The sequence below is a fragment of the Podarcis muralis genome, chromosome 5 (assembly GCF_964188315.1).
Source record: "Podarcis muralis chromosome 5, rPodMur119.hap1.1, whole genome shotgun sequence".
Classification (NCBI taxonomy): Eukaryota; Metazoa; Chordata; class Lepidosauria; order Squamata; family Lacertidae; genus Podarcis; species Podarcis muralis.
Window position 1 is genome coordinate 74,745,979 of NC_135659.1, and position 288,358 is coordinate 75,034,336.

General features: G+C 43.9%; 7 protein-coding genes and 2 long non-coding RNA genes across 26 annotated transcripts; 6 read left to right on the forward strand and 3 right to left on the reverse strand.

Moving 5' to 3' along the window:
• The first annotated feature begins 9,402 nt into the window (after positions 1-9,402).
• SRSF6 (serine and arginine rich splicing factor 6) lies at positions 9,403-14,169 on the forward strand. Its single transcript, XM_028734941.2, has 6 exons — positions 9,403-9,686; positions 10,042-10,190; positions 11,658-11,779; positions 11,994-12,202; positions 12,575-12,658; positions 12,843-14,169. Exons 1-6 carry the CDS (start codon positions 9,580-9,582, stop codon positions 13,204-13,206), a joined length of 1,035 nt encoding a protein of 344 aa, XP_028590774.1. The 5' UTR covers positions 9,403-9,579; the 3' UTR covers positions 13,207-14,169.
• Positions 14,170-33,767: 19,598 nt separating this feature from the next.
• Positions 33,768-77,424, forward strand: L3MBTL1 (L3MBTL histone methyl-lysine binding protein 1). The gene is made up of 23 exons (XM_028734942.2): positions 33,768-34,228; positions 34,806-34,897; positions 46,976-47,139; positions 50,615-50,838; positions 51,569-51,716; positions 53,215-53,359; positions 54,429-54,555; positions 55,158-55,245; positions 57,613-57,704; positions 59,021-59,125; positions 60,834-60,969; positions 61,871-61,971; positions 63,292-63,443; positions 65,111-65,187; positions 65,782-65,867; positions 66,307-66,417; positions 66,662-66,776; positions 67,807-67,903; positions 68,328-68,525; positions 69,959-70,005; positions 71,292-71,449; positions 71,895-71,957; positions 74,204-77,424. The coding sequence occupies exons 3-23, from the start codon at positions 47,004-47,006 to the stop codon at positions 74,336-74,338; spliced, it is 2,541 nt and encodes an 846-aa protein (XP_028590775.1). The 5' UTR covers positions 33,768-34,228; positions 34,806-34,897; positions 46,976-47,003; the 3' UTR covers positions 74,339-77,424.
• A 1,425-nt stretch (positions 77,425-78,849) lies between these two features.
• On the reverse strand, positions 78,850-90,016 carry LOC144327837 (uncharacterized). Its single transcript, XR_013392999.1, has 2 exons — positions 89,874-90,016; positions 78,850-79,915 (listed from the first exon to the last, which is right to left on the reverse strand). It is a non-coding gene; the product is annotated as an uncharacterized LOC144327837 (long non-coding RNA).
• A 117-nt stretch (positions 90,017-90,133) lies between these two features.
• On the forward strand, positions 90,134-124,108 carry SGK2 (serum/glucocorticoid regulated kinase 2). Of its 12 annotated transcripts, none has more exons than XM_077929237.1 (16): positions 90,136-90,273; positions 96,534-96,817; positions 100,134-100,173; positions 107,665-107,734; positions 108,972-109,026; positions 109,278-109,327; positions 111,399-111,456; positions 112,261-112,344; positions 113,518-113,649; positions 114,478-114,590; positions 115,361-115,397; positions 115,571-115,657; positions 117,631-117,726; positions 118,952-119,107; positions 120,831-120,920; positions 121,994-124,108. In XM_077929237.1, exons 5-16 carry the CDS (start codon positions 108,994-108,996, stop codon positions 122,144-122,146), a joined length of 1,089 nt encoding a protein of 362 aa, XP_077785363.1. In that variant the 5' UTR covers positions 90,136-90,273; positions 96,534-96,817; positions 100,134-100,173; positions 107,665-107,734; positions 108,972-108,993; the 3' UTR covers positions 122,147-124,108. The 12 variants fall into 12 exon arrangements, with proteins under 12 accessions (XP_028590781.2, XP_077785363.1, XP_077785364.1 ...); XM_077929238.1 differs by having other exon boundaries at positions 96,534-96,756; XM_028734948.2 differs by lacking the exon at positions 100,134-100,173 and having other exon boundaries at positions 90,134-90,273; positions 96,616-96,756.
• Positions 124,109-126,274: 2,166 nt separating this feature from the next.
• Positions 126,275-140,867, forward strand: IFT52 (intraflagellar transport 52). Of its 2 annotated transcripts, XM_028734954.2 has the most exons (14): positions 126,275-126,429; positions 128,151-128,275; positions 129,078-129,165; positions 130,247-130,376; positions 131,347-131,422; positions 131,532-131,603; positions 132,771-132,897; positions 134,165-134,251; positions 135,034-135,102; positions 135,914-136,068; positions 137,059-137,146; positions 139,115-139,223; positions 139,676-139,821; positions 140,566-140,867. In XM_028734954.2, the coding sequence occupies exons 1-14, from the start codon at positions 126,412-126,414 to the stop codon at positions 140,611-140,613; spliced, it is 1,338 nt and encodes a 445-aa protein (XP_028590787.2). In that variant the 5' UTR covers positions 126,275-126,411; the 3' UTR covers positions 140,614-140,867. The 2 variants fall into 2 exon arrangements, with proteins under 2 accessions (XP_028590787.2, XP_028590789.2); XM_028734956.2 differs by lacking the exons at positions 126,275-126,429; positions 128,151-128,275; positions 129,078-129,165; ... (1 more) ...; positions 131,347-131,422; positions 132,771-132,897.
• Positions 140,861-143,620, reverse strand: LOC114599536 (uncharacterized). Its single transcript, XM_077929239.1, has one exon. The coding sequence runs from the start codon at positions 143,573-143,575 to the stop codon at positions 142,913-142,915; it is 663 nt and encodes a 220-aa protein (XP_077785365.1). The 5' UTR covers positions 143,576-143,620; the 3' UTR covers positions 140,861-142,912.
• Positions 143,621-154,004: 10,384 nt separating this feature from the next.
• MYBL2 (MYB proto-oncogene like 2) lies at positions 154,005-177,470 on the forward strand. Of its 2 annotated transcripts, none has more exons than XM_077929240.1 (14): positions 154,005-154,267; positions 158,038-158,125; positions 158,938-159,006; positions 159,201-159,293; positions 160,579-160,799; positions 161,108-161,264; positions 161,890-162,162; positions 163,782-164,159; positions 164,799-164,938; positions 165,326-165,425; positions 166,425-166,538; positions 167,752-167,868; positions 172,467-172,595; positions 174,867-177,470. In XM_077929240.1, the coding sequence occupies exons 1-14, from the start codon at positions 154,248-154,250 to the stop codon at positions 174,993-174,995; spliced, it is 2,028 nt and encodes a 675-aa protein (XP_077785366.1). In that variant the 5' UTR covers positions 154,005-154,247; the 3' UTR covers positions 174,996-177,470. The 2 variants fall into 2 exon arrangements, with proteins under 2 accessions (XP_077785366.1, XP_028590791.2); XM_028734958.2 differs by having other exon boundaries at positions 154,006-154,267; positions 172,446-172,595.
• Positions 177,471-189,755: 12,285 nt separating this feature from the next.
• Positions 189,756-198,522, reverse strand: LOC114599538 (uncharacterized). Of its 5 annotated transcripts, XM_028734959.2 has the most exons (5): positions 198,214-198,518; positions 197,787-198,014; positions 195,383-195,588; positions 194,250-195,070; positions 189,756-193,561 (listed from the first exon to the last, which is right to left on the reverse strand). In XM_028734959.2, exons 4-5 carry the CDS (start codon positions 195,049-195,051, stop codon positions 192,948-192,950), a joined length of 1,416 nt encoding a protein of 471 aa, XP_028590792.2. In that variant the 5' UTR covers positions 195,052-195,070; positions 195,383-195,588; positions 197,787-198,014; positions 198,214-198,518; the 3' UTR covers positions 189,756-192,947. The 5 variants fall into 5 exon arrangements, with proteins under 5 accessions (XP_028590792.2, XP_077785368.1, XP_028590794.2 ...); XM_077929242.1 differs by lacking the exon at positions 195,383-195,588 and having other exon boundaries at positions 194,313-195,070; positions 198,214-198,522; XM_028734961.2 differs by lacking the exon at positions 195,383-195,588 and having other exon boundaries at positions 198,214-198,519.
• A 45,077-nt stretch (positions 198,523-243,599) lies between these two features.
• LOC144327695 (uncharacterized) lies at positions 243,600-244,989 on the forward strand. Its single transcript, XR_013392775.1, has 2 exons — positions 243,600-243,995; positions 244,079-244,989. It is a non-coding gene; the product is annotated as an uncharacterized LOC144327695 (long non-coding RNA).
• The last annotated feature ends 43,369 nt before the right edge of the window (positions 244,990-288,358 follow it).

The following is a 288,358-nucleotide window of genomic DNA, read 5'->3' on the forward strand; positions in this document are numbered from 1 at the left end:
TCTGATCAGCAAAGCCCAAGAAGCTCGGTGGTTTAGACCACAGCACCACCCACGTCCCAATTAAATATATGCTGCCTAAGACTGCAGTCCCTTGCAACATTTATGCCACAAGTAAATCTAATTAAACATAGTAGGCCTTACTTCTAAGTATACATGAATATAAAGGGCTGCAGCTCTCTTTTCCAAGCACCATATTGGTAATGTCCCTGTTTCACACTGTAAAGTGTGCAATAGGCAGCAATGGCAACAGCGACTCTGCTTCCAACAGGGGACGACAAAGATCTTAATCATGACAGGCTAATTTCATTTCTATGCCCGCGGGAAAATTCAGCAGGGAGCACGCTTCTTGTTTACAAACGACGCCTTATCGTCTGGAACTATCTGGTTTCCATTTGCTTCCTCCGATGACACCAGCATTATTAAAAGGAGAAGGGGGGAAAGGTGCTGTTAACACTTGGTCCATGATAAATGATAGCGACAGCGCAGCCTTGAAAAAGGTTACTCTGCAGCCTCACCAGCGACGCAGGAGGAGAAACATTTACATTTTCATCTCACCGAGGCTAGTATTTTGCTGGCTGATATTACATTTGCTCTTTTTTTCTTTTTCTCTTTTGCTGATCCAGGCCTGTATCAGGTGTCATCTTATCTTGAGGTTGGCTTTGAGACAGCAAGTTATTACATGCCACAGCAAGTTTGCCTGGTCCTTAATGATACTTTCAGATGCCACAAAATTGGCCTGTGCCTTATTTACTCCCTCATAAAAGTCAGGCTTGCTATGGGCTGATTTTGAGATATTGGGGAAAAGAAATTTTTGCTCCACAATCAAAATGTTGCGATTGGGCAGCTGCCATGGCCTAACCATCTGTTGGATCAAAGGTGGGTATTTTGTTTTCCTGGTTGGGAAGGAAAAAACAAGCTTCTGGGAATAGGTGGACAGAATTGATCTTACAAGCTCCACATGTGTGTGTGTAACAGGTATAGGCAACCTCAGCCCGCCAGATGTTTTGGGACTACAACTCCCACCATCCCTAGCTAACAGGACCAGTGGTCAGGGTTGATGGGAATTGTAGTCCCAAAACATCTGGAGGGCCAAGTTTGCCTATGCCTGGTGTGGAACAAGAGTCATGGCATAATGTTTGATGTTCTATAGTGTTTTTAATATTTTTTTGGGAGTCGCCCAGAGTGGCTGGGCAAACCCTGCTAGATGGGCAGGGTATAAATAAATAAATAAATTATTATTATTATTATTATATCTTGGAGTCTTAGATATATTCAGTATTAAACAGCAAAAAAGCTGTAAATGAATAAGCAGCTGAGATTGTGCACTCCAAACTAAGCTTTGGGTCATTACAAAGTCTGAAAGAACCCCTTGGTGTACATGTATGCATGGAGGGTTTTCTCAGCGCAACTTTGACATCAGGTGATTGACAGCTGGGTTGTCCTGCCCACCTGTCAGCATCTGTTGTGCAGCCTTTCCCCAGCAGCCGGCAGGTGGGATTATTATGGCCCCTTTCCCTGAGTTGTACACATTTTTATTCCCATTTTGAGGTTGGAGAACTCCACCACAATATTTGGATAAGTGCAAATTTCAAAGGATAGCTGTCTTTTTGGATCACATATTGTTTGAGAAAGTGGAAATTAGACAGGCTTAGCCTTATTCTTCACCCCTAATTGGTTGGCCACTTTATCAGGTTTACTGGACCTGGGTGCAGCTCAATAGTAACTTGGGTTGTAGATAATTCAGGGATCCTTCTTCAAAATTGACCTTTTGTATTGTGAGGATAATGTCTTTTTTACACACACACCCAACTGCAGAAACTAGTTGCCAACGGAAGTGTGTCGCCCACCTTGACCATTGTGAACACAGTCAGTGGAATGTGGAATGTGGATGTGTGACTGTCAGGGGCATCTACAGGCAACAGAGATCTGGCTTTGCTAAGCGAGGGCAGCAGTGGATGGGAAACAGACGAGAAGAATCAAGGGAACGAATGCAGCAGGGAGAAAACAGTGAAGGCAGCACAAAAGAGAAATGAGAGTGAAAGGGAGACAGAGCAAGGAGTTCTCACTGATTGCTGCTAAACAAAATGTTTAGGAAGCAATTTTGCTTAGAAAAAGACGACTGCCTTAATGAATTTGAAGAGCAGAGGAGCTTTTACAGTATTTTATTCTACTTTTATTTCAGTATACTGACATCTGATGGCAAAAGCCTGAAATTGCGTCAGTACCAGACCATCTAATTTCCTGACCTCCCAATCCAGCCCAGGAAACCATTCCTGTCTGGTGCTGCCTCTGGTCTCTTTTTAGCTCCCAGTAAAAACATTTTTAAGGGCATCTAACTGCCTGCCAAACTCATCTTTCTTAGACTTCACTATATATTTTTTAAAGTTTTTAAATATGTAAGCCTCCCTGGGAGTCAGGGCTGCACAGCTGCTAAATAAATGGTTTGATAAAGCTAAACAAGGGAGACAGTTTGCCAGGGGTCATCAAACTTTTTCAGCAGGGGACTGTCCCTCAGACCTTGTGGGGGGCTGGACTATTTTTTGGGGAGAAAAACAAAGAACGAATTCCTATGCCCCACAAATAACCCAGAGATGCATTTTAAATAAAAGGACACATTCTACTCATGTGAAAACACACTGATTCCTGGACCGTCCATGGGCCGGATTGAGAAGGCGATTGGGCCGCATCCAGCCTCCGGGCCTTAGTTTGCCTACCCATGTGGTATGCTGTATTGGTTAGAATGTTGGACTAGGACCTGTGAGACAAGGGTTCAAATCTCCACTTGGCCATGAAGCTCACTGGGTGGCCTTGAGCCAAGAGTTGTGATGATGACATGGAGAGAGGAAAAACCATGCAATTCATGTTGAACTCCTTGGATGAAATGTGGGATAGCAAATACATACATACATACACGCCCCTACTTCACATCTAAGCCTGAATGCTTCTGTGCAAATATTGGTATTTTGAACGACATCTGAGGTGTTTTAGCAACATCTAGCATGTCTCCAAAACACACATAGTATCGTAACTGGAAAATATTGATGACCTACTAATAAGTTAAGTAAAGCATTAGTCTAATACAAAACCAAAAATAGTGTTTGGTATTTAATGTATTGCCTGCAGCGCTCTCTGCTGGCAATTTATCAATCAGCAGAATAATGTGAGCTCCTAATCTACCAATAAATCCAAAATGTGTAAGAAATTACTGGGATCAAAGGAAAGGTGATTGATAATTTGTGTAAAAGTTACAAATGCTTGTGCCATAACTCAGAATTTGTATGGGGACAACCATTATCATTTTTAAGGTTAAATCTACTGTATAGCTGGCAGAAGAGGTTGTTTTTATATTTTCTTTGCTATTAACATTTTACCTCAAAATTTTAATTACTCCCCAAATCATTAACAGAAATACATAATATTTTACCCATCAGTCAGATTATTGTTTCGCGTGTGCAGTTCCAGGCTGAGATGCTTTGAAGAGCATCAAGTTTTCTTAGCATTGAGCACCTCGATCCTGGATATTCTTTCCTTCTAGAAAGATCTCTTCCTCTTCCACCTGCCAAATTAATGCATCTGCAAGACTATATTTAAATAGTCAGTTGGTTCACTTCTGTCATAAATGAGTACATCTATCATGCTTGGAAAACAGCATGACAAAAAAAGAAATAAATGTGTGGATGTGTCAGTTTTGGAACCTCCCCTTGGAGGTTAGACTAGTGCCAGCATTAACTAGCTACCATCACCAGGGGAAAACAATACTTTTCCATCAAGCCTTTGCATAAACAGCTCAGAGGGAGAGGGTGGTACAAACTGAATTTCATTTAGTGATTCGTTTGCTGTGCAATTTTATATTTCATTTTCTGTTCATTTTCTGTGAGTTGCTGTTTGCCCAGATATTGTTTCACAATGGCAAACAGGACAGGACATTTTTAAAATAAATTAGTATGAAGCTATTCCATGGGGCTCATTTCAGTCAAAAATCTAGCCACCACATTTTATACCATTTCACGATTCTAACCGCAAAGTGGAAAGAATTTCAAAATCTATACTTTGACAAAGCAATCTGTTGCTGAATAGCTGATGTTTAGAAGATAAAGGCTATTCGGTTATTTTATGCTATCTCCTTAATATGAATGGGTATTTTCCCGGCTGGCCAGTTCTGGGGAAAAATCCCATCAATTTTACAAGGAAGCCTTCTTTGACAACAGATTATAAGCAATAAGCTATAGCCAAATATTAGCTCTTGGCAGAACAGACAAATTAGGGGAAGAGATATCTTTTATTGGTTTGACAATAAAGAGTCCAATAAAGGTTAACAGACCACTGATTTCTGCCTAGCAGATTATGATTTATCGCTGACTTCCACAGCCTTGTATCTGAGTATCAGACAGAGCTTTGCTTCTACCTTCAGGAGGAAAGGAGAGAATGATTGGATTTTCTTTTTACGGCACTTGCACTGCCACCCCCCTCCCTCCCGCCACAGGCTTCCATTCTGTGAGATTCTTGCTGCTTTCAGTTCCTCTCTCACGGTAGTGTGACACACAGTACTGCAGATCTGCAATTCATAATTATGCAGGTGAGAAGTTATTTAGTGAGTGGCTGACAGATCTCTAGAACTCAGACCCCATCTGCAACTGTACATTTAACGCAGGGCCAAGTCACTTCAAGTAGTCATGGCTTCCCTCAAAAGGAGCTGTAGTTTGTTACGGGTGCCCAGAGTTGTTAGGAGATCACTATTCCTCTCACAGAGCTAGAGTTCCCAGAGTTCCCCGGAAAGAGGATTTGATTGTTAATCTACTCTGGAAACAATAGCCCTAGGAGGGGAATAGGAGTCTCCTAAAAACTTTCAGCCCCAGCGGCCAAATTGGACCACCCTGGAGGCGAAGATTGGTCTGTGAACCAGAGGTTCCTCAGCCCGGGGTAGAGGATTTTGGGCAAAATCTCCTTCTGCCCTGTCCGACCTCACTTTGGCTGCTACACAACTAGCACAATTGTGTAGGCACAGAAAATCCCACCCTAGTCTCTTTCATGCCAGCTGCTAATCTCATGTTCTGCCAGCATGGTAGGTGAAATATACTTGGAGTCCTGTAGTGATTTCATGCTCTTTATTGCAGCTTGTAGAACAGTGATAGAATTGCCCCCCAAACCTCAGGCGTTTACCGTATATACATTATTTATACAATGAGTCCCATCTGATTGGCTGATTCTGCTTCCCTCCTGGAGCCTGTTTGGTCTTTTCCTGCAGGCCAATCAGTTGTTGCAGTCTATGATCCTACTTGCCTATTGTTCTAGGATTCAAGCTTAGTACATAACAGTAGGGTTTCCACAAAATCTTGAGCCAGCGTCACTGAAGTATAGAAGTACACTCTTAATCAATTAAACAGTTAGATAAAGTTAATCAAACTCCTGTTGTCTCCAATATGCAAAAGATACTTATTTAAATCTCTTATTTTAAATCTCAGCAGCTACAAAATGGAACAATGGAACAGGGCACCAGTTACAGAGTCACAGAGTTACAGAGAGTCAAAGTGACTGCTGTGGACACCAATACAGGAGAGACAAGTTTTGTTGCAGCTGGGGCAGATGAAGGCATCCAGTTGTACTGATGCAGGTATATCTTTTTTCGGTGCTCCTCCCAGCAGTCATTCTTCCTCTGGCCACTCCTGTAGATATATGAACTGACTATCTCTAGATGCTATGGTCACCTACAAAGGATTCCCACACAGTGGGGTTAATATTGCCATCCTTCATGTCACGTTTGTAACGTGGAGTTGGTCTGCCAATGGGCCTGGTGCCTGAAGCCAGCTCCCTTGAGGAGCCTACCATTTCCTATACTGTGGACTTGACCAAGGCAGCATAGACATGACCAAGGCACCATGAGACAGAAGTGCGAATGTGCTGGAAACATGGGCTTGGCAGAGCACATCTTTGTTTGAGATTCTGTGCTGCCATGTGATAGCCCAAAATCTTCCTGATGCAGTGCATGTGGAAGGTGTTGAGGCAATGCTCCTGGTGAATATAAGTTACCTATGATTCACTGCCACAAAAGCAGTGTGCTCCACATGCAAGCCTAGGAGACCTTCATCTTGGTATTGGTAGTTCGCATCACATTCTCCCATCCCCTTTTTGAGAGATAAGCCATTGCTGTAGCTGCCTTGACCAGGTCAACATTGATGGAGAGATTGCTGGCTATGGAGTCCAGGTATACAAAATCATCTACCACCTCAAGCATGTGGTCACCAATGCTGACAACTTGCTGGCGACATCTTGACCCAGGAAGTTGGTCTTCATCAAGCTGATAGTAAGGCAGAACTTGGGGGAAATGGTTGATGAACCCCCGTAAAGCTTCCTCAGAGTGCGCTGCCTAGGCTTCCGTGTTTATGATTTCTATATGGCCACTGATAACTGCTATGTATAAAAAAATAAAATAGTGAGTATGTATAGATGGTATATTACACCAGTGAAATTAGCTAAAATGTATAAAATAAGTAATAAATGTTGGAAATGTAAGGAAAAGGAAGGTACATTTTATCATCTGTGGTGGGAATGTAAGAAAGTGAAAGGCTTCTGGGAAATGATTTATAATGAGATGAAAAAGATGTTGAAATATACATTTATAAAAAACAACCCAGAAACATTTTTACTTGGTATTGTAGGCACTGACATTAAAAGGCAAGATAAAAAACTGTTTTTATATGCGACAACTGCAGCAAGAGTATTATTGGCACAGAAATGGAGGCAAGAAGAACTACCAACAAATGAGGAATAGCAGATGAAATTGACGGCCTACGCAGAATTGGATTAGATGACAGGGAGAATTCAAAACCAGCAGGACCAGAAATTCTTGAAAGATTGGAGTAAATATACGTATATATCTGAAAGACAATTGTAACCAACTCACTATGCTTGTAGGACTACAAGAAGTTTTATAAGGAGAACTGTATGAAATATTGCAGAAAAGATTTATGAGAATGGATTTTAAGTTATGGATCATTAAAAGTAATAGTAAGGATGACAAAGGTAAGATTGAGAGATGAGGTTTGAAAATCATTAGACGTGGTTGATGGAAGTCTCAGGCTAAAATAGCCAAAATGTTGTATAAGATGAGATGAGATGATATGTTCTGTTTGGAAAATATATGTAAAAACTAATAAAAATGTATATTTAAAAAAAGAAAGGTGAGTAAAAGCAGTAAAACATCAAATATACAAATTCTTAAATGAAAATGTTGCTTATTCACAACACAGAGCCAATCTAGATTATTGGTAAAACCTCTTGAGGCTAGTAAATTGCTCATTTCCTACATTGTGTGGCAGAAAATGAGCATATTTTTCATCACAGAAACCAATCACGTTTTTTCCCTCCTCCAAGGAAGCTCAGCAATTAGACTCTTAGTGATTAACCAGGAGACAGGAGTCACATTATGAGATTTAGGTAGGAGTCTCTGGTGGGTTTTCTTAGTGAAGTTAATAGACATAGGTGATTTGCCCATGAAACATGAGGATGAAACCTGCAAATTGAAGAGTATTAAAAAGTAGGATCTTTTAATGTTTTCTGGGAAAGGCCTTAAGAGTTGAATGTCACAAACACAAACAGAGAAACCCAAGGGAACTGTATATTTTCAAAATGAAGCAGCGAGTCTGAGAGCAGCAATGACAAGTGCATTTTAATACTAAGGAGGTAATGAATATTAGAGAAGTTTAAATATTTAAAGGGGGGCCTTTGAGAGATCTGCCAAAAGCTTTAAGCTCTATCTAGCACAGGGGCATCAAAATCAAAAAATATGTAGCGCCAAACACTCCACCCAGTAATCACCAGGGGGCTACACCCACAATTTTTTCATCCCCTCCCCCAGAAGCAAGGTGGGATGGAATTGCTATGCAAGCTAACTGGAAGGTGGGTCACTTTTCCTTACCAGAGGTGGCATGGAAGTTGGCGCAGTGCAAACACACAAGCAGGAACACCAGTTTGGCTACACCATTGTATTTGCCCCACACCAACTTCTCCACCAACTTCATTCCTTCCCCCTCTACCCCCCTAACTCAGTGAGTTGCTTCTGCCCTCACTACAAAATCACTAGTTTTGATTTTGGAATTATTATTTTTTAAGTTAGGGCTCTTCCACATTCTGCTGCCCCCAAACTCTCAACCATCACTGCCCTTTTGTATGCTATGTCTCACACTATGCCCTTCAGCACTACCAGTGCTCTGGACCTTCAACAAGCTACGCAAACAATGTTCTAGAACAGGGTGGGGAGCCATTCTTCTGTTGGGGGCCACATTTCCTCAGAATAATGATGCTGAGGGCCACAGGACAGCAGATGATGGGGCTGAAGGGCAGGTCCAGAGCTAGGTTTCCTGGATAGCCACATTAGATGGTGTTCTAACAAAACAAAGGTATGCACATTTGCAATTTATTAAATTTATATCCTACCAATGGAGCCCAGGGAAACCAACAAGAAGTGATATAATAATAATAATAATAATAATAATAATAATAATAATAATAATAATAATAATAATAATTCCAGTAGAGGTGCAGACTGGGAAAGATCTCAACTTAAAAGGCTTTTATCAGTTATGTCAATAAGCAAGACAATACACAGCATCCTATGTAAAAAAATGGACCGCTTAACATCTGCATTTATGTTTTTCCGTCTTGTCCATTGTTCTTACAGATTATCATTTTATCCTTTTATATATTGCCATGTAGAATAGTTTTCATGGCCTCATCATCTTTGTCTGCGACTTGTAATTCAGTTTTGCTGAAGCGTTATTGTGGAGGATGCGCTGCGTGCGAACTGCTACGAAATTAGGCTTTTATGAGGAGCGGGATCTTGCGGGGGAGCAGTTATTGGATCCATTGTTACTTGGTGTCTTGCATTCACCAACCTTGCTTTGCAATAACTGTTACTGGCCCAAAAATGGCAAATGCCTTGTGCCATTTCTTCGATTCTGCACCTAGCTAATATTCTTAAAAGTAAATTTATTTAAAAATAATAAAATGAAGGACTTCAGCGGGCACGGAAAAGACAACATGCTAAAAGTCCAATTCAGTTGGCGTACTCCGGGGTAAATGGGGTTAGGCGTCACTCTGCGTTTTCGCCCTTTCCCGTCCATGGCTTTCTAAAAGCAAAGCCTGCACGTAGTACAAATCGAACGGCTCTAGGTTCGTGGGCCAACGCGCATGCGCAAAAGAGCGATTCTACTACTACCTCACATGATCTTCAACTGCCCCCCCCCCCCGCGCCCGGTGGAGCGCAAACTTAAGATACGGCACGACGGAAGCGTCCGGAGAGCTGCGCGCACGCGCACTCCCCAGCGCCTCTTGTTCTTCTCTCTCCCTCGTTCCACCGGCTCCCTTTTGTGACGCCTTCGCACGCCATTGACCCAGCCCAGGCCCCGCCCACCCCTATAAAAGCCCGCGCGGGGGTGGGGCGCCATTGTGCTGCGGAGCAGGCCGCAGCCGCGAGTGTTCCGAGGCCTTTTCGTCCCGCCGGCGCCCGATCTTGCTTTTCGGCTCTCACGCCTTCTTCCCTCTCTTTCCCCCTTTTTTTTCTCCCTTTCTAGGTCGCGGGAGATGCCGCGCGTCTATATCGGCCGCCTGAGCTACCATGTGCGGGAAAAGGACCTGCAGCGCTTCTTCAGCGGCTACGGCCGCTTGCTCGAGGTCGACTTGAAAAACGGGTGAGGCGGCGGGCGCGGGAGGGTTTCTTCCTCGAGTAAGGCGGGAAGGGAGGGAGCGAGGCGCGGAGGGTGGTGGTGGGGCTTGGGGCGCCGCTTCTTCCCCCTCCCCTCATGCCGCGTGGCGTCGCGTTCAAAATGGCGGCAGCCCCCATTGTCCCGTCAGCGGAGGGAACGAGTGAAGCGGGGAGGGAGAACGGAATGGCCCTCCTTTGACAGCGGCGCCTCAGGGACTCACGACCAGGCCGGGCCCGTTGTTGTTCGCGCGTGCCTGGCGCCGACGTGCTATGCCTATAAGAATGCCTGTAAATAGACACGGGGACGCGCCTATAGGGTAACTTTCCCGTCTCTCCCCCAGGTATGGGTTTGTGGAATTCGAGGATTCCCGGGACGCGGAGGACGCCGTTTACGAGCTGAACGGCAAGGACCTGTGCGGGGAGCGGGTGATCGTGGAGCACGCCCGCGGCCCCCGCCGGGACAGGGACGGCTACAGCTACAGCAGCCGCAGTGAGTGTTGCTCCGCCGCGGCCTACTTCGGGCAGGCGCGCGGAGGCGGGAAGGGAGGACGCGGAGGGGGAGGGATCAGGCGGGAGGGAGGTTAGAAGGGGGGGGGTTGGTCGGACTGGCCCCTCGGGGTGTGGGGAAAGCGGAGGGAGGGGACACGGCGGGGCTTGGGGAGGAGGGATCGTAGGCCCCTGGTTGTGGGTGGGTGGATTGGGCAGGGTTATTAGGAGGGGCTTTACTGCACTTCTTCCCCTTTGGGTGCTTAGCCTAGGGAGTTTTCTGGTGGGGGTTAGGCACCCGCAGTGCCAAGCTGCACTCAAAAAGTTTAGGATCCTTATTTATTAGGCGGGGGTTTCTCAGAGCAGGGGGGGGGGCGTTTGTGGGGGTGGGTTGTATTAAGAACTCACTGCTCTTAATCAGAATGCATTCCGTGCAGATATTGCTTAGCAAATACTGCAATTCGGAGAAAGTTTGTGCTGTGGAGGAGCTAACCTTAAACAGGCACAGCCGTCTTTAAGAAGTATTGTCTTCAGAAGCACTTTGTTTCATGTTCCCAAGCATAAGTAACTGTTGGGACTTTTGAGGGTGGCGATGGCTGACTTTCTCAGAAACGGATTATTTCGAATTGGAAATAAAATGACTACATGCTGATGCAAAGCCCATTTTGTTTAGCTTTTCCTGGAAAGGATCTGGGACGTGTCAGACTTATTTATATAATGGTTAAGAGCAGTAAGGCAGTCAAATATCTTTGCTAATGGGTTGTTGCTGGTGGGGGTGGGATTTCTTGCAAATATGTATGTTTGTATTTAAAATTGTTGCATGTTCAATTCAAACTTTTTAACAAGTCCTTGATGTTTCAATTTAAAAGTGACCAGTGGGGCTGAGGCTGTGTCCACTGAGGCTAAGATGACTGCCTTTCCTGATTGGCCATGGCTTTTCCATACATTGTGTGACCCTTGCCCTATGACCCTTTGGCTGACCTTACCGGAAGCCATGACGACAGCAGCCTTTTGCCATTAGACGCAGGGTGATGGTGAGGATTCCAAGGGTTAGACAAAACTGGTTAAACTGAACTAGGTGACTGTTACCTTGCGTGTGTTGTGGCCAAACCACCACCAAATACCTCATACTGTGATGTAAGTACTTAGTGTAATCTAGTAATCGTTTTTGTAAAATGTAGAAATGCATGTAATCAGTTAAGTTTTATATTTTACAATGTTCTGTAAAATAAAACTTAGCAAGGTAAATCTAATAAGGAGCAGTCACTCTCTAACAGAGTTTAGGAGCAGTCTTGTAGGATTTTAGTCTTTGATTTGCCCTTAATATATAAAATGTGGCGAATTAAAAATTTTGTTGCAGGATTAGAAAGATAAAGTCCTACTCCTGTAAATGCAATTTGTGAACTAAAGTAAACTAACTTTTCATTGCTTTTATACAAGGTTGCTAACTTTGTATCTTTGTATGATAAAGGTGGAGGAGGATATAGCAGTAGAAGAGCATCAGGAAGAGATAAATATGGACCACCTGTTCGCACAGAATACAGATTAATTGTTGAAAACCTTTCCAGTCGCTGTAGTTGGCAGGATTTGAAAGTATGTTGACACAATCTTTTCTCTTTTTTTTTTTTAAAAAAAAGCAAGTTATCAAACAGCTCTTTGAATCCCATAAACTTTGAAGAATGCCAGTTCACTTTGAAAATTATGTGTATTGAGTTTGCTGAACTTGCTGGGATTTTTTTTTCTGAAGCTGGTGTAGTGCCCTTCCTATGTTTGTGGAGAGACTTAATACTTCAATTTTCTCTTTCAGGATTTTATGAGGCAAGCTGGTGAGGTAACCTATGCGGATGCTCACAAGGAACGCACAAATGAAGGAGTAATTGAATTCCGTTCTTACTCTGACATGAAGCGTGCTCTGGACAAACTGGATGGTACAGAGATAAATGGACGAAAGATCAGGCTGGTTGAAGACAAGCCACGGTCAAGCCATAGACGATCTTATTCTGGCAGTAGATCAAGGTATCTTTGGTACTGATGTGGTTTGTAAGATTTTCTGTGTATGACTTAAATCCGGAAATGGGGATATGCAGCAGTTATTTCCCTGAATAGAGAAGAATACACCTTGCAGTGCTGGGTAACAGGGCTCCCCACTTCAGATGTTATACTAAAGTTAGCTGGCTGCACTAATATGTGCACAAGAATATAAATTTGTGGGAACTTCAGGACATATTGAACTCTGGATTGGGACTTCTGTATGTGCAATTAAATTCCGCTTTTGTCCCCAGCACATCCTTCTCAGCAGATTGGGGGGGGGGGGGAGAGAGAAGAAAAAGATGTCCTGTTGTGCCAGTGGTGCATGGTGCCCAAATAGCTGCTGTGTTTCTTTTTTAGGTCCCGTTCCAGAAGGAGATCACGTAGTAGAAGTCGTAGGAGCAGCCGCAGTAGATCCCGTAGTGCCTCAAAAAGCCGATCTCGGTGAGAATTTTTAATTTATCTGTCTGTCTTGCCAACAATGCATTAGGAGGTGTGTCGGATAGAAATATTCTCCTAGCTTAATTGCTCACACTGTGCATTGGTATTTAAATTACTAAGCGTCCAAACAAATGGGCTTCTGTGTGTAGACTTGCAATAAGTAAATAACTTTTGTTCTTTTGAAAAGCTCTAAATCTAGGTCTCGAAGCAAAGATCGTTCACGGTCCAGATCGAAAAGTAGAAAGTCGAGATCAAAGAGCAAGTCTAAGGTGAAATCTGACAGGGGTTCACAATCCCGCAGCAGATCCAAAGAGAAGTCTGAGAAGTCTCGCAGCAGATCCAGGTCTGTGTCTCGATCGCCAAAAGAAAATGGTAAAGGAGAAGCAAAGTCTAAATCGAGGTCAAGGAGCAGATCTCGTTCCAATTCGCCAATGCAGGATGAACCAGCAAAGGCACGGTCAGAATCCCCACCCAAGAGGAATGAATCGCGATCCCGGTCACGATCACATTCAAAATCCCGCTCACGTTCACGATCCAGTTCTCAAGATTAATACTGGAACTCATTTCCCTTTTCACATGATTATGGAACATTTGTATTCCAGGCCAGAGGTCTTTTTTATGTTAGTATTGGCGAAGTTGGCCTGCTTAGTTGCAGAAAGAAGCAGTCTGAAAACCACATAAGCGAGGCGCAAAAGTTTGAAATATCTAAAACTTTTTATGAAAGTGGCAAAGAGCAGGAAAAGATTATCTTTTTGTAGAAATTAGGGCAAATCCTTGATTATTATTTTTTAATAGTGCCCCATTGGAAATCTGGGGAGTGGAAAATGAGTTTTATATAAAATCTTTTGAGTGCAGAAGGTTTTTGGAAAGGTAACTATTCGTAAATGTTTCCGTTATTTAAAATTACTGGAATTAATAGGCTATGGCTTGCTACTAAAAGTGCATGAGAGCCTTAGTGAACAGGTCAGAGATGCTTATAAAGCTGATAAGCCAACTATGAGTTTGAATTGGAACACTTCTTCTGTGTTGTACCCAAACTTGCCAGAAGTTACTTCTTTGCTCCTTTGTCACCATCTTGAGGCAGTATTGACAACGTAATAAAAATGATCCTCTCTAACTTTTGCATGCTGCAGTTTTGCCTAACAAAATAAAGCTAACATCAAGTGAAATTCAAGGTACCACATTACTTTTTAGTTGCCAAGTTCTTTGGTTGGTTGTTTTGTTGTTGTCTTAACTGCTGCCACATTCTGCATCTCAGTTATAAGAGGTTGCTAACTTCCCATGAAATTGATGGCACTTGATGAAACTTCTTGTACTGAACTTAAGTTCTAGCGTTAATGGGTAGTCAAGAACTAGATTTCCCATTATGATTTGTGCAGCTGGGTTAGAAATAAAATCAGTTCCCCTAGTGTTTGTAGCGAACCAGTTAGCAACAATAACAGAATATTAGCACAGCCGTGTAACCTTTATACAATGTGTAGTTTGACTTGTATAAAATTAAATCATTGACTCCAGTGTTTGTAGCATAGCTTTATTTGCTAGATGATGTTATAGAGTAGTCTAACCTTAGCTTTGGTATGCGAGTAAAGGAAATTGGAAATGGCCTGTGATGTTGGTCTATTGCAAATGTTATCACAAATGATTTAATACTATTTGAAATGGGAAACAGATTCCTCTTTTTACTTAGATTGTTTATCAAACTTTATGCTTTTTTTGGGTAAACTCATAACAATGTCTACTCTTTAGCTGCCATTTAGCAGCAATCCAAGCCCTGAAAACTGAAATAGTTCAGGTTAGTACAAGTTTCACTAGCCCCACAGCTCCCCTGACGATGCTTAACAATCATGCAAGACACTGGTCAGCCCCTCCTCTTTACTTCAGCTCTAGTGATAAGCTGATACATTTTTCAGGGACTTTATTCTCTAGAATCATTTGTATTTTTCTGACCTATAATGAGAGCTCCATAAGGTTGTTTTTCTTTGTGCTTATGAAGTTATTTTGTATTTTGCGGGGAATAAGCATGTTCAGTGGTGGTGTACATGGCCAAAGAATACAATACATCAAAAATGCAGCCCTAAAATTAGAAACTGAAGCAATGCAGCATACCATTTGGATGGCATAACAAAATACCTGTTGAAATACGGTATTCAGCATAAGCTTCAAGCAGGAAAAAAAGGGGCCAATTAGGCCATAAGCTAGAATTTAATTGTCCCTTCTCTTGAATTAATGCAGAAGAAGGTCTTAATAGCCCTGATAATTCAGTTGGTCTAGAATGCTGCACCCAGAGGTAGGTGTGTGGCTAGGACTCCAGATTATTCTTTGCCAGTTTCTATAAGTTCAGTTTAAGGTGCCAGTTGCAGACCATGACTGAAATTGTTCAGAATAGGCATTTAACTAGTGTGGATCATTGTTCAACAACTTGGTTAGGATTGTCACATAGGAAACTTTACTTGCTGAAAAGCAAAACTGGCTACATAACAGCAAATAGATTCAAGCAGTTTATATGTATTTTGCCAGGACATCTGAATGTTTTCAGTCGGAGGAATTACTTTCTGATCAGCACCTGTAAGGAAATAACCCTTATAGCTACAGATGACTTTACAACTGTTCATAGTTGTGAAGTCTTAAAATGTGAGTTGCAATAAAAGCTTGCATTGGCGAAGCTCTCATCTGTTCACCTCCAGTGCAAAAAAAGCCATATAAAATATTTTTTTCTCCACAGCTTGCTACCTGTGTTCATCCTAATTTTACTTTGCTGGGGTTGGAGCAAAGCATGGCTGTCACTGAAAGACTTCATACACTTTTAAACAAATCAGGCAACATCTGAATATGTCACAGTTAAAACTCAAATTTCATATAATATTCACCATTTCATTAAACTTCTATCTCACATTCTCACAGAGAATCTAGGAAATTGCAGGCTTTTCAGCATAAAGTCTGTCAGGTAATTGGTGGAATTAAGGGGCCATGTTTGAGGGCTAAGCCCTCCTGACTATTGAAACAAATTTTAAAATACAAACAAAACAGGGGTTTTTTAAAAAAAATAATCCACAGTTGATTAAAATCCAGATTTCAATATTATGAATACAATCCAGATTTAAGCAAATAAATTTTTAAGGGCTGCTTGAAAACTAGCAAAAACAGCCCTGCATGCTCCTTTTAAGAGAGTTTCAAAGAAGGTGACCTACTGAGAAGGGCCTGTGGCTGCCAGTCTGATGAATCTTGAGGCAGGCTTTGGAAGTAGAACAACCTGAAGGCATCAGCAGGTCCATATGGGTGCGGATGCAGCATTTAAAATTACATGTTCCTATTCCATTTAGGGAAAAGTGAATGGCAGTACTACTACATCCTACTTAAACTGTTTTTCCCTACTCATTAACCAAGATGGCTTACAGGTGACTTAGTTCCACCCCCTTCCTTTCTAAATACTATTTAAAGGCAAACCCATTCTGATCACGTTATAAAAGGGTAAAGGGGACCCCTGACCATTAGGTCCAGTCGTGGCCAACTCTGGGGTTGCGGCACTCATCTCACTTTATTGGCCGAGGGAGCCGGCATGCAGCTTCCGGGTCGTGGCCAGCATGACTAAGCCGCTTCTGGCGAACCAGAGCAGCGCTCACATTAAAGCAGTCTAGTATTGATGCAACCTGGGCATGTGTTAATGGAAACAAGGCCATGTTCTGTTGATAGGCTTGAGTCTGACACATTTGTGAATTTGTCTAACCCTCTCTTAAAGCTGTGCAAGGTGGCCATCACCACTTGGGGAACAAATGCCATAGTTGGTTATGTGAAGGATTGCCTTTTGTCTCGATTGAATCTTCTAACTTTCGGCTTTATTGGTGGCTCAGGGTTCTAGTATTATGGGAGCTATACTAGAACTATATATCAGAATAAAACTGCTTATGCTGCCTCAGATAATTTCCCAGTACCTTGGAAGATCACAAGCAGGACATGATTAGGCTCATTGCTCCACACCACGAAACCTCTGAATATGGGGGGGGGGGGGGTGAATTTTGCTGTTGTGGCTAATAGTGATTGGCCTGATGATCATACAATTTGTACAGACTGTCTAAAAATCCAGAACAGGCAATCACCACCTCTTGTGAATGCTGTATATTTTGGACACGCTTTGCATGAAACACTGCCAGTAGTCTTCAACCTTTAACCCAAACATGCATTTGGAGACCCATTTCTTAATGCCGCTGTCCCATGACCTGGTTGGGTTCAAACCAACAAAAGAAGACCAATGTGCTAAACAGGTGGGGAATCTCAGCCAGAGGACCAGATCCTTATCTGTCTACTTTGTCAATGTTGCACCTGTACAATGTGAGCTAATGGATTGCTTTAGAGTAGTGAAGGGCCTCTATGGGAGCTCAGCAGATAAAAAGGTGGAACCCACAGATAACTTGCTATAATCAATTCCAGTAGTCTTCTGTACCACCTCATAGTTGCTGGTCTTTGGAGTGAGTCATGGTTCCATGTTGTCCCTCATGCTTTTTAACATCTACAAGAAACTACTGGGGGAAGTTTTCTAAAACAGCAGTATTCAATAGTTTCCCACCTGAGGCCCAGCTTTAAGCCAAACATTCATTTGGGGATCCATTTCTTTTTTTACCCTATAGTTGCATTGTTGCTGTTGCCACCCATCTTAGATGGTAATACCATCTCTAACCTGGTATTGGGTCCTCCAAGTTGAAGACCAGTTTCCTAGAGGCTTGGTATAAAGTGTGAACTTGATGATAGTGACACACAACTCTACCTCTTACCCTTCTAGTCCCATGGAAACCCTGGTCAGGTGGCTGCTGGTGGTTTTAGAATGGACGAGGGCAAGCTTGCTAATGCTTAGTTAAGATGGGGCAGTACTGTGGGTTGCATCTAAATCTACATCAAAGTTTCCATGTACAGTAGTTTATTTGGCCTGCATTGATTTCAGTACAGCATTCAATATGCAAAGCAGGTGGACAGCATCCATCCGTAACCTGCTTATTTGGATGTACATCAATTTGCTTCTATTTTCTCATCGAGTGATACAAACACACCTTCTTTGCATTGGTTCTGTTTACTTGGGTGAAGGCTGTTCAGCTGCTGCAGCATCTTTTGAACTGAGAATTGCCCAGCTCACAGGTTTGAAGGTCTCCCTAAGTTTAGAACTAGTTCTGCAGATGGCTGCAGCCTTTGCTGTTCGACCTAGGAAGTGCCTCTTGTGAGGTGAAAGGCAGGATTGGCATCCATCCACTCCTCGCAATGGCTTCACGGTTGGAAGAGAGCTGATCGGAAACTGGATCTTACTGGTCTTAGTCTGCTAACCCAGTTTTCCAATCCTGGTTTCTTCCAGATGTTTTGGACAACTCATCTCGGAGGAGTTATAGTCCAAAACATCTGGAGGGCACCAGGTTGCAGAAGGTTTAATCACTGTATCACATTGGCTGTGTGCATATACATTCCTCACTTCTGATAGTTTTCGGGGTCTTTCTCAGAATCCAGTACTTCCCCGCAGAACATGGGGATTCACAGTTTTTCTCCTCTTCCTTGGCCCCTTCTGGCACACAGGATCTCCACATGCAGCATGAATGGTCCCACTCTACAAATGGGAGACTAATACTTGGAAACCCCTCCCCCATTGCTTTCACATCTCTGAAGAACAGTTGTGATTGAGCTGGCATCGCATCCAGCACATGTAATTACTGCTTGCTTTATAAATCAAAGAGGAAAGGATAAAAGCATAGCAATTTGGCTTGCCATTAAGAACAGAATTCAGGAACGCTTAATAAGGATGCCCTTGAGGCTGGATTGTTATATCAATGTAAAGTTAATAAAATGGTATTCAGAATTAAAATAACAAATTGACTAATGCAGAAAGTCAACATTTCTGCATTACGACCCATGGTGTTACTCTTTCTTGAGAGACAAGCGGATCTATGGTTCAGAATTAGAAATCTTTTTAATTAGCAGTCTTCAAAACTCTTCAGAGTGCATTGGAGGGGATTCTGTTTCAGGCTTTGTAAACTTTAGGATCAGTCCACAAACTGTCCTAACCAGGAAGTATGAGGCTTGGTGTCCTGTGTGCCTATTTGGAAAACCAAGGAATAGCCTGTCTTTCTCCAGCGGTGAAAGAAGCTCAGTGCTGGAGTGAGGAGAGAGCTGGATTGCATTGCATTGCCTTGCCCCATGCTTCTCAGCATCGCTTTCCACACCAACTCAGTCTTCCCCCATACTCGCCCGGCTATCTTTATAAGCAGCTGTCCTTCCTTTCCTCTGGCAGCAGTGAGCTCTGCCTGATTGTGGGAGGTCAGCGACTGCCAGCGTAAATGAGGCACTGCTGCATTAACAAGATAGCTGCAGCTGGCGAAGGGAATGGGCTGGTGTAGGACTGCCATCCCCTCCCCGTTCCTGCACTCACAGGGACACACAATGGCACACTGGCCCCAGGAGATGCGGCGGCGGCAGCAATGGCTATTTCTGAAGACTGGCGAAGAGGAAGAGGCACACACCCCTCTTTCTTCAAAATCCAACACAAAATGCTCTTACAATTTATGAAAAACCTATAGACCACAATCGCATAAAAACACAGCAAGACAGCACACAGCATAAACATTCCAATAAAAGGAACAAAAACATCAATAAATTTGGGTTGTTAAAAATGAATCCGCATTGCAAAGAATAAATGCATGTCATCTGAGTAACACAATTTTTAGGAAATCTCTAAAAGAAGACATGAATGGTTCCTGTGAAATCTACAAGCAGTTCCACAGGACGGTACCTGCGACAGGGATCAGTTTCTAACGGGCCAACAAACCTTCAGGGGTGTGAGGAACCACAAGTCATCAGAGGGTGATCAAGACAGAAGGTCCTGAAGGTGCTTTGCAACAATGTTCATGCAGAAACCTTGAACCTGGCTTAGTAGCAAATTGAATACACTTACTGATTTTTAACAATTCAATCTTGAATTCATCCAAGCTTAGACATTTGAACCTTGGCTGCAGCAAATCAAAATATTTTGATTCATCAACCAAACTGAAATCCGCGAGACTGAATTCAGTGCATGAGCTCATGCAACTGAATGTCCCCTTCCTCTCCTTCCCCTTGCAGCCCTCGGTAACATCTGCCAAGGTCTGCTCTGGAAGATTGGGGCGGCAGGCCAGGAGCTGCAGAAGGAGGAAAGGAAGGAAGGATGTCTTGTTTGCTCAATGTTGGTTTCCATCCTATGGTTGGTGTCACCAGCATTGGCAGACCTTGGGGTTCTCACATTTCAGCAGTGCTCCGTGCAACACAATGATAGACAGCTACACCCACACCCTGAGTAGTTGTAAGGAAGATGGCAAGCAGATAACGCTGGCAAAGGGTTGGGCAGCTCCCCGTTTGCTCCATTTGCCCTAATGGGCCAGCCTACACTGCATCTGGTGCTGTTTAAATTCTGTGGTTGCACTTCAGGCAATTGATTTAGGCAAGGCACAGATATACACCCCCCCCACACACACACATTTTATTTATTAATAAATGTTATATCTCACTCTCTTACAGGAGCCCAGGGTGGCACACATATCCTAATCAATGTGCTCTTTAATACAAGTTAATTAAATAAATATGCAGTCGTGCTGCAACCTGTAAAAGTATAGATTATAGCTTTTTCCTCCCAATAACACTGTGTTTCCAAAGAGCTGTGACACCTGAAAACTGTTCCTTTGTCCCAAAGAGATTGCATTCTGGTCATCTTTCCCCTCAGCACACTTTCCTTTTGTGGCTATGTTACACATATTTGGCTTTTCAGTAAATGCATGGCAGGCACAAGATGAGATGTTAACCATTATTACTCTAATTATCAGTGACATAGCACGTTAATGGTTTTTATCAACAGTGCAATAATTAAGTTTTATTGTATCTAAAGCTATTTGCATGCATATCCAGCAATATCTGCTGTAATTTACCAGTGAGGTTTAGATAAATGGGAAGGGTGCTCACTTTGCCCTAAAGCTGCATGAGGGAAACACAGTGAACGGAATACAAAAAGCACTGCAATATATTTAGACTTTAGATGATGGGAGTTCCATTGTATGCATTTTTGTTTACCAATCATGTATGGTTATCATCATCTCCATAATGCAACAACAGCATTTCAAGATCAAACCAATGAGCCAGCTATCCCGGTATTTTATACAGTGGTACCTCGGGTTATATACACTTCAGGTTACAGACTCCGCTAACCCAGAAATATTACCTCAGGTTAAGAACTTTGCTTCAGGATGAGAACAGAAATCATGCTCCGGCGCTGCGGCGGCAGCAGGAAGACCCATTAGCTAAAGTGGTGCTTCAGGTTAAGAACAATTTCAGGTTAAGAATGGACCTCCGGAATGAATTAAGTACTTAACCCAAGGTACCACTGTATCTGGTTGGTTTAGTCTGACCCTTGAGTCAATTGGAATCCAGAATTCCCTGAGGAGTTCCCACCCCCTGATATTGATGGCATCCTGCACCCTTTGCATCTGAAATTTTTGCCATGTCAAAAGCTGAGGAACAATATGTTGGCCATGGCCAGTGCTTCTCTCAGGTATGTTCTCCCACAGCTTCCCAGTCCAAGTACTTCTGATTTAGTGACATTCTCAGGCAGATGGATCCAGGAGGGTAAGTTACTAAAATACACATTGTATTCCGCTACACACAGCGCTCAACCACTTGCCACAGAGTTAACTTTACATAGACTGCTGTGGCAGCTGTAAAAAGAGAAAGGGACCCCTGACCATTAGGTCCAGTCGTGGCCGACTCTGGGGTTGCAGCGCTCATCTCGCTTTATTGGCCAAGGGGGTCGGTGTACAGCTTCCGGGTCATGTGGCTAGCATGACTAAGCTGCTTCTGGCGAACCAGAGCAGTGCACGGAAACGCCGCTTACCTTCCTGCCAGAGCAGTACCTATTTATCTACTTGCACTTTGACATGCTTTCGAACTGCTAGGTTGGCAGAAGAAGGGACCGAGAAACGGGAGCTCACCCTGTCACGGGGATTCGAACTGCGGACCTTCTGATCGGCAAGTTCTAGGCTCTGCGGTTAAAACCCACAGCGCCACCCGTGCCCCTTGTGGCAGCTGTAGTGGCCCTTAAATCTGTAAAGAGCCATCTAGTCAAGGTGCCAGGGATGATGTACAACCTGATGAAGTCTATGCTTGCCCACCATGTTGCAGACAAAGTTCCACATCTCTTGCTTGCTGTGGAATCTCAAGGACATGAGAACTTGGGACTCTCAATGCTGTGTCTGGAAGTGACTCTGGACATTACCTAGAAGACTGAAAGAAAGAAAGTCACTCTCGTCCTCTTTTAATACTTCAAGGTGCTGTCCAAAGTGACAACATTCCACCTCCCATGTGTGTTAACTGGCCCAAGCATCAAGAACCTGGACACTGATGTGTGTGGAGGGGAGCAAGTAGCTGCTTCAGAATACTGCTGTGCTGAAATCTGTTCTTTGATTTCTCGACCGTTCTCTTCCTCTGCTAAAGAGGCACCCAGTTTTCTGCCTCATTCTCATGTCACCTCGTTGCAAAGGAGCTGAGAGTGGGGTATATATTTTCAGTAAACATTTCTTTAGCACTCTGTAGCCTCCTATCAAATGTGTTAATCCTGCATTCAAATTAAATATACAGTGGTACCTCGGGTTACACACGCTTCAGGTTACATACGCTTCAGGTTACAGACTCCGCTAACCCAGAAATAGTGCTTCAGGTTAAGAACTTTGCTTCAGGATGAGAACAGAAATCGTGCTCCAGCGGCGTGGCGGCAGCAGGAGGCCCCATTAGCTAAAGTGGTGCTTCAGGTTAAGAACAGTTTCAGGTTAAGAACAGACCTCCGGAATGAATTAAGTACTTAACCCGAGGTACCACTGTAATGCTAGGGAGTTGCACAGGTGATGCTAAATATATGCATTTAATTTCTCACATTTGTGAATTAGAAAGTTCAGTTGGTTTAAATACAAGCCTTTCGCTTTGTATAGCCCATTTCATTCTGAAATGATGCATTCCAAAGCAGGGAACACTAGAACACATTACAAATGTGTTGTGTTAAAAGGGAGGACGGGGAGGAGGACTTTGGTTGACAATCTTAAGGTCATCGACTCATAGAATTATAGAGTTGGCAGTAAACTCTGGGGGCATCTAGTCCAACCCCCTGCAATGCAGGAATCTCAACACATGGTCTCCCATCCGATTTGAAACCATACCAGACCCTGCTTTGCTTTATGAATGTCATCAATAATAGTAGATATTTTGGGTATGATTTGATACTATCATGAGGACTGGGGGGTATACAATGAGAAGAGGGCCTGGTAGGGTGTTTTTCAGGACCACTCAAATGATTACAGTCATTCCTGGCAGGGAAAGGATGATAACAAGTAATTCTTCTCTTCCTGCCTCCCTTTACATTAGGATCAGTGTGGAGTGCTGCAAGACCCCATCTTATTCCCCCTACAATTCAATGTACAGTCGTACCTTGGAAGTCAAACACAATGTGTTCCAGAAGTTCATTCGACTTCCAAAACATTCAGAAACCAAAGCACAGCTTCCAGTTGGCTGTAAGAAGCTCCTGCAGCCAATCGGAAGCCGTGGAAGCCATGGCGGACATTCGGCTTCTGAAAATTGTTTGGAAACGGGAACACTCACTTCCAGGATTCGATCATTCGGGAGTCATTTTGTTTGGGATTCCAAGACATTTGAGATCCAAGGTATGACTGTATATTATCTGCCTGTTGGATAACACTGCAAAAAAAAAAGGCGGGGTCCAGTGTTAGTGTTTTCTGATAGCACTAAAAACTTCATCATACCTTTTTATCCAAAACAAGGCTTGAACCCAGCTACCCAATGACTGGGTACAGATGATCCAGTTAATGCTGAATATGGACTGAATATGAATATGAATATGGACTGAATATGAATAAAGGAAGCCCTTTTGAACTGGGAAAAATAGTGACTCCTGTTAGTGACAGAGTACTGGCTTCTTAAATTTGAAATACAAATAGATCCATTGCAATAATACCTGAGACTCCAGGATATATCAGAGCATCTTTGAACGTGCTAAAGAAACCGTAAGAAAGAGAGTGGGTTTATTGTTTCTCTCCCATCTCCTGAAGTCCAATGGTGGTGGGGGAGAATGATACAGGGAAGTTTTTAGTGTGTGACATTTTAATGTATTTTGAATCCTTGTTGGAAGCTGCCCAGAGTGGCTGGGGAAACCCAACCAGATGGGCGGGGTACAAATAAATTGTTGTTGTTGTTGTTGTTGTTGTTGTTACATAGTTGCTCCCCACTGTGAGGTGTATATTTTCTTCTGAAACTGGGCCTTTCTTTTCCCTTTCGATGAGAGGCATAGAAATGCAGAGAGAGAGGAAGTGTGAAGCACTATTGTCTTTGCACTCGCTGCAATATCTGAAGTGGTTGGTTATCAACTTGAAGCTCTTTTCAAATCCATTTGTGGGGAAAGCTGTGATTTTGTTCTAGGATTCAGACTAACAATTGTATTTCAACAAGATTACACTTCAAAACATTGGGCGTAGTTATTGTAACGTGCTTGATATAAAAGCTCCAAATGGTGAAGGAAGCAGCAGTCCCAACAAAAGTGCATTTAACCAGGGTCTCCACGGGCTTCCTATTGTCTTCTAGGCTACTTTGGATCTGTGAGTGCTGCTTCCACGTGGCAGCTGGTGGTGGACTTGGGGCTGCTCATGCATGCATCTTTTGTGCAGGACAACATCTTCATCAAAATGACATCCTATATTATGTTTCCATTTGATTCATCTTTACCACTTCTGCGGAAAATCTAGTGGGGGGGGGGGAAGGCTCAGAAGAAAAGTAAATCTGGATTAAAGTGAGAAGGGGAGCAGGGATATGGTATGGCATTTTGATGAGGGTGAAGTCATGCAAAACTTGTGGATGAGCATCGAGGAGTCCACAATAAGCTGTTATGTGGAAGCAGCACCCATAGAGCAAAATGAGCACTTTGAATTGTGCCTGGAAAGAAATAGGAAGTCCATAATAAGCTGCCAAGTGGAAGCACTCTATTTCCCAGGCATCTTCTCCCACAGCCAGGATTGACTCTAAGGTTGAGGTGACCCATCCCAGAGGACTACAAGGTGTTTTTTTACCCACAATCTCACAGAACATCAGAACTGTGTAAATTTCCACAGAGGCAGCCATGCTAGTCTGTTGTTGCAGAAACAACAAAGAGTCTGATGGCACCTTAATGACTATGGTTCAGAATGGGGGTGATGGTCCACTTCATCAGCTACATTAAGTGCAGGTCCTGCTATATGAACACAATGCGTTTTCAGGAAATCTTTTTTTAGGCCAACGTTTGCATAACAATGAGGCAATTTCCATTTTTTCCTATGGAGAAATTTCTAATGCATTCCTGACCATAGAATTTTGACCCCAGGATGACAAAAGAACACAGGGGAAATCTGGGAAAACCTCTGAAACCTTGCAAAAGGCAATCAGTTATTTGTCTGACCTCTCCCTCTTTCCCCCTCCATCCCACCATGGTTTCTGGCAAAATGGCTGCCGTAGACCAGCAAAGCACAAAAAAGTAAGCCTTGTTTTAGGCTGCGTATTTGCTTACAGTACTAGAAGCAGGTCTGGCTGTTTGGATATCTGAATCTGTGGTGTGTATATCAAGATTTGGATACTCATTTCTTGTGTTTGGATAAGTTGATTTTTGTATAACAAGCGCTTGGGTGTAAGTATACGCACACACAAATTGTTGAAAGAGGGATTATAAACAGTGAGGCCAGAGAGAAAACATTTTCTTTCTCTCTGACCTCACTGGTTCATAATCCCTGGTAAGTAAGTGGTTGTGTGTGTGTGTGTGTGTGTGTGTGTGTGTGTGAGAGAGAGAGAGAGAGAGAGAGAGAGAGAGAGAGAGAGAGAGAGACTTCTATGACTCAGAATAATACTTCCCACATCCAAAGAAGTGTCCTGTATACTGTTTTAGTCTTATAATAACTGTATTAGTCTTTAAGGTACCACACGTCTCTTTGCTCTTCTGCTGCAACTGATGGAACAGACCTACCTGCTCTGGAAACTGCTACAAACGAAGGTGGATAATCTTAGATAACAAATGGCAACAATAAAAAATGAAGCAGCGGACAAGATTCAATATAAAACAGCAGTTAAAACAAAGCAATGAGCAGTGACAGCAAGAAAGATCCACGTTCCCACAAAATTCGGGGAGCAAGATGGTTAGCCTGACATCTAGAGGATGACACTGATAGCATAGAAATATAATGTGAGGTGTTGTTATTCTGTCTCTCACAGCTACGATAAACCTACCATTTAAACTATGGACTGGTCATTTCTTCGTCAGAGGGCAAACGGGCAAATTTAGCAGGGGATCAAATACTTTCCCCCCTCACTGTATATGTTGGGAGTGAGGAATCTTTCTGAGCCTGAGAGCTGCATTTCCTTGTGGGCTACTTTCTGAGGGTCATAGGCCACAGTGACAGACAGGGCAAGTAGCAAAAGTGAGTGGAGTGATAATTGTAGTTTTTACCGTCATACCATAGTCTATGTACAACCCTTTCTACGTTCCACCCAGACAAGAAAAAGGCATTGTAAGAGTTCAAGGACTCATTCCAGTCCAGTAAAAATGTTTAAGGTGTGAAGCATGGTGAGTGAGAGGTGTGGTCCCTGAGGGAATATTATTTTTATTGGCTTGTTTTTGTTATTATGTTATGTATTCTGCGTTTTTATACTATAAGCCACCCTGTGATCTGTGGATGAAGGGTGGTACATGAGCTTAATAAAAATAAATAAATAAATAAAGAGTTCCAAGGGCCAGGTAGAGAGGCCTGGAGGGCCACATTTGGCCCCTGAGCTGCCTCATTCCTGCAGTAAGTCATCTGATATTGATAGCAAACTTTAAGTGCTGAGGGTTGTATCCAACTACATTTTTCTTGGTAGTGTATTCCCTTTGAAATGAATGAACCTAACAAGGAATATTCGGTGTTATGTTGGAGGGGGTGCCAGGAAACGGAATTATGTTCACATGTAGTAGGGGTGTAAATATGTAATAAAAAAAATAATTGGCAGAGGGTGTTTAAGGAGATAACAGAAATCACTGGGTTAAAGCTGACCAAAAATCCAGAGGTAGCATTATTATCAATTTACGATGGTGTGGAGGTTCACAGGCTATGAAGGACTTGCTCACAAATTTATTGACAGCTGCACGAATTATTATAGCTAGGAAGTGGAAGGGGCAAGCAGAATATAAAATGGAAGAATGGTATAAAGAGGTGCAGGACATACCTATTAATGATGAATTAACATGCACCATTACGGTAACACGGGGAATATGCAGGAGAAATTATTTTGAGGAGATAGGGAGGGTGTTTGTAGAATTTGTACTGTTAAAATGGAAAGGGGTCAAACCATTGAAATTTTGGGAGGTTGGATAGTTATAATGGAATGGTCTCAGTGGGGGGGGGGTGCACATTTTTATTCTTATTTATTTATGATGATTACTTTGTCAAAAAAAATTAAAAAAGAAATGAACCTAAGTTAGTCCATGTCAACGAAATTCAATCGGTCTACTCTGAGTAGGACTAACAGTGGTTACAGCCCCAAGTAGGACAAAAGATTCCCGCATTGCAGGGGTTGGAAGAGATGACTGTTGTGGTCCCTTCCAGCTCTGTAATTCTATTATTCTAACCCTGAGTAATGATGGCTGTATAAGCAAGTGTCAGTTATGGCTGGGGAACCTCCATGTTTTGTAGCAGCGGAGGGGGGGGGGAGAACCCACCCCAGCAGTCCTGGTAGGTTCATATGGAGAGAGGCAGCCCTTGAGGTATTGGATATAGAACTGGAGTCCTTCTGCACCAGGGGTCAGCAACCTTTTTCAGCCGTGGGCCAGTCCACCATCCCTCAGACCATGTGGTGGGCCGAACTATACAGTGGTACCTCTGGTTACGTACTTCATTCTTTCCGGAGGTCCGTTCTTAACCTGAAACTGTTCTTAACCTGAAGCACCACTTTAGCTAATGGGGCCTCCCGCTGCTGCTGTGCAGCTGCCGCACGATTTCTGTTCTCATCCTGAAGCAAAGTTCTTAACCCGAGGTACTATTCCTGGGTTAGCAGAGTCTGTAACCTGAAGCATATGTAACCTGAAGTGAATGTAACCCGAGATACCACTGTATTTTGAAAAAAATAAATGAAATAAATGAATTCCTATGCCCCACAAATAGCCCAGAGAGGCATTTTAAATAAAAGGACACATTCTACTCATGTAAAAACACACTGATTCCTGGACCGTCCATGGGCCGGATTTAGAAGGCGATTGGGCCAGATCCGCCCCCCGGGCCTTAGGTTGCCTACTCCTGTTCTACATCATAATTTGCCACTTGAAAAGGCAGAAATCCTAGGTTCCCTCTTCCTGAAGATTCACCAGAGCTGAATCATCTGCACCTTCTAGAAGCATTTCAAGACATCTTTGCTTTTGAGCTGACTTTGAGTGGCTGAACCTGTACAGAGGAGGGCTGATAAGGAGGAGGTGGAGGACCACTTTCCCCATAGCTTTTCCTCCAAGTTGCTCAAGGGTGATGCCTGTGGTTAGATAAGGAGGAAATAACAGAACTGGAAGGACATGACAACAGGTTTGGATGGCATGCTTATCTATGGCATGGAAAGGCAAAAATACATAAAGGGTTTCACAATCACATAATAAGGAGATCATTGTTCAAAGTTTGGGGAAAATATAAAGAATTACTAGAATCTAAGACACCTTGGTGGCTATCACCTATTGAGGCATTGTCACTTAAAACATTGGGGGGAAAGGGAGAATGGCCAACATATAGAGAATTATTGGTAAAACAGAAGGGAAAACTAAAACGGAAAGAATATGAAGAAATAAAAGAACATCTTCAAAGTTGGTTGCACCATAGACAGCTAAAGGATATTTTCAAAGAGAATAATAAGAAAGATTTTTCATATTCGGTTTCCAAATTCCAAAAGGAAGAGATAGAAGAAAATTCTAAATTATTAAAAAAGGCATACAATATCCTTTTGGAATGGGAAACTAAAGATGAAGAAGTAAAGTCGGTGATGATAAAATGGGCACAAGATATAGGCCACAATATACAATTTGAAGACTGGACAAAACTGTGGAAAGTAAATTTCAAATTTACCGACTGTATATTGCTGAGAGAGAATTACATGAAGATGATTTATAGATGGTATATATCACCAGTCAAATTAGCAAAAATGTATAAAAATGAAAAGAAGGAGTGTTGGAGGTGTGAGGCTGAAGGTACTTTTTATCATATGTGGTAGGATTGTAAAAATGTAAAAATATATTGGAAAATGATACACAATGAATTGAAGAAAATGTTGAAAATAACATTTGTTATACAACCAGAAGCCTTCCTGTTAAGTATTTTAGGTCAAGATCTGCTGAAAGAGAAGAGGACATTATATATGTATGCTACTACGGTGGCAAGAATTCTGATAGCACAAAACTGGAAGACTGGAGAAATTCCAACAAAAGAACAATGGCAAGAGAAATTGATGAATTATGCAGAACTGGCAAAACTGATGGATAGACTACGGGAAAAGCACCACAGTGACTTTGAAAAAGAGTTGGAACCTTTTATAATATATTTGCAGAAATAAAGAACATCGACTTGATGGCAGGATTTAAATAAACACTCACATCTTTATTAATAGAAAACATTTAAAATAATGAAGAAACCATATAGTGGATTTTAAGAAACAGCAGTATGTAATAAGAAGCTGAGGGAAGCCTGGGAGGGAAGGGGTGAAGAGGTGTAATATGTATGTTATTGATATGAGATGTATGTAATGATAGAAAAGAAAGTGAATAAAAATTTGTTTTTTTTAAAAAGGGTGATGCCTGTGATTGCTCTCTTCCCTCCTCCACCCCATATTAGTTTCATCTATGTTTAAAAATAAAATACAGGCATTTATGAGTTTGTGAAGTCACCTGCCTGAAGTCTTGGGAGATGAAGCAGACTGCAAATTTAAATAAACACAAAACCTGTTACCTATCTAGGTGTTAGGACTATGTTGCCACAACGTAGAATTGTGTGTATATATATATATTTAACTGCACAGTTGTTATAGCAACCCAAGTTCCACACCAATGCAATCAAATTCCAAAATAATGTGATATGATTAAAAATTGACACTGCAGTCCTGAAGAACAAGTATATTGTGTCGTTATGGAAACTGGGACAGCTAAAACTCCACATGCACACATACATACATTTAAAGCTGGAAAAATCCCGGAGCGGGGAAGGAGAGAAGAGACTCTTAAAAAATCAAAAATAGGGACTGCTGTTCTTTTGAAGGTGTAACAACAACAAAAATCACTCAAGATTAGCAAACTGTCTGTCCTCCAGTTAGTCTATTTATCCCTGAATAACAGACAATTTTAGGCAGGGGTGGACTTCAGTAATCTTTCATAATATGGGGCCCTGTGCGAGGCCAATATTTGGCGCCCTAAAGGTTATTTGCTGTTGCTGTTGCTGCTGTGTGTGTGTGTGTTTTAAAAAGAGATGGATAAATCACTGTATTCTCAGCCCTTGTCACTTTCCCATATGTTCACTCATAATTCCACATTAATCTGATTTATTTTTTTTAAGGTTTAAAATTTTGATTTAAATGCAGTTTTAATATAGTTACTTAAAAGTATTTAAATGCTTTTTAAAAAAAATATGAATTTCTAAAAGTATTTTCTCTCAAGATGCACATTTTTATGTGTGTTGGTATGTAGGCAGGGAAAGAACAATTTTGCTGAATACACCTTTAAAAAACAACAACATTTTGGCCAAAGTGCCCTTTTAATTTAATCTTTTTTTTTTTTTTTTTTGCATTATGACTTAAAGCTTTTTAAAGAGTTTAAGGAAGATCAGAATCAGAATATGAGGACAAACATGGTGTTAAAATTATGCTAACTGATGAGACTGGAAAAGGCAGCATGCTTATTTATATCAGTTTTAAATTTGGGCTAAAACACTTTTAGTGCTGTTGTGTGTCTATTCTAACAAACGTTTAAAAATATACGTGAAGATATATTTTAGCACAAATGAAAACAACCATGTTGATAAAATTGTGCCACTTGGAAAAATAATAGTGAAGGTGCAGTGAAATTGATTCATGACAACAGGCTCACCACTCTTGTCCCCAACAGGTCACTGCACGCATAAAAATCATACCTCTTTAAAAATAAAAATAAAATAAAAATGGAAGGATAGTATGAAGGCTATTAAGGGGAGCTTGCACTTCAGTTCCACACTTTCAGCAACAACAACAATTGGAGTATCTGCAGTTTGGAAAAAAGTGGAAGCATGGAGAAAACACACAAGGTTAACAGTTTGATGATGATGCTACACAGTGCCGGCCCTACCATTAGGCAGAATGAAATGACTGCTTGAGGCAGCAATTGCTGGAAGGGTGGCAAGGTGTTGGTGTCCTCCCATGGTCTGCTTTGTGAACCCCTGAGCTAGCCTGCTGCTTTCAGATTTGGTGTCTGGTTAATAGGGATGGGGGAGAGATTTGATTCATTTCGCATTTTAGGTGAACCTCTCTAATTTGCACTTTCTGAAACCATACGTGAACTGGAACAGAGACATCCTTCCAAATTTACATTTCTCTGAATTTTGCAATGCAGCTCTCTATATGCTAGAGCGAAATGTGACGCTAACATACAAAAATGCATTATGTTAGGGGAAATTGCATACAAAATGTGCATAACAGGAGAAATTTGTAATAAAATGCTGATGTATCCAACTCTATTGGATTTAAATACAGTTTTAAAATATTTACTAAAAAGTATTTAAATCCAAAATGAAAAACTGAGAAAAAACAAAATTGACACCCCATCCCTACAGGAGCGTAATATGGCATTTGTGTCCTGGGGGGGCAAAGGACATAATGGCAACCCTGTTGTTGAGCATTCATTCTGACTTGCTTGCAACAAGGTTGAACAATGTTGCACTCTGCAAATGTCCCCCCACACTTCTTCCCATCATTTAGGAGTATCAGAACAGGTGCTTCTAGACTGTCACTATTTTGGGGTGGGATTCAGTCACACACCTGCAAATTCAGGCTGCACATTTACAGTTCATTGACACAACAAACCTGGTTCTCCCCTCCCCCAAATTGGATTTTTTTGGTTGCTTCTGAATAACCCATATATTGAGCTTTGTTTGCAAGGAGATTAGATGACATCAGCAAAAAGTCCAATCTTTTGGAGAAGCGGATTTGTTGCGCAAGACCTCCAAAACCAACTTTAATTGCCCACCCTAATTTGCTGGCATGTAATTGAATCCTAACCTCAAAAACAGTGTATCAGTGTATCTGAAGAAGTGTGCATGCACACGAAAGCTCATACCAAGAACTAACTTAGTTGGTCTTTAAGGTGCTACTGGAAGGAATTTTTTTTGTTTTGACTATGGCAGACCAACACGGCTACCTATCTGTAACTGGAACTATGGAAGGCACCACATTGAGCTGCATGAAATGGAATTCCATCAACCAGTGTATCTGAAGAAGTGTGCATGCACACGAAAGCTCATACCAAGAACTAACTTAGTTGGTCTTTAAGGTGCTACTGGAAGGAATTTTTTTTGTTCTCAAAAACAGAGATTGTCTGGAAGCAGCCTATACCAGACATGTATAACGTTGCCATATTTTAACCTGATTTTTAGCTTATTGTTGGTTTTGATTATTTTTTGAATGTTTTAAATTGTTCTTTCAGCTTTTTTAATTGACAATTTTATTGTTTTATTCCTTTTGTAAATCAAGTGGTATATAAATCTTGTAAAATAAACTACTAATCCCTTAAAGCCAATTCGAATCACGTTCTCTCCCTCAAAGAATTATGAGTTATGAATCCCAGCATCCCTTAACAAGCCAAAAGGCCCAGACTTCTCTGAGCAGGGAAAATGGGCTAGGAATGGCTTTAAAGGTATAGCACAGGGGTCAGCAACCTTTTTCAGCCGTAGGCCGGTCCACTGTCCCTCAGACCATGTGGTGGGCCGGACTATTTTTTTTGGGGGGGGGGGATGAATGAATTCCTATGCCCCACAAATAACCCAGAGATGCATTTTAAATAAAAGGGCACATTCTACTCATGTAAAAACATGCTGATTCCCAGACTGTCCATGGGTTGAATTGAGAAGGCGATTGGGCCGCATCCGGCCCACAGGCCTTAGGTTGCCTACCCATGGTATAGTTTGTGCACAGTGGTGCTTCTGGCTGGACCCTTTCACAAAGGGTCGCCATTCAAGCCCCATCTTCACAGCCCAACACGTGTACACATGGTACATATACAAGGGTGTCTCAAATTTCAGTGGTGCCCGTGTGACGCCCAAAATCGGTGCACCAATCGTTGCTCACACTCCATTCTAAACCATAGTTGGGGTGTTCCCTGATGCAGTGCCCACAGACCCGCCAAGTGTCCCTATTTTCCAGGGAGAGAAGCCATCCTGGTTTCTGATTTGATCTTGGAATTTCCTGATTTTCCTTAAAGTAAAGGTAAAGGGACCCCTGACCATTAGATCCAGTCATGGCTAACTCTGGGGTTGCAGTGCTCATCTAGCTTTATTGGCCAGGGGAGCCGGCGTACAGCTTCTGGGTCATGTGGCCAGCATGACTAAGCCGCTTCTGGCGAACCAGAGCAGCGCACGGAAACGCCATTTACCTTCCCGCCGGAGCGGTACCTATTTATCTACTTGCACTTTGACGTGCTTTCGAACTGCTAGGTTGGCAGGAGCAGGGACCGAGCGACGGGAGCTCACCCCGTCACGGGGATTTGAACCGCCGACCTTCTGATCGGCAAGTCCTAGGCTCTGTGGTTTAACCCACAGCTTTCATTGGAGAACTGTTGGAGGGTATGGACTTATCCAATCTCCGAGCCATCAGAAGGCAGCCCTGTATAGTGAAGTTATATATATAAATGTTTAATGTTTTATTATATCTGCCGGAAGCCACTCAGAGTGGCTGGAGCAACCCAGTCAGATGGGTGGGGCGTAAATAGCAAAATTGTTGTTGTTGTTAAATAGGGCGTCCCTATTTTCATCAGTGAAATGTTGGACGTCCCTATTTTCATCCGATACATGTTGGCGGAGACGTGCGTAGTGCGGCCACAGCGGCCGCGCTCCCTTAATTCCTCCTCTGCCCGACGCAGCGGACGGACCCAAACCAAACGCCCCTGCGTTTCTCTGCTGTGCTGGAAACGGTCCTCCTCGCAGAGCGGGCAGCCGGCTCGTGGCTCCATGGAACGGGTTTCGCTCCGCTCTCGTTTACACCAGCGCCCTCGAAAACGGATCTAGCTGCTTCCGCGCCCACCCCCTCGCTCTCGACAGGTTTCCAGAATGCGCCTCCTCCTGCGATGCAACCGGGGCGGACGACCCCTTAAAACACAATCCGGGGGGCCGGATTTTGGTGGGGTGGCGGCGGCGGCGGCAGGCAGGGGCAGGATGCGGTAAAAAGCGGAGGGACTGAGCCCTGAAAACGGGGGAGGAGGGGGTGCCTTGCGCACCTCCAAGGCACCGGGATCCTCCAGGAAGCAGGCGACGTTTGCGCAGAGTAAGGAGCTGGCCATCTTCAACCCAGGGAGGGTGGAAGCTCAGTTAGGAATGGGGGGGGGGGGGGGGAGGGAGAGAAGACAAGCCAGGATCATTTAGATACAGTTAAAATAAATAAAGAAATCCCTTCGCCTCCCTCCCACCCCAATGCAGAAAGAGAGACACCTATAATTTGGTGCATGCACGACACTAAAATCTGGATGCGTTGACAGGATGCTTCAAAAACCCCCAAAAAAACCCCAAACACGTAAACACACTCAGAAAGGAAAAAACGGTGTTTGCATTTTATTTGAGATATAGCGAAGGGGGGAGGGATGTGGATGTGCACCGAAGGAAACCCTCCCCACCACGGTCGCATCAGCATAGAAAGCCTGCTTGCTGTACAGGGTGGGAAAAAGACGGGTTACTAGTTGGGTTAATATTATATTTCTGTGAAAATGGGGATTGCAGCGTGGATAATGCTCGGGTCCTTCTCTCCCGCCTCCTCTACTCTCCCTCTCTCTCTCCCTCTCTCTCTCTTTTTCTGTATATTAAATATGCTTTGCTTGTCAATTTCATCGCCCTGTGCATTTCTGCAGGGAAGGCAGCCCCGCCCCCTGTGCGCGCAGGCGCGGCCAGCCCGAGGTTCCCGCAGGCTCAGCATTCAGTGACCACAGGCTGATGATTGTAGGTAAGGAATCAGATAAGAAAGTAATTTATAAACCTCTTTAAATCATCAAAATGCAGCTCGGTAAAGGTCCGCCGCGTGCTCTGCAGACCTTTTGCTCCGCTTTGCATGCAATGCATCGATTCGAAATTGTGGTGCCTGCCTGCTTTTTTTTTTTTTTTTTTTGCAAGTGAATATGCCAGCATTTTGATTTTCTCCCCTTCTTCCTCCTCCCACCACCCCGCTCGAGTGGGGACCGCGAATTCATTTCAGTTGCATTTGCTTTTTGCAAGGAACAATGTAGTTAAAACTAAAGGGGGGGGGGATCTGCAAGATTGACAGAGAGAGAGAAGGCGGGAGGGGGAACAGAGGGGGGAAAGCACCCCAAGACTTAGTGGCCGGGTTTGCTGAAAAATTGGGCTGTGCAAAATTCTGGGGCGCTTTTTCCATATTGCAGTTTCCATGTTTTACACGCGGGGAATGATAATTTGAAGCCCCTCTCCCATAAAAAGGACATAAAAGAGTTGGGATGAAGCTATGCAGAAAGGGGGGGGCGAGGGGAGATGAGATGTGGGCAATGATTTTGTAAGGGAGGGAGAGAAAAGGGGTCGTTTTCACAAACTTTCTCCTTCGAGTAATTCCATGCCTTGCCTCTCTTTCAAATAAAGGGGATCTCTGCCTGTGCAACAGAATAAAAAGAGGGAGAATTCCGCCATTTTGATGTTTTTTTAAAAGTAAAGACTTTGACGGGTTTGTAGTAGCCGCCCTTTGCTGGAGACCAGAGAGAGGGACACAACTCACGCTTTGCCTGTGTGTGCAGCGAGGTCTTTCTCCTTTTCATTTTAAGGTGGGGGGAGCCTCCCTTTCACCTCTTGGAAGATTGGGATTCTGATGCATGAAAGTGAATATTTGCTGAGAACAATTTCTGCAACCCAGGTACTTTATTATGGGGGCGCACAGGCAGTACCAATAGCATCTCCCTTGAGGTCTGAGCTGCCTTGGAAGTATTGGCCCAAGTTTTTTTTGGTTTTTTTGTCTGTGTTTCATTTGTGGTTTTAATTCTGGAAGTGTGCATGGGCTATTACCATATCCCCTCCAGCACATGGGCCCATTTTGTCCTGCCAGTTTAAACGTGTGGGTTTCAACACACCTGACTCCAGCATCCATCTCTTAACAATAATAAAGGGTCCCAGGAATTTCTGTGTCCCTTTCTCCCACCCCTATCCTGCCCTCTTCTGCAATGTTTTACTCCCCATTGGTTTGATCTTGAAGGAAGTGGTTTGGGGTTTTGTGTGAAGTACATCACACTGGAAACATTTTTATGAACTGCTTGTTAAATAGCAATGAGGTGTGATCATCTTGCTGTTTCCGAAAGTCGAGGGGAGAAGCATGCTTTTGTGTAGAATCGGTGATTTCGGTTGCTTGTTTGAATGGTCTTGGACGAGGCTTCCTTTTAATTAACCACTCACGCTTGCAGAATGCTACTAATGATAGTGTAGTGCTAATTGCTAATCCTTAACGTTAGAACTTTATATTATTAATAGAGATCACAGCCACAGTGGCTGTAGAATTGAGCAGCTAGATGATAAGGTAAGATTAAGCACCTGTTATTGAAACTTACTCAAAATGCTTAACATTGAAAATAATTCTGATGGCAATGTCATAGATGTGATAAGGAGCCAGGCATTTGTAGCAGTCAGTTTATGGCTTATGCAACACGTGATCTGCCACAGTTTAGGTATTACAAAAGACCATTACCTAGAAATAACAAGATTTCCCCGCTTTCGCTCCAAAATCGTGGTATTTTCTCTTCTGTTTCCTTATGAGTCCTCTGTTAAGGAGAGCGCTAGAAATGGAAATGGCCGTGATGATTGTTTAATAGCTGGGAATTGTGTTTTCAAATTATATAATAAAACCATCATCAATCACAAGAGTGGATAAAGTGCCTGATTGGACCATTTTATTGCAGTGACATTTAATGGCATTTTATGTGCCCACAACACACTACAGGCAGTCTTGGGAAATGGCGTAAATGCCCTTCTTGCCGTTTATTGGATTTTTATTTTACTACTAATTCTCGAACGTGGGGTGTGTCTTTGGAAAATCAAGTATTAATGGGCACTGCACAACTATTTCCAAGCGCTACATATTCTTGAGGTGTCTGGATTTGTTTTTGTTTGCTTTCCCCCCACGTGGAGAGCTTTGATGTGTATCTATGCGGCTGGTGATGTTCAGAGTTGCTGCTCATTGAATAAACATGCAAGGATGTATTATTCCCCCTCAACTTTTGCAGTGTTCGTAAAGGGAGATTTCAGTGCTCCATCTCCTTTCCTTGGCTTAAGTCAGTGATGTCTGAAGACTGAGCTACGCTTACTGATTCCTTTTGTTTGAATTCCTTTTAAATTGCTGGTTGTTTATCTCAGTTTATAGCCCATCATAGCCCACCATGTCAGAGTGGATTACTATGTAGTGCAATATAAACAGAATTCAATTGTACAGAGGCTTATGGCCCAGAACCTGGGTATGAAATTAATAACCAAAAACTTGTCCATGTTTTACAGACTGCCGGTAGAAATGTGGAGTAAAATAGTGGGTTTTCCCTCGCCCTATTTTAGATCTGGGAACCACTTTCCATTTTAATCTATCACAGCAGTCCCAGTTCTAACTTTGTATGCAACTTTATGCTTACAGAGTTCTTTCTTTCTTTCTTTCTTTCTTTCTTTCTTTCTTTCTTTCTTTCTTTCTTTCTTTCTTCTGATGTTGTGCCATCAATATACTGTACTTAGCATGGTGCAAAGTAGAAAAGGACAGGGCTTTGCCCTTTGGAGTTTACAATCTAAAAATTGTCTCAGGGGGGACAACAGAAGATGAGGAGGGAACTGGAGCTGAGGTAATCAGGAGATGAATATGCATTTATACCACTTAACACATACTTCAACTCCATTTCAGTAGGGCCTCAGCCAATTTTTTAGGGATGATGGGAGTTGTATTGCAGCAACTTCTGGAGGATGCCAGCTGCTCCATCCTTGCAGGTGGGGAAAAGGATTGTTCTTCCCTTTCTGTTCATTTTTCTCATTTTCCCACTTTCTCTGACAAAACCAATGGTGGTAGCTTGACAATTCCCCCCTGTCAGATCTTTTGCTTATGATTTTTTATTTTTGCTTTTAGTTCATTTTCCAGTAATGTATTGTCTTGTGTGTTTATGCTGTTTGGGAGCAAGAGAGGGTGAAGGGAGGAAAAAAGAAGCCTTTGGCCTTTAACAGGCTTGAGACCCATCAAAGTGAACATAACTGACCAGCTTGTATTGAGGCCTCTGAGATGCCCATGTGCTCACCCCTGGATTTTGCAGGAGTAAATGGGGGGGGACACCAAACATGAACCATTCAATTTATTGTGCTATTGACAAACCAGCCTATGTACATGGTGTGTTGGTGTTGTTGTTGTTGTGAGGCTGCCTTTGTTTTGATGGGTCGCAGGTTGTACAGGGGTGGTGAAGATTGGAAAATAACATGGCGTCCAGTGGTGGGTTAATAGTGTTGTTTTTCTATCACATGCTTGTATCATAGGTAACGGGCCGAGTCGTGACAACTTCGTAAATATATTTCATCCTTTCAGTAAGATCAACAATGCTTTTAAAAACTGCAACGTATGTGCCATCTTACAACAGCCTTTCAAAAGCCCCCTTAAAAACCCATGCCTTGATCTGGTGCTTAAATATCTAAAGGGAGGGCACCGGCTATATTTCAAGGGGCTGGGAGTTCCAAAGCTTCTTGAGGGGGGCGGGATGCCATGCAAAGAAGGCTTGACCGTGCACCGTCACCAGATTCATCACTCCTTAATGGTGGGGTGCTCAGGAGGCCCTACCTGTTAGAGCTTAATTGCTGAGCAGGATTATATAGCGAGTGGCATTTAGGTCCCAAGTCATTCAGGACTTTATAAGTTACAATGGTACCTCGGGTTAAGTACTTAATTCGTTCCGAAGGTCTGTTCTTAATCTGAAACTGTTCTTAACCTGAAGCACCACTTTAGCTAATGGGGCCTCCCACTGCTGCTGCACAATTTCTGTTCTCATCCTGAAGCAAAGTTCTTAACCTGAGGTACTATTTCTGGGTTAGCGGAGTCTGTAACCCGAAGCGTATGTAACCCGAGGTACCACCGTATCTGTATATGGACTGCAAACAGTAGTATCCTTTGCGGGAATCCCTGGTAGCTGCTCAGTGGCTGGAGAGGGTAGGAGTAAGAAGGTAACTGTCATGGCAATTTATTGCAAGAATTTCAACAGAGGCACAGTTTGGTGCTTGGTATCATTCCCAGGAGTGGTCTGAAACAGGTGTACAATGCCACTGTGCTTAAGTTCTGGTTTTGTAAACTGACTGGATGAGAGACCATTAGGAAATTCTTTGTACAGAGCTGATGTCAGCACCTGACATTGTCAGGACCCCAGCCCCTCAGCAGGACCCCTGTTCCCTGTATCTGCCCCTCCTTCATTCATTCATTCATTCATTCATTCATTCATTCATTCCTACATTCTTAAATTGCTCCTTGCCTTGCACTCCAAGAAGCCCCTGGCTGCTAGGGCCAGCTAGCCTCCATTTTAATTTCCAGCAATGTCCCGATGTTCCTTTTAGGAATTGTGGGGAAGTGGTGGCTAGGTCCAAGCACCCATACTGGTTGGAGTGCTGCTGTCACCCTGAACCCACCAGAGGTATGTGAGGGACCCACAAGAGTGAAGTTGTCCAGGGACCCCTCAAACCTAGAGCTGTCCCTGCCTGTGTATACTGGGATACTGGGAGAGGAGCGGGATAATCAAGATGAGAAAGTGTTTGAGCATGTGCAGAGTAGCATACCTGTGCCTTACTACTGATCAGCAAGAGCAACACATTTGGAATTATTACGAGGGCTTTCATGATCAGAAGAGAACTGAAGAACCTCTTGTTTTTGAAATTAAGCAGGATGGATCTGGATAGAAGACATCAGGATTTGGTATTGGGAGAAAGGATATATGCACGCCATTGGAAACAATAGATATGAAAAAGGAGAGAAGTGTTGTTTCAGATTATATCTCTGAAAGGAAAAAAAGGAAAAAGCAGGCGCACACTCTTTTGCAAATAAGAATAGGCAGTTTGAGACCTCCATCTTTCATCAGAAGTGTTGCAGCCTTGACAGTGAGTTCTGTTAATTCCATTTCAGATAATGTGAATACTCACTTTTTCAGCAACCAAGTAGTCTGGGTCTCCTGAGGTCTCCTTATTACCGGCCACTGTAGTTATATTTGAGCAGTGCTTTGAAGGATTGCTAAATTCCACATGACAGGAGATTGCTTTACTGTGAAAGCATTGTGTGGTGCATGTACAACCTGAATCAGAGTGTGTGGATTTTTCTAAAACCCTCGAAAAAAACACCATTGCAGGCTTCCACAGCTGAGCTCAGCCTCCTACGAAAGCTTCTTCTGTGCATCCAATGCCGAGAAACTGAGCGTGTAACATGCAAATGTGTTTGTGGACTGGGATTGTGGCTGCAGGACCCACCCACAATTTATACTTGTGCTATGGGAAAGAACACTTCAGACATACAGTGGCACACATGTGGGGTCTTTTCATTAGATATGAATGGATTTAAATTGGAGGCAGGAGCTGCCATCACCACCACCCATCTCCCTTGCTCCACACATCAGTTCCTCCATCTGTTGAAAATATTTATGGAAGACAAGGCTCTCAATGGCGCTAGCCAGCATGGTTCTGTTTTGCCTCCCTGTTGGAGGCTGTATGCCTCTGTATTGCTGTGAATCACAGCTGGGGAGAATACTGTTGCATTCAGGTCCTGTGTCTGGCTTCCCATAGGGGCATGTCTGCTTGTCACTGTGAGAACAGGATGCTACGTAGACTGGATGGGTCACTGCCTTGACTCAGAAGGGCTTTCTTAGGATCTTAAAAGGGCTAGACAAATGTGTGGGATCTCAGGAAGCTGAAGGCAAAACAACTGGGAAGTTCAGATGCAAAAGTCCAGAGGGGAGGGGAAATGCAGGAAATGTTTTTTCTCTCCCTAGGGTTTTAGCTCTTTCCAACCCCATTGAATGAATCCCCCCCCCCTTTTCATTTGTTAGTTCTTATATCAGCTGAAAAACTGCTTTGCTTCCTCTGAAGCTGCTCACCAGCACTTCGCACACGGGCAGGAGACTTAGCAGGTCACCACTCACAGACCTCCTTGCTACAATTTCAACTCAAATTAGAGTAAATCATTATGCACATTTTATGCAAACCTGCAGCTTCTTTTGCCCTTTTTTCGGTCGGGTAGATGCAGAATTGCTGCATTGTGTGTGCACGTTTGTGTATAATGTCCAAGCGTTTGTGTAGGCTCCATGGTCAGTGTATATTCCATGCTTGGTGCACACGGCAGTTTGCGCCAAGGTAATGAAGTGTTTTGTGTGCTGTGTCCCATGGCAGAATGGCGATGCTCATAATGCTTAGCTCAGTACGTGTGGAGTGTAAGGCAACTTTTCTTTCTTTGTACCTTGTGTTACAATCAGTGGTGTTTTTTCCTGGGGCTACTGAAAGGTACACAGTCCCGGCACCTTTTTTCTAGAAGAAAAGCACTGATTACAACAAATGATTTGCCAGAGGAGGGATGGCGTTCAGCTCCGTTTTTTGAAGAAGAAAAAAGCAGAAGCAGGAGACAGGCTTGTTTCCTGTCAGAAGCAAAACTAAATAATCTAGATCTGAGAGTTCTGCAATTTGGGATATGTATGGAGCACCTTTAGAACCAAAGGTGCAACATTTCCTCCTCCCAGTCACTGAAACCACAGAGATCTGAGCCTCTGGCGAAGAGAAACAATTGGAGATGGAGCAAAACTGACAACCTGGTCCTCACTAGAAAGTGAGCCCTGGTGATTCCGTTCGAATTTATTTCTCAGCTAGCATGTTTGAGGTTGCAACCTGAGCTGTGTGCAGATTAGGCCAACTCTAGGAAGAAGACAAAGGTAGCAAGACCTCAAAGCCGCACTGAAAGTCAATTATTTGACCCAATACATTTCAAGTCAGCAGCCACTCTCTGGAACAGCCTGTAAGGGAGATGCCTTTGTTGTACTATTTTTGATGCCTGCCAAACATGTTTTTTGTTTGTTTAGGGAAGCCTGCTCAGATTTTAAATTTTGTGATGTGCATTAGTTTTTAAAGTTGTTGATTTTATCTATAGTTTGATAATGCTATTATGTTGACTGTTTTAAAAATGTGCTTTTTTACCATTTTTGAATGAACATTCCGTACTATGTCATGTAAACCAATTCGATTATATATAAATATTGCTAAATATATGTAAATAAATAAGTCAGTAATATGACCCCCTGTTTCATGGCATCTAGTTTAACACAACTTCTTTAGTTTCTCCTCTGTGCCCAGTGTAGAAATGCAGTGGGCAGCTGCAAGAGGGATGGACTCTCTCTTCCACTTCCCAGTAGGCTGGTAAACCATTTTTCAGGCTAGTAACTCTTGTGGGCTTATTTACAAGGCTGATATAAGTCTTAAAAACAGCAGACACCAGCCTTCCCAGCACGACAGTGCTCTGCCACACCTCACACACATTTTGCCCCCCCCCCAAAAAAGTTCTTTACACTCGTTCCCCCTTCCATCACTGTGCATCTCCCCTGATGAATAAGTAAAAGAAAACACAAACACAAACGTGTTTATTCTTAGAGTAGCAAACATATCCTCCAAGTAGCAAGCTACCAAATCTATTACACAGGGATTGGAATATAAATGCTACAGTTGCTAACTTGGTGCTTGCACAATTTTAGCAACAATTGAACTACTGTATCAGATAGGGTTGTTGTTTTTTTTAAAGTATTGTCTTCTGTAACTGGGGCAACTGAATAACTATTTCGTTCTCTTCTGAAAGGCTGCGATGATTGCCTGTGTGCTTCTTTTATATCTGGTGTCTTGAGAACAGCACCACAAAATAGAATGGTGCTGTGCAATAGCAGGGACAAACAATAAGGGATAGGCTAGCCCATCATTGTCCTGCAATGCATCTGACTGGCTGCTGGAGGCACAATAATGCTGGTATATATGGGACCTTGCTCTGCTTCATCAAGGCAGTTCTCACTGTATTATTAGGAGCTAATTTCCAGAAGGGTAGCCATGTTGGTCCATTGTAGCAAAACCAGCAACGAGTCATCTTGTGGCCCCTCAGAGATGAGCAGATGTATTGTGGATCACAGTTCTCTTTATCTGGCACGTGAAGTGTAATCCAGAATCGGCAAACACATATAACATGTGGTGAAGGAGAAGGAGCTCTGATCTCTGCATCCTCTCCATAGGGAAAGAAATACTGAATTGATTTCTTTCAGCCTTGGAAGACGTAAAGGTATAGCAGAAAGGGTTTGTGGGGATGTGACGGACCAAACTCCTTCTTAAATTGAACTTAAGTCTCCCCACCCCCCCAAGTAGCCTCCCATTGTGACTGTCTGAATAGATAATATTTGGGGCTAGCCAGACCTGTGGCTGTTGGAGGTGTCTCTCAGGCCTTTCTGACAAATGCTGGTATGTGGATTTCAAAGCATTTTGATGCAGGAACAAGGTTTGAAGACTGACGCTCTGCGTGCTGCTGACAGATGGGTTTTAAACGTAGCACAAACTTGTTTATATGAAAACAGCTGCTTTTATTAGGCTAGCTGCAAAGAAATTTGTGGAGAGATTTCAGGAGTTGTGAGTTTTGTTTTGTTTTACCAGAAGCAATTGGTTTGAGACCTTGAGACGAAACGTCTGTTTCCCAGGAGTACCAAGCCCTCTGAGTAGGCGCTGGGTCATTCCTGTTCAGTGGAATTCCTGCCAGCTTCTATAAAGGGGTGTCGTTAAAATTTGATACAGTGAGAGCTGTCAGTTTGCAAACTCAGTTCAGAAGAGAAGCATGGCAGGTAGAGACAATGGTACTGAGTCAAAAGTACATCCTATAACAGCAACCATTAGCTGCAGACAAAATTTTATCACAAGAGCCAGGTTCACCCTACCGCAGGCAGACCCAAAGATTTCTCTTCTGATCTCCTGTACTCCCATAAGATTAGAATTATGGAATAAGGCAAAGGGACCCTGACCATTAGGTCCAGTCATGGTCGACTCTGGGGTTGCGGCGCTCATCTTGCTTTATTGGCCGAGGGAGCCGGCTGGTCATGTGGCCAGCATGACTAAGCCGCTTCTGGTGAACCAGAGCAGCGCACGGAAACACCGTTTACCTTCCCGCCGAAGTGGTACCTATTTATCTACTTGCACTTTGACGTGCTTTCGAACTGCTAGGCTAGCAGGAGCAGGGACTGAGCAACGGGAGCTCACCCCATTGCGGGGATTCAAACCGCCGATCTTCTGATTGGCAAGTCCTAGGCTCTGTGGTTTAACACACAGGGCCATCGCATCCCTAAAGAATTATGGAGTACCAGACATTAAATTAAAAAACAAACAAATGAAACATTATGTACAGGCTCATAATGCCAACATTTACTTGCTGGAGGAACATGGGGGGGGGGTGTGACTTCAGCCATGGAAATTTTCTCAAATTGGATACAACCCACCATTCATGTGGAAAGGAAAACCTCATGCTCAATTTCAAGTATCAGTGACATGTGAGCAAAGATGCAGACAAATTCACTCTTAAAAATGTTTCATAAGATAAGTTATAACCAGGCCAGACTGCCCTATGCTACTTTGGTCCAGTATTCCTGACAACATCCCTCTCACCCCAGTTTCTGGTATTCTTTTCTGTTCTACTCGGATGTTCATCAGAACATACTGATGACACATGTGCACTCTTAACTCCACAGAGTTGATAACCATCTATTTGCATTCTTCTGTTGCCCTCCAGTGGCCATAAGAACACTGAGGATCAGCTGTGCTTTTGACTCCAAGCTTCCAAAGGGATTTTGAGGCTTTCCGGAGCAATGATAAATGCAGCATTGTTTCCCCTTTTTTGCAGGGGATCCAGAGCTTCATGCTACATTTCTCTTGCAAAGATTCCTCAGCTTTCCCCACTCATACCAGGGAAAATTCAGTTGTTTTGGTTGTGACAGTGTTGCGTGAAATATGATTGCATGAACAAGGACTTATTGGACACTGCTATGATGCCAGCATTGATGAGTGACACAACCCTCTCCATACCAATGGCATGCCATTTGTGACATTATAATTATGGCAGCGCACCCTTGTGCTACTGAAGCCTGGGAGAGTTCGTGTTTGAGTTTTTCCTCTTTCAATATGTTTTATATAAACATGTTTATCCCACATTTGAATACTATCAAGGCAGCTCACAACTTAGGTTTAGAATCAACCATTACCAAATAGAGTTTTCCAGCAGCCATTCAAGATGAATTACTAAATAAATAAAATTCGTCTAACATCCCCCCCCCCCCCGAAAACACAGTCACTTTTACCTGCTGCTGAAATGTCAGTGTCAGGTGAAGTGGTAAGGAGAAGAAACTCCATACAGCAGGTGTGGTGCCATCATGTGTTCTTGTCTCTGATGTCCGCTCACCTCAGAAGTAAAGGTGCCCTGAGCTGGATCTCCAGGAAGGTGCTCAATAACCAGACTGGTTCGTATTGGGAGAAGGTGGTCCTTCAAATATGTGCATTACTATACATGTCTACTCAGGTGTAAGTTCCATTGATTTCAGTAAGAGATTTGAGGGTGTGTAACAGGAATGGAGAACATTTTAGCCCCCAAGGACCACATAGAGAAGTGGGTGACTGATTGGGCTGCAGTCCTATTTACCACAGGATTGGGAGACTGCAAGCCTGTGTACTGTGTTCAGCCATCGAGGGCTTTCATTGAAGCCTGTGCAGGTACCCAAACTGCACACACCCACACCTGCAAAATTCCCCCCCCCCCCGCTGCTGAATGCTGCTGCCAGTGTGATTTATAAGAGAAGGACAGTGCACGGGGGAGGAATGTCCATTGAGGACTAAAAAGCTGTTCATCCCTGTACCTAGGAGTAAACCTCAGCTCCCTTACTCATATCAGTGGAACTAATTTCCAAGTACAGTGGTACCTCTGGATGTGAACGGGATCCATATCGGAGCCCCTTTCGCATCCTGAAGCGAACCCAACCTGTGTGTGCGCGTCTGCACGTGTGCGAGTCGTGATTCGCGTGACGTAATTTTGAGCGTCTGCGCATGCGCAGGCAGCAAAACCCGGAAGTAACATGCTCCGTTACTTCCAGGTCGCCATGGAGCGCAACCCGAAAATGCTTAACCCGAAGCTACTTCAACCCGAGGTATGACTGTAGACATGTGTAGGATTGCATATTTGAGGTGCAATCCTGTACACACTTACCTGAGAGCGAGCGCTGTTGAACATAGCGTCATTTGTTCTGGAGTAAACATGCAAAGGCTCACGGCATTTGGGCCTCGGAGATAAAACATTAATGCTTTCACGCCTAGAAATGAACTGGCAGCAAATTAAGCTCTGTTAGCACTGATCAGAAAAGTTCGTTTCTAGCTGCACCAGGAAGCAGACAGCTGAAGTTTCCAAACCGTTTTTAAAGGCAGTGCTACACAAAATGCATTCCAGTAATGTAATCTGTATGTTATCAGAAGATGGAAGGGTTTTTCCAGGAAGATTGCAGCTGGCGCACCGGACAAGATGATTGAAGGCACTTTCTGCAACCGAGGTCATTGTTTTGTGCATCCGTTCATTGAGCCAGATATAATAGCATCTCCAAGTTGTGGACCTGATCCTTTAGGAAAGTACAGCCCCATCAGGAACAAGACAAGTATCTATTTCATGGTCATAGTTATCCTTGGCGCAGGAGTTTATTTATTTACAAAAGTATCATAAATATCATAAAAAATAGCAAAGCAGTTTACAGGAGTAAAACCATAAAAAGGTTAAAAACAGACATTGATGAACCACTATGGCTAGTTAATTTGATCATCCAATATTCCATCCATGTGTGCAAAAACAAATGAGAGATGTGCAAGCAAAATCTTGCATGAGAGGGGACTCTGCTGTCTATATCTGTCCCTCTAAAGAAAAATAATGGTAATACATCTTAAGTTGCTTGTGATTCACATACGCTTCCTCCCAAATGCTAAATGGGATCTCTTCTTCCTGGTTGTGTTCCAGTTCTGTTCTGTGTGGCTTAGGCAAGGTGATGGATGGACGAGCAGAGATGGAAGTGATAAGAAGCACAAAAGGCAACGCGACAGGGGAAGTCAGTGTCCATTTGGTTGCCAATGAGAATACTGTGCAAAATGCTCACCTACCAGCAACCGCCTTCATCATACCAGGTGGGTACTTGGAACTTGAAGCACCTCGCTGTATTTTCAGAGTCTCCTGCTGCCATTGCTTCCATTCTTTCTGGTCCAAAAGGCAACAACTTATGTTTATGGCCCCAAAGGCAAAGCTAATACCCACCTGCTCTGTCCACTGGGTTCTGTGTGTTTGGTCGTTCAGTTTGCAGTTGAATGTATTTTCAGGGTACGTTATTCAAAGCTGGCCTGTGTGCAGTGTGGTGAACGAGGACCCACCCCCACCCACAGACCCCTGCCAGGCATACCTCTGAAGCTTGTGAGCAAAGTAGAGGGTGGCGTCCAGCTAACACATCCCATCTACAGTGGTACCTTAGTTCTCAAACCCCTTGGTTCTCAAATGCTTAAAACCCAGAAGTAAGTGTTCCGGTTTTCAAATGTTTTTGGAAGCCGAACGTCTAATGCAGCTGTCTGCTATTGTTTCCAGGGACCCTGCACCAATCAGAAGCTGCACCTTGGTTTTCGAACATTTCGGAAGTCAAATGGACTTCTGGAATGGATTAAGTTTGGCGCTTTTGTTTTTGCTATTTGTTTTGCGTTTTTGTTTTTGAGGCTTTTCTGGTTAATTTGTTTTTGTGATTGTGTGGAACCCAGTACAGCTACTCATTGATTGATTGATTGTGTGACTGTGGAAATGGATAAAAGCCCCCCATCCAAACAATGACTATTATCAGTTCAGGTAAGAAAAAATAATAATTTTGATTTTTATGATCTACAATACTGTCTTATTTATTTTCTAGTACAGTACATTGATTATTGCTTTCATTTTATGGATAGTGGTCTCTATAGATAGTAAAATTCATGTTAAATTGCTGTTTTAGGGGTTGTTTTTAAAAGTCTGGAACGGATTAATTCGTTTTGCATTACTTTCTATGGGAAAGCTCACCTTGGTTTTGGGACACTTTGGTTTCGGAATGGACTTCTGGAACGGATTGAGTTTGAGAACCAAGGTACCACTGTATGCATGGATTTCCATTTGTGCAACATGATTTCTCCCTCTCTCTCCTCCAGCCATACACACTCTGCACCATCAAATCTCTGGAGGGTTGGGGGAACCCCCAGAACAAATAGAGGGTGGGAGCAGGGGGAAGTCTCTTTATGCAAACAGAAATCCTTGCACTGACGAGTAGCATTACTCTGTGCTGCTGTGGATACAGCCCATTCATTTAAAACTCGGATCAGGTAATAGAGAGCAGATAAAGTTGTAGAAACACCTAATGGTGTAGATCAGTGTTGTAAGAAAAGCAACGAGAACCAAGATGTAATGATCTAACTTGCAGTAGACATGTGCCTTTAGGACTTGATTTTGCTCTGCATCTATTGATCACGGCGTTCTTGGGGTAGGAAAGGAAGAAGCAACTTTTCCTTCATGCATCCAGACTGTAACATGTTGAGACTAAGGAGAGCAATTTAAGCTTGTAGGCTTAACTATCAAGTTTGTTTTTGTTTTGCCGGGACCTAAAGCTGTTCTCACCAAATAATGGTACAGTGGTACCCCGCAAGACGAACGCCTCGCAAGACGGAAAACCCGCTAGACGAAAGGGTTTTCCGTTTTGGAGGCGCTTCGCAAAACGAATTTCCCTATGGGCTTGCTTCACAAGACGACAGCCCATAGGGAAATCTCCGGGACAGCGGGGAAGCGCAGCGCATCTTCCCCACTGTCCTCGGACCTCCTCCGAAGCCTGGCAGCGGGGCGGGGACACCTCCTCCCGCCGCCGCCGGGCTTTGGAAGGCTCCCCGCCGCCCGCCTTCAGATCAGGCCCGGGGACAGCGGGGAGACGCGCTGCGCCTCCCCGCTGTCCCCGGAGCTTGCGGTGCAGGCAGCGGGGAGAAGCGCTCTTCTCCCCGCCGCCCGCCTTCAGATCAGGTCCGGGGACAGCGGGGAGACGCGCTGCGCCTCCCAGCTGTCCCCGGAGCTTGCGGTGCAGGCAGCGGGGAGAAGCGCTCTTCTCCCCTCCGCCCGCCTTCAGATCAGGTCCGGGGACAGCGGGGAGACGCGCTGCGCCTCCCAGCTGTCCCCGGAGCTTGCGGTGCAGGCAGCGGGGAGAAGCGCTCTTCTCCCCTCCGCCCGCCTTCAGATCAGGTCCGGGGACAGCGGGGAGACGCGCTGCGCCTCCCAGCTGTCCCCGGAGCTTGCGGGGCAGGCAGCGGGGAGAAGCGCTCTTCTCCCCACCGCCCACCTTGAGATCAGGTCTGGGGACAGCGGGGAGACGCGCTGCGCCTCCCAGCTGTCCCCAGAGGTTGCGGTGCAGGCAGCAGGGAGAAGCGCTCTTCTCCCCGCCGCCCGCCTTCAGATCACGTCCGGGGACAGCAGGGAGACGCGCTGCGTCTCCCCACTGTCCCCGGAGCTTGCGGGGCTGGCGGCGGGTCTGCCTTCAAAAGCCATCCGGGACAGCGGAGAAAAGCGCTGCCTTTCTCCGCTCTCCCGGGAAGGCAGGCAGGGGGGAGCAAAGACTTTTGCCCCCCGCCGGCCTTCAGAAGAGGTCCAGGACCTCTTCTGAAGGCAGGCGGGGGGGCAAAAGTCTTTGTCCCCCCTGCCTGCCTTCCCAGGGGCTTTTAAATCGCCCCGGACAGCGGAGAAGTCCTCCGCTGTCCCGGGGCGATTTTAAAATGCCGCCCGCCAGCATTTTAAGATCGCCCGGACAGCGGAGAAGCCCTCCGCTGTCCTGGGGTTTTTTAAAATGCTGGGGGTGGGAAGAAAAGCCCTTGTCCCCCCCCCCCCCAGCCTTCAGAAGAGGTCGGGGGACAGACTGTCCCCGGACCTGGTCTGAAGTTGGTTTCCATAGGAACGCATTAATTGATTTTCAATGCATTCCTATGGGAAACCGTGCATCGCAAGACGAAAAACTCGCAAGACGAAGAGACTTGCGGAACGAATTAATTTCGTCTTGCGAGGCACCACTGTAATGTGGAACTATGCAAAGTGGGTGGGAAGCCTTGGCAGGCTTCATAGACTCATAGGGTGGTACAGTTGGAAGGGACCCCAAGGGCAATCTAACCCAACCTCTTGCAAGGCAGGAGTCTTTTGCCCGACATGGGGCTCAAACCCATGCCCCTGAGATTAAGAGTCTGATTCTCTACCAACTGAGCTATCCCTCTGGAAGTCATTAATCTTACATCACCTACACGTATAGCAAGGATGAGAACTCTGCAGCCTCCAGATGTTGCTGCTGGACTACAACTCCCTTCATCCCTGACCCAGCTTACTGGAGTTGGACTCCAGCAACATCTGGAGGGCCACAGGTCCCCCACCCACCTCTGCCTTATAGTAAAGGATTTGGGCATATCCTCCCTACCCATGTTCTCTTCCAGCCCTCTACTCTGCCCAGACTGTAATGCTGTGTCCCTCCTTTGTGTCAAAATCTTCTGGCTGTCTCTGCTGTGGGAGATGTTTTGCACGTGCATGCGCCAGGAGATGGTGGTGACACACTGCTTTCCTTCCCCTCTTCACAAGCAAACACAACCACTGTAAACCTTCCAACAAGCACCTTAGAAATCCAGCGATTCCCTCGGGAACCCCAGAAAAGCGTGGGGTCCGAGAGGCAAAGAGAGGGCATGGGAAGCGAGCCGATCACAGCGACAGTCATCCCCCAGATCAGCGGAGTTCAGACCTGCAACACCATCCGGGTTCTGGAATGGAAGGATGGAGTGGCCACTCTCCCTGGAAGCAACCTGAGGGTAAGCGGAAGAAAGTCTCTTTGCTGTTCCTAAATCCCTTTCTCCTCAGCTTTCTAAGGGAGCATTGGCTTTATTTATCGCTTCGTTTCAAATTCATCAATCGCTTTAAGAAGCAAACGTTGCTCAAACAGTGTACAATAAAATAAAGGGGAAAAATAAGAAAAGACATTACAAACTCTTTAAAAACAATAAAAGTATTGTACAATTTATTATTCTATAAAATGACTGGGTCACACTTCCAGGAATGCCTTCTTGAACAAAAATATCTTTAATAGATGCTGAAATAGTAAGGCACTGGGTGCTTGTCTAATTTTAGTTGGTAACTGATTCCAGAGGGATGGAGTTGCAACACTAAAAGCAGTAATGGTAGCACCAGAGGCTTCTTAACATTACACAAAAGGTCATGCATCGTGGAAGGCTAAGTCCTTGCATTCTGAGCTTTTTTCCCCCTGGATTGTGTCTCTTTAAACTTCCCCTTTGGAATCTTCAGCGACAGCACAAAACTCACTGCTTGCTCTTGAGCTATTTTTCCAATCTACCCTACCTTACAGGATTGTTGTGAGGATGAAACAGAGTGGTCCCACGTTCATTTTCCCTAATCTCCTTGGGGCAAAGGCAGGATACAGGTGTATTGATGATACCGCCTTGATTTCATTCCAGCGCGATACAGCCATTGCGCCTAGATTTCCCCCTCCCGTAACTTGTTACCTTCCCTCTCTTATTGATGTAGTTTCGGATAAATGAATATGGGACGCTGAAAGTGGTCAGTGCGGACAAGCTTTTGCCAACAGAGCCCCTAAAGGAGTGCCACTCAGAAAGAGAGGGAGAGGATGAGGCAGCAGCGCCTCTCAGCAAGGATAATCCCACCGTCACTCAAGGTGAGGATTGCTCCTCAGCAAGGGTTCAAAACTTTGCATGGAATTTCGCTTGTAGAAGCCCCTGCTGGGCCATGGTGATAATGAGAATGCTGGGGTGATATTGCTACCTCTTAATGCTTCTCTGGCTTCACACATGTGGAGAAATGTGTGATTTAAATGTATAATTACAGGTTCCTCAGATGTTCACACCACACATTTAAAGCACCATGATACCACTTTAAACCAGCATGTCTTCCTCCAAGGAATCCTGGGAAACGTCATTTGTTAAGGATGTAGGGAGTTGTTAGCAGACCCCTATTCCCTTCACAGAGTTACTTTTCCAAGTTCCTTGTGAAGAGAGATTCGTTGTTATACTACTCTGCGTGTTGTAGTTCTGTAAGGGGAACAGGGGGTCTTTCAATAACTCTTAGCAAGCAAACTACGGCTCCCAGAATTCTTTGGGGTAAGCCATGACGGTTTAAAGTGCTTCAAAGGTATGGTGTGAATTTGGCCTAACTGTTATTCGAGAGCACTGGGCGTCTGTGTCAAATTGCACAATCGGCCAGTGTGGTGTAGTGGTTAAGAGCGGTAGTCTCGTAATCTGGGGAACCGGGTTTGCGTCTCCGCTCCTCCACATGCAGCTGCTGGGTGACCTTGGGCTAGTCACACTTCTCTGAAGTCTCTCAGCCCCATTCACCTTACAGAGTGTTTGTTGTGGGGGAGGAAGGGAAAGGAGAATGTAAGGCGCTTTGAGACTCCTTAAAGGGAGTGAAAGGCGGGATATCAAATCCAAACTCTTCTTCTTCTCTGTGTATGAAAGATCATTGATTTATTTATTTTAAAACATTTCTAAATTGCTTAATGGTTAAAATCTCTCAGCAGGGCACAAACACTAAGCCAGCAACATAAAAACTGAGGTGAAAGGATCCAGTCTTATGGGTCGGGGAAAACCTGGACAAATATATATGCCTTCACATGATGTCTGAAATAAAATGTGGCAGATCACACATGGCAGAAGGAAAGGCAGGGGCAATGTGGAAAAATCCCCATTTTGAACTTACTGCCCTGTGACTCCAAAACAGTACAAATCCAATTCATAAGAAATAACACAAGCAATAAAAATATAAATATAAACGATACTTGTAGCACGGTACATTACAGTAGCTGCAAGAGGCGGAAAAATCATTCAGTTGTTCACCCCTAGCAATGTTCAGGTGGTCTATGTGGGGGTGAAAAAGTTTCGGAACCACTAATCTATGCGATCTTAGTCATTCGGGTTACCTGAGTTTATTTTCTATCTAGTCTCTGAGTGCTTTGTTACAAGGCAAAATTTTGAGCTTGTGTGTCACTGTGCAGACGACCTAAAGCTGGTTCTTAGCATTGTGCTTCTGACACGAGTGCTCAGACAAGCACTTTTGCCACGCCAGAATCTGGGCCAGCTGGCTGGCCTGCTGCTGTTGAGTTCACTTGTGACCAATGTGGCCCATTTGAGTTTTTGCTTCTCTTTTGGTTTCCCTAGACTCGGATGTCCCAGAGGCTCCCAAGCTGCCATCTGTGGACAGCTTGTGCCATTGCAGCACCTGCGGCCGAAGAAACGTTTCAGGGTCAGCCCAGGAAGGAAGAGGGTTTTGCAGTGAGAACTGCCACCGGCAGTTCAAAGAAAGGTAAAAAAAAGAAGGGGGGAGGGAGAGAGATGCTGTCCTTGCATGATAGGCAGAAGGAGGGGAGGAATTTTGCAGCTCTGCATATTCCTAATTCTTCTAATTTGGAGAGAAATGGAGAGAAAGAAATGCTGCTGTGTATCTGCCAGTACTGGAAGCTCTCTTTCCTTTGAGTGGGTTATATTAAACCTGCTCCTGTGCTGAAATGTGCTCCCCTGCCCCAGTTTCTCAAGAAGAGGAGACGTCCATTTTTATTGCCTCAGTCACAAGAATTCAGGGGGATTTTGAACTCACAAATGGGCCAAGGGTAGTGTGCATGTTTCTTCTTTCCATTAAACGTTTCTCCAGCACTCTGCCACCTCCATGACTGTCTGCACTTCCTCATCGGAAAAAGGCCCCATGGGACAAGTTACCTCATGATGTCTTTCCCCTGGCTTTTAGCTGAAGTGTCGGCATCTGAGAAGGTGGGCAGAGCACAGACTGCTGGTGACTTGATTTGTAGGATGAAAGAGAGGCAACACATCTAGGAGGGGTTTAAGAGCAATATTTATAGCATTTGTGTCTCACCATGCTTCCAGGGAGTCCAGAGTGACTCACGTGGGGGGTAATAATAATAATAATAATTTATTATTTATACCCCGCCCATCTGGCTGGGTTTCCCCAGCCACTCTGGGCGGCTTCCAACAGAACACTAAAATACAATAACCTATTAAGCATTAAGAGCTTCCCTAAACAGGGCCGCCTGTTGGGGCCAGGGCTGGGGTATCACATTTTATCCTTAAAACAGGCCAGTGTGGGCTTCCCTGTCAGCTTCACAGCTGTGCAGGGACTTGAACCTCTCGTCTTCTTAGCTCGACACAATATTATCTGGTTGGTACAAATAGGTCTTGCTTCCCTAAAAAGTCAATCCCCTCCAAAGTGAGGCTTTGCCTCCTCCATTCAGTTTCTACAGCGATCACAATATTGTTGCAGGAGCCGGTTCTAGTGCTCAAGGCCAAGCAGTTCCCGTTGCTTGGAAAACATGGTTGGCGGTAGAAGTCCTGAGTCTGCAAAAGTTTGCTTTGCTTTGTAGGTCTGTCATCGTGGAGAATTCTGCTGGCAGCACCAACTCCACTGAAATCCTCAAGCCAGTGAAGAAGCGGAAGAGGAAAGATTACCAAAGCCCCTCCGAGGAGGAAGAGGAAGAATCAGAGCAAATGGTACAGCTGGGGTGTTCTTCCATATATGTGCAAGACTCCCTAAGCAACATTTTCTTTTCATATATACAATTCCTCATTTCATTGACCTGACCGACTTGTTTCTAACTGATTTTTTTTTTAATACTTTGACTGTCAAAACTTGTGTGAGGGATTCAAATGTACATGCACTGTTAAAGTGGATTAGAGCTCTCTCCTGTCCTAGTGCAACAAATCTACTCTTGACAATAGCTGGGTTTTTTGCAGTTTGGAAAGTGATGGGGAAATTCACTGAAAAGTGTGGGGAGAATGAATGCTGAATAGAAGGCATATAAATGCCCCACAAGCAAACCAGGAGGAATGCTCAATAAAGACCAGATATAGTCTAAGCTCTGCATAAGCTGAGTGCAAACAAATCAGGATGAACGGTCAATAAACAAGGTGTCTAGAGGAGCCCACAGATAGCATAAAAACAATGCAGAATTTCGGTATTGTTTCATCATGGGGAAACTGATCTTACAGCAACTACCCTAGGAGTTCCTTTCACTTGGATAAATAGGGGAGTCTGAAGTTAGCAGTAAATTAATTCAGAGTAGGAAGGTTTGATTTTTGTTTGTATGATGTAGGAAGTGAAGCAAGAGGAGACCAATGGCTCTGGGGGAGAACTTCCTGCTGGCAGCATGGGGCATGAAGAATGGAACACAAGTCAGCCTGGTAAGCTCATGCCATAGATCTCTTGCTCAAGCCATTCAGATTTTCTGTTTACTAAGATGATTCCTTGCGTAAATAAAGTGTGGCACTCCTTATTTACTCCTGTTCTCTGGAAGGTGGAGGCTAAACTGTATTGGGATGGAGTGGGTTTGGTTTAAAAGTTCCTGTTAGGCTAGTCAATCAAGAGTTCTTTGGAGTCTTATGATCCAGTGGTGCATTTCAGAATGCTGCAGAGATTACAAAACACACAGAAACACCTGAAACCATAAAATAGATATTATTAGAAGTAGTTGTTGTTGTTATTTCCTACATTTATATCTAGCTGTTAAACCATTCAAGCAAGTGCATGTATCTGTCTACACAACTTGGATTTTTTGCTTCATATAATATTTTTGTATGGCAGTCCCTGCCATTAGTTTACAGCTGGAGGAGGGAGGCATTTAGCTAGAAAGTAGTAGTTTTTGGGACGCGGGTGGCGCTGTGGGTAAAAGCCTCAGCGCCTAGGGCTTGCCGATCGAAAGGTCGGCGGTTCGAATCCCCGCGGCGTTGCTCGGTCCCAGCGCCTGCCAACCTAGCAGTTCAAAAGCACCCCCGGGTGCAAGTAGATAAATAGGGACCGCTTACTAGTGGGAAGGTAAACGGTGTTTCCATGTGCTGCGCTGGCTCGCCAGATGCAGCTTTGTCACACTGGCCACGTGACCCGGAAGTGTCTCCGGACAGCGCTGGCCCCCGGCCTCTTAAGTGAGATGGGCGCACAACCCTAGAGTCTGTCAAGACTGGCCCGTACGGGCAGGGGTACCTTTACCTTTTTATTAGTAGTTTGGGTGCAGAGGAGAGATGGTGGTGATGCAGTTGGAGGCTATTGTAAGTCAATGTAAAAGAGCAAAAATGAAATACTTAAGTCTATTACATTTAAAGTTATTTAATTGATTGAATCGTTTCAATAAAGCAACAGTGTAATGCAATTACATTGTTAGTGCTGAGTCTCCTAAGTCATCCCTTTGCATTGATTGACCAGCGCACAGGGAGGCAGGAAGAGGTTTACTTCATACTGCGCAAGTGGGGAGAATACGGCTTGCTTGCATTTGCTGATGCTTCAGTAGAGAGAGGACCAAAGTCTTAATTAACATAATGAAAACTAAACGTTCTAGGAGGGGTCCACCCATCTGCCCTCTGTCTGCCGCCTTGGGGAAAAGGGGAAGCTCAATATAGGAAGTGCTTTCCTTATATACTGCATCAGAAATGCAATCCACTCATGATTATAAAGGGTTGTCCATCATCCCATTAACTGAGTTGTCACATGATGGAGTAACATTATGCATAATGTGGAGGAAAACTAGATAGAAGTCTCCCCCCCTCCAATCTCCCCTAATGCTAGAATCCTGGTATCATCCAGTGAAGGTGGATGCTGGGATATTCAGGGCAGAGAAAAGGAAGGGTTTTTTTTAATTACACACAGTGCATGGTTAAATTATGCACTAAGTTAGTGTTTGAAGTTTTATTATGTTTCTGTATATGCTGGAAGCCGCCCAGAGTGGCTGGGGCAGGTGGGGTACAAATAATAAAATTATGATTATTAATTATGAAATTTGCTACCACAAGATGTAGTTAGTGATGGTCACCAAGCTGGACAGCTTTAAAAGGGGACTAGACAAATTCATGAAGGTTTAAGGCTATCAATGGCCACTTGTGTGCCTCTGAATAACAGCTATTTGTAAACGTGGGGTGGGGGGGAGAACATTACAGTTCACCTGCCCTGCTTGTGGGCTTCCTATGGTAAGAAAAAGATGTTGGACTAGATGGGCCTTTGGTCTAACCTAGCAGCTGTTTTTCTTATATTCCCAGTGTCTGTGACCAGCAAGAGGGCAACTGCTGAATCAAAGTCAGAACACCATGCTTTTGGGTAACATACATCACTTGTCCTGCCCTCAATTACTGTGTCTTCAAAAGGCGGAAGTAGTTGAGGGTCATAAATGGCAGTACAGTGGTACCTCAGGTTACAGACGCTTTAGGTTACAGACACTTCAGGTTACAGACTCCGCTAACCCAGAAATCGTACCTCAGATTAAGAACTTTGAGATTGAGAACAGAAATCACACAGCAGCAGCGGGGCGGCAGCGGGAGGCCCCATTAGCTAAAGTGGTACCTCAGGTTAAGAACAGTTTCAGGTTAAGAACGGACCTCCAGAACGAATTAAGTTCTTAACCTGAGGTACCACTGTATGTGTGGCAGGAGGGCAGCACCAAGAGAGGACAGGACAGGGGAACTCATTTTCCTGTTTTCTGAACCTTGCCCCCAAAATGTCTAAATGCCAATGAAGCTACTATTGCTTTGACCATTTAAATTTGGTGTGCGTCTTGCTGTTCTCAGTTTCCAGCGAGGAGAAGACAGAAGGTTGGACCTGGGCATCTTACCTTGAAGAACAGAAAGCCATTGCTGCCCCTCTAAATCTGTTCCAGGAAGTGAGTTAACAGTGCCCCTGTTTCTGTCATCTGTGGGTATACCTAATCCCAGCAAATTCTAGGAACTGTAGTTCCATGAGAGAGATTTCTGTCAAAGAATTATTAGCACCATCTACGGACCACAGTTTGCAGGACTCTATGTGAGAATCTGTAGCAGTTAGACTGAAATAAAAATTGGGTAAATTAGGAATGTAAATATGGCCAAGTGTGAGGAAACCTCTTATTCCGTTAGAAGTCAGTCTCTATTTTCCGCTGCCTTCCACCCGTGTGTCCTTGTTTCCAACTCAACAATTTAATCATGGCTTCTGCTTTATTTTCCTTAAAAGTCTAATCATGTTTTTCTGTGATTCTTCTCAGTTCCATTTATTTTCAGTTGTTGTTTTTTTGCTTTTCTGTCAGTGGAAAATCACATGGGAGAGTAATTCTAAAAAGGTGTTGAGGGAATAAAATGAATCTACAGTGTATTCTTTTGAAAGTATTATATATTTTTTAAGTGATCCATAGTAGTTTAACGTATCTATTGGAAGCACTCTGTTTGAGATTAACTTGATTTGACCATGTAGACAGTATTTTTGGATTAGTGAGGAGGCTGCATCACTTACTCCCCATTTTCATACACGTTTTCCCCATCCTGCTGGATGTTCTAGATAAACCAGTTTCCCACATTTTCAGCACACTTCATGCTAAGCCTGAGAGAATCTGATTCCTCTTCCCAGATGGAGAACAAAGCTGTGTGTATGGCTGCTGCAGGGGTCTATTGACTAGTACCTGTGACATCACTCAAGGCATACACCTCTCTGGAGCTGCTTTGTGCGTGTTTTAATAAAGGCTGTGTTCATACATAAAGCATGGAGCATTAGACAAATAGTGTGTGCTTGGTTTGGGCCTTCTTATTCCTGCAGGGGGAAAACTAACTATGATCCTTGACTTAGTGTGGTGTCCAAACCCAGGGTTCATGCTTTGTTTCACTCCAACAAACCATGATTGGCAAGCCAATTCTTTATTATGCATATGCCAGTTTTGGTTTCTCACGGTTCCTAATTTTTTCAATCTTAAGTTCAGTTCTCCACATGTCCTCATCAGTTTGCAGGTTGTTGTTGTTTTTAAGTTCTCATGAAAACCAACTGCATTTTAATGATAAATTCTCCTGATATACACATTTTTGTATGCTATTTTTTCCAATGCACACATTTTTTGCAAACGATTTCCCCTCTAATATAATGCAGAATTCCATTGGGTGAGCGGTGTAAAAGACAAGCAACCTAGCAATGGCAATAAAACATTTTTCACCTTTTCCTGTGGTTTGTTCCTTTTAGCACCAGTCGACCCCCCAGCACAAGAATGGTTTCAAGGTGGGGATGAAACTGGAGGGGATCGATCCTCAGCACCCTTCTATGTACTTCATCCTGACTGTGGCCGAGGTGAGATGGGTCTGTCCATTTGCGTTCTCTTGCATCTGAGCTGCTGAAGGCCACGATAGGTTGCATCTAAAGTAGCACTGAGTAATGTGTCCCACCGGCGCATGGATTTCTGCTTGTGTAATGGGACTTCCCTCCGGTCTCCTTCCCCTGCATATGCCCTAAATTTGTTCTAGGAGGACCTGCATATGGGGGGGGGGGGCAGGGGGCATCGCGCATGCTGAAATCCTTGTGCTGACAGGACATGTTAGTAGGATACCACCCATTGCCTCCCTCTGGGTTTCTTTCTGGCTATTCTAAATACAACTAGAGCACAGCACCCTCAGATCTGTTTTATGAGTGTTTGCTGAAGTACAAAGCTTAAATAAGTCACCAATCTCCCTGAAATGGAGTTATCAGATCCTTGCAAAGGGTCTTGTAGAAGCTCACTTCATGGAGCACTCCAGGGCTCTGGGTTCAAGCCAAACTTGCAGAGCAATCCAGAATCCCAAACCGCTGTACTGTAGGGGGTTAGGTGCCCTGCGTCAAACTCTGCTGGGCTGGGTTGGGATCTGCTGGTTGGGGCTTTGGCCACTGTGGATCTCCCAAGAGCACCTACCACAGGTAGGCAGAAGCTACTGCCAGTAGTATTCTGGCTGCTGGCGTTTGGAGTATATCCTTGAAACAGGCTCAAGCTGGGCTAGCCAAGGATCCACTGTATTCTGAGCTGGTCCAGCTACCAGAAGGTTAATGCAACAGGTCTGATCCTGACATCTGCTGCACCTGCCTGGAGCTGACATAGCAAAAAATACTGGAGTTTAATTCCCACCTGCCAACTGTAGCTGGCAGGGCTCTGAATGTGACAATAGCTCTTCTGCTCTGTTTTTTATTTTGACATATATATTTTTATTGATGCTTATACAAAAGTTCATGCCCAATACAAAGTATCTTTGTATAATACACCAGAATAAAAAAAAGTTTAAAATCTAATCTAAAAAGAAGAAGAAGAAGAAAACAGGAGCAAAAAGAAGGAAAAAGAAAAAAGAAAAGAAAAAAGAGAGAGAAAATTTAAAAAAAAATTCAATCTTCAAATTCAGATATTACAAGTTCATTTTCTCTTTTCATCAAAAAGTTTCCAGTCTTTAATAAATGTTAGTAATGATTTGTCTCTAATTAAACATGTTAACTTTGCCATCTTGGCTAAGTCCAATAATGCTATCAACCATTCCACCGTAGTAGGTAAGGCTGTATCTTTCCATCTTTGTGCATATAACAGTCTCGCTGCTGTAATCATATATTGGAATGCTTTTCTCTGTTAAGCCCCATTGCTGCCTGCCAGGGGTTAGACAAGACCCACTGAACTTCGGATCCATCCCTGTGTTTGCAGAATCCATTTCATTAGACATTGTTAATATGAGATAGAAAGCAGATATGAACCAGTTAGAAATCAAATGTAAATGCTCACACTATTGTAGATTTTATGCACAGACTGCAGACTGGGAAATGTATGAACTATGATGTAAGCATCATTTATCTGTGCCAGATTCCTACCTCTCTGGAGGTAGAAAAATAACTGGTTGCTGGACCCAGCATGTCAGAATTTTGACACACCAGCCCAGTAAGGGATAGAATCAACCAGTAAGTTTGGCTTATCCTATCCAGAAAGAGCTGCAGAATGAAAACCCATTCATTGAGATGGCATGTCCCTTTCTGTTGCTTTTCCTGCATACAGGTATGTGGATATAGGATGCGCCTTCATTTTGATGGCTACTCTGAATGCCATGATTTCTGGCTGAACGCTGACTCCCCCAACATTCATCCTGCCGGCTGGTTTGAAAAAACAGGACACAAACTCCAGCCCCCAAAAGGTGAGTGAATTAGGGCGGTGCATCTGCAGGCACAGCTTTCAATGAGAGTTTCCATCCTTGCTGCCGGAGAAATTTTAGCATCTCTCCAAGTGTGGAGATAGCCAAGCAAGAGAATGCAGTGGCTGCCGGCATGTGGGAACCTGAATCACAGCCCTGTTTGCATAACTGAGTTGTGTAAATTGCACCATAGGTAAATTGGTTTGAGAGAGGGGCCTCAGTAGCTTTCAAGGTGTGGGTGGGGAAAACGTGGCTTTCCAAATGCTGTGGTGGTTGCTCTTTCTATCCAGTCTTTTTCCCTGATAGGGACTCAAGGTGGCTTAAAACTAAAATAGGAACAGCTGGAAACATAGAACCCCCCCCCCAGTTAAATATTAATGGGGCTGATGGGGATTAGAGTCCATTAATGTGTGTGGGGCCACAGGTTCCCCATCAGTGTCTTAAGGAAACATTCACACTGTGCATCTAAAGCACTATGGTAGCAATTTAAACAGGCATGGCTCCCTCTAAAAAAATCCTGGGAACTATAGTTTGTTAAAGGTGCTGTTTCCCTCACAGAGCTACAATTCACAGAATGAAACGGGATTGGTTGTTAAGCTGCTCTGGGAATTGTAGCTCTGGGAGGTGACGTGGAATCTCCCAACAACCCTTGGCACCCTCAATAAACTAAAGCTCACATAATTTTTTGGAGTGGGGGGTGGGAATCATGACTGCTTGAAGTGGTACCACAGCACTTTAAATGTATGGTATGAATGTGGCCTTAAAGTATCTCAGTGTCATCCCAAAAGAAGCTGACATTTGAGGAAGCTGAGAAGCACCACCACTGTTCACTTGTTTCCGTAGGTCAAAGAGGGAGGTGTGGCTGCCCACTGAAATGCTTCTTTTCGCCTCTTTTTTATTTTAGGGTGTCTAGGTTACAAGGAAGAAGATTTCAACTGGGCCAACTATCTGAGGATAACCAAAGCTCAGGCTGCTCCAAAGCACCTATTTTTCACTCCAGACAGTGTGAGTAGCTGTGATGGCTTGTGAATGCTCTTCGCAAGAAGTACCTCTGCTCACTCAGATATATATCTAGATAGATAGATAGATAGATGATGATAGATAGATAGATAGATAGATAGATAGATAGATAGATAGATAGATAGATAGATGGATGGATGGATGGATGGATGATAGATGATAGATGATAGATAGATAGATATACACACACATACACACAATCTTTATTTTACATATGTACAAGCAGCGCATTACAATCATGCATCTGAATCCTCCGGCTCAGATTCTGGGAGTGGCTTCTTCTCCAACAGAAAAAGCAGGGAGGTTTCACGTGATGCCTCTCCCCCCTCCTCTTTAACTCTCTCCTTTCCCTGGCAAACGGAATAGGCATTGTCTCACTGTCTGTGCCAGAACTTCCTGTGTGGTGCTGAGGCTCTGGTTCAACATCTGAGAGCCATCCCACCTCCTGGCTGTCCCCTCCTTCCTCAATCGCCACTTCCTGCCCCCCCTCCCTCTGCCTGTTCCTGCTCTGGCAATACCATGACAGTAGCTGACCCGTTTGCCTACAAACTAGCCCCATTCTCTGTGCTCTGGAAATTGTGGCAAGAGAAATATTTCTGCATACAACGACACACAAAAGAACCTAGCCTGCCCCATTAGTGTGGCCCCAGGATTGGAAAGCTTCAGAGGAGTAAGTTTAGTATTGATGCACATGCAGGACCCCACCAGACTGTCAGTATTTCCGGCATACTGGAAATTAAGGTTTCTGCAGTTAAAGTGGATTAAGGTCCTATTGCAGCAAGTCCCTCCCTCCTTTTAAAACAGCAACACTTGGAAAGTGACAGGGATATGCCTTGAATAGTGTGGAATGCAGGAATGAGTAACAGGAAGACGTGTCAACACTCCTCAAGCAGATCAGGATGAATGGAGGATGAATGCTCATCCTCATTATAAGCATCCCACAAACAAATCAAAGCAAATGCTCAATAAACACTAGATATCATCTGATCTCCACAAAAGTTTTGTGTAAGGAAACCAGAAGAACTGCTCAGTAAACAGGTTATCTGGAGGAGCCCATAGTAAAAATAAGGCTCTCAACAGAATAAAGAATTGAATTGGATTAATACTGTGGCCTTCAGCAGATTGATTACATGATGGAATTTAAATGAATTACCAATACTTCATTATAGCTGTTCGTTGTTTTTGTAGTTGATGCCCTGAAGGAAGTGTGAGATAGGTGCACACATCACTGCTACACCTCAGGATTGCAGCACATGGGTGCATGTATGAAAAGGGCCTGTTTTTTTCTTTCTTCTGTTTCCTCAGAACGCTGCTCCTACAGGGTTCCAAGTGGGTATGAAGCTTGAAGCAGTGGACCGCATGAATCCTTCTTTGATATGCGTTGCCACAGTGACAGATGTGGTGGACAATCGCTTTTTGGTGCACTTTGACAACTGGGATGACACATATGACTACTGGTAGGTGAGAGAGGAGCAGAGAGATTGCACAGAAAGAGCAGTCTTAGGCTGAGTTGTAGGTGTATCTTGCTTGATAAAAGCCTTTCGAAATATCGAGGGACGTTAACGTGAAGTTGTCCTGAGAGTTATAATTGCACACCTCTCATCGAGCCACTCTCTCTGTTCCCTCAAGTCTACTGTCTTGGAACATCATTTTGTATTTTGCTGGAATCTTGGTTGTAACTGTTCAAAAATGGAACCAAGTTTATTAGTATTATTATTTACAAAGATTAGTCACATTTTTTCCACTCAGCTGTTACATGGTAACTTGTACAAAGTTACTGTTTGCAGGCCTTTTTGTACTTACCTAATTTCTGTGCAACTTCCCTGTCCCAAACATTATTGATCCTGTGTTAGGGTATTTGGGCATTCGTTAGTTGATTAAGGAAAGGAGGAACCATTAAAGATGGTTTGGAAGCATCTGATGAACTCTTTTAAAAATCTACAGCTTTCCTGTAGATTTGGTGGATAGAGGTGAGGTCAGGGTGGCATGGGTGCACCTACATAGCCCAAACGTACTGCCACCTTCCTAAACCCAATCCAGGTAAGTGTAGTAACACCAGTAGGGAGCGAGTGGCGCTGTGGTCTAAACCACTGAACCTCTTGGGCTTGCCAATTTGAAGGTCGGTGGTTTGAATCTGCCCAGTGGGATGAGCTCCCTTTGATCTGTCCCAGCTTCTGCCAACCTAGCAGTTCAAAAGCAAGTAGATAAATAGGTACTGCTGTGACGGGAAGGTAAATGGTGTTTCTGTGCACTCTGGCACTCATCACGGTGTCCCATTTCGCCAGAAGCGGTTTAGTCATGCTGGCCACATGACCCGGAAAGCTGTCTATGGACAAACACCGGCTCCCTTGGTCTGAAGTGAAATGAGCGCTGTACCAGTGTTGGGAGAGCAGATCTGTGATGCCACCTCGCCACACAGCCAATGACTAGAAATAAAATATATATTAAAGGTTATCAAGAGTACAAGTTAAATCAACATCAGCAAATAAACCTCCTTTAACATATACCCTTTTTACTTGTTTTGTTCCAGGTGGTGAGGGAGTGGGCTTAAAAAAATTCCACTTTGGGGTCAATATTTTGGGCCTCTTTTAACAGCTGCCATCTTTCCAAATATATTGCCGTGCTAGCAAGTGTGTGTTGTGCTCATGCTACATAACTAATCTTATTTTCAGTTTTGGATGGATGGATCTGTCATTCTCGGCTTTCTCGCTTTCTCCTTTCCCCCACCTTAAGTTCATTTTTCCGTATTTCTGTATCAATTTGCAATTTTTAAAAAAAAGACAATGAAAATTCCCTGCCATTTCAGTGAGATTTCTCTGAATCGACTCTTTTCTGTATTTTGCCTAACACGTGTAATTTTGCAAAGCAATTTCCCCAGTATAATGTGTTTTTGCATCTTATTGTCACCAATATAGGCATTTATATGCACGCTTTACCCTTAGTATATGCATTTTTGTACACACTACTTGGCTTGAGAACTGCATATCAAAATTTGGAAGAGTGTGCATTTTGAAGGATGACTGTGTTTCAGTTTGCATATTCTTTTGGAAAGTGTACATTTGGTAGCTTTGCCTTTAAATGCAGATTTAATCAAATTTCTCCCCTGCCACTATTTGTATTGCAGGTGTGACCCCAGCAGTCCCTACATCCACCCGGTTGGTTGGTGTCAGGAACATGGGAAGCCCCTCACTCCTCCACAAGGTGAATACACAATTGTTGTCTGTTCTGCTTCTTACTGCAGCTGCTTCCACACCACACAAGACATGCCCATTGGGCCATATTGCTTGGTACTGTTATCAATTGCAAGTTTTTAGTTTTTGACCACCTAGAAACTCACAGTAGCATTCACACAAACTACACATCCATGTGGACATGATCTCCCCATCAGAAAAAGTGAAGCAGCTGAAAGTCTTTGTTGAAATGGATGTCAGTGCAGAATTTGCTGGAGCAGAGTCAGAATAATCTCTCAAAAATCCTATGATTATTCAGTTCATGACAGATTTTGAAGCAGGTGCCTTTGGGCTGGTGCCTGCATTCCCATCAGTGTATTGCTTATTTCTTAAATTTCAATTAGAAATAGAGCAGAACATCCATAAATCAATTGTAAAGCCTACCTTTGTATAGCATGGGCTGAAGGTCACGGGGTGGACAAACATTGCGGGGGAATCCACTTTATAGGTCAGTGATTTGCACATAGCTGCTGCTGACCATCTTGAGTTCCTGAGAGCTTATTGCAACTAGTGAAGGATTCTCTCTAGCAAAAGCCTGTCATCTGGCAGACCCTTTCATTTCCAGACTACCCTGATCCTGAGAACTTCAGCTGGGAAAAATACTTGGCGGAAACAGGTGCTTCTGCGGTGCCAACTTGGGCCTTTAAGGTGGTGAGTAGTCTCTACCGTATATAAGCAAACATTTCCAGGAAGGGTTGTGGCAATGGTGGTGAAATGGGTACAGGCGAGGAATCTGACCTTGATGCATGTCCCATGCAAATGTTCACAATGCAACTTTACATGAAGGATAGGGTTATCAGTGGCTATGACTCATGATGGGTCTGTTACCTCCAGTATTGGAAGCAGTATGCCTCTCAATATCAGTTGCTAAGGATCCCAAGCAGGAGAGTGCTATTGGGCCTGTGAGTTTCCAATAAGCATTTGATTGGCTAGTGTGGGAGTCTAATCCAGCTGGGTTGAATTCAGGTTGAATTTTAGCAATCTGCAAGGCTTCACACTCTTGCCAAACTAGTAAACTCTCCAAGGCCATCACTGCAGATATGGATGGATAGATAACTGTTCTAACCACTCCATTCTCTTCCCTCTCCAGAGGCAGCCCCACGGCTTCCTGATCAACATGAGGTTAGAGGCAGTGGACCGAAGAACTCCCTCCCTGATCCGAGCAGCCTGTGTGGAGGATGTAGAAGACTACAGGGTAAAGGTGGGTTTCTTCCTTGCTCAGTAGTTATACCTTATTGGTGAATCACTGAAATGTAGGCCAGTTGTTAATAGGGGTGGTTGGCCTACATTGGAAGCAAGAGCAGAACTTCTGATATAACATTGAAGAAGCAGCCCTGGATACATGTGTGTCTCAGAACATGCTTGTTGCCTTCCTCCATGCTGGTTTAATGCTCAGGAGATGGATTTCTAAGTCTAATGGCAACCTGTTGATTTGTGCCCTACAGATCCATTTTGATGGCTGGAGCCATATCTACGATTTCTGGATAGACTCGGACCACCCAGACATTCACCCAGTGGGGTGGTGCTCGAAAACGGGGCATCCACTGCAGCCTCCTCTCAGTAAGGACAAATATTGTGCATGGTGCAAGTGTTCGCTGCAGCTCTGTTTAGCATACAGCAGCACTAGCAAACTCAGGTCCCCAAGGCCTAGTTCACACATCAATTTTAAACCACAGTTTAAAGTGTGTTGGTCACACTGTTAAAAACAGTGGGCACTTCTTCTCTGGTCTCACTGCTGCCACGCTGCTGGGAGTTAAGCCATGGTTTGGCTTAGTGTTACATCCAAAGGCAGACTTTTGGTTTGTTTCTCCTCAACAAGGTATGAGTGGTAAGCCGATAACAGACCATGATTATAGCTCTTGGTTTGGAGAGAAGCAAAGCATGCACCCAGCTTTGAAAATAATGCTAAACCAATGGTTTAGCTCCAGCAGTGAAAGAGGAGCAGGGAAAATGGGAGGTAATTTTCGGACTGCACATTTCCTCTTTCCTGCAATCCATATCATGCATTCACCTTTAAGCCACAGTTAAGCTATGGTTAAGAGACGCGGGTGGCACTGTGGGTTAAACCACAGAGCCTAGGACTTGCCGATCAGAAGGTCGGCGGTTCAAATCCCCGCAAGGGGGTGAGCTCCCGTTGCTCGGTCCCTGCTCCTGCCAACCTAGCAGTTCGAAAGCGTGTCAAAGTATAAGTAGATAAATAGGTACCGCTTCAGCGGGAAGGTAAACGGCGTTTCCGTGCACTGCTCTGGTTCACCAGAAGTGGCTTAGTCATGCTGGCCACATGACCCGGAAGCTGTATGCCGGCTCCCTCGGCCAATAAAGTGAGATGAGTGCCGCAACCACAAAGTTGGCCACAACTGGACCTAATGGTCAGGGGTCCCTTTACCTTTACCTTTTAAGCTATGGTTTAAAGTGGTGTTTGAAGGATGTCTATGACCGTCTTGGTGGTTGTCCAGGGTTTCAGACAGGAGACATTCCTAATCCTATGTGGAGATGCTGCGGATTGAACCAGGGACCTTTCTGAATGCAAAGCACATGTCTTTCCCCTAGAAATCCTAATCTGGATCATTTTCCTCCCCTTCTTGTGCAGGGCCAAAGGAACCTGTCTCTTCTGCCAATGGGAGCTGCCCAACTTTGGCCTGTAAGACCCTCCCCACCACCAAGAGTTCCAAATACAGCTTCCATAGGTGAGCTCTTGCCATAAGGTACAGAGGGAACTCGTTGCTGAGTCTACTGCTGTAGGCTGCATTCCCCCAGGTTCCCATTACCCATAGCTAAGGAAGCAAGTACTGTGGTGGCCCATGCAGCTTACCTGGAATATGGGTTGTCAATGTAAGTTAATTGTGCTGTACCTGCACACTTGTGGCTCACCAAGACTGTATCCATGTGTGGATCAACAAACTTCTGTTGTTGCTGGGCTGTCACAGACTGGAAAAGCATGTGGGACTATCAAGCCCTGGCAAGATACAGTACATGGTTGCTGGGTTGCATTTGGCTTGATAGATCAGAGGTTGGATGCAGTTGTGCCTTATGTGGCATCTGCCCCTATATGTGACAGCTGTCAGTCATACTCAGAACTAAGCACTCCTTTCTGCTTCCCCTGTTCTCCAGGAAGTGTCCAACCCCCGGTTGCGATGGCTCAGGTCATGTGACCGGGAGATTTACAGCACATTACTGCATCTCAGGGTGCCCCCTGGCAGAGAAGAACCAGGGAAGAATGAAGGCAGATCTCTCAGACACAGAAAACTCCGTCCGAAAGAGGAACTTGATCGGCTTCTCTCAGCGGAAGAAATCACGGCACCATGGAAGGTAAGAAGGCAGCTGGCCCTGGTGATACACTTGGACTTCCACACTGAGATTAGTATATTATCACACCCAAGTGAAACGTTTTTTGAAGTGAAGGACATGAGGCAGGAGTTGATAATGCAGGTGAGCTGCGCACAGGTGAGCTGCAAGCAAGCTGCCGGCCAGCTCTGTGGAGCCTCCTTTTATTGACACAAATATGCAAACCCAGGCAGATACATTTTGGGCTGTGACCTTTACACATCTTCCAATCCTGAGATCGTGGGGTGGTACAAAGTTATTTCGGCACCTGTTTCCACCGCGTCATTTTCCCCTTGCACAGTGTATGACGAAGGAGACAAAAGGTCTCGAGAGACAAAGGTTACAGACAGGGCACTGCAGACTACTGAGACCGCAAAAGGTTAGACAGAGGGAACGATGTTCAGACAGCTGTGGCTTTGTCTGTGAGGGAGAGTGTGCCCCACACCCCAAGGTCATGTATGCAGGCAGGCTGAGGCTGTCTGCGGGTGGGGAGTGTGCTCCAGACCCAGCGATCATTCCTACAGTTTTTCTCTTCTTTGCTCTGTGGATGCTCCATAGAGCTTAGCCATTTTATATTACCCCTCCGTATCTATAGCAAGTTTGGGGAACCTCTGGTGCACAAACCAAAGGCAAGCCCCCACTCCACACTTCTCTGTCTGGACCATGTTGTTCCCCAGGCCATGCCCCCTACTAGCCCTGTTTTACACCCTCCTTGTTTCCCCCCAGGTAAGATGTGTCCTTGAACTCTTATAACGCTTGTTGCTTGCTTGCTGGGAGGCTAGAGATGGGTGTGCAATTGTGTGTAGAAACTAACCTACTGCTCTGCTTCAGGGTGGAACTCAACATAGTGCTAAAAAGCTTGTTCCCATCAGCACAAGATTTCTGCCGCCCCTCATGCTGTTCTGCGGGTTCTTTAAACCCTTCAGAGTGGATTTGGGGGAGGTGTTGGGAAGGAAAGATGGGGAGGAGCCCCATTGCACTAGCTTCTGCTAATGGAACTGAATCCAGCCCTATATCTGCAGTGAGACGCACTGTCCTTGAATGTTGAAGGAGCACGTTTGCCCCCATTCCCCTCCGTTACAGTGATAATCCTCAATGTGAACCAGATGCGTTAAGGAAATGCCTGGACCAGGCTTAGGCAAACTCGGCCCTCCAGACATTTTGGGACTACAATTCCCATAATCCCTGATCACTGGTCCTGTTAGCTAGGGATCATGGGAGTTGTAGTCCCAAAACATCTGGAGGGCCGAGTTTGCCTATGCCTGGCCTGGACATACGGAGACCTGGTTCAGACAATTCTCCCCTGACCTTAAAAAGATGTGTGAACCAGGCTTCAGTAAATGGGATTTACCAAAACTTGTCATCTTTCAATCCATGCACTGTGGATTTTGAAGATGAAGCTTGTTTTATTTCTCTAGGGGACGACCTCCGAAATACCGGAAAATCCAGCAGGAAGACTTCCAAAGTAAGGGCATATTATCTCTGGCTGTGTTTCTCTAGCAAGCAAAGAAAGAGCATCACCTATAAGAGTGTGTTAAAAGGTGGACAGACAATACAACAGGGACTCTTTTTATATCCTAAACAAATGGACAAAATGCACTTTTTAGTAAAAATATATATAAAAATGCAGTTTAAATTATGACATGCATTTTAAATATGATTTTTATTTTATATTTTGAGCAGTATCTTTGTTAAGATATGGTCTGATGCTTCCCGCATTTATACTGTTTAGATTACTGTGCCTATCACCAGTGACTAAAATCTTCCTAAAATGGAATGTGAGAAGGGTTAAGATGTTATTGAGATGCTTCTTGGACTTCTGTAAACCAAAAGCTTTCATCCACATGTCTGCAAGCCACCTCTCCCTTAGCCCTTTGCACAGCATCCTTTTCAGCGCTAAAAGCTGTCAACCTGGGCAGTTTCCAGGAAAGCTTCTCTCTACAACCAGATGGTGATTCCTGATAGGTTCATTAAGTCCTGCTTCATATGATTGTCTATGTTATGTACTGAGTTGAATAGGATCCAAAAGGCAGCAGTCTGATTGGTCCTAGAACAATAGGATCCAGAATGCAGCAATTTGATTGGTCCACAGGAGCCACCCAATCCAGCTCCAGGTGGAAGGGAATCCGCAACCTGATTGGCCTACAGGAGAATCCCGGAATTAGCCAATCACGTGGGGCCCATTGTGTAAATAATGTATATAAAGCAGACATTCTGGGGGAACTTCCATTCCTCCTCACCACTATGAGCTGAATAAAGAGCATGAAATCCACTCTCGACTCGGAGTATTGGGGAACTTGTGGCCCTCCAGATGATGGTGGATGACTTCTCTCATCCCTGCCCATTAGCTGAGCTGGCTGGGGATTATGGGAGCAAAAGTTAAACCATTTCTAGCCAGCCACATGCACACTTAGGTTGCAGTTTAAATAAGTGCCTATGCACATCCCTGATGGGTTGCAAATCGGCCTGGATGGATGGATCAGAACCAGGAGGAAAAGAAGAAGAAAGCAAGCCCAGCTGGGGTGCAGTGATTCTGTGAAGGATTTAGCTTCACTCATGCACCGCTTCCATGGATTTATTTTGCAGCAAGCATGGCTTTGCTGCTGTGCTGTTAGGTCCTGCTTGGCCCTGAATCTCTTCCAGGCTTCACAAATCATTCAGACGTTATTACCCTAAGCTCTGAGAGAAGAAGAAAAGGGGCCTCTTTCTTTGCACGTTAGCCTGACTTGATGCTTTGAATGTCATTGCCAGCTATTTCTTCAGACAATATGCACCAGTCTCTCTTTATGTCAGCCTTGTCAGCGCACCCAGACCGTTCCCTCTCCCTCTGCTGGGAACAGCACTGTAAGCTCCTGCCTGGAGTGGCTGGGATCACAGCATCTACTGTAGCCAAGTGGACCATTGATGAGGTGAGCCATTCCTCTTGTCGTTATCATTACTTTTGATTGATTTGGACCCCGCTTTGTAAACGAAACATACACAAGATGCCTTAGTTCACATCAGTATATAGTAAAAAGCAAAGTAAAAAATGCAGGTGCACCCCCCAAAAAAAGACAAACAAAACGGAACAGGAATTTTACGCAGCACCAGAACACACAATAACATGAATTTTATACAAAGGCCAGGTTAAATAAAACCATCTGGAATATTGGGGAGTTTGGGTTTGCTGTTGGTTTGGTTGTAAGTTGTTTTGGGTTGCCCTGGGCAAAAAACAGTGACTAACAAATTCAATAGATGGTAATAATAATACATAGGTTTTCTCTGAAAGGCAGCGGGGGGGGGGGGGGGGAGAGAGAGAGGGAAGTGCTTGTTTCCATTCCCACAGTTATTTCCTGTTGTGTCTTTTCTGCAAAGGTCTTCAGCTTCGTACAGACACTGACAGGTTGTGAGGACCAAGCAAAACTCTTCAAGGATGAGGTAAATTCCATTGGTATTTGGAGAACGATGCAGTAGTAGAACCATCAATTGCAGGCTGGTCCTAGAAGCCCACCTTGGCAACACCACATCCTGTTTGGTATATAGTTTCCCCTGTGTTCTATTTCCTCAGAGACAAAACCAAAAGAGATGGGATTGATTCAGTGTAGCTAACATTTTAAATATCTGATGTCTGTGAAGTGAATTTCCATATTTTCAAACTTATATAATAACACCATGAAGATCACACTCAGGAGTTGTACAAACAGGCAAAACCACCAGGAGCCTTTTTCTGTTGGTCTGGCTGAGAGTTACATGGCAACCACCTTCCTGGAGACAAGGCCGCTCCCCTACTTTTCATATCAAACATGATTTAGTTTTGGCCCACAGCAAGCAGGAGAGGAGAGCTGGTCCAGAGAGAGGATGGCAGGAGGCCCAGTGGCTCCTTCCACTAAACCTCCGCGAACGTCTGCTTCGTCTAGTGTCCATTCCGGTGAATGTCTGCGGCAAACCCACAAGTACCAGAATGGATTACTTCCAGGTTTGCAAACCGCTCCGTGCATGCGCAGATGCGGCGTTTTGCCCTGCATCCTTTTCAGTTAGGGGCTGGGGCTCCGGAACGTATCCTAGTTGCAAAACAAGGTACGACTGTATAGCTACAAAGCAATGAGTTTTATGAATTTAATTCTTATTGATCTTACTGATCTTCGTAAATTTACAACATACTAAGCAGAAATGACTGCAATATCCCTGGCCTTTTAGAACAAGAGAGCAAAAGATGCTACATGCAAGAAAATGTGGCCATGTGATCACCTCATTTCTGACTGCAAGGGGTTAACTTATTTATAAAAGTATTTTAACATGATCCAAAGTAAAGTGGTACCTCGGGTTACAGACGCTTCGGGTTACGTGTTTTCAGGTTGCATACCGCAGGAAACCCGGAAGTACCGGAAAGGGTTACTTCCGGTTTTCGCTGCTTGCGCATGTGCAGAAGCGCCAAATTGTGTCACACGCGTGCGCAGACGCAGTGCTGCAGGTTACGAACGCTGCAGGTTGCGGACATGCCTCCATCACGGATTATGTCCGCAACCCGAGGTTCCACTGTATCATTATACATTGTACAACTAGCTGAGTAGGGAAAAGAGGTTGAATGGCAACGGAATTGGGGCTCAGCTTTCAAAAAGAGTGGTACCATCATTGGGTTGACACCTGGCAAAAACCCATCAAGAGGGGCTCGTTATTGGGGATCAGCAGTTGCTTAGCCACATTATGCATAGGTCTGCAAAGTCACGTTTTCAAATGCTGAAAGGCCATCAATAGGGATGGGTGAATTTGTCAGCTTCATTTTCTCATTTTTTCCAATCTTTCATTACACATTCCAACATCAGTTCACAATATTTTTCTTTTAAAAAAGGCAGCTTCATGAAAACCCTCTGTCCACAGTTCCAGTCTCATGTACGAATTTTTGCAAAGCGCTTTCCCCGAATATCATGCATTTTTATGTTATTTTCACGAACGTATGCATTTTTGTGCACACTCTACCCTAGTATATGTGTTTTTGTTCATGTTACGTGGCTGGAGAACTGCATTGCAAAATTTGGAGAGGTGCAGATTTTGAAGGGCATCTGCATTTCAGTTTGTGTATTGTATTGGCAAGTGCAGATTAGGTGGATCTGCCTTAAATGTGAGCTGAATCAAATTTCTTCCCCATTCCAGGTCATTGACAATATTTTCAAATGTACCCATTGAATTATCTCAGTGTTGGTGCTTCAAAAGTATTTATTGATTCCTGGGGTACATCTGCCCTTTTTTTTGGCAAATCCAGCATGCAAACATAGACTGGCCAGTTCTTGGAAAAGCAGATAACACTTTGCCCACAATATTCCCTTCTCAAGTTTTGGATGCCAACCATAACTATCACACAGGCGAGGCATGTCCTGGAGTCATTAGCTGTATACATGGCCTGGTGGATCAGGTTGGGATGAAACTTCCTGGCGCTGGTCAGATGCTAGGATGTGATGCGCTGTTACGAAAACTGCATTTTATCCCAGAGGAAGCATTGGGTGCAGATAGCTTGCAATCTCAATCTCAAACCTTTTATTGGCATATCGACAGAATTCTAAAAGGTTCAGTACAATAAAATCACTCAGCAAAATCCAGCAATGAAAACGCTGTTGTATAACATTTTTGCTTTGTGTACGCTTGCATGAGAAACAGGCACCTTCAACCATCTCTCTTTTCCTCCCCAGATGATTGATGGTGAGGCATTCCTTCTGCTGACTCAGACTGACATCGTGAAGATCATGAGCGTCAAACTTGGACCAGCGCTTAAAATCTACAATGCCATCCTCATGTTCAAGAACGCTGATGATACCTTGAAGTGAACCACCCTTTGACTTTTCTCCCACGTGGGAGCTGCCAAACTCTCTGTCTCGGCAGAGTAGAGACCTTCCCGGCTGCTGCAGCTGTAAAATCCTGCCAACTTGCTCTCTCTTTTGAGTCTTCGTCTTTGTTTACATGCCAAATCCATTCCCTGTCTGTCTTCCTCCAGCCAGCCTTTCCAAATACTGCCCTGATTCCTGTCTAGCAGTGGAGCTCCAGCACTGACCTGCCCAATCTCACAGACCCTATTCTCCTGATGGTTTTAAAGGCACACGCAACAGGAATTTGGAGATTTGGTTTGCTATCGGGTTTAACCTGCCTTGAATTTAACTTACTCAGCTGCCCAGGTTCTTACATTATAAAGTGTGCCTGGATTCACATGATCCAGAAGAGGAAAATATCTACAAATGGACCACTGGCGTGATCACCAAATGGCAGCACGCACTGGGAAGCAGCTCTGATGTTTCAGGGCAAAAGTCAGTTTCCTTAATAATCAGGGATTCGATCGTGAACTTCACAAGGGGCAGAGTATCTACAATATATCCAGGGACTGGCACTAAGTGTTGGTCCTTCCAAGACAGGCTACTGGACAAAGTACATTATTGATGAAGGAATCCATCCTAACAATTCTGGAGTCATTGCTGCTGTTGCAAAAAAAGAAAAAAAATGGTGCTCAGAATTTATAGACTTGTAATATTGCCATGCTACTTGTGGAGGATGAGAGAAACAAAGAAGATCATGTAATAATGTTCCTTGGTTTAACTTCTGTTCCTTCTGCAAATCGCACTTCAAGCAATTTTTCTTTTTAATATAAACAAGCAAACTAGCAACATTAGTACTTTAAGCAAAAGCATTCTTCTGATCCATGGGAGGAGTGACTGCTCTTAGGGATAGCCAGCTAACGTCCTTCTGGCCTGGCAGGTGCTTGTATTGTATGAGAAAAAGAAAACAAATTCTGTACAATGCAGCAATTCTTAATTTCTTTGTTCTGGACGCATCAGCTGTGCCCCATCAAACCATATTTAGTTCAGTGTGTGCCAAATGTTTACATTCAGCTGCTTGACAGTGTCCCTTGAAAACGAGAAGCTGGCTTTAAAAAAAAAAGTTTTTTACCATATGGATACAATGTGAGCTTAAGCTTTCAAGCTTTTGAAAATAATTCTGCTGTTGACTACATGGGGTTTTTTCCTGTGCCCCCTTGATGTTGACTAATGAAGCAATGGCAGAGGCTGTTCTGATGAGCTACTTTCCCTATAGTGTAGCCATGTGACTAAAAGGCTCAGGTTGCAACATCAGTTCTACCCTTAGATAGTGAGGAACTGGCCTCAGGCGGCAGATTTCTGAATGCCGTTAAAGGACAACAACTATCCTATTAATGTATTATTGTTTGTTTGATGGAGGTTGGAGAGCCATATGAATTTTCCACCTCCAGTGCCAAAATATCTTGGAATGGTCCTATAGAGTTGGGGGATCCCTTCTAATTTCAGCAGTCCCACATTTAATTCTGGACCTTTTCCACTCCATTCTCCATTAGTCATCTCGCTTGATGGTGGTCCCATGTAATAAATTATGATTGAAGGCTTCCATACACAAGCAGTGATTTGGATCTAGGTTTCTTAGACCCAAATCCAACCCATTTGCTACAAAGCATTCTAAGTGTATTTCCTAGTGTATGAACCTCCTTAAAACCAGCTTAAAGTTGTTGTTTTTTGTCCTGCTTAAATCTGTGAAGGAAAGTCTAAAGTTCCTTAACCATACATACACCAGCAACATGTCTCATAGCAGTGTGGTCTGCGAAGTCTACTTTCTAATGTTTGGGTCAAATTCATGCTAAGCTTCCCATGGAAATGCAGCATTTTGACTCTGATATGATTGAATGCTTGGTCACTATTTAGGTCTCTATTTTAACTGCTGGCTGCTTGCTGTTCCAAGATAAATTTATATATTGATTTCTCTCTCTCATGGTCATGGCAAGCATTTCTTTTTTTAGCAAGTTTCCTGCTGATTGCGAAATATCTTTCCTTTGACTCCCCCTCCTGTTTACTTGTTTGGAGGCAGATTACTGGGAAGAAGGACATTTTTCATTTTTGAATCAAATCCTTCTAACAGATGCTGCTGGATGGTGCCAAACTATCCCCATATCCAAAGAGATGCTCTTTTTAGTCAACCAGGAAATATGAAGAAGGAAAGAACCACTTGACATGCCCAGGTGATTCTTGGTGGGTTTTAAGAGGAAAACTTCCTACTTTTCTTTTTTTTTAAATGTCCAGTTTGCTGTTTTAGCTGCTTGTATAAAGATCAGTCAGCTTATTTGTAGGAAACAAATCCTACAAAGCAAGATTTTGTTTCATTAACATTCATATTATGAATGTTCTTATTAACATTAATTTTAAATCTCCAGTTATGTATACATTCCTCTTGTATTTGAGACAGAGACTTTGCCAACTCAATGGATGGATTGCTGGGAGTTGCAAGGCATTTGTCTCTGAATTTGAAACTGGATGAGGAGGAATATGGCTGGTTCGGGACATACTCTGCTAAGCAGAGGTCTTTAGGTGCTGTTAAGACCACTTGAAAGAAACAGGAAGTGTTTAATGGTGTTGAGGCCATCTTTGCTATTGTCCTGCTGGAACTATAGCCATGAAGAAAATGGCTTCCTTTGTGCCATTTTGAGACAGTGATGGGCCAGTTTGCCTCTCTGCCTCTTCAAAGGTTTGAGCCTCTGTTGTTTGGCTCAGGTGAAATGTAATTTTCTGATGGGTCTTGTACGCTGAACTGCAACAGGTGGCCTCTTGAGGTCCTCGGTGCCAAATGGTTATTCATGTAGGCTTTTGGACTTGGGCACATAATCTGTCCTAGATTTCACACCAAATCCCTCTTCCCCACTCTGTCATGCTGGCTACTGAGCAAGCTGAACTCGATTTGCACCAGGAATGGAGTCTAGATAGTGCACTGCTCCCATTGACCCCAAGTTCCTCCAGAGAAGACAATTATCCTTAATTGGAAGTGTGTAAAATGCGTGATCTAATATTGTGTGCTTGTGTTTTTGTGTATGTATGTGTGGGAGACAGAAACAATTATTTTAGTTGTTAGGAATATGCACACTTTTAAGTAACTCCAGCCCTCACCACCCATTCCCATTCATCTACTGCCATAGGTGTGCAACCTCATACTTCTTGTCCTTCTGAGGCAATTGCACAGATGGCTAAGGGATATTTCCTGCTATGATATGGTTGGAACCTTATATTTGGTGTAAAGCAGGGGTAGCCAATATGATGCCCTCCAGATGTTTTGGACTCAAACTCCCATCAGTTCTAGACAGCATGGCCAACCATCAGGGAAGATGGGAGCTGGAGTCCAGAACATCTGGAGGACATCATATTGGCTTCCCCTGGTATAAAGAAACCCCAATCTTATATGTGCGCATGTATGTGAGGGAGGGTTAAAATGAAACTACCTTTCCTTTGTTTGCTCATTGCTATTTCTGCACATGTTGCTGCCAAACATTTGCTCAGAAAGGCAGCAAGTGTCAGAGAGAGAGGAGGCAGCCTGGGCCTCACCAGATTCTGCCTTGAAACCTTTGGCACCTCTAAGTGGCAGGGCTGATGAAGACCTCGGCCAGAGGCCCTAGAGAGCTTCTGCCAATCTCAACAGATGGCAGAACCCTAGATGGATCTTGCAAGATATAAGGCAGCCCATTTTATACTGCTTGTATGTCCAGTTCCATTTACTGCTGTTGTTTTCCTTATGTTTAGGAATACTGGAGAACCAAGAGAAGCACCAGACTGGTTCTCAGAATCTCACCTCAGTAGGCTATTGCCCGCTCTGGCACTACTGTTGTCAGTAGAATTATGTATTAGCTGAAACACCATAGGAGTTATTTTGTCTCAAGCATCTAAATAATAGCTCCTTTTTGCGGGGAGCTAATGGCAGCTAAAATGTCTCCTGAGCAGAATACTCCCATCAGTCCTCAGGTTCTGTACTTGTATCCTAGTCAATTCCTCCTTAGTAGGCTTGAGGTCATTTCTTCTAAGACCAAGCGAGACAATCAGCCAGGCACCAATCCCAAGGGCCGAGGAGCGTGCACCCCCCCCCCCCAGATTTGCTAATGGCAATATACTGAGTGATGCTTATACAGAGTAAAGGTTACAATGACTTCACAAGGGTGCTGCACAGAGAGCTCTTCTAATTATTCTTTGCATTGCTGTTGCTGGAATGATTTATATAGCCCATTAAGAGATTTAGATCCCTGTTCTTGTTAAGAACTGATGGGAATCAGTAAAACCCTGACACTAGTTCTGGAGTCACTCTGTGTTATGGAACATCAGATTTCATAAAAGATCAAGCCAGAAAATCTGGGAGAAAGACATTAGAATTACTTGTTTGCAGAGGGATCCTTGTGTTGAGGACACTAACTTCTTAACCCGTGAAAATCCATGGGTTGAAGCGCACCTAAACTTACACTGAATCATGGCTGAGTTGTACCGTAGAGGGGTACAGAGCAGGGACCGCATAACCTCTAAAGGTTTTTTATTTTTATTTTTGTTAAAAACACATTACATTATAAAGAATCAGTTCACAATATGGTGAAGGCTAGTGTGTATGGTAGGAGGGGTGTGTGAGAGTTGTTACTCATCTGTAATTAAGATGCAAGCTATCCCCAGTCGCAAGCAGTATCATTGCTCACAATTGCCACAATCCAGTCATGTATATATGCAGCAAACAGTTACCTATTGTTGGACTACAACTCCCATCACCCCAGACAGCATTGCCCAATGATAAGGGGTGATGTGAATTGTAGTGCAGGATTTGAAAGGTGCCATGTTTACTGCCCCGAGCTGGTTGGTGCTATAGTTCAGTTACTGATTGGGTTTATTCATGAGTAGCCCTCACTCCAGTATCAGGCTAGCAAGCAAACAAAAGCAAGAGAACTTTTGCTTGCACAGTTCCTTGTGCACCTGCTCATGAATTTCTCCCTAAGTGGATCAGGACCTCTAGAAGTGAGTGTATTATTCGGGGGGGGGGGGTGCATTTTCTTCTCGGCTACAAAATAGTTCGGTTTGATTGCTCAGAAAATGTCATTGTGTTAGCTTGAAATCTGGGTAGGCTGTGTGGAACAAATGTGAATTTACTGCCTAGAAAACTCTTCACTTTAAAAGGCCTTCTTAACTGCTAGCCCAAGACTCATACTCCTTTAGGAACTCTTTATCAGGAGATCTGGTACTCATTGCAGATGTGTGGGCCAGCTAAGGATCCCTTTCGCGCTGCAGAAATGACATAATGTTGCTCAAAGATTGATGTTCCTGTTGCTGAGTCTCAGCCAGAACAGGAATGTGCATTCCTTCTTCTGCACCCTTGATTACCCTTGATTACTCCCTCCCTAGAAATCCAGTTTCGACATCAACTTCAAGCACTTTTGAAATGCAAAAGTCCAAATCAAAATGATAAGGCAGGTTTACTGTTTAGGGCTTATTTGGGGCTTGAGTGCAATGGAAGACAGGAAGTCTTCAAAAACCCTTGATCAATCTCCATCTTTTCTTCTTCCTTTCCCCATGGTCCCTGGGACTGCTGGGTTCACCCTAAATGGGAAGGGAGGGAAAAGTCAGGTAGGTGTGACAAATTCTGCCCAAATGCCCTTTGTTTTAGGGACCAGCTTTCACAGAGGGCAGAGGCGGTTTTCAGAAGAAGCATTTTCATGGAACCGAAGCTTTTTTGCACTTTCATTCATTTGCACTTGTTTAATTTGTCTTTTGATATTTGCACCTTTGTGTTTTCATGATGGAAATACTATAATTGTATCCAGTGCAGCTATTCTGGAACTTTGTGTCCTGAGTATACAGAAGGTTAATATTAAAAAAAAAAGCAAGATGTGATATGTTTCGTCAGTGTTTTACAATAACAATAAATGTGAATTATGGAATTATACAAATGATATAGAGTTGATGTTTTTGTTGTTTTCAGGGATTTTATTATGAATCATTTAATAATGGTTATGATGATGTATGTAAAATAAAGTTGAAATGAATATTCAAAGTAAACAAAACCTGGAATTCATTGCGTTTTTAAAGGCGTGTGTGAGAGTGCTTATCATGGGGGAATGGCACATTGAATGGGGGAATATGCCCACCATGAGCCCAAACTGCTGACAACATACACCTGAGTGTAGTAACTCTATTGAAACTTTGTCACATTGTACACTCACTTCCTTCAAGTAATACAGGCCAGAACCTCAACAAAATACAAGAGTAATAGCCTGTCCTTAATGATGTCCACCATGCCTTTCTCCATGTTGGGGTCTTCACCAGAGGCATATTTCCAATTTAGCGCTAAGTAACCCTCCCATCAGTGCAAGGATTTACTCTCATGCAACAAAACTTTCCCCCCTTTCTTAACCCTAAATCTGTTCTGGGGATTTACCTCTCCAGAGAAGATTTGGGGGAGGGTGTCAGGCACACATGTGGAGAGGGAGAAGGGGGGAATTCCTGTTGCACAAGTGTAAATCCCTGCACTGGTGGGACAGGTACTTGCTGCTACATTGGCCATAAGCCTTACAATTCAGTCTCATCCCAGTGTGCTGGGCTGGTTGATAACAGGGTCTCCCCAGCTTCTAAGGCACCCAGTAACCCCTTTCTCAAGGCTATGGGGCTAGGAAAGTAACATGTCCAGTGGTTCTGCTACTTCTTCCTCCTTAGGACACTCTAGGGTCATAACCAGTGGGCCAATCCCTTGAATGTTGAGGTGGTAAGAGAAGCCTCGGGGGCCCCTCTACCTTCCAGCTGGCAGGGAAAGAAGTGGTAACAGTCATAAGTTGGCAGTCCCTCAGTTTCCCCACTGAGTCACAGGAGGCATCTCAATAAACATTCTTTTTAGCTAACTGCAAGTTGGAGCACTTTCCCATGAGTAAAATTAATGCAAGTGGGAGGCATCCCAGTCTGATATTTGTCCCTTGTGTTTTTTTTATCCTTTATTATTCTTTGCACTGTTTGGTTGGTGGGAATGTTTTAAACATACAGCTACAAACATAAACACCATTGAATCACCATAATTCACACAAGTGGCCTTGTGTGAGCAATGTAACATCTGCAATGGAGGCACTTGGAAGATTGCATGGGTTACACCTAGGGATGGAAATATTGTGAGATGAACTTTAACTGCCAAAGCAGCTGTGGTAATCTCTGTGTTTCCTTTTGTAATGGATCCCCAAACATACACACATGAAATCTTTGAAAATGCTTCTGCGCCTGCTCTTAGAAACATTTGGAGGCCTATGGAAATCCCAAAGTGTTAATATATTCTGTCAGCTTATGATTGCACTACACTTGACCACTCATTTCTATGCTATAGAGTGTGACTACTATGTTTTCCTTTAAGTATAAATAGACGTAGGCAAGAACCAGGAGGCAATTGCTGCCTAAAGGTAAAGGTAATCCAGGCATAGGCAAACTTGGCCCTCCAGATGTTTTGGGACTACAATTCCCACCATCCCTGACCACTGGTCCTGTTAGCTATGGATGATGGGAGTTGTAGTCCCAAAACATCTGGAGGGCCAAGTTTGCCTATGTCTGGTGTAATCTTTTTACAAGCAGAAATACCCTCTGAAATAGATAGTGGATGCACACAACCTGGATATTTTCTCTGTGCACATCTTGCGCTCATCATTTTCTTCTGTAAAAGTACCTAACTTCTTCTGATCTCCACCAAGTTCACATGACTCCTTTGTCCCTCTTTCCAGTTCCTTGCACGTCCTCCCCAGTCATCGGTAAAGGTAAAGGTACCCCTGACCATTAGGTCCAGTCATGGCTGTCTCTGTTGGGATTCGCAGGATACTGGATAAGTCTGCAGGCTTCAACAGGATGATGCAATACTCTGCTGGGTCAGAGTGACTCAGCAGGAGTGTGATTAGTGTGATTGGCTATCACCTGTTTTAAAAGGAAAGCCTGTTTAACAGTGGGTGTGGTGGTTGTGCTGTAGTGTGGTGGTGCTGTGGTGGAGAGTATTCGTTTGTAAGTACTCTGTATGGACTGTTTCTTTTGTAAATGCCTGTATATAACTCACATTAAAAAGGACTGCACTGAAAACCTGGAACTCTTAGTGCTTTGCTGAAAACGCCGCGTGGAATACGCGACAGGGTTGTGGGCCCAGCACGCTTCCGCTGCGCAAGAGTACAGGTGGCAGTTATCTAGCCGTGGGTGCTGGAGGTGAGCTGCAGGGATGGAGCAGTCCAGAACTGGCGTGTTGCTGGAGAAGCTGACGGCCACGAACTACAGCATCTGGTCGGTCCGCATGCAACACTTCCTCAAGCGTGAGGGCCTGTGGAAAGTGGTGGAAGATCCACCGCAGCCCCCTGAGGAGGATGAAAGGGATGAGAAAGCTTTGGCTACGATCATCCTTGGAGTGGACGACAGCCAGCTAGTCTACGTAGCTGATAAGGTGACGGCAAGTGAGGCGTGGAATGCGCTCAAGGCTGTCCATGTGCGAGAGACAGCTGGCTCACTGATAACACTGACCAGGAGACTGTACCGGTGTCGGAAGAAACCGGGGGACTCCCTGGTAAACCACCTAAAATTCCTAACAGGCTGTTTCCAGGAGCTAGCCTTAAGAGGGAGGCCTGTGGGGGAAGAGGACAAAGTCTTTATAGTCCTGAGTTCCCTTGATGACAGCTATGATATGCTGGTCAACTCCCTCGAGTCGGTAGAGACTGATAAGCTGACTCTGGAATACGTTACCGGACGGTTGTATGCAGAGGAGGACAGGCGTGCAGAGCGAAAGATGACCTCAGCCCAGCTGTTGGAGCATCCCAGAGGGAACAACAGCCGGCAAGAGCAGAGGTGTCAGGAGCCAGAGAAACAGCCAGGAGGAGCTGCTGCGGACCAGCCGGTGGTCAACAAAGTAAAAAGGTGTTTTTGCTGCAAGTCCAGTGGACATCTGCTTCGGGACTGCCCGAGGAAACAACAAAAACAGCAGAAGCACAGGAGGCAGCAGAGAGAGTCTACCGCTTGGGTGTCTGCAGATGGCCAAGAAAATGAAGAACTGTGGGTTCTGGACAGTGGAGCTTCTCAAACCTTTTGTAAAAGAAAAGGACTGCTAACTGATGCTAGGGCTTCAAACAAAAAACATGTAAGTCTTGCTACGGGCCAGAAAGCTAATGTGGTTTGTGAGGGGGAGGTTGTGTTCCCACAGCTGGGACACACATTCAGGAATGTGTTGTGTGTGCCTAGTTTGCAAAACAATCTCCTGAGCATTCCTGACTTGGCAAAAGCAGGCTTTGAAGTAAATTTTGTGGGAGATCAGTGCCAGATAAAGCAAAATGGGGCAGTGTTGGCAAATGCTAACCTTAGAGCTAATATGTATGTACTGCAGTGTGAGTCTAAGGTTGCAAATGTGCAAAATGTCCCAACCCATGATATGTGTATTCATCTCCTGCACAGGCGTCTGGCTCATGCTAGCTATAAGGTGCTAAACAAAACATTGGAGTTGTGTGGGGGGATGAAAAACATAAAAAGTTGTGATAATTACTTAGACTGCAATATCTGCAAGGAGGTTAAAAGCAGGGCTTGCCCAGTAGCAAGAGCAAGCCAGAGAGAAACCAAAAAACCACTGGAGTTGATTCATGCTGATGTAACTGGTCCTTTTCCACCAAGTGTCTCCCACAACAAGTACTGTTTGATCCTAGTGGATGACTATTCTAGATTTGGCTGGGTCTATCCATTAAAGCAAAAGTCTGACGTTGCCCAAACTTTGAAGTTCTGGGTAAGAAGGGTAGAAAGGCAACTTGGCGAAAAGGTGTGCTCTATTCAGACAGACAGGGGAGGAGAGTTTATGGCAAGCTCCCTAAGAAACTGGTTGCGTTCCCGAGGGATTAAACATAGGCTTACCAATGTGGCAACGCCTCAGGAGAACGGAGTAGCAGAGCGTAGGGGAGGTGTCTTGCAGACACAAATGAAAGCATTGTTAGCAGATGCAAATCTTCCAATTAAGTACTGGGCTGAGAGTATTAAGACCGCAAATTATATTGGGAATCGCTTGTGGTCAAGGGTACTAGATGACATACCCTATAAAATTCTCTATAACAAAAGTCCCAGTTTGCAACATTTGAGAATCTTTGGGACAAAGGCGTGGGTTGACATACCTGTAAAGAACCGAAGAAAAGGTGGGAAAAGGGCACATCAGTTGCTATTTCTTGGGTATGAAAGTGGTACAAAAGCCTATAGGTTTGAAGATGATAAAAATCTTTTGAGTTATAGTCGATCAGCCAGCTTTAATGAGCAAAGAAATTGGCCCAAGATACATGCAAACCTGCTGCCAGAAAAAGTTTTACTGCCGAGCGTACCTGATAAGGCAGCTGAAAAAAAGCTAAGAATTGGCAGCTCTCCCAGAGAAACTGAAAGGGAGGAGGTAAAGACTGAGCATTTTTCTCCAGCTGCTAGCATGGAGCAGGGGAGAGAAGAAAGTGCAACAGGGACAGGAGGAGGTAAATCTCCAGAATCAATCCACCCCAAAAGCAGTCCTGAAGGTAGCCCAGGGGGTGAGATTAATGAACCAAGGAGGTCTGCAAGAAGTAATAAAGGTCAACCTCCAGACCGTTATGGGTTCCCAGCCACCATAAACCAGGTTTGTGTAACTGAGCCAGAAAACTTTGAAGAAGTGCAAGAGTTACCTACTCTAGAGAAAGAGGCGTGGTTAAAGGCAATGCAGGCAGAGTATAACTCTCTGCTAAACAACAATGTGTTTGTACCTACAGAATTGCCTAAAGGTAAAAAGCCCATAAGCTGTAAGTGGGTTTTTAAAGTGAAAAAACTGGCTGATGGTAGTTATCAGAGGAAAGCCAGGTTGGTTGCAAGGGGCTTTACACAAAGGAAAATGATACATTATGATGAAGTGTTTGCCCCAACAGCAAAGGCTGAAACAGTAAAATCAGTTTTAGCAATGGCAAGTCTGAGAGGGTTAAAAGTTAATCATTTTGATGTTGCCTCAGCATATTTAAATGCTCCTATTGACGCCGAGGTGTATTTACAGCAAATACCAGGTTATGAGCTGGAAAAAGACAGCATGGTGTTAAAACTGCAAAGGGCACTATACGGTTTACACCAAAGTGCACGTCTATGGCATGAATGCATAGACACAACTTTGAAAAAGATGGGATTCAAACAAAGCCTGGCTGATTCCTGTTTATATTCAGCAATGGTGCAAGGAAGTGTTTGTTATTTACTTTTGTACGTTGATGATATCTGTCTAATAACAACTGCACAAAAGCAAGTGTCTTGGTTTATAAACAGCCTAGGTAACAAATACAAACTGAAGTATTTGGGAGAGATTCAGAATTACTTAGGAGTAGAGGTTCAGAGAAATGAAGAGGGTGTCTACTCTCTGAGTCAGAAGGAAAAAATCGAAAAGTTGCTGAAGACATATGGAATGGAGAGGGCAAATGAGGTTGACACTCCCATAACTACCCAGTACAAAAATGAACCAGAAGGGCAAAAATGTGAGAATGCAACAGCGTTTCATTCTCTGTTGGGTTCTCTGTTATATTTAAGTTGTTGGACAAGACCCGACATAACATTGGCAGTGCACATGTTAAGCCAAAGAAGTGCAGACCCGGCTCAGAGAGATTGGGTAGCACTTAAAAGAATCCTAAGGTATCTGAAAGGCACAAAAGATTACAAACTGGTGCTGGATACAGGATATGATCAGCAAGTGTATGCATACGCTGATGCCAGCTGGGGGGACAGAGAAAATGGAAAGTCTACCACTGGCTATGCCATATATATTGGAAATGCCCTGGTTCAGTGGAAATCCCAGAAACAAACATTTGTTGCCACAAGTACTTGTGAAGCAGAGTACTCAGCCATAAGCGAATGTGTATCACAAATAGAATGGTTTGCTTGCCTAACAAAAGAGCTTGGAATACCTTCTGAAATGCCAATCACTGTGCTAAGTGACAACATGGCTGCACAACAGCTTGCCAACCAACAGAACTTTAAAAGCAAGAGTAAACATATTGCTATAAGATACGGAAATGTGAAAAATGCTTTGGAAAGAAATGTGTTAAAGGTACAGCACTGTAACACAAAATGTAATGTGGCAGATTTGTATACAAAATGTTTGGATGCTCCTAAATTTCGAGACTTAAGAGAATTATTGGGTCTCAAGCCTTTGACTTAAGGAGGAGTGTTGGGATTCGCAGGATACTGGATAAGTCTGCAGGCTTCAACAGGATGATGCAATACTCTGCTGGGTCAGAGTGACTCAGCAGGAGTGTGATTAGTGTGATTGGCTATCACCTGTTTTAAAAGGAAAGCCTGTTTAACAGTGGGTGTGGTGGTTGTGCTGTAGTGTGGTGGTGCTGTGGTGGAGAGTATTCGTTTGTAAGTACTCTGTATGGACTGTTTCTTTTGTAAATGCCTGTATATAACTCACATTAAAAAGGACTGCACTGAAAACCTGGAACTCTTAGTGCTTTGCTGAAAACGCCGCGTGGAATACGCGACAGTCTCTGGGGTTGCGGTGCTCATCTCGCTTTACTGGCCGAGGGAGCCGGTGTACAGCTTCTGGGTCATGTAGCCAGCATGACTAAGCACCAGAGCAGCACACGGAAATGCTGTTTACCTTCCCGCCGGAGCGGTACCTATTTATCTACTTGCACTTTGACGTGCTTTGGAACTGCTAGATTGGCAGGAGCAGGGACCGAGCAATGGGAGCTCACGCCGTCACGGGGATTCGAACCACCGACCTACTGATCGGCAATTCCTAGGCTCTGTGGTTTAACCCACAGTGCCACCCGCATCCCTCCAGCCATCTGTAGCTAGCTGTTAAAAAGAGAGCATGAAATGCCTGCATCAGTATGCTGAACTCAGTTTACTGACCCAGAATTCTAGTCACTAATGTTCTAGAGCCAATGTAGTATGGCACCTTAGACTTCAACCAGATTCAGAGCTTTGCTCAAACATGAACTTCTCTTGGGTCCCCCACCATCTCTCTGCCAAATCTACCTCACAGGGGGGTTGCAAGGATAATGGAGGTGCCGAGGGATAAATGGACACCACCACGGGCTTCTTGGAAGGAAGTCGGTATACCGATGTAATTATAGTAATTAAGCAGCGATGATGGTTCTGCTCATAAGAGCTGATACCCCTGCTGTTGTCCTAAACACAAAACCATGTTTTCACATGCTAGTTGTATGAGACATAGCCTGCTCTGGCTAGTCTTGAGAAAACCTCCCTTCTCTTTGTTTCTGATATTAAGAACTGTTTATGTGAACTTGTAGCAGCTATGAGAAAAAGGGCAGTCTCTGTTTTCACTAAGGCAAGACAACAGAGCAAGATAATAAAAGATTCCACTTGTTAACCCTTGCTTGCATCTGTGGCTAGTGACTGATCTGGGTTGTTTAACAATATATGCAAGGACACAAGCCGCCATTTTGGAAGTGCTTGTGCCCATGGCTACAAGCAATGGCCAGGTATGCTGTTTTTTTATTGAGAAAAGTGAGCTGGATTTGATGGCTAGATGTGTGTTCTTGTGGTGAATGTTCTCTGCTATTCTTTAACTGGCCTTTCCAGACATTTTTTTTTTGAAAAAAACCCTGCTTTTATTATTTTAATTAGTCCAATTATTGCATTGATGGCAATCTGGTGTCAGAAGGGGACAGATGTACCTATGAAAAATATTTTTTTAAAGAACAGGAGATATGAACTCTTTACATCCTGAAATAGGAAATGCATAGTGTCCAATGAAATTGAAGAAAGGTCGGTTTAGAGGACAATGCTGGGGAGGAGGAAGTAAATTGTGCTGATGTTGGCCGTTTTTTTAAACACCAGATTTTAAAGAAGTACAGTGGTACCTCAGGTTAAGTACTTAATTCGTTCCGGAGGTCCATTCTTAACCTGAAACTGTTCTTAACTTGAAGCACCACTTTAGCTAATGGGGCCTCCTGCTGCTGCTGCGCCGCTGGAGCAAAATTTCTGTTCTTATCCTGAAGCAAAGTTCTTAACCCGAGGTAATATTTCTGGGTTAGCGGAGTCTGTAACCTGAAGCGTATGTAACCTGAAGCATATGTAACCTGACGTACCACTGTAAAGTTATAAATTAAAACACAACTTTAGGACTTTCCCAGGAAAGTGTGGTGAGGATTGCAGCCTTTCTTCTGAGTCAACATACTCAGACTTGTCTGGTAAGACAGGCAGGCTTACAGTTAGCCACTTACAGAAAACAAAAACAATGGCAATTCCTTCTGGACAAGAGGCTTGCCATAATCCACAGCTCAGGCTCCCAAATGATACTGGGACTGGGTTTGTGTGACAGGCTTATAATATTTTTTTTGGTAGACCAATCCTTCCTTCTTTTAAGCATCAAGGAAATTAGGCAATGGAGGATTGAGATTCCAAGAGGTTTAGGCTGCAATTCTAAATACCCTTGCTACAAAGGGATTTACGCGAAGACAGTGGGGCTTACTTCCAAGTAAATAGGCACAGTTTAATGGCATTGGAAAGGCAAGACTGGCTAAATGGGATGAATGAGACACTGAACAAGCCTCTGAGAATATTTCTGGGGGGTGTTCATTGTGGGATAATTATTTTTTGCTAAATCCACATGATGTCATAGATCAGATAAATCAACAAGCGGTTTGATCAAACTGCTTGTTGATTTATCTGATCTATGACTGTCAGTATTTTGCAGGAAAGATTCAAGCATATACCAGTGGATGGAAGTGCTCTATGGCAGTTTTAAAAAAGAAATTAACTTCTTGTTGTTAGGAAAGTTACAAGGAAGTGCTCTGAAAAAAGCGTGGCGTATCAGGAGGAATGTTCATTGTTGTATAACCTCTCTGCAAACACATTAAAATGAATGCTCAAATAAAGTTCAGAAATATCATAACCTCTGGGTCAGCTTTGTGTAAGCAGATCAGGATGAATGCTCAATGAGGAGGCTGTCTGGAGGAGGCCAGATATATAAACACACATATGGGAAGGTTGAAGTCAAAGAGCATTAATAGCAGCTAAACCGTGAGAATTGCAGTAGCCCAGTTTCTACAGAATACCCCAGTTACATGGTGCTCACAGAGGATGCACGTTTAGCAAGAGTGGTGCTCACACATTACATTCAACAAATGCACAGTCTGTGTACTTGTGCACACAATAGTTCAGCTGCACACTCATACAGTTATTCGTGCTCGTCGTTCAACAAGTGCCCAGTCGGTATATACAATAGCTGAGCTGCAACAAGTGCTCATTCCTTCACCCAAAAGCTTGTACATGGCGCAGTAACGGCTTGTCCCCGTGTTCAGTATAATGTGAAAAACAAGCCTGAGGAAATGGAAGCATCAGGAGGTGACCAAAAAGAGAGCTGTACGGTGCATGGAAAACAAAGAGGAGCCACACTACATAAAAATCTGGTCGGGTTATGGTGCGTGGCTGATGGTGGAACTCCTGAGATCATAGACATGGCTGGCACAGTCAAAGGTATTCAGGGTGAAGTAGCACTCACAGTTCCCAAACTGTCACTGCTGCCGGCATTTAAAAAGCAACTGCAAGCTTTAATTACCTCCGTTTGGCCCCAGCATGTGACTCGCTTCCAGACAACGGTGCACTTTGTTTAAGCAGTTTTCATTTTCATCTGAGGGGCTGAGCTGGCCTCTAATCTTCCGGTGAGGAAAGCTGCTCTCCTCCACCAACACTACCAGCAGCATTTCCACCCCTCCAAGCCAATAGCAGGGTAATAATTTACTTCCCGGCATAAGCCACTCCTTGAAAATATACTTGTGACCTTCATGCTAATTCATAAAAACGAAAACAACAGTCAGAGCCGGGGAGAGGGAGTCTTGCAAGCAGGACTACTGTAGTTACAGGTTGGCGTTCTTCAGCTTCCTGAGAGCCCTTGAGACCCCTGTCTTCTCGAATTCCATCCCCGAATAAGCAAACTTTGGATCTGCACACTTACTCAGGTATTTCTGAAGACTCACCAAGGAAGTGCTTCGGGAATAAACTGATCCTAAAACCATGCAGAATATAGGTGGATAGATCTGTTCGGGCAGTGGGACAGTTAGGTAATTTTAAACTCCAGCTGTCATGGTCTTCTGGGGCACTTGTCTTTAGATGCTAACCTGTATATGATTTCATTTGCAATGGTAAGACAGCTCTGCTGTGTTTGGGGCACTGCTGCTCAGTCTGTTGAGCTGAAGCCCTGAACTTCTGCCCCAAAGACCTGGGCTTGTATCCAACATAGTGTTAAGTAACCGTCCCATCACTGCAAGGATTTACAATTCTGGAACAGGCCTCACCCCCCTTCTCCTTGCTTGTACGTGTCCTGTGTCCTCCCCAGATCTGCTCTGGGGGATTGCTGGGGGAGGGGGACCCATAACAGATTTAGGAGGAGTGAGGGGAGGGGAGGGGAGACAGGATCCATCGTGCAAGCATAAATCCTGGCTCAAAAAGAGTGCTATAGGCAGTTGAAGTAGGACAATTGCATCCTTCCACACTGGGTTTGAAGTTTTGTGGGCAACAGGCTTCTTCGTTCTATGCTCCTGAAAGCTCTTGCTTGGGTATTACAGATGAAGGGTGCAACTTCTCTCTGTGTGTGTTTGTGTTTGTGTGTTTGTGTGAAGGAGGAGTTGCAGGATCATTAGGAAGAACAGACCCCATGGTTTTAGGTAGGCAGTGATATAGGCAGACCATGTAAGAGCAAAGCAGGGCTTCCAGATCATACTGTAATTTAGACCAATGATCGCTGTGCAGACTGGGGCTGATGTAGTCCACCTGAACATCACTAGGTGGGCAAAGGCTTCCTTAGTAGCATGTTTGAGAACATCTGGGCCATGAGAACTGAGGAAATCTCTCTTCACTTATTGTTATTTCTCTAGGAACTAGACTGTGGAAAGGAAGAGACTGCTTCTCTGGAGTGGGCCACCTAGTAAAACTATCAATAAGAAAAAGGAGGAAACTGTTCATTTCATAATAATTTTTAAAATTACTCAGAAAATGAAAACGAAAAATGTTTAGCCTCTGCAGAATCTCCTTCAGTTATTCTTCCATTAATTTGAGGTACATTCTGTTGCCCAAACATTAGGTTAGATGATGTCAGCTGTTCAATGAACATTCATTCTGAATTGTTTGTGGGAAGTTTTGATGATGTTGGGTCAAGCAAATGCTATCCCACACTTTTCAGTGCATTTCCCCTCCCCCTTTCCTATTGCATAAGTCCAGTTTGGGGCAGGAAGCAGGTTTGTTGCACAAGAGTTCCAAATCAGCTTTAACTGCACAAACTTGAATTTTCTGCTTTGCGACTGAATCCTACCTGAAATTAGTGACAGCCTGGAAGCAACACCTGATAACAAAGTAAGCTGATGGTGGAGAACTGCATGGTGTTCTGTACATCCTTCCCTGATGCTGACCCCTATTGCTCATTGCATGTTCAAAAAAAGCAAACATGAGGGCAATAGATAATCATGACGACTGCAAGGAAGATCGTTGCATTGAGGTTAGGGATGAAGATGAAATTCAATTTAGCTTGCATTTAAAGGGGAACCTACCTAATCCATACTTTCTGAAACAATACACCAACTTAAACACAGCCGTCCATTGAAATTCTCTGAATTTTGCAATGCAGTTCTCCAGCCAAGTCATTTGTATGAAAATGCATATATTAGTCGAAATAGCATGCAGAAATCCATTATATAAGGGGAAATTGCATTGCAAAAATGCATATTCTAGGCAAAATTTCTTTCAGAGATGTGTTTTTTTTAGAGAAATGCGCTCTAAAATGCTGTTGAATTTTCAGGATGACTTGTTTTGTTTTTAAATTGCAAACTGAGGTGGAAGTGAGGAGAATGGAACTTTAAGAGCAGACAAATAAGAAACTTGAGAGAAAGTGACATTGACACATCTACCCATCCTTAACAGAGGCGGGCACAGGAGGCAGCCTCCAGTATCTCCAAACTGCAAGGAACCCAAATATATTAATCCATGCACGGCAATTCATTTTTAGTGCTAACAGCTTGTGCATTTCTATTCAGGGGCACATGAGAGTCCATGTGTTACCCTTTGTGTAGAAGTATGCACCAGTGGCCTATGTGCATGGTTTAAGCTGTGGGCCTTGTTTGGATGTGGCTGATTTGGACCTCCAGGCTAAGCATCTGACCCTGATTACAAAGTAAGTTGATGGTGCAGATGATGCATGAGTTTCCCCTACCCTGCTGCTGACCTGTGTTGCTTATTGCATGCCACCATTTGATCTCCCCGCCTTTCATGTACAAAAAGAGAGAGTAAACATGATGACAGTAGATAACAGTGCTGGCAGCAGCCAAGGGCACTGAAAGGAGGCATTCTCCAAACCACTGGACCCAGCCCAAATTTATTCATCCCTTCTCAGCAACACACATCTAGGGGTGTTGTCCAGTCAAATATATTCAATGCTGGTAAGTGATACATAGATAGAGCATGGCGCCCACAGGGTTCTCACCCCTAATGCTAATGTGGTACAATGGCTAGAGCATTGGACTAGGGCCTGGGAGACCAGGGTTCAAATCCTTACTTAGACATGAAGGGTGACCTTGAGCCAGTCACCGCCTCTCAACCTAGCCTACCTCACAGATTTGTTGTGGGGATGAAATGAGGAACCTTGAGCTCCTCGAAGGAAAAGGTGGGATCTAAAAACAATAAAATAAAAATGTGCGAGCAGGCCTTAGACGAGTTGTGAGGGTGGGCCAAATTATATTAGGCATACAAAGCTGTAATTTTGGCCTTTTGTCTCTGGAGTTCCGTCAGCATTGAAACGATCTTGGCTGCTTAATATTTAATTTATGTGTTTAATTATTAAGCAGCCTAGTTCTTCTTTTGACTTGAAGTTGGTCTCAAGAGGGAAGAAGGCATGGCAAGTGGGGACTTGCACAGTTGCTGCCACATCTCATGCGTGGTGGTTTATCAGCGCAGAGGACAAAATGTGCAGGTAGGATAATTTACAGCTCGCGCCTGTTGATTAAGCCTTTTACTACCCTGAGAACTGTCTTGATACTAGAATAACAAATGGGAGCTGTCTGGGCAGAGAGTGTGCCAAACCTAGTCTCTCTTCATCAACTGCCCCGACTCCATCCTTGTAATTATTTTAGAAATATAATGTAGTGTGTGTGCTCTACTTATGGTTCTTTACCTCTGAACTGAACTGGGAACAGATGGTGCTACAAATAGATGGCTGTCCTTGGTAAAGCAGGGCTTAATAGGCTTGTTCACAAGTTCCACTGAATGCAGGTACAAGCTGTCTCTGCACGTGTCCAAGTGTTTATGAAATAATGTGCATTTGCTGATTTGCACAGCTCAGCTATTGTGTATGTGGGTTGTACACTTGTTGAGCACCTCAATAGCCACGCTGGGTCCCTATGCCTGTGGCATAAAATCATAGGATTGTAGAGTTGTAAAGTACCCTAAGGGTCATCTAGTCTAACCCCCAGCAATGCAGGGATCATAGCTAAAGAATCCCTGACATATGGCCACCCAACCTCTATTTGAAAATCTCCAATGAAAGAGAGTCCACCACCTTCTAAGGCAGTCCATTCCACTGCCAAACAGCATGCTAAATAGAGAAACAAAAACTGACCCAAGTCACCTTTCAGATTCATGGCTGAGTTAGGATTTGAACACAGCTCTTTGTCCCACCACCACTGCCTCAAGCCTGTTGTTACTCACCATTCGTAAACTTTTATTGCGCTAACAAGAGCCATGGCTTTGGTGTCCCTCTGCCAAAGGAAGGGAAAGAAAGAAGAAGAAGAAATCACCGCGCTACACCCTTTGGTTGACACATGTTCCCTCCTGCCTCTCTTTCCTCCTCCATTCTGCCATTTCGGGGTGGTGGTGTGCAAAAGGTAGGCTGGTGAAACAGTTGGGCTTCCTACAGCCTCCTAGTTGCTAGGATTCCTGGAAACAATGTTGGACTAGAAGGACCAACCATAGTCTAATTCAGCAAGACACATCTTGTGTTCTTACACAAGAGCGAATGCTCAAGGTCACTTAACACATTTAGTTACGCCTCAGCTGCTAAGGGATCCTGAAGGCGCACCCTTACTTTGCACATTTAAGACATATCAGTGGACCACAGGGATTCTTAGTAAAGGGAGAAGAGGAAAACAGTGCATACAAGGCTGACATTTGTCCAAGCATAAGACGGCAATTAGCTGAAGATTTCTGATGCTTCGGTTCCCACAGCAGCAGCAGCTCTTAGCTATGAATTGCTCACAGTACTGTAGACTCGGACAAAACGAGACCACAACAAGATTTCAAGGTTGAACATCCAAGGCGTGCATAAATACTGCTCTTGCTACGCTTGCCAACCATTCCTTTTAAAGCAGGAATAGAGAACAGATGTTGCTGCACCACAGCGACCATCATTCTTGATCATTGGTCCTGCTGGCTGAGACTGATGGGAATTGGAGTCCAGGCAGACCTGGAGGGCCACAGGTTTCCCATTCTCTGTTAATCAATTCATTCATTATTTCAAGGCCAAATGCTATCGGTGGCAAAGAACAGCAGCACCAGTTCTGTTTATACTTAGCCGCTTGTATGTATCCTTCTGGAATAAATCCAGGGAATGGTGACTTCATGTGACGCACAACAGCAACCACATGTGATAAGCAGACGCTCTGCTACTGGATATGCTCCTTTGCTTAGTCAGAGTTAATAACACAGCACGATAATACAGTAACACTTTACTTGAGTACAGGACTTTGCTCCCGACATGTGAGCACCTCCAAGCGTGGAAAACTTTCCACAGTGCACCATATGGCTGCAGTTCTTAAACTATTGCAAAAAAATAAATAAAATGGTTTTGGTATATAATATCATAGCCTCTTGAGACCTATGCTGGCAGAAGATGGGGCAGATTCCATGTAATGTTTTGGTTAAGTTTGTATCCTTTAAAAGCTTCTTTTTTGGACTACATACACTCAGGGTTCAGGACCCTTCACCAAAACTTACGTTCAAGCATTGGTGGTTGGTGGGGGGGGGGGAGGATTAATGGGTTGGGTCTAATGCTGTGCAAGCAAAGTCCCCCAATCTTCTGGAACAGATTTTGAGGGTGCACAGAGAGGTTGCTGGGGAGAAGAGAGCAAGCAGACATCCACTGCACAAGAAGAACAGTAGTGTTGGACACAACCGAGTATCACTAGGCACCTCTCTAGGACTTTGGCTTATGTGAAATGCATTTGTCTCTCACATCTCTCTTTGGATTGCAAACGACTTCACCATCCCAGGCAGGACTAGCAGAGAGGCATTGTGGGTCAAGAGAAATGCTGAATAGCTCATGCTCCAATTGGGTTGCATTTCCTGTGTATTATATTGAACTGTACCATTTTTCTGTTTTTATATAAAAAAAATTAGTTGTCTCAAAGGATGCTTTATAGATTCCCCAATGAGCTGTCAAAGTCATTTTCAGCCGTCTTCTTGGAACAGCTGTTCCCGAAAGCTTGAGAGACCAACAGGGAACTAGCCTAAGGGTCAACAGCATCTTGGGAATTATTCCAAGCCATGGTGCATCCAGACCAGCACTCTTGTCACATTTCATTTGATTTCATTTTACTTTGTGTTCCTTGCTGCCCTGGTTCTGATCTTTCAGCATTTAAAATACTGCTGAATTTGTATGGTAGTGCCTATACACACTCCGGTGAGTTAGATGGGTGGAGTGCCCAAAAGTATGGGTCCATTACCACTGCTGCCCTGCCAAAGGGCGAGAGGCACCTGTTGAGGTCATAATGGTGCTGTGTTCTGAGACTTTGAGATCTCTTCCAGGGAAAAAATTAAGAGAAGAACTGAGCAGTCCAACCTCTTCCCCCTTCTTATTGGCTGGGAAGGGGCTGGATTCGGTGGTGTCCCTCTGCCACAGGGGCAGTGAATCCTGTTCTGCTGCCGAAGGTGAAATGGGAATAATCACGAATGCCTAGAGTTTCCTGTGAAGAGGAATGGATTCTTTAGTGACTCTGGAAACTGTAGCTATGCAAGGGGAATAGGAGTTTCCTAACAACTCTTAGCACCCTTAACAAACTACGGCACCCATAATTCTCTGTGGGAAAGCTATGACTATTTAAAATGGTATCATACCGCTTTAAATATATGGTGTGAATGTGGCCTTAGCATGATAATGAGTTTCCACCTGTGTTCAGGCTCAATTGCTGGCTTCCAGCCAATGCATAATCACGTCTTGCTTTTTACTTCCTACCTGTAGGAGAGCTGACCTTAACATTTGCAGGAGAAGGACATAAGATCAGAGACCTTCAAATTACCTCTCTGTATTCCTTGCTGCCTAGACTGCTTGGATAAGGTCAATTGGACAAGAAAGCTGACCCAGAATTTCTCCCAAAAAACACACCAGCATATACATTTCCAGGCTGACTTGATGCACCCAACTGGGATAGAGACCGTCTTTGAAACACTGGGAAAGGCAAAAGGTAAAGTCCAGCTTATTCCACACCTGTCAGAAAAGACGACGGAGCTGATCTCTAATGTCAGGTAAACTCTTGGACTCTATGACTTACAGCATGTACTCTTAATAGAACTAACATGGATTGCTTGCCTTTTAACATCCTTTAAATAATATTGCACTGGCCCAGTACGGTTTCAAAGTGGTAAAAAAAATATATAGATTTCTTCCCACCAATTCCAGCTCATTTGTATGGGTGAATTGGAGCAGCAATAAACATTTAGGGGTTCGAGTGGTAATTATCATTGCATGCAAATCGTGTTGTTTGTGTGTGGCATCTGCGAGGTTGCCAACTGACTAAAAGGAATCCAGTCTGGCCAGCTCTTTTGCCTTTAACAGCATTAAAGAAATCAGTAGGAGAAGGTTTTTATGGCATGATGATGGGCATTATCACCTGCTGATGTTTTCAGATCGTGCTGCTGTTAAAAATGTTAGCAGCCCTAAACCAGCCTCTCTGCCACACCCCTTTTTCATTTGAAAAATATCTGTCTACTCTGTGCGTTTTTAGGGCTTGTTTGGTTTTTTTGCAGTCTACTTTAATACCCTCATTGCACCTGTTACGTTTTTATCTCAGCTTAATTGTATTTTTATTGCTGGATTCTCTTGAAGGGTTTTTTTTTTTAATTGCTTGGGTAACTATCTGGAACTCTCTAGTGAATGCTGTCCTCATAGTAGTGTTAGTTGTTCTGGTATAATAGTTAGGAACTGAGTATTGTATTCATCTGTGGTTATTGGCTTTGATGATTCATGTAACAAATTTAATTGTTTTATTGTGTCTGATGCAAGGCCACTTTGAGTGCAATAATTTCAGATAACAGGTTAATAATAATAATAATTTATTTGTACCCCGCCCATCCAGCTGGGTTTCCCCAACCACTCTGGGTGGTTCCCAACAGATTAAGAACAGAATAAAACATCAGAAATTAAAAACTTCCCTAAACAGGGCTGCCTTCAGATGTCTTCTAAAAGTCAGCTAGTTGTTTATTTCCTTGACATATGATGAGAGGGTGTTCCACAGAGCGGGTGCCACTACCAAGAAGGCCCTCTGCCTGGTTCCCTTACCTCACATCTCGCAGGAAGGGAACCACCAGAAGGCCCTTGGGGCTGGACCTCAGTGTCTACTCTTGACTTGACTGGTGCTAGAATGTGCAATACCTCTTTAAGGAGCAAGCAGCTCTTAAAATATATGAAAGGAGGCACATAAGGTTGGTCTAGGCAAGCAATTTTCTTCATATTCATGCAAAGAGAGGGAGCAATTTTCACAGCGTCCCTCACTCTGTAACTTTCTCAGTTTGTTACACAAAAATATTGTATAATTGACCTAGTTTGAGGTGTCCCATCTTCCTGCTACTTAGTGGTGGAGCCTTGTTTCCCCCCCCGCAATGAATTTCTTGCATTGTACAGGAGTGCCCATTTCCCCAAATACCTTACTAATTTTGTCTATTATCAGAAGAAGCCACAAATCAGTTCCTACTCAGCCACTTCTGACACAGCTGAGCTTTGTCATTATTGTAATGTGTGTGAGTTCATAGGCAGCCTTTCAGATATTTGGGACCTAAGTTGTTTAGGGCTTCAACTCCTAATGTGAGTACCTTGAATTGGGCCCAGAAGCAAGCTGGCAAGCAGTGCAGTTGCTTTTTAACTGATTTTATGTACCACTCACACATGGAGGGAGCCGATGATTTCACAATGATGGGAATACTTATTTTTTATTACTAATTTTTTAATTAAATTTGTATACTGCCCTTCATCTGAAGATCACAGGGTGGTTCATAACATAAAAATACAAAATGAGAAGACAAAATATGTAATAAAAACAAGAACAGAAACAAATTTTTAAAACCCATCCCTTCCTCTAGCACACCACACCCATCAACTGCCCCAGAAAAATTGGGACATCCCATTGGCACAGCGACCATTTTGGAAAAGCGATTTTTCCAGGTCACAATCTCATGCAGATCACATGACTTGTGCAGAATTTCAAACCTGGGAGATGGTGTCCTGGGTTTGGGCATTGTCATGTTAGATGGTTTGGCATACACCTCTGCCTCAACACAGCAGCATCACCTCCCTCCTCTCTCAATTACCTATTTGCATACAAATCCCCTTTAAAAGAAAAGACACTGTGATTTATTTATTTTACCCTGTATATATTAAAATTTTAATGTGCAACCATGCCGTAACAGTTACACATACCCAGTTTAAAGGTAAAGGTACCCCTGCCCGTACGGGCCAGTCTTGACAGACTCTAGGATTGTGCGCTCATCTCACTCTATAGGCCGGGAGCCAGCGCTGTCCGCAGACACTTCCGGGTCACGTGGCCAGCGTGACGAAGCTGCTCTGGCGAGCCAGCGCAGCACACGGAACGCCGTTTACCTTCCCGCTGGTAAGCGGTTCCTATTTATCTACTTGCACCCAGGGGTGCTTTCGAACTGCTAGGTTGGCAGGCACTGGGACCGAACGGCGGGAGCGCACCCCGCCGCGGGGATTCGAACCGCCGACCATGCAATCGGCAAGTCCTAGGCGCTGAGGTTTTACCCACAGCGCCACCCGCGTCCACCCAGTTTAGCGCTTACTAAATGGAAGAGGAAATGCAACAAGCACTGTGTGTATTTTGTGCATAACAGAAAACTTTCTTTTGTGGAAATCTTGAAATTTAGCCGCCTTCCATTATTATTTAGAGGCCCTTCATAATCTGAATAAGCCGTAGCTTACTTAGCTTGCATGCAAATCTGGCAATGAGAAAATCCTTTTCTGCCCTCTCCCAGTAGTTTCAAGGAGCATGTATTGGATTTATATCCCATGCTGTGCAGAACATGGACACAACTGTGCTGAACAGTGTGGTGGGAGTAGAGAGGATGTGAGTGCCGAGTTCTACACCTGGGGCTACAGGAAGCAGTTGTTAATCAGGTTCTGCCACTCACCCCACCCCAGGCCATGACCTTGAGCTGTGCTGAACAACACAGGCTGTAAGTTTCCCTGAGCATGCTGAGGCCCAGGCAGAATTCCAGTGAGGCAAAATGGAAATTAATATTTGCATTGATTTTACTTCATCAAAGCGAATATTCAACATATCTCACATCCTTGTGGCTAATGAGAAAAGCTTGAAAGAAAAACTTCCAGAGGATAAAACACATCAAAGTGAAGTGAAATAATCCCCTTGTTTATTATTTCATAGAATTGTAGTGTTGGGAAAGCACCTGAGGGTCATCAAGTCCAGTCCCTTGCAATGCAGGAATCTCAACTGTTGGCTTTAGAAAAGCTGCTTTGGGTAGCATGACAGAGAATGGCTTGTAGGTTACTCAAAAGCAGCTAGCAACTTGCTTGTTTTCTTTACTCAACCAGGATGTTCACTCACCTGACAGAAGCTGTGACGGGTTGACAGGTGTGTGCTTATTTCTCTCTTCCTTACTCTTAGATTTAATTTACAATTTGGCAATGTTGCCATCTGCACAGATTTAATTCCATTTATTTCCATAATTCAGACAGGAGGGTCCACAGGACTGTGATGTAGGAAAGCATTGAGATGTGGGAGATATTACTGATCACACTACTGGCTTAATTCTGTGGTGAGGATAAGTAGGCTGCTACCTTTCTGGGAGTGCTTGTGAAATACTTCAAGTGGCAAAGGAACACCGACAAGTGGAACAAGGCATGGCACTGAAACTGTGATAGGAAATATGTCACTGCTTGATTTCTAACTGTATCCCAGTTTGTTCAAGATAAGGCGAATAGTGAGTCAAATGTTGGAGTGTAGAAACAGATGGTTCATGATTTTCTGCAGGGGTGTAGAACTGTCTTTAGCCCCACTTTGTGCATTTGCAGGTGTGGTTTAAATTTGAACCATATCTGCAAAGGGACAACTTCAAAGGTGTTCACTGTCAGCTCTGTCAGCAAACCCTGCTCCTCAAAAACCAATCTAGGGCATATGTTAAGCTTCCAATTGTTTCTTCACTGCTGACTGTACCTGCCCCAGATCTCATATTCTATATGACATCAGGTGTTGAGCAGGTTGGTGTGGTTGCAGAGTTAAGAGCTGGCCGTGATGTGGCCTAGAGGTAGAAGACGTTGCAGGCTGGTAACGATAGCAAGCTGCAGAGAGGGTCAAAGCACAATGGTTAACTTCTGTTGAATCTAGGGCTGTGGCTATAGGAGAAACAAGACCCTGGGGTTTCAGGCGCTTACCAACGTGGTGTAGTGGTTAAGCATGGTGGACTTGTAATCTGGTGAACCGGGTTCGCGTCTCCGCTCCTCCACATGCAGCTGCTGGGTGACCTTGGGCTAGCCACACTTCTCTGAAGTCTCTCAGCCTCACTCACCTCACAGAGTGTTTGTTGTGGGGGAGGAAGGGAAAGCAGAATGTTAGCCACTTTGAGACTCCTTCGGGTAGTGATAAAGCAGGATATCAAATCCAAACTCTTCTTCTTACCTAGGGTCTGTGTTTTCTTTTGGAAATGAGGCACAGTGATATATGATATATAGTTTATTTACACCTATATACAACCTGAGCCTACGAAGGAGGTGTTCACAGCAACAACAATCCAAGAAGGTCTTTCTTTTCCCATAGCTGCAGCCATGGATTCAAAACAAGACATCAGCCATTGTGCTCTGACCCTCTTTTCAGCTTGCTGCCTTTACCAGAGTGTAACCTTTGCCATCCAGGTCATATCACAGCGAACTCTAAAACTCTCTTTCCAACTCTGCTCTGTCTTCAACACTACATCTGAGCCAAGGTCTCACCTGCTTGCCATCTGGCTCTCCTAACGGCTCATTACCTTTATCTTCCTAATGTCCCATCACCAACTGTCTTGCTTTCTATTTTAAATTTTGGCTTGATTAAATTCTAACCAACTACTAGACCCAGGAATTTAGGGTGTCTGGCACCCACAAACACATTACATTGTGTTTTGGGAGCCCATGGCTGAAAAAAAAGTGTGATAATTCTAGTACTGGCTTGCCTTGGTCTGTTTGTCTTCTCGTTTTGTATTTTTCTGTTGTGAACCACTCATCTTTGGATGAAGGGTGATATACAAATTTAATAATAATTCTTTCCAACACCTGCCGCTTCCTCCTCCTCCTCCTGACTAATGCAAAGGTAAGTAGTAAGGAAGCAGGCAGAGGGCCTTCTCAGTAGTGGCGCCCACCCTGTGGAATGCCCTCCCATCAGATGTCAAGGAAATAAACAACTATCTGACTTTTAGAAGACATCTGAAGGCAGCCCTGTTTAGGGAAGTTTTTAATGTTTAATGTTTTATCGTGTTTTTAATATTCTGTTGGGAGTCGCCCATAGTGGCTGCGGAAACCCAGCCAGATGGGTAGGGTATAAAGAAATTTATTATTATTATTATTATTATTATTATTATTATTATTATTATTATTATTATTAATTAGGGACCAGACAGTTCTGACTCACTTAAGCTGCAGGCCTGTACAGCATTAGTTTATGTGAAGCTTGTGAGTCTATGTGAATAGGCTTTCACAAGTCTAGGATGCCACTTGACACAAAGTCCAGGGTGAAACTGGGCTACATATGTGCCTAGAAGTTATGAAGGTGACCTTGGTGTAAAAAAAGAAAAGAAAAGAAAAGAAAATCTGCTGTGAATCCTCTTACTGAAAACTGGGCAACAGCACTAGCAATATCATTGGTTGTGTGTGTCTAGGTGCCAGTGGGCAACCCCTTAATATTTAAAAATGCCTTTCCAAGAACATGAGCTTTGGACATAATATTTAACTCTGACTTTTAAATATATTAATGCCCACACTTGCGAGACCCTTTTGCATGTGCTGTAACAGACTAGGCACGGCTCTCCCTCTGGAGTAGCAGTAGAAAATAGCTCAGTGCTTGTCATCTTGAAGTGAAAGTTAGTGCTTCTTGGGTAAGCTGCAGATGAGATCTGTGTTTGAAGTTTACAATCTAGGTTAGATGATGCAGTAAGGCGGATGATAATCGGGCAAGAGAGGGGTGGGTGTTCAGGGAAGCTTGCAGAATGAGACTTTGAGGCTGCCTTTTTCTTGTAAGGTAGGAATTGTATTGCAAACTGATTCTATTTTCAATTGATTTATTATAAGCTGGGAATCAATGGGCTGCTTTTAAGTGTGGTTTGAGAAAACACTAGCTGTTAAAATGGGATCTGTGTATGTTGATATACCAAAATTAAGCTGTATCTTGATCCTTGGAGGGATTTCTTCCCTTTTTTTCAGTCAATGAAAAGGGCAACACAATGGCATGGGCGTTTCAACTGCAAAGTGATGCTTATTGGGACCAATGTTTCCAACTTTAGGTATACACTGATTGGATCTGAACTGTAACTGCTTGGGAAATTGCTGTTGGGGTCATCACGATGGTTAGTAAGGAAATGTCAAGAAGGTGTTTGGCAGCAAAGGAAAGATGCATTCCATGCTAGGGATGAGTAAGGAGGGGAATGAAAATTAAACAGCCAGTATTGTAATGTCTGCAGAAAAATATATGGCGTGGCTGCATTTGGCTGTAGAATTGAAAAAGACAAACAACAACAAGAGGTGGGAGCACTTTCCGTATGATGAAAAGCTAAAATGTTGGGGCACTTTAGCTGACTTACAGGGAGGCTCAGGGATTTGGGGGTAGAACATTTTCCACAGACATTTTCCCCAAATGGAATCTACCATTTTTTCTGCCAATATGATTCTATAAAGTTTGTGTTTCATAATTTTATTAACAATTTTATTGTTGTGGGGGAGGAAGGGAAAGGAGAATGTTAGCCGCTTTGAGACTCCTTCGGATAGTGATAAAGCGTGATATCAAATCCAAACTCCTCTTCTTAGGAACAATGAATGGATGCCATTTGCAAATGCAATACAGTGCTACCTCGGGTTAAGAACTTAATTCATTCTGGAGGTCCGTTCTTAACCCTAAACTGTTCTTAACCTGAAGCACCACTTTAGCTAATTGGGCCTCCTGCTGCCACCGGAGCACGATTTCTGTTCTCACCCTGAAACAAAATTCTTAACCCGAGGTACTATTTCTGGGTTAGCGGAGTCTGTAACCTGAAGCGTCTGTAACCCAAGGTACCACTGTATTAGGCAAGCTTGGCAATTTCAAAGTTGTCAGTTTGGTTTACTGAATGCACATGAAACGAACCTGCAACATTAGACCACTCAGTAAATTTTCTGGTGGAGATTACTGTAATTTGCATAGGAAGATTTTCCAATTAGAGATCCCACATGATCTCTAGGGCGGGGCTCTGTGGTTCAGGGTAGAGCACATGTGTTGCTTGCAAATGATCCCAGGTTCCCAGAATCTCCAGGTAGGACTCTCAAACCATGGTGAGTGTCAGTGGGGAACAGGGGTGGGGAGATTTTTGCCCAGGGGCTAAATACATCCCTCTAGTGCACTCTAGCCCTGGAGACATATCCTTGGCTACTCTTCTTTCTCACTCCTCACCAGTGGCGTAGCGTGGGGGGTGCAGGGGGGGCCGGCCGCACCGGGTGCAACATCTGGGGGTTAGGGTTAGGGGGCACAAATCCACGGGTTAGGGGCGCAAATCCACGGGTTAGGGGGTGCAAATTACTTGCCTTGCCCCGGGTGCTGACAACCCACGCTACGCCACTGCTCCTCACTCACTCCCACTCTCCCCAAATCACAGCTCTCACACGGGCCCTGAGCTGCACCCTCCTTGAGTGGTTTTTCCCCTAACTGGAATGTATCCTTGAACTCTGATTCCCTAACTGGAATGTATCCTTGAACTCTGATCCAGCTTGCCTGGATAGAGGATACAGCAAGGCGGTGCGCATCTTACAAAATTGCAATAAGCGCAATAAAAACATCAGTAATTATTGGCTGGTGAAAAGAAATTCTCATTGCAGAGTCCTGTCTGAATGACAGCATTTTTTTGGAGATGTCTAAAACAATGAAAGAATTATTCCTGCCAATCGCTTACTCCCCTGAGGTTCTTTCCGCCATTATTAAGAGTGGGGAACTGCAAGTAGTGCCCCATCAGAGGATCTCAGTGATCAAGATGGAAAAGTATGCATTAATATTAGTGTATTAGAGAACATATGTGTTCATTAGGGGAGATTCACAGTAAAAAAAAAGTTGACATTCTTGTGATTTTCTTTTAACCGTGGCAAATTTCTGTGGAAATGTACATAACTCAGTTTAAGATTAGAGAAATGAGATGTTGAGAGAAACTGAAATTGACTAATTTGCCTATCCCTAGGCTGGATCACAGCTACATTGTAGGAGGACAGTTGGTGATGAACGTGAAGTTTATCCAAGTCAGGATGGAATCCTAATAAAGATGGATGTGGACCAGAGCAGTCTGGGAAAGTGAGGCTTTAGTGGACTCCATGTGAAATGATTCACTGTAAAGTTGCAGCTGGAGTGAAACTTAAGAGATTGATGCAGCTTTGGGTCAAGCTGTCCTCTTCACCTCCAAAACATCTCATCCTGATTCTCTAAACAATCTCTCTGCACTTGACCCAGCACTTCCTTGCAGAGGAGGAGGCTCATTATTTACAGCACGTACTCGTTGGTAGAGTTAGCCTGGCCTTAAATAAACGAAGATGGATCAGCTGCTTTCTTATGTATGAACTGTGCTTAAGATTTAGATAGAACTTCAGTTTTGCTGGTGGAAATTCTAGAGTAGATCTGTTGTGGTTGAGGCAATCCCAGGCTCCATGCCCAAAACATGAATTTTTAAGCTGAAGAGTGAAAAGCTAAAGTTACGAAAGTAACCGGTCTCCATTATGTTCTTTTCCTACTGAAATACTTTAAGTAGGGATGTATGGATATGTCAGTTTTTGTTTCTCTCAGCTTCTCATTTACCAATCTTAAATTCAGATTTTCACATTTCCATGTCAGTCTGTATTAAAAAGAAGGGGGAAAGGTATGTGCTTTTTTTGTAAGGAAGTTGATAGTGTTGGCAGTTCCCCTTGAAATCTCATGAGGAGCTATGCATTTAGGACCTTTTTTGGAGTTAAGTTATATCTTCACCCATAGGAGCCAACTCCTAGGGGCCGAAGTCCCTTTGAGGCCCCCAATAAAATATTTGAGGGGGCCACTCCCCCCAAGTTGATGGACATTGCCATTCAAATGGTGGTTGTGCACCACATCTTGTGATTGATTATGCATGGCAGGGCTTACCTGCCCTCCTCCCAATATTTTATTCAAGTTGGCACCCCTGTCTTCACTTATGCTCAGCCTGTACATATGGATAGAGAACATGAATACATTGTGTGCCATTTAAGTTTTCATTGATCAGAGAATTGATGCACACACAATATGATGCACACACAATACTAGGTTTTTAAAGGTGTCATATTTCCCTATCTCCATTTGTTGGGAGACATATCTTCAAGTTCTCCCACTTCAAGTTCAAGCTAGTTCTGTCACTGAATATGGTCAGTGACAAATGGGGCCTCCATGGTTAGCTGCAGTGTACTGATGCTGGGAGCAAATAGAGTGTGGTATTATATCATGCCTTGCCTGAGGTTCCAGGGCATGTTGCTGGTTATTGCTACAAGCAGAATGCTGGAGTAGAAGAACCCTTTTTTTAATTCTTCAAGCTCTTGAGTCAAAGTGCAATGGGTTTCTTTGTGTTTTTCCCATAGCAAAACTGTCTTCTGAATAAGTTTGTTTTCATGCTCCTTTCTCAGGGCACCAGGCCAGCAGTCTTATTTTATTGCTGTCTTTATTATGACAAAATGTGGGCAAAACAAATTCCACAGTAGGTTTCACTAGTTAAATATTCTGAGGTGCTGTTCTGTCCTTTTATTGGGAGAGACAAAATAAAAGACCAGGCAAATTTCACACAGAAGGACTTTATAAAATAAAGAAGGGCAGTAGCGCTCATTCACTCATTTTTCTCAGCAGCTGGAATCCAGAGGCATGCTCCTTTGATCCAGGAAGAAATGACTAGTGGCCAGTAATAGTAGCTTTATTCTCCACGAATTTGTCTAATTCACTTTTAAAGTCATCCAGTTTGGTGACCCTTCAGGTTCTTCATTGTCCATTGCATATTTGCACATAGGAGGGGAGGGATTTTTAAAAGCCTGCTTTTATGTTTTTCTCTCTCTCTTCCTCCTTCTGTGACATTGGCCTTGATCCAGCATTGTCAATATAACTGCAGCTATAATGGCAGGGTGGGAGGAACTGTGATTGTAGAAGAAAAGGCGAGTTTTCTTAACTAGATGGCTTCCTTTAGGTTATCCTGGTGAGGCTTCTTGATTGGACTGGAAGAAACTTCTGGTCCAGTCAATTTCACTCTTAAGGTAAATTTAACTTGCATAGGAACTTTCCTCGCTTCTGTGAATAGGTTGTGTTAATGCACTAAAACGAAACAAGCCAGCCCAGTTCTGTTCACCACTCTTTAATAGACAACCACAACAATTGCAGCAAAATCTATACAAGTCTACTGAATGTCTCACTGACCTGGGCAAATCATTTCAGCATTCTCCTTTGAGAAAGGAGGATAGTGCTTGTGCTGTGATGCGCAATGCATGTTCGTAAAATGCTTGGAAAGCTTTGAATGAGAGGGACTGAGCTTGTGCCAAGTATGATGTATCAAAGGGGCAGCTCCTCTGCCTTGTGATCTGTGTCTCACAGAAAGGCAGGACAATCCCGAGTAGTATCCTTGGAAAGGGAGGCTGTCGTTTACAGGGCATCACTCGCTGGTTTCCGAATTTTGCTTCTGCACTCCTGTCTGAATAAGGTTAGAAGCTTCCTTTTGCAGCAACCGAGTCTCTTCCCTAACTCCAATAAAGTTTGCTTATTTTGTTTTGTGGGTGGATGCATGAGAAGGGCAAGGTCACTTCAGAACAAATGTATCTCTGTGTGTATTTCTTGTGATTGCTGCCAGTGGAACAGTTTGCTAACTTTTTCCTCCTCCCTTTCCTGTAGATCTCATAAAGCACGGGCGAGAGAGGTTAGAACAGACCATCAAGACCTCCAGTTCCAGACTGTGTTCCTAGTGAGTATAAGGCTCTTTCTATTAGGGGGTCACTGTCACTTTAAAGCTGAGCCTGATCATAATCTCCCACAAGCAATAAGCAGTGAATTGAGCTGGCTGGCACGGGGTGTGTTGCAGAGGGAAGCATCTCTTGCACAAACTGGGACTTGTTGCTCAGTATGGCTTTGTTGCTCAACTCTGCTTCAGATGAAGGCTTTTACTCATGCAGATGTAAGTAACACTGCTAAATGAGATGTTTCAAAATGAGATCCTTTTGAGCGGTGATGTCTATTCACGGCATGCTTTGAAATAAGGGGCTTCTGTGGAACTGTAGGACTTACAAAATAAGGGAAGGGGTTTGGGCTGCCTCAGAGTATTAAATGTCAAAAGGTTTTGTCTTGTAACTTTCCTGCTCGGTAGAAGGGGAAGCTTGATGGTCAGGATTTCCCCTGGGGCTTTAATAGCAAGAGTGTTCTTCCTATCAGCCTATCAGTAAGGGGGATGGATATTCACATTGTTTATATTCATGTGCTACAGTTTGTTTCACCTGGTTTTGTTGGCTGATATTCCTTATTTGGGGGGGGTGGAGGGAAGGAATGTACAATATGAATGTCTGTCTCCCACCCACTAATAAGGGGTTCAAATTGCCACTTGGAGGTAGCCTTTGATCAGCAAAATACTACAGATAGAGAAGGGTTGGACCTTCCCCTTGATTCAATTTTGCCAGCTCCCAGGGGCTGCTTTTATACTTTGAAAATGACACTGGCATTGTGTGGACTTTGGCCCCTAATTAAGGCACCTAGAATGGGGATATGGCACCAGAAATAACACAGCATGCATAAACATTGCATCTACAGTACCAGCCACTGTGTGCTAAAAGCAGGAAAGAGGACAGAGAACTATTTTGCTGCTGAGGGTTTTGTTTCTTACTGTCTTGAATGGAGACAGGAGAGGGGTTAATTCTGTGTCCATCTGGTATGCCGGCTGAGACCCTACCTGCCTGCGCACTGTCTTGCCAGTCAGATGGGCGGGCTACATCATCTGTATTCAGTAATAATAAAATCTCAGTTATGGGCTTGATAGAATACACACTTAATAAACAGCTCCCTTGGGTGTTATTTTTCCACCTATGGCTGACAACTTATCCCTCTAAGTTAGAACAACATCTGCGACTTGAGGGCTCTCCCTGTTGAGGCAGAGGCTAGAGTTGCCCTGCTTTCTACATCTCTGAAACTGACTGTTGTCTTGTTTTTCACAGTGCTGAAAGGGTTGCCACCTTAATGGACCGTTCCAAAAGCCAAGGTGACAGCCAGGTAAGGTCCTGGTACCTTCTTTCTTAAATGTATTTAGATGGGTTCAAATATGAAGGTGGAAAATTTTAAGCAGCTCAGTTCCTTACCTGTTCAAGGGAGTCTGCGGGGAGGGGGACTGGAAAGCCTCATCCATTGGAGTAGGCTTTGCTGGTATGCATTTACTGTACCAGAAAGCTCCACCTTCTCTCACACTGTTGATCAACCCTGGCGGTCTTAGCTAACGTCAGCTCTGTACTTCTGTCATTTTTCAGCCTTCATCGCCAACGGACAACATCAACCTTGGACCTTCTGCTAACCCCAAGTAAGTGCATGCAAAAGTCAACACATTTTGCAAGGTTAAGAAATGCAATGAAACTCTACTTCACTTTCCTTAATTTGCTCTTCTGGGGTGTCTGGAGCTCCTGAACACAACTTCTGTTTGCAAAACCGAAGTGTTGGATTGTAGGCAAGCCAGGGTAGTGGTGGGAGTTTTATCGTACCGTGTTGGTGACGTCACAGACACTAGCCAGTATATGGTCAAAATACATGCAACCCCACTCCTACCAGCACTCCAGGTAGCTGTGCCACTGTTAGCTGGGGGAGGGGGGTGTCAAGTATTTCCATCAATGATATATTGCGGTTTGAGAGCTGGGAAAATGCAATGTCACTAAAACAAAAGTGCTTCCTCAAATTAAGACATTTGTATTGTGTGCAACAAATCAATATTGTTCATAAAGGTTACATAACAGCATCGAATGGGGTATAGCTATGTTGCTTGTTTTCACTATTCTTGTCACAACCCTTATCTCAGTAGATGCTTGGGACATACTATATTGCAGTCACACAACAGCAATGGATGTACCAACTGTGAAGGAAAAGAAATCTGTGTTTCTGTGAAGAAAATCGAATGCAGTTGGTTATTGCAACGACATTCCTGCAACAAAAGCAGAGCCTCAAGGGAAACATCCCCACTTATCCCAACAATTGTGTGATCTATTTATCCTCCTAAAAGTGCATTTGTCCTCCTGTTGCCCACCCCCACAAGCTGTGTAACCCCAGCACATACATCTCCCAAACAATGGAATATAAAGCCTTAGCATCAAGACAAGCCAATCTTCTTTTGCTGGGGAGAGACGAAGAGCTCTAACTACACTCTTGGCCAGAGATTGTGGGTCAGCTTTAATACTTTGGGAAACTTGGGCTTGTGAGATCCCCAGTCACTCCTTCGTTCTCTGGCTGCGAGTTGTCTCCTACAAAGGAGGGTGGGCATCAAGCTTGAGAACATCTGCTTTGCTTTCCCCCTAGAACCCCAAGATCCACTAGCTGGACCGAAGTACAAAACAGTGGCTTAGAGACAAGGGACAGAGATGCATATAGAATTGAGGAAGAGGGCACATCTGGGTGCACTTTAGGCTAGACATTTGTTTGCAGTACTGAGCTGATGGGCCCTTCACACACATTCTGGGTATACCCTCCAGCCTCAAATTTCTTTGTTATAGTGGACTAATTTAGGGGAAAGCTCCTATTGTTAAAAGAATTGGGAATCCAAAATATTTGGTGATCAACTATGGATCACCCAGAGATCTATATTCTGCCCATCCCTAGTGTTGTTTTGGATTTGTTTGGAAGGAAGAGCCAGATAGAAATGTTGTTGTTGCTGTTGTTGTTGATACAGTTCTAGGAGCTCTGAAACAGATTTGTGTAGAGTAGGACAGCTTTGGAATCCATGCTACGATCCCTCATGCTCATCTACTCCTAATAATTAGCATTTCCAGCAGGGGTGGGGTAGCTGCAGCCCTTCAGCTGTTGTTTCGCTCCCAGCTCCCACCAGCTGCCAGCCAGCCTGGCAAATTTTCAGGGTTGATGGGAGTTGGAGTCCAACCACATCTGGAGGGTCACAGATTCCTCAGCCCTGGTACTCAAGTTTGGAAGCAAAGAGGGCTTCAGGTTTGTGTATACAGATAATCCCTAATATAATAGCCATTAACCCAAATATCCTTTCTATCATTTCCATGTGAGAGATTATTTTACTGTGTTTGTATCTGAACCTTTTGCTCCTATTTTCTGCTTGGTTTTCCAAAATATGTACCTTAAGCTACAACAATGCCAAGAGAATAGCAGGTTATCTACGGTAGTTATGAAGAGTTGAATGTCTGTAAGAACGGTAGTGGTAGTCAGCTGATGTTTACTCAGAATAGACCTATTGAAATTAATGAACATGACTAAGTTGGGTCCATTAATCTCCACTCTGAATAAACCTTAGCTGACTACCATCCCGTGTCTTTATCTGCCAGGACAGAATGACAGAATTGAGGAAAGGTTGCGGTGGGGAGAATCTAGCTGACTGAAGAAAAGAGCTTTGTGTGTTTTACTCTGTTTCCTTTTTCTAACAGTGCCAAGCCAACAGATTTTGACTTCCTAAAGATAATTGGCAAAGGTAGCTTTGGAAAAGTAAGTGGCCTAGTTTGCAAGAATTTTATTTATTTACTTTTATTACTGTGTCAATGACACGTGGCAACCATCATCCCATTTCTTTTCCCACTTTGCTTTCATATGCATGGCTTCTGGTGTTTTTGAACCGGTGCCCTAAATTCTAGCATTTGTACCCACAATGTGATTCTTCCCCTCCCCATTTGTTATTGCTATTCCTGCTCTTTAGTCTGCCGCTCCCTTTTGCCATCTTAAAGTAAGGAGCTAGAACGCAATCTGGAGAACAGATCCTTCAAGGGACTCAGGGTTCTGAACCTAGTCCCCATCTTTATCTTCTCAACCATCCTGTTAAGTGACCATCATGGCTTGGCAAGCATTTGAACTAGAACTCCCCAAGTCTTAGCCTGACATGCTCTCTCACAGCATCTCAGTGGTACCTTTAAAGGGCCCATTTTAATAATGAAAGTCGTATTAAGAAGTTTCAATGCCATTCTCTTTTCAATTTTACTTTTGTGCCTAAGGTAGGGAGCAGTTACTGTGTGCAATGGATTAATTAGTGATAAGCTGCTGCTGCTCTTGATTATTGGAAATCCAAAATATGTTCAGTTATGCATCGATTCACCCCAACACCAACACCAAATTGTTCCTAGGAATGGGGCCTGCTGATTGGCACAATGGAGGAAGCAAAGTCTCCCTGCCCTGTACATTGTGCAGCTGCCAACTTGGCATGCCACTGTAATGTGAACATAAAACACTGACCAATTAGTTAAGGACATGAAAGCTGGACACTTCTCTTACCCCCTCGGTTTTTCAATCCTGCTTCAGGTCCTTTTGGCAAAACGCAAATCTGACGGGAGGTTCTATGCTGTGAAAGTTCTGCAGAAGAAATCTATTCTCAAGAAAAAAGAGGTATCATTTCAAAGGAATCTACTTGCACTTTCAGCAAATGAGTTTTATTACTCTCTCCCTATGCTCTGTATATCGTGCCCCCCTCTCTGTGTGTGCGTGAGAGATTCTATCTGTGTCTATATCTGCAGGAGCACAACTCTTAATAGCTCTTCAGGTGAATAATTTCTGGGCTTTGAAAGCTATTTTATACTTGCCATCTCCCTGGAGTCGGCTACATTCTTTAAAAAAAAAAAGTGTTTAAAATGCATTGTAACACTGTGACACTAGATGGCGCTGTGGAGTTCTGTCTTTCAGCAACGTTATTTCCCATTATGAGGTTTACAACGCGTTACAATGCGTTTTCCTGAAATGTTTTTTGCTTGTGTCTAGATCCAGCCTCTATCCTAACCCAAAAACATGGTCTGCCATTGGTGAACAGCATCACATTGGTCTGAGGGCCAAACTGCGCACAACACTAAATGTGTCCCTTGTAGATGAATGAATTGTTCTTCTTTCTTTCTTTTACTCTATAAATTGCACTTGTGGGGGTCTCAGGGATGGAAAAAGAATCCATTTCAAATGGGTTTATACACCGAAATTTGACATTCACAACCTGACTGTGCTTCATTGAGCTTCCGCTTATGTCTGAGCACCCATGCATTTATTTTTCTTTTTAAAGCCTGACTAATTATATGCAAAATTATACATACATTATACTTGTAATATGTATGAGAGTCAGCCCTTGTAGAATAATAAGCATTTTCATACAGTTGTATGCATTGTATGTATAATAATGCAAATAATATACGAGAATATTTTGCATTTTTGTTGGAGCCAGCAAAACTCTTCTTGTTGAGATCAAAGAGTAAGGTGGGGATGAGAAAAATAAAATTGGTGTATAGAAGCTAAACATCAAGATTTTCAGAAAATCCCATCCATGGCTCCAATTAGGACCCCAGCTCTCGCTCGGGGGGAGGGAGGGGGTGTAACCATTTCCTCCCATGCCAGAGATCCATTTAAAATTCCTCCTTCCCTTGAAGTTGCTGTTAGGCTTTGCTAAAGACATTTATGTATATGTGTGTGACTGTAGTGAATTTAATTTTGAAACGAAACAAAACTTGATCTGTGAACTTAGCCCTTCCTCCCTCCCTCCCTCTCTTTCTCTCTCTCTCTCTCTGTCTCGGTTCTTCATAGCAAAATCACATAATGGCAGAACGCAATGTGCTCCTGAAGAATGTGAAACATCCTTTCCTTGTGGGGCTCCACTATTCCTTCCAGACCAAAGAGAAACTATACTTTGTACTGGACTATGTAAATGGAGGAGAGGTGAGTGAGTGTCAGTTTTTTGCATCACACAGAGCATTGGGTTCTGTCAGTGCTATCATTCTGGGCTTTACCTTCAACATGAATAGGTGCAATATTAAAAGTCTTCTGAATGATTCAGCATATGTTCAGTTCTAGTTATCATATTTAATACGCTGTACCCCTGTGGTCTTCAACTTTTTCAAACTTAGGACTACTTACTTATTCATCCATTTAGACCATTTGTACAGCACTCTTCAGGCAAAATACCGTATCTCCCAAAGCATCTTACAAACAATCAAAATAAGGCAGTCCCTGTCGGCAGGCTTACAATCTTAGCAAAACATGACAGACAAGGGAAAAGGGACAGTGAGGGATGTTAGAGAATTCCAACGAAAATGGAAACAGGTGAAGAAATTGCTTGTAGTCACTTATTCATCTGATTGCATTCTCTCCCCCCCCCCCATTTGCACTGAAATGAATGGTGTAGAACAACATAATGACAACATAATGTATGTAATTAATTACATAATTTATATAAGCTACGTAATTTCCCCAGCCCAGTGCATCCAGATGTCTTGTACCGCATCTCTGATGGGAAGAGTTGTGGTTCAAAACATCTGGAGGGCACCAGGTTGCTGTGTTCCTGAAATAGCCGAGGAATAGGGCATCGGGTTGAATACTGAATACTTGGTATTCCATGAGTGTGGAATAATGAAGCTGTTTTCTGAGGAAAGTGTGTCAAATCCAAAACCCTGTTATAAGCAACCTGTTAAGTCTCTTGATTCAGGCATAGAGGTACTTACGGAATAAGTTTTCTCCAGCCTCAAATTCTCCCATCTTGGTTCATAGCTCTTCTTCCATTTGCAAAGAGAACGTTGCTTCTGTGAACCTCGGGCCCGGTTCTACGCAGCTGAAATGGCCAGTGCGGTGGGCTACCTCCATTCACTGAACATCATCTACCGGTACAGTATTTTTGCAATAACAGCAGGTAGCTTTAGTAAGATATATTAAGATGTTTCATAGGAAGCAATTTCAATAATGCTGCTGCTGCTGTGATACATTAAGGTTGGAGTGTTTTTTTTCCAGAATAGTGTTGCCTTTAAAGAAGATAAAATTTTAACTCTTCTTTTTTTTTAAAAAAAAGAATAGTTTGGAATGTCAACCTCCCCACCCCCCCACCTCAGCCACTAAAGAGTTGATGAACTAGATTAGTAGTGGTCAAGAGGCAATCCTCCATATCACTAACCATTCCCTGTTTGTCCTAATGTGTTTCTTTCACACCCCAGAGCCACTTAACAGGGAGGTGGGAAACCTATACCCCTCCTGTTGTTGTACTACAGCTCCCATTATTCCTGGCAACTGGCCATGTTGGCATGGGCTGATGGGAGCTGGAGTCTTACACAGCAGTGCAATTTTCCATCACTTTTTTTATCGGCCCCTTCAAGGTTAGAAGAGTAGCAGGATGTCTGCACTAAAAAGTGTGGCATAATGACCAAACAATTGTGCCAATGAACAGATGATCTAGGAACGCTAGAAAATAAAGTTAAGTGTATAAGAGAACCAATTTCATTGGTGAAAGGTAACTCTGGAGACTTTTTGGAATCTGCAAGATGTAATTCTTTTAACAGATACATCTAAGCACTTGAAGCTGGCGAGGAGGATTCCCTGAAATCCCACCAGATTTTAATCACCATATTCCCACCTCCCTTATTCTCTTTCCTCCTTTCTTTAGGGACTTGAAACCTGAAAATATTCTCTTGGATTGTCAGGTATGTATTTATGGATTCCTGCACATCACTGTGTGATCTACTTCAGTTGTTATTTGTTGGTAGGAAAAGTTTTGTAATTATACTGGGACAAACAAGTCAAATAGGAATGCAAAAGTGGCAAAATATGGAATACAGCTTCCTAAGGAGCTCAGTATTTCTCCTTTTTCTTTTAGGGCCATGTTGTACTGACTGATTTTGGACTTTGCAAAGAAGGAATGGAGCCAGAGGAAACAACATCTACTTTCTGCGGCACCCCAGAGGTATGATTATGAAAACACGTCTATGTGTTTCAATAGGTGATTTTGTCTCTGCTTTGACTTTTCCAAGGAACTGAGCACCACCACTGAGAATGGATTGTGCCAGCTGAGTAGGCTTTTTAGTCCTGTAGGCTTACACGGAGTAGCCCCTACTGATGTTGTTGTGCCATGACACACAATGCAATTCTCTAAATCTGGGATCACGAAACTAGTCATGGGCATTGTGGTACTATCAGACACCCCTTGGTGCCTGCCAAAGCCCTCTGCCCCTCTCAAGTTGTGATTTATTTTTTAATTGAGGTTAGGTGTTCGTTCTTTTTTCCTTTTTTAGAATAAGTGATAGTAGGATTGATGGAAAATGAAATGCAAGCAACAGCCAGATACCCATGCTCTTATGGGACCCATATGGAGATGCATTGCCTGTTTTCTGCTTGCTCATTTGTTTTGCCTGATTTTTTTGTGGGGGGTGTTGCAGGATGTTTTGACTGCTTTGGTTTTTCGGGGGTTGGCTGTTTGTTGGAAGGTGCTTTTTGTTTGGGGGTTGCTGCCTGTTGTTTTTTTTTTTAATCTGTGTTTGTTTTGGAGTGTGGGTAGATGTTTTGCTTATTGTTTGCCCTTTTTCCATATGTGAAATGGGTATTCTGTGGTGCCCATGACACTTACTTACATTTCTTAATGTGCTACCTGGCCCCCAAAAGTTGAAGATGTTATGTACTGAAGTTCTCACCCTGGGCCAGCAGGGGGATACTGTAGATAGTTTTCACTCAGGTCCACATATGCAAATAAGGGATTGAAAGTGACGTTCAGTGATTGGATAGTTACAGAAAGTGGTTACTGTGTCGTTGTAGTGGAGCGCTATATAAGCAGGCTGGCTGAACCCTTCAGTTTAGTTCTATTCTGGCCTGTGAATAAACAAGAGCTGTTTGAAGAATCGCTATGTCATCTGATATGTTCACCCACAACTTAACAGAGGACATCTGCTCTAAATCTAAAACAAACAACAGTCCAAGTACTGAATCTGAAGCTGCAAATTGGTCCCCTTCTCTTCTCTGCCAGTTGTGTGAACTCTGTAGGGACAGTGAACATCATGAGCTGAAGTAACTTATAATTCTGTTAGGAGGAGCTGAAAGTGTCAAAACTATGAATTAAGGCCTGAATTGGAGGTGTGAGGCTATGCTCCCATTTAAAACATGCTGGGTAATCTTTTAACAAGCCACAGCAAAAACAAAAAAGGGTTGTTCAACTTAACTTGAAACTGGATGGGTTGAATTTCTCCTATCCTTTTTCCTCCCTACCCCCTACTCCAGTAAGAATTTAGAAGCACTAATCTTTATAACAGGGGTAGGGAACTTGTGGCCCTACAAATGTTGTTGGCCTCCCATCAAACCCAGCCAGCGTGGCCAATGGACAGGGATGGTGGGAGTTGTATGTTTTCATACAAAAACACAGGGCAACAGTCTGTCACATAAAGAAGCTTGAATCCTCCAGATGTTGCTGGGCTACCAATCAAGGATACATATGTGACGCTGTGGTCTAAACCACTGAGCCTCTTGGGCTTGCTGATCGGAAGGTCGGCGGTTCAAATCCCTGTGATGGGGTGAGCTCCCGTTGCTCTGTCCCAGCTCCTGCCAACCTAGCAGTTCAAAAGCACCTCAGTGCAAGTAGATAAATAGGTACCGCTGCGGCGGGAAGGTAAATGGCGTTTCCGTGTGCTCTGGCTTCCGTCACGGTGTCCCATTGCACCAGAAGCAGTTTAGTCCTGCTGGCCACATGACCTGGAAAGCTGTCTGTGGATAAACACTGCCTCCTTTGGTCTGAAAGTGAGATGAGCTCCGCAACCCCATAGACGCCTTTGACTCAACTTAACCATCGAGGGGTCCTCTACCTTTTTCACCTTACCTATGTGGCTTCTGGAAAGTTACTGGGATACTTCATGGTGGTGTGCTCTGTTTTTAAATCTTCTTGTCCTTTCACAGTATTTGGCTCCAGAAGTGCTGAAGAAACAGCCCTATGACAGAACTGTAGACTGGTGGTGCCTTGGAGCTGTTCTCTACGAAATGTTGTTTGGCTTGGTGAGCTTTCAAAAACTGACGTTGCTTTTGCAGGCAACAGTTCAAGTGCTGAAAGTGGTTTGAAAGAGAATCCTAAGCTGTGGGCAAGCCGATTTAGACCACAGGCAACAGTGGGACAAACGGCTTTTACAGGTGGTTTGGAGCAACAGAAAAAGCTGTCATCCTGTTTAACCAGATGCAAAAAGCAGAGGTGTTTATACCCATTTACAATGATCCCTAATTCAAGCCACTTTCAGCTCTCTGGGAAGAAGTCCCATTCCACCCCCACCCCCGGCCTCTTTAATAACCCTATAATCCAGAGACATTCAATGAAGCTGAATGTTGGGGAGACACAGGAAGCACAGAAACAACAAAGTTTGAATACGGAATTTGCTACCACAAGGTGTGGCGATGGTCACCAACTTGGACAGCTTGAAAAGGGACTTAGACAAATTCACAGGCTTCTGATGGCTACTGGTTATGGTGGCTACATTGCCTCCAGTATCAGATGCAATATGTTGTTGTTGTTTAGTTGTGTCCGACTCTTTGTGACCCCATAGGTGCAATATGCCTGCCTCTAACTACCAGTTGCTGGGAATCACACGTGAGAGAGGCTATTGCAATCATGTCATCCTTGCAAGCTTCCCTTAGGCACTTGTGGGAACAGAACGCTGGACTTTGATCCAGCAGAATTTTGCCATATGCTAACTCACACTAGTCTTACACTATTGACACGAGCCTGGCTCCTCCTTACTCCTCTGTGCCAGTGGAATTAGCTCAATTAGCCCAGGCATAGCTATGTTCTGGGGACAAAAGTTGACCGTTCAGCAGCTGCTGACACTGCCCTGTATCTGACTGTTGATTTGTGTTTGTAGCAATCTGTTGCAAACAGTGTCACAAATTGGTGCACCATATATGAACCGTAATTATAGGATTCCCAGCTGTGTTTGCTACCTTTTGCTTGAGTGTAGGTTAGACTGAGGTTGCGTTAATAAAACAGAGCAAGCTGTGGACTGCATGCTTAGTCATTGCTAAGCAACTGAGGATTTATCTGAAACATTCCACAGTAGTATATGAAACAAAAATTTAAGAAGCACTATCCCCTCTGTTTCCTAGCTCTCCTGTTGAACTGTAGAAAAAAAACAACTAGCATGAATTTGATGTCTCTGCAATATTGCAATGCATGCTTATGCAACTTGACTTTTCTCCTCCTTCTTCTTCTCCCCTCCCACTTCTCTCCTATCAGCCTCCGTTTTACAGCCGGGATGTGTCTCAGATGTATGATAATATTCTGCACAAGCCACTTCAGATTCAAGGAACCAAGACCATAGCAGCTTGCGATATCCTGCAAGGACTTCTCCATAAAGATCAGAAGAAGAGGCTGGGAGCCAAGACAGACTTTGTACGTTTAGAGCGCTAGTCACCATTACTCATTCCTTGTTTTCACTAAGAATTTCATCCTTCCCCGAGAGAGCAATATTTTAACACCTGTTGAAACACCTGCAGCCTCCCATTTTCTGTGTCAGTTATTGGCTGATCTGCACTGTCCCCTGTCATCTTTGCTGCTCTCTTGTCAGGTTGTCTCCACATCCTTCATTTTTGTCCTTATGCCTTGCATTGATTGCAAAACCCCTAAGATGTGACCATGTCATTTCTACGTTTTAGGGGACTAGAGACTCTGCTGCTGCTGTGTAATCAATGTTTCGTATTAGCAGCTAGCAGTGGGTGAATCTGTCAGTCTTGGTTCCTCTCAATTTCTCATTTTCCATCATAAAGTTCAGTCTTTCACATCAGTTTACATTTAAAAAAAAGTCATCATGAAAATTAATTGGCATTTTAGCATGAATTTCTAACACATTTGTGTAGAATTTCTCCTAATATTTTTGCAAACCAAAATGCATTTTGTATCTTGTTTTCCTTAATATATGCATTTTTATGCATGCTTTGCCCTAGTATATTCATATTTTGCACACATACTTTGGCTGGAGAACTGCACTGCAAAATTTGTAGAAGTGCGAATTCTTTGGGTGCATTGGAAAGGGTGAATGAAATAGGTTCACCTTTAAATGTGAACTGAACTGAAATTCTTTTCCCATTCCTGTTAGCAGCAGTGATAATAACTCCAAGGATAATAAGTCCTCCAGACTGGTATTTTTTTTTAATGCGGATGTATTCTGCAACGTGCCATGGGCACAATAACGGTACATTAGTGGTGGATTTATACAGACTTGTTCACATATCATTCTGCTATATTAGTTGTTTTGCAGTGTTCCTCCAATGTTACCCTATTATTGCTATCTGGAAGGGCACTATTGCACTTTGGTGCAAGAAAAGTGGGACCAAAAACATGGGGACATTTTATACCACAGCAGGTATTTACAAGATATACACTGATTGAAAATGAAGCAATGAGTGGTATTCAACTAAGTTTTACTTACAGCAGACCCACTGAAATGAGTGAACATGGCTAAGTTATGCCCATTAATTTCAATGGGTCTACTCTGAGTAAAAACTTAGCGGAATACCACCCAGTATGTACACACCAAAGCTTTTGAAAGCAGGACCACGTATAACTGCCCTGATACCATCATGAGCACAAATCATCATGAATGCACCATAAAAAGGATGTCTGGGGAAACCCAAGGACGAGTAGAAGCAGTATGGGGATAAGATCAGAACACATTCGGTACAGAGGGCTACTGCTAACCTTCATAGTTAGCAGTATTTAATTGGCTGCTAGTGATCGCTTTCATTGCATACTATGATACTTGAAAATATGTCGACATTTTCGTATGCATTTCTTGCTTTGCCCACATTGCAGCGCTTGATTTTGTATGTCGGTGCTGCTGCTTTCTCTTGATTAATGTACTGTTTTTGGAAATTATATGCAGGCAAATACATATTGCTGACTGTGTTTACAGAAAGCTGTGTTCACCTGCAGGAGGGAAGTGCTTAAGAGATCTCAGATGAGCTGAGAGATGGCCATGGTGGTGCTGTTTTGTTTTTTGAGGTGGGGGGGGATGCATGGAAATTTAAACGTACAGGCTTTTGTGAGTAGATACAAGTGAATGTGCCCAACATTTAAGTTCTAATAATTTATGGCGTGACATTCATTTTCTTCACAGCTTGAGATAAAGAACCACGTGTTCTTCAGTCCAATAAACTGGGACGACTTGTACAGTAAGAGGATCACGCCTCCATTTGACCCTAAAGTGGTAAGTGGAAAGTTTTCTACTTTGTAATGATGAATAGAGACAGGGCATTATTTAATTTAAACTGTTTTATCCCACTTTTCAGGAGAAAAGGCTTCTAGAGCAGCTTACAGATAGCAAGGGGGTAAGATAGTCCTTGCCATCAAGCCTGCAGCCTAAAAAGACACAAGGAAAATGGATGGGGCAGGAAGGTAGCAAGTTCAGGCATTGCTTCTTATTGTAATAACCAACTGGAATGGAACAAATTAGGATAGGATGAGCCAAGAGTTGCTAGTATTTTCAGTGGAGCCAATGGAGAGCCCTTGTTGTCCCATCTTCCCTTTTCCTAGAGCCTGAGGGAATTCCGCAGTTGGGGGAGGATCCTGATGGAACATTAAGAAATGCTTAAAGAGATCACCTGCTCCATCTTCTTTTAGGATTTCTGGGGCAGAACCTCCACCTCTCCCCAAGATCATACAATCCAAGGCACGGTAACTTGTGGTTCTTCAGATGTTGCTGGACTATAAATCCCACCCTCTTTGTCCATTGGCCATGCTCATTGGGGCCAGGGGGAGCCGGCATGCAACAACATCTGGAATGCCACAGGTTCCTCATGCCTGATATAACTGGTCAGGGAGCTTCCTGACTTCATAGGATTATAGAGTTGGAGGGGATTCTGATGGCCATCTAGTCCAACCACTTGTGATGCAGGAATCGGAGCTAAGCTTGCAATATGCTGGCCAAGTCCAAGCATCATAGCCATGTGTTGGTCGTTGGGGTTGCATAATATCATTTGCCTCTCAACCAGGGTTGGAAATGGTATCCAGTTCTGGTTTAGAAGAGCCATAGTTTGCTCAGGCTTGGCATAACATAACAATTGCCCTTGTGTCCTGTCTGTGGGCTTTCAGCAGGTATCTGGTTGGCCAAAGTGGAAAATACAATGCTGGACTTGACAGGCCTTTGGTCTGATCCAGCAGGGATCTTCCTATATTACCATCTCCTCTCTCATTGGTAATAATAAAAAACAGTATTAGTATTGCTGTCATAAGCTGAGGCTTGCAGAATAGAGAAAAAATAACTTGCTGTTCCTTTTCAAGGCTGGTCCTGCTGATCTACGGCATTTTGACCCAGAATTTACTCAGGAAGCGGTCTCCAGCTCCATCATCCGTACCCCCGACTTTGCTACCAGTAGTTGCAGTGCAACAGATGCTTTTTTGGGATTTTCTTATGCACCAAATGATGAAGACTAAAGCAACCTATGTCAACAAGGCTTGAGAAACCCAGTTTTTGCTCTCCATTTAAACAGAGAGGAAGCCACTACCCTCTGACTAATCTTCTAACTGGAACAGAACCAAGCTTTCCTTCCATGACATATAAGACCTCATAATGTGAATGCTCCTCTAAAGGAGGAAATGTTGATTATTCTAGCTAGAATTGTTTTATTTGTACAAACTTGAACACAGTTAATGATACAATCTTGTGCCAAAATTGATGTCCTCTTATGAGAATGCAGGCTAACCTCTGTTTGAATTGCCACCCAAGGTATTCTGGATAACCAGCTGTTCTGGGCTCAGTTGGTTTATAGTAGGTACACTACCTGTTCAGATATTTTGTCACCTTAGTTTGTGGTTCACCTCAATTGGGTCCATGTTCTGGCTACATACTCTTAGGGAGTAGCCAATGTAGTTCATATGTTGTTGGACTACAGTTCCCATTATCTCCAAGCTTTGGACATGTGAGCAGGGGGTGATGGGAGTTGTAGTCCAACAACATTGGCTGCTACAGGGGATTCTTAGAAAAGGCCTTTGGAACTATCCAGAGAATCCAGGAATCCCCTCCCCAATTCCTTGTAGCTGGTCCTTTTACAGCTTTTGCACAGAACTGTGTATTTCCAAATTGATTGCCTCTGGAGCTTTCTTTCTTTTTTTCCTTTCAGTATTATGAACCACAGGTGATGCCACCTACAATTTGCATGAGTGTTTCTTTTCACAGCTGAAAGCATTGCTCTCCAGCTAAATGGCACTGATGGGAGCAGCTCTATCGCACCACACCTGTGCTAGATATAGTGATTTGTGATTTTAACTTGGAAATGTTGATAGCACACTGCTTACATTTTTAGTAATTGTATTTATTTCCCCCTTTTAATCTGGAAGGTGTGTAGTGATAAGCATCTGGTCATAACTACCTCTTTACTGCATAGATAGAGTACAGCCAATGGATTTTCTTTTTACGAAGATAAAGGAAGGAAAAAATATAGGTCTGTTTTTTAAAAGACCTGCCTATTAAGAACTCCTGAGCAGAGATGAATTGTACCAATGTGTGATCTTTTATTTACAAAACTGAGAGCTGGTGCAACTATAGCTGCCACAGGGAGTAGTGTCATTACCCTCATGTTATACAAAATTGCTACCTGTCCCAGGATGTTTCTATGGAACCCTTTAATCATTGATCTCTTAGTCAAAATCATTTAAAATTATATATTCTTCTTATGCTGGTAAGGGATCTTCCTACAAAACATGGATATAAAGGTATTGGATTAAGTAACAAAGCAGGCTGATCCTGGAAATAAATTTCCCCTGCTACCAGCTAAAGGTAAAACACATCCACCCTGATGAATTATGAAGGTGGGATGTGTTGAGGTGCCTAGAATGGGCTGCCAGTATACATATAAGCACAAGTGTGAATGTCATTGCCAACCTGAAATAATGCAGAATGATAATTTTTATTTTGCTGTTTAAAACAGCACAAGGATCAAGGTGCAAACCTGGGGTGTGGAGGATTCAACTGTGATAATATATACTACAGAAATAACTGCCAGTTTTGGTGCCTTTGTACCTCTTAAACACCTGCCTTTAAAAACAAAACACTATGTCCATGTTTAGCTTGAAAAGCATCCACCATCTCTGTGCATTTTAATTTTTAGACACTATGGATGTTTATCTATGTGTTAAGAAATGTGTCTAGTGTCCAAGCTTGCTGTGGGATTTTCTTTTTGCTTGCTTGCTTGAGTTTGTTGTCAAGGCTATGGTGGGGGGAAATATAATAGTGCTTGCATGACTGCTCCTCTTTGAGTGTCGTGGATATGCTGATATAACTCCATAATCATGTTGAAAGATCCTTGCATTTTCTCTTATGTTCTCTTCCTAACCCCAGTTTTTATTTTGTTGACTATTTAAGAGTTTAATAAATAAAATAATATATTTTAAAGCAAACTGTTGCATGACTGATAAAAAACACAGTGGGTGTTTTTTATGGTAATGTTTAGGTGGCTGTGTAAAAAGTAACCATATTTTTCTGTCCTTTTTAACATCTGTCCAATATCTTAAGTAGTAAATGCAAACCAGACAATAAAGGGAACAACAAGGTTCCTTAATACTCACCATTTAACTGTGTACACATCAGCCTAGCTAAGTTACCTTTCCCTACACTGGAATTCCAACCCCCGCTCACAGACTTCATGAATATTTCTGGGAGTCTCAGCAAAGCACTTAATAAACTTTTTTGGTATTCTACAAATTGAAGCACATTGCTTGTTTTAGTAAGCATAGTCTTGCCTTACTAATGTGACGTATCTGCTTTTTCTTTAACAGCTGCAAAATAATATTTGCATCATTGTACGGAAGCAAACATCACTTCCCTTTCACTCTTAATGCTACCCGATGAAACCCTTAGGAGCACACATCTGACAAACTGACCAATAAATAAATAAATAAATATACAAGCAGGGAAGCAGATACTAGTGATAATCATTTTCACAGGTTAGTTGACCAGCAAAATGCAACTAAAGCTATCCTCAGAAAGGATATTCTGGAGTTCAAAAAGTTTCAAAAAATGGCAACCAAAATTATCAAGGGGGTGGAAGAACTCCCCTATAAGGAAAGTTTGCAGCCTTTGGGACTTTTTAGTTTAGAGAACAAACGAAGAGGGGACACGATAGAAATTTCTGCATGGCATGGATACAGAAAGGTTTTTCATCCTCTTTCATAATATTGTGTACAGCCAATGAAATTGAATGTCGGGAGATTCAGGACCACTGAAAGGAAATATTTCATGCAGTACATAGTTAAGCTATGGAGGTATAATGGCTTTCATATACAATTAGACCACCATGAATCTGTCTAGCAATGTCTACTAGCGGTGGTGGAGGCAGTATGCTTCTGAACACCAGTTAATGGAAATCACAGCTTTCCTACACGCACCTGGATATTGGGATAGATGGGCCACAGGCATGACCCAATACTAGGCTCTTCTTATTTTCTTATCCTCACCTGAAAACACACAAAGTAGTCTTGACACATGTATTAGAGAATAATTGAAATGGGTTGGGATTCAGTTCCCTAGCCTGCATGTTTTGCAATACAGTGGTACCTCGGGTTACAGATGCTTCAGGTTACAGACTCTGCTAACCCAGAAATAGTACCTTGGGTTAAGAACGTTGCTTCAGGATGAGAACAGAAATCGTGCTCCGGTGGTGCGGCGGTAGCGGGAGGCCCCATTAGCTAAAGTGGTGCTTCAGGTTAAGAACAGTTTCAGGTTAAGAACGGACCTCCGGAACGAATTAAGTACTTAACTTGAGGTAGCACTGTATAGCCAAGTAATGCACCCATCTTCAAATGGTCATTATTGAAATACACTAGAGAGGGGGTGCAATTCTGCACATTGACCTGAAAGCCTCTCATCCCTTGGTTCTGTCTTGCAAGCAATTGCAAACTCTCTTGGAGTTTTCTCTTCCATAGCAGGTGAGAACAAACCATAGGCATGACATAAGCAGGCGTGTGTGTGTGTTGGAGGGGTGGGTAATAGTAATTAGCATGTGCCAGTGTCTGCCCTTTTGTGGGTGGGTGTGATCCATTTCCTCTATTTTGCAATATGTAATTAGCTGCATTATGTAGGAGGGAGACTCCTTTTTATTTATTAGTTGCTTGTGTATTTATTGCTTGCCAGTAAACATAAAACATAAACGGGTACAAGTTGCCAAGAGAGCTTACGCGACAACACAAGTAAAAGTGACAAAATGACCAACAGAAGAATACAGTACATGTTAGGAACGTGCTGCTACTCAGCACGAAAGTGGGGAGGGGGGAGAATAAGATTGCTGGGATTTAGGTCTAACCCTTCAAGTCACACTACACCTAAACTTTCCACATCCAGTGCCCTCTGCTGTTTCCAAAACTCTTCCAAAGCAAAGCAAACAAACAAAAACGTTGCCAAGAGAGATTTTCCCTGCTCCTGCCGCTGCCGACGTTCGCGGACTCCCCTCCACCATCGAGAATGGAAGATTCCACCGCTGAATGAGCCTTTTCCCTGTAGCTCAAGGAGACTCTAGGCGGGCCTGTGTCGTCATCACGTCGGACGCAACGCGGCTTTCCCTTCCTCTCCCCCGCCGCCTGCTTTTGCCAGCGAAGCCGCTTTGGGCGCCTGCGCAGACGGAAAGGGCTCCCGTTGCTAGGGAGGGAGAAGGCCCTTAGTTACCGCGCGTTGCTGCTGCTCCGCGGTTGGAGGGGACGGGGAAAGGATGGTGGCGACCCCGCAGGTAAGTCAACTTTTGTGGTGGCGGGGGAGAGGTGCTTCCCCCTCCCTCGGGACCATTTATGGAGGCGGAGGGTTACTTTGTAGGCACGACCCTGGCTCCCCTCACCTTGGGACCTTGTAGAAGTCCGAGCTGTTAAATTTTAGTTGCCTCCCGCCTTTCCCTAGCCAGAAAAACCATGCTGAAAGGCGGCTTACAAACGGGGGACGGGGCGGGAATTGCATAATTACAAACATAGCAAAAGCAGGCAGGAGCAGTAAATAAAACACGTCCAAAACCATGCAATCATATTGGAAAATTCCCACACAAATCATAATAAGATCCAAAACAAATGTACAAAAAAAATTCAATAGCAGCAACAAAAGCCCCCTCAAACAAACATTACCCCAGTCCAAAAGTCCTCTTGAATTTGATTTTTTTAAAAATGGGATACATGGAAACCACCATCAAATCACAGATCAAATCTGCGCCTAACAGATTGAATCATACAGAATCAGAGAATTGTAGAGTTGGAAGCAACCCTGAGGATCACCCCCTGCAGTGCAGGAATAGATCCCACACTTTGTGGTGCAGCAAACTTGCAGTATTTTTATACTGATCCCCCCCCCCCAAAAAAAACCTACTATTAAAAACATGACATCTGCAACATGTCAGCCAACACCAGAAACATTGTGGCATGGTCTGAGGATACAGATGTAATGTGATTTGATGGTGGTTTGAGGGAGAGGCTCCTGTTCAAGAATCTGTAAGGATCTGTGCCCCCTAGGCCTAGATCCAATGGTTAATGCTGTTAATGTGAAGCACTCTGAGGTGCTGCCTGTGACAACAGACGTCATAGTGGTTTTGGTGGCATTCTGTATAAATCCTATGTGAAAAATCTGCCCAATGCCTCAGATCCATGTTTTCGTGCCATGGCTGTGTCAGAAAATACCAGCTACATCATGATTCTTCATGCTTCAGCCTCTGGAGAGGGAGATTCTATAATGGGATTAAGATAAACTTTTGTAAAAATGCAATTTCAGGCAGATTGTTTTTTTTAATTACTAGATGCAACTCCTACTTGCTTCCAAATATTCTTACTGTATTTCTGTTCCTCAGTGCCAAATCATAGACTTACTGATAGAATTACCCCCATTTTTCGAACTACAAATGCTTAGGAAATCTCAGCACTGCAAGCTTGTAATGATTTTATGCCAGTTTATTCACTGCTATAGCTCTCCCAAAAGAGTCCTGGGAACTAGCCCTTGGAGAGAGTTTTTATCCTGTGTAGTAATACAGCTCAAGAACAAGAGATCCTGGCCTACTATTTTATTGTCCCAATTGCTGGAACAGAAGTGGGGTTGCTTTGCTTTCTACTAGAACTCTTAGATCCACCAGCTGTAGCCTGGTACAAAAGACATAGCTAAGAACCAAACAAAGCTGACACTCATACCACTCAAAAATACACTTGTTGCCCCAAGCTTTCTTCATTTTCACTAGCATTCTTTTTGGCAGGTTCGGGTATTTGGAAAGTTGGAAGTCAAAAATCCTTGCAGAGAACCCAGATTTTCTTTCTTTCCACCGTGCTAGATCAGTCAATAAAACATAATGTTATTTGGTTAATTGTGGGTATTCATTAATTCTACATTAATCTGGGAAAGGTTCTTAGAATTTCTGAATAATGATAGCACTTTTTCCTTTTGCTTTGTTTTTTATTTATTTGCCTGTGCTCTTTCATTTTTGAGGTAACTATGGAGGGAGAACTTCGTAATATAATCGTCTTTAATGCTTCTAAAAAGGAAATTTTTACTATGAACAATGGTTATAGGATTCTACAAAAAAAGCTTCGAAGCAACTGGAAGATACAGAGGTGAGTGGAGTATGTATTGTTTTCTTTTTTCTGATCTGTGTTAGCTTCCTGCATTTTACTACTGCTGTTCTGGGAGGAGAAGGCGAGCCATCTTTTGTTTCTAGACCAGCATTGAAGTTTGATGAAGGCATAAAAATGCCAGGACAATGGCTGCCCCATAACAGTTAAAATTTTGCTCTCCTCATATCTTGTACAATATCTGTATATCTGATTGCAGATTTTAAACAAGCTTATTTTGTTAGTGTAGGATAGTGGCAGAGTGTGGGTTTCATAGTCTTGCATTCAAGCCTTACCTCAACCACAGCTTTTCAAGATGGGTCTAAGCCCCTGTTCTTTAAAGCATCAGCCCTTCACCTTCATTGTGGGGATAATTGTGCAAGTGAAATGAGGCTTTTAGCTTAATATACCTATATGCATTTGGTATTAGGTCTTCATGGTTTGTAATATATCTTCCTTGAACATTTTGATAATGGAATGAGATTTGGTAATCTTGTTCAGGACATCAGTCTTTATTTTAAGGTTGAATACCTTCTCATTTTTGTAGTCATTTTCAAAGTAGAGAAGAAAATTAAAAATACATTATAATGCAACATCTACCTAGACAATTGAGATATTGACCCAGCATGCATGTCACAGTAAGTCATAGTTCACCCTGAACACCGCTAAAATGGCTCTTTTCCTCCTCCCTGCTGAGAAAAAACAAAACACGATCACTGCCTTTGTGTTATGTACAGTCCTGGAATAGTGGTTTGCCAATGATATGTGTTGTTGGGTAACATGTCTTCTATTAATTTGTCCATAGTTTAAAAGATGAAATAACTTCAGAGAAGCTGACCGGAGTAAAACTCTGGATTACATCAGGACCTAGAGAAAAGTTCACAGCTGCTGAAGTATGTAATTGTCTTAAATACCTCAATAACTGTTTAAAGATCTATTTACCTTGCTGATCTTGTCTAGTATTTTGATCCTGTGAACTTCTTCAGGATTCAGTGGTTCTCTTGCATCACATCCTATAGGCCTCTTGTATTCATAGAAGCAGAGCAGGATGATGCACACTCTGCCCATCCTGTTTTGTATGATCTGGGTTAGGATTGGTGCCTTGCAAATGTGTCTGAGCCACAGTGCTGTACCCTGTATGTATGTTAGGTGGGCTGTTCACTGTTTACTAATGGATTGCCTTCTTGTTGGGATTTTTGCAAAGAGTGCTAGACATAGGGCAGAATTCAGTGTAGCGTTAAGGTTCATGTTCTGTCAATGCAAGGATTTTTCCTGATGCAGTGGAACATTCTCCCCCTCTCCTCCTCTGTGCACCCCATAAATCTGTTCTATGCATTCCCCCAGTCCTCTGCAGTAAATCTGGAGACAGCGTGCACAAAATTATTTAGCTGAATACCGCCCTAACTGTACAATTCTAACCATGTCTACTCAGAAGTCTGTCCTGTTGGATTCAATGGGGCTTACTTTCAGGTAAATAGTTTTAGGACTACAGCCTAAATGTAATCCCCTAAAGCACTAAACATGAATGCCTACTCAGAATTGCTTAGAGCAGATTAATTATGCCATAACTTGTAAAGAGACCTTGAGTATGCACTCATACTTGATAAATTTAAAACACATTGTTGGACTCACAGATGAAAAACAGAAAAGAAAAGAAAGTGGACTATGGAAGACTAAAGTTAGCCCTGTTCTGCTGTATGCCAAACAGCAGGTAGTTTGTTAGCTTAAATGCCTATTTGCACTGCTTAAACTTTAACCATCTTTGGGGTTAATTTCCCCTTTGTCTTGTAAGAATAATAAGATGGGGTTTCTTTACCAAAGGGGACTTAGTATTTTGTAAGGATGTGCAAGCTGTGTTGTGTTGCTATTCTAATTTTCAAGGGTTAAATTGTGTAAAAGCAGGAAAACCTTTCATCCTGGCACTCAAGACTTTGTTGCAAAGAACTCACATTTTGTGCTTTTTTTCCTTTACAGTTTGAGGTTCTGAAGAAGTATCTAGAAAGTGGTGGGGATATCCTGGTGATGCTGGGAGAAGGTGGTGAATCTCGATATGACACCAACATCAACTTTTTATTGGAAGAATATGGGATCATGGTCAATAATGGTAATAACTGACCTGAGGACAAGCTTTCTTTTTTGGTCAGTCTTGAGAATGTTTACATATCGTATAGTCAGAAACCACAAACAAGTGACCCAGTTTACAGCAATTTGAGTGTGCTTTATTAATTTGATATTGCTAGGTCCCAAAAGAGCTAGTGACAGAGTATGATTGTAGCTTTGCCATCTTCCCTTTTCCATGTTTGCTGATTTTGAAAATACTAAGCAAGTGAACAGTACTACGATAAATTACATCCAAGTCTGAGGGATATTTGGTATGGCGGCAGGCCTGAACTCCGTGTGAGCAGAGAGCAAGGTCCACAGAGTTTCTCTCTGTTAGGCTCTAAGTGAACATCTCTTGCTGTATCTCTAGCTGCGCACCGTTGCGCTGTAATTTTCATTTTTCTTTAAACCATTGTGTGCATTGCACATTCGAATATTCAGCAGCCCCTCCTCTCTGTGGCCTCAGTGCATGGACTGCATTCAGTGGATGCAAGAGCAGAGCAGTGCAAGGGCTTGGGGAAGATGGATTCATGTGCAATGTAGAACTGCCTTGATGAATTGTTTCTGATACAGCAAAAGAGCTACTGCACATCTTATCTTTCTTTGTGACTGTTCCATTTGTACTTTTGCTATGATTGTACATCTGCATCCTTTTATGGGCTGCCACAAGGAAAATATGAGAGATTTGCCAGCTTTTTAAGGACCATGGGCACATTTGCAAACTGAAACTGTTGTGGGCGTCACATGCACACCTCAGCCAGGCACACACTGCAGCCTAGTCAATTGGCTACTATTCTTCTTTCAAGCCAAATTTTAGTAGGGTGGGGCGGGGGGGGGATAATATGAAGTCAGAAGGTGCTTTGTTGGCAACATCAGCCTTCATACAATTAGAGAACCAGGATCTAGAATCCATAGCCCATACTTTGCAGCGCTGCATATTACTGAAAAAAATACTATTTTTCATTTCTCTTAAGACTCTGTGGTGAGAAATGTGTATTATAAATACTTCCATCCTAAAGAAGCTTTGGTCTCCAATGGAGTTTTAAATCGGTAAGTATTTGATAGTGGATGGTGTGTGGGTGCATTCACATTTTATCTTGTGTAACTTTGCTATATTTTACAACTACAAATCAGTTATTTTTGGGTTTCCATCTATAAGGGAAATCAGTAGAGCTGCTGGAAAAACAGTGTCTGGGATAATAGATGAAGACAACAGTGGAAATGATTCACAGTAAGTATCTTCTTTCCAGCCATGTTACAAATGCCATCAATGTTCATTCTGAAAAGTTATAATAAAGCATTGTGTGGGAAGTGCTCTTGAAATATGTAGAATATTCTAATTAATGCCTAAGATTTTGTATTTTGCCTCTTGAAATGCTGCTTAAGTGGAGTAATGCTACAAAATCCAAGGAAGGGAACAGTTTTGCACAATGTTCTGGATTTTTTTTTTTTTTGCTGTTTATGGACATTTTTTATACATGCTTTAAACATGTCACCACAGAAAGCAAGAAAAACAGGATTTTAATACATCGTAAAGTACAGTGGTACCTCGCAAGACGAATGCCTCGCAAGACAAAAAACTCGCAAGACGAAAGGGTTTTTGGTTTTTTGAGTTGCTTCGCAAGACGATTTTCCCTATGGGCTTGCTTCACAAGATGGAAACGTCTTGCAAGTTTCTTTCCTTTTTCTTAACACCGTTAATACAGTTGCGACTTGACTTTGAGTGTGGTAGCCTTTTTTGAGGTTTTTGAAGACTGGTGATTTTTGAAGCTTTTCCAAAACTTTCCCGACACCGTGCTTCGCAAGACGAAAAAAATCGCAAGATGAAAAAACTCGCAGAACGAATTAATTTCGACTTGCGAGGCACCACTGTATAGTCCTTTTAATTACTGATTTGGATCCACTATTGGAAGGCCTCTTCCACTCACAATGCAATGGAAGAGCACTGTTTTTAAAAAGAGACACCCAAATCCCAAGAAGTTATTGCATTGTCACAAGCTCTTTTTGAAGCACAGGTTCCTTCTCAAGACTTTCTTGTGGCCTGGAGTCTATAAACTTCAGCCTTTTTCCTTCCTTATTCAGTCTGATGCCTATACAGTATTGTAACCTCTGCTAAATTGTGGTACTGCCCTGGGAGAAGACTTCTGTGAATGCTTGCTGAGCAGTACAAATGCACCTTTCGTCCACTTTTGGTTCTTTGGATCTAAGCCATCACAATTAATTCTAGAGTGTTACAAAGACAAGGTATCCTTTTTACTTTTTTTAAAGAAAAAAAAACTCCTACCAGCAGAAGAACATGAAAGGGTGTGGACAGAGAGAATGGTTGATTGTGTTTGACAGCATTGCAATTCTGTGAAATATAGAAAATGCTTATGACAGACTTTGTACTATTTTGTAGGGCTCTCACTTTTGTGTATCCATTTGGTGCTACACTTAATGTGATGAAACCAGCAGTGGCTGTTCTGTCCACCGGATCTGTCTGCTTTCCTCTTAATAGACCCATCTTGGCTTTTTATCACTTTAAGGTACATTACTGCATGAGCCATCAAATACTTGTAAAACATGATATTTTGTAACTTCGTTCATAATTTCTGTTACTTGCACATCTTGTGCAACTTTAGCAGGAAAGCATTCAGATAAAAGCTCCTTTATGTTGGAACCTTTGAAAAGAGTTGACCTATAACAGGGTGGGGAAGCACATTGAACTGTTATTGCAGTTCCTCCCCGGTTTTATCAGTCATTAGTAATAATAAGTATACCATTTCTAAAACTAAAGATAGGCCCTGTTCTAAATTTACATTATCATACTTTTACTTCATTTTTAGTGTAATTTACCAACTTTAAATAATGTATGGTAAATATGTTCATTTGAATTTACTTACTTATTTTCTTAGCTTATCCCAAAATATTTGGAAAAGAGAACAGTATGTTAAGCATCCATACAAATTCAACTGAGATGGATAAAAACAAGATAACTTGATATTTGTACACATAGTTTATCCCTGTTATTAAAGCCATTCCAAAATTTATGCCTTGTAGTGTCTGTCCATTCATAATCTGTATGAGTTTGTTGTTGTTTTTTTGCAAAAATTTTATTAGTTTTTACAATATCAACGACAAACAAAAACATAAAACAAACAAGACAATAAGGTTATGATTTATGTTTGTTATGTCTCATAATCTGTATGAGCTTTTAATGCCTTTGTAGAAATATGTAATATGAGTATATGGTGTCCTCAAAACTGAGACTTTTATTGGACAAATTAATTTTTAGTGTCCGAGCCAATTCTAGGCTGCATCAACAGAAATATATTGTCTAGGTACAGGGAAGTATTAGTTTGCTCTGTTCTGCCTTGGTCAGATGCGATCAGGAGTACTGTGTCCAGTTCTGGGGACCATGGTATAATAGGGATATTGGCAGCTTGGAACATGTGCAAGAGGATTCTGAAGAAAATGGTAGAATGTCTGTTAGGGCAGAGAAAATGATCAGAAGGAAAATCTAAAATCTGTTCAAGACATATGAGGTGGAATTCAAAGAGCTACTGTAGTACTGTGCCTCCAATACCTATCCCACACAGCCAATCTATGAAAATACCATGGTCACCTGTCACATCTGGCTTGTGAGGTGTAGTGGACAGAGGGATCTGGCCTGTTGGTCAGACCAGATTCCCCAATCCTGCAATGTAATGCAGAATGTTAAAGAGTGTAATATAAAAAGTACACCTGGTAAGACAAAGCATTGATGTACAGTTTAAGTTATTAAATCTGTTCTACTGATTTCTTCTTTGATAGAATCAAGGTGGCAAGTTAGCTGTACTAGGATCTTGTCATATGTTCAGTGACCAATATTTGGAAAAAGAAGAAAACAGCAAGATTATGGTGAGCTTCTGTTGTCAACTTCACTGCTAATACTTTAATAATGTATGCCCTCTAATGATCAGTTGACCAGGTTTATTTGAAGCTTAGGAGTTATTCAGCAGAGTGAGCTGTCTTTTCAACCATATCAAGTTGAAGTTTTTGCTACTTACTTCTTTTGGACGCTATGGTATGTAGTCTTTTTTGCAATACAGTCGTACCTTGTTTTCAAACAGCCTAGTTCTCAAATGTTTTGGCTCCTGAACGTCGTAACCCGGAAGTGACTGTTCCGGTTTGCGAACTATTTTAGGAAGCCAAACATCTGACGGAGTTTCTGCGGCTTCCGATTGGCTGCAGGAACTGGTCAAGCTAGAGAAATGGAACAGAGCACTCTGCTTCATCAGCCAGACCAGATTGCATACTGGCCATGGAGGAGGTGACAAACTTCTGCAGCCAGTAGTGAAGATGATTGGGCTGACAAAACAGAACACTCTCTTGCCTTCACTCGCCTGGAAGCAGTTCCACTGCACTCACTGTAGAATTCCTGGTTGCCAGTGGTGGCTAGGAAAGGGATGCAAGACAGGACTGGTTTAGTGTGACATCAGAATGCAGCCACCACCTCTCTTGTAATCATTTAATCTAAATAATGTTTCCTGCTTCCAGCCAATTTACAATCTCCTAATTGTGATTGATTGAATATGCCAAGGAACTTCTTTTTTTTTTTTGGGTTTTGTGTTTTTTTTGCACTGTTAATATTGGTAATTCAAAGAATTCCACAATTATAACTGGGTTCTTTGGTTTCTTAGGATGTACTGTTCCAGTGGCTTACAACAAGCGACATCCATTTAAACCAGATTGATGCAGAAGATCCCGAGGTAGGGGAACTAATTCAACATTATTTAGTAACATTAGTTTTGTATATCATAAAGTATAGCTGCCAACTTTGCTGAATTTCTGTTTTTGCCTCTTTTACTTTTTGTTGTTGTTCCTGCCAAGAAGGAAGCCTTGATAAGCTGAAAGCAGGGGTAGCTGGTGCTGTGCCCTCTAGATGCAGGCTCCAGCTCGCATTATCCTTGACCATTGGCCATGGGAACTGGGACTGATGTGGGTTGAGGGTTTGATAACATCTAGAGTGAATCCCATTGACTACTCTTAACTTAAAGACAAATAGTTGAGCTGTTAATTTTTACACTTGCTGTGTAAAGTTAATACAGTTCTATCACTGTTTCAACTTTCCAATTATCCAAAACTTTAAAATTACGTAGCAGTTTGTAGTAATGTCATGTTGTGAAGAATACACTGAGATGAAAACTAATTTTCTTTCCTATGATGTCTGCCATCAACAAATAGGTTTTATCATGAAAAATAAAAAGGTATCATAATATATGTGAATTTAGAAGTACGTACAGAAGATAAATTTATTTCGACCAAACTTACTTAACTGTTGAAGAAGCTTTTAAAATCCGTTTCCTATATCAAGAGATGTATATAAGTGCTCATAACTATGACGGTTAGAAAATTGGCCAAACTAAATTAAAATCCACACTCTTAAGTGTATTGTTTCTTGGATATATGATTCAAGATGCATTTCTCTTATCATGTAGTTGTTTAGCTCACTGGAAAGGTTCCATTTTTAGTGTGAGCTGTCTCTTTGTTCACAGCAATTTCCGTGTGCTTTTCCTCCAGATATCTGATTATACGATGCTTCCAGATATAGCAACCCTGTCAGAGCGACTCCGCGTTTGCCTGCAGGAAGGAGATGAAAATCCACGAGACTTCACAACACTTTTCGACATGTCTATTTACCAGCTGGATACCACTGCACTTCCGAAAATCATCAAGTTGGTGACCTCATTTATGTTTCCCAAAACAATGGGTTGAATCCAGATTTTGCTGCCAGCAGCAGGAGTGAGGAGGCAACTTTTACCAGTTTTCCCCATCACTTTGCACCCTGTGAAACTCTGCTCCAGAGGCTTGCTGGAAGAATCAGCAGAAGTCACATTACACACACACACACACACACACACACACACAACCTGATCAAAAGTTTCCTGTGTACAAAAGGAGATCTTCCATTTGCAGACAGTAAAGTCAGTGTCTTTTTCTTTTTCGTTTTAGTTTAATAGATTTTAGGGCCTATTCATTGCATTATTTTCGTTGTTTATAGGCTCTTTGAGGACAGAGTCCTCTCAGGCTGGAGAAAAAGGTGGAGAACAATAACACAAACATTAAATTACAATAAAAATACATTTCATTAAATACTTTTTAAAAATTAAAAATATACAACAGTAGGCAGCAATATAAAATAAGCAATAGAATCAGCAGCAAAGTGCATCTGGTAAAAGCCACTTGAAACAGGTAGGGTTTTTAAAGTCTTTTTGAATGCCAGGACTGAAAGGGCCACTGTGTATCCTTTGGGAGTTACAAAGAACAGGGGCCACTACTGCAAAGACCCTATCCTTGGTGTCCGCCAATCTTAACAATCTTAAAGGTGGCACAGAAGCAGAGCTGCTGATGCTGTTGTCTTCAAGGTTCATATGGGCAGATGCAGTACTTCATATAACATGGCCTCAAGCTGTTCAGCATTTTTAAGGTTCAGTATCAGCACTTTGACTTGAATTTCAATATGTTATGCACCATCAGCAGAAAGGTGGTTAAATTTGGGGGTTTGCCCATGTACACTTCTAATCCTAGTTATAATTTTGGCACAGTTAAATTAATATCTATCCTGGACTCGTGGTGATAGTAAAAGTTGTTAACGCATGCCAAAACTCCAAAGCAAAAAACCTTTAGCCGATGCTGCAAACTTTACACATTGTTATACGTTGCAGGTCTTATGAGCAGCTGAATGTGAAATACGAACCGCTCCAACTAATTCAGCCTCAGTTTGAAACTCCGTTGCCTGCACTTCAGCCAGCTGTAAGTAACTGTCCTGGGAGAGGAAGGAAATAAGGTTACAAGCATTTATGAGTAGGGTGAACAGATGGGGATTGGGTGATTTCAGAAACAGAAGAGGCAACACAATATATAGTGCAGGGAGAGTTCAAGGCTTACGGGGTAGGAAGAGAGGATCAGGCAAGTCATCTTGGCAGAATGACTGAAAGTCACAATGTGTGTTGAAGCAGGTCTATGAATTGTAGGTCAGTGTTTCTCAACCTTTTCCCCACCATTGCCTCCTTCTGACCTTGTTTCCTTCCTGTGGCCCCCCCTGTCCTACTGGCAGAAAGCTATTCAGATGTTTTGTTTGTAAATAGAACATGTTATATATATTTAATTTATACAAGATACATAAAAAATTATACTTTAAGTATCTCTCGATCAATGTGACCCTTGTGCTTGGTGACCAGAAACAAGCTTTTTTATATCTGGTTCTTTTGCTGCAAGGGATAACTGAAGATCACCTCTGTCCATAACGTTGAGCCGATTTTGCGTGAGGCTGAGTAACAATTGCATGCAGCAACATGCCTCCTTTCACAGTAATACTTGCACGAAGAAACAGCACCCCGCACACTAACACTGCTGCAACCATGCATCTTGCCCGTGTCAAACGACATGTGGACAACTTGGTGCATGCAGTGGTAGAGTGCCGAAGTGGGAGGGAGAAGGAATTGGAAGCGATGTCACTGCAAAGTGCGTGTGGCACTCCATCCATTGGGAATCACGGTCACTTCTCTGTTCCCTCTACTTCTCTGTTTTCTATATTCTTCACTTCTTTGTTTTCTTTTTTCTTTTCTTGGTCACTTTTTTATTTTCTTCACTTTTCACTTCCCCTCTGTTGCTCCCTAGTCTCGTGCCATGGCGTCCCATTTATGCGTTTTTCACCTGTGGACCCCTTGGAATATCCTGGGGTGTCAGAGACCAGACTGAGGATTACAGCTCTGATGAGGAATGGTGGGAACCTCTCCCTCCTGCTCCTGACCTGGATCCTGAAGCTGCCCAGGAACAGTAGAGCAGTATAGATCTAGAGAATTGGTTTGCAGAGGGACATAGTTCGGAAGACAAAAGCTGGGCAGAGCTGAGTGGGGAACGGAGAAACAGAACAGGAAGAGAGAGAGATAACTGCCTCCCCTTCGCTGGAAATTGTCCAGCCTCTCTCTCCAAGGGCAAAGAGAGCTGATAAGATTACTACGCAGAAGGCTCAGTGGTTGCAAGACCAGGTTGCCAGAAGGGGAAGTGACGAGCATGGCTCGGGGGGAAGTAGGAAGAAAACTTAATTGGGAGAACCTTAACTTTGAGAATGGCTGTTTTGTTCTTCATCTGTGATCATTAAACACTCTTAAACTGGCAAGGGACTCTAATTGCTTTGTTCTTCTGATGCACAGCCAAAGGGGGGGGGGGGAGGAAGCCATTTCCCCGACGCCTGAAATGGGAGGGCCCAGGGGGCATATGGCCCCCAGTTGGGAAACACTGTTGTATGTGGCAAAAAGTTTGTTTTTCAAAGGAAGGCAGTGAAAATGAGGAAAAGTTTAACCCAGACATTATGTTCTGCCCATCATTCCTCAAAGTTAGAAATTCCCTACATGGACAGCCTAACTTATTTTGTGTGTCCAGTCCTTGCAGCTAATCACATTTCTCTCAATTCAGGCTATGCCCTGAACACACTCTAACCCTTCCAAGACCTGACATCCTGTGGTTAGGAAACAAGTAATCTGGTGCTTGCTTTCTTCTCACCAAAATGCTTAAGCTGAATGTCACTGATTTTCCCGAAGTAGAAATTGGAAATGTCAAACCTGTATATGTTTTTGAAGGGTTTACTTTCTGAGGCTTACATAGTATAAACAAGATTACAGCATGCAAGTAGTTTAATTGGAGCCTGCACCAATGCTCTTTTTCTCTGAACAAGTATGGGCAGACTCAGCATGTTAAGTTTTGCCTAATCTTTACTAGGTTTTTCCACCGGCCTTCAGAGAGCTGCCTCCTCCCAGCCTGGACCTGTTTGATTTGGATGAAACTTTCTCTTCTGAGAAAGCTCGCCTTGCTCAAATAACAAACAAATGTAAGTAGTGCAAACATTTGAACTTGGGATTGCTAAACTATTTGTGGGATGGGCAGGGGAACTTTCTAGATGAAGAGCTTCTCAAACTTTTATCTCCAGGGCACACTTTAGAAAGCTGAAAATTACTGAAGTCCTCCATATTATGCATACCTTAAAAATTTTCCAAAATGCTTTGCATTTTGTTAAGAAAACCAGATCTTTTAAATCTGTTTCCTCCATGCTAATGGAGGTACTCTAGATCAGTATAGATAATATGTGGCCCTCTTGATGTTATTGGACACCAGTTACCATCAGCCCAGCCCCAGTGGTCAGGGATGAAGGATCCTGTGGTCTAGTAATGTGTGGCTGCATATAGGCTCTGCATTCCTTCTCTGCTTGTGGAAACCCATATAATATCTTTAAATGGTTTGGCAAATTTTGTGTGTATTATGCTACTTTTATGTCCTTATTAGGCACTGAAGATGATCTGGAATTCTATGTCAGAAAATGTGGGGACATCCTAGGGGTAACTAACAAACTACCGAAGGAGCAGCAAGATGCCAAACATATCCTGGAGCACATTTTCTTCCAAGTGGTGGAGTTCAAGAAGTTAAATCAGGTAAACTAATGGACATTTTTCTTGAAGCCCTGTCCAAAGGTCATTGGGAAAGATATGAAAGCCAGGTTTCTGGGAAAGCAGACTCCTTCCTGATCTCAATGATCTATAGAGGAGGCACCACATTAAAATGAATAATAAAACAGGACTTGAGCTTTATCTAATTTGCTTTTCAAGTTAATTGAGTATTCTGTTTCCTCTTTCAGAAGAAAAAAAAGATGGGTGGAGAGAATGCTTTCTAGCTTTTTTGTGATTCTGTGTGCTCCTTAGAGAAAGCAATATTAAATACCTAGTTGATAGTTGAGCATATTAGACTTTATGCTTCCTCCTTCCTTGACTGCCAAATTCCCTCCTTCATTTTAGCGGCAACCCTCAGGCAGTGTTATATGTGCACCAATGTTAATGCTAACCAGGGCTGTCTAAACCCAGAGTTTGCAATCCCATCTCTAGCTGTGACTACAAACTGGTTAGTGGTAACATTTTTACGGACATCGATAGTCAGCTATGCAAATAGGAAGAGGAATTTACATAAGAAGAGTGGGGAAGAAGAGTGTGTGAGCCTTCAGGGTGCTCCTAATCTGTTAAACATGGGCAAGAGTTTGGGAACATTGTATCGGCCCTGGGCCATAAAGTCCAGGAGCTGAAAACCTTCAAGACCATTTAAATTTTATTTTGGACCCTGAAAATGCAAAGGAGCCTAGAGTCACTTGTATGTATTGACAAATATCCTTTTTCTTTTCTTTAAAGGAGCACGATATTGATACAAGTGAAGCTGGATTCCAGGGTGGCTTTTGAATATTTGAAAGGAAATTTGATGGCACAGGGAAGGCACAGAGAAGAGAACAGCTTCTCTTCTCTTATTTTGTTTTTGTTCAATAAACTGGCTTGCTTTGCTTCTTCCTGTCATTTTCTGTACCCTATGTTAACTTACAAATGAGGGATTGCCTTATAGGCAGCAATAATTTTGATAATTTCTTATGTATGAAGCATTCCATATTTAATATTTCTATTTATAAACAAATAAATATCACATTTTGTACAACCTAAAATTCTTGTTTCTAGCTGTCACCCTTAAATGTGTCTCTGTGTGTGGATTAATACAATATGCATATACAGTGGGGAAGAGGCAGATAATCTTCTAGAAGGTAAAAGAATGGCAATACAACAAACAGCATATCCCTATAAGTAGGGTGGGTGTTGTCAGAAGCTTGCTTGCTCCTCTTTACTCAAGATTTTGCACATTCTGACTAACGGCCTTGTTTGGTCTTTACTGTAGCTCCCCTGCTGCAACCATGTCCTGTAAATCCTCTTGCAAGTTAGGGATTGCCTTGGAGTGGATGTTTAGGAGAGTATATTCCAGGCATCCCCAACCTGCGACCTTCCAGATGTTTTGGCCTACAACTCCCATGATCCCTAGCTAACAGGACCAGTGGTCAGGGATGATGGGAATTGTAGTCCAAAACAGCTTGAAGGTTGGGGATGCCTGGTATATTCTAAAGGCAAGTGTATGTCTCCCACCCACTGTGTGTGGTTTTTCCAACCTCATCTCGGCACTTGCTCCTTTTCAGATCATTAATGTCACTTAACTGCCTTGACAGATGCATGTATTACTGAGCTGGGAAAACTTGTAAGAGTTTAGAATACTTAAAAGTAACAATCAAAATCCATGAGAAATGCATACAATTTTAAGAAATAAAAAGATGCCCATTCCAACTGCTGCATTTTAGCAACATAATGATAGAAGTTTGCAGGGCCAATACTAAGACTTGGAAAGCTACAAAGTTGTAAACTGCATCTATAAACTCTCACTTTTAGATTTGAATCTTACATGGCATCTCACCAGTATGGGTGATTTCTGATCCTCTTAAAAAAAAAGAAAAGAAGCCTCTTTCAAAAGGTGCTTTGAATGTGGAATTTTGCTTTGGCAATTTTGGTCAGTCAGGCCTCAGTCCCTCCTTGCTTGGAGAGATAATTGAAAATATAACAGTAGTGAATCCTAAAACATAAAAGATGAAAAGAATTGTGTTCTGTTACATACTCTTGAGAGTATGGCCAATTTGAAGAACACTTCACAGACTCATTCTAGAGGTTATGATCTGCTTGCCATTATTACAGTCCCCTGAGAATTAGTAAATAGATGTGAAGGGTGAAGCGAGACTGAAGTAGGCTGGGGGAGCAAGTATGTTGCAACCCACATTTTAGATGAGCACAATTTCTTGACATCACACTCCAAAATATGCAATTGGAATAATGGGCTTTAGAACAACTGCTGCAATATGTTTCTTAACTTCTCCTCCTAGTGGGAACAGGCCTCTGTTTACAGAGTAACCACTGAGGCATGTGTAAACTTAACTTTGTATTTAAGATGGCAGTCACCCAAAGTAGAACTGCAAAAGTGTAAAATCATTTTACCCTGTACTAAGGTGATTATTGTATGGGGAAGCCATGACAAATGAACTATGTGAAAAAGTGCTCACTGGAAAAAAGTTAAGCTTTCAATCATGCGGTTCTCACTACACGTGATCAAAAACCATGTGGCACTGTACCAACTAGACCAGAGTAGACTAGACATGATAATTAGGAAATCAATGACGTTCTATTTACAGTAGACGGTATGAATGTTGTCCAGAGAAATGGTACTGCCTGTTTACATAAAATACCTAATCTTGCAACAAGCTGAACAGCATACGCAAGTCTCACTTCCAAGTCATTAGCAGAGCGACAACCATTTACCACCAGCTGGAGGGGGGAGCGGCGGTTGCCTCTTGGCTGTTGGGGCTTGTAAAACATCCCCCTAAAGCTTGTTCAGCTCTGAAGTATGGCTGTTCAGCTACCAGTTAGGGTTGACCACACAGGCCTCTGAGTTACCTTCAGCAAGAAAAGGACAGAGTTGTCCAGGTACTTTCTTATCAGATGGTTTCATGCCTTTGTCCATGTAGCACGAGTGCCTTATGTGACCAGTTCTTTATTTGCATTTATGCTTCACTTGTTAGCTAGAAAAGAGAATGCAAGAAACATAGGAAGACGGCTGGATGGTGCAAACCACCTGGAGCTTTTGCCCAACCAGTGAAACATTAGATCAAAGTGCAGGAGTCTAGTGTCTTGTAATAGTAACAGACACAGCACTACCACCACCCAGAGGCATGGCAAGGTTTGACATCTCCAGAGATGGTGTATCAAGCTTCACAGAGCCCGGGGACCCAAATTCTTCTAAGCTTGCTTCTGGAGAAAGTACATTGCCCAGAGTGGCTTGTATTCCAGAGATCTCCAATATTGGTGGTGGTGGTGGCGGCTTCTTGAAGACTGCAACATCATTTATTTCAGAGCTCTTCGACATATTCTCAGTTGTCGGTTTAGAGGGATTATCTTCCCTGCATGGAGTAGAAGATTTGGTATTGTGGAACACACCCTCTGTGTAATTGGTTTTGCTGTCATTTGCAGAGCTTGAGCTTGACAAGTCAAAGGCACATGGCTGGATGGGAGTCTTGCAGAAAGATGCAAGAGCATCCGATGAGGCCTGCAGGTTCTCCTTTGTGCTGCTGATGGAGGAGTCTGTTGCCTTTAGAGCCAGAGAGCTTCCCTTTGTCACATTCTGCATCTTGCTTGCACTGTCGTATGCATCAGGCTGGGGGATGCTGCTCATTTCTAGGAAACAGCTGCTACCCGGAGAGATGCTGTAACCAGAAGCACCAATCAGAAATCCATTTTCGAATACGTCTTTCAGTGACAGAGAACTAGAACAGTTTTGAGAAGACATTTTTTTGGTTCCCAAGGAAAAGACGTCAGTCTTCAGAATCCTAGGGGCACCTGGAGATGGAATTCAAAGTTTTGTTTATTCAGTTACCCATCACCCCAAGTTACAAACTAGATTTAGACACTTGCTGTTTCTCTACTAATGCCAGATAATTTTATTTCATCCTGCAGCGTGATCCAAAGCTTATTTATTCAGAATATGCTTTGTGCATGTGTAGGATTATAGCAAAGGTATTATGTATCTAGCACTTAAAAGTCCAAGAGGGCAGGTTTTTGCCATCAAGAGCCTCCAGCCTAAAATTTAACACTAGGAAACAATGTGCATTCACTAAAATGGACTTAGGTCAGGGGTGTCAACTTAAATATAATATTGGGGTGGGGAGGCAGGTAAGCCCTGCCCCATATAATCACATGACACGGCACACACACACCATTTGAATGGCACTGCCCATCAACTTGGGGGGGCAGCCCCCTCAAATTTTTTATTGTGGGGGCGAAGGGACCTTGGTCCCTAGGAGCTGGCTCCTGTGACTTAGGTTTAAATTAATCAAGTTTGCTCCAATACTTGTCTGAAACAATGTTGGGCAGCCATTTTTGTAGGCGTCGGAGCTGTTCCAACCTTACAGGTATGGCCCAAAACATTTTGCTGCCTGATGTAAAAGACAATATGGCATTCACCCAAAACAGACACACACACACAGTTCTATGGGCAGGGAACTACTGGACTGGGAGCAGAATCTTGCTTTAACACTGGCAATGGGGAGTCGGAGCTCAGAGGTGGAGCAAACGGAAGATTCCTAATTCAACCCTCTGCTGCCTGCACCAGGAGTGCTAACTTGGCCCCACGACCATGGGTGCCAGGGGCTGTGGGTGCCATACAGCATGTATGCTCCTTGGCATCAAAATCTGTAGGTGCCTGGACCCTTCATGGAGAATTTTGTGGGTGCTTGGGCACCCAGGGAGTTGGCACCTATGGCCTCCATGTAAGGCTGGGAAAAATCTATTGTCTGAAACCCCGGAAAGCCGCTGCCAACTAATGTAGAAAATATTATACTAAACTAGTTTAACAGGAGCATGACAAGCTGTGTGTTGCCCACAGAGCCCTAGACTTGACTACTGTAATTCACTCTATGCGGGGCTGCCCTTGAAGCTGTCCCAGAAACTCCAGCGGGTGCAGAATGCTGCAGCGAGGCTCCTCACGGGGTCTCTGCCATGGGAGCATATTCACCCAGTGCTTTTCCAGCTGCACTGGCTCCGGTGGAAAGCCATTTTTCACCTTCTCACCCCTTGCTTTTTCCTGTAAGACCTATTGCAGTCGTTAAGAGTCGTCAACAGGCTCATCACAGCTATCTGCCAATCACCCATTCCCACCACCCTTCTGAGTAATACCCCTCCCCACCTTCTCACTATATAGAAGGATATGGCAACTTCTGTTTTAGTGTATCTGAAGAAGTGTGCATGCACACGAAAGCTCATACGAAGAACTAACTTAGTTGGTCTTTAAGGTGCTACTGGAAGGAATTTTTTTTGTTTTGACTATGGCAGACCAACACGGCTACCTATCTGTAACTGGCTCCGGTGGAGTACAGGGTCAGATTTAAGGTGCTGGTTTTGACCTTTAAAGCCCTTCACGACCTAGGACCCTTGTACCTACGGGACCGCCTCTCCCGGTATGCCCCACGGAGAGCCTCAAGGTCCATAAACAGCAACACCCTAGTGGCCCCGGGCCCTAAGAAAGTTAGATTAGCTTCAACCAGAGCCAGGGCCTTTTCAACACTGGCTCCAGCCTGGTGGAACACTCTGCCTCATGAGACCAGGGCCCTGCAGGATCTGATTTCTTTCCACAGGGCCTGTAAGACAGAGTTGTTCTGCTTGGCCTTTGGCTTAGAGCCAATTTGATTCCCTCCCCCTCTTTCTTTTTTCTTTTCCTTTCTCCTCCTGCGATGAGGCTACATTTTAATATTATGTTAATGTTGTATTTTAATTTTGTTTTTAAGTTGCATTCATTCAACTTATTTTTATTATTGCTTGTTAGCCGCCCTGAGCCCGGCCTTGGCTGGGGAGGGCAGGGTATAAATAAAAAATTATTATTACTATTATTATTATTATTAGCCTTACAACATCTTGCCACTGCCACTGCCTATCGGCAGTTGCCTCACTCCATTGAATGCTAGGGGGTTGGCCCTGCAACACAGCAAAGCCAAAAGCCAAGTCTTCACACTGCCCCCCCTGGCCTGAAATCTGCATACTCCTCTACAAAGGCAAGTTTCTCTGCAAAGCCTAGAGTAGAGGAAGCTGACAAGGGAACAAAGACATTTTTTAAAAAAGAAGAAGTCAAGAACTTAACAGGGTATACTTCAATCTCCCCAGAATAAGAAAAGCAGTTATTTCTTCTGCCCAAGATCATAACCCAAAATAGACACAGTTCAGAAAAAGCTAATATAGTTTCACAGCTGAATTCATGAGTCAAAGGAAGAGATCTGGCTAATAACTAGAAAACTGAAGTTCTGCTGGCTTAGGACTGAAGTGATAGCTTCCTAATTTAATATCAATACTTTACTACTAAGCTAAACTTATTCCACCCCCCCCCAAAAAAAAAACTTTAAACTAATAAAGGCAATCACTTATTTTTAATACTGTAGGTTTCTTTACTTATCAAAACCCACTTCTAAGAGTTTTACTTACTTTCCCCCCTCATAAACAGCAATCTTCTTAAGTAGCACCACTACAGCTGATTCTTATAAATCCTCATGACAGATTGTGGCACACTTTAATTTTCTAATTAAGCTAGTTTGCAAGGCACCACCTGAAACTGTTTTAGCCATCAACCCTGCAACAATTTTCTTCCCCTTAAGTATACAACCTGGATCTTTCAACCAGCAGAGCTTAAAAGTATTAATTGCAACTATTTCCTGAGGACGGAAGCAACTGAATTGCAATTGATCAAGAAGTTCAGCTCTATTCATTTGGGTCTGAATAGAAGCCATATTTCTTTTCCCCACTATAGATGTTAATTAATTTGGCCATTACTAAGTTGATTGTTTTATCACCTCTCACCTCTGCTGTCAAGAGTCCCTGTGCATGCATTTTAGCTGTAACTGAACTGTCATTATATTATTACAGTACTTACATTTTATTCCCTCTGGCCTCACTGCTTACAACTGCTCAACCTTTATCACCATGTGCAATCTAGTCCACAAATGCTTATGCTGTAATAATATTGATGAGTGATTAAGGTGCCATTGTATGAATTGGCTACCACTGGGCAATACTTTTATTAGGACAAACTGAAATGTCATAAAATAGTGCAGCCGAAAATAGTGTTAAGCTGGCTGTTGTAGACTGGAAAAGCCTCCTTTAGATGCTACAGACATCAGATTACATACCAAAGATGTTGGGATAAAGAAGCCATGGTGGCTCCCTATTTTAAATCACCATAAAGCCTGTCTGTTACCCAGATCTGTCCTGCACCGTGAGTAAATCGCACAGATTTCTGGTTAAGCAGAAGTAGAGAGAAACATGTTTGCCTTTATATTAGCATAGCTGGAGATCAATTTGGGTGAAAAGAGACAATTGAAGACAAATTCTGTAGGTTTAAGGGGATGTAATCCTCAAAACGTGGCAGAAAAGAAATTAAAACTTCCTCTGTATGTAGATCCCTCCGGGAACGGCTAGGTTTGTTAAATTCTCCAGGGCACAAAAATCAAAGGGAAATGAGTTGGTCCATAAGCAAAAAAACCTGAATTTTAATCTATTTTAAAAGCAATACTTTTATTAGGACCAAGCAAGATGTCACAAAACAGTGACAAGCTTTCAGCTATCATTTTCTCCAGTATTACTCATTTTGCAGCTAGTGAAGGCACAGTTGAACCCCTTGGTCAAATAGCACTGTTACTCCTGCTTCTTTACCAGCGGCATAGCAGGCGGTAATACAGTGGGTGCAGTTCCTCTTGGAATGGAGATGTATTGATGAGATGACTGCTACACCTGTTGTATGCTATGAAGCTGTTAAACAGCCTAGGTGAGCCCTCCTCAACCTGACGCCCTCTGTGCTGGCTGGGGCTTGATGGGAGTTCCAGTCCAAAAGATATGGCGGGCAGCTGGATGGTGAATAATAATAATAACAATAATAACAATAACAACAACAACAACAACAACAACAACAATAATAATAATAATAATAATAATAATAATAATAATAATAATAATAATAATTTATTATTTATACCCCGCCCATCTGGCTGAGTTTCCCCAGCCACTCTGGGCGGCTTCCAATCAAGTGTTAAAAACAATATAGCATTAAATATTAAAAACTTCCCTAAACAGGGCTGCCTTCAGATGTTTTTTAAAGAGAAGATAGCTGCTTATTTCCTTCACATCTGAAGGGAGGGCGTTCCACATGGCGGGTGCCACTACCGAGAAAGCCCTCTGTCTGGTTCCCTGTAACCTCACTTCTCACAATGAGGGAACCTCGGCGCTGGATCTTAGTGTCCAGGCTGAACGATGGGGGTGGAGATGGCCTTGAAACTCAGGCTGGGGAGAAATAAGTGTTTCTATACAAAATTCGCAAAACAAGAGATCCTACTTTGAGTAGAAATGTTTCTGTGACTTTATAGAACCGCGTTCTGTTTTCTCTAGACAATTCCTTGCTGTATTGCTGGGAGAGTGAGTGTTAAAAGAATACTTGCCAGAAGGCACATGTGAAAGCTAGCACCTTTCTTTATCTGGTTGCCTAGGCAACGGGGGAGGTGGTGGCTCTCTCCATCTTCTGAGCTATTTTGCATTTCAGTATGAGAGGAATGCAGTGCAGAGAAACATAATGGGCTTCAGTGATACAGAAGAATCATGTCTGCTTGCGAGTAAGACCCATTGGACTCAATGGGATTTACATCTGAGTAAACAGCAGTCATGGTGCATACCCTGGCCATTAGGACAATGTGCATTTTTAAAAAATAAGTGAATGTGAAATGTGTTTTCAAAGTGTTCGCTGAACCAACACACAGAGATAGGCACTTTCTCACACACTGAAGCAAAGGGACAGATTAATAAATTAATAAATCCTGCATTCCAGGGGGTTGGATATATAACCCTCCGGGTCCCTTCCAACTCCATGATTCTGAGATTCCATGCCCAACAGCTTGACTTAACCCCCAAAGGCACATTCCTCCATTGTCTCCTGAGAAAGACGGGTGCCATAAACAACATGATTCTATATAAATTCTATATAAATTCTCAAAAGAAAAAAAAAATCCTTCCAGTAGCACCTTAGAGGCCAACTAGGTTTGTTATTGGTATGAGCTTTCGTGTGTGGAAATAATTTTTTTAATTTTGTTTCAACTACGGCAGACCAACATGGCTACCTACCTGTGCTCCAAAGGAGTGAGCTACTGACAGGTCTCTCCAGTGTCTGGTTATGATGTTTCTGGCTGCTGAGAGTAGGTGGGTAATGAGTTCTTTGTGGTGTAAGTGGGCATTGTTGTCTTGGAAGATGTTTATTCTGGGGTGATTTCTAATACTTGCTTGGTTATTTTACATATTTCTCATATGGCTGTTGTCCAGAATACTTGGATTTTGGGACACTCCCACCACATGTGGAGGTATGTGCCTGTGGAGGTGCCCCCTCTCCAGCATTTTGGTGAGGTTCCTGGGCGTATTAGCGCTAGTTTTCTTGGTGTTAGGTACCAACTGTAGGTGATTTTCAGAGTGAGTTCTTTTCTTTCTGTTGATATGGATTTAAAGGGGGGTTTAGACCACATTTGGTCCATTGAGTGGGGTTAATCTCATAGCCAATGTCACCCTCCCATCGTTTTTTTATTGTGTCTAACCTCTCTCACCACCAAAGGAACACACCAAAGGAACAGCAAAGAACCTGCACAAGCAACGCTGACACAAAACCCCACATATATTAAGTAAAATAGAAACAGTACCAACCGACCCCACCTCCACTCATCTTTCCCCCACTCCACCTCTTCCCCCATTTTCTTCCTACTGCCTCAACAAATGAAACCAACTTGTAAAAAAATGTTACATGTAAAAAAAAGAGACATTGCACATACCTTTGTAAATCAAGAAAATCTTTAATAAAAATACATTTAAAAAAATAAAGCTAACTTTTTTTAAAAAAAGGAGTGAGCTACATAATCATGGAACCTGTCTGTCACTTTGTTGAAGGTGGATCATTCTGGTTGATGTGTTGAAACACAGTGCTACAAAGGCCTAGCCGATGCATTTTTAGTCAAAAGCAAGTCCCACAAAAATTCAGTGCCTTAGGCTGCTGTTCCATGCACTTTGAGATGCAGTACACTCCAACACGTTTGTTAAGGCCTGATGAATTCACAGGGCTTACTCCCTAGGAAGGATGGCAGCCTAAATTCCCATTAAACTCAAAGGGACTTACTTTCAACTTACACATGCTTTCTTACCCCCAACTCCTAAGAAAGCACAAACCACATGGATTGCCTATCCTGCAGTTGCATTTGTGGTGGCACCTAGAATGCATATGATAGCTGAGTGTTGCCTTTCAAATCAACAGAGCCACATTAAAATAAAGGGTGCTTAAAGATTTTCTTGATATAGAAAGGTATGTGCAACCTCTCTCTCTCTCTCATTTTTTTTTTAATGTAACTTTTTTTTACAAATCGGTTTCATGTGTCGAGTTTATAAGAAGCATCAGCGCCATCTACTGGCAGTGACAACAAATGTCTAATCTTGACAAAACGGTTAACAGTGCAAAGTCCATTGAGGTCCATGGGACTTATTTTCAGATATGACTTCTGGAAATCCCTTACTTTGCTGATTAGTGCCTGCCTTCATTTTGCAGGTACGGAATCTTTCAATTGGGGCACCTTAGTTGCTGAAATACATCAGACCTATACCCAAATATAGTTTATACCCTTAGGAAGAACTTCAGTGGCACCTTAAAGACTAACAAACATATTGTGATAGAAGCTTTCAGAGGCTAGAGTCCACTTTATCAGATGCATAAAGTGGTCTTCCCAACATTAGAGAGTATTTTTTTAAAAAACAACAACAAAGGGATTAAAGGGCCAATAGTCTCCACTGGGTGTGTCGCATTATCATGCATGGTGCAAATGAATCCAAGATTCAGTGGGAGTGGGTGTAACCAACACCAGACTGATGGCTGGCTGTAAATCAGATAAAAGCTATTCTTCTTGTTATGACCATGGTAAATGCTGTTCCAAGAACATCTGTTAGGATGAGAGGAATTCTCTGCCTCAGGCAACCACCATGGCTCCTTTCCATGTCAAGGGCGCCCTCCTAGGCTGGGTGACAAGGAGTCATCTCAGCAAAAGGACCCACAAGATCCCACCTATCGGACATCACCACAAATATGTGGGATGCAGCAGGGAGATTAGCCTATTTTTATTTTCATAATAGTCCATGGGAAAAAATGGCTTGTTCAAGGCTAAGCAGGTACAAGCTCAGAACAGTACATCATGTCTGAGTTTTGCTTTCTTTTGAGAAACCATCCGATGTGAACGAAAGCTTTGCTATTGTTTTTAACAACTGCAGGAGCAAGTAACTGACTGTACATTTAGTACAGTGAAGAAGTCGCGCTTTGAGGAAATAAATGACTTGATTTTTTATTAAATTATTCTTTATTATTACTTGTTATTTATTAAATTTCTACACTGCCCTTCACCCGAGGATCACAAGGCAGCTTGCAATATAAAAACACGAAAATGCACAACTTAGTAACAATCAAAATGAAATAAAAAAATTCCTTCCAGTAGCACCTTAGAGACCAACTAAATTTGTTATTGGTATGAGCTTTCGTGTGGTATGAGCTTTTTATTTTGTTTCGACTATGGCAGACCAACACGGCTACCTACCTGTAATAAGTAACAATAAATTACACACACACATTTTTAAAAGATCATAGGTTGTTTAATTAGCCAAAGGCCTGGGACTAGAGGAATGTTTTTTGCCTGGTGCCTAAAGATATGCAACTTAGGCACCAGGCAAACCTCCTTGGGGAGAGCATTTCACAAATGAGGAGCCACCGCAGAAAAGGCCCCTTCTTGTGTTGCCACCCTTTGGACCTCTCGCAGAAGAGGCACATGAAGAAGGGCCTCAGATTATAACTGCTGGGTCCAGGTCAGTTCATATGGGGAGAGGTAGTTCTTGATGCCTCCCAAGCTGCTTATCTTCCTACCACCTACTGGAAGCAGGGGGGAGAAAAAGCGGTAAGTATCTACATTTAAGGAGCAACTGTGTCATGTGATAATGAAACAAAGGGAAACCTGATATTGTAATACAATCAGCATTCTTTCTTTGCAAAGAAATAGGAGGAACAGGCAACTAAGCTGCCCTGAAGACAGGGCTGGATTTACGTTTGATGAGGCCCTAAGCTACTGAAGGTAATGGGGCCCTTGATATGTCCAGGTGTCCTTTGTCAACCGCAAATTGTTGCTGGTTTTTGTGTTGTATATACTGTGGGAGGCAGTGGAAGACAGAAGTGCCTGGCGTGCTCTGGTCCATGGGGTCACAAAGAGTCGGACACGACTAAATGACTAAACAACAACAAATAGGTATCTAAAGTCATTTGCACATGCAGAATGTAGGCACACTATATATAGAAATGAGCAAACCAGTGATAATTTACGGAGCAGGCGGGGCCCATTACTTACCTCATAGGAGCCTACACAACACAAAACACTGCTGCTGTATGTAGGTTTTATTTTATTTGTTTTTTATCTTATATTTTGGAAATGTACATCCAATTTTTGGGGGGCCCCCAAGAGAGTGGAGCCCTAAGCTATAAAGGTAAAGGTAAAGGTACCCCTGCCCCTATGGGCCAGTCTTGACAGACTCTAGGGTTGTGCGCTCATCTCACTCTAGAAGCCGGGAGCCAGCGCTGTCCGGAGACACTTCCGGGTCACGTGGCCAGTGTGACAAAGCTGCATCTGGCGAGCCAGCACAGCACACGGAACGCCGTTTACCTTCCCGCTGGTAAGCGGTCCCTATTTATCTACTTGCACCCGAGGGTGCTTTCGAACTGCTAGGTTGGCAGGCGCTGGGACCGAACGACGGGAGCGCACCCCGCCGCGGGGATTCGAACCGCCGATCGAGATCGGCAAGTCCTAGGCGCTGAGGTTTTACCCACAGCGCCACCCGCGTCCCTTATCCCTAAGCTATAGCTATATGTAAATCCGGCACTGCCTGCAGATGTTGTTGGACTGGACTACAACTCCACTGCCTATAGCAGCTGCACTCAATAGGAGTTCAACATCTGGAGGACCACAGGTTCTCTTTCCCTGTACCACCTCTTGATCTCATTGGTAGCTTGCTACCCTCTTACTTTGTGTTCATCTGCCTGTTAAGGCACAATACTCCTTCGGGCACTTTTTCTCTCTTGCAGGGGCTTTCTCAGCTTTTAACATTTCAATGGCAGGCAGAAATCCAATGCGTGAAGCTTTCCCAGCACTGAACTAGTGGAGGATGGAAAAAGGCACCGCCTCTTGAATTTCTGCCTGTTGCGCAGCAGTAATGAAAGACGCAGATGCCCTGCTAGAAACAAGGATTGCAATCAATGATAGAGGGAAGCTGTGTAGGGTTAATTGTTGGACCCAAGAGTCTCCTCCGTCAAGCTCGCTTAGGGTTTGCTGGGACCCGTCACTTTCTCTCAGCCCTTTGCCTACCTCAAAGGGTTGTTAGGAGGACAAAATGGCCCGGAGTTTGTGCGCAGCATCGACACTCCGAACTCCTCTACTCTAACCTCTTGGAGGAAGGGCAGGATAAAAGTACTAAACCGGAAAGCGTGAAGCGCCGTCCACTAACCCTAAGAAACCACCCCCGCGTCGGAATTCATTAACGGGAAAAGTTACATTTTAGCAGTGCTAATAAGCGAACTCAAAAAGTGAAAGGAAAAAGGGACGCTGCTCATTCAATCTCGACACATATTTTCCTTAACAGGAGAAAAAAAACCCCCAAATAAAGAGGCGGGTTATATAAATACCTGCAATCCACAAATACAGTCTGTTTAAGAAATGTAGCAAATAATAATAATAATAATAATAATAATAATAATAATAATAATAATAATAATAATAATAATGATGATGATGATTTCGCCTATTGAAATAATAATGAGAAACCGATTGCACCCATCTTATTTCCCACGTAAGCATTTTGGCTTTTGTTTCTTCATTGCTTGCTGCAGTGTCGCAACACCATATTTCACTTTCTTAGATTTGGAGCAGACTTCTGCTCCAAGGAAAATAAAAACTTTATTATAGATAAAGAGATAATACAGTATACAAAGCTGCAACTTGCCCGCGCGCGCCACTTTTTTTTTTTTGCCCTTCCCACCTCTTCTTCCTCCGCCTCCTCTTTTTCCCTCCCAAGAATACCCTGTGTGTCGTCAGCCTCGCGCGCGCGCAGCGTCACTCCGCCGGAAAAGGTGGCTGGCTGGGGCGGAGTTGGCGCGAGATAGGAAAGTGCTTTTCGGAGTCCCGGGCGGGCGCGAGCCACGGAGCTGCAGCAGTAGCAGCAGCAGCCTGGCTTGCGCGCGCTATTCAGAGGGGGTCCTTTAGCGGCATCCGTCCCCCCATCCCCCTCCAAGTTCTGGTAGCCTTTTCTGTTCTTTTGGAAGTTTCATTTTATTATTATTTTTGGCCATCGCATGATTTGAACGCAGAGGGAAAAAAGGCAGGATGTCTCGCAGGGCTCGCTGGTGAGTTGCATTTGAGGCGGGGGGCGGGAAAAGAGAATATTGCAGCTGTTTTTGGAGGCATCGTTTAGGATGGATTGGAAAGGTGGTGGGAAATCCGTTCCCCGCCTGTTTTCTTTTCCTTTCTCTCCTCCCCCCCTCCCTTTCCCCCCCAACTGATTGACTCACCGTCCACGGTAGTGGAGCATACACAGGGATAGATCTGTAAAATTATATCGGGGATGATTTATTTGCCGCGATCTGAAAGGGGAAAGCTGCTTTAAAGGTGCTTAAAATGGCCCGCGTGAATTTGCAAGGGCGGGGAGAGGAACTTGGCTCTTTTGCGCCAAGCGGTGCGGGAGGGAGAAAGGAAGAGCGTCACTCTGCTTTCCCTAGTGATCTATTTTGTCCTTTTTTCATCATCATTATTAGTATTAAGCTGATCCTTTTGCAAGGAAGAGCAGTTCGGTTATGAAAGGGATCGTGGGCCACAGTCTGGAGCGGGACCCCCCCAGATCTTGTTTAGAGGCCTTCTGGTGCTAAAGCAAGGAGAGGAACTGATAACGAGCTGGCAAAGACTTGAATTGGGATTGCCTGGATGGTGGACCTAATGGTTGTTATATGAGGACTGCCAGGTCCAGCTACCAGGTGGGGGTAGTTGGGAAAGCTGTGAAAAATCATGGCTTATGGCTGCATCCTAAACTCACTTTACTGGGCGGGGTAGGCCCCACTGAATTCAATAGCGCTTACTTCTGAGTAGACACACTGTATCTGTGAGGAGACTACTGGGAATGTTCTGGCCATTTAGGGTGCTGTGAGTTTGACCAAGCTGCGGGAGGCAGTGGAAGACAGGAGTGCCTGGCGTGCTCTGGTCCATGGAGTCACGAACGACTAAACAACAACAACAATGATGTGTGAAAGGCAGCATGGCATTACTTATATTATTTGGTGTTGCGTTTATAGCTCACATTTTTTCCAAGGTGTTTAAAATGGTGTGCATGGATCTCCCCTTTCCCTGTTGAGCCACATAGCAAGTTACCTGTGAGGTGCATTAGGTTGGGAGACCAACCATCATGGTTGAGGGGGAATTTGGACCCTGGTCTAGTCTAACACTCTAAATAAGCACTGCACATGTAAGTGGCCTAGATTCCTGCTTTTGGGCCAAACTAGGGATGTGGAAGGACGCGGATGGTGCTGTGGGTTAAACCACAGAGCCTAGGACTTGCCGATCAGAAGGTTGGCGGTTCGAATCCCGGCGACGGGGTGAGCTCCCGTTGCTCGGTCCCTGCTCCTGCCCACCTAGCAGTTCGAAAGCACGTCAAAGTGCAAGTAGATAAATAGGTACAGCTCTGGTGGGAAGGTAAACGGCGTTTCCGTGTGCTGCTCTGGTTCGCCAGAAGTGGCTTAGTCATGCTGGCCACATGACCCGGAAGCTGTACGCCGGCTCCCTCGGCCAATAAAGCAAGATGAGCGCCGCAACCACAGAGTAGGTCACGACTGGACCTAATGGTCAGGGGTCCCTTTACCTTTACCTTAGGGATGTGGAACCTGTGGCCCAAGGACGTGGGTTGGCCTCCAATTCCCATTAACCCCAGCCAGCGAGGCCAATGGTCAGGAGTGAGGGAGTTGTAGCCCAACAACATCTGAGGGTCTTGGACTTACCAGCCCTAGCCTAAGCCGCTTTGCCCACTAGGAATATTTGTGCAGGGATCTTTTTGAATCCTTCCATAAAAATATTCATGAATATTCTAACTGGCTGAGAGATTGGATGAGGTTTTTACCTACCCCTAGTGGTGTTGTTTTAATTTAGTTTATTTGGTTGGGTGTATATCCCACTTGATCTTGAGGACTTGGGCGAGTCATATAGTGACTTGGTGAGTCATACGGTGACTGTTCTACCAAAACTCTGGCTACCAAAAATCTGTTGGAATAACAATGTCTTGTGCTTTGGTAAGCCTCCAGAGAGAGACAATTCCAAAGATGAGGACAGCAGCTGGATTTGCAAATGGAATCAGTGGTTTTGAAATAACATATAAAATTATATATGGAGCCTTCTCCCCCACTGCTTGTTCTTCTCTGTTTCTTAACCTTTTATTTCCGTCTAAAGCTGCAATTCTGAACTCTCCTTACTTTCTAGTAAGTCCCACTAAATGTCTTATGAGGGCACATGCTTAAGGCCACTTATTTTTATTTAATTTATTGAAGTGTTTGTAATCTATCCTTTCCATAAAGGTACAAAAGTTACAGTAAAATCTGTCCAAAACATCAGTACTGATTGGGCAAAAGGGGAAATTCATATTGCAGTGGCCTGTCCAAACAATAGTACAGTTTTCAGAAGTTACCTAAAAGCAGGCCTGGGTGGTTACTGCTGAAGGATTAAGCTCAGACACTTACCGTATTTTTCGCATGATTGGACGCACCGGACCATAGGACGCACCTAGTTTTTTGGGGGGGAAATAAAGGAAATTTCCCCCCCCCTTTATTTCCCCCCCAAAAGCAGGTCAGGGAAACCGAACCAGGTCGAGGAACAGCGGGATAGTGGCGCTGCGCCTCCCTGCTGTCCCCCGAGCTTGTGGGGCTGGCTGATGTCTGCCTAGCGCGCGGGGCGCTCTGCTTCAGGGCGCCCCACCCGCCGGGTGGCAGGCTGCTATCTGCAGCTTGGGGAGCCTTGCGGGGAACTGCTTCAGGGCTCCCCACACTGCGGATGTATGCCTGGCGCGAGGGGCGCTCTGCTTCAGGGCGCTCCTCGCGCCAGGCGGCAGGCTGCTATCCGCAGCGTGGGGAGCCTTGCGGGGAACTCCTGCAAGGCTCCCCACGCTGTGGATGTGTTCCCGAAGCGCCGGGCGCTCTGCTTTCAGGGTGCCCGACGCTCCGGGAAGCAGGCTGCTATCCGCAGCCTAGACATGGCTAGCAGAGCGCTAATCCCGAAGCTTGGGGCATGCAGAGCTCAGCGCGCCCCAAGCTTCTGGGTGCCGGCAAGGTCTCCGCTAGACGGCTAGCGGAGACCTTGCCGGCACCCAGAAGCTTGGGGCGCGCTGAGCTCCGCACGCCCCAAGCTTCGGGATTAATGCAGCGCTCCGCTAGCCGTGGGAGAGCTGGGTCTCCCACGGCTAGCGGATAGCTTCCTGAAGCCTGGAGAGCGAGAGGGGTCGGTGCGCACCGACCCCTCTCACTCTCCAGGCTTCAGCGAAAGCCTGCATTCGCTCCATAGGACGCACACACATTTTCCCTTGCTTTTTAGGAGGGAAAAAGTGCGTCCTATGGTGCGAAAAATACGGTAATCTCAGGGTACTGGATTCGAGCTCCATGTTGGGCAAAAAGATTCCTGCATTGTAGGGGTTGGACCAACTCAACAATTCTATAGTTCTGTGATTCTGCTGGTAGCAAATTCTATAGGGCAGGGCCTGCCACACTAAAGCCTCAGCCCCAGTGAAGTTCAGCTGAACCTCATGGGTGCAGAAGATCTTGGAGATCGAGGTAGAGCATAAGGAGTCCGGTCCTTAAACTACTTTGCCCCCAAGTTGTTTAGGACTTTGTGAATTACCACAATTGCCTTGAACCTGGCCCTGTAGCAAACCAGCAGATGCAGTGTTCACAATGAAGGAAGTTTAAGTATTTGTTTTTATCTACCTACCTATCTTTCTCCTTTGTATTGTTTCAATGGGTTCTGAGGTATGGGCTGGAGATTCTAGACGGTGGTAGAATATTGGGGGGGGGGTGTAATTAAAAATCTGTAAAGCAAGATACTTACATGCTCTTTTTCCCCATTTGCTTTTAAATTTTGTTTGCAATAGTGAAGAGCAAGATCAACTGCATTACCAAGATTCAGATGCATCTGAACGGCGGGATAACAGATGCAAAGTCAAGTGGTCACGTGAAGAGGTATGTCATGTGTAGATTGTGTTGAGGAAAGTAGGGATTGTGGCCTTGGGGAGCTTAGCTGAATGGAAAACGCTTTGCTGACATGCAGTATGTGCTACTTTGAAAATCCTTACAGAAGTCCTTTATATACGCATCCAATAAAGAAATAAAATGGGAAATGGAATGCATAGTTTGCCTATTCCAGCCATGTTCCCCTCTTCTCTCCTGCTGCTTTCCCTACTTTCATGAGGACTAGAAACTTGCTTTTAAATGCAAACAAACCCAGACATTCTCCGGAGGCCAAAGTTCTGTGCTTAAAGTATTGCATGTCAAATTGTTGGAATACATATAGCATTACTTGTCCCAAATTGGCCAAACAGAGTGGGAAAAAATATGAACCAATGGACTTGTGTGTATGTGTGTATCTTGTTAAAGACCGGGCTTTTATTACCATCTTAGCTATTGTGCCATGAGGAGAGGCTCCTGGAGCAACTGCGAAATAGGCATTCTGTCCCTGACAAATAAGATGGAGCTACCCAGTTCGTCCTGCTTTCCGCTATAGCACCCTGCTGCTTCAGAGTGCAACACAAGATCTAGTTTCTAGCTAGCAGCTCTGTTTTCTGGGTGGCACATAGAAGTAGCCGGAATGCTGTGTTGAAGGTCAAACCTCTATTCCTTTCCTTGCTGTGCTGTATCTCATGATGCCATGGTGTCACAACTTCTGTTTTGGTAAATTCCGTTATATTGTTCCTGAAATGCATAACTTAGGTAATGAAACAACATACTGTATATGTTACTTGTGTGCCAAAGCTGATGGCTTTGCTTTTTTGCAGGATGAGCTCTTGAATTCACTGGTGACACAGTTTGGACATGACTGGAAGTTCCTAGCAAGTCAGTTTCCTGTAAGTGGAGTTTTTCAACAGAGTGGAAGGTTTTGCTGGTGGGGTGTTTTGGAGCAGAGAGGGGTATGGCAGAGTTGCAAAAGATCAAGCTGCTAGTTTAAAAAAAAATCTCTCTGCCTGATACTTTTGGTTTCTCTTTATGCCTGCCTTATCAATCTTCACTTTAGCATGTACTTATTTACATTTGCTCATAGAACCGCACTGAGCAGCAGTGTCAATATCGCTGGCTTCGGGTGCTAAACCCTGTCCTGGTTAAAGGCCCTTGGACTAAACAAGAAGATCAGAAGGTAACTATTTCTCAACATGTGTCTCTTATAATTGAAGAAATTAGAATTCCATCTTGCAGGTAGAATCTCTCTCTAGAATCCCGGTATTTGAAAGATCCTGCAGTACAGGCTGCCACTCTTCATCTATCAAATACAGGGTTTATTTTGTCCGTGGTACAGATTCCTAACCCTAGCAGCTTTTTGGTAAGACTCTGATTTAATTCTTAAATATCCTCCTTAAAAACACACAGAGCACCATGCTGTCTTAACTCTCCACCATCAGCTGCTATCCTAAGGTTGAAGTCCTGTGTGCTCTTACTAGGGAGTAAGTTCCAGCGAAATAGGCTTGCACTTTTAGTAACTTGGTAATGTGTGTTCGTACACTCCATGCAGTCATGGCACTGTCCTTAGGGTGAAGTAACTCAGGTTGCTCGGTAGAAATCGAACATGAGTTATCTAACGCTAATGGCTGTTAAGTTGGGCAATTGTGAAACAGCAATGTATTAATAAGGTAGCAAGCACAGAAGCTCATATTATTGTTTCAATGCAATTCTGTTGAGCGGTGCTGCGGTGTGGGATGGTGAGATCTACACCCCCACCCCCGCAATTCAATAGCTGAGTGGAGCCTACACACATACACAACTACACACATTGGATATTCTCAGCTCAGTTGGGAGCTCTGCTTTTGCAAGCTACCCAGGTTTATTGAGAGAGCCCTTTGCATCGTACATGCACAGGCTCCCTGCAGCTCTTCGGTTGAATCCTACACTCTTGCACTGAACTCAGAAGAATTTTTCTTTTGGGTAGAATTATAGAATGGTAGCGTTGAACATATGCACAGTGATGAGGGATGCAGGTGGTGCTGTGTTCTTAACCACTGAGCCTCTTGGGCTTGCTGATCAGAAGTTTGGTGGTTTGAATCCCCGTGATGGGATGAGCTCCTGTTGCTCTGTCCCAGCTCCTGCCAACCTAGCAGTTCGAAAGCACGCCAGTGCAAGTAGATAAATAGGTACTGCTGCGGCGGAAAGGTAAATGGAGTTTCCATGTGCACTGGCTTCCGTCACAGTGTTTCATTGTGTCAGAAGCGGTTTAGTCATGCTGGCCACATGACCTGGAAAACTGTCTATGGACAAATGCCGGCTCCCTCGGCCTGAAAACAAGATGAGCGCCACAACCCCATAGTCGCCTTTGACTGGACTTAACCGTCCAGGGGTCCTTTCTCTTTTCCCTTTAATGCACAGTGAGGATGGAGTCTGCCACCGTGATCACACAGTGAATAACAATCCGTCCTTTCCCCCCTTATGAGGTCACTGAATTAGTGAAGAAGTATGGCACAAAGCAATGGACGCTCATAGCCAAGCACTTGAAAGGCCGGCTGGGCAAGCAGTGTAGAGAACGCTGGCACAACCACCTGAACCCGGAGGTGAAAAAGTCATCGTGGACAGAGGAAGAAGACCGCATCATTTGTGAGGCTCACAAGGTTTTGGGGAACCGCTGGGCTGAAATTGCGAAGTTGCTGCCTGGGAGGTAGGTTCCTTACGGACCTTTGCATTCTTCTGTCCCATACTGGGATGGATCTATCAAACAAGAAAATGGAGGAGGTCGGTGGGTGGCCATCTGCTTTGCATGCAGAAGATCCCAGGTTCAACCCCTGGTGCTGGGAGAAAGCCCTGTCTAGCACTCTGGAGAGTCACTGCCAATCAGTGTAGACATTATTAACCTAGATGGACCAATCAATGGTCTGACTTGGCCCAAGGCAGCTTCGTCTGTTCCTAGGATGCTTCTCCTCTTGTGAGTCACTTTTCAATGATGTGTGTGCGCTTTCTACTTTACAGGACAGACAATGCTGTGAAAAACCACTGGAATTCCACAATCAAAAGGAAGGTGGAGACAGGAGGCTTTCTTAGCGAAGCAAAAGACTCTAAGCCCCTCTATCTCCTGGTGGAGGTGGAAGGAAAGGAAAGCCAAACTGCACAAGAAGTCGAAAGCCAGGTATTGCAAAGCATTTTTATGCCTCTGAAAACTTTATTAAACAGAGAATATATTTACGCAAACTTCCAGGTGATAGTGTCACAATATTCTATACGGCCTTAAATTAATCTGCCTTTTCTTTGGTACGTTGGAATAAGGTTGCAAACTTCGGTTTTACATTTGTAAAGCATCTTGCAAAATCCACTCATTTTTTTATTCAGGGATCCAAACGGCAGATGAAAGCAGCAGTTTTCTTTGTAGCCAAGATGCTGGTTTTGGAATCAATGAAGGCAGAACTGTTTGCATCATAACTGCTCAACTTTTTCTCATTTGCATTTTGTAATCCAGCAGGAGTTGGCACCGAAGCTTCAAAATAAATCTTTAACAACATAATCCTCATATATCAAGAACTGGTCCGTGGGGTTAGGACTGCAGCCTCATTTAGATGCTTCGGAAATGTTTCATGACTTTGTGCTTTTACTGTGAAGGGTGTGATTTAGCACTGCCGAATACTGTGTTGGACATTGGCTCATGATTTTAGTACCTGATTTTGCAGCCTTGATGCTCTTTGAGTGCAGCCGTGAACTTGATTTGCTTTTATTGTTGTTGTGTAGTAGTCACACAAATCCTCATTTGCTTTCCACAGCAAACCTTGTTGACAGACTGGCCTGTTCAGGCCTTGGAAATAAAGCAGGAGGTAGCCATGGATGAAGAATCTGTTGGCCTGCCAAAGCTGCCTCCTGAGCAACTCCCAGAAAGCCTGGCGGACGACAGTATCGCGGGAACATCAGAAAACACAGCGCCTGACAGTGACCTGAAGGAAGGCTCATCTCAGTACACATGGGTGGTCGAAGCAGGCAGTTATTTGTGTACCTCTACGGCCCCAGCTATTACAGAAGCTCTGGACATGATTGAATCTGTAAGAAGTGAATTGATGTCTATTTCCGTAGTACGGTCAGGGATGAGGAGTTTGCATGTAGGCTTTGCTCATCATAGGCTCTTTTGTGCTATGATCATAATCACCATCAAGTTTATTTGTACACTGGTACCTCTGGTTACTAACTTAATTCATTCCAGAGGTCCGTTCTTAAACTGAAACCGTTCCTAACCTGAGGTAGCACTTTAGCTAATGGGGCCTCCCGCTGCTGCCGCCACATGATTTCTGTTCTCATCCTGAGGTAAAATTCTTAATCCGAGGTACTACTTCCGGGTTAGCAGAGTCTGTAACCCAAGGTGTTTGTAACCTGAGGTACCGCTGTATGCCTCTTCTCCTTGATAGAGCCATGCTCCAAGCAGCTCACAGCAACATGCAGAATAAAATATAAAAATGTTTCAAGATAATGCTCTATCAGTGGTTCCCTATTATCGAAGTGCTGTTTTTTTTTTGCAAAAGCCAAGCCTTGGACCCCCTACTTTTGAAAATGTTGATATCTCTGTGGTAGTTTTTGTTACGTGAATGGTGCCGTGAACCTCCTGGGTGGGTTATGCAGATCACCAATTGGGAACCACTGCGCTAACAGCTAAAACAATTAAAACACCAATATCAACAGGGCCAACAAACATCTCAAGTTGATTATCACTGCAAAAGTGACTAACAATAAAATACAAAGCATTCAAGTAGCAGGACAAACAATCCCCTCCCCACCTTATCGGCAGGGAATTGGCACAGTAAGGGCGGTCGTAGTTGAGGTGTGAAAAAACCATGCTTGGTGCAGCAAAAGAGAATTTTCTTCCCTTTTCATGAATGTGGGGCCATCCGTTGAGGCTGAATGGGGTGGCAGTTTCAGGGCAGACAAAAGTGAGGACTTCTTCACACATAACATAGTTAAACTATGGAGTTTTTCTTCATGGCATGGGGTGATAGCCACTATAGAGGCTGGTTAGGCAAATTCATGGAGGATAAAGGCTATCAATGTCTACTAGTCCATGGTGCCTGGATGCTACTTCCAATCTCAGAAGCGGCTGGGGAACATGAGCAGGAGGTTGGTGTTGCATTCATGTCCTGCGTGCAGACCTTCCATAAGCCTTCCATTGGCCACTGTGGGGAACAGAATGGTTATTAGATATCTGTTTGGTCTGATCCAGCAGGGATTCTTTAAAGTTCTTGGAAGCACTTTCCCTCCCTCCAGTTTACTACTGGCTTTTAGTATTTGTGACTGAGACAATTTTAAACTGTCCTGCCATTATATGTAAAACGAAACCCAGCTATGCTGCATGTTTTTCCAGTGTTGGGTATTGATTTTTCAAGCAAAGTTTGTAGAGGATTGTGGCACTGGTTTTTTGCACTTAGTTCCCATTCAAATCAAGAGGACTTAAGTTAGACGTTAAGTTAGCTTTTCTGCATGGATTTGAATGGGTGAAAATAACTTGCTCCTTATCCAAGGCCTAAGGTTCCAGTACATAGCTCGTGCATTTGGTATGCATTGTAATTGCTCAAATCTACTTGTGCCAAGTTATTCTGCCACCCATTCTGCTCTGCCACATTCTTTGTCTGCAGTTTTATCCTCCCAAACGTTCTGAACTTTCCTATTCTGGCAGGACCCAGATGGTTGGTGTGATCTGTTTCAATTTGACCTCCCTGACTACCTGTCTACAAGTAACAGCAGCAGCCCAGATAGGCAAACATCCCTCAAGCCCTCCTCCACCTCGCAGAACGTGACAGAGTACCGTTTGGATGGCCACACCATTTCGGACCTGAGCAAAGGCAGCAAGGGCGAGCTCATCCCCATCTCCCCTTGCACGGACATGAGCTTTGGTACACCGCCTTCTGTGCTTAAGCGGCAGAAGAAGAGGAAAGTCGCACTCTCGCCTGTTCCAGAAGGGTGGACCAGTGGCAACCTCTCTTTCCAGGACTCCTGCAACAGCATGACGCCTAAGAGCACCCCTGTCAAGACGCTGCCATTCTCACCCTCTCAGGTACGGAGGTGCAAAGAGTGGGCAGCAAGAGTGAGTCAGTGGTCGCCTTCATGCATGACATTTTATCTTCTGCAAATCTCCCTTTCATTCTTGAGTGATGTCCTCCATTTATTAATGGTTCACTGGAGCTCATATGGCTTTTATATGGAGATCTGCTCACTTGAGTTGGTAAAATCAATGGGAACCAGGCAGAAACAAAATTTGCTTTAGAGCCTGCTTTCTTACAGTATTTTTTTTTTTAAAAGTCATGTTAGATACTCTTCCTACACTTCCATATTTAAGTATACAGTTTGGAAGACCTTTATCCAAGAAAGATCAGGGTGTCCTGGTCGCATGACTTTTGTCAGAGATAACACAGACTGCTTTAGACCCTCACTCTCCAGACATATTTTACAGGTCTTGGACCTATTCAACCACAGATTCAGTCACTTGTGGTGGAGGAAGGCACAGCCTCCCATGCTTCCTTATGGCCAGGTGTTTACAACATGGAAAACTGTCCATGGTCATATTATACTGAAAATGTAAAATCCAGGGCTCAGGAATCGCCACGCAAAGCTGAAATAGATTTGAAAACCAATTCGTTACTTAATCCATTTCAGCTGATGTGTGTCGACTCTTCTAATTTCCTTTCTTTGGCAGTTCCTGAATTTTTGGACCAAGCAAGACACTCTTGACCTTGAGAACCCATCTTTAACTTCCACTCCTGTGTGCAGCCAGAAAGTGATAGTGACTACCCCGCTACACAGAGACAAGACACCGTTGCTTCAGAAAAACTCGGTGTAAGTATTTTCTTCCCCTAATTCTCACTCCAGCATGTATCCTGTAGGCTTCACTGTGATATGTCTAGACGTAGTGTTCAGTGCTGGGAGCACCTAATCCTACAGTGACACCAGTGAAGCTACAGTGTTGTGTGGTCTTGGGCGTGAGGGACCACTGTGCGTTCCATTCAAATCCCACTGACCTTCCTTCAAGGAAGAGCATGTGAGCTGGTATTTTTTAATTGTTTGGATATCTGTTTATATTGCTTGTATGCTTCCCAGTAACAGTGTTGTCTTGGTAGCTTACAATCAAGGAGGAATTAGAATACAACAGTTAATCGACAGGTTACGAAATCTATAAGACCTAAAAAATTCCCGCAGCAAACCTCTCCTCTTCTGTGCTTTCAGATTTGTGACACCTGATCAGAAGTACATCACAGACAATACACCTCATACACCCACACCTTTCAAGAATGCTCTGGAGAAGTATGGACCAATTAGGCCTTTGGTATGTCTCTCTCTCTCTCTCTCTCTCTCTCTCTCTCTCTCTCTGTGTGTGTGTGTGTGTGTGTGTGTGTATATATATATATACACACAGATATATATATACACACGCACGCACGCGCTGTATAGCTGTTTTGTGGGTCCTACCTGTATTGCATTCCATTGTGCTTCTGCTGCTGGGAGCGCAGTGCTAGAATTCTGGACCAAGTCCCCCATCTTAAGCAAAAACATGAAGCCAGTATTCAGCAGAAATATCCTTACATTAGTATAGAATGAAATGATGCTTCACATGAAAATTAAAAGATTAGCAGATTTTGAGACTGTCAGCTAGATTCAACCTGTCAGGTTTTTTGACCTGTGAGATGGTGTTCTGCTTATCTGAACAATGTTGGTTTTTTAATAGGTTAACAAAGTAGGTCCAAAACAGCAGCTTTCGGTTTCATTAGAGCTCTCAGCAAGCAAAAGCACTTTAAGGCTGACATTTTATTGTATTTTTCTCTATTAAGGAATCGTGCAATTTCCTTATTTCTAGATGTCTTTTCCCTAAATGGCTATGGATGCCATATCAGTCAAGCTGTGTAATAAGGTTATGGGGTCTTGATCTTGCCACCTTTTTTTTGGTTCTTCGTAAGGAGGATAAATATCCGGAGGCTATTGTGCTCCAATAGTTCTAAGGCTCTTGCAGTTTTTCCTCTTTTCTCAAAGCTGCATGCTGGGCTTTGCCGCTGTCTTTGAGCATGTAGGTGTTCTTGGGGAAACATTAGTCCTAAGAGAAGGGTGCCATGTGAGTCCTTCCAGGTCAGGTTGGCTAAGAGCCAGTTTAGAGACACAGACTTTTGTGCGCTACCAGAAAGAGCCTTTATCTATGATGGAGATCTGCACAGTGGCTACGAAACAATTTTATGTTCTTGGCCTGTGCTACATGTACTGGTCACATATATTGTTCGTGATGGAAAGTCTGGAAGCACAACTTTTTCTCTTCCTCCTGCATCCGTAACGCCAGCCTCAAACGCCTAACCTGGAAGAGGATTTGAAAGAAGTACTACGGAGCGAGGCTGGTATTGAGCTGATCATAGAAGATGATGTGAAGCCAGAGAGACAGAAGAGGAAACAGGGTGTAAGTATATTGTACAAGTATGATCGGCAGGAAAATGGTGCAGTGTGGAGTGGTTCTCTTTAGGGTTTCATCCCCTGCTCATCAAACCTTCAGTCGGCATTCATTGAGCAGGCTAACTCCTCATTGAGGTGTTTTTACCAGGAGTAGGTGGGTTCCTCTCAAGGGCTATATAGTTTCTAAATACTTTTGGTACTTCTGCAAACTGCAGAGTTGCTCCAAGCCTTCTGAGAGCTCCCTCTTCTGTGTGCTTAGAGCCATTCTGACTACATGAGGACCAGTACTGGATAAGTGAGATAACTGCTCAAGTATGTAAGAGCAGGCTAGGTCATTGGGACCATTAGAGTTCTGCAGGAATTTGAGGCATCCAGAATGCTGAGCATTTGCTAACAGTGTTGGCTGCCCCCCCCCCAAAAAATAAAGTGTGCTGCAGCATCTTTAAAAACTGGTAATAAGACATTCACAGCATGATTCTCTTTCCCAGGCTCTAAAAAGATGGAATTCTTTCCCAGTTTATATTTGTCCACAAGCATGATATTTTGTCCATAGGCATTGCAGCTAGCAAATCCCAGCTTTGCACCGGCGGTTTGAAGCCAGCTCTGTACTTCCCCAGTGCTGCAGTCATAACAGCCAATGCATGTATGCGGTCTGCCAGTTTGTACATCTTTATGGTGAAAGGCTGTAGCTCAGTGGTAGAGCACCCTGATTTTCACGCAGAAGGGCCCACGTTTAATCACTCACATATCTACGTAAGGCATGAAGAGATTCCTGTCTGAAACTCTGGAGAGCCACCGCCACACAGTCTGGGCTGGGGAACCTGTGGCCCTCTGGATGTTGCCAGATTACAACTCCCATCATTCTCAATGAGCATGGTCAACGGTCAGGGATGATGGGAGTTGTGGTCCAGCAGCATCTGGAGGGCGGAAGGTTCCTCACCCCTGGTGTAGACAGTCCTACATTAGATGAACCAGTTGTCTGACTTTGTAGAAGGCAGATTCCTTTGTTCCTATGTAACTGCAGAGATAGTAGTATGGAGTCTTCCTGACAGCTGTCAAGTGTGCTCAAATGAATTCGTTCTCCATAACTTACTGGTACCCCATGAAGCTTTCCCAGTAGCTCCCTTTGTTCTAAAATTAGTATACAATGCTACTTCATCCCCAAATTGTTGCCTACTGTTTATTGTTGGGACTTAAATATTCTCTTCTTGTCTTTCCAGATGCACAGGAGTCCCATTAAGAAGGTCAGGAAATCTCTAGCCCTTGACATTGTGGATGAAGACTTGAAGCTGACAGTTTCCACCACGGCCAAACCTGTTTGTTTCAAAAGATCTCAGGTGAGTCGTAATCAGATGGGTGGTGGTGATAGTGGGGAGTAGATTTAGTAACTAGAAACTCTTTAAGATCATTTTTTAAAAACCACAAGTATCTCACAGGCGTTTGTGTTACCTTTGCCAGAATGCAACCACAGTGGACTGCAGGTTTCATCAGAGAAGTGGATGCTTCCTTCCCACAAACAGGAGAAACCCATTTTGATTGGAAAGAGGGCTAAGTCCCCCATTCTGTACTCAGCGCTACCTGAATCAATTCTACCCCCCACCCTTGGGTGTATTTCAGTGAGGAACAAACTAGACAAGGCACTTTTGCTGTGTCTTGTCTAGTTTGGCTTTTAGATGCCTCCATATTTTTTTGTGGCAATAGATATGCACTGAGGCTGGCCATAGCTCAGTGCATTTGAATACAAAATGTCTTAAGTTGAATTCCCTGCAGTCAGTCAGAGAAAAAACATCTGCTGGAGATTTTCAAGAGCTGCTTCAAGTCAAAGTAGGCCGTACTGGGCTTTGATTGCCCAAAAGTGTGGACCAGTGGGCACATTTTGAATTTCGAGACATTAGTGAGGGTGCCAACCAAAAAATGGCTGCCTTGGGGACATGACATAACACAGAATTAAGAGAGTACAGTCATTATTGTTCCTCCTTTTCTGGATTGTGGGAAGTACAACTGTGAATGAACGAATGAACTTTGTTATGGTCACAGACCAGCATAAGGAGTACAATTGTGAAAGGCACAAGAACCCTGTTTTCTCCAATGCAAATCCTAAACCAAAGTGAATACTTAAATAGGGCCTGGTCTTTAGCTTCTGCACAGTCCATTGCAGAGTTTTCACAACATAGATTTGCCCACACTTATTCACAGAAAACAAGTTCTAGGGAGTACCTGATCTCAGATGCCCCTACCACAGGAACACTGCATTCTGGTTGCTAGGGGAAAAGAAAGGGCAAACACTGGAGATTCCAAGGATTACTAAAAAAAATCAGCCAGAAGCAAGGAAAGTGCAGTAAAGGGGAGGTGGAAACAGCAGCTCATTAGGACCCCAGGGATTTCTACCGCCAAACAACTTGCTTATCAATCGCAGCTTTGACTTCGCTGACAGGTGGGAGCAGCCAGGCTGACTCATTTCAGAGACATTTGCTTAGTGCATTGCAAGTGCCTTCAGTACTAGAATCTGGGAATTTAAATGAATGGTTTCCTTGTGAGGCAACCCATGGGGGCACTCATTTCTGCAGGTGGCATGTTAGTGACTTGCCTGTCCACGCTCATGAATTGCCTTGGAACTCTAGGTTTGTTTTTAACCGAGACAAATCCCATCTGGCTTTTAAAAACAATTGCTGAATGTTTGACCCTCATTAATTCTGATACAATAATCAATGTTTGCTTGCTAACGGGGTGCACTTGTGCAGCAGTACAAACCGGCAGGCTACGGCTTTTCTTGTGCATGCTGTAAAACGGTTAAACTCTGTAGAGTTGCAGCAAGGCTGCATTTGGCCCTTGCTGCTTTTAGCAACCATGCCATGGCAGTCTGCCAACGAGAGGCTCAGGTTGTTGCAGGTAAAAAGGGTGGTAAAAATCTGCTGGGCGATTGGCTCATAAGAAGTGGGGAAATGGGGGGGGGAAATAAAATAAGATGAAGCAAGTCTAGGAATGGTGTTGAAAAAAAGGACACTTTGGAAGTTGATAAAGCCAACCCGTTTCCTTGTGACATGTTTACAGTGGAACCTTGGTTCTTGAACTTAATCCATTCTGGGAGTCCATTCGATTCCCGAAACCATTCGAAAATCAAGGCACGGCTTCTGATTGGCTGCAGGATCTTCGTGCACTCAAGTAGAAGCTGAGTCAGATATTCACCTTCCGAAAAATGTTCACAAACTGGGATACACACTTCTGGGTTTGCAGTGTCCGGGAGCCGATTTGTTGCACAACTAAGCAGTTTGGGAACCAAGGTATCACTGTATTACGTTAACATCTATAGTAAGGGGCAGCTAATATGATGCTGCCAAAGAATTGATGCTTTTGAATTATGGTGCTGGAGGAGACTCTTGAGAGTCCTATGGACTGCAAGAAGATCAAACCTATCCATTCTGAAGGAAATCAGCCCTGAGTGCTCACTGGAAGGACAGATTGTGAAGCTGAGGCTCCAGATTGTGAAGCTGAGGCCACCTCATGAGAAGAGAAGACTCCCTGGAAAAGACCCTGATGTTGGGAAAGATGGAGGGCACAAGGAGAAGGGGACAACAGAGGATGAGATGGTTGGACAGTGTTCTCGAAGCTACCAGCATGAGTCTGACCAAACTGCGGGAGGCAGTGGAAGACAGGAGTGCCTGGCATGCTCTGGTCCTTGGGGTCACGAAGAGTCGGACACGACTAAAGAACAACAACAAATATGATGCCTTCCAGGTCTTTTGAACTACAATCCACATTATTCCTGATCATTGGCCATTTTGGCTGGGGCTGATAGGAGTCTGGAGTCCAGCAACATCTGCAGCGTGTCGTGTTGGCTACCTCTGATGAATCCATATGCATTGTTGCCCAACTGTGCCCTTAGGTGGAACTTGTTTTGTGTGCTTCTGATTTGAGTATATATGCGTGTTTTCTCATAAATACATATCCCATTGAGTTCAGTTACAGATAGGTAGCCGTGTTGGTCTGCCATAGTCAAAACAAAAAAAATTCCTTCCAGTAGCACCTTAAAGACCAACTAAGTTAGTTCTTGGTATGAGCTTTCGTGTGCATGCACACTTCTTCAGATCCACTGAAACAACTTCTGAAACAACTTCTGAAACAACTTCTGAAATTCTGGCAACTTCTGTTTCAGTGTATCTGAAGAAGTGTGCATGCACACGAAAGCTCATACCAAGAACTAACTTAGTTGGTCTTTGAGGTGCTACTGGAAGGAATTTTTTTCCCATTGAGTTCAGTTATATTTAATCCTGGTTGTGTGCTTAAGCATTGTATTTTAAACATCTTCAGAAGCATACTGCACATTTCATAGAAACAGGGATCGGAATTTTGCATTTGTACCACTTAAGACCAAGTAGGACATTTTATATTTAATGCTCCCTTGTCATCGAAAACACTTCGCATATAACTTCTAGGTTGGTGAGTCAGATTTTTTTTAAAAAAAATATTGCTCTCTCCACCCCCAAATAAGATGAACTCTGAAGTGTTGCAGTGCAATACACCCTTTCATTTGTGTAACATTTACACAAATGTTGACTTTCACATTTATGATTCTTGGAGGATGGGAGACCTGGCTGCTCCAGCTTGTTCATGAATTCACTGGGTAGACTTGGGCAGCAGGCCTGTTAACAGAATCCTGAGATACTTAAATAAACCAAAAAAACAACAACACCTAGCTTATTAGGGTCAGCTGTCAGTCATAGGATAGTGAACTGGCAAAAGGCAGGTGTAGTGGTTAGCATGTTGGAGTTGCATGACTTTAGCCCTGTGCAGAATTACCTGGGAATATGCTCCATCGAACGCAGTACTCCTGATTGTACAAGTTAAACTTCTTAAAGCACTGAGATTTAACAAAAGCACTTTAGCCTGCTGAATTGCAACCTTTAGCTTTTAATTAAAATGGAAGCAACCTTGCAAATAAGTGTTGGCATTTAAATTGCAAGCACGTTTCAGGAACCCCATCCAAGGACGGTATTCTGCTCAATTGTTTTTCGCCTTGTTCACTTGCCGGAGCAAGAAAGGTCTGTCCGTTATCCTGGTGCTCCGGCAGATGATGTTGCTCCTGCTCTGAAAACATCCCGGAGCATCAGGTTCCTATGGCCACCATTTCTCTTCTACCCACACCACTGTTCACACGACATGCTACATGGTGTGGGAGGAGTCTGTGAGGGTTCACACTGCCTCTCCTGGGCCTACCAAGGGGCTGTATAACAGCCAGGCTCAAGTCCAATCAACAGCACAATTTGCTAAGATCCCCAGCTTCTAACATGCCAAAAATGTTCAAGTATTTCTCCACACGCATTGTGACGAGAAAGTTGAAACCACTGGGAGTCCGTAGAAGCTGTTGTTTTCTGTGGCCAGCAGGCAACCCTATCTCTTGTCCTTCCATCATGATGTAAATGGTTGTGGGGGGTTTTTTTGGGGGGGGGGGAACTGCCCTTGTTCTATGACTCATTTGTGCAGCGATTGGAACAATACGCACGATACTGTTATCCATCAGCCGTGTTGCCTAACCTCCTTGCCGGCAGGTGTCCATGACAATTAACTGTGGAGTAACGCCAAAGGTTGAGTTTCCCCATTATTCCACAGTAATAGTTACGGAGTTTCTTAGTCACAGAGACCCATTGCCGAATATGATGTTAGACTGCACAGCATTAGGCTATCAGGCTTATTGTTCTGATCGCTGCCCCAGTGATTGATTGCAAAGTCCTCTTTTTCGCTAGGAAGCTTGCACCGTGACAGAAAGATAAGAGAAACTTGATTACAATATTTGCTTCTTTGCCCGCCTCCTCCTCCTTTTTCTAAAAAGAGGACTTGGGAGGGAAATGAAGCAGGTTAATCTCAGCAATGCCATTGGTTGTATGTAACTTTCGTTTTTCCCTTTGGTTGATTGCAGTCTGTGAACTTCCTTCCGCAGTCCCTAAACCTCTCTTTGTCAAGCAGCAGGAATGACTGCAGCTTGCTCAACAGGGGGTTTGTGCATGTGAAGGCAGAGAAGGCCCCGTCTTCCAAGAGAATCCAAAGCAAATTCAGACCACCTCCTCTGGTAAGCACAGTCCATTGGGGAAACTTTGCAGGTGCCACAGTTATGGGGTTTTGAGAGACTTGCAGTACCAGAACCTGCCATGTCCATGAGCTTTGTGAATGTTGTGCCTTGCTCAAGTGCCAGGCAACATGGTTGTATGCCTGTTAATGATTTTGCATTTCTTAAATGAATTAAGGTCCATTGTGGAGTTTATGAAGAGTTGTGATGGTTAATTTTTCCATCATTTGACTAGAGTTTGCTTAGTCACTATTTCCCATATTGTTGTGTACAAGCTTAAAACAAAATCACTTATGGAGGGTGGTGTTCAACGAACCTTTACTCAGAGTAGACTCACTGAAATTTGAGCCCAGAATCTAGGTTATAAATAAGTGGGCCGAGTTTTTAAAACAAAATTCTGTTGATAAAGAATCAAGTGGGGTTGGGGAGAGAGAGAGAGAGATTATCCTCCAGTCCCAGGTTCTATCAATATTATCTACCATGGTATTTTGTGTGAGCCGCCTTCTAATCTTGCTGAAAAGTTGTTTTCTGGAATTGATGGGCATAGAAGCTGCTTAAAAGTTTGTGGTGAGGCACCTGAAATTTCACAGCAAATCGATAACTTGTAGCCCCAATTGTGACACTGACTCCAGCAGTGTGAGTCTTCGGGTTCCCTGCTTTTTGGAGTGGTGCCACTGGGGTTAACCACAGATAACCACTGCCAGATGCAATTGTGGTTGTGATTCTGCGAATGTGGTTTTGCCCAGTCACCTGACTGACTTACTTTTAATGGTCTTGAGATTTTCAGTCATTAATCTTTCCTGGCATTGCTACAGCAGTTAATGCATAATATTCAGGGAATGGGTCTTAGGAATGTAGGAAGTTGCCTTATACTTGGTCAATCCATTTATCCATTTATCCCTTTTATCTGAGGGTCCTTTTTAGCTGGAGATGTTTGGGGCTGAATTTGGGACCTCAGCCTGTTAAGAGTATGCATTTGAACGCTGCTTGCCCCCTCCTGCTTCCCTATCCCAACTCTCACCCTGTGCAACACTTGAGTAAGCTGTACAACTCCTTGCCTGGCAGGCTATGCCTCTGAAAATATGATCCAAAATGAGTGAACTTCCTTCTTTGAAGAAATTGTGCAGTTTGCTCAGAATTCAGGATTGCTTTGCATAATTCAGATTTTATGTGTGTGTGTGTGTGTGCGCGCGCGCGTAAAGTATGCAGCCTTATAACAACAAAGAGCCTGCTTTGGAGACAGCGAAGGAAGAGATACAGCACTGGCGTCTAAAATCATGCCTTTGGTGGGGTGGGCAAGTGAATGTGCCTATTGGGACTTGGGCTCCCAGGAAACACATAATTAGGGCTATCAATACAGGGCAATGTATCCAATAAAGCAGTTCCATTAACGTAAGAATTTCAGTTTGCACAGCAGAACTTATGCATCCCTAGTGCCCTACCCTGATCTGTTCTGCAAGGTTGCTGGAACTCCCAGAACAGTTAAAACTATGGAATTGCTTCCCACTGGAGGCAGTGATACCCATGGAATTGTATGGCTTTACAAGAGGATTAGAGAAATTCATAGAGGTCGTCTATTGGTGGCTATGTTCGGCCTCCGCTGCCAGAGGCACTATGCCTCTGAATACCAGCTGCTGTGAATTGCAGGTGGGCAGAGTGTCCTTGCTCACAGGCTTCCCACAGGCATCTGGTTGGCCACTGTGGAACAGGATGCTGGACTAGATGGGTCACTGGCCTGATCCAGCAGGCTCTTATGTTCTTAAAGGATTTAGGGGGCATGTGGGGAGAGGAGATGGAGGGGAAGCTCCATGTGCAGTGAAAAGCCCTTATAGCGTTCCCAAACTTGGGCCTCCAGCTGTTTTTGGACTACAGTTCCCATCATCCCTGACCACTGGTCCTGCTAGTTAGGAATGATAGGAGTTGTAGTCCAACAACAGCTGGAGACCCAACTTTGGGAAACCCTGATCTAACAAAACTACCTAATGCTGGATACAGCCCTGGGACAGTATACATTACATGGCTTAAACCCAGTGAAGCCTTTCAAGTAAATTCACCCCCCCCCCAAAAAAAAAAATTATTAAAGTTATTTGTAGCACATCAATGGTCAGTGAGAATTTGGGGGACTCATTCTCAACTTTTTGCAAAAGCTTCCCTATGGGTTCACCTGAGCCAATTCTGACTCCTGAGTGAGAGGCTAATTTACAAAACTGCATCAAGAAGCTTTCCCCAAAAGTGTGCTTGCTTGCTTATTTTCTCTTCTCTTCTCTTCCTTAGATGTCCAGTGCTTGGAAAACAGTGGCTTGTGGTGGTTCTAAAGACCAGCTGATCATGCAAGACAAAGCTCGACAGGTCTTGGGCGTGTTGAAACAGAACCACACATCACGGACATTAATCTTATCTTGAAGAACTCTTGTAAACTCTTGTAGCCATGGGTGGAGGGAGGGAGAGGAAGAGAACCAAACCTGGAATGGCATTCTCATACCAGCTCCTTCTTTGTGACTCCTGAGCTCTACCATAGATGTCCTTGTTTTGATTTATTGCTCTAAATTCTGGGTTCTAAGCATGATATAGAAAACAATGTTCAGAAAAGATTTTTTTTTTTTAAATTTTGGCAACAGCCCTGCATTAATTGAGCTGAGACATTCTCACTTCCCTTGAGAAACCTCTACCTCCCTTTTCATTTTGATAAAAAAGAATCAGTTGGTTTGCAAAGAGGGACATAAGAGAAGTGAATCAATTCCTGGGGAAGAGAAAGCCCTGGACTTCTGGATTTGGTTTTGCCTTCTTTGAGATTCTTCAAGTGTAATTATGTTTAAAGTCCCTGCCCGTTCCACCTGGCTCTTTTGGAACTTTTGTCTGATGGTAACGGGCAAAGGGATTGAGATGGAAGGAAGAAGAACTGCTAGCAGTTGGAAATGTCTGCAATATGCTCTTTAGACTGGACAAACTCTGTGAACTGGGATGTGGTCTGTTGCACTATGTAAAGGTAGGCATCAAAACCTCTTCTCCAGAGTATTGCAGTCTTAAGAATATCAAAATCACTGCCTCCAAAGAGGTACACCATTGCCTCTTACCCTGATCTGCTATTTCTTGCTAGGTTGCGTATGATGTTGTGGTTTGCTTCTGAGTATTTTATATTTCCAAGTCCACCAGATGGTGCTGATGCCAATCTTTTCGCTCCAGCTCTGATATAAGGAAAGGTGCAGTCTGCTTGAAGCGAGCTGGTCTGCTCAGTGCTGGGAGAGTTAATCGGCTTTATCGCTTCACAACTGCTATGGTAAAAGGAGCTTTTGCAGAGATCTGTGTAAATCACACGTGAGTGAAAGTCTGGCCCATACCCCTTGAAAGAAAGCGTGTCCTAGATAAGATACGTCTCTGTCTTGCAGTACTTGTCTTCAGTCATGTTATAGATAGGTTCTTCAAAGCACTCTTACACTTTGCTTCAGATTAGTTTGATGTAATCCCTGGGAAAGCAATTCAAACAGATCTTCCCCAGTGTATCAACCTTTTCCTTTTAATGGCCTCCACTAACCAGGCCTGAGCTGAAACAAGAGAGGCCAGAGAGTAATGTGGTTCTGTGTTGTATACTCCACAGCACGTCATTGTCTGGGGCTTTGTATTCTTCCTGGGCATATCATGAGTTGTGTTGTCAGATCAATCCTGCAGAAGGAGACATTGTGAAAACTGCATTCTTAACTGAATCAGTTGTAGATGCCTAAAATGAATTGCAAATTGGTGACCGATACCACAGATTTCCATGCTTCCCAACCATCCGATGTATGCTAACAGCCACTTCACACATTTTCGTTTTTACAGCTATATAGATGAATGACAAATAAGTTAGCAAATGCCTGCATCAAACAGGTACACTAGGCAGGAAGTGGTGATTGGCTGTGGTCCCCATTGACTAACCAATGCTTGCCTTTGCATAATATGTGAAATTATCCTTGCAACCAGTGTAGTGCATTGATTTAGAGGACAATCTGGATGTAGGAAGTCTAGTTGTATAAGAAGAGCTCTGCTGGACCAAACCAAAAGCCGGTCTGGTCCAATATCCTGTATCCCATAATGGCCAATCAGATGCCTCTGGGGAGTCCACAAGTAAGATAGTTGTTTCTGAGCAACTGGGACACAGTCATGGTTTCTCTGATCTTGTAGGTACCATGATAAGTAGCCATTGATACCTCCCATGAATTGATCTAAAACCCCTTTAAAGTTGTCTAAATTGGTGTCCATCTTCGCATCTTGTGAAGGTGAACCTCATAGTTTAGCTATGGGATTTGTAGCTCAGTCAGAAGTGCTTGGACATTTTAAGTGTGCATCTACATCCTGCACCTTATGGTGGGTGCTTTAATGCACATGTGTGGACAAAGAAAATGGATTTGACCAATGCCTCTGCAACATGTGCTTATGGAGGGCGGCATGCTTCTCTTATCTCTCCATCGTTCAGTCTTTGAAATAGCACTTTAACTCAACCTGTGCTGAAGAGCTTATTGGATCGCTCTGGGCAAGCAAGACCCCATTTCTCAGCCTAACCTGCCTCATGGGATGGATGTAAGACAAGCAGCATGGCTCTGAATTTTTTTTGGGGGGAAGGAACTGTTATGAAAGTAAGACTACTTTGTGGGAAGATGTCACAGTTCGTTCCGATGTAAATGCCTGTCTGGAAAAAAACAGGTGAGGTTTTCTTGGTGAATAATTAGTATTATTTTTGCTTTAAGAATTTATCTTTCTTAGAACCACTGTCATGGCTAAAACCCTAAATAAATTATCATTCATTGTAGAAAGTGAGGCCGATTTGATTTGGAGTCTGCTCTAAATTAAAAGATTATGATGAAGGTATTAAAAGCCATTTCTAATCCCATAAATCTGATTCTACCAGCGTGCCCTGCTATGTGTTTATTGCTTATTAAGGAAGATCTAGTGCTGAGCAAATTTCAGGGGAAATGAACAGAGGGAGCCTGTTAATGACAAAGACAATTAACTTTTAATTGGAAAGCTCAGACATTTCCTGTCTGAAACACATGCCTGGCCATGTTATCCCCGAGTCCTAACACCTGTAGAATAGGTTATATCATTGTGAGTCTAGGCTCTTAGCTTGTTGCACAGAAATAGTTGAGAGAGGAAGGCTGGTGTATATACCTTGTGGTATTCTGGGCGTGAGTTAAAATAAAAAATGGTGTGGATGTACGATAAAATTATTCCTGTTCTGTAAGGTGTCAAAGATCACAGGCTTACCAAGTGTGTTCAGGCTAATGAAACTGTGGGACTTGAACATTAAATAGCATCCTGGAATCTGCCTGAGAGACCTGTAAAGGTGGCTCATGGTGTGAGGGGAACAGTGTGCCTATGAAAAGAGAAAACTGATAGGCAGCACAGCCTGCTGAGGAGGAAGATGGCCTGAAAGGAATCTATTCTTAGCAATGCAGATTGTCTGTCTTGGAAGAATAAGAAGCTCCTTCATCCACATACATTCGTTGTGAAGATTCTTGCACGTATCTAAAGCGGGGTCAGCAAACTTATTCAGCAGGGGACCAGTCCACTGTCCCTCAGACCTTGTGGGGGGCAGAACTATATTTTTTTTGGGGGGGGGGAATGAACGAATTCCTATGCCCCACAAATAACCCAGAGATGCATTTTAAATAAAATCACACATCCTACTCATGTAAAAACACACAGATTCCTGGACTGTCTGCGGGCCAGATTTAGAAGGCGACTGGGCCTTCTAAAGTGGTAAGGAGTGTGACACTTGCGCCTTTCAGCATCACAGGCAAAATATCCCAGGTGGTCATTGACATAATCCCTTCTGCCTGCTGGAGTCATTTTGTGATCTTTAAAAGTAGCCGCTCCGTCAATGTTGCCTGTGACTTCCCTGTGACTATCCTGCCTCTGATTCTTATCCAGTCCCCGTTAAGAAAAGAAAAAGCAACGAGAAGACACTGCACTACTTACATTTTTAAAGGATTGTTACTGGCTGCTGTGTGCTTCCTCTGAGCTTAGTACAAGAAGCATGTGTGTTTGTCTCGTATTTTCTTTTAGGTGCAAGATACAATTCTTCCTAGCCAGAAAACAGTAGAGAGATGATGCTTGAAAATAGGTATCTGGGCTACTATTCTAGAATGCAGAACACGGGATCATAGAAAATTCCCAAGGCACATGATTGGTTTATCTAGCTCTGATTCTCCAGGATTTTTCAGACAGCCCTACCAGGAGATGGAAACTGGGACCTTCTGCATGCAAACCAAATGCTCTAATATGGAGTTACAGAACACCCTGATGAATGCAGATCACCTTCCCTTTCTGTTTTGGAGAGAGTCGAGCAGCAGTAATGCTACGCTTGGGAGTAGGGATAATTGAGGAATTCAATCTTTGTGAATTCTTACACGAACTCACCTTATCTGGGCCTCCACTACTGATATGCAGATTCGCCATGACTCATACCCGCCTTTGCATTTCCCTAAATGTTCGGATGAGCTTTTGGCTTGAAAAACATACCAGAAATTATGTTGTGAGAGAATGCATTTAGCAATACATATTGAAACATAGGATTGTATTCAACATAGTAATAAGTAAGTAGTTCTGTCTGCTTGCAATGGAACTTCCTCTCCTTACATGTTCTCTAAACCTGTTCTAGGGAGCATATTTGGGGGTGGGGGGATGGAGTGCTTTTGCACTAGTGGTAATCCTTGTGCTGATCAAACAGGATAGAAGACTAACTGCCCGCAAATGCAAGTTTTCATGCAGAATTTTAAACATCCCAATTGAATGCTGAACTGAACTGAACAGAACACATTCAAAAGTGACACTGACTGGGAGTAGACTGATCTCCTGTCCTTTTTGGGGAGAAGAATGTGCTCCTTTTCATCCATATTCATGTCGATAGGAGAGGAAGATTGATACAGTGTCATGGACTGGAAGTAATGCTAAATCCATAGCTTAGTGTGAGTAAGCAGGCATATTTGTATTCATAGCAAAAATTGTGGCACTTCATTCCTTTCCCCGATCCTCCAGCTAACCAGAGCTAAGCCATGACTTAGTATTGCGTGCCAACCTGAACTTTTGGTTTGTCTTGCTTCAGACAAACCATGGTCTGTAGCCAAGGTCTGTTCCTGGATTACTGCTTGTAGGTGGTGGTGGTGGTGGTGGGGGAAACAACCCATAAGCCAGAGTTCTGATTTCACACTAAGCTAAACCATGGCTTACCTTCAGGTAATGGAGGAGGAGTAAAGCAGCCAAGAGTTTTGCTCCAAGGACCCACATGCATATGCGTTCAAACTATACCAGGGATGGGGAACAGCCAGATCCTGAGCTCCCCTACCCTTGACAGGCCACTTTGACAAGTGGTTGCGGCTGCTCACCTGCCAGTCGCATGGCATCACAATGACCAGGTGGCACATTTTTCTTCTGCATAGTGGCTTGAGTTCAAATTGCTGCAAAGGGAAGAGTCCAGCTGATCATAGTGGGACTTGATGTCACCACTGACAAATGCTGTTGATCGGTGCTATCAGATGTGATTGATGCTGCTTTAAGCAGGGTTGACTCTACTATACCATGCCAGTGGGGCTTGTGAAAGTTGCCACATACAGATTTGTCAAGAACAACCAGGAGCTTCCGGTTGTTCCTTTGTAGCCGTGACTTTACCTGTCCTGTACCTGACATTATAAATGACATCAGTTGTAGGACAGGTGGATAAGGCTTGGGGAACACAACCCCATGGCCCTAATTTGACCCATGGACTGTAGGTTCTCCACTAAGAACAGGTTGACTGTACCCATGATCAAACTCCCTTGGGTAGTAGCATTGGTGCAAAGCTCGCCAGCATCTCTGCTGAAGGCAGACAATATAATAAGTGCTACATACATAATTATAACCTAGTAATAGCTTGTAAACATTACATGTGCGGTGAGGGGTGGAGGGCGAGAGCTTTGCTCATAGTAGATTCAGTTCAATGAACTGAAAAAGGAAGAATTCTGTTGCCAAAGCCAAAAGCTGGCACTCCAATGCTGGCACACTTATGCCTGTTTCAGTTCATTTCCCCTCTTCCACCCACCTCGGATGCATGCTGAACATCTTGTTGTACATTTAAAATGCCTTCGATACCAAAAATATCAGAGAATGGCTCTCAAGTATTACAAAGCCTTTTTCTTTGGCTGAATTGTGAAGTGATTCTTGAATGTTATTAACGAGATATTTCTGGTAGGAGTGGCTCTGAAAGGCCACAGTGACCTCAGCTTCCAGCTTGCATCCCTTCCATTTTATTTAGCTTAAAATAATTCACATTGGCAGAATTAAAGCTGGTCTCTTGGAGTTGGCTGCTCTGTGGGTAGAGTCAGAACAACATGGTGGATTCATAGGAGCATTTGAGGTGTGTGCGATAGATGTAGGAGTGGATGGGTAAATGCTATGCATATCTATAACCCCCCAGAGGCTTCTTAAAATAAAAATACAGGGCAGCATCCAATGAACATCCCAGAAGCAGAAGGATTTACACTTCCACAATGGAACTTTACCTTCTCTCTCCAGCCCTCCCTCCACCGTCTCCAAATCAGTGGGAACCCTTAGAAGAGATTTAAGAGGCATGTGGGAAGGAGGAGAGGGGAGACACTATGTTGCCTAAGTGTAAAACCTTGCACTGACAGGGTCCATTAGTTGGATGCTGCCCACAAGATTGACTGGCTGTGTGGAGTGGACTTCTGTGTATGTAACAGGGCTTCAACATCCTCCTTTTGCCTGCCACTCTCCACACAGTGGGTTGGGAGACATCCTTGAGCAAATTTTGGGAGAAGAGAGCGCTGAGGTTTGCTTGTGCAACGTGGTGAGGCAGAATTCAATTCCATGGCATCTCCCGGTATGGCTCCCCTTTATCACATGCACAGCCCAACAAGGCAATGACTAAAATCCACCAACAACATACAAATCAATATGGCTAACCTGATCCAAAACACCCACCCACCCCACTCACACATGAAAACAAGGATCACCACAGCCAATCACAAACAACCACACCCTGGGCCAACCCCAACCTCTCTCACCACCAAAGAAACACAAGTGAATAGCAGAGAACCTGCACAAGTGACGCTGACACAAAACACCACATAAATTAGGTAAAATAGAAAACATCGCCACCCACCCCCACCCCCACTCACCTTTCCCCCTCCACCTCATTCCCCCTTTTCTCAACAAATGAAACTGATCTGTAAAAAAATGTTACTTAAAATAAAGAGAGAGAGACATTGCGCATACTTTTGTAAACCAAGAAAAATTTTAATAAAAAAGGAAAAAACATATTCCATGGCATCTAAGTGCCAGTATGTGGCCCTTCTTTTATTGAATTAGAACCAAAGAATTGAAGAACTGTAGAGCTGCAAGGTACCACAAGGGTTTTCTAGTCCAACCCCCTGCAATGCAGGAAACTTGCCCAATGTGAGGCTTGAAGCCATGACGCTGAGATTAAGAGTTTCATGCTCTAATAATAAGCAGAAGGCGCATTCAGAGTAGACAAATACGAGTTACATGGTACCTGCTTGACGGCTTACAGTTTGGCACATGTACCATGCAAGGCTAGTGGTTCTCCATAATCCCGATCTAACCACACCTTTAGGCCTGGAATTGGTCCCTCTGTGATAAATTCAAGGACACAAAGGGTTGGTGAGGGTGGGCTGAGCTTAATGCACATGCTTTGAGGATACCGATGACTGTTCTCCTGTGTGCTACAGTAATTTCCTAATTTCCCCTTTCAAAATTATTTGAATGAAGTCAAGCCATGCCAACCCTTTGTATTTAGAAGCAGCAGGGCTATCTGCTGTCACTACCCTGTATCCCACAAGCATCCTCTGAGGTTGCACTGCTCAACTTTTTGTTGCATGTTTCCCCTTCAGTATTATCCTCTCAGCAACCCATGCGAAATAAGATTGGGCTGAGAAACTGACTTGTACAAGCCCGCCTCCCAGTGGGCTTCCTAACTATAGTGGAAGTGTTGAGCCTCATCTGCAACATCTCAGACTTGATACTTCAGCCCAAGGGTGCAAAGCCTGTGGCCTTCCAGATGCTGTTACTCATTATAAACCGAATTCATACCCTGCAGCAAACAGATACACAATTTATAAACGAAAACAGGAAAAATATTCTGAACACAATTACAATTCAAAACCTCTAAAAGCAGTTTTAAAGGTAAAGGGACCCCTGACCATTAGGTCCAGTTGTGACTGACTCTGGGGTTGCAGCGCTCATCTGGCTTTATTGGCCGAGGGAGCCGGCGTACAGCTTCCGGGTTATGTGGCCAGCATGACTAAGCCGCTTCTGGCGAACCAGAGCAGCACACGGAAACGCCGTTTACCTTCCCGCCGGAGCGGTACCTATTTATCTACTTGCACTGGCGTGCTTTCAAACTGCTAGGTGGGCAGGAGCTGGGACCAAACAACAGGAGCTCACCCCGTCGCGGGGATTCGAACCGCCGACCTGATCGGCAAGTCCTAGGCTCTGTGGTTTAACCCACAGCGCCACCCGCGTCCCTTAAAAGCAGTTTTAGTTAGAAGCAATTACAGTCGAAAACATTCTTCCATCTAATGATCGTGAGATTGCCACAAACGCTGTTCATTAGCCACCAAATGCCCGCATAAGCAGGAATATTTTCAGATTCCTCCTGAAAGTTAAGAATGATGGAGACATTTAGGAGGGCATTCCACAACTGGGGAACCCCAGGGTCATTGCCAACTGGGACTCCAGCTCCGATCAGCACCAGCCTGGCATGGCCCATGCCAGGGGATGATGGGAGCTGTGTAGTCCAACAACATTTGGAGCACTGCGCTAGAATCACCTTGGTTTGCTTAGATTTCTGAGCGTCCCTTTGTAGCACACTACTATGGTATAGACCCAGTTATTTGATTTGCTAGCTCTATAGGAGCATGCTCTTGTGGTGGGTATCAGTCCCAGTACTTTTTTTCTAAAAAAAAATATATGTTTAGGGGTACTCTCATTTTGACTCAAGAAAATCACCATTTTATAGTTCAAATTGGGAAAAATAAATACAGTGGTACCTTGGGTTTGTCAGCATCGCCATTGAGCCAGTCACCAACTGGACTCATGCACCTCAACCCCGACTGGGCTAGGCGAGCTGGGTAGCACTGCCAGAGACCTCCTTTCTCACAGGAACAGGTCACAGTGCTGTGGACTCACAGCTTAGAGCTGAGAGCACCGGATTCACTGTCTCAATAATACAGTCGTTGCGCAGCAGAGTTTTGCAGAGTCTTGCAGAGTATAAACCACTCGGAGAGCAGCTCTGTAGAATATCTTCCTTTTATTCTGTAACTACAACTATGATACAAAACTATATACAGAGCTGAATATTCTAAGCATAAATCAATGCTACACTGAGAGTCTGCAGCTGCACTTAGCAGCAACCTTATCTCTAGGATCTCTAACACTTACTCTCTCTCCGATACACTGACTGACTGACTCTCTCTCTCTCTCTCACACACACACACAGATGTGGTGCTGGGCAGAATAAGTAGATAGCAGGACACACCTCCTCCTCTCTGGAGAGTCAGCAGAGACCATGAGGAGATCATCAGGAGATTCTTGGGTATGGGAGGGGTGAAATCTCCTCAGGGTTAAGAACTTAATTCATTCTGGAGGTCCGTTCTTAACCTGAAACTGTTCTTAACCTAAGGTACCACTTTAGCTAATGGGGCCTCCCGCTGCCACCGCACCACCGCCATGCAATTTCTGTTCTCATCCTGGGGCAAAGTTCTTAACCCGAGGTACTATTTCTGGGTTAGCGGAGTCTGTAACTTGAAGTGTCTATAAACTGAAGCGTCTGTAATCCGAGGTACCACTGTACAGTAAATGTACAAAAGTACAAAGATTTACAAAATGTTTAGGGGTATGCGTACCCCTGTGTCCCCCCAGAAAAAAAGCACTGATTAGTCCTAAGAATGCTTTCCTACCAGTTCCCACCAGTACTTTCTCAGAACCGGTAAAAAGGCTGAGCTGAACTTTGATGACAGTGCAGCTAGAAGCAGACCAAAAGATGAATCCACTGTCCCCTGCAGCCACATAGCTCATCTCTTCCTCCCTCACCTCGACATAGGTGTGGAGAGTCAGAGGTTAATGGACTTCGCTGTGCTCCTTTATTGGCTAAGCCCTTTCTGCTCCCGCTCCTTTAACGTTCTGTATGTTCCAAAGTCAGGACCATCTTTTTTTATTCTTGCAGGATGTAATACTGTCCCTGAGCAGTATAAATAACATTAGCATGCTGGTCTTGTTGCTTGTGTTTGGGATGTTGTTCAAGCAGAGCTGCCATTGTAGTCCTCTGAAAAGGCACACTCGAGTTGTTTGCTTGTTTGGCTTATTGCTTTGTCGGTTCCAGGGCTTCTCGCTACTCTTGTTCAGAAAACTGGTACCATTTGCTAATTTCCATTTCCCCATGCAGGACAGCTGCTCAGGTAAGCCTGATGTAAAAGCCATAAATCTCTCCCACTGCACTGTCTGTCCCTTCTGTGGAACCAGCGGGGCAGAATTGTCTGCTTGCATGCACCAATTAGGAATCTGTTTTGCGTAGCCTCATTGTTCTTCCTGTCTTTCCCTGTCAGATGCAGATGCTAGTTCCTTGCGTGTATGAACACTGTATTTCCCTGTCTGGGTGAAAATAAACAAAACTGCAGCAGCAGCTTGAACACAGAAGTAGCGAACCTCATGCCTGGAGGATGACAAGCCCTCTAGCCCCCTCTGCCTGGTCCTGAAGACCCTCCTAAGGTCACACCCTTCAGTGTCCCCACTTCACACCTTTCTGTGTTTTTACCTGCCTTGAATGTGCCCTTCAGCTCTGATAATGATACCACTTCCTGCCCTGGATGGAGAACACAGAGAGGTTTATGTAAAATACACATTCATTTTTCTGTTCACTTTTGCCTCTGGCCCCATCTGCTCTTGCCATATGGCCCCTAGAAGGAAATGTAGCCCAGAAAAATGTTCCACAAGTTATATATGTCATGCAAAGATCATGGCCCCGCTGAAATTAGTATGGAACCACATTTTTAGGTACTGTGATGTTGGGAGCTTACAAAGGGCACTGGGTGTTGCAAAGGGTGACCCCACTGTGACAGAGCAGAAACGGCATGGGTTCCACACTGCTTCTGCCATCAAGAGCCAGTGTGGTGTAGTGTTTAAAAGTGCTGGCCCAGGACCTGGGAGACCAGAGTTCAAATCCCCACTCCGCCATGAAGCTCACTGGGTGACCTTGGGCCACTCACTGCCTCTCAGCCTCCCCAACCATAGCTGTCAACTTTCAGATTTGAAAATAAGGGATCAGCAGCCACACCTGTCCTGGGGACAGTCTACGGGATATCTAACAATCTTGGATAGCAGCGGGAAGCAGTGAGAAACAGCACTGGAATAAGGGAATTTCCTGCAAAAAAAGGGAAGGTTGACAGCTATGTCCCCAACCTCAGAGTTGATGTGGGGATTAAAGGAGCAGAGGGAGAATCATGCACACCAGTTTGAGCTCTTTGGAGGAAAGGTGGGATATAAATTAACAAGAGCTGGTTCAGCCTGTTATATTGGATACTGGACTGGGTTCAACCATAACAATGGGGAGGGACTGTATATCAGGGGGAAAGCACATGCTTTTCATGAAGAACTTTCCAGGTTCAATCCTTGGTATTGGCAGGATCAAACAGCGATATTCTCTCCAGACCAGGGAGATGTGGGAAAGACCCCTGCCTGAGAACCACTAAAAGAGTAGACAATTCTGAGTAAGATGTACAAATTGCACTGGGTTAAAGCTGACTGAAAGTCCAGAGGTAGCATTATTATCAATTTACGATGCGGTGGAAGGTTCACAGGCTATGAAGGACTTGCTCACAAATTTATTGACAGCTGCACGATTATAGCTAGCAAGTTCAAGGGGCAAGCAGAATATAAAATGGAAGAATGGTATACAGAGGTTGGGATGTAACTATTAATGATAAATTAACATGTGCCATTAAGGTAACACAGGGAATATGCAGGAGAAATGATTTTGAGGAGATATGGAGGGTGTTTGTAGAACTTGTACTGTTAAAACGGAAAGGGGTCAAACCATCGCAAGAGGTGTTGAAATGTTGGGAGGTTGGATAGTTACAATGGAATGGTCTTAGTGGTGGGGTGCACATTTTTATTCTTATTCATTTATGATTACTTTGACAAAATAAAATTAAAACTTAAAAAAAAGATGGGACAACTTGGACATTGTGGGTATTATAAGCCCTTCTCAGTACACAGGGCATGTCTTTTGGCATATATTTCCTCCATAATTTGCAATCAACACTTGACGTTAAAATGGCAGGTACCATTAAGCGGAAATTAACTGACAGCTGGCACGGGGAGATTTTAAGTAAAGATTAATGCAACTGAATTAATGGGATAACTTTGCATTTTATTTTTCTGAAGCAGTAAATCTAGACCTTTTGGTATTCTAAACTCAGTTCTTTTTAGCTGTATCAATTTCTTAGTCATACCTGGGGAATTTTTTTAATAATGATAATCAAAACAGTTTAAAATATAATTTGCATAAGGCTTTCTGAAACAAGGTTTGTTCAAAACTTTTACTCAAATGTTGAAATTCCATCAAATGAACTTACAGTACATGTAAAGGAAGCCTCTACATGTTTACTTAAGTTAGACCAAATGAATTTAACAGAATTTATTCTTTGATTCAACGTGCACAGGATTGCAAGCATCCTAGGCTTAAACATCCTAGTAATTGCAATGGGATTTACAAGGTGTACATTCTGTCGGAATTACTCCCCAGCAAGTGTAAAATACGGCTGCAGTTTTATTTTTCATGGATACGATTATTTGCTCAATGCACAGGATGAGGTGAAAGCCTCAAATCTGAAGTAAATCGACCGTGCTAAGGACTGGGATATTCATTTCAACCAGTGCTTAATATCCTATTGATTCAAGGTCGGTTTTTCCTACTAATATTTCTCTTTATGTTGGAATCAGCAGTTAAGAAAGAGAAACCTTTCTGTTGCCATACCATCACAATATGTAGGGTTTCATCTGTCTGCACAATGGGACTTCCTCTTATTCCTGCGAGCACCACCCTCATCTGCTCTGGTGAGTTGGGAGGAAGCCCCAGAACAGATTTTTGGGGGGCGGGGGGAGGGAGCAACATAAAAAGAGGGCAAATGCCCTGAATAAGGTAAAAGGTAAAGGTACCCCTGCCCATACGGGCCAGTCTTGACAGACTCTAGGGTTGTGCGCCCATCTCACTCTATAGGCCGGGAGCCAGCGCTGTCCGCAGACACTTCTGGGTCACGTGGCCAGCGTGACAAAGCTGCATCTGGCGAGCCAGCGCAGCACACGGAACGCCGTTTACCTTCCCGCTAGTAAGCGGTCCCTATTTATCTACTTGCACCCGGGGGTGCTTTCGAACTGCTAGGTTGGCAGGCGCTGGGACCGAGCAACGGGAGCGCACCCCGCCGCGGGGATTCGAACCGCCGACCTTTCGATCGGCAAGTCCTAGGCGCTGAGGCTTTAACCCACAGCGCCACCCGCGGCCCTGAATAAGCTCCTACCAATTGCACCAACCTGTGTCTATGGTGCTGCAGCAACAGCTTGTGCATTTCTGATGAGCACAGAAACATGGGTACCCTGCACAAATACATGATGCACATAGCGGTTTTGGCCATCAAGGGTGTGTTGGGAGAGATGGGAGGTGAGTTAGCATGTGTTATGATGCCTGTGGCTTGAGAGATGAACCAAAAACGTTGGCTCTTCCCATCACGCAGCAGTTTAGTGACAGAAGTTAGGACACTTTCCCCTTCCATCCAACCATCCCTGGAAAGACCTGCATGTCCTGAGGGAAGGCAGAAGTGGAGAAGCCCAGAGCAGGCAGCATGTTTCATTGTCTCCTAAAGAGGCTTTCAACCCAAGAGCTCTTACTCCATTTCTGTCTCCCTTCAGCCATTTCTGACTCAGAATTCTCCCCAGATCACACAACCCTTGGATTTATTCCAAGGCCCCACTCCTCACTGGCCTTTCTCCACACTCCCCTTGAGAGTATTACCCGGCTAGAACATGTCCTTGACCTCTGATAATGTCTCGTTTGTCTGGATGGAGGAGAGAGCGGTGTGTGCGAATGTGTTCAGAAGCTATCCTACTGCAGAAGTGCTAAATTTCTGGTTCATTGTTCGGGCCACTTTCATCTCTGGCCCCAGCCACCCCTGGCATGTAGCCCTCATAAGGTTTCCTCATAAGGGAATGTGGTGCTAGGGTGAAAAAGGTTCCCACTCTTTGTTTTGTACCATTTAATTTGTTTTAGTGTTTTAATATTATAAACCACCATGGGTGTGCCTTGCAGCACGGTGATTTACAAACAGAATAAGTAAATAACACTGGAACCTGGCATAAGGTTAGACCACTAGGGGAGGGGGGAAAAGGCAAAACAAGCAACTGACTACAAAGCGAAATTGGGCCTGTGTGTGGGGATGAACATTTCCTCTGTTGAATTATGTTTAAAGGCTGCATTACTATGAGCGTAGATTAGATGCTTAGGCATTCAACCCGTTGCATCCTCATTATACCCCTGCTTAATGGGAAATTAAATTGATTCAGTTTCCCAATGAACAGTTATGAAACGGCATTTAAACTCTTATTAAGAATGTGTCAATGTGTGTCCCTTTAATGTAGATTATTATATGCAAGTAATTGTACTGCAGTCACTGGAATCATAGGTATCTAAAATCACCTCTATGCTCCAAGCACAAACTGGCTCAAATAAACATTACTTCATCTGAGGAACTGTGGTTTTCTGAGGCTTAATCCCTAGACTATTTTCAGTTTCTTCTGTAGGCAAAATGCAAAAAAGATAGCTACGCTGACTAAGATGGAATTGTTTTAAGAGGATGATTATTATTTATTTCCTGCATTAAAATGCCTGAGCGACTCATTTCACAGAATGAACCTAAGCCTATTTATTACAATATAATGATAGTTGAGTTCTAAAGAACTTCAAATGATATTACGTCTCCCCCCCACCCCCCGCTCCTCACCTGAACTGCTGGACATACATGTTGTTGTTGTTGTTTAGTCGTGTCTGACTCTTTGTGACCCCATGGACCAGAGCACGCCAGGCCATATGCTGGACATACATACCAAATGTTAATAAATGGTCACCACTTTGAGTTTTTAGTATCCAACTTTATTGGTAGGGTAGCCATGTAAAAAATGTCGAGAGCTTTTTTTTAAAAAAAAAACAACAAACAAAATTAGTATTACTTAGGTGAAGCATAACCCTGATCTTCTACAGTAGAGATCCCAGTTACAACTAGGCATTTGAGAAACAAGAGCAGTCTGCACTTTTCAGTTAAAAGTGGCAGTGCCTATTCAATAGCATATGCGCTTAGAATGTATTGGCAATACTCTCTCACACACCTTTTACTCGCGACTTCCGTGAGCCCCACACTACAGGATATGTGGCATTTTGATCCTGTCCGCTTTGTTCCTTCCTTCATGGCCTTCCTGAAAATGTAGCAGGCTGGCACAATCTGCTTCGTAGAAGGCATTCTTCCCTCTCTCTCAGCATGCCAAGAGGAGGTAGGGCTCCTTCTCTGTAGCCGTCGTGGAAACAGAAGCTGCTGGCCCCTTAACAGGCTAGTAGTAATTGGGGCCTTAGTTGCAAGGCTGAAATAACCAGCCCAATCTTTGGATGCAGGCCTCTAGTTCCCTAATACACATTTTTTAAAAATGGGTTGCTTGTCTGAAACGACCACATACTTTGTTTAGGAATCAATGTGCTCTTCACCTGGGGTGGTGGTGCACAGCGCTTTCAAATACAGTGGTACCTCAGGTTAAGTACTTAATTCGTTCCGGAGGTCCGTACTTAACCTGAAACTGTTCTTAACCTGAAGCACCACTTTAGCTAATGGGGCCTCCGGCTGCTGCCGCGCCGCCGGGGCGCAATTTCTGTAATCATCCTGAAGCAAAGTTCTTAACCTGAAACACTATTTCTTGGTTAGCGGAGTCTGTAACCTGAAGTGTATGTAACCTCAGGTACCACTGTATAGGAATGAGGACACTCAGCCTCACCTAGGTCAGTTGGAACTGTTTGCCATCATGGGGACTGGGACTCTTGTCAATCCCTTTCCCCACTCACGTCCACACAGCGACTGCAGGCAGGTATTTGCAGTCGCAGCTGAGCACTAATACAATTTACATTTCCCATAAAGGGAATTGTAACGGGAGAAATTCCAGCTTGCACAGTGCGCCTCTGTCAGGCCAACTACATTGGTTCGTGAGGCTAATAATCTTTTTTCTGTGCAGTCATAGATACCCACCTGGAGAATGAGAGAGGAAAGGGCAACTAGGAAGGGAGATGAGAGTGTTTCACTCTTCCAATATCTAGACATTGGCATCATAATCGAAGTTGATTGTCGGTACATCTCGGGGCTTATGAGCAGAAGTACTTTTCACTCTGCACAACATTAACTTATGGAACTCGCTACCACAAGAAATAGTACTGGCCCCCAGCTTGAAGGCTTTGAAGACAAATTCATGGAGTCTGATTTCTCCACAAGCAATGGTCAGGGACAACATAAGCTTTGAAGAAGAGGAGGAGGAGTTTGGATTTGATATCCCGCTTTATCACTACCCGAAGGAGTCTCAAAGCGGCTAACATTCTCCTTCCTCCCCCTCAACAAACACTCTGTGAGGTGAGTGAGGCTGAGAGACTTCAGAGAAGTGTGACTAGTCCAAGGTCACCCTGCTGCTGCATGTGGAGGAGCGGAGACGCGAACTCAGTTCGCCAGATTACAAGACTACTGCTCTTAACCACTACACCACATTGGCTCTCTGAGTGCCAGATGCTGGGGTTAAGCAAGATTTGGCTGTCACACTCATACCCCCAGATTGTGTGTTGCCCAGAAACAACAGGCAGGCTAACATTAAAGAAACAAATCCTGAGTTCAGGGGTGAGGAACCTTTTTGACTCCATGATTGTCCTCAAGGGCCAATTTTGACAGGGAGCAGGCTGTGTGCCACCACTGCAGGATTAACCCTGGAGGTTCTCCACCCCTGACTTAGCCACAGAATCATAGAGTTAGAAGGGATCCGCCAAAGGCCATCTAGTACAACCCCCTTCAATGAAGTAATCTCAAACATCCATGACAGAAGGGCCATCCAACCTCTGCTCAAAAACCTCAAATGAAGGAGAGTCCACAATGTCCTGAGGGAGACTGTTCCAATGTCAAACAACTCTTACTGTCATAAAAGTTCTTCCTGATGTTTAGTCCTTGATCTCCTCTACAAGGTTAGTGGTTGGGAGATGAGTTTCATAGAACTCTCAAGTGCAAGGAGTTCTTTGAAAGCCAAAGGTTTGCTTTGCTTCTCTTACTAACCCATTTTGTCCTGCATGAGCTACAAAATGGAGACCACTCCTCTGCGCACTCAGGTCTATCCCTCCTCCAGCTGTAGCCCAGCTGTGGGGAGCTTTGGCCCTCCAGATGTTGTTCAACTACAACTCCCATCATCCCTGGCCATTGGTCATACTTGCTAGGGCTGAAGGGAGTTGTAGTTCAACATTCATCTGGAGGGCCAGAGGTTCCCCATTCTTATAACCTGTGAAGGAAAGAACCACCAAGCTTGGGCTTTGATCTTGCAAGAGCAGCTGCCGCAACCACATTAAAAATGTTCTATTTTAGTATTTGAAGACTATTTTTGTTTGCCAATAAAGACGTGGTTTCATTGAGACAAGGGAGGAAAAGAGCCCATCGCTCACTGGGCATTTCACCGATTTTAACAACAACATGTTATATATCAACAAAGAATGTTCTCTACTCATTTATATCAGTTTCACTGTGCACAATGATTCAGTCTTTAAATTGCTCATCTTCAAAACCACCAAGCAGTGCAGATTATTTGTATTGCCCATTTGGAGAGAGGAAAAACAGCTGACAAAGGCCACCAACCAACTTCAGGGCTGAGCAGGGATTCTGAACCAAGCTTCTCTGTGGCCTAAGCCGGGATCTGAACCGCACTTACACAGTTCAGTGGGGCTTTACTCCCTAGCAACTGTGCACAGGACTGCAGTCTGAATTGCATAACGAAGCAGCAGAATATGGAGCAAGGGACAGAACAGTGGAATGCCAGTGAACTCTACAGTTTTGTCATCCTAGGCAAAACTCATCCTTCCCTCTTCTACGCAAACATACCTTCAAACTGAAATTCTGGCTACATTAAAAAAAAAGAGAGATTTGTTACAGCTTTCACCATCCTGACTTTCCCCCTCAAAGGAGTTTCTTTTAATAAGGATGAGTGTCTACCCAATGAGAGCAAAGAAGCATGTTTGAGGGATTGTCAAATGATGAGATTCCACTAGTTGCCTTCTGTTTTTATTTTCTTTTTCTCTGGCTGGCATTCCTCAGCCTCGCTGGGAGCTGGTGATTCTGGAGCTTTGGGAGCACTGGCGTGGTGGGCCCCCAAAGCGTTTGGAGCACTGTGCAGCACCAGCGGTGGCGACGATGATGATGATGATGATGGAAGCAGTACAGAGGTGCTTGGGGAGAAATGCGGAGGCTGCCCTTGGGATGTGGAGGGCACTGGAGGAGGTGGCGCCCTGGTGGCAAACAACCGTGCCAGGTTCTCCAAGGCAGCTGTTTGCCTGTCCATGGCATCTGCGATCCGCCTGGTCGACGTCTCCATAAGAGTGATGAGTTTGTCCATGTTTTTGGTGGCCTGGCCCACGTGGCTTGCGAGGATGGTCAGCTCCTCCTTGCGGGCATTGCTCTCCCTGGCCTGCGTAAGCTCAGACGTCTCCCTGTGCCTCGAGTGCAAATCGGATAGGGCACACACTAGCCTGTCGCCCACTTGCGATATGGCGTCCACGAGGTCCGAGGCAGCGTCGGGTTGCCTCCTCTGTTTCCTGCTCCAGTGGTTGCTCGCTCTGTCAGTGTCGGCCAGGGGCCCCCTGGGGAAAGAGCTGGAAGGGCCTGCAATGGAAGACAGCAGGAGTTAACAAAACGGTGGCATTCTGCGGGTGGCCAGCAGCACACCAGATGCCAAAAGAAGTTAAAACAGCAGCAGCAGCCTACACTTAAAAGCAGAGGGGAACCTGTGGCCTTGCAGCTGCTGTTGGGCCTACAAAACCCATCATCAGTGACCATGCTGGTTGTGGCTGATGGGAGCTATAGTCCCAGGAACATCTGGATGGCTCTAGGTTCTCCACGCCTAACTGAAAGCTTAATTTCAGCCAGTGTTCACTAGGGCTTAGCTCTGGAGCATGCCCAACAATGCTAAGGAGACAACCTCTGACATTTGTGTGGACCCCCCCCCCCCACTAAGTAGCTATAGCCAAACCTCATACATTTGGGATTACAGCAGGGATGGGGAACCAGTTGGACTACAACTCCCATTATCCATGACTATTGGGCTATGGTGGCTGGGTCTTATTGGCATTGTAGAATTTGCCATCTGGAGGACCACAGGTTCCCAATCCCTAGATTACAGGGACAGGCTTCTAGTATGTAAGTGGAGTCCTCCCAGAACATCTCAGAGGTGTTTTTTTTTAAAAAAAAGAAATCAAGCTCAGCCCAAACCACCATCTTAACTTAACCCACCTAGGTGACATTGCTCAAAAGCAATGATCTTTGAAAGAGGAGTTGAATTCTCAAAATTCACCTGAATTGACAGCCGAATGGCTCTCTCCTCTAGCACTGGGGAAATGGGGCAAAGCCTCATCACCTGCCAGGATGTCGTCTTCTCCGTGCTGCTCCCATTCATCACCTGGAGACTGGGCATTCACGGGATCAGAATCCATCCGCGGGTCTTGAAAATAGCCATTTGAGTCATCCGCAGGCTCTGGGATGGAGGCTTCGTCGTCGTCGGAAACAAGGACGACGCTTAGTTTTTCGTTTTTCTCCTGCTCCAGCCCCAGCTTTTGTGCCTCTCGATTCCTCCGATCTATGGAGAGGGAGACTTTGGACACCACCAGGCCTTTGTGCATGCACAGGAAACTATTCAAGGAATCATAGAACGGCAGGGCACGTTGGCCGCTCACAGAGGAGTTGTTTCCACAAACAATGGCCTTGTATCCTCGCCGAAGCTCTTTGGCACGCAAACGGCACTGCTTCATATCCCTGTCATAGCCGTATTCCCGCATCCGATCAGAGATCCACTCATACTGAGCCTCGTTGCGAAAATTGGTGGCCAGCGAGGCCTGGACTTGGTCGTCGCCCCAGATCTCAATGAAGGTCCGGATTTCTTCATCAGGCCAGTAGGGGTTACGGTGGCGGATGCTCTTTCTAGGAGCAAATGGCTGGATGTTCATATTCTCCCTTGGCAGTTGTTGCTGGTCACGAAGCAGTGCCTTGGCCCCTGCAGACAAGGTACGTTTTGCTGATATGTAATACCTAGAGCGGAGATTGTTCAGCTCTTGCAAGTTGTTCTGCAGATTCTTTAAGAGGTCGTCATTACCAGCCATTATTTTCTTTCTGCCTCCGCTGCCAAAAAAGAACCCACACCAGTTAAAACCTCACAGGCACAGCAGAGGTTATTCTTTTCCCTTTAATTGGTTTTCTGACCTTCAGAGAGCTATTTGGCAAGTGGTCCCGATCACGTAAACTATCAATTTAGCTTAGGAACACAAACGTGCCGTTTTCCCTAGTTACAACAGGCCCCTTTTAGAAGGATGTACATACCTCTATTGCTGAACTACTAGTTTATATGTATTGTTGTTTATATGTTCTCCTCCCCAAGGAGAAATACAGGTGTTTTGGGAAATGATTGTAGGCTACAGTTCTATACCCACTTACTTGGAAACATCATTTATGTATGTGAGGCTTGTTTCCAAACAAACACGTAGAGAGGATTGCAAACATTTATGGAGAAGGCCATCAATAGCTACTAGCCTCGTTGGTGATGCTCTACTTCCAGAGATGGGCGCAGTATGCTTCTGAATTGCTAGGACTCAGAAGTGCGGGGAGTGCTTGTAAATTTCCCATAGACATTTGGTCAGCCACTGTGAAAACAGGATGCAAGATTAGATGAACCTCTGGCCTGATTTGCAGGGATTTTCTCATGTTCTAATTTGTCTCACATGGACAGACACCTCCAGGCCATCAGCGGGTCCCTGGGTTTTTGAACTGACACAGGGTCAGTGGAACAGCCACACAAATTTAGATCCTGGACTTATCTGGGAGACGGGGCTATTTAGAGAAACATGGGGTTTATGAATAACACAATTAATGTTTTTCCTTCTGCACACCTGACGTGTTGGGGTTTTGCTCTACCAAAAAAGTCTGCACCACTGCATGGAGTTAGCCACATCACATACTTGTATTTTAGCAACTTGTGTGACAGCCACAGGTGACCAGGAATTCCATGCAGGCAAACAAGGGGGCTGGTGGAAGAGGAAAGGATTTATTCACAGTCCACTTCCTTTCTGTGCAAGTCACAAAGAGAGGGATGCCTTTTTCTCTACAACTATCACGGAAATACAGACAGCTGCCAAAGGAGGGGTGGACTGCTCCATCACTCCCCTGCCAGTCTATTTGGTAGATCTGTTTTTTTACTAGCCAGCCAAAAAGCTAGAAGCCTGCATTTCCATGTAGGTGATGGAAGATGGGGCTTCCTCTCTTGATAGGTCAGCACGGAGACTCATAGCAGGCTAGTATAATTTTTTGCAGCCTAGATTAATTTTATGGACTTTGAAGTCTAAAGCCACATTCTGTGTTGCTTTACTCAGAAGTAAATCTCAGCAGGTCCAATGGTACTTACTTGAAGCAAGCCTGCATATGATGCAGGCCTTGTTGAAACAACAACATTTGCATCACACAAAAGACTTTCTGAGCTTTAGGTTGTGATTTTACACACAAATTTGGAAAGCGAGTGCCATTCAGGTAATTGAGAAGTACTTCCAAGTAAGCAATTCAGCACAAAACAAAAGCATGCAAATGTTTCATTTCCCGGTCAGGGCTCACTCAGCCATGTCAGCAGAACATAAAAGCAAGACATTAGCTAATGTAGACACTTAAGAAGATGACAAATAAGCCTCACTATTAGCCAAAAGTCTCTGCAGGGATAACAGAGTAAGGCACATCTAGCGGTCTGTTCTTATAGGGGTGGGCAAACTGGATCTAGGATGTACAGACAACAGGAGGGAAAATCACATGGTGGAATGCTCCTTCCTTCAAAAACCTTCCATGCCTATAGAAAACTAGTTGCAAGAAGGCTTAGCTAGACTTCGCTTTTATGGATGGGCATTCAATTATGCCAGCCTCCACCTGCATCTTGAGGTGGTACAGCCCAGACACAGGTTTACCTGCATCTGAGCTGTGCCACTTGAAGCCACAGGGGGTGGCTCGCATAATTGAATGATTGTCTATATTAGTAAGATAATAGTAACAGAGAATTAAGCCTATCTAGCTAGAAGGAGCCAGGAATGAACAGGTCTCCAGTGCAGACAGCCGATATATGACAGATTGGGCATGCAAAAATTACTGGAAAGCTCCCTTCTTGAACTCACACCTTGAGGGTGAATCTACAGCTTTCCGGAAACACTTCTGCAAAATAAAAACCCCACCAGGCTTAGCTAGCTGTCTAGCCAGCAAAGATGCTACCTATACTTGCTCTAGCTTCCCACATTAAGTTCAGCCTGCAGTTACTTCCACCTGCAGTACTCCTAAGGTACCCCTGCAGCACAGCTCCAGAAATTCCAACACAACAGAGCGAAACAGAGTCTTTGGGTTTGCAGATCAGTACCACCAGGCTCCAAGAAGCTGGAATAAATCCAAGGGGCTTTCTCCAAAAACCCATTTATAAGAAACCTCCCTCCAAAAACCAAAATCCCTTTTTAGCTGAGAAGCAGATGCAAAAGATGGCAGATTCTCCAGCAAACTGAACACCAGACTTTTCACAGGGTATGTGAAGACGAGGATCATTTTGCATCTCATGGGGAACTTTAAATCTGGAGTTGTGGTTTTTTTTTAAGTACTGGAAAACAACAACTCTGGGGTGCAACATTTAACTCTTCCTGGTGTCTGATACTGCCCCTCCTCTAAGCAACAGACCTCCCCTCCCTCACCCACTTCCAGGGACACCCAGGGGTGCTCTCCAGCGTTTCGGTGCCGGCCAGGGGTTTCCCAAAGCATCCCGACCCTCCCAGCCGCCTTCCCCCAAAAGCTCTGCCGCTCCCCTAACCCACAGTCGCACACTTACTTGCAAGTTCCCGGCTCGCTCGTGGGCATGCAGGCCGGCTGCGATTGGCTCCCCCGCGTGACGGGCGCGGCGCCGGCCCAACCAGAGGCGGCCTTGGGGAGGCAGGACGAAGCAGAGGAAGAAGGCGGGGAGCCAGCGCTCAATCGGGGAGGCGGGGAGGGGCAAGAGTCAAGCCCGTGACTGACGTGCGGAGCCTCGAATCAGAGGGCGGACAATGGGGAAAGGGAACTAAGGGGGTGTAGGAAAAAATAGAAATAAAAAGTAGTTGCAAAAGAAGAGAAGCCGCCAATAGGAGAAAATGCATTTAACGTTGGTTAAGGAGGGGATCTGCGATCACAAATGTTGCAAAAGCAATAAATGGCATGAACAAAAGCAGAGGTTGAAATGGATATAAAACAATATTATTATTATTATTTTAAAAAATCACCTTGCAAACTCAGTGAAGCATTTGGAGCCGGGCTGGCGGAGCGCAGGGCGCAGCAAACTTCAAGGAGGAGCAGCAGCAGAGCTGGCCAGGAAGCGGAGCAGCACAAGTTTGATGGTCCCCGGGCAGGCGGGCAGCGCTTGCAATTCAAATAAACTTTCCCTTCCCACCATGCTGAGAGAGGCCCATGTGACCATCAGCAGCCAGACCTCCGGCCGCCCGAGGGGTGGGGCTCCGGCGGCGCTTTCGGCCGCGCGGCGAGGGTCATTTGGAAGTTAATCCCCTCGTCGTGGCTTTGTTCGGCGGAGCTCGCTCTGCTGGCGAAAGGCGGCTCCGGGTTGCCAGGGCGGGGAGGGCGCTCAGCTCCCCCCCCCCCCAAGTATTTTGCAAACAGCCAGCCTTTGCAAAAAAAGCAAATGCATATTCTCATTCACATTTCCCCCGGGAAGGAAGCGTCAGGTTCCCCAGCGCAGTCCTAGAATATGCCCTCTTAAAAAACAAAACACCTTGTTGAATTCGGAGGCGATTTACTCTCGGGATTGCACCCTTGTCTACTCAGACGGACGTCCTATTGAATTCAATGGAGCTTCCTCCCAGGGTGGTATGGTGCTGTGCGTTTTGAAGCAAGTCTTCAAAAGCTCTCCAGAAATTTAGGGCGCCCCATCGTACTCCACCAAGGAAGTGGCTTGCTCAAACTACATTCTGTTAGATGCCACCCCGGTCTCGGAGCAGTGAGAGACTCCAGGGGTGCATGCACACAACCAGATTCTGTTTGCTTGGAATGGAGGTCAGCCGAGACACTGATATCCTTGGAATAATATGGATAACCAAAGGATGTTGGTTGTTGACCCACTTCTCCTTTACATCCATTGTTTATCAGCCAAAGCTGATATGGAACATTTTTGGGTCACATGCCGCTACTGAGAATTCTAGAAGGAAAGCTGGGCCTTAGAAGAGTGATAAGGAACCTGTGGCCTTCCAGGTGTTGTTGGACTCCAGTCAGGATGGCTGGTGGTCAGGCGTGATGGGAGTTGCAATCGAGCAATATCCAGAAGGCTACAGGCTCCCCATCTGTGGTCCAGAAGTTTCACCCAAGTTATCAACCTGATACTTCACAGAAGGGGAACCTATGGCTCTCCAGATGTTGCTGCCATTATACCTGGCCATTAGTCATGCTGTCTGGAAGTTGCAGTTCAGCAGCATTCGGAGGGCTACAGGTTCGCTATCCCTTCTTTAGAGAGACTGACCACCCAGGACAGGCATTTTCACAGCCATCTGTTCTACTGAGCCTCAGGTAACATCAGTTCTGGTTTATTTACACTGAGTTGTTTCCCCCCACCCACTCTAATGTAGTATTTCACTGATTGCAGACAAGCATTTAGGGATGCCACCCAGATCTGATGAAATAGAAAGACATTCTATTATTTCCCCATCACCTTGCACGCTGCCTGTACTTGGGTGTGCCGAAACACCTAGAGAAATATGTACCTGTTGGTGCAATTATGTATCTGTGTGCACAATTACTTTGCTGCAGCAAGGCTTTTAAAGGGACCCCTGACCATTAGGTCCAGTTGTGACCGACTCTGGGGTTGCGGTGCTCATCTCGCTTTATTGGCTGAGGGAGCCGGCGTACAGTTTCCAGGTCATGTGGCCAGCATGACTAAGCCACTTCTGGCAAACCAGAGCAGCGCACGGAGATGCCGTTTACCTTCCCGCCGGAGCGGTACCTATTTATCTACTTGCACTTTGACGTGTTTTCAAACTGCTAGGTTGGCAGGAGCAGAGACCGAGCAACGGGAGCTCACCCCATTGCGGGGATTCGAACCGCCAACCTTCTGATCGGCAAGTCCTAGGCTCTGTGGTTTAACCCACAGCGCCACCCGCGTCCCTAGCAAGGCTTTTACTATGATCCTAAATGGTGGTGTTCTTCACTGGAAAGGTTGGCCAATCAACATACCTGGTACAAGGGGCCCATGCTCTGTTGATTCTTCATCCCGAAAGGAGTATCTGTAATCCTCGGGCCTTGTGAATTGAAGCAACTTTTGCAATCTAGTATTGTCTTACCCATTTCCAGCTTCTAAGTATGCTGGGAATTCAGAAAGGTTCATAGTAAAGCTTCCTAATGGGCAAATTTCAAGGCGGTGGATAACTATGCCAGTTTTATAATCAAGATGCCATATTTCTTAAAAGTAGCTCTTCAAATGTCATCTGGAAGAGCCCTGACCAGTAGTCCACTCATCTCAGTAGAAAGTTAGCACTCTGAAGTCCTGGCTATGCCCTCAAGGGTAGTATTTAACTAGTGGTTGCTTTCATCACTGTCATGTTAACAACCTCCCCCAGTGAAGTTTAAGCATTTTAACCTCATTGGGGGGGAAACGCCAAAAGTACTAAACCATATACAGTGCTGTTTTTCTAGAAGAAGAGGTGCCAAAAGTCACCACAAAGGCCTCCCTTGTTCCCCTATAATGGCAATATCTCCCACCTGAGAGGTGCTGCAACTGAGTTCCAGCTTTAAAAAAAGAAGCTCTGACTTAAACAGCAATGGCAAGCTAGTAATCTCATGAATTCAGAATTATTCCCCACAACTTTCACAACATGTCCTTAAATGTCTAATTCTTGAAGATGCATGACGTCAACCTGTAACTTAAACAAGCCTAGAGTGCAATTCTACACATGCCCGCTTAGAAGATCTATTAAGTTCAATGAAATTTACTCCCAAGTAAGTGTTTATAAGATTGCAACCCTGGAGTTTTACGTTAATCCTACGATCAACAAAGAATTCAAACCAGAGACTGTTGTGTTAAGTAGTTTTGATCTGTTTGCTTTCAAAATGACAGATCTGCAGAAATGATATCCTGCAGATGAATACGAATGAAAGCTTTTCAGACATAACTGTGGTGTGGCTTCTGTTTTTTTATTCTGACTGCATTCAGTGACGGTGCCCTCAGAAGCCAGAAGCCAAATAGAAAGTATTCTCACTGTTACAATAACTTTTAAAATACTATTGATTTTTTTTCAATCCAGTCTTAGGATTACTCGAGGGCGTGATTTATGATCTTTTGAAATTTGCAATTTGTGGTGTTGCTAATGGCCTCATTCATCTCTCTGTTCTATTCTCACACCCCACCCACATTTCACTTCAAATCGGGACCTCTTCATTCTTACAAATAACAAATCAGGGCTCTCATAGTTTCGCTGTTACAGTCGTACCTTGGAAGTCGAACAGAATCCGTTCTGGAAGTCCATTTGACTTCCAAAACGTTTGAAAACCAAAGCACGGCTTCTGATTGGCTGCAGGAACCTCCTGCAGCCAACTGGAAGCCGTGGAAGCCCCGTCAGACTTTGGCTTCCAAAAATAGTTTGCAAACCCGAACAGTCACTTCTCGGTTTGCGATGTTCGGGAGCCAAAACGTTCCGGAATTGAGCTGTTTGACTTCCAGGGTATGACTTTATTTATAAACTGTTTACCTCCAAGGAAGGCAATATGGTGCTTTCCAAATGCTGCTGGACTCCCAACTCTCATCAGGCTCAGCCTATGTGGTTAATGGTCAAGAATGAAGGGAAATGTAGCAGCAACATCTGGAGATGGTTACCCCTGGCTGACACTGAAAGAACAACAGCTAGTTTTGAGCAAAACTAAATATTATCACAGGAGATAAGATGGTTTACAATTTTTAACATAAGAACATCAGAAGAGTCTGCTGGATCAGGCCAATGGGCATTAAGTCCAGCATCCTCTTCCTACAGTGGCCAACCAGATGCCTATGGGAAATCTGCAGGCAAAAGTACTTTCCTTTTCTGCAGTTTCCAGCAACTGGTATTCAGAAACATTGCTGCCTTCATCTTTGGAGGCAGAGCACATAGTCATTACGCATAGTAGCTTTAACTTCAATAGCTTTATCTTCAGATCTAAATGTTTTGTTTAGCTTTTAAATCTTCCCCCCAGTTTCACAAATAACTCAGCTATACAGCTGCAAATAAAACATTTTAAGTGTGTTTTAGGTGCAATATACAATGTGACACTAGATGGCGATGGTGAACCTTATGGAAAATGCAACGTATTTTTAAAAATGCTTTTTTTAATTTTAAAAAAGCATTTTCAGAACGGTTTTTATATGCGTGTAGATTCCACCCAACTCAGTTTAAGACAATTTAGTTCATATGAATTGCTAATTAGGTACAACTCATACGCCACCAATGTCAAATAACATATCAAATGCTTGGAAGAGGCTTTAAGTATATGTAGCTGGCACAGTTTGTTTCATTTGTGTCTGGAAGCATGAAACAGCATTTACATAGTGATTAAAAAATGGAGTAATATCCACTCCGAGTTGAAGCTTAACAGAGCAGCTGTGCTGGGCTCTTGGTGATGCTGCTTCACATCCCCAGTGTGCAAAGGAAGCCCAGGTTCTCTACTTGCATGTGATTGAGCCAGGGGAAAGCAATACGTTAAAGAACATTGGATCCATACACCTCACACAAAGACGCAGGAGAAGCACTGGCTAGTGATGCTTTTGTAGACTCTGTTCTTCCACCTGTTACATCACATGATGGTTTCCTTTTGTGCTCCCCAACTTATTTAAATTCATGGAGGGTGGTGGTGGTTCCTGCACTGTTCTTCAGAGCAGAGGGTGTCCCAGGGGAGCTGCTCTACGCTTAGAGAAGCGAGTCTCTGTCAGCAGTTTGTGTGTCACTTACTTTCCCCAAGTTCTGCCAGGAGTGGGTTCCTTCCTCGGGCTCCTAGGTCTGTTTCCCAGCAGCCCACATGACTGCTCTGCCCACCCTCAGCTGAGGGGTTGCCAGGGACACCCCACTTTCCCCTTGGCTCCAGCTGGTTTCATCAGTAAGAGTTGAAGGGTAAGGCACAGACTGCCCTTTAAAAGTCCCTTTCTCTTATTGTTCTCTCTTACACCTGTTTCTCCCTCTCTTCAGAGAATTCCAGCAGTTCTTGTGATGGGGTAGCCTTGCCCCCACCCATCTCCTCCCAGAGATCTGGGGAGAGACAAGGCAAAGACTCCCTGGGTCCCACACAGTTGGCTAACATCTCCTGTCACCTTCAGGTATTTCTCCCCCATCCCTGACCTGACCCCCTCTTTGTAATCCCGGCCTGGTGGGACTTCTCTCTGTGCTCTTCCCAGGTCTCCCAGTCAGTCACTTTCGTGTCTGCCTCTTCCTCAGCAGCCCTCAACTGCCTGAAGGGTTGCTGCAAAGGTGCTCACTGAGGTGAAGCCATCGGCAAAAGCCTTGGCCAAGGCAGAAAGGTGGGCTGCTGCCTGTCCTCTCAATCTCAGCCCTTCCTTCCTGGAAGGCCCCCTATCAGTGTGGCATAAGCCTGCCACTTTTGCGGATCCTGGCAAAGAGAAGTTCAGCAAGATCAGCTGTGCACAAGCATTTGGTTGCTATTGGATCAGGCAAGGGTGCGGGATCCACATGCACTCACTCCAGTAACTGACGGGACAAAATCACAGCATTACGATAAAAATGTCCAGTATTGAAAATCCAGGGTTTGTAAATCTAAGCATTTTAATCTGTGATTTGATCCTGTATCAGGTACTGGATACTCAAATTCCACATCAGAGCTCTTCTGAAGGACTAGATAAATTCAGTTCCTCTGAAGCATTTTGTCTGTTTCCCAGACTTTATCAATTTGGTTTGAATTAAGCCCAAACAGCAGCAGATAAATTCTAAGCCTGCCATCTCTCTGTCCTCACAGCCCAAAACGAATGGTTCTATTGTTTTCCCTCTGGCATATAAATTCTTTATAAATTCTAATAAAGCCACAGGAAGATTGGAAGCTGCCTTACAAAAAGTCCGGCCATTGGTTTATCCAGCTCAGTATTGTTGCCAACTCTTTTGGGACAGTGGGCACATGTGGAATTTGGGGGAAGTATTGTGGGTGCCAGTACAAAATGGCTGCCATTGGGTGTGTGACATAACACAAAATGGCTGTCATATCTAAAAGAGAATCACAAATGGAGATGGCATGCCCCTGCATTGACCACCCCATTATTTGGGAGGAAAAGGCCTACATCAGACACTGTTGCTCACAAAGATAAGTTATTTTTAAAAACCTTTCCTCTGTTCAGAATAGGAGGATATGCATCCAGTTGTGGTGTCCAATGAAATGTGGCCATGTTTAATGTAGGTGCAAACAGGAATTCTGTAGAAATATCAAACAATCTCTCATGCATTGAGAATCTTTACTGGTTCTCTTTTTGGTTTCCAGAAGCGCTATGTTGGCAAACCCACTGACTCACAGTGGCTACCGAGGATTTCAAACAGGGGACATTCCAGCCTTACTTGGAACTGCCAAGAATTGAACTTCAAATCTTCTGCATGCAAAGCAGATACAGTGGTACCTCGGGTCAAGTACTTAATTCGTTCCGGAGGTCCGTACTTAACCTGAAACTGTTCTTAACCTGAAGCACCACTTTAGCTAATGGGGCCTCCTGCTGCTGCCGCGCCGCCGGAGCATGATTTCTGTTCTTATCCTGAAGCAAAGTTCTTAACCTGAATCACTATTTCTGGGTTAGCGGAGTCTGTAATCTGAAGCATATGTAACCTGAAGCGTATGTAACCCGAGGTACCACTGTACATGCTCTGCCAATCAGCTACCCCCCTTCCCTCCTAGCTATGGTCCCACAATAAGAAGACTTCTGGCTGCTGGGCAGTAAGTCCCCACAGTTCAAGACCTAAGCAACTCAGACCCAGTTCAAACAACATGAGATTACCTAGAGATGTTGTGAATGAAATGCTTTTGCTCTACCAGAGTCATTGGGGGGGGGGCATGGTGACAACATGGTGTGCTTTTCAAATCCCTGAAGAGGGTCTTGTTTGGTCTTGCACTGCTATGATAGGAGACCACTTTCTCTAGCAAATGATACCATCTCATTTGTGCACAGTTTCCAATCTTACCACTGAGTGGGAGTATTGTCGCAAGGAAGAGGACAGAACAGACTGCTCAAGAAATCTCATTCTTTAGAGGCATTAAAATGAGACAAGGTATATTGCATTAGTGCCCTCCCCATTCTTCTCCTTTATCTCACAGCAGAAAGAGAAGATGACTTTTTTTGTGACGAATAATAGTTTTGTGATTGATCAAACTCCAGCTTAAAGTAGATTCTGGTCAGCAATATGTACAACTGTGAAACTAACTCCACAATCCCAAAGGGCCTTTAGGCTTTCGCAAATGGTAGGCATCCATGCTGCATGGCAAATCGCTTTTGAGACTAAAGGGAGTTTTAAAAGCATACCGTACGGTGATGTGTTTTGAGAGCCTGATGTACTAAAAATAAGAGCCGATTCCAGCATATTGCTTTAGAACTGGTGTAATGTATAGCAGAGGTGGTTTGAGGGTAGCACGACTGGTGAGGTCGCACTGGGAGCCAGTCTGGAAGGGGCACCAAAACAGAGCGGGGGAGGTGCCACTGAAATTTGAGAGCCCGAACTCCACCACTTCAAGAGGCAAACTATGACTGGGAAGTCCTGGCTCGCATCTCACCTCAGGCATGAACTGACAACGTGCCCCTACCCAAGCCACTAGTTTTTCCATCTTCCATCTGTTTTGCCATTGGACATATAAGAAATTATGATACATATCTACTATACCGAGTTGTTGTGAAGACAACTTTTTTGAAGTGCTCTGGAAACTCCAATTAGCACTGTATAAATACAAATAATCATTGCTTGCAGTGAATTAAAATGGAACTATTTCCTCAGCATTAGTTTTAGTTAATGGGCAATGTAAAACTTGCATGGTTCACCTGCAGCTTAAGAAATTTGAGAGATACGAACTCTGGAGATATGAAATCTGAAGAAATGAAAACTCAGCCCAAGAGCTTCAACCCTAATTACAATACAGTGTTACCTCGGGTTAAGTACTTAATTCGTTCCGGAGATCCGTTCTTAACCTGAAACTGTTCTTAACCTGAAGCACCACTTTAGCTAATGGGGCCTCCTGCTGCTGCTGCGCCGCCGGAGCATGATTTCTGTTCTTATCCTGAAGCAAAGTTCTTAACCTGAAGCACTATTTCTGGGTTAGCAGAGTCTGTAACCTGAAGCTTATGTAACCTGAAGCATATGTAACCTGAGGTACCACTGTACATCCTCTCACCAGCATATAAATTTGTTCTAATTTGGTCATTCTGCACAACTGATATCCAGCTGTACTCTCTTCTAACCCCGCCCACCTTGATCGATTAATTTCAAAAATTGATTTCAACATTCTGAGCCCTTCCCTGTGCCTTGGAGTTTTAAACCACACAGATGCCACCTTCTGTGACAATGGTAGGAAATCTGACACACTAATTTTCTTTTTCGTGGAGTGTTGAGGTTGCAATAGCCCCCAAGGCAAGCCCTCTTTATTAGCACTTAATGGAATAGCGCTGGTGGTAATTCACCCCAATAACTCCATCACACTAATTTCCATCAGTTGGAGAAAAAGAAAAAATTAACACTGATTGTGTTTACATAACCTTTGAGGGGTAGGGAATACCATGCCAGTGACCTTCCCCCTCTTATTACTGGTGGTAAATGGTCTGCCTTGCAAGGCCTCAGTTGCACATTGTCATTACATATAGAACAGGGTAGTCTCTCTGTGACAGGACAATTAAAATGTAAGCATTGTGCATTTAGGAGATGTGCAAGCAATCGACCTTGAAAAGCTTTGTTTATATAGCTTACGGGACACAGTTACAGCTGTGTGAATACTTTATGCAATCACTCCAGTGTTTTAAGCCTTTTAAAATTGCCTTTCTATAATTCAGGATCTGAAGAATTAGGTATCTTGATAACTGTGTCTGGGAGGTCAGAGAGACTGTTGTTATAGGGATTTTCACACTTTCCAATTTGTGTTATGGATGTACAAACTGTGCTAGTGTGGTGACCTTTATTCACACTGCTTTAATATTTCATTTCTAGAATAGTTGATGCCTAAGGTGCCCTTTGGTTTTTAAAGCCCATGAGGGTGTTTTTTTAAATAAAATAAAATAAAATAAAATGCAGATTTTTTATGAACGGGGCTCAGTTTGGGGTAATATAAAAATAGAGAGGTTCAGCTCTAGAAACTATTCACTTGAATAGTTGTGTTAACTTGGGGCAAAGCTACTTTTGTTTGAGCTACAGAATGCAGGGGTGAATGTGTAATATGGAGTTTGCTAACTTTCAGAAAGCCAAAATGCAGGGGCTCAATTCTGTATTTTAATTGGGGTGGGAAAAAGAATGGAAGAGAACCAGTGGGTTGCAGCTGCTAAAGAAGAGGTGAGGAACCTGTGGTCCTCCAAATATTGTTGGGCTCCAATTCCCAATGATGGGAGTTGTAGTTCAACAATATCTAGAGGCCACAGGTTTCACATCCCTTGGGGAAGAGCTGGGCCAAACTGTTATCAATCCATGAAATCTTGGACCAGTCATCGCATCTCGACTTAACCTAGAACACAGGGTTGGGAAGAAAATGGGGTTGGGAAAATGAGGGAGGAAAAGCTCTACTTACCACCTTGAGTTCCTTGGAAGAAGGGTGAATTTAAAATGTAATTTCTAAAATATCATTGTGAGATTCACAGCAGGTTCAAGTGCAAAAAGGTGTATTTTAAGAGCGTTTGTTGTGGTTGCATTATAGTGAAGTTATTCAAACAGGGACTTCGCCTACCCACCCACACCCCTTTTAAAAGTACAGAGGTTTGTGCTTTTAATAATGGCCAATGTGCAGAAACAGCGATGTGGTCACAGATATACTTATTCCTGAAAATAATTGCATGTCATTTGAAACAAAGCTTGGGGCAATTGCCCTCCACATCCTGCCGTAATAGTACATCTGACAAAATGTCAGCTTTGGAACCATGTTTCAATTATCTTTTGGGATGAAGTTATTGTGTGATTACAAGAAACAATTGGATTTCACATTCATATGAACCCTCTAACAATTCTTCTGGGATATCTTAAAGAACAGGTGAGACAGACCAGAACACTGAAACTGCCCATTTCCTGCCTGTGTTTCATTAACTGCTGCAAAGATATTGATATCAGATAAAAGGAATTCTCTGATAGTTCTGATACAACAATAATGGTTTAGTAACATTTAGTATCTTGCCACAATAACAAAATTGATGAAAATTCTTCTTGACGTAGAAAACGAAAATTTGAGAATTTATTACATGAAACAAGAACATCCATTAGATCTATTTAAAGCTTTTTCACCTCTGTCATCATTAATGAATTATTTCAATGAATTATTTATATTATAATATGTAGTATATTTTTAAAGAAAATATTGCATTTATTCTACATTACATCAAACCTGTGATTATTTAGAAGCAAACCATAAAATTAGTGAATATTAGAACATACAGTATGATATATTGTTTCTAGAATATTTGTTGTCTTGTAATGTAAAAACATCAGTATTATAGCTTTGGTGCTAGACTCAGAAATCTCTGCTTGGGAGAGGGCCTCCTGAGAGCCCCAGTCTGGTAGAGACCCTGAACCATCTCAGGAAGCAGCCACAGGTGACCCTCTCCTTCAGGGATCTCTACAGATGTTGAGCGAAAGAAACACCCAACAACCATGTCCTCCATCAGTGTTTCCCTGTTGATATCACTGGTTGCCAACAACTGGCACCCCACCTGTCATACTGGTTTAAGGTCCAGAAGCAACTACAGTGGTACCTTGGGTTAAGTACTTAATTCGTTCTGGAGGTCCGTACTTAACCTGAAACTGTTCTTAAACTGAAGCCCACTTTAGCTAATGGGGCCTCCTGCTGCTGCTGTGCCGCCGGAGAACGATTTCTTATCCTGAAGCAAAGTTCTTAACCTGAAGCACTATTTCTGGGTTAGTGGAGTCTGTAACCTGAAGCATATGTAACCCGAGGTACCACTGTATCAGGATAGGTATCAACACTTCAGAATGAAAATGTCAACAATTGATTTCTGGTGAGGGGTGGCCAAGACAGCATCTGTCCCTGCAATAATATTTTAAGCTATCATAAGTAATAATAATAATAACAATAATTTTATTATTTATACCCCACCCATCTGGCTGGGTTTCCCCAGTCACTCTGGGCGGCTCCCAACAGAACACTGAAAACAGAATAAAACTTCAAACATCAAAAACTTCCCTAAACAGAACTGCCTTCAGATGTCTTCTAAAAGTCAGATAGTTGTTTATTTCCTTGACATCTGATGGGAGGGCTTTCCACAGTAGGGTTCTGACCAGTGCTTGAGCTATATTACTTGCCTGATGCAGGTCTTCAGTGTTGTGGTGCTCTGTCCAGGGTCCTGATGTCTTACTGCAATACATGTTCGCCATTGCTGCCTGCTGATCTATGAACTCACCTTCGCGAAGCAACTCCTCCATGACCCTCGGTTCTGGATATCCAAGGGATCAAGAAAGAGATGGAGTATGAATTTGTATCATCCCATGTATGGTATGAAACACCCCAGGTATGGTGGGCAAGGCATGCAGCTTGAAAGTATGAACCTTTTACTGTGCTTAACCCCAACATCACATTGGTCCATAATGCTGCATCTCTAGCATTTTATAAGAAGAAATGTCTTGCTGGATCTAGTCCAGTATCCTTTTTCTTTAAATAGTTGCAAACCATATGCCTATGGGAAACCTGCAATAAGGGCCTGAGTGCAACAACACTCTCTCCAATCGTGATTCCCAACCATTGGTATGCATTCTGCCTCTGGCAGTGGAGATAAAACATAGGCATTATGGGTGATACGATAGCCTTATCTATCATGAATTTGACTACAGTAGTTACCTTTTAATGACATCCAAGCTGGTGGTCACATCTTGTGGGAACGAATTCCATTGTTTACTGTGTGTTGCTATCCCTGAATCTTCCACCTTTCGCCTTCATTGGCCCTGAGTTCTAGTATTATAAGAAAGTGAGAAAAAACATTCTTGCTATCTGCTTTTTCCACACCATGCCTGCTTAGAGCTGATTCAACATTTGCTCAGGTGGCAAATCCAAAGAATGGTCAATGCACTTTGTTAAGTAGACTTGTGCAACAAATTAAGTCTGACTTGCTCAAGATAATTTGTGGGCTTAATGAGAGGAGGAAATTAAATAATGTGGGAATGAATTAGGTGACTATCCCCCACCCTGCACCCCAAGGGTGTATTGCTAAGGAAGTTTCCTTTTTTCTCTCAACAGAAAAAGAGATGGGCGTTTTGACTCTGGGCTGAAGATTTTGGCGATCCACTGAATGCAACAGCGCAGGAAAGCAGTAAGTTGAGGACCATGTTGTGTATCCTTGAATGAGTAACACTGAATATGATGGCCTCTTCCACCTAGAGTAACTTTACTTTGGTTATTTTGACCTAACAGGGACATCATATCGTATATAATAACAACAGTGTTTTTTCACTGGCTGCAAGCAGAATGGATAGGAAAAACACAGAAAGCAAGGTGGAATGCCCCAGAGTCCCTTTATACCACACCCCCCTATTTTTGATCATTCTGTACAGCATGGGTGGTGAATCTTTTTCAGCCTGAGGGCTGCATTCCTGCATGGACAACTTTCCGGTGATTGACAGGGCCAGAGGCAAAGTGTGGGTAGAACAAGGGATATGAGCACTACCTTTGCACAGTAGGCTACATTCCCACCATGCAAAAGGCAGAGGTGTTTAATCTTCCACATCTTTCCATCCATCATCCATGCAAAAAGAGGCATGCTCACGGCGGAAGGACACATTCTAGCCAGGCAAAAGCACTCAAGGCTGGTGCAGAGAGAGAGGGGCATGGTCTGGGGATGGCATGTGTAGCCTAAGGGTGTCCTGAGAGCTGAATAGAGAGGCCTGGAGTGCTGCATTCAGCCCCCAAGCCTGAGGTTCTTCACCCCTGCTGTGTGACTTCACTTATCACTCCATCTCAATTATATTGTACCACAGGAAGAGCAGCAAAACAGTCAAGCAAATGGAATATATTTCATAGGAGAGAGAGAAAGAAAGAGAGAGGAGTCACATTACACTTCCTGCAGCAGTTGTATTAGCAACAGCAACACTGGTGTTTCACTGGGGCTCTCTGCAGTAAACACTGGAAATGTTAACAGATTTGGGTCCCGGAGCATGCACCAGGGAATTTGGAATGACAGCAGCTGCATGTTGAAGGGCATGCACCTGTCCATCACACTTTGGGTGATTACTATGGGAACAATGATAATTGTTGCATAAAGCATGGGATAGAAGAATTGTGCAGTTGTGTGATTCTGCCATCCGGATGTTCATTCATATAGATGTTTATCATTCTCATATATATATATATATGAGCCAGTGTGGTGTAGTGGTTAAGAGCAATAGACTCGTAATCTGGTGAACCGGGTTCGCGTCTCCGCTCCTTCACACGCAGCTGCTGGGTGACCTTTGGCCAGTCACACTTCTTTGAAGCCTCTCAGCCTCACTCACCCCACAGAGTGTTTGTTGTGGGGGAGGAAGGGAAAGGAGAATGTTAGCCACTTTGAGACTCCTTCGGGTAGTGATAAAGTGGGATATCAGATCCAAACTCCTCCTCCTCCTCTCCTACTTTATCCTTCATGATGAATAAATATATATAAAGAAAAAACACAAAGCTACCCTTGAGAATGGTGGTTGATGGGGAGAATGTGTGTCAATGACATCATGAGCACTAGTAAATAGGGGACCTTTGCAGCTGGCTAAACTACCCTGGAAATCTACCAGGCTAGTCTTCCTAAAATTCAAACCAGTAAATAAAAAATATGCACATTTCCCCCTCAAAGTGGGAGAGTGGGCTCTATCAAACAGCCTCATCCTTCTTAACATGCTGCATTGGACATATCACATCATGCAGGTAGAAGAGTTATGATGACACCACACATGAAAAGCACATTACTTCCCCCAAGGAATCCTGGGAATCGTAATTTGTCAAAGGTGCTGGAGAGGGGTAAACTACAGTTCCCAGGATCCCTTGGGGGAAGCCACATGCTTTAAATATATGATGTATACAAAGCTCCCCTGCTGCCACTGATCTGCTGTGGGTGCCTTTAAGGAAAATGGTTTTCATAATCCATGACATATCCTCACTGATTTATTCTGAATCCTCCTAAATGTTACTGCAAAATCAGATCTGGGCAAGACTGTTGCTTTTGGGACTTTTCCTAATTAAACTTGAATAGCTCTGCCATATTAACAAAACCCCACGCTTCCCATCTCCCTCGAGCGCCGCATGTGCGAAAGGCCTGGGCTGCAATTGCCAGCCAGATAGCAGTAAGCAAGGATGCTTGACTGCTCAGGAGTGGCTAAATTATGTTGGACTGCAGCAATGCAATTTCATCTTTGCTTCAGAGTCTCAGCTCCTCTAGCCTCGCTGCAGGGAATAAAAGTCAGCTTGCTATGACAGAAGACTGTGTTTTGCAGGCCAGGCCGTTGCTGGCATGTTAAGGGGAAAGAGTTCAGCTTTTGTGTTTATTTGCTGAAGCACTAAGCTACCAGTCAGTGCATATTTGATGGTTTCCTGGAGCTATTCATTACTCAGACAAGTTGGTTAGCAAGCCCAAGGGTAGCATGTATTCTTTGGCTGCTCGTAGGCAGTGGGATGATTTTGTCTCAATAAACTTTTCTATTCTTCAAAGCTCAGCTGACAAATTTGCCCTTAAGCTCAACGAAGGGTATATCCAAGATGGCCAGCTCCCGTCCAAGGATTTGTGAGCAGCTGGCCAATCAATTTTTGCCACAGAGGGAGCTGTGGAAGAGCATTGGGCCTGAAAATACTACCTTATCGATTAAACATTTGTGGTCTATAAAATACAGTAACAGCGCGAGGCTGGCTGGGGAGTGAAGCCTGCCAGCGAATTTCCTGTGTCTCTCCCCGCACCCCACCTTCTTTCAGCCTCCAAGGACAAGAGAAAAATAAGTTAAGATGCTGAGCTGGAATTCATTTGTATCATAATGGTTTTTGATGACTAGCAAAGGTTACTTTATGATTATCCACCTAATTATAAAACGGTCGGCAAGTATCATCTTATCTGAATCAGCATCGGCTAAATTATAAAATGCCCTTGTTTTATGCAAATTTGAGTCATATTGCAGCTTCACCCTTCTAACCTGTCTGTCTGTCAATAAGGCATGTGTGGGACATAAATCTTAAGGCTGTACCAGAGTTTGATTCTGCTGCAAATAAAAAGTGAGTAGAAGGTGAATTAATTCAGTAGCATACCTTGACTGATGGGGAACACTAAAGAGGCAGTTGGGTGTAAGGTTGCTTTCATGCCTGCAGGGAAACTTTACTACAGATGAAGAGCTGCGGCATCTCTTAGATAGACGCCTAGAATATTGAGAGTTTGATTCTCATTTCTTCTTTTTCCAGTTGGCAGACTTTTGTGTGTGTTCAGATTTACTGCTTATCTTACCTAAGACAGCCTTCTTCAGCTTTGGGTCCCCAGATCCTGTTGGACTACAATTCCCATCATCCCCAGCCAGCAAGAACAATGGTCAGGGATGATGGCTGTTGTAGTAGAACATCTGTGGAGCTGCAGGTTCCTCCCCCTGGTGGCTGCGACGGAGAAACTTCAGTCTGAACTGGGATGTGCATGGTCCCCACCCCTGAGGTAAAAATAGAACAATGACAAATCAAATAATTTAACAATTTGCTGCCCTTTCATGACCCCCCAAATCAGCTGACCAAGGTGGCTGCCTCACTTTGTCTAATAATAGGGCTGGCCCTGCTTTGCAAAGTACATATTCTGTGAGTCTGTGTCTTTCTAGCTATATTAATGCTCTCCCCTTTGCAATGGAGCATGTGCTAGGCTTCTACATCTTATCATAACAGTGTTACAAATGCGTATGTTATAGCCATACAGTGGTACCTCGGGTTACAGATGCTTCGGGTTACAGATGCTTCAGGTTACAGACTCCGCTAACCCAGAAATAGTACCTCGGGTTAAGAACTTTGCTTCAGGATGAAAACAGAAATCGCGTGACGGCGGTGTGGCGGCAGCGGGAGGCCCCATTAGCTAAAGTGGTACCTCAGGTTAAGAACAGTTTCAGGTTAAGAAAGGACCTCGGGAACAAATTAAGTTCTTAACCTGAGGTACCACTGTATTTGAGGGTGGAGCAGGGCAAAGCAGAGGGGCCCAAGATATTTTGCTGCTAGAGGCAGAGTGGCGGCAAGCAACCATGTTTGCTCCTCAAATTGAAGCGCATAATACCCAAGTCCTGCCAAGTTATTTCAGCACCTGAGGCAGACAGTCCAACAAGCACCCATCTCCCTTGGCAGTAAAAACAGCATCATAACAAATTAAATAGCTGACCATTTGCTGTCATACCAGGATGCCCCAAATCTGCTGCCTCAGGTGGCTGCCCCACACTGCTTAATGATAGAGCTGGTCCTGCTTCTCAGCTGTCAGTCAGCGGGCACCAGGATGACCTCAGGTGACCTGTTGACATCAGACTGTGTTGGCAGAGACAGTGGGCATTGCAGGTGCTGGTGATGATCAGCTGGTTGTCACAGCTTGCAAAGCTCTCTGCCTTTGCAAGTGCCAGTGATCACGGTCATGCTTGCAAAGGCCAAAGCCCACAACTGTCATATAGGTTTACCTGCCCCACATCTGACATCATGTCATGTGTAGGACAAGTGGGTGTGGCTTGGCTGATTGGCCTTGCGGGTCAAATGAGGAAGCCAGGTGGGCCTAGTAAGTAGACCCAAAGGTGTAGCTTCTCCATCCTTCTTCTAAAGCCTACAAGCAGCCTTTGTATGGGGGAATAGAAGATTGGAGTCTACCTTCCGGAACTTCAAAAAACTGCAAGGGCTTGCAATCACAAAGCACTGTGCAGATGAAGATGAAGGTTTATCCAGGTGTTGTTGTTTTTTTGTACAGCAAAGGCATGGTTGTTGTTTTGCAGAATTCAGATTCTCTTTAGTCCTTTAGTCCTTTCTGGCAATAAGCATTTCCTCAGCACTCAAACAACTATATTTTGCGGCTTCCCAGCTAGCATGTCTACAGCTGCTCTGAATGCTCTGTGGAATTTTATTTATTTAGAAATTTATATCCCACGTTTCAGTTATGGGAGCCCCGGAGACAGCTTACAGAGTAACAGAAACAAATGCAAAGCATGCAATAGAAATATAGCGAAATAGAAAGCTAAAAAAGCAGAATAATGCTAAATTCATCCCAAAGCAGCAAGGGGAACATTCACACAACCAGAATGCCTGGTCAAATAAAAAAATGTATTAACTACATGCCTAAAGCAGGACTGGGAAACTTGCGGCCCTGATGGGTGAGCTTTTCATTTTCTTTTACTAGTTCTGTGGGTCTCCTGATGTGTAGCCATTATGCCAAGAGGTTTTGGTGCTCCCTCAGCTACCCCAAGGTTGTCTTTAAAAAGAGAGAACTATTTAAGTTTTCCCACTGCTTTCAGAATTAATATCAATGATCTTAATTAATCATTTATATTATAGAGCTTTAAAGAATACCTCTTATAAATATTTTAAATATATATTTATATTTGTGCTACATTACGTTAAAGCTGCAATTTTAATGGTTCATGATTTAGAAGTAAGCTTTAGTGACCATTAGAATACAATACACACATTTGTATGTGGAAAATACAATTTTGAAAATTACTGGCTACTCCCACTATGGTACTTTGAAGGCTAAAGAGCTTTTTGTGGTCCCCCAAGCCGCCCTCTCAATATTCCCCTTAAAAAACTTAGAATTAAATATTTTATTTTTTAATGTCTGCTCCCACGAGTACCCCACTGTGATGTCAAAAGTACTTTTATGGCCTGTAAGGGCAATTCCAAATATGTCTATTCAATTTTAAAAAAAATCAATTTATTACTTAACTGATAGCTCTACTTTCGGAAGACAACATTGAGAAATCCTGTTCTCGCCATACTTTGCCCACACCCAGTTTGCACTCCCATTCCTGGAGGGTTGGCCGTGATGGGTCCTTAGTTTGAAAAAGGTTGGTCCTCCTTTAGGATCCAGTGTATATGCTGTGTATGATCTTAAACCACATGCAACACCTGCAAACATGTGCAAGGAAATGACCCTACAAAGCTTATTAACTGAGCACTATGTTAAATTCCTCCCAATCTACCTGCAACCCGAGTGGCCAAGTGGAAAAAGGGCAGGGCTTGTGCAACTTTGACAGGTGTTTAGAAGACGAAATTACAGCTTGCCATGAAAGCTACACTTGCTGATAATCCCTGCTTCTCCACAGCAGTTGAAGGTGCATGAGCCTGGTCCCTTTCCCTCTGTCTTTTTGTGTATCTGTCCATCTCCTTTGCAGCACCAGCTGTTAAGTGTGAATTCAGTGGAACCAAAAAGGCACAGCCCTAATTTCAGTAAGAACAGGACCAGCCCATCATGGGCAGCTGGGAGAGAAAGGTGCTGAGACATGCCAATCATGTAGAATAGTAAAAGGAAATGAAGAGATGATGGGAGGCGAGAGAGTGTATATAGATTAGGTCCTATTAGCCACCCACCCTTTAAACATCAAATCCTACAAAACACTCTAAAACCCGGCCCTATGATTATACAGTAGCACTACTCTGCAAGCAAACCCTAGTAAGAAGGAGCTCCTTTGAAATTCAGAGCCTCAGACACATTCATTATGAAGATCAGGCCTTATTAAATATATTCAGTTTGAAGATTAGGCCCTATTAAACACGAGGCAGTTCAAAGTTGAAGTCCAATTAAGCACAGGCTGTTGGAAAATTGGAGCTCGTGGGGAAAGGAGGGGAGGGGGAACCTTTGCATATCTCTGGCTCTTTGCTGATTGAAATAAATTAAATAACTTTCCTTCATCAGGCCATTCACCTAATGCACTCCTTGGTGATGGAATGGAATTAGCCGGGCCAAACTTTATCAGTTTGCCGGATTAATTTCTTTTGCAAAGTGGGCTTCCAAAGGAGGGAGGGGGTGGGGCAAGGAGAAAATAGGAAGCAGCCTTATACCAAGGGAGGCCTGTGGTGCATCAAAACCAGCATTGTTGACAATGGAGAGTAGGAATCTGCCTGGGTTTCAGGCAGGGGCCTTTCCTAGTTCTGCAAGTGGATGCCAGAGATTGGATGCAATGCATGTACTGTACTGTTCTGAGTTACTGCCCTTCCCCAAAGAGGAGACCAGGCAGCAGAGTGCAAAAGGAAAAAAGGATGGGGAGGGAGAAGGGGAAAACTTTGGCACCAGTTAAAAAGAACAAGCTTTTAACAGGTATATTACTGATGTTGCTGGATTACTGTGGTACAGGAGAGCCTCATTTAAAACCACACTTGCTAGGATGTGTGGAGCGCACTTGACATTTGCCTGGCCATGGTTAATGGAAAAGGATCTACTCTGCATTCGGATTGTCCCAGGTTCTCAATCCCCAGAAAGTTCAGGTAAGGCTGGGAATGTTCCCTGCTGCTAGTCCGTTCAGACAATACTAAGCTAGAATGGCTGGGCTTTGTATAAATGAAGTTTTGAATTGTGTGCTATAGTGAATGCTGCATGCAGTAACAGCAGCTAGAATACTATTAGCCCAGAAATGGAAGCAAGAAGAATTGCCAATGATTGAAGAATGGAGGATGAAGTTGATGGACTATGCAGAATTAGACAAATTAACAGGAAGGATCCAAAACCGGCAGGACCAGAAATTTATCGAAGACGGGAGTAAATTTATGAACTATATGAAAAGTATTTGTGATGATCAGACGACGTTTGCAGGTTTGCAAGAAGTTCTGTGAGGAGTATTGTTGGAAATACTGTAAAAATGGAAAAGGGGAGATGATAAGTTAAGAGAGGTAAAGACAATATATAATTAAGTAATGCATAAAAAGAGGTTAAGACGGAAGATCATCGGAGGTGCTGATGGAAGTCGAAAAAAAAGTGTATTTGTAATAATTTGTGTGGTACATTTTATAATTTGTATGTTAAAATTAATAAAAATGTATTAAATATATATATATATAGTGAATACTGCATTTAGCCCCTTTCTGTACAGTCGTGGACTCTGTATAAGGCAGCTAGCTTCCTCTGTTCCTGTTCTGCAGTTTGTTTTTTTACATCTGTGTGGACTGAGCCACCAGAGGGCACCACAACACACCCTTACAAACAAAGCAAACATGCGGTCCATTGTGATGCATTTAGTTTGATGTAAACAAGGCCCTTCATAAATGCATCCTTTCAACAACGAGAAAAGGCACACGGTTTCCTATACCTTTAATCTTTTAAAATAGGGTTGTTTCTTTTTTTTAAAAAAAGGATCAGATGAAAAGGCCCACACTATATCAAACTGCTCTCATTGCTTACTTTGAAGAAAACATTGGTGAAATTATTTAGAAAGGCACATAGGCACACAAAAAAAGCACTCGAGCTGGTTTAGCATGTCAGAAATCCGCTCAGCAATCTGATTAAGACATAGGCATTTTCACACCATTGACTGAAACTGAGTCATGACAGAAAGCTTTCACTAAGCATCAGTGAATCAGCATCCCATAAAGACAGCCAAGAAATGCTTCCAGAAATACTGTTCAAAACAAAGATATAGCTGAAGGATCTGGCATTGAAAGCCCTGCTCAGCCTGGTATTTTTTTTCATCTCCTAGGGACCGGCCCCCCCGAAGTCCTTTTTATTTTGATTGCGCTCATTATGGTATTGACACAGTTATATGCAATCCCTCTTTCAATACTATTTGTGCCTACAAAAGTTTCATGGATGACATACTGCTTTGCTTCCAATCAGAGAAGGTCCTGTAACTTCCTGCTGAAATCATGTAACTTTTTATACCACAAATGTTCGGGTTTATTTTTTTGTCCCACTTTTGTTGTGCTGTAGTGCAAGAGTGCCCCTCCATACAGCAAGAATACAGGAACGCTGGGGAAGAATAGAAGAACAGCTAATAAAGCAGAATGATGTCTGGACAGTCGAGTATAAATCTACTGCTAATGGGATGCGGGTGGCGCTGTGGGTTAAACCACAGGGCCTAGGACTTGCCAATCAGAAGGTCGGCGGTTCGAATCCCCGCGACGGGGTGAGCTCCCATTGCTTGGTCCCTGCTCCTGCCAACCTAGCAGTTCGAAAGCACGTCAAAGTGCAAGTAGATAAATAGGTACCGCTCCGGTGGGAAGGTAAACGGCGTTTCCGTGCGCTGCTCTGGTTCGCCAGATGCGGCTTAGTCATGCTGGCCACATGACCCGGAAGCTGTCTGCGGACAAATGACAGCTCCCTTGGCCAATAAAGCGAGATGAGCGCCACAACCCCAGAGTCGGTCACGACTGGACCTAATGGTCAGGGGTCCCTTTACCTTTACCTTTTAATGCGCTATTATCACATCAGTGACATATTGCAGAATATATACACCCGTAAGAAAAATCAAAACAGCAACACCCTGGTCTGGAGAGGCCCTGAGTAGTTTTAAGCTCAGTGGCAACCAATGGATCATCTTAATGTTGCATTTATTTTAAATGCGTTGACACATGACATAAGGAATGGTCAGAAATGTGAGATCATGAGGAAGGTAAAGAGGAGAGTTTTTCATCTATTACACATCAAGGTAACGCTGAAGAACTTCACTCACTTGTACTGGGGAACTGGGGACGGCCAAGTTAATTTGGGTTCACCTTACTTGGGCTTAGGTTCTGCTGCTCCATGCATGTATTTTATTGGGATAATGGCATGCCCAGTTGATGCGATGACTCGAACTCGCTTAATTGACTTCAGGTCAATCAACGGTATGCTTCTTGAGTTCCTACATTGGCACTGTAGTGTACTGTGAGAACGGGGTAAACACCCCAAGGAAAAGCAGGTACCTTCCCCCCTGGAACAGACTCATGCTTGCAGTTGAAAAGTAGCCATTTAGATTGCTCAGCACTTGGCAATTACTGTCGTCTGTGTGCCACAGTGAAAAATCAGCACAGATGAATTTGTGTGGACTAACGCACTCTCTACACGGTGGAGGATTGAAGGATCTGAAATGGCATGTCCAATGCTCTAAATTACAGCTGGTTTCCCTCCTTGCACCAGACATCTCATGTCTGTTCTTGCTTATTCTTCAGTCTATCACAACTGAAGTTTGAGGGTAGGCAAGTGTTTAGTCTGCCACTTTTTATAAAGGACTAGAAATTCTCTTCCTTCATGTTCAGACACTCAAGTGTGGACTGGATCTTGATTTATTGCAGGGACAGGGAAGCTAATGTCAGCGGCCAAATGCACCCTCTTCCAGGCCTCTCTAATCTGGCTCCTGGACCTCTCTCTAAGCCACACACTCTCCACAGCCACATACTCTTTTCTGAGTCACAGCCTAGCTTCATTATCTTCCTTGAGCATTTCTGCCTGTCTGAAATGTGTTCTTATACTCTTGGTTGCCTAGTTTGGAAGATAGAAAGGGATGTGTGTGTAGAAACTAGTCTACCTTATGAAGGTAACATTTATATTCATTGCTATGCCCATTTTTGCCTCTGGCCTTGTCTGAGGTTCCTAGAAGGTTGCCCAGACTGGAATGTAGCCTTCTGGCTGGAAACGGTCCCCACTTCCTTGGTTTATCATATGCGACTGAGCACCATTCAATGGTTTGATTTTTGCCCTTCCTGACAAGAAAAGCACTCTAGGCTATGCCTTTGTATTACAAATATGTGACACCACGAACAAAAGAAAACAAGCTGGACACCATGAACTCATCTGCTAATCAGTGTCTTTTGAATGCCTCTACTCTTTTGACTTCTTTTACTTTTCAATGTAAAATTCAACTGCTTGTGTTACATCATGAGATGAGCTCCTAGAGTAATTTGGATAAGTTAGCAGCCAGTTATATATGGAGAGCAGTCTTTTCTCTGATGCAAAGAACTTACAAAGCTTGGTAAACTTTTCTTTTAAGAGTATGAGTTGGGAAGTCCCTCAACCCACAGACCATTTTAACAGGTGGGTGGGGCCTGTCAGTTATCTGATATCACCATGACATCAGATGACCCAGCTTCAAAAGAAAGAAATGGAAGTGCACTCTAAATGTACTCCAGATGCTTTCCCTTTCTTCTTTTGAAGGTGTGGCTTCAAACTCCACCTGCAAAAGACAATTTTCTCAGTCTGCAGAGGAAAAACCCTGCCCAAAGTAGGGCTTGTAGTTGGGGTTGAATTTGAATTCAGTGCCAGCTGCAAGTCCTACTTTCTTCCAAAGGTCAGCTGTGCTTGAGATCTTCCAACTGGGAACTACTAAGTGGAGCTGATCCCAATGGGATTCCAGCTTAAAAGGATATAAGCAGTTTACAGCTTACAGTAACCCAAGAACTATGTATTATGAAAAAGGTGATTTAATCTCACACACCAGGCCTACACTCACTTCATTAGATTCCAGGATGCTCTGTCCAGTCCTATGCATAGCAGAAAATTCAGATGCCTCAATGCATCATGGGCTTTTCCTAATTTTTCTTTAAGGCATCAGTTACTGGCCACTGCTGGAGGCAGGAAGGCAGAATTCATGAGCTAAGATATGACCCACTGTGACAAACCCTTTTGCTTGCATAAAAGCTTGTATGTTCTAGGAGCATACCTTGCTTTTGAAATCTTTCTTTGAGCATAAAGGTGTCTTTTTTTCTATTGCAAAGCACCATATGTATAAATTTAATCAAATAGATCAAGGCGGTAAACAGAAGACAGGGAGAATTTTAAAGTCTCCTGCTGTGACACTGCGTAAATACGTGGTGACTTATTCTCCCTCTTCAACATATCTTTACCCTATAAGTACAATGGCAATAAACGGAAATGTTGCGTTCCATTGCAGGGCTGATGGGTTTTTATCACTGCTGCAAACTCCCTGAGCTGTTGAAGCAAAAACATATCATGGGAGGCAGAAGGATGTCATTACGGTCAGAACACCACTTTGCAGCTGCTGGAAATAGGCAAACTGTGGCCTATATTTCACCTCTTTTGAAAAGAGAGGGATATAAAATTTGAAGTGATAGTGCGGATTTTACTTTTATGAGAGGAAAGGGAGTGTGTGCCTTTTATGTGCAAAACACACGGGGGAGCATAGCTGTAGTGAACACAAAAGTTTAATCTGAATTTGAAAAAGCAAGGAAGGGGTTTGCAGCTTGAGGGTCAGCCGATCTTCAAGGTGGTAGTTCTCAACCTTTTCAGAACCAGAACCCAGTTTTAACCCTCAACTGCAGCATGGGGCCTACTTCTCATTTCCCATGTGCCTGTGTCTCCCCCCTTTCTGCCTTCAGTGTGATAATATGCAACAGAAAGCAGGGCCCCTGCTTTCCTAGGGTCTCTTCAGATTTGCTTGCACAAAGCTTACAAGGAGGCCAGACTATGTCTGGTCTTCATTAAGTTTGTGGGGAAGTTATACAACAACAAATGTTTATCAAGATACACTTCCGACATCTTCCCAGGAATCATTCACCCATTGCACACTTTTATTGCATTTCCCAATCACTTGCCTGATCAGAAAGAGACGGGGGGGGGGGGGGGGTTAAAAAGCGGATCTGTGACATAGAGCACTTCAATTCACTGTAACTGTGTGAATCCAAAGCACTTGAACCCCTTCAATAAAATGCTGATAGTCTGGACACAACCCTAGCTGCATAGAAGAGGGCATCTTTGCAGGTACAGCTTGTTAGGGAGGCAACAGACTTTCCAAAATTATCTTCCTTCTCTTGCATATAAAGAGAAGGAAGATAATTCCATTTGCTATTCACTTTTCTCAATGACTCTCCCATCCTCTTTAAGAAGAAATTCTGAACATCTGCAAACACTGTGCCATTCATGTGATGTGAACCATCTCAGGGCAAGGCATGACCGACTTGCTGGGTTTGGCCCACCAGATGAACACCAGTGCTCTAAAAGTCAGTAGGATGTGCAGAAAGCAAAATACCCTTGATGTGAGCCCACAGGGGGGAGAGCTGAAGATTAGCTGGTGCTGCTTGACAGCAGCTTCAGTACTGAGTTTTAGGGGTTCTTGCACTTCATAGTGACCAGTGGTAGAGAGCAAATGGGGCTGCATTGGTAAGGCAGTGGGGAGCTGTCCATGGTGTGAGCACCGCAGTGGAGCTAATCCTATGCAGGTTTTCCCACTGCCTTGCCTTTTCCTCTTGGTACTAGCAGTGATGCACAACTTTTGAAAAACAGAAGATCAATGCCGTCCCACCTACACCTGTGGGTCCTCTCCAGGTCTGTGGCTTTATAACTGTAAGATGGGATTCTGTAGAAGAAGGAACTGCTGAAATGGACAGATCAATCTCTTTCCCAAATTACTGGCCCCAGCCAAGTCTGTTAAGCATCTCTCTGCATAACAAAAGAGTTGGCCAGGTCCAGGTGTGTTGCCATAGAAATGAATAGCCAGAGATGCTTTCAGAAGAAGGGGACAGGTGTTCTTTCACTCTACTGGCTGGAGTTGATGAATAGTGGGTACAGGAGAACAATAAACCAGAGCCTAGTCCTGTGGCTGGAGCTGAGAAAACACAGAGGCCCGATTTGCTTTTTGTGCTGCATCCAGAGCTGTGGTTTTGTTATTCCTTGCTGCTGGAAACCTAGGACTTAGCTATACAGCTGCAAATATAACCTTTAAAGTGCATTATACAAATTTGACACTAGATGGCAATGGTGAGCTAATGGCAAACTCAATACATATTTTAAAACTTTTTTTTAAAAAAAGCATTTTTCACAGCATTTTAAAAATATATGTCTAGATTCAGCCCTAGTGGGGGAGTGAGATCTGTTGGGAGTGTTAATGCCGTGAGCCCTTCCATCTTATGCTCAGCCTGTATATATGTGTAAATAAAACCACAGGGAAAGTCTGTAGCTCTGTGTTAAGCATCTGCCTTCCCTGCAGGAGGTCCCAGGCTCACTACCCGGCATCTCCTGGTAGGACTGAAAACATACTTGCTCTGAAACCCTGGGGATCCACTGCCATACAGTGTACTGAGCTAGATAAACTGATGCATCTGATGTACTATAAGGCAACTTCCTGTGTTCTACATATCGTATAGGCATCAACATCACCAGTGATCTTCCTTCCAAGGAAAGCAAACCTGAGGTATGTGCTGGCATCTCATCACTTGGAGATTGGGCTGCATGTCTATATATTAATGATTGACATTCTGAAGAGGCTCTGGGGTCTCCTACTCAGAGATTTTCCTTCCTTCTGGAACTCTGCTTCACCCACAAAAAGCAGCATGCCAGAGCCCAATATTCGGAAAAATAGGCAATTAAATGAAAATAAAAAGCACAACTGCTGGATCTTATATTTTTGAAATGTCACAGATTTGATCTTTTATTGCTTAAAAATATATATCTTGGTTTATCATTACCGTTAAAAAGAATCTAGCTTTGTTAGCCTCATTGGATATCTTTGGGATAAATGAATCCATAAATGACACCACATTGGGTTGTCAACATTACTGGTGTATTGATATATTGCTGAGATAGGTTTGCAAACTTGAGGTTTGTTGAATCTACTTTGAGGTTTAGTGGAACCCCAAGACTGACTAGCTACAGTAGGTGCCAATTGATGTAACAGATCAAATGAAAAAGCCTAGAAATGTGTTTCTAGTACTGGAACTGAACTCGGCTCACATCCTTTCACACAAAAGTCTAATCTTGGATAGCTTTCTTCATTTCGGCAGCCTAAATTACGGTAGGTGGGAGGAAAAAAAAAGTCATTTTCTTGCTAAATAATTGGGTGTCAGAAATCTTTGCCAGTCTGTGGCAAATGACCAGAGATCTGTCAGTAGATCCCAATCTACCTTCTGTCCACTCCCAGCTGTAAGATAAGGAATTCTGGAACTGGTTATCCACTCTGGAATGGCGCCTTGTATAACTCTCAAATAATGTCAACCCATCAGAGTAGCATTGTTAGCGTCTTCACTGTGTCAAATTGTGTCAGCAGTCCAAGAATCCCTCTTTAGACAGGTATACTTGTCTCAAGAGGCCTTTATCAGTGAGAATGACAATACAGCTCCAGTCAGACAATGGTTACTTAAAACACTGGGCATAACAAAAATGGACAAATTGGCAGACAAAATTCTCAGAAGATTAGGAATTACGCCAGTGACTGGCAGAGAAGTAGACTTCAGTACTTGAACAATGGAAAGCAAAATGCATTTATATAAGACTATATATCTATATCTATATAACTTGGCACCCAAATTGTTTCACATTTTGGTGCTAGGTGAGAACTTGTTTTTTTGTATATAATTTTTTTAAATTAACTCTTCTGTTTTACAATTTAAAGTACTCATTTTTACATCCTTAAAATATCAATGACTTCTCATCTTCTCTTTCCATGGTTCACTTTACATATCATAAATCCTTGCATATTTTACAGAAACTGCCATTCAGTATTCCATTATTACATGCATCTTAACTTATTTACACTGTTGAATTTATCTCAATGCTGCCTGTGTTTTCAGCTGTACACAGTTATTTCCCATATATTCAACAAACCTTTTCCAATATTCTCTAAACGTAGGCTCTTCTTGTTCCCTTATTCTATATGCTAAATCTGCAAGCTGCACGTATTCTGACAATTTAAGTTGCCACTCTACTTTGGTTGGAACCTCGCTAATTTTCCATTTTGGGGCTAACGAAACATGGGCTGCAGTAGTGAACTTTTGATTCTATACAAGCAGAGGAATACAGGAGGCATTTTTATACTGAGCCAGACCATTGGCCTATCTAGCTCAGTATTGTCCACACTGGCTGGAAGCAGCTTCCATGATTTTCAGACCAGGCACATTCTCAGTCCTACCTGGAGATACTGGAATTTGAACCTGGCACCTTCTGCATACAGGTGCTCTGCTGCTGAGCTACTGCCATTTCCTCTTCTCTCAGGCTTCTAAAGTTCTAATGGTTTTAACAGCTGCATTTACTGTTTCATTGAGTACTTTTATATTTTTTCCTTTTATGATGCTGTGATTTTTTAAAATAGCTTTATGCGAATCACCCTGGAAACATGGTTGAAAGGGGACCTAAACTCCTCATAATAATAGGTGGCATTGCTTTGTAGTGAATGAATGTAAAACACAGCCCAGTATCTCTCCCCCCCCCTTCTGCCTCACAGGCCCCTGAATTTGGAAAGTCTTCGAATCTGCATCTAGCATTGCTATTTCTATGCTCTTCTCTGTTTATCCCCACCATGGCTGAAACAAACTGCTGCTTGTAGAAGCATTGGCTGGTGGATTGATGAGAATCCATCTTTAAACCTGAGGAATTTGTGAGCCTGGTTTGCATGGATTGCAGGAACGTGCTATTGAGTTAGACCGCTGTATTGATTTTATATGTATCCTTGGGGTTTGCAGTCTCACTCTCTCTCCCCACCCCCCGCTCTGCTTTTGTCTGGCTCGAAGCTCTGCTGGAAGGCCTCAGCAAAATCTATTTAATTGTCTCTTAATGAAAGATAGATAGATAGAGAGTGGTCCATTAAGAGAAGTTTCTTTAGAGCTGTGGATCTTCCGTAGGGTCCCTGCAGAGTGGCTATTTAACATATTGCCAAAAAAAAGGAGAAATGCATTGCCCCTAAATGAAGACAAAAGAGGAACCGGAGTTACATAAAATTAGCAAATGCTAGTTTACATGCATAGATGTAAATTTAGAAATAACGACTATAGTGTAAATCAGGGGTCAGCAAACTTTTTCAGCAGTGGGCCTGTCCACTGTTCCTCAGACCTTGTGGGGGGCCGGACTATATTTTGAAGGAAAAAAATGAACAAATTCCTATGCCCCACAAATAACCCAGAGCTGCATTTTAAATAAAAAGACAGATTCTACTCATAAAAACACGCTGATTCCTGGATCGTCCACAGGCCAGATTTAGAAGGCAATTGGGCTGGATCTGGCCCCTGGGCCTTAGTTTGTCCACCCATGGTGTAAATAGAAACGGTTGTGTCCAGCATAGCGCTGTGTGAGCGTTCCATCAGTGCATGGCTATCTGGTTGCACAATGGAACATCTTTTCCCTGCCTACCATCTAAATCTGCTCTTGGGGTTCTTCCAACCCTCTGGAGCATTCTGCAAGTGGAAATTTTTGTGCTGTTGGGACACATTAGTTGAATACCATCCACAGAGCATCTCTCTGTTGTGGGGAAGGTTGAGCAGGGGCACTTCCAGGCAGTTTCTATTTTGTAGGTAGGATTTGATAATCTACCCACAAATTCAGGTTGCACAATTCAAGCAGATTTGGCGCATATGTACAACCAACCTTCCCCCCCCCCCAAATAAGATGTTTTGCAGTAAGGAAAGTGATGGGGAAATCGGATTACCTCCCTACAAGCAGTTCAGAACAAATGCTTAATAAACTGACATTGTATAACCTTTCTGCAAACAAATCAGGATTAATGCACCTGGAAGTGACTCAGGTGACCTGTGTGCTGAGTCAGAACTTTTTACCCCTTAGCGAAGTACTAAAGTGCGGGGTAAGAATATGCTTCCCTTGATTTTTTGGGGGGACATCCTTCATTGATGGACATCCTGACAAATTGATTACTAATATAAACACGACAGCAGCAATCTTTTAATAAGGCAACAAAACTGACCTTACTAATTACCAGTCAGATGGTGTGCTGGATATCACTTAGCAGCTGCATACAATATTTCTATCAAATAAGGTGGAATAATGAGCTGATTTATGAGGTGAAGGGTTTAGGGCTTAACTGAGAGCTACTGGAAATCCCACAAAATAAAATGTTAAGATCCTTGTTAGGTGCTCCACCAGGAACACTAGCAACATATATTACAGGAGAAGTGGGATTTACGCCCATAAAATTAAACATCCTTGTGACAGCTTTTCTGCAGTTTTAAAGTGCTTGGATGAAAAAAGAATATGCTACCTAAAAAATGTTTTTTGGAGCAGGACATGATTAAGAGTCCAGAACAGTGGGATGTCTCACCACAAAAATAAAATGGAACTGTGTAGCATTTTGAAGCCAGGAAGGGATTGTTCCTTGGTTTATGCAGGTGGTTTGAGGGGCCCTAACATACTGATGTTCAAAACAAATTGGGTCTTGTGTTCAGGTGCATAAGCATATGAACAACAGGCTGAATCTCTCAAAGATTTAGTATTTACAGATGTCATCATTTGCACAGTATTTACCTTGTATCTCGAGAGCTTTCTCCATGATTTAATACCTCCTAAAGCCTCATTGAGATTAAGACACCAAGCAATCTCTTCCCAGCACCTGCAGGGGCATTGCTGTAGAAATCCGACTGTGCAACATTTATATATTTGTGGAGCCTCAGCTGTGCAAAATGCATGCCGTTATAAATTGTGCTGTGCCGTGATATGCATTCGCCTTAGAAAGAAATGTATTGTAAGTTTGTTAGCCAATATGCCTTAGGCTGATGATTTATCTAAATTAAGTCTGATCTGATCTAGAGAAGTTATGTAGTGGTGCACAGAAACTGAGGATGGAAGGACTGTCGTAGTTTAGTGGTAAAGCATTTGTCTTGTATGCAGAAGGTTCCAAATTCATTTCCCAGCAACTTCAGGGGTCAGGAGCTGGAGTCAAGAGCAGGTCAGCATTAAAACACCTGGTGCCAGTGAACTAACTCTTTATTCAGATACCAAAACAGCTCAGTGATCACAGCAACCCTTTCCAGCAGGTCTTGCCCCAGTGAGGTAGTTGCGAGGATGGAAGGCCTTCCCATAGCTCTCTAAGTCTCCTCCTCTCCTGGTTCCTGCTCAAGCAATCTCAGACTCCATCGTCTTCTTGCCTGTCTTTGTTCCACCCTCTTCATACCTCTTCAGGTTCTGGAAGACCAGGGGGAGAGGAGCTGCCCATCACAGGAAGGGGAGACAGTTTGGCTTCCTCACCAGTCTGCCTAATCTCTGCCTCCTCTCCAGCCTTCACTTCTGCCTCTGATTCTGGACTGCTGTCTGCCCCAGCCTCTTCCTGCTCACTAAACCCTGTTGCCTCTTCAGCTTGCAACACCTCTTCCTCTCAGACGGCTCCCTCTGACCACTCATCATTGCCCCACCACCACTCCCATGGCTCTGAGCCTTCTTTCCTTGGGGAAGCTAGGGACCTTCAGTGTTCACAACTACCTCAATGGGGCAAGACCTGCTGGGAAAAGTTGCTGTGGTCACTAGTCTGCTTTGTTTCTTTGAATAAAGAGAGTTAACTTCACTGGCAAATCCTACAAATGCCAAGCTATGTGGTCCAAAGGAATTCTGAGCAAAAAGACTACTATGGCATGCCGCTGTTAATGCATTGCTCCAGGTAGTTTTGCACCCATCACCCCTTGGCTTCCAATGGCCCCTGGGCCTTGCATTATTAGAAAGGGTAACTAGTCTGTTACCCTTTGCATTAGCCATGATTTCTTGCACCTTTTCTGCCCTTCTGACCTGTTTGCTATTCAGTCCTAGACCTTGGTGATTTCTTACTGCCTGGAAAAGTTTTTCAGAAAAGGCAGTTGGCCCTTCAGCAGGGTTGTGGATGCCTATTACGGTGGAGAGCACAGCCAATTACAGGATCACCCATTCCTTTCCCACATATTACTCACCTGGGAAAGGCAGAGCTTTATCTTAGCCCATCTGGCATCAATAAGTGTGTGTTGTTAACCTTTGCCCAGATAAGGAACTGCCTTCCTGCTGGATCATTAAATGTCTTTCTGATATATCCAGGAGCTAGATCAGATGGAGAGTAGCTCTGTACAGGACCACATGGCTGGCAAGAGAGCAGAAAAAATGCCATTTGGTGACAGTGTGTAGGTTTCTCTACCTTCAGTGGGGTGAACCTTTGAGGTGATACATATAATCAGTGCTATTTCTCCTAGAAAAAGAGGTTCTGGAACACCTCCCTCATTCTCTTAGAATGGCAATGGCACCCACCTGAGAGGTGCCAGAACTGAGTTCCGGCAATTTCCGGCTGAAAAAAAGCCCTGTATATAATGCAAACAGATATTCACAAGGGCACTCTCTGGTTGCTTAGAAAACAGATCTGAACATCTCAATACAATACAGAGTTAATTTATATAACAAGTTGGGCAAAAGCTATTCTATACCCTAACAACTTAATATAACTCATTTCTAAAACTTTGACATTTGTCTCAAATTGGCAGTAGTCACTAACATTTTCACATCAAAAATCCAATTCTAACATGTAATGTGCGACACAGTTTAATTTCTCCCTCTCGTTTTCTTTTCATTTTTCAGGGCCTATGTACACTGCATGTAACAGTATTTTATTTTCTCTGGAGAGCCAAATTCAGAGGCCTATGAGGCAGAAAGTTGGTGGTGGGGGAAGATACTGGGATGTGTTTTATATTCATTCACTACAAAGCAATACCACCTATTATTATTAGGAGTTTAGGTCCCCTTTCAACTATGTTTCTGGGGTGATTCGCATAAAGCTATTTTAAAAAATCACGGCACCATAAAAGGAAAAAAATATAAAAATACTCAATGAAACAATAAATGCAGCTGTTAAAAATAAAGCTATTTTTTTAAAAAAACAACAACACAGCAAGGTCAGCAGTTCGAATCCCCACAACAGGGTGAGCTCTCGTTGCTCTGTCCCAATTTCTGCCAACCTAGCAGTTCAAAAGCATGCCAGGGCAAGTAGATAAATAGGTACCGCTTTGGTGGGAAGGTAAACAGCATTTCTGTGTGCTCTAGTTTCCATCATGAGCAGGAGGCTCACTAAGTGAAAATGACCCAGATGCAAGGAACCAAAATATCAAAGAGGAGAAAAAGTTGAGCTCCTGCTGAGACAAAGCCCTGCAGGTGCACTTGCATCCCAGAGCCACAGGTGTGACACAAGCCTCATTAATGTGCTTTGACAAATGCTTTCAACTCTGGCTCTTAGTTCAATGAACACTTTACAAATGCATTCTCAGGCTGCTCTCCTATGATAGTTCAGATTTATTTGCTTGGGTTTGGCTCAAGCTTGGGACCAGCACTTAAATGTTGGGTAGACGGTGACAATAAATCTGTTTTCGAAAATACGCAGCTGGAATTTCCACTGCACAAGTCATGCTTTAATGTCTGCCTCCCAAAGAAGCTAATCACCTTATCGTCCAAAAATGAGAATCATGAGGCCAGTCGGCATTCAGGATTCTTTAAAGGCTAAAACAGTCTTTCAGCCATGATCTCAGGATCAATGCTAAACAGAAGGGATGAGCCACCCCCCTCCATATAAGTTTTCTCTCAAAGAATATGAGTAGAATGCATGCTGGGGGCCAGGATAGGAATGGAGACGCTGCTTCTATGTGAGGCGTGGTAAGGTTTCTTCTTCAGAATAATGACTGGGTGCATTGTACTCAGAACAATATAGCAGAATTGAGGGGAAAGGCTCTCTCAATATTATGGGGATCTCCTTCAGAGCTGGCTGGGTAGGAGGAGATAGATGTTCATCTGGGTCACTAGGCTTTATGAGGAAGGAATATGGTCTTCTAATCAACAATCTGTTCTGACCTCTTTTTATCAGGTACCTGCAGGGGCAAGGCAGGAGTCATGGAGAGTGAGCGTCTTGCTCTAACAAACGCTGAAGGCTTACTCTCTTCCTCCAGCCCACATTTCCCAGGCTCCAGCCCCCCAGGCCTCATGTGGAGCACTTCTTTATCTTTCTGTGGTCTCCTTCTCCATTCGCTGTCAAAACATGCTCCATTTAGGGAATACTGCAACAAAACAGCATATATACATCACCTACATCACGGACCACCATTTTGTAGCCTTTTAATCACCTGCCAAAATGATTTGCTTAAACACAATTTTTTCTTATCCCATGAGTAGCACTGTGGCGATGTATGCCTGAACAGGTTTTGCATTTTGCATGCATTCCCTTTTAAGCCCTTCAGGTGGTTGTGGCAAAGTTGATACAACCTGCTAGTATGTAAAACAGCATCCGATTTATTTAGGGAAAATGGTGATACTCAATCTATACGCAGGTGATGTGATAGGAAAGCAAACCCCCCAAAATAAATAATTGTACCTAGTGTTCAGTGTGTGTGCTGTTAATTCCATTCAGAGCCATGCTTTGCTTTCCCAATTGTTCAGGTGTTAAATGGCACCCAGAAGGTCTTTCTTTTCTTTTGTGCTATAAAGTTTTCATTTTAGGTGGCAAATTTTCACAACTTCGGTAGTAGTTAAGGAAATGGGAACTTCACAACATGAGGGGAAAGAAAACCCAGACCCAATGGATTCATCAAATTCCTGAACATCTGGAGTTAATACCTGAGGCATTATGAAAACAAACTATTGGAGAATTATGATAAAATTTCCAGAGTCTGCACTTTGCAATACTACGTTTCACTAGTTATCTTACAGGAACTGGAGGTGATTCCCTCACTTACAGGTGACATCTGTTGGAAGTAAAAATGATAGATTCTTTGCTGAAGTGCTTGAAAAATCTTCAAGCTGTCATTTGAATCTGAGGCTTATGTGATTGATTCTCTTGCCATGTCATAGTCCTTGATAAATGTTTAATTGGCCTTATTGATGTTTATCACATTGTAGGTTGCTTTTAGGTGTTCATGCCCACCCATGCAATCTCATCACATCCCTATTTTTCCTTTACTAAAAGCCCCCACCACAAATCCTATGAAGACATTTTAAGCTTGGTTCTTCAATCATAATTCAAGCACACTTCCTATCTGGAGAAGGAGAGAACCTCAAAGTCATGATCACATAAAAACTTAGAGCTAGAAGTGAAGACCTGAAGGTCGTTCACTCCAGCCTACTGTACTAAGTATTCTTACACTGGTCAATTGGATGCTGCTAGGTAGCCCCCAGGGACGGGGGGTGGTGCAGTGGGTTAAACCACAGAGCCTAGAGCTTGCCAATCAGAAGGTTGGTGGTTCGAATCCCCGCGACGGGGTGAGCTCCCGTTGCTTGGTCCCTGCTCCTGCCAACCTAGCAGTTTGAAAGCATGTCAAAGTGCAAGTAGATAAATAGGCACCACTCCAGTGGGAAGGTAAACGGTGTTTCTGGTTCACCAGAAGTGGCTTAGTCATGCTGGCCACATGACCCAGAAGCTGTACACCGGCTCCCTCGGCCAATAAAGCGAGATGAGTGCTGCAACCCCAGAGTCGGTCACGACTGGACCTAATGGTCAGGGGTCCCTTTACCTTTACCTTTTAGGTAGCTCCCAGGCAGGACATGAGTGCAACAGCATTCTCCCCACTCATGAACTCATGTCATTGGAAATTTTACTCAATATTGATCCAGAGCAGATTCCAATGTATAGTTAGCAGAGTAAAAACTTAAACCTTCCAGGATTCCCAAAAAATAGATCAGAGGAAATTATATTTCATTCAGCAGAGCTTTACTGCTACTGAAGGGAAATGAGCATAATGGTCACAAATCCAATACATTCAGGATTGGCGCTGTACATAAGAAATCCAGTTGCAGCAGACTTAACTTTAACTTACAGTAACTTATAATAAGTCTAAAACCTTAACACTAACCATACTATGTACAGAACACCACACCAGAAGGAAGAGAGATAGAAAAAGAAAGTGAAACCCAGGCTCCTCCTGGCCTTACTTTTATAGTCAGCATGACCTTGACAGAAAGAGATAAGAGAACCAGTTCAAGCCAGCTGTATTCAGCTTCTCTGAAGGAATAACCCAAACATCACGAACCTTCTGCTTGTTTCTTTCACACAGAGAAACTCCCAGAACCGTCTTGAATTAATTAGAATAGGAAAGATCTGTACACATCAGATCAATACTTTCTGCACCAAGAAATGCAAAATGACAGTAACTGGTTTTCATAGGCACTGGAGGCAGTAGATACCCACTATGACTAATTGTCACATGGATTTTCCACATGAATTTGTCTGATCCTATTTAATATAGCTGCTTGAGTTGTTATCCACCAGTAGGACTGTGCCTCTCACTGATGGGTTGATGTTTTCATTTTGTTTCATTTATTTCATAACATTTTCTTAGGCCACTTGACTGTACAAAACCTCAAAGTGGTTTACAAAAAGGTAAAACAATAAAACCATGAAATCCTGTACCATACTGTTTCCCCTTATTTATTTAAAAGGATTTCTAAACTGCTTAATATTTTTTACATCTCTGTGTGGTGTACAGTATTAACCCCCCAATGTCATTAAATGCAGCCCAAAAGAACAATGAAACTCCCAAGCAGTATAAAAAGATATAAAATAGAATGGGAATGAGGGGATTCAAACACATAAAGCAGGATCTGATCTCATGTGTCAGGGAAAGCTTGGACAGAAAGAAGCAACTGATGATTATTGCGTCACCTATGCAAAGGACATTCCATAATACAGGGGCAATAGCAGAAAATGCCTATTTTGAGGCCACTGCCCTATGATATTCCGTAGGTTGTCACGCCACAAATACAATTTTTCTAGATGATCTTACAGGCCGATACACTTTTCTAGGGGAACAGGGTGAGTCCACCACACTTTGTCACTAACCCAACTGCTGCATTCTAAAACTTCAAACAATATGACTTTCAGCAATGGCCTAGCACACTCCTGTTTAGAAGTCTTTGTGGAAGTTGCATCAAGTATAGATCAAATGCGCAATTGAATTGTGACCCTGTAACTAATGAATTTTGGCCGAGTCTTTGGTGCTCAAAATCTTCCTCACCTCTGAGATTTAAATCAGAACTTAAAGGACCTTTGCCACTTTGTGAAATTGAAGCTTCTGCTGCATGTATTATGTCGTTCTCCAGCTCATAAAAAGTGATAGGCTTTTTATTTTATTTTATTGGCAGCAGAAGTCTTTTTGTGATATTTCTGCAGAATTATACTGATGTATGTGAGCTGACAGTCTGATCCACTCAGTCTCCATTACTATGTCTCATCAGGGAATATTCTGCCAGCAAAAAAACCCACTTTCAAATATTTAGAGTGTGGCAAATAAAGATATTTTTGTAATGTGCTGCAGAACATGCTTTGATTGCTTGTCTAGAAATTGCCTTGCGAGTACTCCTACTCCTCTGGCAGGTTCGATATAGGGCCCTTCAAGGCTGGTGGGTTTCTTTGTGGCGCATTTTGCAACATGTCATTGAAATAATAATTAGTGCATCAGCAGTGCATTTATACTGTACCTTCCTTATGTCACTTCCACTTTATTAGTTGTTTTGAGATTCTCCTCCAATGTTACCTCATTATTGCCATCTGAAGGGGCACTTTTATACTGTAAGAAGCAGGACAAATTTGCACCTGGCACCATCGTTGTCAGTCTTTAGGCACCAGGCTGAAACCATTTTATTCACTTAGGTCATTAAGTTGCCTCCAGAGTTGCTACTCGTCGTTTAATGGGGTGAATAGGAGTTGTGCTTATTAATGTTATTGCATGAGCATTAATATGTTATTGCATCAGCATTTAATGTCTCTTGCATTGTTCATTGTTTTACATTGTTCCGGTTTCACGTTGCTTTTATTTGCAGCCACAAACAGTATTGAAAGTGGGGCCCAATATAACAACCACAGTACCTTCATGAACACAAATCATCATGCATGTACAATAAAAACGATGTCTGGATGGGCCCACAGTAGCACATTCCACATGGGTTGTTTTCTCACAGCGGGCTCAGGAGTATTATATACTGATACTGAACTGTTTCCCTGAGTGCATGTCCTAATGCAGCCAAAACTTCTACCCACAAGAAGGAGATGTCAACAGGCTCGAGGGAACCCCAAGGTTTACAAGAAGTACAAAATATATTTGGGCAGGGGAGCAGCCTATTGAGTTCATGTTCAGTGGGAATAGGATGCTGACTAACTTGTGTGTGTGAATTGAAAACTGGGAGGAGGAGAGGAGGAATGGGATGGAGTACCTTGGAAGAGGTTGTGACTGGCTGGCTGGGCTGTAGCCTTGGAACAGGAATGCTCCACGTTGCAACATTTTGTATTACTTAATAATAAAACATAGGAGAACCTTGTAGTGACACCACTCCTCTGTTCAGGCATATGATGCTGCCTAGCCAGTCCTCTGTCCCCTTTTGTTATGCATGCAGTTCTGAATAGACTTGGCTCAGGATATGTGTGATTTGCAGGGTTTACCGTATTTTTCGCTCTATAAGACGCACCAGACCACAAGACGCACCTAGTTTTTGGAGGAGGAAAACAAGAAAAAAAATATTCTGAATCTCAGAAGCCAGAACAGCAAGAGGGATCGCTGCGCAGTGAAAGCAGCAATCCCTCTTGCTGTTCTGGTTTCTGGGATAGCTGTGCAGCCTGCATTCGCTCCATAAGACGCACATACATTTCCCTTTACTTTTTAGGAGGGAAAAAGTGAGTCTTATAGAGCAAAAAATACGGTAGATGTGCTAAATTTTTCTCTTACAACAACCAGCCCTGGACAGAGAGATGGTTATTTGCAGCAAACTTCCAGTTGTCCAGCTGTCTCTCTTGCAGGCTGCTGACAAGATCATCAGTTAAGGAAGACAGAATCAACAGTACTGATTGCACTTGGTTTTCATAGGACCAAGCAATGCCCCAAGGTTTTTGTCAGGAGACCACCACTATCATTCTCATGCCTTGCTTCCCTATCTTCCATAGCTACCTGGATGGCTGTCTTTAGGAACAGAATGCTAGAGCAGATGGATTTTGATCTGGTCCAGCAAGATGGTACTTTTGATCTTAAATTCTTAGCATCACACAGAATTCTGCAAAGCAGTGTGCTTTGCGTATGAAGTTCTATTTACAGTGATGGTGCATGTTCTCTGGATAAAATATGAGGATTCCTTCAGAATCCATGGTGCCCTGTTGCAGTTGCAGAACTTGTGCCCCCCCCCCCCGATGGTTGGACTCCAACTCCCAGCCACCCTGGCCAGTGGTCAGGAAAGATGGAAGTTTCAATTCAGAAACATCTGGAGTGTGCCTCAGGTTCCCCAACCCTGGCAACAAGGGGAGGATGGTTGCTGCTGAATGACAGAGTGCAGACCAAGGACAGAATGTGGTGTTTTTGAGGGCAAAGAGGTGTGAGGGAGGGATAGGGATGATGGGAGTTGTAGTTCAATGAAATCTGGAGGGCCACCTGTTCCCCATCCCTTATCTAGATGGTGCAGAGCATCTTGTAACCTGCAGTATAAGGATGAGGAATGACCTAATAACTTGTAATATAGGTCATGCATTCCTGTCTCCTTCAGTAGTTTACATCATCCAAGCAGGGCTGTTCTTACACAAGAGAATGAATAGACACAGATCAGACTAATCTAATTATTATGGCAAGAACTGAAATTGCCAGTAAATAAAAGAGATCTGGAATTCTAATAGATGACAGGCTTAAGAGAGCCTGGAATACATTTCTTATGGTTGACTAATTCATTTAGTTAGTTTCAGTAAGGGGAGGGCAAGAGAGCAAGCCAATGAATTTATTCAAAAGGAAGGGGCTATTGGTTAATTAATGGTACTAAAAATATTTCAAATGTTAACCTTAGCATTTTTGCCCCCTCTGAGTTGAATGTTTTTTATATTTGAGAAATGTTTTTTATCCCATGTAGCTTACATTCTGCATGGTATTTGTAAGCAAGTTATTCTGAGAAATGATTATGATAAAATGACTCTTTGTATAACCACAGACAATGTTTGTGCAATTTTGACTATGAAAAAAGAAGATGATCAGGGAATGAAATACATAAGTCAGTGGTTGACAAGGATGGGAATTCTGGCTTGAGGAAAAGCTACTGGAGTTTCAGCTACCACCTCCAGTCTTGGCCACCAGTCGCTCTGTCAATAGTAGATGCTGATTGGTGGGAGGGTGAGAGAGGAGTTGGGGTCATCCATTGCAATGCTGAGTATGGCAGAGGATAACATGCAAATCTAGTTCTGGCCATGGGAAGAAGTGTATACTTGTGTACTTTGTTATGTGTAAGGATTGCGTATGTGTTCTGTGATGTGTGCATATACTGTACAGCAGGGGCTGGCAAACTATGGCTTGGGGGCTGAATGTGGACTACCAGGCTCATAAATCCATCCTGCAGACCTTGTCGCCTGCTCGGTCAGTCCCTGTGCTGAGCTAAACTGGCGTTTCCTTGAAGCCGCAGACCCCTCGCGACATGGGGACTGACTTCCGCAATGATGGCATGGATTCGGATTGGCTGCAGGAAGTTCCTGCAGCCAATCCAAACCTTCATCGCACGCATGCTGAGGTAAACTCGGCGTGGCCATGGACAGAGAGGCCGGCGGGGGTGGGGTGGGTCTGGGCCATGCTATGGGCATCATGATGGGCGCATTGTGGGGCTTCAGCTGGAGCTTGGCGTGCCTGCTGGCCCCGTGCCTGACGCCCGGCTTGGCGCTGCTGCTGCTGGTGCACTCGTTGGCTGTGCTGGAGCAGCTGGAGAGTGAGCTGCACACTGCCTGCCCAGTGCTCCACGTGCGCGGCCTGCCTGCTGACCTTGCCTTGGACAACAGGCCGCAGCGCATGGTGCACGCTGCCTGTGAGCTCCATGGGGACGGGCCGATGGAGTGGCTGCTGCTCGTCAACAACGCCAGTGAGTGGGCGCCGCCGAGATGCGCTCCTGAGCGCATGCAGAGTGCATTCCTCCTCCAGTTCCGGAGGTCAGCTGTGGGACCAGCTTGCAGGGTATTTATATTTTTCAAAATATACTCCGGCACCCCACAAGGTCTTAGGGACGGTGGACCGGTTCCCTGATGAAAAAGTTTGTTGACCCCTGCCGTACAGTTATACCTTGGTTTTCGAACAGAATCTGTTCCAGAAGTCTGTTTGACTTCCAAAACGTTCAGAAACCAAGCTCCTGCAGCCAACTGGAAGCCGCAGAAGCCACATCAGATGTTCGGCTTCCAAAAATACTCACAAACTGGAGCACTTGCTTCCGGGTTTGCGGTGTTTGGGAGCCAAAACGTTCAAGAGCTACGCTATTCGAAAATCAAGGTATGACTGTATATGGTAGTTTGGTAGAGAATGCGAGTCTTAATCTCAGGGTCATTGGTTTGAGCCTCAAATTGGGCAAAAGATTCCTGCATTAAAGGGGGTTGGGCTAGATGACCCTCGGGGTCCCTTCCAGATTTACAATCCTGTGATTCTATGTCTGGATCCTATGACTTCTGGACAGCGTGTGGCATAAATATGCTCATGCCATCTTTGGATCTGGCAATACACACTGTTGTACCCTCCACCCATGATCACCCATGCAGAATGTGAAGTAGGCTTATATAATGATCACCTTTTTTTTGGCTTCTTAATGAATATCAGCATTTGCTGGGTGTGTGTGTGAGAGATTTATTTCCATTTATACAGTTCTTACCTGTAGATGGCACTGTGTGAACATGATACAGGCAGACCCAAACCAGGACAGCTTTCCAGTATTTCTACACCTACAGCTTATTTTTGTTGTCCTCTGGGTCTAGAATTATTTATATAAACCCTGTAATAAAGGATTTTCAGTTCTAGAAACAAGCTGTTGATTACAGAAATAATCAATGCCATTGGTAGTAAAATACAATTAAAAAAAAAAAGATACTGTCAGAAGACTCATTTCTTTTTTCTGCTTGTGCCGGTTACTGGAGGAATCCAGAGAAAAGCTTGTTTTATGGAGGTGCTTCTGTGTCCTAAGGCATCGTGGGGAGTAGATGGACTCCCAGTGAGACATAGAGATTTTGTTTTGAGACCTGTCGCTAGTGTTTTAAAGCGAAAAGCTTAAACTGACCCAATTCGTTTGGTCTTCAGCTGGTCAGGCCCCAACCTAAAGTGACTCATAGCAGTGGCATTTCCACAAAATAAATGTTTTTGTGTTGTTGTTGTTGTTTTAAAAAAAGGAAAGAAAGAAGAGAAATACAGGGTGCTTACATACCATACATTTAAGGCACAGAGCTCCCCCCAAAGAATCATGGGAACTGCCCTTTAACACTGATAGTGCTAGAGTTTACAGCACTCTTAACAAAACTACATCTCCCAGGATTCTTTAGGGGAAGTCACATGCTTTTAAATGTACAATGTGTATGCAGCTGCAGAGAGAAAGTGGGGCAGCATATAAAAAGAAGGGCTGGTCCCCTGCACCTGTAATAATTGTCTAGAAGACAATATTTCCAGTGGTGTTGATTAGCTGCGCCTACTTAAGTTCTGTCTTGTGCATCCTGCTCTCCCAGATATACCCCAGAACTGAGTTTGGAAGGGAGGAAATTGGTTTTTCCAGCATGCTGGGAAGGTGCTGAAGATCTAAATCAGCACAGGTTTTTCCATCCTTTAACAGCAGCACATTGAGCAGGAGAGACAAAAGCTGTGCTGACAGCTCATGTTGGGAAGGGAGGGTGCAGCTGGCGTTAACCCTGCCTGTTAGTGCAAAGATTATGATCGGGCTTCCAGGATGCTCCCAACCTCACTCTCTTCTTCATATACAGAGTTATTGCTCCAGCGGAAAGGGATTACTTATCTGATGGACGATAAAATCTACAGGGTCACACATGCTGAGAGCCTGCTGACGCTTCCTCTTAAGACATAATCGGAACATTTGCAATAGATTTCCCACTGACCTCCTTGGATAATACAGTAAAAGTGTGGATTGGAGACAGGGGTGGAATGTGTGATCAGGGCACAGGGCAGATAATGTGACAGCAGCTTAGACAGTCATTGCCAAAGACTGTGATGTTCTTATTCCACCCAGCCTATGCTAAGAAACATATTCAGCAGAAAGCAATTGAGTCCCAAAAGTTCTGCTCCAACTTCTCTCTTGCATTTTTTTCTTCTTAGGCCAACCATGAATATTTTATTTATATTTACAATATTTTAAGCTATATATATATAAATATAACAGTCGGCTAACAGTTGTAGCAAAAATGTGAAACCCCAAAGCTGTCAAATTACAATAAAGTTAAAATTACCATACAGTTCATAACAGAAAGCAGCATCCATTGTTTTTTTTAAAAAGCAACATTGTTTTTTTTTAAAGTCTAAAACAGTAGGACCTAAAAATGACCCTGCAGAGGGGGGGGGGGGAGGTATTAATGATCCACTGAAAGACAAGCAGCAATGGGATGAGAAAAGTTTCTCTGGGCTTGGTGCCACAGAAAAGGACCTGTCACTCATCATGCCACCCTGTAGTACTTCTGGTGGCAGTGAAAGCTCATGAAGCAGGGGCCTCCATAGATCATCTTCAGGGTCAGGCAGTTTCATAATACAGAGTCTGCAAACCCATTTCACAGTATGGCTTCTGATTCTGTCCTGTCTGATCTTCAATCACTGTGAGTCTGGATATTGCGAAGGCCTCCCTTGGTCTCTGGTCCATAAGCAATAAAATTTTTGTATCTTATCTACTTATGAACATTAAAGAATATTGAGGTTTGGGCAAAGAAAGCTGATGTAAAAGGGCAGTTGTGGGTATCCACACCACGCACTTGCAATTGTTCATGTCAAATATTTTCTGAGTGGAGACACGACTGTTTAAAATTGCATTGCCCTGTAAAGTATTTGTCTTCAACTGCTACTGCACGCACATTTGGACTCAACTTTGCATAAGATGCTATCCAGAACACAGAAGTGCATGGTTGCTTGGTATCAGTCTACATCAGATGTACAGGACAGGAGTTGGAAATAGGGACAGGCAGACCATAAATAGTGGGAGAATAAGGAGGTAGTCAAGGAGCAGAAATTGCAAGCCTACATTTGCTGTAAGGAGCAAGATGTATGTTTCATACACAGGCATGTAACACACATTTTAGATGGTTTCTTCATTTTATATAAAGCATTTTTACCCTGCTCTGCAGCTGAGAAGACTTCCAGAGTGCCATACAAAAGATCAAGTAACCAATAAGGCAGCCTCTGCCTGCAAACCTATGATCTAAAAGATACAAAAGGAAAACATTTATAGGGAATAAAAGAGTGGATGGATCTGCTTGAAATTAGGCAGAGTTAACTAACTGGAGGGATGTCTTTGCCTGCAAATTTTATCCATTTATGTGAAAAGTGTTAGAGTTAGTCAATTTTTTATTCCAATTTATAAACATTTTGCAACCTCGATGCTCATAAATTATAAGAAACCAAAAAAATCAGTGCAGTTATGAAAGGTTACGTCTGTCACGGTGGTTCAGTATGGTGTCCAGCGGTATTTAAACAAAGACAAAAATCTGTGTGATGAACCAACAAAGCATGAAAGGTAAGTGTGTGGATTTTTTGCATTAAATAAAATGCAGATTCTCCATCCCATTCCATTTTCTTCTTTGCAGGATAGCGACACACCCCCTCCCCCTATTGCAGAATGAAATACAATACATAAACACAGAGGGGTGTGCCAGGTATCCCCAGTCAATTTTCTTTTTTGGACTTCTCTCTCTGTAGTTGTTTATTTGCATCATTTATTTAATAGCTTCTTTTATTTTTTCATCAGATGCCATATGAGCTGGAAATAAATATCCCTCCAAATACAACCTCCTGAAGGCACTTGCTCTGGCTTGAAGGAGCACAGGATCTGTAAATTGGCATGCCACAAAATCTTTCATTTGAAGGCATTTGCAAGGCTGCCTGAGCTTGTAAAGCCACCTGTCTGCTTTGCGACTTGAAATGAGACACGCAAGAGGCTGATCCGAAAAAAGGGCTGCTTCATGAGCTGCGGAGCAGCAGCTGTTCTGCACATTCCATTCACTTGCTTCCAATGGATCAACCCCCTTTCTGTGGTACAATGCTGCACAATAGGATGCACAATTTTTTAAAAAAATACTTTTCAATTATGGTTAAAGCAACAGAACAAGAGAAAGTGAAATTGACAGCAATGACTTATCACTTCACAGCCCTTAGGGGAATTCTAGGTTTCATCCAAATCAGAACCTTTTAGTGCTGCTGAACCATTGCTTTTCTGAAAATTGCTAGAGGTGGAATTAAAATGGAAGTTCCATATGACTCTTAATATGGTGCTGTAATATCCAGTGATGCCTGTTTGCTTCATAAAGTCAACTCAGAAGTAAGTCCTGCTCAGCAAATGTTAATTATTAGTTTCCTTCTTGAAGCTTCTGCTCCTTGTATTGCTTCCTGTTCCATGTGGCAGTAGTAGTAGTACTGATAAAAAGGCTCTTAGTTGTGTCTTAGTTACTCATTGTTCCCTGAGGAACCGATTCTCTCCAATTATTGTGTTTTCTCTTTTCTCTTTTAATAGCAAAATAGTACTGTGGCCGGATCTAAGGTGGGCCACATCACTACCATTTCCTTGTTTCACCCATGCAAAGTGAACAGCTTTTGTGAGGAAAATAAAATAAAATAAATAAGCATGACCTTTAGTCTGTGAACTTGGGATTCTCCCAGTTCTGAAAATCAGCTCCTCAAAAGAAGAGATTTCTAGAGAGGGATAGATAGAGGTAGGCACCAAACTGAGAAATTCCCACCCTGCATTCTGCCAGTTGATGGATAGAGGGGACATCAGACTAGGTATCCCCTTTAGATCTCAACAGATAGCAGTATTCATATGGGTAAAACTAGTACTCCCAAAGATATACAGGGGACCCAAGCTGCTAAGAAGCCACAACCAGTACCTCCAGTCATACCATGAAAACTACAGATAATCTGCGTTGCATGGCCTTTCCTGCTGCATCGCACCAGGAAATGGGTAGATAAATTTTGCAAAGAGCTGTAATTTCCAGACAGACTCAAGGCCATCACATGTAGACTGCACTCAATGAATCAATCCAAGAACTGAACAAAGCAAAGCATGACAGTATTCTCCAATTTAGGGATGTGACTGGTGATTATAAAAGGAATGCTGGGCTGCAGAATTCAGTAGCAAGGATGGGTCCTGAAGCATTCTCTGAACCTACTCTTTCAAGCAGTCCCACCCAGAATAGATTAACTGCCATATTCAAGATGAGAAGAGCATTCAGTTACTGGAAGTCCCTTTCTGGATACAGCCATAGGCACAAAGGAAGTCTTACACTGACTTTTCTACCTCAGCATTGTCTGCAGCTCATAAATGAGCCCCCTGAAACAGGTATGTTTTCAAAGCAGAGTAACCAAGAATCCCAGAGCCATGAAGCTGCTAGAAATTCAGGTTCCTCTCTCCCTCTTTTGCAGAAGTGGGAGAGCTATTGCTCTACATGCAAAAGGTCCCCGGTTCATCTCAAGGGATGGGGAAGACTCCTGTCTGAAACCCTGGAGAGCTACTGCCAGTCTGTGAAGACGGCACTAAGGCAGATGGACCAGTGGCCTAATTTGGTACACGACAGCTTCCTATGTTCCCCGGGGATTTATAGCTTGAGCCCATGCTTCCCCCTGTATTTTCCATTTTGCGTGCCAATAAGTCTTCCAATTTCGTAATGTTTACTCTGATTCTCCCATCGCTGAAATGTCACCCCATCACTCCTTGTTGTTGCCATGTTGACTCCAACAGCCAAGCGGATTAACCCAGATATGATGTATTGTAAACTCTCAGTTTTGAAATAAATGCACATTAGGTGTCAATTTTATTTACAGCTTTCTGACTGGTGACAAATAAAAAGCGTTAAAAAACCCCAGACCTTATAGGGCTCTATTGTTGTCTAGGTGCTCCTGGTGACATGGACAAATCGCTTAAGCTTCATGTTGGTGGTTTATAATTTAGGCAGAAACCTTTGCTAATACTTTATGTCATACAGATGGGCATAATTAATCCCCCTTTTATATATACATATAGAGAGAATTTTGTGTGTGCAGCATATCCTATGGCATTCAAGCTTTCAATGCTAATCCTTGTTTTGATGCTCTAAGGAAAGTGCCAAGGGGTTAATAATTAACCCCCTCTGGGGAGGGCGGTTTGAGGCTTTCTCGGCCTTCTTATGCCACCTAACGTTCTTGAAAAGCTTTTTTGTTTTATTGTTGTAATCTTTCATTTAAAGAAATTCCTGCTGGAGAACTCTTTCAATTTGCTCTGCGGAGCAGAAATAAACTGGCTTATCTGAGATCTTTTAATATCACAGTCAGACTTTTAATAAACGTGAATTTCATCAGTTGCATTTTTTTTCTTCCTTTGCTGGCAAGATAATTTTGTATTAACACATCACACCTTATCACCCAATAACACTTAGTCCCTGTAATCTTATGACAGGGTAATTTCTGTCGCAACGTCCCTCGTGTCAAATCGGCTCCATTCCATTACTGCCCAGCCTGATCAGAGAGTCTTGGCTTGGTAATGAATATTCTAGCTTCGGAGCTTTTATCTAAGGATTATAAAATGAATGAATGCAGAGTTTAGCCAGAGGGAGTTACTGCTTCATTTTGGTTTGTTAATGTCATTGGAATAAATGTGACAAGCACACACTGATTAGAAAAGTAAGATGGGGGAAGAAATCCATTATATCCAGCAGTGGTGCACATCCCTCATAGTGTTCCAGCGAGAGGAGACACTTCTCTTGGTCCTGCAGCAAAGGCTCACAGACTATTCTTGCATCACGAGTTGGCCATACTCTGTTTTGTGATTGGAAAAATGGTCCAGTGTCACCTGCATCCCCTCTGTAAACCACAGCCGGAGGTTAGAACTGTTAGAAAGGTCTCCATGCATGGTGTAAGGCTCGTAAAGCAGCAAGCTTTCTGAAACTAAGCAAATCTGGGTCTTGTCAGTGCCTGGATTGGGAACCTTCTGGAACACTATGTATGAATTCTGTGACGGAAGAAAGGCAGGATATAGACGAAATGAAACAAAATGACTCTCCCTAGTTCAGTTGGTGGGGAAACTGAACTGTGTTCAATGCAATATAAAATATATTTGTTATGAGCACATGGTGTCTTCCAGATGCTGTTGGATGCCAGCATGACTCCCATTATCCCTGACCACTGGAATCCAACAATATCTGGAAAGCACCACACTGGATATGCCTGAACTAGAGGTAGCCCAGTTACATTTTCCAGGCAGACAATATCAAGGGGGAGTTGCAGCCCTTGTTCCACCCTTTTCTCTCCAATTTTGGCTTGAGGACTAGGGCTGTGCATACCTACCTCGATCCATACAAAGATGATCTGGGGTGACTCAACCCAGATCCTTGCCCTGAACTAATATGGGGCCTTGCACAGTCTTTAATTAGAGTCTTTAATTCACATATTGGTGTGAATAGTGAAATCTTCCATTTTGTTCAGTTGTCTTACCTTGGAAGCAATGCATATAATCGTACTTCCCCTTTTGCCTGATCTGCGAAAAGCAATGACCTTGGAATAGGAATTAAATAATAATAATAGTTCAGCCTCTTTACTCTTTACTTTTTAATAATCTTGCAATGAACAAGCATAAGAACTTATGGTATTCCATATTCGTGGTGCATTCTTTGTTCTGTTGTTGTGTCATCAAATGCTTGTTCCTTGCAAGGTTATCAAATGATTACTACCTGTCCACATTCTTGTCACATAAAACTATTGCGTACCTTTTAGGCATAATGAGTGATATCCAACTACGCCATACTCAGAGTACTTGAGTCTATTGAGTCCAATGCACCTAATCCAATAATGACTAATGTTGGTTATCACCCAGTTAAGTCAATTATGGTGAGCCATAGCTATGAGATGTTCAAGACCAACTTAAGATTTGTGAAATTTTCCCAAGAAAGGGGAAAGCTTGCAATCCAATAAGAAAACTTGTGCTATAAATATTGCCCATGATGTGAATAGCTTGTATATGTAATAAAAAGATGAAGGCAGAATCAAGACAACCGTGGAATAAATAATAAGCAACCAAGACCTTCAAGTATGAGGATGCAGAGTGAAAGATCGCCTGGTCACATTGTTAGCTACAGTCAAGGCCCAAATGAAGAGATGAAATAATTCTTGGCCAGAAACAGATATGAAAAGATACATGCAGAGATCAGTGAACATATGCACACAATGATGCACACAGAAAGACTAAACCCACTGGTGATTAAAGAACAACAAAGCAAAGACTAGGTGAAGCATATCTAACACCTCCACACCCCTACAGCTTCACTGCATTGTTGTAAGCGCACAGATCTCAATTATATCAAGAAAAACTTGGTTGTTAAATTTCTTTAACATGGAAATGGTGAACATGTTACGGGAAACAAGAAACAGTAGGGTGTGTGAAGAGTACCTGTTTTAACTTGGTAATAGCAGAGAAGGTGTAGACAAATACATTGAGCAAGGTTCACTTCTTTAGAAGCCTTCTGGCATGCAAGATGGGATCTAGGAAGGCCATGGAACATCTTCAGACCATAGTAGGTCTATTCTTGCGTGCTTTGAGGTCTTTAATACATGAAGGTACAAGACTTCCGGGTTGGCGCCATCGGTAATGGCGGATTCCCTCTGACTCTGAGGGATTCTGCTCTACGGGAATCCGGTCTGCACCGCTACGGCGAAGCGGGGACCCTTCAAAAATCACAGGCGGGTGAAGCCTGTGACCGTGGGACTCGGTGGGCACCTTTCGCCCCCCCCCCAATTTGTGAAGGAACCCAATTACGGGCTCCAGAGCGAAGCGGGGCGAGCGGCGCGGTGCTGAGAGTCAATTGCTACTTCCGTGGAGCGAAGCCGCACAGCCGTTACCGGAGAGCGCTGACTTTTTCCTGTGACAATTCGGCTTGCACTCTGTGACAATCTGCCTTGCACTCTGTTTCTGGAATAGATTTTGAACCCACTGCAATATGGTAGGGTGTGGATGTGTTCCAAAAATACTTCTTTATCAGAGCTTGGGGTTCCAGTTGCACCTCTTGCTTACTTCTTATGTGAGCATGTTTTAGAGAAGATGGCAACAAAGGGTTCCTCCAGATGACCTGCTTATTGAACATTTATTACAGAAAGGTTACTTGGATTTTATTGAGCATGCATTTTGATTGGTTTTGTGGGGAGGGTATATGATAGTGAGCATTCGTCCTGCGTGTATTCTGATTTGCTTGTGGGGTGTTTATACGTCTTCCCAGTAATCATTCATTCTAGACTTTTCAATGCATTTCCCTGTTACTTTCCTAGCTGCAAAATGCCCATTTCTTTTTTTGATATGGTTTTGTTGCACTAGGGTGAGAGGGCACTTTAATTGTGCAAGTACACACTTGAATCCATCTTGCAAAAGATGCAAGGGCAAGAAGGCACAGGTCAGTGGCCAAAACCAAAACCCTGAACTCACAGGTCAGTGGCCAAAAATGTTCTATTCATTGTGTCCAGTGGAGGCTGATCCATGAGGGTAAATGTGATGCTGCCCCACTAACCTCAATCTGCCCTCCATCAGCCCTCACCTGTTTGTCTTCTTACTTGCATCTAGTCCAAGGGGTGGAACTGCCTATCAGTTTCCTACAGAACTCAGCAGAGGAGTGGATGGGAACAAAACCCATCCCATTAGGGCTCCCCTACACTTCCACTAGTCCCGTGCCTGAAAAGCAAGGATCCAAGTGGTTTTGTCCTATGCTTTCTAGCCATGAGTCCAAATTGAAGCAGAGCAATTGGAGGTGTGGATAAACTCTTAGTTGGCTCTGCCTGTCATTGGTGATCCTGGCCTCACCTGGACTCTGTCTTCCTCCTCACCCAATGAGGCCCAATGGGCCTTAGCTTCCATGGGTGGTGTACATGAATCCTTCCTTGTTCAGCTGAGGTGGGAAATCAGCAGCCCTGTAGAAGTTTTTGGACTCTTTCTACTTGCCCCAGCCAGCCGTCATGGCCAGTTATTGGGGATGATGATGAGAGTTGTACTCCAGCAACATCTGGACGACTGCTGATTTCCCACAGCAATACAGAGGTACCTTGGGTTAAGTACTTAATTTGTTCTGGAGGTCTGTTCTTAACCTGAAACTGTTCTTAACCTGAAGCACCACTTTAGCTAATGGGGCCTCCTTCTGCTGCCGTGCCGCCAGAGCACGATTTCTGTTCTCATCCTGAAGCAAAGTTCTTAACCCGAGGTACTATTTCTGGGTTAGTGGAGTCTGTAACCTAAAGTGCCTGTAACCTGAAGCGTATGTAACCCGAGGTACCACTGTATAGAAATTCATATTAAGTACAGCCCTCCCCTTTTCTTTCTTTTAGCAATTTGTTGGTAGCCTTTAACCCCCAGAAAAGAGCTGTGCTGGTCTGGGGGGGGGGGATTACTGTGTGGCGTGGTCCGTGTCCAGTCCGAGGCTGAAGTGGGGTCCAAGGCAGGGAGTTGGGCGTGGTCAGGAACTCTGGCAGAAAGCAGGACAGGGTGCCGGCAGGAACAGGTAACCAACGATGTTGCTCCCGCAACCTGGGACTGGGCGGGCTGGCCTTTATCTCCTCTGAGGCATAGGGTGGCCCCGGGCCACAGGTGACTCGCCTCTCCTGGCCTGGAGGCAAGCACTCCTCCTGCGAGAACTTAGTTCCCTCCGCCTCTCTACCCTGAGCCTCTGCAGCTCAAGAGAGGCTGGAGAGTTACTGGACGCAGAGGCAACCTCACCTTCCCCTGACAGGGCTGGGAGAGGAGCACCTGCAGGCAATGGGTCCTCGATCACCTCCGGAGCCAGAGTGGATTCAGCTGGTGTCTGCTCCTGAGGACCCGGCACAGGTGAGAGCCCTTCAGGTTCAAGCCCCTGCCACAGCTCAGCCGGCCCTGGAGGCGGGGACTCCTGTGCAGGCTGGGATTCCTCAGGTTCAGCCTCTGAATCAGATTCCCAGGCCATCACAAGAGCATTCCACTTGAAATGCACTGGGAACTGGAGTAGTTGCCAAAAAAAAAGTAAAAAAAAAAAAAGTGCACATCCATAGAGGCTTGTGACGGCTTCTCAGACAGGGGTGCAACGCAATCTTTCTGTGGTGATGATGTTGCTAGCAGAAACCACTGACATCAAGCAGTAGGAAATGCTTGGCAAGTAGATAGGACACTGGCCTATATGACAGATTAAAGCACTTTAGATTTTCCTCTCCAGACCATCAATCTTTTTGTCACTGTAATCCGCATGTCAGGACGTCAAGAGGCGTACCTGGCTCCCGGCACCTGTCAACGTGTGGCTTGGGTCTCCCTCCACCCTGCCTTTCCTTTGTAGCGCAGGTACCTACTTTCACTTAATTTAATATGTGTAGCTCAGAAGTCTAAAGATGAGGTGAGCTCATTTGGCATAATTATCAGATGTGTCAAGAATGTGCAATCCAAGGCAATATAAATGTCCGGGAGCCATCACACCTTCGACAGCCTGTCAGCTGTTTGATGCTAGAAGGATAGAAAGAACACCTGACTCTTCAAGCAGAAAATAGACTGTTAGAGAAATGGTAAAGACTAAACCGCTATCATGTTTTTCTGTTTAGCATATGCTCTCACTTCCTACTCTCCTGCCCCCACACCTCCATTTCTCTCGCATGTCTGTTGCGAGACCTTCAGAACAGCACAGTGTGATCTGAAATGAATAATGCCACTTCTATATCAGAAGAAGGTGATTCAGAGTTTTGTTCTAACAGGGGCTCAGAAGAGGCATATGGACTTGGATGGCAGATCTAACAAGGGCTATTGTCTTTAGCAAAAACAACAAACCCTGCCACTTACCAGCAGATACAAGAAGCATTGTGCCATGTTTGTGTGAGCTTCCCGGGGGCATTTGCTCGACCGTGGTGAAGACTGAATGGTGGACCAGCTAGATATTTGGTTTTGATCCAGCATTGCAATTCTTACATTTCAAGTATATCTTAGAACATGGCTCATGAAGAGGCCTAGGGCCTCAGAGACCAAAGCCTGCCAGGGGGCAACCCCAGACACCTGCTGGACTTATGCTGTCATGCCAAGAATGCCCTATGCCTCCCAGCTGACCAGGGATTCCTACTCCAGGCCTCAGACAAGCTCTGCAGAGACCTGCTTAGAATTGTAATAATGCCCCTTGCTTTCCTGAATGGAGAATGGAGATGTGTGAGAGAGTGAAAATTCAGAAACGTGTGATTTTTCCATAGCTGGAATGTAATCTGGATGATACCCAGCTCTACCTCTCTTTTAAATCAGAACCAGTGAGGGCGGTGAAGGTCCTGTGTGAGTGTCTAGAGGCGGTTGGAGGATGGATGGTGGCTAACAGATTGAGGTTGAATCCTGACAAGACAGAAGTACTGTTTTTGGGGGACAGGAGGCGGGCAGGTGTGGAGGATTCCCTGGTCCTGAATGGGGTAACTGTGCCCCTGAAGGACCAGGTGCGCAGCCTGGGAGTCATTTTGGACTCACAGCTGCCCATGGAGGCACAGGTCAAATCTGTGTCCAGGGCAGCTGTTTACCAGCTCCATCTGGTACGTAGGCTGAGACCCTATCTGCCTGCGGACTGTCTCGCCAGAGTGGTGCATGCTCTAGTTATCTCATGCTTGGACTACTGCAATGCACTCTACGTGGGGCTACCTTTGAAGGTGACTCGGAAACTACAACTAATCCAGAATGTGGCAGCTAGACTGGTGACTGGGGGCGGCCGCCGAGACCATATAACACCGGTCTTGAAAGACCTACATTGGCTCCCAGTACGTTTCCGAGCACAATTCAAAGTGTTGGTGCTGACCTTTAAAGCCCTAAACGGCCTCGGTCCAGTATAACTGAAGGAGCGTCTCCACCCCCATCATTCTGCCCGGACGCTGAGGTCCAGCGCCGAGGGCCTTCTGGCGGTTCCCTCATTGCGAGAAGCAAAGCTACAGGGAACCAGGCAGAGGGCCTTCTCGGTAGTGGCGCCCGCCCTGTGGAACGCCCTTCCAGCAGATGTCAAAGCGATAAACAACTACCTGACATTCAGAAGACATCTTAAGGCAGCCCTGTTCAGGGAAGTTTTTAACGTGTGATATTTTACTGTATTTTTGGTTTTTATGGAAGCCGCCCAGAGTGGCTGGGGAGGCCCAGCCAGATGGGCGGGGTATAAATAATAAATTATTATTATTATTATTATTATTATTATTATTATTATTATTATTATTATTATTATTATCTGCTGTATAAAGATAAGAATCACATCTTCTGCTACTCCTGTCTTTGCTTCTGGTTACACTTACTTTCCCCCTCTCACCCCACCTTTCACTATTATGTATAACCATCAACTGCCCCAGAAAAACCAGAACATCCTGTTTTCTCCCATGAGAGTCATTTTGACGCACGATTTTGCGTCAAGATCTTGCCTTGAAAAAAGCATTGGGGGGTGGGGGGAGCTGTGACCTTGTGTGGTGCCTAAAACACACGTTTTTGGGCACCCTGCAAAAAAGGGTGATTTTTCCGGGTCTGTGACTTGCTCGGGATTTCAGACCTGGAAGATGGTGTCCTGAATTTGGGCTGTGCTGTGTTGGAGGGTGGGCTATTCTGTAGCACCCAGAAGCTTTTCTGTGAGGGAATGTAGTCCTCAGGCTGGAAAAGGTTCCCCATTCCTAGTCTCCAGACACTTTTCCAGCCCTGTGCAGATCTTTCAGGGACTGAACTTGGGACCTTTTGCATGCAAAACATGCATCCTACTACTGAGCTACAGCCCTTCCCCTTGGATTAGAGACCTGGAGGAAGAGTTTCCCATTCAAGGCAATGCCAGGTGCATTTCTGTTATGTGTGTCAAGTTGCCACTGACACAGCAGTCAACAGGGAAGCCCATATTTCTGCACAAAGAGTTAAGAACCCAACTTAAGGGAAAGCGCAAGGTAAACAAGGCCTCCAGATTCTGGAACTTGCCTTCCAAGGAAGTGTGGATGACCTCAGCTCTGGAAATCTTCCAGCAAGTTTTAAATACCTATTTATTTCAGACTGCTTTCCCCCTAATTTAGGCCTTTATTTTTACAAGTTTAATTTAGAATACTGTTTAACAGCTTTTTAAACTGCTGGAATCCATTCTGCTCTTTTGTTTATTTCTGACTGGCCTATATTTTTAAAATAATTTTTCGCTGCTGCCATTTAAATTGCCTAGTTTTGTTTTCAATCTGATTGTGGATTTAAGATAGTTAAGCTGCCTTATGTAGGCTATGCCCCAAAAGGTGGCTGTTGGGGGCTGGGGGGAGCGGCTGGATGCTCATTGAGCCATTATGGAAGGTGAGCTGGACAGACAAGGTAGGACAATGCAGGTGAAGCTTCTGATTGCATGCATAGCTGGTGGGTAAAGCAGCGGCTGGCTTCACATCCTAGGCAGGGCCTGAACAGGGTAGAGTGGAGGCAACAAGCAGAGTAATAAAGGAGAAATGAGTTCAGAGGAGGCTGAGCAGAAATGCAAGAGGCAGAGATGTGGAAGGAGTGAACAGGGAGAAGAAGAGAGGAAGACATGAAGGAATGGAGATGGGGAGCCTTTATCCCAGACTGGGAAGAGGCAAGCTGCCTGAGAGGTAATACAGGTAATCCCAGTGGTGAGCAAAGGAGAACGGAGAAGAAGAAGAGGAGGAGTTTGGATTTGATATCCCGCTTTATCACTACCCGAAGGAGTCTCAAAGCGGCTGACATTCTCCTTTCCCTTCCTCCCCCACAACAAACACTCTGTGAGGTGAGTGGGGCTGAGAGACTTCAGAGAAGTGTGACTAGCCCAAGGTCACCCAGCAGCTGCATGTGGAGGAGCAGGGAAGCGAACCCGGTTCACCAGATTACGAGTCCACCACTCTTAACCACTACACCACACTGGCTCTCTAGGAGCATTGGTGCAGGCAGGCAGGGACCTTACACATTTCAAAATAGGTGAAATGGGTACAGAATCTTATGATGGTATAGAGAGCCAGTGTGATGTAGTGGTTAATTAAACACAGAGTGTTTGTTGTGGGGGAGGAAGGGAAAGGAGAATGTTAGCCGCTTTGAGACTCCTTCGGGTAGTGATAAAGCAGGATATCAAATCCAAACTCTTCTTCTTCTTCAAGAGCATCCGAGCTCAGAGAGTGAGGGGCTCACCAGGTGGGCTCTGGAAATAAGACATGTTGGAACTCTGAAGATCAATGGGACCTGAATCGTGTGTGTGTTTGAGGGGAGGGAGTGTTCCTATAATAAAGAAACTGCAAAGGAACATGGCTGTGATCATGCCATCCATTTCTATACAGAAATGTGCAGCAGAAATGCTGTGTGGTTGACAGTGTTGGCACAAGGGGGAGAGTTTTGTGCTTCTTTCCTTTCTTCAGTTTTGTTAATTGGGCAGCGCTATTTAGGCCTGCCATTTACAGCTTTGGAAAATACACAATGCAAGCACATTCTCTGGTCCAGCGTGTATTGTGGCGCTTACTGACTGAGCTACAGGTTTGACCCTAATCTGGTATTTATTGTGCCTCCTGTAGAGAGGGAGCATGGATCCATGAAATCTGTTTTGGAGAGCAGATTCACATTACAGCGTTAAGCTGCGTTAGTAAGAAATGAAAATGAAAATGAAAAAGAATGGAAGGAAGGAAATAGTATTGTGCTATTGCAGAGAAAGCTTTAGTTAGAGTTTTTGGTGCTCTTTCCGTGTATGCGTGTTCGAGATTGGAGAAGAGATAGGCCATGCTCTGCCAAAGGATTTGTCTTCATTCTTTGCTCTTGTAACCTGTGTCTGGAGCCCTCTTGTTTAATTGATTTGGGCTCTTGCCAGTTAAAGTGTTAAAGATCTCATTTCTCCTCTCTTGCATAGTCTCCAAAGCTCCTCTTGATCCACCTTTTCGTCAATAAATCATTTTGGAAGTGAAATATAAATGAATCTCTGAGCCAAGCTTGATGCCAGCGTGAAGGCTTGCTTTGAATATAGTGAGTAACAAAGTAGGGCTGCTCAGTATCGCTGGGCCTGTTAAATTTTTCATCCAACTGCAGCATCCCTTTCTTCCCTACGATGCAGAGTTACAGTTCACAAAAGCCATTGGGATAGCTGACTTGCCAAATCCTCCGTGACTTGACTGCCTGGCCCTTGTAAGACATTCGTCTTACCCCAGCATATTAGAGACGATAGCTACTGACTGCCTCATTTTGGACCTAACTACACACTGCACACAAACCTGTCTCAGAAGCCTGACAGCTGCTTTCCTCATAAAGCAGAGAAGCAGGGAGGAAGTGTGTGCACTTGTTACTGAGAAGTACAGATCAGTTGGGACTCTGTATGTGCCCCAGGACTATATGTATAGTTTGGCTTTGCTGTGAGCTATAAAGTTTAGTAGTGGTAATAATAATAATAATAATTTTTTATTTATCTGCCACCCATTTGACTGGGTTGCCCCTGCCACCCTGGGCAGCTTCCAGAAAAATATGAAAACATCAAACATTAAAAATTTCCCTAAACAGGGCTGCCTTCAGGTGTCTTCTAAAAGTCATATCGTTGTTTATCTGTCTGGCATCTGATGGGAGGGTGTTCCACAGGGCAGGCGCCAATACTGAGAAGGCCCTGTGTCTGGTTCCCTGTAACTTCACTTCTCGCAATGAGGGAACCGCCAGACGGCCCTTGGAGCTGAACCTCAGAGCCATTGCAAAGAATGAGAGAGACCAATGTTGGCTGAAGCAGGATATTATCTTATAGCAGCTGCTGGACTGCAACATAGGGGCAAAACCAATTAGTCCTTGCCATAGCTAATGCAACCTTACACCTTTATTGTGGCCAAAGACCACATGGCACCCCTGACATTCTGTAGCAGGGACTTGTGTTTATTTGTTTGTTAATGACCAGGTATGGCTGTTCTGATAGGGCAGAGCTTCAACTATAACCTCTGGGCAGCAGAATTGCTCCTGTGTATCAGCAGGGCTATGGGTAATGTGGCAATAAGGTGAGGGTTTGTGGACAGCTACCAGCTTCTAATGGTTTAAGCAGGAGGCATCTCAACTTTCTTATCTTTCCCTTCCTCCTGCTTCCTCAATATTCCCCATTCCAGCCGTCTCTCAGTGTTATGCTGTTCAAGCTGCAAATGATTAATTTTCCTGTTGCTGTGGTTGCCATGTCCTTTAGGAACTATTTTTTGGGTGGGGTGGGGTGGGGAAATCAGCACCTTAGTGAATTTTAAAAAAACTTTGGGCTGGCTAACTATAAACTTTGCCTGTCTAATTTTCTCTTTGGACCTAAAGGGACCAGAGCATTGCTTGTGTGCTAAACACATTAGTGATGTGTTTGGCTTTCCGTAGGCAACTGCTGTAACATTTAGTATAATTGTTGTCCCAGCTAAAGTATTTCTGTTTGCTTTCAACTATTTGCATATTTTATTCCACTTAGGCCCCCATAGGACCCATGCAGGCAGAGGTTATGCGCTCACACTAGGTAAATGACCCCAGGATAGTTAAGTCAGCTCACCTCTTTTGGTGCCACGGCGTTGCAGGACGGCAGAGGCTTCACCGGGCCCCAACCTGGGAACTGGAACAGCGGTGCCCTTCCTGATAGGCGGTAGGGGTTTAAGCCCCCACCGCCTATCAGGAACTGGATCCTAGCCTGCACCCAGCTTTGGCTAATGGGGATGGAGGCTGGGGACTTGGGCTGTGCCGGGGGCGGAACCAACGGAGCAGGTAGGCTTCCCTCAGATCCACCTCTTGCCCATTTAAGCAGCCCAAACCTGGGGCACTACCTATTTGTTCCTTCACCTGGTTCCTGCTTGGTTGTAGTCTCCACCTGCCCCTCCAAACCCTGGGGTAGCCTGTTAAAGGGTTCTGGGTGGGGGGGGCATGTCCGTGTGCCCAGGCAGGGGCCAGGGCCAAAGACACGTCCCCCAGACGGCGGTCCCTGCAGGGGTCACCCTATTAGATGTAAGTCTTAGGAACCCCTGTCTGGATTTACCACATGTCATTTCTGGTGGGCAGGCCAGTAGTATTTTGATTGCCTCATGCCCAAGCCAAACCTCTTTCATCTGTATTCAATAAAGTTGTGGCCTGTTTTTACCCCCAAACCACCTTCATTGGTCTCTTATTTGCATGGGTTGGGGAATGGGAACCCGATGCCTGATCCTGCAAGTCCAGTCAAACTTGACTAGGGGGTGTGGCACTTGTCTCGTTTCAGGCCGAGGGAGCTGGCATTTCCGGGTCATGTGGCTAGCATGACTAAACCGGGTCATGTGGCTAGCATGACTAAACCGCTTCTGGCACAATAGGACACTGTGATGAGTGCCAGCGTGCATGGAAATGCAGTTTACCTTCCTGCCACAGCGGTACCTATTTATCTACTCCTGCTGGTATGCTTTCAAACTGCTAGGTTGGCAGGAGCTGGGACAGAGCTCAACCTGGACTTGAACTACCAACTTCTGATTGGCAAGCCCAAGAGAATCAGTGGTTTAGACCACAGCGCCACCCACTCCCTGACACTATTATGCCTTTGGCACTTGTCTCCAAGCCTGGCTGCATGGGCACCCTTCTGATTTGCACTGTTATTACACATGTTAACAAACATTTTGTTAGAGTCTTAGACTAATAAGCTGGAGGCAGCTGACTGAGCCTTGGATGCCCAGAATTTGGCTGCTAGATGTTGACAGCTGCATGATTTCATTTATTCTGTTAAACTTTCCCAATAAGCAAAGAGCTCAAGAAACTAATTCTATACTTTTCAATCACCCAGAAGCTTCAGCATGAAAATAATAAAGCACCAAGTTAACAACTTGGAAAAAGAATCAAAAATACACAAGCTGAAAAGTGAAAAATTGGAGTGGTTGTGCATGGAGTGAGATAATTGGAAGAAGAGGGCACTGCAATTTTTCACCTCTTTTATGTTTCTGCAACCAGGAACACCCCCCCCCCCCTTCCAGAGTGGGACAGGGTATGTCCCATTCAAGAGGGTAAAATTGTGTATGTAATCTCCCTGCCACTATGAACTGTCTGCAAGGGCACTGGGTCATGAGTACTTTATTCCTCAAAAAGTTCCAATTCCCAGAAACCCTTAACAGGCTACAGTGCCCAGAATTCTTCAAGGGCAAAACAGTGCTTCAAGTGTGCTTTAAAGGCATATTGTATATGCAGCCAAAGTTGTTCTAATAATGTACCCAATGCTGCAACATAGGTCTTTTAAAAATAGTAACTGTATTATTCTAAAAGATTTTTTTTTTAAAAAAACCCCCATTCCCATTGCAATTTCCTTCACACTAAAACACTGATGATAAAAATGAAAGGGCTTTTATTGCTTAATAGTACTAAGGTCAAATGACCTGTATATTGACCATTCATCCTGATTTGCTTATGCAGAGTTTGTGCGGAGGTTAAACTATGTCCGTGTTTATTGAGCATTCATCCTGATTTGTGTTCTACGACAATGAGCATTCATCCTGCTTTTCTTGCAGAGTGGTCATACATCTTCCCCTTAATCCTTCGCCCATCTCACACTTTTAAATGCATTTCCCCACAACCTTCCTAACCACAAAAGGCCTATTTCTAAAAAGTGGCCTTATTGTGCCAACACAGCAGAGCATCTTATTCTGCTTCAATTTGTCAAATCCTAATTTCTTGTGTGCGCTTGACTCCCTCCCGCAAAACACTGACAGTCTGGAGGTGACCTGAGATTAAGATTGAAATCCCGGGGTCTGCAGGGGCTGTAAAACAGTGATGATCTCTCCTTCCGCAGGTGGACAGGAAGCGCCTGCAGAAACATTTGCAGCTACAGTGGTACCTCTGGTTACGAACACTTCGGGTTACGAACTCTGCTAACCCGGAAGTAGCTGCTCCTGGTTGCAAACTTTGTCCCAGGATGTGAATGGAAATCGTGTGCAGGAGACCCTATTAGCGAAAGCGTGCCTCAAGATAAGAATTGTTGTTGTTGTTGTTGTTTAGTCGTTTAGTCGTGTCCGACTCTTCGTGACCCCATGGACCAGAGCACGCCAGGCACTCCTGTCTTCCACCGCCTCCCGCAGTTTGGTCAGGCTCATGTTGGTAGCTTCAAGAACACTATCCAACCATCTCATCCTCTGTCGTCCCCTTCTCCTTGTGCCCTCCATCTTTCCCAACATCAGGGTCTTTTCCAGGGAGTCTTCTCTTCTCATGAGGTGGCCAAAGTATTGGAGCCTCAACTTCACGATCTGTCCTTCCAGTGAGCACTCAGGTCTGATTTCTTTAAGAATGGATGCGTTTGATCTTCTTGCAGTCCATGGGACTCTCAAGAGTCTCCTCCAGCACCATAATTCAAAAGCATCAATTCTTCGGCGATCAGCCTTCTTTATGGTCCAGCTCTCACTTCCATACATCACTACTGGGAAAACCATGGCTTTAACTATACGGACCTTTGTTGGTAAGGTGATGTCTCTACTTTTTAAGATGTTGTCTAGATTTGCCATCGCCTTTCTCCCAAGCAGCAGGCGTCTTTTAATTTCGTGACTGCTGTCACCATCTGCAGTGATCATGGAGCCCAAGAACATAAAATCTCTCACTGCCTCCATTTCTTCCCCTTCTATTTGCCAGGAGGTGATGGGACCAGTGGCCATGATCTTCGTTTTTTTGATGTTGAGCTTCAGACCATATTTTGCGCTCTCCTCTTTCACCCTCATTAAAAGGTTCTTTAATTCCTCCTCACTTTCTGCCATCAAGGTTGTGTCATCTGCATATCTGAGGTTGTTGATATTTCTTCCGGCGATCTTAATTCCGGCTTGGGATTCATCCAGCCCAGCCTTTCGCATGATGAATTCTGCATATAAGTTAAATAAGCAGGGGGACAATATACAGCCTTGTCGTACTCCTTTCCCAATTTTGAACCAATCAGTTGTTCCATATCCAGTTCTATTCAAGATAAGAATAGTTTCAGCTAAAGAATGGATCTCCAGAACGAATTAAGTTAGTAACCAGAGGTATCACTACAAAAAAAAATTCCTTCCAGTAGCACCTTAAAGACCAACTAAGTTAGTTCTTGGTATGAGCTTTCGTGTGCATGCACACTTCTTCAGATACACATCTGAAGAAGTGTGCATGCACACGAAAGCTCATACCAAGAACTAACTTAGTTGGTCTTTAAGGTGCTACTGGAAGGAATTTTTTTTGTTTTGACTATGGCAGACCAACACGGCTACCCATCTGTAACCAGAGGTATCACTGTATTTCATTTTTTGCTACTAGAGTTTTAATGGTAAAGGTAAAGGTAAAGGGACCCCTGACCATTAGGTCCAGTTGTGACCGACTCTGGGGTTGCAGCGCTCATCTCCCTTTATTGGCCGAGGGAGCCGGCGTACAGCTTCCGGGTCATGTGTCCAGAATGACTAAGCCGCTTCTGGCGAACCAGAGCAGCGCACGGAAACACCGTTTACCTTCCCGCCGGAGCGGTACATATTTATCTACTTGCACTTTGACGTGCTTTCGAACTGCTAGGTTGGCAGGAGCAGGGACCGAGCAACGGGAGTTCACCCAGTCGCGGGGATTCGAACCGCCAACCTTCTGATCGGCAAGTCCTAGGTTCTGTGGTTTAATTCACAGCGCCACCTGCGTCCTTGTTTTAATGGTAGAGAGGGTAAAAAGAATGTGCTCCAGGAGTGTACCTGGGATAGATCAGGAGAGGCTTTAGAGTCATTGTATCCCTAGCTCTCCCTTTCCCCCCTGGAGCGGGTGTACATATATATATGTAGCCACTGGAGGACTGTACCCATCCTGAAAAACTGCCCTTCCCAATGTACCTTTCAGCCTGGTGACTTGAACTGGGCAGGGCTTTGTATTTCACTATTTTATTTTCTGTTTCTCTCTTTTTCCTGCCTCCCCCCTTCCTCCATCTCTACTCCTTCTGAATTGCTCTGCTTGACAGTAATAGTGACATGGGCGTAATGATTCGGATTACAATAGAGTTGTTTCAATGAACATTATACAGCAAATACAATTGAACAATATTAAGTCTATTCTCCTTTCTCTCCTGTTTCCCAGCTCTTTCCTTTTACAAAGCAGCCATCTGGCTGATGTGCAGCCTAATGGTGCTAATTAGATCAGCCAGTATATAAAAAAACCTAATTTTAGGTCATCCAAGTATGTACACAGCGTGCCGTATTGGTGTGGCCTCTCTGAGCATTTAGGGCTTCAATCTATGTCAAAGAAGACACACATAATTCCAGAAAAGTGTCTTTTTTGTTGTTATTTATTGAATTTATAGCTCACCTGTTACTTTATATCCCACCATTAAGGCACCGCTAGGTCTGGCCCCATTAGGGTAAGTGTGAAGTTAGGATTATTGTTGTTGTTATTTTTATTTATTTATTTTGCCTGAATGTGCATCACTTTAAATTTTCCATGCTTTTGTTTGTTTGTTTAGTCGTTTAGTCATGTCCGACTCTTTGTGACCCCATGGACGCTTTGTTTGGCTTGAAGAGATCGTTTGAAAGCATCTCAAGGCAATGTGCAATAACCAATAGAAACAATTAAACACAACAAAAATCAATGGGTGGTATCTGATGCGAGTCCTACTCAGAGTAGGCCCATTGAAGGCCCATTAACTTAGATTCGTTAATTTAAGTGGGTTTACTTTAAGCAGGATTAGCATTGGATGCAACCCAATCAAAGTAAAATGTGCAAACTATATTAAAAACATGGGAGAAGAGGATGGGATTTACCTGATGCCTAAAAGATAACCAAGATAAGGGTCAGGCAAGCATGTCTAAAAATAGAAACATGTAATTATTGATCTGGAAAACCTTTAGATCAAGAGACCATAACCCAGTGCCCTGCCTGCCTCACCGATGCCTGTTTGTCAATAAAGCTGTGGGCAATTTCCACTCATACACTGGCGTAGGTGGGTTCACATGAGGCAAGACACCGTGATAACAGCAAGAACCTTTATTGAACTAACAGAACTAACAAAACTGGACAACAGGGGCAAAGCAACTGCTTATATACATTCCTGAAGGCCTGGGCCACTCCCACTCCCAACGTGATTGGCTGTCTAAACTTCCAAGCTGCGAATCATGACTCTGAGTTTAAGGGCCAATGGCAGAGGCCCAAATCCTGAAATGTTCTGTGATTGGATATCATGTATCAAATCAGAACACAGGGGCTCAGAATCCTTAGTCCTGACTGAAGCTCAGACAAACACAGACCACTGAATACATAACATACACATCTCTTGTTGTGTTGCACCCATATTTGGGAACTTGATAGGGGCTGCTGAAGTTGCTTCTACCACAACAGAAGCATTACTTGAAAGAAAAGCCAGAAAATGCATGTGTGTGCTTATTGATTGAAGGCAAGGGCTGTTACAGTAAGAGGGGAAAGGTTAAATATCTGGTTAGCCAGCCAGAGGCTTGCTCATTTCCCCTTGTGTTTCTTGGCAACATAATCGCTTTACGTTCACACCTATGTACACCTAAGCAGTGGAAAGATCCAGGCAGGTTGGCTCCTATTCCTCCCCAGCGCAGAATTAGCCATTGCCTCTCTCCCTCCCTGTTCCCCTTCTGCAAAGATGCCTAATAATAAATTCAACTAAAAATAATTACATTGTTGTAAATTAGATATTAGCATATGAATTGGAGGGTTTAACATATGAAAGGGCTTTTTTGATGCCATATAAAACTGATATGGAAAACGGCTGTAACAGAGTAACAAATTACAATTCAAATGGCAGCTTTATCTCTTGCAGATTGAAGGGTTGATGGCTGAATGGAAATGCCTGTGTTTTTTTGGGGGGGGGGAAGGATGTGGGGTGGCAGGGAAGAGGGAGGAGGCATGTTAACGTTAAGGCCTGCCTGGATTATTTAGTAGCATTTGGTATTCTCTCCTCCTCTCTGCTTTACAACGAGGAGAGACCTTATTAGTTAAAGCACATGCACATGTTTGCAGAAAGTCTTAGTTTTAATCCCTGGCTTCTGTACTTAAAAGGATTTCGGACAGCAGGTGTTGGGAAGCCCCTTTCATTTCCTTTTGGAATGTTTTGATTCAGCTTTACAAAAGTTAGTTTCCATGCTAATACATCACTAGATATTTATAACAAAACAAAAACAATGCTTTCTCCTGCCCAACCCCCTGGAGGGAGAACCCATGTGCTTCCTCACTGAACTGCAATTGCCCATGTGGAGGATGCCAACTTGATGGATTGCAAGATAGGGAAGTCATAAAAGGACACAATATTTCCAGAAAATTGTTGGAGCCTTGAGTTCCACTTAGAGCTCTAAAGCCCCTTTCTTGACATCCCAATCCAGCTGCCAGTCAGAATAGACTGCACCAGGCTAGATGGACCAAGGGTATGATTCAAGTCATGAATTACGGTAATCTAGCATGTCCACAGTCCAAGAAGCAGAATCCAGGGTGGAATCCTGTGCTGTTACAAGCAGACACCGTTCTCAGTGTCTGGGTTCACTGGGATTGCCAACCACAGGGGCTGCTTATACATTCCCTCTAGTATTTTTAAAAATATTCATTTATTTAACTTGTATACAGCCCTTCATCCATAGATCTCAAGGTGCTTCACATTGGAGTGGGGGATACCTGGAAAAGGCTCCTTGCATGTGACTCGTCCTGGGATTGGGATCCTTGGTTGCCCATCATACAGTTTCCCCTTTACAGACATTCCCCCAATGTGTAGGTGAGACCACCCTATCGTCGCCTCTATGTAATTGCATGTCCATGGATGGAACATCCAAGTCACGCCTTATTTCTGGTTCCAGCTATTCTTCCCTTACCATTTTCAAAACCAATGCACTAGATCTTTAAAAAGAACCCTTAGCTGTTGATTAGAAACAAAACAAAGCCCTGCTGGGAGCTGCTCCTCTGCGACAAAGTACCCAAAGGAATATGCAGGCTTTTCTGATACTGACCCTCCATGTGCTTTCCCTGTTTGCCGACTCCCTTGTGCCCTTTCCCAAAGCCCCACCAGTTCTTGTGAACGTGTTTCTATATCTGGCCCTTTAATAGCTCTCTGCAGTGGCAAGCAGGCCATAATTGAAGCTATCCAGCAGCCTCTGCAATGTGCAGAAATTCTCATTGAAATCAGGCCTTATTTTTAAAGGCTGCCAGCCTTTAAAGGTTGCCCAATAAGTGACAGTGATGAGGATAGATGGGGACATTTTGCTTAGCAGCACCGACAATGTCTCTAAGTAGCTTATTATTTTGTTTTCATCTAGAGATTGCTCTGTTCCCTTTCTTTTTTTAACACAGAACAGAGGGGGGCGGCAGCAGCGGGGAACTGCCTCAAGGTAACTTTCCAGATCCCTTGCCTTTCTATATATCTCTTTTACTGCAATGGCCTTTCCAACTACACATGTTTCATTACATTTTTTTTTAAAAAAATCAGATAGAATAAATTGAATTAAAGGTGAAATCTTATCATGGCTTGGGTATTTGGCTGGAAGGGTGGGCTTGCATGAGACAGAAAGGACCTCTCTGTTCAGGTAATTTGGATAGCCAAAGTTGACCAGGACCTTGAATGTGTCTGACTTTGCAAGTTGAGCTTCTATCTATAATGCCACTATCTGGTTGCAACCATGTGGGAGAGGGTACATCGCAAAAAACATGAGAACATGCAATCAAACTAAAAGCCCTGCTGCATCAGACCAAAGGCTTGTCCTGTCCAAAGTCCTGCTCTCACAGTGGCCAACCAGATGCCCATGGGAAGCTTGAAAGCACTTTCTTCACCTGCAATCTTCTTTTGAAGCCATTCAAGTTAGTGGCACTCATGGCCTTTTGTGGGAATGAATCCCACAATTGAACTGTGTGCTATGTACTGTCTGTCCTGCACCTTCTCACATTTGGCTTTATTGGATGGGATCCAGTATTATGAGAGAACAAGCTTCTGGAGTCAACCCTATCGTACAACAGGGGGAAGCAGTCTGCTCATGATGATAACATTTAGGAGGACACCTGAAAGCAGGAATTGTTATCTGAATGGAGATTTCAACAACAACAACCCGAGGATGCTGCTTGTACATTTTCCCATGGTAGATTGCAAGTTTGGGAGGAGCTATTTCCACTTTGTGCAAAAAAGGAGGATATATGAAAGGAGGAATGGTTGTCTAAAAGAAATTCCCATAACAACAAGAAGAGCCAGTGAGCAATAAGAATTCTTGCATACAAAGTTTTCCAAAGTTCTCCCTTGTGAAGAACCTCAATTTAACCTAAGGAGTCTTTTTGTAATGACCCAGGTAGCAAAATTTAACAGAAAAGTTTTTATTCCACATGATTTCTTATTGTCTCAGTGAGTTTTTCTGTTAAAGCCAAACTATGTTTCACTTTGCATGTTGTTTCAGAATGTGTGAGTAAGGTAGGTTCCCATTAAAATCCGATGTGAACCAAATTTCTCCCCCATCCCTAATCAAACAGAGCTCAGCAGCCATGTATGCTGGTCAGCTTGGCAACCATCCCCTTTTCAGGCCCTGGTGGGCAGCAAAACCTAGAGTTTGATTAACTCTTGGTGGGTCATTATGTACTGTATATGCCTCATGGGCTGCACCAGCTTGCTGGGTCCACGTTTTTGCTCTGTCCATCAGAAAACCCATTCACCGACTACCATGGTCATGGAGGTAAGTGTGGACAGAGTGGTCTTCCAATGTGTAACCTATAGTCAAGGGCACAGAGGTGGAATAGCTTGAACAATATTAAGGATTGAGACGCTAGGAAATCCAGACAGAAAGTTGCACATATCTGAGAGCTGGGAAAAAGGAGATGGAAAGAGCTGAGTGGCTCTAAATGAAAGTGCAACACGCAACTGATGGGGAGAGAGGAAGGGAATGGAAGGGTTAACAAGAAAAAGACAGGAGCTCAGTCCATTGCGGTGTCCCACCAGTTTTTTCATTGTGCGGGGAAATGGAATGTGAAATGGAACCAGATAATAGCCCATTTATGGTATCCCATTCATGACAGCTCCTCTTCAGTGAGATGCTTTCAGAATGCATATCTGGAGGGGGTTGAGGGAGGATTGGAAAGTGTGTGTGTGTTTGTTTGTGTGTGTGTGTATGCATGTGTGCAGGCACAAGCATGTGTGTAACATCTATGTAAAGGTTCTGGTTGTGAATGGGAAACATGAAGATTTAGTGTGAAGCAAACATTTAAGAATGGTTTCCTGGAATATTGAAGATAATAGGCTTGTTCATATGTTAAACTGAACACAAGTACAAGCTGTCCCTACATGTGTACAAGTGTTTGTGTGAAAGAATTTACAACTGTTGATTTTTATAGCCTCTACACTCATAGAATGTTACAAGTGAATCACTGTTCTTGCATACAGAGGTACTTATGCTGTACACTCATTGGGTGGCAGTGCTCAATCAGAGCAAACAGCAATTGGGGTTTTCACTGAATTGCCATTTGTTCTAATCTATTGCTAAAGAGCAGGTTTTCCATTGGAAAGGAGTAGGGCAAGGGGAACAGCACTCAGACGCATGTTTTCTAGGCAGGCATGGCATAAGCAGATGTGTGGATGAGACCTCACTCTGATACATTGAAGGGCCCAGAATCCTTTGTCTCCAAAGGATTTCCTGTGTCTACTTGAGGATTTGCCTTTTCTTATCACGGCCATGGTGCTGCGACTTGAACCTGAGAACTCCTCTTGGTCTGTTCAGGGTTAATGGAGTAACTAACCAATACATTTTCCCAACATGGCTTTAAGTAGTTGAAGAAATAGGTTTTTCATCACGGTTGCTTGATGTTAATATGTTGCAATCTGAAGCAAGTTGAGATCAAAGCCAGCTGTTGAAGAACATTTATAATCTGGAGATAGAGTTGGAAACAATCTGTTGATGCTATAAATTATTATTTCCAGACAAATGGCTTTATTAGGAACAGAGTTAAAGTTATAAAGATAGATCAATTACTTTTGGTAGAAAAACAACAACAAGTCTTACTAGCATAAGTAGCTATAAAAGACGAAAAATGGTGCTAGAAACTTTAGGAATTTTAAGATGAAAATATAAACACCCTCAAATGACCAAATGCCTGGGATTTGGAGATAAGGTTTTACAGTGCTCTGTTTTACAGTTTTATATGTCCCCTTGTAAGGGGCATGTATTTGAAGCCTGCAACCTGTTCCAGGTTTACCTTTTTGAAGAGGCACACATGTACCTTCGGCATGTGCAAAGTTTTTCCTCCACTTTTCAACTGTCCTGATCACTGGTTCTGGTCATCCACAGGCTTAGAAAGTGATAGGGATGTTGGATAATTCAGGTGAGAACAGAAATGGGAGCAGAAATGGCCAGTGTTCACTTATTCATCTGGCATGGAAATCAATCCAGTTAATACAATTTGTATTAATTGCTGCTGTTGCTCTCAGCCGGCAAATAGCATGGAATGGATGACATTTCCCCCATCCTGCATTTGATTACAGTTCCTTTGCAGTGAAATGAATGGGATGGAATAAAATAATTATGACATAACTGACGTAATTTATGTAATTGGTTACGTAAATCACAGAAGTTCTTTATGTAATTTCTCCACAACGGACAGTAAAACGAATAACATAGTTTTGGGTGGAAAATGCATTGCAGTGAAATAAAAAGTGCATTCAGATGTGGGGAATATTGTGTTAGGTTTCCTGATAACAATGCTGGCACATCTATACTGTTTCGTAATGTTCCTTTCACACTACAGTATCCATTTATGGAATGGTGGCTTTTGGATGGATATGCCAGCATATCATGCTAATTTTCATTCACAACAGTATGTGGTGTGACACAACAATGGACATCAATGGACAATGTTGCTATTCTCTTCCCCCTTTCCACATAGGAATCCTCCCCCCTCCCAACATGTTTAACCCATGAAAATGTCAGAAAAGAACTGTATACTGGTATACCACTCGAAGTTTTGTCAATTTACTCCCACCATTTTCCGGGTTAATAGGATTCCAGTCTGAGTTTTTTTCCATTTGACATGGAAATTAGCTCTAAACTTCCACCAGATCCCACTAGATTTCCAGAAGTGGCTTTTTGGTTGGGTGAAAGCTCAAATATAATGCAGAAATTAACCGTTAGGGAAACATTAGGGGAAAGGAACAAAGTGCTGTGTGAATGAAGTCAGAAACAGTATTGCATTCAACAAATACAAAGCAGAACAGAAAATGATGTCTACTTACATCTGTAGTAGGAGACCATCTCAATATTGCAAAAAAGCTTGCTGGCTTCTGCAGCAAATCTTGGTCAAAGGCACAGAAGTAAGCAACACCATTTTGTCCTGCTAACTAGCAATTTACTTCCTGGGGCAAACAGCAATGGGAAAGAATTTCCACTGGGTTTGCACCCTTCCAGCCATTTTGTCTGGCCCAGTCATAGTGCCCAAGCAAACAATGTTTATCTAACAATAGATTAGATAAAACACAATGTTGATTTTTAATGTTGCTTTGCATCTGCTTTATTTCTGCTGCTTGTTCTTATGCTTCTCTATTATACAGTGGTACCTCGGGTTATTCTGGAGGTCTGTTCTTAACCTAAAACTGTTCTTAACCTGAAGCACCACTTTATCTAATGGGTTCTCTGTTCTCATCCTAAAGCAAAGTTCTTAACCCGAGGTACTATTTCTGGATTAGCGGAGTCTGTAACTTGAAGCGTCTGTAACCCAAGGTACCACTGTATTATGATATTTTAATATTTCTGTTGTAATTCTATTGCAATGATAATGTTTTGTAAGACGCTGGGAGTCTGTGGGATTATATCCTAAAATAAGCAAAGGAAAAAAATAAATGCGGCTAACTGGACTAACTGATCTCTTGGTTGAACCAAGATCTAAGGAATTATCCCACACATAACTTTTGCCCTGCTCTTTCTAGGCACATGTCCATGTTTTGAAGAACAGCTGTATTTTAGGTTGTCATATTGTTTCTGAAAGAGCAAATTTAGTAGGTTCTCCTTTAAATGTGAAATGAATTGAATTTCCCCCATCCCTACTTCTGAGCAGATATATATAGGTTAGAGGTGTACAGTGGTACCTCGGGTTACATACACTTCAGGTTACATACGCTTCAGGTTACAGACTCCACTAACCTAGAAATAGTACCTCGGGTTAAGAACTTTACCTCAGGATGTGAACAGAAATCGCGTGGCGGCAGCGCAGTGGCAGCAGGAGGCCCCATTAGCTAAAGTGGTACCTCAGGTTAAGAACAGTTTCAGGTTAAGAACGGACCTCCGGAACGAATTAAGTTCTTAACCCGAGGTATCACTGTACTATCAGTAGTTTTGGGGACCTAAATTCCTGGATCTGAATGTGTTCCTTTGAAATTTGGCTAGTGGACAGCTTCAGCTCACCCATTTAAGCTTTCCTCTCACCCCTCCCTTCCTACTTGCACTTCTTTCCACATGTTCAGTGACCTTTTTTAGACAGCACTGCACAGTGAGATTATTTAAAAAAATCCCTCTGCAACTGAATTTTTTACATCTGCTGGGCAAATGTAATTTGGTACAAAATAACAAATGAATTGGATAGGGCACATATGCAGGTAGAGGGCCTCTTAGCATAACTAGTATTCTTGGCATCAGACTGTGAGCGATGATGGCTGTTCTGGAGGTGAGAAAACACGCACACACAAGAGATTTATATATAGAGGAAGCATTATAAAGTGCCTGTTCTGAATTCATAACAGAATAAGAGAAACTAGAGAGAATCACACTTTATTCTGGGGGTTAACTACCTGCTGTGGAAATACTAATTGCTATGAATTGTGCCCATTTATTACTGTACAGAGAGGTTTTTTTCTCAGCAGGTGAGCAAAGGGCTGAAAGAATTTAGGCTTGTTCTTTCAATGAGAAACAGAACAGAATTAAGTATCTGGCCAGGACTGGATAAAGGATGGCATCAGGGGTTGGATATATGGTGCAGCTGAAACTGGTAACTCCTTATTAATTCAGGGCTGCCAAATCAGCCTGAATAAAGAACTGGGATTTTAAAAATACTGCATCTCAAAACAAGGTTTGGACCATCTTAAATCATACGTTCGCATTACTGGGGACACTGTGCCCTATGCAGTGCTGTTTGCACAGCATGCCCCTTCCGAAGCATCATTTACAGAACAAATTTAAGTATAGGAAGTTGACAGAACTTATGCTGGTTCATTGCAAACATTGTTTAGGAGGAGGGCAGCTGCTGGCTAAGCTAGCCTCAACTTTCAAGTGGGAAAACAAGCCTTTTAAACAGGTTGACTTCCACCACCCTTTTTGCCTGTGTAAGTTCTGCCCGGTCGCTATGTGATTTTGCTGAGTGAGGTTTGGAATAGGTGTACGTCTCTCTTTGCCCCATCTCATGCTCAGCAGCAGAGCGTATGCCCGCGCTGCCTGGGGTGGGCATGCGGGGTACTCCCCCAAGGGAGTGGTGTGCAGAGGGCACCCTCTGCAGGGCGGAGTTCTGCTGCCCACTCTCCTCCTGCTGCAGTCTGACCTGGCAGTGGAGCTGCTGCAGCCAGGCAGGAGGTTCCTCACAGCCAAGGAGGGTGGGCAGCAGCATTGCTGCCAACTCTCCGGCTCCTCTTCTCTGGGTCAGGCTTGACCTGAGCCCCATGGAGCTGTGCCAGGCACAAGTTCTGTAGCCGAAGCGCATCTCCTTCTGGCGTGGAGTCAGGCTCCAATGAAAGAGCCTGTTTGCGCCCCCTTTCAGAATTGAGCCTGGGACTGGGACTACGGCACCCACAGCACCCCTCTTCTTGCTGTCCATTCCAAATTGCCCAGCTGATGCCTTCTTAGAGGGGTAGTTGGTTGCAGACCTGTTTGCTATGCTTTGCTACTGTTGTTTGCAATCTGTAGCTAGTTCCCCACCCCCAGGGGCAGGGCAAGCCACCCATTGGGCGGGGTGAGTTGGGGAAGGGCAAATTGCATCAAGCCTCCCCCCCCCAGCTGTAGGGTGGCTGAAGGAGAAGCGGTTGCAAGCCCCATGCTGCTGTTTTGGGCAGTGTGGAGCCTGCAGGTGCCCGAGTCACCGTGTTACACAGCGTGTTACACCCAGGCAGCCCGCACCCACCGCACCCCCCTTCCCACACCACTGCTCATGCCCCTTTTTGGGGACTTTAGTCCACTTTACATGTGCAAAACTTGAAGCCTCATTGAATTAAATAGGACATCTGAGTAGGCACGGATAGTTACCTATTTACATGTCCATCCTTATTCATACAATTTTAAGAATTCGTGCATTGTGGTGGATATAAGCAGATCATGATCAGGTTTACAGAATGAGCAAGGAGGTATGTTGGTTAAAAATACAGGAATGTAATAACTTCCATGTGTTTGCATTTTATTATAAATGTATTTAAAAAAGAACTCTCAGAATTAATGCACCCCATTTGCTTTAGTGTGGTGAAACAAACTTTAAGTTGAACAAGTTTATTAGGACTCTAGATCCCTCTTTTTCAAGTTTTGCAAACTTTAGCTCAGACCTGAATTTCGCAATTATATTTGTGTATGTCTGTGCCTGACCTGGAGAGGGAGATCTTGTTCCAGATATGAGATCCTGGGATGGAGAAAGAATTAGTATCCCAGCAGGAGATCCTGACAAGTACAGATTTTTGACAATCAGTGACCACATTTTTCTATGCCTGGAGAAGAGAGTGATGGTGTTTCAGCCAAGAGATCCTCGTATGCAGCAATTTCTGACTGCCCACCAGACTGGAACAAATGCCCTCTCTACAGATTTACTACTCCTGAATTAGAGAAAGAGCTAGTGTTCAAGCAGGACATCATGATGGGCAGTTTTCTTTGTTTTAAACCCAGTTATCATATTTTTGGTGATCACTCAAGAGATAATGGTTTGGCTCACACATAATGCTAAACCATGGCTTATTAAACTATGAAGTCATGGCTTTGCATTGTGTGTGAACCCAGACCAGCAGCATAAAAATGGTTTATTAACTATGGTTAAAGGTTGTTTATTAACCAAGCTTTTTAATTGGTTTATAAAGCTCAGTTACCTGACAGTTTGCCAAGTATAAATGGGGTTATGGACTGGAAGTGTCTGTTTCAGCCTACCACCTCTCAGGAGGTATTTAGAAATGGTAAAGTTGAGTTTGTGCATCTGCAATGCCTTTGTTCTATCTCCAATGTCAGATGCATTATGCTTCTGAATACCAGCTCCTGGGAATCATTGGTGGGGAGAGTGTTGTTGTGCTCAGGTCCTCTTTATGTGCTTCCCATAGGCAACTGGCTGACCATTGTAAGAACGGGATGCTGGGTTAGTTGGACCATTGGCCTGATCTTCTAACATTCTCTGCCAAATGTTCCTGCCTCTTTACCAAAACCCATCTTATGACATTTTGATGGTTCTGTTCCAATAGGTTTGTGCATCTAATGAATCATGTGGAATAGCAGTTCATTCATAATAGGTTATCTCTCTAATAAGCTTTCGGTCAACCGTTTATACAAGAAGCTATTGTTTCTTCCCTCTAGGGAGTTATGGTGTAATCTCTCTGTGGCAGAGGCCATGCCTCTTATTGTCCAGACAGCATGTAGCACTCTGGGGCTTTATATTGATGTGTAGATACAACCGCGCTACAAATAATAAGGCTTGTAAGGTTTTTGTTATGAGTCATGCCTGCCATTTCCTTCCAACAGAAGCAGACATGGGTTCCCCTGGAGGCTTCTCTGACAATAGTCAAAGCAGTGCCAGCAAGACCACCTGCTCCCACATGCTATAACAGAAATTTCAGCAATTGAACTGGGTGAACATTTTGTTTCTTTGGGGAAGCTATTTGTATGAGAGTATAGGATAGCCATGATAAAAAGGGAGAAAATGTGTCCCTGCTGGGATTGACAGAACATCACTCGGTCTTTTACAACCACTTTCCTTCCCTCCATGTCTCCTTTTGGTTTGGTGAAATGATTGGTGGCCTTAGACAATGTTGTCCTCTAAACTGTCCTAAACCGCTGACAATTCTTGCAGTATTTGCTAGTTTGAAAAGCAATAGTTTGTTGTTTATGCATTCTCTCTCTCTCTCTCCTTCCCTGCCCCCTGGCTTCCCTCCCTCCCTCCCTCCCTCCCTCTCTCTGATATGTCTTTTGGGAATGCTCTCTTCTGCAGATTTGGTGTTTGAAATGGACTGATGTGCTGTCCTTAAATGTATCCCATAGGGGAAAAGATGCTTAAAGTCCTCCCGCTTGCTAGTTTGCTTTTACTTACTGCCAAACTCTAAATGTAAGCTGTTCTTGTAAACCTCAGAAATATGGTTCTGATCGTTGCTTGCTGGAGTGGTTTAATGGCAATTCATGTCCTGCATACGTCAAATTCAGCTGGAATTCAAACTAGGAACACTCCTACTCTCTTTCCTGGCACCCCTTTTGGTGAACCTTAGGGTGAAGGGTGGGTAATAAACAAACAAACAAACAACAACTCTGAAGCTGCAGGGATAATACATGTCCCTAGGTCCCAGCATGGTTCCACCCACCCTTACAGCCCTTTGTTTCTCCCCTACATGGCTTGCCTAGACATACTGCTAGGTTTGGCTCTTTCCCTAGGTAATGAGGGCAAATTAGTCACAGTGTCAGGGCTTAGCCACTGCACTTATTCAATGCCAGAGCTCAAAGCAGGGATTTTTTTGAAGTACAAATTGATGAAAAGCGAAGAGCCTTGAGCCTTGCCCCAGGCGTTGCTAATTGGAAACTGGTTACAGCCTCTCTGATGCCACTTCAGATGGACTTGCTGTTATCAGATCCTTGCCAAAACCAACTGCCTTTAGACCAGCCTCAGAACTCCCATCAACTCCTATCCCAATTCTGCTGATTAAATGCTTAGGTCTGTAGGAGTTCTGCAAATGTGAGACTGGAGGAGAAGCATTTTCCTAAAACCTCAATTGTTATTACCCTCTATGTACAGATTAAGTCCACCATCTTTGTAGATTTGCGTCGATCTATCATTTAAGACACACAGACTGAACACTTGGGTTGTACTGATGTGCTCGATTAACCTGCACATATACAAAACATAAAACTTACCATTAGAGAAATGTTTTGTCTTCATTTCTTGCAGTTGCTGAGTCTCTAGGGCAGCCTTTCCCAATGGTGGTCTCCAGATATCTTGAACTACAATTCCCATCAGACCTAGCTGGCATGGAAAGCAACCCCACATCAAGATAATCAAAGCCCTAAACACCACAAGCAACCAATTAGAACGGAAAAAACAGCCACAGTCTTCAGGCAACTCTGATAAGGAAGAAATGAGTTTCATACTACAACTGCACACTCTATAATCTTGTGCAGAGATGGAGAATCTACTGGACTCCAGCTTCTATCAGTCTTAACCAGCACGACCAATGGGCAGGATGGTGGGTGTTGAAGTCACACAGAATAGATAGCCCTGCACTAGATGGTCAAATCTAAGAGAGCTTGATTTTTCTGCAGTTCATGCCTGTTTATTGACAATCGTGAAATTTCTCAGTTGCAGTGAAAATTCACAGGGTGGAGTCTGTGGCCTTCGGGACCTTGTTGGACCGCAGCTCTCATCAGCCCTAGGCAACAGGGATGATGGGAGTTGTAGTCAAAAACATCTGGAGGGTCAAATCCCTGCACTAGAATGGCTTGTAACTAGGAGGCTTCTGTCTAGAACCCATAGTCTCCTTAGGACAAAGGAACCAGACCTACTGTTGTACCAGGGATTCTGTACAGACCGTGTTTAGGCAATGTACACAACAGACTGTGCTGGCACTTCTTTTGGGTGAAGAAGCATTTTGGACTACAACAGAATGGCTAGAAATAGCTGGAAGGTCCTGGACTGCTCTGTTCTGAATGGGGGCATATACTTCTTATCTACCCTACCCAGTGATGGATCACATAATGCATGCATTTTTAAATAAAGAAAATAAATTGTAGTTTTGAGAAAGGGACGGGAAGGGCTAAACAGAGTTTTAGATGCAGATACCTCTCACTGGAGATCTGACATTGGAGCAGTGGGTTTTGCTACAGTGACCTTCTGCTTTTGCTCATCTTGTACAGTGGTACCTCTGGTTAAGAACTTAATTTGTTCTGGAGGTCCGTTCTTAACCTGAAACCGTTCTTAACCTGAGGTTAAGCTTTAGCTAATGGGGCCTCCCGCTGCCGCCGCGCTGCCACTGCGCAATTTCTGTTCTCATCCTGAAGCAAAGTTCTTAACCCAAGGTCCTATTTCTGGGTTAGCAGAGTCTGTAACCTGAAGCGTCTGTAACCTGAAGCGTCTGCAACCTGAGGTACCACTGTATATTTGTAAATAAATGCAAAAAGTATGGACATGTTTAAGTCTCCAGTGATCTCCAACAGAAACGAAACTTGGGTAAGCACTGCCCCTGAAATGTGCACATGGTCTGAATGTGGTCTGCATGGAATTCTTGGTATCACATCAAATCTTGTTCCCTTGTCCCAGGGAGTCTGTGGGTTTTGGACACAATCCTTCTAGCTACTAGGTCAGTCTAGACAAGGGATGGGGAACCTGTAGCCCTCTAGATGTTGTTGGATTACAGCTCCTATCATCCATAACCAGTAGCTAAGTTGGCTGGGGCTTATGGGAGTTAGAGTCCAACCACATATGGAGGGTCACAGGTTTTCCATCTCTGCAGGGGCATGGCAATTTTTATGAATGGAATGACACTTCTTCTTCCATAGCAGAAAGTGGACCTGCAGACTGTGGCTGGGAAATGGGGCCCACATAACAATATTCTGAGCTGCCTGATAGCTGACGGTGGTGTAGAAGCTGTGAGCTGAGCAAAGAAGATAACTTCTGACAGAGAGCCCATCCCAGCCATAGGATATTCCCATGATCCTATGGCTCAGCCAGTACCTGGGGACATGGCCAGACACGCTAAACTAGTAAGCGACACACTAGCACAAAGCAGACAAGAATACATTTTGTTCTTCTCTAGACAGCTTCTGACAGTGTTGCAAGGAGAATGGAGGGGAAATATCACCCTCTTAAAGCATTTGACAGATTTCTTTCTCTCTCTGCCTGGCAGTAAGAGCAAGAAAAAAGAAAAGAAAAAGAAGCCTGAAATAATGTTGTAGCTTTAATAGAACGGCACCTTTATTTATTTATTTTTTAAAAACCCTTTCTTTAGCGCCAAGGCTGCAGCTTTAGATCATAATTGGAAACATTTGATCAGGTTGAGTGGCGATAAGTGTCTTTCTTGTTAAAAGAATAAAAACAACTATTTTTCATCCCCGACTTACAATTCTTCTACGGGTTATTTAATGATAAGGAAAATCCATGAGTTTCCTTATTTATTCTACCAGCTATAGTAAGAAACAATGTCTTCAGCATAACATTGCCATATACTTTTATCTGCCAAGTTTTTCTTTCTATTCCAGCTTTTTCCCAGGAAAAAACCCTAAAATGCTGTAGCAATAAAGCTTATGTGAGCAGAGAGTAAACCGTATGTATCATATTTTTTTTTATCTGCCCAGAGACAGATGTCTCTATTAATATGCAAAAATGTAACTACTAACAATATGAAAAGATTCCCAGTGCCCATTTTAAAGCAGAGGTTGAAAAAAACCACACCAGGCCATCGTTACACTATTGCTAAATTGCAGCCTCCACCAACCTGGTGCCCTCCGTATGCTGATTGGGCTAGTGGGAATTGTAGCCCTAAACATTTGGAAGGATGTGCGTTGGTCAACGTGTGTTGGTCAACGTGCGTTGGTCAACATGCACTGATCTACACACAAAAAATAAATTCACGCACAGGCGTCTTCTGAAAACCCAACCCAACCCCCCAAAGTCCCATGGTGATCGGCAAATGGTAACGGAGGAAGGATCGTGAAATCTGGAAGCCCCTAGTCATGAACTGGCACATGGGCGGTAGATACAGATTCAATCGTTCTGACTCAAGGAATGAGGCAGTTGAGCAGCTCGGCAGCTGTATCCATGACTGAGCAGCCCCTTTTAGGATCCACTCTGCTCACCCCGAAAGGGGGAGGGGCTAGAAAAGGTGCCCTAAACATAGTCTGCCTCCCTTTACCCCTGACTGGATTACCGCGCCCAGTGGGGTCACCACCTAGTGGTCGTAAAAGACAATTTTACCGTGTTTATGGAAGACAATCTTAGTCGGCTATGAGCCAAAGCATTTTCTTCCCTAGATTGTGATTAAGAATGTGAACATAGCACCTGCCCCTTTCATTTCCTGCTACATTTGGGTACCAATGGAGTGAAGGGTGAGAACGGGAGCCTTTCCCTCCTGCTCCAGATAGCAGGAAAAGATTGGTACTGCAAGTGGGGGACGGGGAGACAAAGTAAAGATTCCCTCATCCCTCCTGCTGGGTCCCCATTCTGAATATCCTTTACCTGCTATTTACTTCTTGAAAAAGACAACATCCCTTCCCACAATTATAGTAATGTTTCATTGAATGATGTCAATGTCTAGACTGGCCCTTAGCTCTGTGCTGCAACCATTACTATAGATGTGGGTGCACTTTAAAAAACAAATAGTTTTCTAATGCCCTCCTTTTAATGATTAAAAATTCTGCAGAGAGGACAGTACTATTGTACTCAGGTCCTGCTTGTTGGCTTCCTGTGGGCATCTGGTTGGCTATTGTGAGAGAACAGGATTCTGTACTGTATGTGGTTTGTACGTTCTGTGGTCTAGCCTGTATGGAGATCCCATGGAGATGTGTTCTTAGGACTTATATGCTCTGGGGGGTTGCAGAAATCAGAGCTAGTACTGGGTGATACAACTGTTCCCACCCCAAAGGGAAAGGCAACATCATACTTTGCACATAGGTAACTCTGGGGTTGTGGCGTTCATCTCGTTTTATTGGCCGAGGGAGTTGGCGTACAGCTTCTGGGTCATGTGGCCAGCATGACTAAGCCACTTCTGGCGAACCAGAGCAGCACACGGAAACGCCGTTTACCTTCCCGCCGGAGAGGTACCTATTTATCTACTTGCACTTTGACGTGCTTTCAAACTGCTAGGTTGGCAGGAGCAGGGACTGAACAACGGGAGCTCACTCTGTCGCAGGGATTCGAGCCGCTGACCTTCTGATCAGCAAGTCCTAGGCTCTGTGGTTTAACCCACAGCGCCATCTGCGTCCCTATGTACTTTGCACATAGAGAATTTCTAATACTAGCCAATACTTTCTATAACAGGTGTCACATGGGACTCCTGCAGAATTTCCCCCAGAAGGTCACAATCAGCAAAACTAGCTGTAGGAAACTATTATATGAAGTAAGCAGAATTAACCACTTAAATCCAGCTTAAATCCATAGGATCTGCAGGAATTCTTTGGGCTGGAGAGAGGCAATTGATGGGCACCACCCTAATCTCCTTGAGATGACAATAGTCTTCTGTGATATGGCAATACGGTGCTGCAGTAGTAGATTTCCTGTCAATTTCCTGCCAATGCAGGGGAATTTTGGCTGACCTACAGCTCCCATCACCCTTTGCCATTGGCCATGTGGGCTGGGACTGATTGGAGCTGTATTGACTATTTGTTGGACTATTTGACCTTTGAGGTCCCTTCTAACTCTACAATCTATGAAATCCCATCACGCTCAATATCTCATCATCTTCACAAGGCTGCAATCCTCAGGAATCTTGTAAAAACAAACATTCCCCTGGTTTGAAACTGGTTTAGTTGTGTTACGTGAATGTGTCCTAAGTACAAATAGCAACAGGAAAGTTTCCAGGAGAGGAATGCCATATGCACAACTATTTGAGATCTGTAAATCCATTTACAAAGGAAAGATATTGATGTGGGTGATCAAGAATCCCTTGCCGTTAGAGTTGTTTGATATCCCAAGTCCTGATCATACTCAGAGACTCCTTGGTCTTGTTAGAGAACTATATTTGTGCTGTTTCACAGTGGCACAGACCTTCTGGCTCTGTCACATCAAAGCCAATCACTCTTGATGAAATTTGTTTCCACTCCCTTTTTGCACAAGGCTTTCCCCAATCCTTCCCTTTCTGTGTGCTAATTCTTTATGGACAAAGAAGTACTTCACTCACAGAGTTCCTGCTTTGATCAAAGGCAGCCTTATCCAGTTCTAGTGACAAGCCCTTCCCAAAGAAAATAGGTCACCTCACCAGCTTTTTAAAGGAGAAGGAATATGGGTGGCAAACTCCAGCAGCTAACAGTTCTATCTGTATGACTACCAGCCTTCCATGCTTTCTACCCATTCTCCTTATCTCTTGGGAGCTGAACCTTAGCACAGGGACTCAGAAACCAGTGGACCTCCAGATATTGCTGAACTCTTAACTCCCATCAGCCCCAGCATGAGGCCATAGCTCAGTGGATAATTTGAAACTGAGAACAAGTGACTAATTTAAGTCCCATTAAAAAGCAACAACAAAGAGTTTTGTGGCACCTCAAATACCACAGAAGATTTATTGTGGCTTGCTTGCATTTAGAATCATAGTATTGTACATTTATCACCCAACACATATAATCCCATCCCCAACAATACAGTAAACAAACAAAAAAGATATAACAAGAAAAAGACATACAAAAAAGAGAAAAAAAAGAGTAGAGTTGGAAGGGACCATGTCCAACTCCTGCAATGCAGGAATATTTTGCCCAAGGTGGGGCTCAAACCCGCAAGAGTCTTATGCTCTACCAAATGAGCTATCCTAGGGGTGAAGTCTAGTCCATGAAACTTTATGCCATAATAAATTTGTTGGTCTTTAAGGGCCACAAAACTCTTGCTTGCTTTTGCTGCAACACACTAATTCTGGGAACTGAAGGGACTTAGGAATCTATGATTTCTATAAATTGTGGTGGAGAATCTAAGGACCTCCAGCTGTTGTGGTACTACAATCCCCCCATTATCACCAACTACAGTAGTACCTCAGGTTAAGTACTTAATTCGTTCTAGAGGTCTGTTCTTAATCTGAAACTGTTCTTAACCTGAAGCACCACTTTAGCTAATGGGGCCTCCTGCGCCGCCGCTGCACGATTTCTGTTGTCATCCTGAAGCAAAGTTCTTAACCCAAGGTAATATTTCTGGGTTAGCGGAGTCTGTAACCTGAAGCGTATGTAACCCGAGGTACCACTGTATTAGCAAAGATGTCTAGGACTGATAGAGTCACACCCACACCATACATTTAACACACATGACTTCCTCCACCCCCCCAAATTGTCCCGGGGACTGTAGTTTGTTAAGGGTGCTGGGAACTACTGTTGTGTGAGGGATTAACTACAGTTCCCAGTGTCCTTTGTGGGAAGATGTGTGCATTCAATGACCTACTGTGCGACAGTAACAAGGAGATTTTAAAAAGCGTTTTCAAAGGGCTTCTTGAAACAGATACCAGAACAGGAAGCATGAACTCTGCTCTCCTGTGATATGCCAAGGCAGCAACTATTTTAGCTGGGGGTGATGGAGAACGTTAAAGGAACAGTACATAGAAATGGAAATAGTTATCCTTGGGAGGGGGCTCAGAGATTTCATTGCACCAGTGGCTCCAAGTTGGCTTTGGTGACTTTAGCATAATGACTAATCCAGCCCCTACATGCATTATTAAACCAGTCCCCCACCTCTGGCAGTTTTCTGTATCTGTTATGCTCTAATCTCAAAATCTGTTTCTAGGGCCAGCAAATGCTGTTTTACAAAGTGGAGTATTTCTCCCACATAGCTGTTCTGACGGCTTCCTATAAAGCTATCATTGTGACTGCTTAATGGAGGCAACTAGAACCCATCTCCTGCTCCAAGCTTTGGGCTTTGAACTGCCTTGTCATCCTCTCAGTACTTATCAACCTTTTCATGGACTGTTTGCCTTGGACGACAGTTGGTTTTACTGACATGTCTGCACAGTATTAATAAAATTTTTGCTTGGATTTGAGGAGGTCATGCTTTTTAAGGTGGCGGGAACAGTTTCGGTGAATCCTTTTCTCTGGGACGGTGCTCTTACGATAGCCCCAAAACATCATTAATCTCAAGCCAATGACCTTTCTTCCAGCTCATTAACATCAAATGCTAAAGAGATAGAGGGCAGAGCCATTATGTAGCAATTTATATGTAAATGCATAAGGTACCAAATAAAAAGCAAGTCCACTGGCATTCATTAAAAAAGAACAGCATTATTGGATTAGGTTTTGAAAGGTCTGTGTTTTAAAAGTTCATCTAAAGAAAATAAAACACTTTTTGAAACCATTCCATAAGCCTTCATAAGCTCCCTCATATTAAGACAGGTCTCTGGTCCACCTAGCTGGTGGCTTTTCAACAGCGCTTCAATGCCATATATTTAAATCACTTTGCCGCCCCATAAGAATCCTGGGAACCAGGGGCGGCCTGTCCTGTTTTGTCACCTGAAGTGAAACAGGAACATGCTGCCTCCCCTGGCCACTGACACCTCCATGGGCCTCCTGCAGCCCCCCTGCCTGCATGGCTTATCAGGGTTCTGGCTTGCAACACTGGTTTCTGGATTCTGGTGAGATATTGCCAGAAGCCACTGCTGCTTCTCCCATTGTGGTGGTGGTGGGCATTGTCAGAAGCTGGAAGTCGACACTGCCGGGGAGGCCAGAAGTTCCCAGGTAGGCCACAGGCCTTGGCAACAGCCTCGGTGCCATTTTGGAACCAGCCTCGGCAGCTGCTTCAGCAGCAGGCCACCCACCCAAGTGGCACCCTCAGCCTGTATCTTCAGTGGCAGGCGCAGTGGTGGGATATGCCATCTCAGGATCTCAGCGGTATCCCGCATCCTGAGGTACTCACTGTATGCTACTGGTGGGCAAGGCCAGAAACAAAAGTGGTCAGAACAACGGGTGTGAATTTTACCATTGTACAGCAAGCTAGTTTCTACATACACTCACACCCCCCTCTCTATTCCTACATCCAAGCAGGCAAGAGACTTTATCAGAGTTCAAGGATACACCCCATCCAGGCAAAAACACTGATGGAGGGTCAATGCAGGACCAGTAAGGGGTGTGGCCTTACTCATGTTCTGCTCCCCTCTCTCAGCCCTAGTGCCTCAGATCTTTTAACTAAAGATTGATATATATTTTTCCATTGAACTATAGACCCTCATCAGAGTTTGTTTAAACATGCCATGTGGTGAATGTGTGAATATGGGTGCCCATGTGTTTTATGATGACTGGCTCCGAAGCTTATTCCGTCAGTGCTTCTAACTTTCTCCATTACAGATTTGAGCTCTGCTAGGCAATTTCATAAGAGACCCTACAATTGTTCCTTTAAATTCCCGCATCTGTGCAATTGTGTTACAGTAGCACAGACTATGTGTAATTGAAATGTCAAAATCTTTACGCTCTTAGAAATAACATGCCTACCATTTTCTAGTCCACCAGGAGAAGAGCACAGATGGTAAGTTCTAGTGCCCTACACACATAATCTTCTCAAAGTGCAAAAGGGATTGCGTACTGAACTGAAAACAAAATCCTGCATAAATTCAAAACTTGCCAACATTGGCAAGGGTGCCATTCAAACTGTAAATGCAAAAATGGAAATCTGATGTTTGAAATTGAAAATTGAGTGGTTAGGACTTAAAGAGATCTTGATTATTCTGCTTCCTACCCTCTACACTGCCCCCCATAGCCATTTTAGCAGTGGTTGGTCAGTGGTGCCACTTGGGACTGGTAACCAAGATGGCTGCCATCTGTGGTGATCAGCCACCATTTTAATTTACCCCAAATGCAGATGGAAGCTAAGCTTGGCTCTTGCTCTAAAGTGGCAGTTCCACCTGCCCACAGCAGCAGATGAGAGACCAGAGAGGAGGGTGATAAGTGATATTGTTGCTGCTGTGGCAATGGAGGCAGGAGAGGGGGAACAAAGTGCATCAACACTGGTGTGTGTGTGTGATGAGGAGTGGGTGTGATGGCTCTGAGCTGAGGGCACCTTGAAGTCTGGTGCCAATTGTGACTTCTCCCAGACCAATTTCCATTCTATTATCCATCACAAAAGAATATGCCACAGACTGTGTAAGCTGCCGTTGGTCAGTGTGTGTAGACATGTCAACTTTTTGTTCATAGGCACAGCTCAAGGCTTGACCCTGGGCAAAGTGTCCTCTGGTGCCACCCCTCCCCAGTCCACTGTAAGTGAGCACTGGCAGGCTTATCTGGCAGTGCTGAAAGAGTGCTCCAAGCAGTATTGGCAGCACTTCAAGAAGTGCCGGGTGGCCATCCTTTTAATTTCCCACAATCCACTGGAATGATGCTAGGAGCACTGTGGGAAACTAAATTCAGCTACCTACATAAGAACATGAGAAAAGCCTGCTGGATTAGGGCAACAGCCCATCTAGTTGAGCATGCTGTTCTCACAAGGGCCAGCCGGAAGCCTGCAAACAGGTTCTGAGCACAGGAGCACTCTCCCCTCCTGAAGTTTTCAGCAACTGGTATTCAGAAGCATTACTGCCTCCAACCATGGAAGCAAAGCAGAGCCATCATGGCTAGAAGCTATTGACAGCCTTATCTTCCATGAATTTGTCTAGCCATTCAAGTTGGTGGCCATCACGGCCTTCTGTGGGAGTGAATCCCATAGTTCACTTATCAGTCCTGAATCTTCCAACTTGGAGTGCTACGCCAAAGAAATTAAGTGGGGCACAGACAGGTTTCAGCAGTGGACTAGACCCTGATGTTGGGAAAGATTGAGGGCACAAGGAGAAGGGGATGACAGAGGACGAGATGGTTGGACAGTGTTCTCGAAGCTACCAGCATGAGTTTGACCAAACTGTAGGAGGCAGTGGAAGACAGGAGTGCCTGGCGTGCTCTGGTCCATGGGGTCACGAAGAATCGGACATGACTAAACAACAACAACAACCCTTCCTGCCCCAGTGCATCCCAATGCTTTGCTATTTCCTCATTGTGAAACATGCTCAGCACCTGTGAAAGGCAGTGAAGCTGTCTAAGCAGAGCTTCCTGTCTGTAGCTTTTCATGGTGTTCTCATTTGCTTTCCTTTGCTGCAAAAATGACACCCGGTCAATGGAGGAGCACTGCAGATTTGGCTCTGGCTGCTCTAATCACTGAGCAAAAATGTTTGTGCAGCTGTGCTAATGAAACTTCCAGGAAATGCGCTGCATTACGTTGCAGTCCAACATATTGTTTACAGGACAGAAATGAGCCTAGGGAGTATTCCCGTTGGCATCTTGTAAAACCTTTTGTCCACGGGCAGAGCTATGCAAATTGCGAATGATGTTGCTAGCTTTTCCTCTGAAAAAAAGAGAGGAAAGGAAGTCCTCTGCTTCAACTAGTTTGCTATTAATTCTGCGAGTTATGTCTCAGTCACATTGCTTGCATAAAGCATCTTGATCTTTCCAGACGTTTTTATTCATTTTTTTATCATTTTTTATTTATCTTTCAACAGCTGCACAGTGGGGAAAAAGTGTTAAAAACAAGGGGAGACGATAAAAATGCAGCCCTAAAGTCATAACTCCACCATTAAAAATGCAACAAGCTTTACCCTGTAAGAGTTGCTCATTACATACTAAACCACTGAGCAGAAGAGATCCAGCAAATTGCTCCGTAAACTGGTGAAATTATTCTCAGACACAAAAACAAATGTGCAGGCAGATTCCTATGTAGGCAACTCAACATACATGTCTGAAATGAGAAAGCGTGTTCTCCCTGAATGAGAGCACGTGTTGCGGTTGGGAATACAAGCCACCTTGAGTGAATGGTAATTTGGCTAACCGGGTCCTTAATGGTTAATTTGGTTACTGGGGAGTTTTGGATGTTGCTAATTTGGAAGGAGGGGTCAAAGGCTATAAATATAGGACGCCCAGCGTGGGTCGTCCTCTTGGCCTTTTTGCACCGGATCAAGGAGCAGTTTGCATCTGGAGACGGTTGTATATGAGGCCCTGCTAGACTTTTAATCACTCTTTACTTGTCCCTTAGGCCCCTCTGCCTTTGCCCTGCATTTTCCCTTCTTCTCCCTCCGTCCCCTTTGCCTTCCCTTCCCTGCCTAAATACCCATCTATCCAATTTTAATTTAATATTCTCTGAATTTTAATTTTATTTTTTCCCAGGGGGGAAGGGAGCTTGGTTGAGGGTGGGGTTCCCCCCCCCCGGCCCTGGGAGGTGTCGCCTCCTGGTCGCTCCGGGCCCGGGCACCCTCGGCCTGAGGATTAACGGAGGAGAGGTCGCAGCCCTCCTATCCAGGCCGCGGGAGCGCCCCGCATTCTTGGGGTAGCTTCGCGGCTGCAGCCGCGAGGCGCGGCCACCCCCCCCACCCCCCCCACCCCCCAGCAAGCAGGAGGATCGCTTACCTGGTGGGCTCCCTGCGTCCGTGGGGGGTGCCCGCTGGGACGCGGCGCGGCGAGGAGGCCGTTGCCGCCATCCCGCTCCTTCCCGGTGCGTTCGGCTATCCTGCCTGGCGGCGGTGCAGCGGGCGCCTTCCCTTCGGCCTCTTTGGAGGCCTCTTGGCGCGTCTTCGCTGCGCGCTCCTCGCGCAGCGCGCAGCGGCCTGCACGGGGCCCCCTGGCCTTGCCGGCGCGGCCTTGCCTCCCTGCGGAGGAAATTTGCTGCGCAATCAGGCAGAGGCCCTCCATTTTGTTTTGCGCGCAGCGCGGCTTGGTGGGTGCCTGCTGGCGCTTTGGCTGCTGCCTACTCCCTCTTGTGGCCTTGTGCTGCAACTGCACCTGGGCTGCGCTTGGGCTCCCCCAGTGGCGAAGCCCGGTACTGCGGCTCCTTTCATTTGATTGCTTGGCTGACCCAGCTAATTGGGCCTGTACAGTGAGGGGGCCCCCTGCTGGCTGGCCTTAGTAGGTGCAAGGTTGCTCAATATATTTGCTTAAGTGGCCAATCTATTCATAGCCAAGTTGATTGCTAGTTAGTTAGACTGCCAGCTTAAAAGACGGTTATTTCAATTAAAAGCTTAGCATTTCATTCTTGGTTTATTGTTTATTTTAGTTTCTTTTAGTATAATTTATTTTAATTTATAGTTCATTTAACGCGAATTTTATTTTACTTATTAATTTGTTTTTTGTATTTTGTTTATTTTAATTTTAATTAACTTTAATTTTATTTGGTTTCCGTATTGATTTAATTGTTTTAGTTTATTTTCTCCTTGAAGTTGCTGACGTTCCAATTTAATTATTCCTTGGAACGTGCTGATCTGCCATTGAGGTTGTTGCGTTTGATGGTGCGTGGCCAGCAGCAGTTAATTTAATACAGTTTGATAGCCGTTTATTGACAGTGGTTATATTGCAGAGTTATTTGATTGTGATTTATTCCAACTAGCAGGTATGGCTCCAAAGAAGGTATCTGCTCGCCCGGCCCCTGCCACCACCTCAAAAAGGCCTATTAGAGGCCCATCCCAGGCGCTCCGCTCGCCCACTTCGGTCCAACCAACAGGGCGGGTGCAATCCTTGGTGGCAAGTATGGCCGGTGATCCGGCGGCCCTTTCACGCTTCGCAGCTGAAATGGATGGTTTTCTGCAGCATTGTTCCGCCCAACCATCTACGTCCCGAAGGCCGCCTCCTGCGGCAAGGGCGTCTCCTCCAGTGTCGCCATCATCTAGCGAAGATGGGAGAGATGGGTCATCATTGGGGAGTTTGATTGCAAACCCCCAGTTAGCCCAATCCCCTGACTTACCTGCAGTTCGGGGCCGGTCACGGAGGTCAGGCCGTTCCTCCAGGAGGGCCTCAGCAAAAAGTGGCCCTTTAGCTGTTTCCACTCGCCGGCGTACGCCCGCCCAACCTTCTGCGGAGGCGGCCTCGGGTTCTGGTCTCTCACGTGTGGTCTCTTTGCAGTCTGTTTCAGCCCCATCCCAGGAAAATCCTGAATCCGAGTCTTCCATTGAGGACAGCCTTCCGGTTCCTGCTAGGAAGTCTGCGGGAAGGAAGCGTCGTCACAGGAGGTCATCCCGGAGGCGCGCTAAACGGAGGAGGGATGAATCGTCGTCTTCTTACTCGGGTACGTCCTCTTCTAGTTCTGATGATGAGGGCAATCACATGGAACTTTATTGGGGTTTTGGCGAATCGGCTTCGGGGCTCCCGAAGTGGGCTTGGGAACGAAGGGCCAACACTCACAGGGCAAAATACGGGGCAGTCCAGGAGTGTAGGGATGGCGTGTTGGTTCCCGACGTTAAAGTCTCAACCAATTCTGCCAGGGACATCATACCAGGCTCGCATTTGTCAACAAAGCTGCGATCCAGGATTTTAAATGGTCGCTACGTAGACATGTTTAAATTGATCCCACCTTCGGAAGATCAGGAGAAAGAAAGTTCTTCCTCCAGGAAGCGCCCTGGGATCGCCACCGCAGACAGGACTTTCGAACGTTGGCTCGATTGTTTCCAGGTCTTTGCTGGCGTAGTTATGGCAGCTTACCCGCGGAGATCCCTGCATTTGATGGTCTATCTAACCACAGTGCGTTCCGCATTCAGTAAGGCTGGAGAAAAAGCTGCGATAAAATATGATGAAAATTTCAGACGCCGTGCTGCCAAAATCCCTTCGGCACGCTGGGATCGAAAAGATCTGGATGTGTGGACCACCTACGTGGCCCCGCTGATTGATAAAAAGTCGCTGGATCAGCAGAAATCTAGGATTTCTGCTTTTAGACCTGGCCGTCGTCTGCTCTGCTGGGATTTTAATAAGGGCTCCTGTCAGCGTACAACGTGCAGATTTGCTCACGTGTGTGAGAAGTGTAATGGGTCGCATTCGGCTGCCTCTTGTTTCGGCGGTCGGCGGCCCTTTCGTGGCGGAAGAGGGGGTTCTCAGCAACCCCCTAAGTCAGCCCCACTCCCCTCAACCTCAGGAACAGGCAAATAGAGTATTGACCGCCCTGGCTCATACTCCTGTATGCCTGCCGGCCCTTCAAGTTTGGTTGCAGTCTTATCCCAATAAGGAGGCTGCACGCTATTTAAGTGATGGTTTTTCGTTGGGCTTTCGGATTCCAGTAGCCATGTCTCCCGTGGCACGGAATCCTTCTAATCAGAAATCAGTTCGTGAGCTTCCTGACATTGCCAGAAAAAAGATTGCAAAGGAGGTGGCTAAGCATCGTATGGCTGGCCCTTTTAGTGTCCCTCCTTTTCATAATTTGCATGTATCCCCATTGGGTATCGTGCCAAAGAAAGCCCCAGGTGAATTTCGTTTGATTCATAATTTATCGCATCCTAGGGGTACTTCAGTCAACGATGTTATTCCTCCGGAGCTTTGCTCTGTGAAGTATGCCTCGCTTGATCATGCAATCAAAATGATTCGGAAATTTGGCCAGGCTGCTTTATTGGCAAAATGCGATATTGAATCGGCCTTTCGTTTATTGCCAATTCACCCGGAGGATTTTTGGCTCCTGGGTTTTCAGTTTGAGGGCAAATATTACTTTGACAAAGCCATGCCTATGGGCTGTTCAATAGCGTGTGCTGCCTTTGAATCTTTCAGCACCTTTTTGGAGTGGGCCCTCAAACAGAAAACAGGACTGGGCGGAGTCACTCATTATCTGGATGATTTTTTATTGGCCTCGGCCCGCGACACCGGCAATTGCTCGGTGCTGCTGCAGGCCTTTGCTGACCTTACGCAGGAATTGGGGGTCCCGCTCGCAGCGGAGAAGACTGAGGGTCCGTCGACCCGGCTTACATACTTGGGTATCCTACTGGATACGGTGTCCCAGACTTCCAGCTTGCCAAAGGATAAGCTGGTTGCCTTGCAGAAAGTTATAGAGGAATTGCTCCCTTTGAGGAAGGTGTCGCTATTGCAACTCCAGTCGCTTTTAGGTCACTTAAATTTTGCATGCAGGGTGGTGGCCCCTGGGCGCCCTTTCTGTTCACGCCTGGCTCGACTCACCGTGGGGCTGAAGGCACCACATCATCGGGTTAGGCTCTCTAGTGGGGTGAAGGCCGATCTTGGCATTTGGCTGGAATTCCTAAGGGAATTCAATGG

Coding starts and splice junctions, on each gene's coding strand:
- LOC114599536 (XM_077929239.1), bottom strand. CDS start 143,575: ATGTCTTCTCAAAACTGTTCTAGTTCTCTGTCACTGAAAGACGTATTC.
- L3MBTL1 (XM_028734942.2), top strand. CDS start 47,004: ATGGATGGACGAGCAGAGATGGAAGTGATAAGAAGCACAAAAGGCAAC. Junction 66,777..67,806: donor TCCACTGCAGCCTCCTCTCA/GTAAGGACAAAT, acceptor CTTCTTGTGCAG/GGCCAAAGGAACCTGTCTCT. Junction 68,526..69,958: donor AAATCACGGCACCATGGAAG/GTAAGAAGGCAG, acceptor TTATTTCTCTAG/GGGACGACCTCCGAAATACC.
- SRSF6 (XM_028734941.2), top strand. CDS start 9,580: ATGCCGCGCGTCTATATCGGCCGCCTGAGCTACCATGTGCGGGAAAAG. Junction 11,780..11,993: donor GTAGTTGGCAGGATTTGAAA/GTATGTTGACAC, acceptor TTTCTCTTTCAG/GATTTTATGAGGCAAGCTGG. Junction 12,203..12,574: donor TATTCTGGCAGTAGATCAAG/GTATCTTTGGTA, acceptor TTTCTTTTTTAG/GTCCCGTTCCAGAAGGAGAT.
- LOC114599538 (XM_028734961.2), bottom strand. CDS start 197,815: ATGCCCACGAGCGAGCCGGGAACTTGCAA. Junction 195,071..197,786: donor AGCGAGCCGGGAACTTGCAA/GTAAGTGTGCGA, acceptor CTTTTTTGGCAG/CGGAGGCAGAAAGAAAATAA. Junction 193,562..194,249: donor CCATTCGGCTGTCAATTCAG/GTGAATTTTGAG, acceptor CTTCCATTGCAG/GCCCTTCCAGCTCTTTCCCC.
- SGK2 (XM_028734945.2), top strand. CDS start 93,233: ATGCGTGGTGGTTTATCAGCGCAGAGGACAAAATGTGCAG. Junction 109,027..109,277: donor AAAGCCAAGGTGACAGCCAG/GTAAGGTCCTGG, acceptor GTCATTTTTCAG/CCTTCATCGCCAACGGACAA. Junction 119,108..120,830: donor TGGGAGCCAAGACAGACTTT/GTACGTTTAGAG, acceptor TTTTCTTCACAG/CTTGAGATAAAGAACCACGT.
- MYBL2 (XM_028734958.2), top strand. CDS start 154,248: ATGTCTCGCAGGGCTCGCTG. Junction 159,294..160,578: donor CTAAACAAGAAGATCAGAAG/GTAACTATTTCT, acceptor CCCCCTTATGAG/GTCACTGAATTAGTGAAGAA. Junction 165,426..166,424: donor ATGGACCAATTAGGCCTTTG/GTATGTCTCTCT, acceptor CCGTAACGCCAG/CCTCAAACGCCTAACCTGGA.
- IFT52 (XM_028734954.2), top strand. Junction 131,604..132,770: donor AACAGTGGAAATGATTCACA/GTAAGTATCTTC, acceptor ACTATTTTGTAG/GGCTCTCACTTTTGTGTATC. Junction 132,898..134,164: donor TGGCTTTTTATCACTTTAAG/GTACATTACTGC, acceptor CTTCTTTGATAG/AATCAAGGTGGCAAGTTAGC.